A 288,358-nucleotide genomic window follows, 5' to 3' on the forward strand; every position below is an offset into this window, starting at 1 on the left:
TCTAGACTAGCCGGTGGATCAGAGAGGTTTGGTGTTTCATTCATTCGGAGGAATTAATACAAAATCAGCGAACATGTCATATGAATTGAGTAAGTCGATTAATTTATTTTGCTTTTTGAAACAATCTACAATAAAGGTGGGCCTTTAATCGCTTCCTCAGAATAAATTAAGTGCTTCACTGGAGAAGCAGCTAGCTAGCTTGCTACGTGTATATTGCACAAACCTCGCCCAATTTGCATTTTCAATCACGTTTCTTGTCTTGAAAGCCGTCACACCGCTGCCAAGGTCCCTGTGTATAAATCGCTACGCATTCGTAATTGAGGTGATTTTCCTCTTATTGGATGGAGCTTGAAAGTGAACCTACTCGGTTTTGAAATTGCCATACGAAATATGCAACTCAATGACATTTTACAGAATATGGGTCGTTGTGCGTGCTTTTAGCAAATATATTAGTCGTGCGCATAGTTGACATTTTTACATTGATTAGCTAAAAGCAGAGGTAGATGTCGGCCTCTTTAGTTATTGTCTTTGTGTCAGACTGCTATTTACATATACATATGTGACTTGCCTAGTTAAATAATTGTTTAAAAAAAATGTATATATGCATGTATTTCAATGACCTGGCATATTTACATAATACAAACTATATAGTGTAATTCAGTTTATTAGTTGATTTTGAAGTACACTTTTGCTTTGTCTGTTTTTACTACCACTGTTATCGTTGTGTGGGTTATTTACCAACCACATAGGTCAATGCCTAGACTAACTTATGCCATGCCTATAATCAGAGCAATAATAACGTGCTTTTTTGTGTCATTCACACAGAGCATGTATTTGCCAGCCTCCCGCAGATGGAACGAGGAGTTGCCAAAGTCCTAGGTGGCGATCCCAAAGGCAACAACTTCCTCTATACCAATGGAAAGAGCGTAATCATCAGGAACATTAATGTAATTATTTCAATCCAATCAATGTATCACCTGACACTGTTGACAGCTGATAACCTTAAACTCATAGGCCTATATCTGAGTGTGTTCATGGAGAGTAAAATATGTGATCTGGGCTGCCTGGTCAGATTTATTATAGGATATAACCTCTTCCCCAGTCTATATTGCAGCTGCGTGCATTTAAAAAGTATTCTTGGGATGGCTGGTGTGGGTGTGAGACAACCTTTACTAATGTTAGAGTTCTGCTTAATCTCTGACAGAACCCTGCCATAGCTGATATCTACACTGAGCACCCTCATCAGGTTACTGTCGCCAAGTACGCCCCCAGTGGCTTCTACATTGCTTCTGGAGGTAGCTATGGGTTATCATGTCTTATCATGCTTCAGATGCCAAGAAACCGGAAAGCTTTTCCAATTCACTTGCATCGCTTCTGTCAATGGATTTGGCGTCTTCATTGTGAATGGTGAAAAGACCAACTATAGATGTCTTTCATGTACCTAGAGTCATCTCATGCATGTTTATTCTGTGGAGATTGTCATTTGCATAGAGCCAAATGGCCGGAGATCATTTTCATGGGAGTGATGCCTAATCTGCAACGTTCAAATGTAATGTTTTGTACAGATGTGTCTGGTAAGATCCGTATCTGGGACACTACCCAGAAGGAACACCTGCTGAAGTATGAGTACCAGCCTTTCGGGGGGAAAATCAAGGACATCGCATGGACTGAGGACAGCAAAAGGATTGCTTGTGTAGGAGAGGGACGTGAGAAGTGAGTCTATAGGGCCTAGTGCAGGACATGGAGCCTGCACATTTGTCTTCCAAATAAGCTCACAGGTTTTGCTAACAGTGCAGTATGTACACATTGGCGAACAATGGTTGAATGTCATTGACAATTGTATAAGCTTTAGGTCAGCAGTCATCAACACGTTACCTGGAGAGTTACAGGGTGTGCAGGCTTTTGTTCCACATCAGAATTAAAACACCTGATTTGAATTTGAGAACCTGAGTCAGGGTTGTGTTCAGTAGGCGTTATTATTATTGTTATTATTGGGATCTGTTTCAAAACAATGCTTATTTTTGGTTAAGGTGATAGTTTCTATTAAAATTAATAAAAATCCTTCTATGTTCTCTGAACACTTACCTCTCTTGAAACAGTTGTGGCCAGCCCTGTTCTTAAAGTGAACATCCCAGTATCTGATAAATTCAATATTCCAGTATGTTACATATCATGTGTTAGACTTTTTTTTTTTTTTGACCTCTCCTCAGGACTGCATTTTGGGACATGAATACTTTTTTTCTCCCCTAAAATGAAATTTTCTTATTGGATAATGTGAACTTCGCAATCACCCATGCGCTTGTGAATGACTTGTTTAGATTTTATTCTGTCTCTCTTGGTGAATGTTTTGTAATTTCCTGTCTCACTTTATTTAAAAAAAAAATGTTTGTTCTTCCTCCCAGGTTCGGGGCTGTGTTCCTGTGGGACACTGGCTCCTCTGTGGGAGAGATCTCGGGCCACTCCAAAGTCATCAACAGCGTGGATATCAAGCAGACTCGCCCCTACCGTCTGATCTCTGGAAGCGATGACAATTGTGGAGCCTTCTTTGAGGGACCACCTTTCAAGTTCAAGTTCTCAATCACAGTGAGTGTGTGAGGTTCCCGAGGAAAATATTGGAACTGGTTCTCAATGTCCATCAGTGTGTGGTTGGGAGGGACTTGTCTATAGGTCTCTAACTGTTGTCCTGACTATTGACTTTTATACCATAGGCCGGAGTCACTTGGGGGAATTCCGACCTGAGTTAAGCGCATGTAAATAGACCTGAATTTCCTTTTATGCACTTCTTTCCACGCATAGCTGATCGTTAACTTAAGCAAGGGAATAGCATGGTATTCACCCCCTATTTGTTTGTGGAATAGATCAAATAAAGGTGTGGCAGAGACTTAACTTAATTCCACCACCTTTACACACGAGGAAACCATGAATAAGCTCTAGTGAACCGACATGTTCCAAGTGGAAGAAGCATCCCATCTACTTAATTTTTCCCCGATAGAAATACCATCACTCTCCATGCACTGTCATTTACAACTTGATAAGAGCTAGGTAAATGACTGTTTGGATAAGGGAGTTGTAAATATAAATTACACTGATCACATGTAACAATTTCAGAGATTTTACTGAGTTACAGTTCATATATCAAATTTGCCTGGGCCTAATCTATGGATTTCAAATGACTGGGAATACATATGCATTTGTTGTTCATGGATACCTTAATTCAAATGGTGTGACCGTTGCATAGAGTTGATCAGGCTGTTGGTGGCCTGTGGAATGTTGTCCCACTGCAGGCAATGGAAGAACTGGGACATTTTCAGCTTCCAGGAATTGTGTACATATCCTTGCGACATGGGGCCGTGCATGATGCTGAAACATCAGGTGATGGCGGCGGATGAATGGCACGACAATGGGCCTCAGGATCTCGTCACGGTATCACTTTGCATTAAAATTGATCAAATGCAATTGTTTGTTGTCTGTAGCTTATGCCTGCCCATACCAATACACCGCCTCCACTCTGGGACACTGTTCACAACGTTGACATCAGCAAACTGCTCAACCACACAACGCCATACACACTGTCTGCCATCTGACTGGTACAGTTGAAACCAGGATTCATCTGCGACGAGCACACTTCTCCAATGTGCTGAAGTTGGTTACGACGTCGAACTGCAGTCAAGACCCTGATGAGCTTCCCCGAGATTGTTTCTGGCAGTTTGTGCAGGTGAAGAAGCTGGATGTGGAGGTCCTGGGCTGGTGTGGTTACACGTGGTCTGTGGTTGTGAGCCCTGTTTGACACGCTACCAAATTTTATGTAAATGATGTTTGAGAAGGCTTATGGTAGCAAAATAAACATTCAGTTCTCTACCAACAGCTCTGGTGGACATTCCTGCAGTCAGCATGTCAATTTGAGACATCTGTGACATTTTGTGAGAACTGCACATTTTAGAGTGGCCTTTTATTGTCCCCAGTACAAGGTGCACCTGTGTAATGATCATGCTTCTTGAAATGCCACACCTGTGGATGTACATTTCCTAAGTCTGTATTGGCCCCTTGGTGTTTGTCCTATGGCCGGGTTACCCCTGTTGTGAATACTTGAATACATTTGTTGGCCATGGAAGGCATCGAGTCTACTTTGGTTTCTTGTAAAAGAGAGGAGATATACTTTGGTAACTTTGTTTGTTGTGCTAATCTTCTGCTGGAGTTAGTCTGGTCAAATGTTTTTTTATTTCTGATGTCTAAAGGGTTCCAGAACAAATGAAAAGCCTTCTCCATTTGTCGTGTACATATAGAGATGTGGTCAAGGGGAAGTACTCTGGTCTTGGGCCTGTGTGTTTATTTTCTTAGCTACTTTTTTGAGTGGTTCTCAGTTTGTTCCACTCTTTGCTTTCACAGCATTTTTTTTGTTTGTCCATTCACATGTTACATAGTCCACAACCCCCTTTAAAATCTGTATGTTTGTGAATGGCATTTCTACATTTTCAAAAAGGGAAGTACAGTCTACTACCAACTTATTCAGTAAAAACATTTTTGTGCAGTATGCCTACCAAACAGTACCGGTCTTGGCGCAGTCATTGTTTAGCAATTTTTTTTGTAAAAAAAATTTTGCATTTCCCCCAACTGCCCTTTAGCAAGAAAGCTGTCTGTTTGGACTTGGCTTTGCAACAGGCTACCACCAATCACTGTTTGTCTTGGACCACGTCCATATACATTCAGTGCTTACACATCCCAATTTGAGTGCCGTAGGGTAGCTTGGCAACAAATCTGGGGAGAGGGTAGATGACCCTAATAAAATAAATGCTTTTGTTTATTTTGGGAAGAGCTAAGTGCCGTGCTTTGGCTTGGAGTATGTCTTCAGAAATCATGGCAAGCCTTGCAATGAGCTGAACATTAAACAAACACACTCACTGTTCATATGTCTGTTTACCCCACCATGCTGTAAATATTCTTTAAGCAATGTCCGCACATCACTTCTGCTGTAGATGGTAATGCTGAACACTATACCATTTCCTCTGTTATTTAGGACTCTAGCGGATACCCCTTTTCAGTGATCTAAAAATAGGCCTTGGATGTGGTTTCAATAGTCAAATTGGACAAGATGATGTATTGTCAGAATGTTGCGTCTGTCTGTGTAAATGTTTCTCAAACCTGATTCGTCTAACCAGCAGGCACTCCTAGATGGAGGCATCTTAAGAGCATTGCGTTTTAGATAAAGTGCTTTGGCAATTCCCGATTGCTGAAAACATTTGGAAATGTTCATGCCATTCTGAGCTCCGTGTAGTTCCATGACAAGATGCATGATACTTGTGTGATCTAGCAGATGGTGTCATTGCAGGTTGAAAAGAGAGCCTTATGAAATGAAACAGAGAAATCTTTGTATTTCCCCTAAGGGTCTCCAGAAGTAGGTTGTCCCTTCTGTATGTGCATATTCTCTTTTAAAAGAGAAGGGGGTGGCTGTTCCTGAAAGCTGGTTCCGATGAGTAAGCTGCTTGAAATAACTTTTAGTATTTTCAAGAAATAGACTTAAACTTGACAAGGTATAATTGACTTGGCGACAACAACCAACATACAAATGTAGCCCTCTTAAATCAACCAGAAAATCCAGAGTTTTATATTTGACTTTTTATAAAAGTTAGCTGGCTTAATTTATAAACCTGCTTTTTGGAATGGCCTGAAGTGTCTAACAATCTCTCCTTCTCCCGCTCTACCCCATCCTAGGACCACAGCAGGTTTGTCAACTGCGTGCGTTTCTCTCCAGACGGGAACCGGTTTTGTACGGCTGGCGCCGACGGTCAGGTGAGTACGTGAGCTGCTCCAGGGTCAGGTACCCAGCATCAATAAGGTTGTTTCAAAACCCACAACTGATGCTAGAGCATTGACAACCTGTCTTAATTGTTAGAGAAACAGTTTTTGTTATGCCTAATATAGCAACTGAATAACGTATTGTCATTGGAGTATTTTGTAAATAAGAATAGATTTTTATGAACACTTCTACATTCATATGGATGCTACCAAGATTCTGGACGATAATGATGAGTGGGGAAGTTAGCGGCACCAAGATCTTACCCCCCCCCCATTATTGGTGATGGTAAAAGATAAGCATGTCTTGTTGTAGCCTCTAAATTTCTCACTCATCATTATTCATGATTTTTCTTAAGATGTTTATTAACATGGCTTAATCATTATCCTATCTACTCACTTAGAAATCAAATTACTCCAGTCACCATTCAGATACTATTTGGCAAAACAAACTGTAAATGCAGCAGAGTTTAGAGTCAAAAAGCTTGATGCTGTCATTGCGTGCAAGGAATATGGGACCAAATATTGAACTATTGATGACTTTATACACGAAGTGAATTTGTCCAAAATACTTAGGACTTCTTCAAATGGGGGGGCTAGATGCATAAAGTGCTCTCATTTCTAAACAGATGTATGGAAACATCGAATAAAAGGTGACCTTCTGTACTCTCGCCTCATGAATCATTTGATCTCCATTCCAAAGTTCTGGAGTGTAGATCCCCATAAAATGTAGCTTCACTGTCCAAATACATATGATGTTGAGTGTAGTTCTAGTTTGTTGGAGGGGAGTAGGAAACAGCTGTGAATTAGCACATTTTGTCAGATACATTTCAGTGAAGCCACAATTGCTGACTGTAGGCAGTAGCAATCACGTGTTTCTTCCTGCTGGTGAATGGAAGCAATTTTACCGTACGTTGCTGGTTCTTACTCGTTACTGTTTTCCTAGATCTTCCTGTACGACGGAAAGACGGGTGAGAAGATTTGCGCTCTGGGCGGAGCCAAGGCCCACGAGGGAGGAGTCTATGCCGTAAGTACCTCGCAGGCTTCCGTATCGTTTTTATTTTCCACGTCAACGTTCAAACTCTGACTTGTGGTTTGAAATGTGTCGTCATTGGGTTTTTACTTTAGCCTGCTGAGAATGGAAACTTGTATTTTTTCCCCCCTCAGCATAGCTTGTCAGGCTCCAATGATGAGGGGGGTGAACACCCAGTCCAGATTAAAGTGGCCATGTCGTCTTCCAGAGGGGCTTGAATGTAAACAAGCTAAATGGATGCTTTCCTTTTCAAATTAGAAGTGCAATCTATTCCTGTGAAAAGACCTACTTCATTTCCCACTAAGAAATTATTTAATCTTGTATACCCCAACAATGCTTGTTTTTTGTGTGTTCTTTTTCTCATTAATGTTTTTGCTTGACCCTTGTTATTTTAACAGGGTAGACATTGAGACCTAGGTCTTTTACACATTTGCCCTAAATATATATATATATATATATTCTACCCCCATAAAGTGTGTGTGTGTGTGTGTGTGTGTGTGTATATATAGCACATCAAGATGAAATGTGATGCGCCGTATAGCTGGAACAAAATGTAAATACAAATAAAAGGAGCTTTACCTAGCTCAGTGGAGACTGTGGGAACCTCAAGAGTTAACCAATCCTGTGAATGGGTTATGCAACACGGGTGTGTCTGTACTTCAACATCAATGTTAGATAAGACGAAGTTCATGAAGTAGGGTCTTGTGAACAGAAGGGGCCTAATGTAGAGATCTACGTGTCTAGCGAAGTCCAGCCAACCTTTTTGTTGCAGGATGACACGATAAGTGTCTCAACTGTCACCGGTAACAAAACGAAGGGCACTATGGTTGTAGCTGCTATGCTTTGATAAATATCACATAATCAAGAACAGATGAGGTTGACTGAATAATCTGCTTCCAACTTTAAATAACCAGATAATTCAAATGTAACGTCTTATCCAAATGCCTAAGTATGTATATGCGGGAACACGTTCATTTGGAGAACCATCTGAGTGAACATGTAGTTCATCTGAAACCTTACGAGAGTTTAAAAAGTTGTATTTAATTTTGCCTGTATTAAGCATAACTTTTATATCAGCAAGGGATTCCTTCATAGCTGTAGAATCTGATCAGTTTTAACAGATCTACGGTCAGGTCAATGGCATGCCATAATGGTATCATGGGCATATAGATGACGTTTACCATTTAACAGATTGACCAATGGTTTTTATATAAATAGTGACGCTCAACCCCTTTTTTTACTTACATTCAGATTTAACTACATCAATCATCATGAAAAAGGCAGGCGTCCGAACTCGGGCCTAATCGAGGACAACTCATCCAATAAAATAACATGATCAACAGTATCAAGCTTTTCACAGGTCCACAAACAAAGCAGTGTATTTAGTTTGTCTAAAGCATTGACAAGCTCATTAACTACAGTTGGTTGCTGAAATGGTGCTACGCCCAGGCCTAAACCCTGATTTGGATTATATTCAAAATACATTTGTCAGATTTTAAATAGCAAAGTTGTAAATTTACCAAGGATTCAAGAATCTTAGACAAGGAAGCCTTGAAATGGGGCAACAATGAAGATCACTACTCTCCCCGCCCTTATGGAGTGGCACAAGCTAATTTCCATACTTTGAGTATTTCCTGTTCACAATGTTAAATAATGTGTGTTATTGAGCCAACAATGATGGGCACTGCACACTTAAACAGACCAGGATCACATTTGTCGGCCCCTGTGGGTTTCTCATCTATTGCTAGCAAAGTATCTAGGACTTATTTTTCTGTAAATAGTCAAAGCTTACTTTAAATAGTCCCCTATCAGCATCCAGACCAATATTCACAATGACGGGCTTAAGTTCTTTCAAAGAGAGCCCTCTGAAATAAAATGGCGGCTTTTTTTTTTCTGTAATGAGGCCAGCGTCTGAATTAATTTGTTTTGGCGGAGGAAGTAAAACCCTTTAGGGATTTGACAGTTTTCCAAATTTGCATTTATTTTTTACATTTAGCCAGGTTCCCATTACAATCTGAAAGAGCGGTTACATAATAATCAGGTTTAGCCTTTCTGATTTGTCTTGCACAATGATTCCTCAGTTGCTTAAAAGCTTGCCAGCCTAAGCCTGTGTTCCTGACCTTGACCCAAGCATCATCTCTTGGTAGATAAGATCAGTAATTATGTTTATTTATCACTGGCACAGTCACTTAACACATTCTATACCTATTTGTGGAATAATCTACTTCTACTCCATGCCTCCTTTTGTATTTGATAAAGTTTTCGAGCAAGGAAAATTGTCATGCTTATACCACAAGAGAAACTATAGCTGAACAGGTTTCTGCTGAAGGCACTGTGATAACCGACAGTGATTCGACGCTTCCAATCTGTGACCCTGTGTCCACTCCTTCCCTCTGTTCTCCTCCAGGTGAGCTGGAGCCCCGACAGCTCCCAGCTCATCTCTGCCTCGGGCGACAAGACAGTGAAGCTTTGGGACGTAGGCACCAGCACGGCCCTCACCACCTTCAACATGGGCGCCGATGTCATGGACCAGCAGCTTGGTTGCCTGTGGCAGAAAGACCACCTGCTCAGTGTCTCCCTGTCTGGCTACATCAACTACCTGGACAAGAGCAACCCCGACCGGCCACTCCGCACCATCAAGGTCAGACCCAACGCTTTCTTTAACACTACACAATTTTCAGAATGTTATATGTTCATAGTGTGAAAGCAGCTTAAAGGAGTTGGGGATCCAGAGTCGGGGTTGTTAAGATTAGGGTTTTCTTTTGAACTCTTTAGACACAACAGGCAGGCTTTATCTCCTGATTTTGGAAGGACCGCCCAGAAACGGTTCCTAGCGGATTTATTTACATGATAAGCATTCTATGAACATCGTCTGTATCCTGATCACAAAATCGTCCTTTTAAAAAAAACTGATTCTCATGCCACTTGTTGCTCACCACATGCACGTAGCTCAGTGACAGGACAGGAAATGGCATACAAGTGGTTCTCGGCAGCCAAAATTCAATAGTTAATTTGACAGTTTTTCTGGAGAACGCTAAAAGTTGCTCATTGATTTGAAGTGCTGACGTCGTGCCCGAACTGAAAAGTGTCACAACTGATGGTTTTGAGTCAAACTGAATTAATGTTCTTCTCCACTAATCATTTGATGACTGGGTGCTAAACAATACGTCTCTCTTTATCATGTGCCTTACAGGGTCACAGCAAATCCATTCAGTCCTTGACGGTTCACAAAAACGGGGGGCGTTCTTACATCTACTCGGGCAGCCATGACGGGCACATCAATATCCTTTCACTGGGAGGAGGGCATGCTGTGTCAACACTGAGGCCTATTAACGATGAGCGGCGCTTTCCGCTGAGTCCATTTCCCCTGAGTGAATGGGAATTTATAGAATGGGGTCTGGTTGGCATTTGGAACATGAGGCTAATAAATACCCTCAAGTTCTAATAGTCAATGCCTTTGTATGCAGAATCCAACAGCATGATTGGCACTTATGGAGACTCGCATAAAATCTAATAGCCATTTCTGCATATGTCCCATAGCTGCAGCTGATGTCATCGTCTCGGGTAGATTAGCAGGAGGCCCAAACCGCTGTTATGGTTTTATGGTCCCTTGTGTTTAAGTTAAGCCCATGAGACCTGTTCCACTGCCCTCTCCTGGTCTGTCAGATGATCCTTAACTGTGGCCTCCACATTACTGGGACGCGGAGACCGGGGAGAACAACGACTTCTCAGGGAAGGGCCACAGCAACCTGGTCACCAAGATGGCTGTGGACGATGCTGACCAGCTGGTGACCTGCAGCATGGACGACACGGTTCGCTTCACCAGCGTGACCAAGAAAGAGTACAGGTGGGTCCAGACGCGATCGGCTTTAAGGTGGAACACCAGAAGTGCACTTAGCATGGTGTGATTTTGGAACTTATCCTGATATGAGAGGGGGATACATTTCAACTCTTGAACAGCTTTCTATGGAATATTTTTATCTTGTGTTCTTATCTGTAGTTAGGGTAGCTTTGTCATGTTTACTTATTCTCATTGGGCAAGCGCCAGTAGTTTTGATGTCCATACATTATGTTCATTTATAAACCCGGAGCAACATCTATATTTGACACCTCCTTTGATACACATTTTATTAAGAGGGGAAAGTACATGTTAATAGGGATCTATTGACATCAGACATAGATTTTTCATCCAGAGGACTTAAAGGTCCATGTTTTAATGGGGAAAAGGATTCAATGGTACTTTGTTGTTTTTGGCAGTGCTTCCAACCTGGTAAAGATGGACGTCCAACCTAAACATGTGTCAGTAGCAGCAGGGGGGCTCGCTTTGGCTGTGTGCATCGGACAGGTAACCCAAGTCAACTCCTGACGTGGGCCCACTCATGCCATGCAGGCATCATAGTTGGAGGGTATTGTAGTCTGGGTTGGGGGGTCCAAATACATTTTTAATTGACTCAGAATGAGGCTGTGGTTTGTCTGTGCTAGATAATGTTAATATTGACTGTGTGTGATGGTCCTCAGGTGGTGTTTTTGAAAGACAAGAAGAAGGTGTTCACGCTGGACAGTCTGGACTACGAGCCGGAAGCAGGAGCAATCCACCCAGGGGGCAGCACTGCGGCAGTGGGCGGGGCAGTAAGTCTCCCTATAGCAACTTCATTTGAACTGGAACTATTATATTGTGGTGTTGGCTCAGAAAAAATGGAATTTCAAGATATATTGGACGATGTCTTGTCATATTTTGTCAAGCAGTATGTTATGTTTACACTTGCATCAGGGGCACAATTAATCATTGCTATGAAACACTTCAGAATGTACTTAAAACTGCACGCTAAAGTTATTTCGGTCTGGGTCAGAACAAACTACTATATATTTCTCCCCTTGTCATTGGCATTTCTCATTGCCACCTCTCGCTCTCCTCCTGGCAGGATGGAAAGGTCCGCTTGTATTCTGTCCAAGGCAACACTCTGAAGGACGAGGGGAAGAGTGTGGAGGCCAAGGGGCCAGTCACTGACATGGCCTACTCCAAAGATGGTGCCTACCTGGCCGTCACTGACGAGAAGAAGGTCGTCACAGTCTTCACAGTGGCAGACAATTACTCGGTACGCAGTTTCTCATATCCCTCTAAAGCAAAATTTGCAAAAATAAACCTCATTAACGCGTTCCTCCGTATTCGCTGTCCTGAATGCTAGACTTATAAACGTGTTTACAAGAAATATATTCCTAAAGCCCAATTAACAGCGAATGCCATTTGGGTTTATGAATATCAATCAGTCGTGTGGAGTAGACTTTTTATTTTCCATGGTGGATTCTGCATCCATTTCTGTTTATCCCCCTTTAACAGGTCAAAAATGATTTTTATGGACACCATGCAAAAGTGGTCACCCTGGCCTGGTCTCCCGACAATGAGCACTTTGCTAGTGGTGGGATGGACATGATGGTCTATGTTTGGACAGTGAATGACGCAGACAAGAGACTGAAGATCCCAGGTGAGGGCCAAAATAGCATTCAGTGAGCAGAGGTATACACACAAAGTATTGATTTAACCCCCGGTTGGGCTGCCCCTGTGTAACCGTATCCAGATATTTCAAACCAACACTGGTAACTGAAGGTTTGAATGGATACTGTCACCACCTCTCCTCCTTTCTGTAGCAAACATTTAGAGCAGGTAGCTAAATGTATCTTTTTGTGCAGGTACTTAGCTTTTTGTCTGGACAACAAAAGCTAAAAAATACACTTTTCAGTGCCTCTGACAAATGACAAAGCATCTTAGATTTTTATTACAATTGCTGATGAATCTTGCAGAATTTCTCAAATGTCCCCAAAATGAATTCTATTCCCCACCAGTGGATGGCAGTCAGCATTATTCCTTCCTGTCTTCTGCAGGAAGACATTCAAAATGCTCACACTTTTCAGTAGAAAACCAGACACTCTACTTTTTAGCAGTAACACATACTGTATATGCACTCCCAATTCTAAAATGTTAGTTTTACGACATCTCTTGATAACTAGTCATTTGCCCCGTTATGTTTTTTGTTGTCTGTCACTGTGAAATGACTGTTCTCCCATCCCTTTCCAGATGCCCACAGGTTGCACCATGTCAGTGGCCTGGCCTGGATAGATGAGCACACTCTAGTGACCACCTCCCATGACGCCAGCGTCAAGCAGTGGACTCTTAAATTCTGATCGTCACAAGACTGGATCATTAGGGACGACTGTAGACCGCTCTTTCCCTTTTACTTTCTGTATCTAATTGATGGTCTCTTGTCAGCAATCCCTGAAATAGTCAGTGTGTCATTATAGGGAAAAGCTCATATTTAAAACAATGTCCCACCGCTGTTTTAGTCTTTGAAGCTTTTAAATGATTCACTAATCCACGAAACAAAGAAAAGGACACAAATAAGCAGCACTTGATCTCTTGAGCTTTTCTGATCAAGAGAACCAATTTTAAGATCAACATTCCAGAGGCAACAGCCTTATCTCAGTTAAAACTGAAATGCCTGTCTGTGGTTGGAGGGTCATTTCATCTCAACTCAGGGAATTAAATGAAATTCAATTCATGAATTGAATAAAGTCCTTATTGAAAATAATGGAGGTATATTTTGGTTACAATCCTGAATGGCGTTGAGAATGAATGGCCCTCCGACTGTGCTTGCCTGTTAGTTTATGTTATCATTTGTATGGGGGTGGGTATTTAGTTCTCATTTTTCTTTGACTCCATAATTTGTAATTCACGATTTCTAGTTGGAACAAATGTGGTTGGTATAGCAATAATAGGAACTTTAAACAAAAAAGAAATGAATCATGTCTTCAAAGAAGCTCCTGTACTGTTGCCGTGTGTTTGATTTGCCTCACGATGCTCCCATGTCTCACTTATTTTTATTTTTTGGATGCTTCCACCTTTTTTCTAAGGGTGGCTATGATTCATAATATTAATGACAAAAATAAATTTGTATGCATTTCTAGCAACTCATGTCCATTTCGTGCTACTCATGTCCATTTCGTGCTATCCGTGCTTAATGCGAACTGTGCTTGTTAACATCTCATTACCAGGAGGCTAATGGGTACCAGTTACTGGGCTAATCAAGGGGCGACGAAGCTGAACATTTGCTTTATGATGATTGGAGAATACATGTGCGTCGGGCTACAGGACTTCCAAAATCAAACTTTTCTAGTGGTCAGTGTAACTTCAGGAATAGTGGAATAACAAATCTCAGGTGATAGACGTTCGACTTCAACTCACACACTTTGCTGGTAGTTCCTTAAGATATAAAGCAACTATTCAAAAATTATTATTCTAATTGTACAGGACCCTTTTTAATGTTTTTTTTTTGGGGGGGGGCACCTCTACTATAAATATTTTAGACTTTGCTTATGCACCAGATCGTGCAATTAAATTATTTTTTGTTACTAAATTGAATCATTGAACTACAGTGACAAACTTTCTGTTAACCCAATTAACTCCCCATCTGATTTGTGTTGTCTTTAATTGTGTGAAGAATGAAATATGTACCTATCAATGTAACCTTTTGGGAACTGCACAACAATGCATTCAACTAAAATGTGTCTCACATTTAACTGAATCAGAGTTGCGAGGGGCTGCCTTAATCGGCATCTGGGGAGCAGTTGTTGGGGGTTAACTGCCTTGCTCAAGGGCGGAACAGCAGATTTCTCCACCTTGCCGGCTCGGGATTTGAATGGTGACCTTTCGGTTACTGGGCCAACGCTCTTAACCACTAGGCTACCTGTTGCCCGGGTCACAGGGTAAATGTATGTATGCCTTGCTAAAATAATTGTTGCTCATTCATTCATTACTTGTTTACTCTCTTGATGCCTCCATGCTGATCTTGTCAGAGCTAAGTGCTGAATATGTCTTCTGGTGGGGTGGCAAAGCCTAATGATGAACTCAACAAATTTGGCACATACAGTTACAGTAAAATGTTTGTACACCTAACCATTCAAGGCTTTTTATTTTTACTATTTTCTACATTGTAGAATAATAATGAAGACAGACAAACTATGCAATGACAAACTATGGAGTCGTGTACTAACCAAGTGTTATCAAAATATATTTTAGATTCTTCAAAGTAGCCATCTTTTGCCTTGACTGCCAAGAGTGTGCAAAGCTTTCTCTCAACCAGCTTCACCTGGAATGCTTTTCCAACAGTCTTGAAGGAGTTCCCACATGCTGAGCACTTGTTGGGTACTTCTCCTTCACTTTGCGGTCCAACTCATCCCAAACCATCTCAATTGGGTTGAGGTTGGGTGATTGTGGAGGCCAGGTCATCTGATGCAACACTTCATCACTCTCCTTGGTCAAATAGCCCTTACACAGCCTGGAGGTGTGTTGGATCATTGTCCGATTGAAAAACAAATGATAGTCTCACTAAGCCAATACCAGATGGGATGGCGTATCACTGCAGAATGCAGGTAGGCTAGTTGAGAACAAGTTCTCATTTAAAACTGTGACCTGGCCAAGATAAAGCAAAGCAGTGTGACACAAACAACACATGGAATAAACAACACACAGTCAATAACATTAGAAAAAAAGATAAGGTAAGGCAATAAATAGGCCATAGTGGTGAAATAATTACAATTTAGCAATTAAACACTCGAGTGATAGATGTGCAAATAGAGATACTGGGGTGCAAAAAAAATAAAAAAAATAACAGTATGGGGATGAGGTAGTTGGATGGGCTATTTACAAATAGGCTGTGTACAGGTGCAGTGATCTGTGAGCTGCTCTGACAGCTGGTGCTTAAAGTTAGTGAGGGAGATATGATTTTCCAGCTTCAGGGATTTTTACAGTTAGTTCCAGTCATTGGCAGCAGAGAACTGGAAGGAAAGGTGGCCAAATGAGGAATTGGCTTTGGGGATGACCAGTGAAATATACCCACTGGAGCGTGGGCTACGGGTGGGTGTTATGCTATGGTGACCAGTGAGCTGAGATAAGGTGGGGCTTTATCTAGCAAAGACTTATACATGACCTGGAGCCAGTGCAGTTGGCGATGACTATGTAGCGAGGGCCAGCCAACGAGAGCATACAGGTCGCAGTGGTGGGTCGTATATGGGGCTTTGATGACAAAACAGATGGCACTGTGATAGACTACATCCAATTTTCTGAGTAGAGTGTTGGTGGCTATTTTGTAAATGACATCGCCGAAGTCAAGGATCGGTAGGATAGTCAGTTATACGATGGTATGTTTGGCAGCATGAGTGAAGGAGGTTTTGTTGCGAAATAGGAAGCCGATTCTAGATTTAATTTTGGATTGGAGATGCTTCATGTGAGTCTGGAAGGAGAGTTTACAGTCTAACCAGACTCCTAGGTATTTGTAGTTGTCCACATATTCTAAGTCAGAACCGTCCAGAGTATTGATGCTAGTTGGACGGGCGGGTACGGAAAGCTTGGTTGAAGAGCATACATTTAGTCCAGACAACAGGCCCTCTGATTTGACACACTGAACTCTATCTGAGAAGTAGTTGATGAACCAGGTGAGGCAGTCATTTGAGAAACCAAATGTGAGTATTTTCTATTTGGGTATATTATATCAGCTGGTTACTGTAGTTTGATAAATGGGTCTTTATCCAATCATAACTACTTTTTCTACATGTAATATGGATGTTAGTCATTTTTATGCCACATGATTTATTTTAATTTTTCACTGGGAATCTACTGATGAATAAACATGAAAACAATAACGTTATAGTTTAATTCAACAAATGTATTCATTCACAGCGTAGTGTTTTGTCGTTGAATTCACCACAATTATGCAATTATGCGTAGCACATGGGGAAGTGCGAAACTTATATGCCTACCAAACCGCTCGCTAGCATGCGCATGTTGATTTTGTACCCCCACACCAGACACGATCAGGACACGCCGGTTGAAATATCAAAACAAACTGAACCAATTATATTTATTTGGGGAAAGGTTGAAAAGCATTAAACATTTATGGCAATTTAGCTTGCTGTTGCTAGCTAATTTGTCCTGGGATATAAACGTTGGGTTGTTATTTTATCTGAAATGCACAAGGTCCTCAGCTCCGACGATTAATCCACAGATAAAACGGTAAACCGAATTTGTTTCTCGTCGTATCTCCTCCTTCTTTGGACTTTATATGGCGGTTGGCAACCAACTTTACGGTGCATTACTACAACCAAGTGGAGTGTGGACTTCAGTTTATTTTTCAATCAACCAAGTGGGTATATACTCCTAAAAAACAATGGGTAGATTTGAGAGGCAGGACTTGCAGCTCGTTGAGCATCACAAATAGAACCAAGTTCTATTTTAGTGCCTGGCTAAGCAGACGTTCGCTGTGGCGTGCGATCAGTGTGGGTGCAATGATTGAATAGCATGTATGTGTAAATTTGTGTTCCCACTTGCGCAGCCTAATAGTTTTTCGCATGCATAACCGGCAGCAGACATCCTGGTGACCACTCTGACCACCTGCACTCATTGGTCGTGTTCCCATGCTCAGACATTGCATGCATCAGCCAACGGTTGCGTACCACATCTTCAACTGTGCCGTCGGGCACCAGATTGCTTAAACATATGATGTGGTTAGCTGATACGTAAAATACCTATCCAGGAGGTGCAAGATCTGGCATGTGTCAGCAAAGTCTGAGCAGGGGAACACAACCAATAGCAGCGGTCTCTGTAGACATGAAATTAAGCGGGACACCTCAAAAAAGGGCATGGCAGAGCCCATAAGACCCACTGTTAAACTCAAACAAACCATACAGGGTGACGGAGGCAGTTTTGTGGCGATCCGCTTCGCCACCAGATTGTATTCACTTGCCAAATCAATAGCTGAAAACTGCTATCAACCTTGATCATACTACAGTTCAACAAGACCTTTTGGCTGTCTTTTACAGTGGGTGAATAAAGATAGCAAATATGAAACACTTTTCAATGCGATAGTGATGTGGTTCGGGAAGGCCATTCAGGCGTTTTTTTCCCCCCAGTATGTTAAAATTAAGTTACCCAGTCATTCCTCATGTGATAATGCTAATGGGTTTAGTGAGAGTTCTTTAAGACAAGGAAGTCCACTAACAGACTGGTGAGTTATCCTGTCTCTATTTGTTTGTTTTGTTTTGTTTTGGAGCTTACAATTGCATAAATGTGATGGTGCATTAACTAATGTTTCCACAAACAAAAAGCAATTAATGTCAATAATATATATGTAGTAGTAAAGTGGTTTGTTTACTGTCAGAGTAGCTGATCCAGTCACCTTCATCAATTTGAACTGCAATGTCTTTCTGGTTCACTATTGGTTCTGGTTCCCGGCAGTTGAAAACATGAACAATATGACTTGCAATTGCAAAAGTCTACGGTTGGTTTCGTGATCAGATTAAAGACTATCGGTAGAGGAAACACCCATAAATGAATAGTTCTAACGAGATGCTACATTGATATGTGTGAATGTTTTGTCTTTTTTTAAATTCACATATTGGATTAGTTTGGGTCCTTCTCAGAGTTACTGTTGTCATGAGGTGGGAGTCACATACCAGGGGCTGACGAATTCCATCAGGGTCCCAGGAATTCTGGTATTTAAATAAGATGGATTTGTTTTTGTTTTATCTGAGAGATTCCTCAGCAGCATTCAGATGGGAAAAAGTGGAAGTGTGTAGCATGTTTGTGTTTGCTTATCGCTGAATCTGTAGCTACATCAAAGTAATCAGCAGTTTAGGAACTGCTATTATAATAACAATATGGTTTGCTGGAAACGATACCGTTTGGGACACACTATGTATGTATTGTTATTTTTTATTTTTTTTAAAGATGATGATGATGATGTTTATAAACTGCTACAGTTAACTTCACAGTTCAGTTTGTTTAGGGCCCACTATGTGTTACGCAGTTGATTTCCTTACATTTCACAATGTTAAAGAGCAACTGCCCCTAAAAACCAACTTCTTGTTTTGAAAACATTGATATGGGTCAGAAACCTTTATTCTAGTCTCAAAATTGACTACAAAGTGTAAATAGGATCATTTTGATCATAAAGTCAGCCCAAAACAGAGATTGGTGAGATGATAGGGGGGAAAATGGTATGTCAGGGAATGAAGGGTACTGTAACAGTTTTTTGGGGGTTAAGTTTATTCCAATCCTGCCCACAGCTGGCAGCACCCAAGTAATCATCAATTCGGAGCACAGCTGTACAGCCTGATCATTTGATTGGAAAGGCCATGGTCAATTTGGTTTGACATTCGATTTCCCTGTCAGGCTAGTTAGGTACCATTAGTAAATTAAACAATGTACATGGGACAATATTTTAAAATGTCAATAGCTCCAAATCAATGACAAAACCTCAAACTAACTTTAAATTGTACAAATGGATATACACATATTGAAAGCATTTAATGAGACAACTAAAATACGTGCAACATGAACATATTGTCCCATTCACATTGTGTCATTTATTGACGGTCCCCAACTAGCCCCAGAGATAGGCTATCCAATGTCAAACCAATTTTACCATGGTCACACACCAGCTGGCTGAAGCTAATTGGCGAAAGAAGTTGGCTAGCACTAGCTAGCCAAGTCGACTTCAAGGCACAAAACTTGAAAGTCTAATCAGATCATCTAGAAGAGTGAGTGACTGTAGCTGTGTGAATGTACAAACACTTACCACGTGTGAAGACACACACACATTAAACCACCTCTTCCAAGACAACTGTTGTTTGGCTTCAGTTATGGCCGCTGCAAATCTCAATGACCAAGCTGAAAAACTAGGCCAAATCAGGAAGTTCAGCCACCCTTTAACTTTGTTTTTCTGAGCACATGCATCCAAACATGCATTCCTGTTTGAATAGGATCTTAACTTCAGGGCCTTGTGCATTATATCCTGTGATGTTAAAATGTACTGTACCTGAATGAGAATTGATCAAATTTCAATCAAATGTATTTATAAACCACTTTTTACATCAGCAGAAGTCACCAAGTGCTATACAGTAACTGAGCCTAAAACTCCAAACAGCATATAATGCAGATGTAGAAGCACGGTGGCTGGGAAAAACTCCCTAGAAAGTCAGGAACCTAGGAAGAAACCTAGAGAGGAACCAGGCTCTGAGGGGTGGCCAGTCCTCTTCTGGCTGCGCCAGATGGAGATTGTAAGAGTACATGAATATTTAAGGCCAGATTGTTCTTCAATATGTTCAAATGTTCATAGATGACCAGCAGGGTCAAATAATAATCACAGTGGTTGTAGAGGGTGCAACAGGTCAGTACCTCAGGAGTAAATGTCAGCTGGCTTTTCATAGCCAAACATTCAGAGGTCGAGACATCAGGTGTGGTAGAGAGAGAGAGAGAGACGAAAACAGCAGGTCTGGGACAAGGTAGCACATCCGGTGAACGGGTTAGGGTTCCCTAGCCGCAAGCAGAACAGTTTAAACTGGAGCAGCAGCACAACCAGGTGGACTGGGGACAGCCAGGAGTCATCAGACCAGGTAGTCCTGAGGCATGATCCTAGGGCTCAGGTCCTCCGGGAGGGAGAGAGCCAGAGAATTAGATGGAGCATACTTAAATTCACACAGGACACCAAATAAGACAGGAGAATTACACCAGATATAACATACTGAACCTAGCCCCCTGACACATAGACTATAGCAGCATAGATACTGGAGACTGAGACAGCGTTGGGTCGGGGGACACTGTAGCCCCGTTCGACGATAGGGCCAACCAGGCAGGATATAACCCCACCCACGTTGCTAAAGCACAGCTTCCACACCACTATAGGGATATCAACAGACCACCAACCTACTACCCTGAGACAAGGCTGAGTATAGCCCACGAAGATCTCCTCCACCGCACAGGCCTGAGGGGGCACAAAGCCGGACAGGAAGATCACGTCTGTGACTCAACCCACTCAAGTGACGCACCCCTCATAGGGACGGCATGGAAGAGCACTAGTAAGCCAGTCACTCAGCCCCCGTAATAAGGTCAGAGAATCCCAGTGGAGAGAGGGGAGTCTGCCAGGCAGAGACAGCAAGGGCAGTTCATCGATACGTTGCCTTGCAATTCACCTTTGCACCCCTGAGCCAGACCGCACTTAATCATAGGACCTACTGAAGAGATGAGTCTTCATTAAAGACTTAAAGGGTATTACGCAAGGTTAAGTTTAGATCCTCAGTTAGGTGGTTAACCGATTGTTGTACTCTGACGTCCTTGGGTAGGTGGAGGGAGTCTGGAAGGGCATCTAGGAATCTTTGGCTTGTCTGAGAATTTATAGCACCGCTTTTGATGATTCTTGGTTGGGGTCTGAGCAGATTATTTGTTGTGATTGGAAACGTAATAAAATTGTGGTCCGATAGTCCAGGATTTTGATGAGGTAGGTCCGGAGACATGTTGGATAAAACCCACGAGACAATGATGGCTCCGAAAGCCTTTTAGAGTGGGTGTGTGGACCCAGGGGGCCTGTAAACAGTAGCTATAAAAAGTGATTGAGTATGCTGCATAGATTTCATGACTAGAAGCTCAAAAGACGAAAATGCAGTAATTAAAAAATATATATGTTTTATTTGCTGTCAAAAATGTTAGCAACACCTCTGCCTTTGCAGGATACGTGGGGGATATGGTGACTAGTTACAGTTCATATAAGGAAATTTGTCAATTGAAATGAATTCATTAGGCCCTAATCTATGGATTTAACATGACTGGGAATACAGATATGCATCTGTTGGTCACAGATACCTTTAAAAAAAAGGGGTAGGGGCGTGGATCAGAAAACCAGTCAGTATTTGGTGTGACCACCGTTTGCGACACAAATCTCCTTCGCATAGAGGATCAGGCTCTTGACTGTGGCCTGTGGAATTTTGTCCCACTCCTCTTCAATGGCTGTGTGAAATTGCTGGATATTGGCGGGAACTGGAACACGCTGTAATACACGTCAATCCAAAGCATCCTTCAAATGCTCTATGAGTGACATGTCTGATGAGTATGCAGGCCATAGAAGAGCTGGGCATTTTCAGCTTCCAGGAATTGTGTACAGATCCTTGCGACATGGGCCTGTGCATTATCATGCTGAAACGAGGTGATGGCGGCGGATGAATGGCACGACAATGGGCCTCAGGCTCTCGTCACGGTATCGCTGTGCATTAAAATTGCCATTGATAAAATGCAATTGTATTCCTTGTCCGTAGCTTATGCCCACCTCCACCATGGGGCACTCTGTTCACAACGTTGACATCAGCAAACCGCTCGCCCCAAGGACGCCATACACGCTGTCTCCCATCTGCATGGTACAGTTGAAACCGGGATTTTTCCGTGAAGTGCACACTTCTCCAGCCGGACAGTGGCCATCAAAGGCAAGCATTTGCCCACTGAAGTCAGTTACGACGGCGAACTGCAGTCAGATCAAGACCCTGCTGAGGATGACGAGCACACAGATGAGCTTCCCTGCAACGGTTTCTGACAAATTCTACGGTTATGGAAAACCAATTAATCATCAGCTGTCCGGGTGGCTGGTCTCAGACAATCCCGCAGGTGAATAAGCCGGATGTGGAGGTTGTGAGGCCGGTTGGATGTACTGCCAAATTCTCGAAAATGACTTATGGTAGAAAAATGAACATTCAATTCTCTGGCAACAGCCCTGGTGGACATACCTACAGTCAGCATGCCAACTGCACGCTCCTTCAAACCTTGAGACATCTGTGACATTGTGTTGTGTGACAACTGCACATTTTAGAGTGCCCTTTTATTGTCCCCCGCACAAGGTGCACCTGTGTAATCATCATGCTGTTTAATCAGCTTCTCAATATGCCACACCTGTCAGGTGGGTGGATTATCTTAGTAAAGGAGAAATGCTCACCAACAGGGATGTAAACAAATTTGTGCACAAGATTTAAGAGAAATTTGCTTTTTGTGCGTATAGAACATTTCTGGGATCTTTTATTTCACCTCATGAAAAATGGGACCAACACTTTATATATATTTTTTGTTCAGTGTAGTAATCATGGCAGAGTACCAACCGGACATGCAGGACACGTGCCCAGGGGGCCTGACGTCCATGGGTCCTGACCTCCAGGGGGCCTCCATTGATTTTGTTAGTCACTCTCACTTAACATGGCATAAGTCATGGCAAAACTGCAGAAATGTCTCTCTGCCCCATGCAAAATGTATTGAACTGCAGAAAACCTGCTACGGTTCTTGTCTGCACCCCCTAAATCTAATGAGCATCCTACAAAAATCCCCATAAAAATCTATCAGTTTAAGCTAGAGATACAGTGGGGCAAAAAAGTATTTAGTCAGCCACCAATTGTGCAAGTTCTCCGACTTAAAAAGATGAGAGAGGCCTGTCATTTTCATCATGGGTACACTTCAACTATGACAGACAAAATGAGAAAAAAAATACAGAAAATCACATTGTAGGATTTTTAATGAATTTATTTGCAAATTATGGTGGAAAATAAGTATTTAGTCACCTACAAACAAGCAAGATTTCTGGCTCTCACAGACCTGTAACTTCTTCTTTAAGAGGCTCCTCTGTCCTCCACTCGTCACCTGTATTAATGGCACCTGTTTGAACTTGTTATCAGTATAAAAGACACCTGTCCACAACCTCAAACAGTCACACTCCAAACTCCACTATGGCCAAGACCAAAGAGCTGTCAAAGGACACCAGAAACAAAATTGTAGACCTGCACCAGGCTGGGAAGACTGAATCTGCAATAGGTAAGCAGCTTGGTTTGAAGAAATCAACTGTGGGAGCAATTATTAGGAAATGGAAGACATACAAGACCACTGATAATCTCCCTCAATCTGGGGCTCCACGCAAGATCTCACCCCGTGGGGTCAAAATGATCACAAGAACGGTGAGCAAAAATCCCAGAACCACACGGGGGGACCTAGTGAATGACCTGCAGAGAGCTGGGACCAAAGTAACAAAGCCTACCATCAGTAACACACTACGCCGCCAGGGACTCAAATCCTGCAGTGCCAGACGTGTCCCCCTGCTTAAGCCAGTACATGTCCAGGCCCATCTGAAGTTTGCTAGAGAGCATTTGGATGATCCAAATCAAATCAAATCAAAATCAAATCAAATTTTATTTGTCACATACACATGGTTAGCAGATGTTAATGCGAGTGTAGCGAAATGCTTGTGCTTCTAGTTCCGACAATGCAGTAATAAAAAGCAAGTAATCTAACTAACAATTCCAAAAAAAACTACTGTCTTATACACAGTGTAAGGGGATAAAGAATATGTACATAAGGATATATGAATGAGTGATGGTACAGAGCAGCATAGGCAAGATACAGTAGATGATATCGAGTACAGTATATACATATGAGATAAGTATGTAAACCAAGTGGCATAGTTAAAGTGGCTAGTGATACATGTATTACATAAGGATGCAGTCGATGATATAGAGTACAGTATCAACGTATGCATATGAGATGAACAATGTAGGGTAAGTAACATTATATAAGGTAGCATTGTTTAAAGTGGCTAGTGATATATTTACATCATTTCCCATCAATTCCCATGATTAAAGTGGCTGGAGTAGAGTCAGTGTCATTGACAGTGTGTTGGCAGTAGCCACTCAATGTTAGTGGTGGCTGTTTAACAGTCTGATGGCCTTGAGATAGAAGCTGTTTTTCAGTCTCTCGGTCCCAGCTTTGATGCACCTGTGAACAGGCAGTGGCTCGGGTGGTTGATGTCCTTGATGATCTTTATGGCCTTCCTGTAGCATCGGGTGGTGTAGGTGTCCTGGAGGGCAGGTAGTTTGCCCCCGGTGATGCGTTGTGCAGACCTCACTACCCTCTGGAGAGCCTTACGGTTGAGGGCGGTGCAGTTGCCATACCAGGCGGTGATACAGCCCGCCAGGATGCTCTCGATTGTGCATCTGTAGAAGTTTGTGAGTGCTTTTGGTGACAAGCCGAATTTCTTCAGCCTCCTGAGGTTGAAGAGGCGCTGCTGCGCCTTCCTCACGATGCTGTCTGTGTGAGTGGACCAATTCAGTTTGTCTGTGATGTGTATGCCGAGGAACTTAAAACTTGCTACCCTCTCCACTACTGTTCCATCGATGTGGATAGGGGGTGTTCCCTCTGCTGTTTCCTGAAGTCCACAATCATCTCCTTAGTTTTGTTGACGTTGAGTGTGAGGTTATTTTCCTGACACCACACTCCGAGGGCCCTCACCTCCTCCCTGTAGGCCGTCTCGTCGTTGTTGGTAATCAAGCCTACCACTGTTGTGTCGTCCGCAAACTTGATGATTGAGTTGGAGGCGTGCATGGCCACGCAGTCGTGGGTGAACAGGGAGTACAGGAGAGGGCTCAGAACGCACCCTTGTGGGGCCCCAGTGTTGAGGATCAGCGGGGAGGAGATGTTGTTGCCTACCCTCACCACCTGGGGGTGGCCCGTCAGGAAGTCCAGTACCCAGTTGCACAGGGCGGGGTCGAGACCCAGGGTCTCGAGCTTGATGACGAGCTTGGAGGGTACTATGGTGTTGAATGCCGAGCTGTAGTCGATGAACAGCATTCTCACATAGGTATTCCTCTTGTCCAGATGGGTTAGGGCAGTGTGCAGTGTGGTTGAGATTGCATCGTCTGTGGACCTATTTGGGCGGTAAGCAAATTGGAGTGGGTCAAGGGTGTCAGGTAGGGTGGAGGTGATATGGTCCTTGACTAGTCTCTCAAAGCACTTCATGATGACGGATGTGAGTGCTACGGGCGGTAGTCGTTTAGCTCAGTTACCTTAGCTTTCTTGGGAACAGGAACAATGGTGGCCCTCTTGAAGCATGTGGGAACAGCAGACTGGTATAGGTATTGATTGAATATGTCCGTAAACACACCGGCCAGCTGGTCTGCGCATGCTCTGAGGGCGCGGCTGGGGATGCCGTCTGGGCCTGCAGCCTTGCGAGGGTTAACACGTTTAAATGTCTTACTCACTTCGGCTGCAGTGAAGGAGAGACCGCATGTTTCCGTTGCAGGCCGTGTCAGTGGCACTGTATTGTCCTCAAAGCGGGCAAAAAAGTTATTTAGTCTGCCTGGGAGCAAGACATCCTGGTCCGTGACTGGGCTGGGTTTCTTCCTGTAGTCCGTGATTGACTGTAGACCCTGCCACATACCTCTTGTGTCTGAGCCGTTGAATTGAGAATCTACTTTGTCTCTGTACTGGCGCTTAGCTTGTTTGATAGCCTTGCGGAGGGAATAGCTGCACTGTTTGTGTTCAGTCATGTTACCAGACACCTTGCCCTGATTAAAAGCAGTGGTTCGTGCCTTCAGTTTCACACGAATGCTGCCATCAATCCACGGTTTCTGGTTAGGGAATGTTTTAATCGTTGCTATGGGAACGACATCTTCAACGCACGTTCTAATGAACTCGCACACCGTATCAGCGTATTCGTCAATGTTGTTGTCTGACGCAATACGAAACATCTCCCAGTCCACGTGATGGAAGCAGTCTTGGAGTGTGGAGTCAGCTTGGTCGGACCAGCGTTGGACAGACCTCAGCGTGGGAGCTTCTTGTTTTAGTTTCTGACTGTAGGCAGGGATCAACAAAATGGAGTCGTGGTCAGCTTTTCCGAAAGGGGGGCGGGGCAGGGCCTTATATGCGTCGCGGAAGTTAGAGTAACAATGATCCAGGGTCTTTCCACCCCTGGTTGCGCAATCGATATGCTGATAAAATTTAGGGAGTCTTGTTTTCAGATTAGCCTTGTTAAAATCCCCAGCTACAATGAATGCAGCCTCCGGATAAATCGTTTCCAGTTTGCAGAGAGTTAGATAAAGTTCGTTCAGAGCCATCGATGTGTCTGCTTGGGGGATATATACGGCTGTGATTATAATCGAAGAGAATTCTCTTGGTAGATAATGCGGTCTACATTTGATTGTGAGGAATTCTAAATCAGGTGAACAGAAGGATTTGAGTTCCTGTATGTTTCTTTCATCACACCATGTCACGTTGGCCATAAGGCATACGCCCCCGCCCGTCTTCTTACCAGAAAGATGTTTGTTTCTGTCGGCGCGATGCGTGGAGAAACCCGCTGGCTGCACCGCTTCGGATTGCGTCTCTCCAGTTAGCCATGTTTCCGTGAAGCAGAGAACGTTACAGTCTCTGATGTCCCTCTGGAATGCTACCCTTGCTCGGATTTCATCAACCTTGTTGTCAAGAGACTGGACATTGGCAAGAAGAATGCTAGGGAGTGGTGCACGATGTGCCCGTCTCCGGAGTCTGACCAGAAGACCGCTTCGTTTCCCTCTTTTTCTGAGTCGTTTTTTTTGTTGGTCGCTGCATGTGATCCACTCCGTTACACTGGTTGTAAGGCAGAACACAGGATCCGCATCGCGAAAAACATATTCTTGGTCGTACTGATGGTGAGTTGACGCTGATCTTATATTCAGTAGTTCTTCTCGGCTGTATGTAAAGAAACCTAAGATGACCTGGGGTACTAGTGTAAGAAATAACACGTAAAAAAACAAAAAACTGCATAGTTTCCTAGGAACGCGAAGCGAGGCGGCCATCTCTGTCGGCGCCGGAAGTATAGCAGAAGAAGATTGGGAGAATGTCATATGGTCAGATGAAACCAAAATATAACTTTTTGGTAAAAACTCAACTCGTCGTGTTTGGAGGACAAAGAATGCTGAGTTGCATCCAAAGAACGCCATATCTACTGTGAAGCATGGGGGTGGAAACATCATGCTTTGGGGCTGTTTTTCTGCAAAGGGACCAGGATGACTGATCCGTGTAAAGGAAAGAATGAATGGGGTCATGTATCGTGAGATTTTGAGTGAAAACCTCCTTCCATCAGCAAGGGCATTGAAGATGAAATGTGGCTGGGTCTTTCAGCATGACAATGATCCCAAACACACCGCCCGGGCAACGAAGGAGTGGCTTTGTAAGAAGCATTTCAAGGTCCTGGAGTGGCCTAGCCAGTCTCCAGATCTCAACCCCATAGAAAATCTTTGGAGGGAGTTGAAAGTCCGTGTTGCCCAGCAACAGCCCCAAAACATCACTGCTCTAGAGGAGATCTGCATGGAGGAATGGGCCAAAATACCATTAACAGTGTGTGAAAACCTTGTGAAGACTCACAGAAAACGTTTGACCTCTGTCATTGCCAACAAAGGGTATATAACAAAGTATTGAGATAAACTTTTGTTATTGACCAAATACTTATTTTCCACCATAATTTGCAAGTAAATTCATTAAAAATTCTACAATGTGATTTTCTGGATTTTTTTTTCTCATTTTGTCTGTCATAGTTGAAGTGTACCCATGATGAAAATTACAGGCCTCTCTCATCTTTTTAAGTGGGAGAACTTGCACAATTGGTGGCTGACTAAATACTTTTTTGCCCCACTGTATGTGTTTTTGCATAGGATGTGTCTCAATCCAAGCCATCCGCCTATGTTGCACATCTGCAGTGAAAGGTGACAGAGCTACTGTAGAGTGGTGTTTGTCAGACTATGAGATGTCCCAAAAATCGGTCTTCTCACAAAATCGTCTGTAGAGTCTGAACTATTATGACCCCTCTATGGAAAGATGAGACGCTCACGAACAGATGGTGTTCTACATTTTGCTCTACAGCCCCTGCAAGTGTCTTGGGACTCGTCTGAAATAGGTACAGCCGATCTGCCAACTTCTGTTCGTAGCGTCTGAACAGTTTGGGCTACACCATATTATGAGCCCTCTGTGGAAAGGTGAGACTCTCACATACAAAGTACTTGTCAGTTTTGCTCTAGGACGCCCACAGGATTCACAAGACTCCTCTGAAGGCCCGGTACCAGTTGAAAGAATTAATGGAAGTATTTATGGACACTGATCAAGGACTAATAAGGGGTTAAATACATGTAAAGAAAAACAATGTTTCCTAATCTTTCTTATATCTCTCAGATATAGGACAGACACTAAATAACAAACTTCCTTTCGACATTTTGGGGGGACTATCTGTTGTTCCATCTAGTGAATCTGTTATTCTATGCGTTTGTATGGGCTAATAGCAGTAAGGCCAAAAATGTTTTCTTAAAATTCGAAATCAAATAGCAAAATGATCCTTCTTAAAACAATTCCGTGTAGTTTGCCGGCCTTGATGTTCACAATGCTGGTGAAGTCATTGGCCCCATGTAGGCTGCCCAAATATTCTAATGAGCCCCTGCCTCTATATTATGAAGTAGATGGGCTTGGTGTGGGCTAGCCCGTGCAAAAATTGTCCACTAAATACCAACATAAGGCCTATGGGGTCATGTTTGTTGGGTATACATGACCATTGCAACATACAGGCAGGATGAAAGGGAAGAGAAGGTCAAGTATAGAGGGGAATTCAATGTCAACAAATCTTTTGAGTCTCTGACTGAATTTGACTAGTATGTGTTGTAGGTGGAAAGAACATTTACTTGTGGAATGTTACGGAATAGATCACAATGATAGAAAGAAGCATCTGGTGGCATTGGTAGAGAGTCATGCAGGGAATGGAGTGAAAGTGCGCTGTACTGTAAGTACGCATCAACGCTGTGGGCCAGGAGGAAATGGTTCAGCAGCCTTTCCAATAAATTGGAATACAAAAGAAGCCATCCTTGATGGTCTATCAGCAGGACAATAGACTCTTGCCGAGTTTAGGGACTTTATATGTATTAATGGATGTTTGCGAGGTCTGTCACTTCACCGATGGGGGTGCATAGCCCACCATGCACATGCATAGCCCACCAGATCCACTGTTTTCTCACCACATCTGGATGGATCCATAACGAAACAATGGGAATAAATATCACTGAATGATGGCAATTTTGGAATAAAGTAGGCTAATGCAATTGAAGTTAACAAATGGTTGCTTACTGACACACCCAAAGTCATTCAATTGTTATAATAGGATTTCAAACAATAGCCTACCGCTCTGAGTCAAGCATGGGGATTGGTCTTGAGAAATCAATCTCTGTTTGGATATTGGTTAGCCTACAATTAGGCTGTGGAAATGTTGGGATTATTTTGCTCTTCGCTCGCAGTCGCTTAGTAGCCTACTCTCGACTGGTCACATTGTACAGCGCCATATGTGACCATAACGGAAACACTGAGGCCTACATAGGCTACTGTAAAATGCATTTTTGTTTTTCTTGGAATAGAAACACCATAATATTAATCAATTTAATTAAACTACATTTCTAACAATATAAACAGCACAACAAATACAATCATAATTTACAAACAAATGATAATAAATCCCATATAGTCTGTTCTAACAACAACACCAAAAAACGTTTTAATGTCTCCAGTACAGCCAATATTAAAAACAGTCAAATGCATTTGTGAATTCAATCGCTTTAGCCAACATGTTGCGGTTTATTCATTGTTTAATTATTCAAGGCTCCCTTTGTTGCTTCATTTTATAACTAAAATGTTTGACTGTATTTAAAGACATGGATGACTTGTATGTAGTGTGATGACATGAAGAAATTAATGAATGATTGATATACTGTCAAGGGTCAATGTGCAGCAGGTGGGACGGAGTCAGGCGCAGGACACAGAGGATGAGTAATAACGGACTTTACTCAACAAAATAATTTCCACGCAGGGAAAACAATCCAGCTCACAAAATGTAGTGACAGCTTAACACAGAACAAACACACACAAACCATGGGGGGAACCAGAGAGTTAAATAAGGAACATAATTATGGGAATGGAAACCAGGTGTGTACAATGAAGACAAAACAAATGGAAAATGAAAAGTGGATCGGTGGTGGCTAGAAAACCGGTGACGTCGACCGCTGAACACCACCCGAACAAGGAGAGGGACCAACTTCGGCTGAAGTAGTGACATATACTGTATGTTGAAGTAGGCCTTTATGCCAATTAGTAAGTTAAGTTAAAACAGCTACAGTAAATAGGACTCTTAGGCCTACAGCTCCATGACATTTCAATAACTTAATTTCAATAAAAACCTTGAACCCACCTGTCCCTGACTTTTCCTAAATGTGTGTATTTTACACTGTAGCAGTAGGCCTACATTGAATTAAATATCATAAAAGACCAAAACTTTCTGAGCATTTCTTCCTCAAAGCGCCATGAAGGTCTGCTGCACCATATGCATATTAACAGTAGAATAGCCGGGGAATCAATGAGTAGCCTACCAATAGCCGCCAGTCTAATAAATACGTTTTACATACACAATCACAAAGAAATCTGTTAATATTTTGTTTAGCAAGGTCATAAAAACATGATACTAAGACAATTTATTTCAAAAGAACAGAATAGCATGTTTTAAGATGTAAACCCAGCAAAAAAAGAAACATCCCTTTTTCAGGACCCTGTCTTTCAAAGATCATTTGTAAAAATCCAAATAACTTCACAGATCTTCATTCTAAAGGGTTTAAATACTGCTTCCCATGCTTGTTCAATTAACCATAAACAATTAATGAACATGCACCTGTGGAACGATCGTTAAGACACAGCTTAAAATGGTAGGCAATTAAGGTCACAGTTATGAAAACTTAGGTCACTAAAGAGGCCTTTCTACTGACTCTGAAAAACACCAAAATAAAGATACCCAGGGTCCCTGCTCATCTGTGTGAACGTGCCTTAGGCATGCTGCAAGGAGGCATTAGGACAGCAGATGTGGCCAGGGCAATAAATTGCAATGTCCGTACTGTGAGATGCTTAAGACAGCGCTACAGGGAGACAGGATGGACAGTTGATCGTCCTCGCAGTGGCAGACCACGCGTAACAACACCTGCACAGGATCAGTACATCCGAACATCACACCTGCGGGACAGGTACAGGGTGGCAACAACAACTGCCTGCGTAACACCAGGAACGCGCAATCCCTCCATCAGTGTTCAAACTGTTCGCAATAGGCTGAGAGAGGCTCGACTGAGGGCTTGTAGGCCTGTTGTAAGGCAGGTCCTCGCCAGACATCACCGGCAACAACGTCGTCTATTTGGGTACAAACCCACCGTCGCTGGACCAGACAGGACTGGCAAAAAGTGCTCTTCACTGACTAGTCGCGGTTTTGTCTCACCAGGGGTGATGGTCTGATTCGTGTTTATCGTCAAAGGAATGAGCTTAACACTGAGGCCTGTACTCTGGAGCGGGATCGATTTGGAGGTGGAGGGTCCGTCATGGTCTGGGGCGGTGTGTCACAGCATCATCGGACTGAGCTTGTTGTCATTGCGGGCAACCTCAATGCTGTGCGTTGTAGGGGAGACATCCTCCTTCCTCATGTGGTACCCTTCCTGCAGGCTCATCCTGACATGACCCTCCAGCATGACAATGCCACCAGCCATACTGCTTGTTCTGTGTGTGATTTCCTGCAAGGCAGGAATGTCAGTGTTCTGCCATGGCCAGCGAAGAGCCCGGATCTCAATCCCATTGAGCACGTCTGGGACCTTTTGGATCGGAAGGTGAGGGCTAGGGCAATTCCCCACAGAAATGTCTGGGAACTTGCAGGTGCCTTGGTGGAAGAGTGGGGTAACATCTCACAGCAAGAACTGGCAAATTTGGTGCAGTCCATGAGGAGAAGCACTGCACTACTTAATGCAGCCGGTGGCCACACCAGATACTGACTGTTTACTTTTGATTTGGACTCCCCCTTTGTTCAGGGACACATTACTCAATTTCTGTTAGTCACATGTCTGTGGAACTTGTTCAGTTGATGTCTCAGTTGTTGAATCTTGTTATGTTCTTACAAGTATTTACACATCTTAAGTTTGCTGAAAATAAACGCAGTTGACAGTGAATGGACGTTTCATTTTTTTGCTGAGTATATTTATCTGTGCTATTGTAGCTGAAGCTATGGTTGCGCCATGTCAATGGAATGAACTTGTTCATTCTGCAGACATCACTAGATTATTTTTCCCAGCCCTTTACAATATGAAATTAGGGGAATACAACAGAATACAATAGAAAGGATATTTTCTCCAAATCGGTATTTGCTGATTGTCATCAGTAGGTATGGATCAGTGGTTATTCTTGGAAAAGGTTTATATTTTGAAAAAGAGACAAGCTGTAAAACATTTAGTGTTGTTTGGCAAAACCAGGTTCATTAAAGACTTTGGAATGTGCTCTTTCGGATAGGGTATAGCCATCAAAACGTCTGGCCTGCATGGACCTCTGTAGGATTATTTGGAAATGTAAGCAGTCACTAACAAGCTTCTTAAAGACACCATCAAAGATGCCCTCTGGTGGTCGAACTAGCATTAATGGCAACAATGGCTGAAAGTAAAATACTATGAAGGTATGCACTCCAGTATGCCATAACATTCCGCAGCAATCTTTGCTGCAGTATTTTAAATGAGAACCCACTGTTACCTGCACAATAACCTCGTATGGGGTTACTGACCACAATCTATTTAATTCATATTAGGAAGTGTTGATTATTTTTGCCTTGGGGAGAGCACAGTGCATGGAAGAAAACATAGCTTTGAGAAGGAGTGCTGGAGGTGCTGCAGATACATTTAAATAGATGTATATAATTTCTCCTGTTTGTACAGAAATACATTAAATAATTGAAACTAATACACCAGAGAGCTTTTTTTTAAATGTTTTGGATTGTGTTTTATCACATCACGAGTGCATAGGCCTACTTTCACGAAGCCCGCAATTGGGCAGCATGCGTGGTAAATATCAAACAGCTGATTGTTGAGTTGTGGCTGTCAATGTGGCTGTCAATGTGGCGGTCAATGTGGCTGTCAATGTGTTTGTCAATGTGGCTGTCAATGTGTTTGTCAATTGTGGCTGTCAATGTGGCTGTCAATGAACAGCAAACAGCAGCTAAAAGGCCTTTCACAATATTTCTAAATACAATTGCGCAAAAAAACAGTTTGGATGAGTCAGTGCCATTGGAAAGTTTAAGGACTATGATTTCCTCCTCATATTGTACAATCCGTCTCCACACTTTGGCCTATGCTATTGGTTGTACACCACACCATTGGCCTATGCTATTGGTTGCACACCACACCATTGGCCTCTGCTATTGGTTGCATTGGTTGCATTTAAGACCGGGTCATTTGTTTTATTAATCAAATGCTTGAAACTTGGAAACCCATTGTAGAAAATGAGCTCAGAGTTTCCCGCTTGGAAAGTATCAGAATCAACCAATAGGAAGTTTGAAGCAACAAAAACAATACTCAAATTGTAACTCAGAGGTTCCGACTTTCTGAGTTGTCTTGAAAGCACCATCAGTAAACATATGTCAGTGTCATGTATTGTAACTTTAAATGTTTCAACTTCCGTACTATGCCTGTCAGCGTGCGTGGGTTTGCTTACAGTGATCTCCTCAGTCAGTGCCTGTTAATCATTTGTTAGGGGGAGTATTAAAAGACTGTATGTCTTTCAGGTACTGTCTCATTGTCAGCAGGATAGTTTAAGGGTCAGTGTTAGGTTCCCCTCTTCCTCTGTATAAGCTGCTAAGGAAATAGTCTTTGTGTGGGTAAGTTAAGTCAGTGACCTCCTGTCACATTCCTTCTCTGTGTCAATATAGAGAATGCATTAATAATCCAAGCCTTCAAAATTGAATGGGCATTTTAGAGGCTGTGTTTGTTTTTAGTTTGATTTCCAATTGGCTAACCTTTGACCATGGCTTTGATTGTGTTTCGGCTGGTAACACTGGCACAAGTGGTTTAGTAGAGGGTCTAATTATCTCCATGAATGTAGTTTAGATTCTTTGGTCTCTGAATAATCTTGTTTTTGAGAAATATTTTGTCTGTAAAGCGAGTGAGTTTATCAGGAGAAATATCAAGTGTTCATTTGGTTTTATGATATTTGACTACAGCAGAGGTTGTTTACATTCTGTACTATACAGTCCTTGATCAAATTCATAATCTTTGTTAAACACTTTCAGGTACTTGACATGAGTGGGATTTAGCATGCCCGGTACATTCAAACCAACTGAATAGTCTCACACAATGGTCGAGCTAGGCTAAATGAAGTAAAAGTATTTCACACTTGATATTACATTAGGTGTGATATTACATGAGAACAGGAACATTTACCAGCAATATCTTTTGGTTTAAAGGGGGGCTATACTCACCGATTCCGCCTGGGTTTTTCTACTGCTCATGAAGAAAAACGAGATTTGCGTCATGGGGTGTGATTCGATGTGGGTGTGTTATGTTTTCTATGTTGTACTCTGGCAGTTATTGTTGCTTGTCCCTCTTGAGTTACGGTAGCAACATGTCTCCCTCAAAATAGTCAGAATTAAGCTAAGATAAATTAAGAAAACTGTCATTAATAAGGTGTTTGGTGCAGTATAGACAGTATCGAGTTAGCTGCTGCTGCGCTCAGGACTGATTTATGAGAACATGTCTACAACTTCATTAGCAAGCTGTCAAACTATCAAAAATAAAGCACAAGCTACACGCTGTTTATCCGTGCCCAAAATAAGTTCCATCTCTGTGTTCGTCAATGAAGCTAGCTAGTAGCTAGCAGGCACATTTAGCAGGCAGGCCAAGTTAGCTAATCACCTTATCAAGTCACTGGTGACTTGTGTGCCGATTTTTATTTTTACAACTTTCTCACTATCTATTACCGGAGTATGCGTCTGTCTGGCAGTGTTTCATAGTGAGTCATGTTACAAAACAGGTCCAGTTTAATATCTTTCAGAGTTTTCTCTGGTGTTTGTAGAAACACCTGCAACTAGACACAGACATTTATTGAAGCTTTTCCTCCGAATCGAGAACAAAGAACGTATCGCCAAGAGCAGGTTAGTTGAAAAAAATCTATGGCAGCATTTTGTATAAGCTAAACTGTAACGATGAGTATGGAAACATAGTTATCACTGTAGATAAACGCCAGGATCATGATTATTGTTTCAGTGACAGAATCCCAAAATGATCTATGTAGATGTAGCGGATGGCTAAGCTAGTATCATGTGGTGGTCACCTTCCCAGGGACCGAAAGTAAGCCATGGATTGTATTGGACAAGAGGTTATGTTTCTGGATTTGTGAGAATGTTGTGTTATTTCAAGTGTCATATTGAATCCCTGAGCTGCTTGGCCATACATTTAACCTGCCTTTCTGGGTGTAAATTACATTTTCAGCTTCTTATCCCACTGCTGAACTTTCAGACCTCCAACAGGGAGTCACCAAGCTACCATCGAGGAATGGGATAAGCCCCTTGCCTTGAGCTCTGCAATATTGGAAAAGTGCCTTGGTTACCAACAAAACAGATTGCCTATAAATTATCCTCTTGTTTTATGTTGTATTTTGTGGCTTGGTGGGGTACAGACTCTGTGCTGAATTACTTTTTGGTAACACCTTATTTTAAGGTACACATATTAGCCACTAATTGGGAGTTTATCAGTGTGTGTATATCAGGATTAGCATTGAAATTGTGATCAGCGGTCAGGAAATCAAGTAATAAAGTGGCTGTAGATCATTATTTTTTATTTTTTTAAAGACTGTTAAACAGTTATGCTATGTGTTTGCTGAGTAGTTAGATGAGATTCACAACGATTGTGTGATGGCAAAATTTCTGTACCGCTAACATTCACTTCCAGTCATTTTCGTTCACATTGCTAGTCCCATTTTCTTAAATTCGGATTTATGGGATATTAGAATCATCTTGTCCTAGCCTGTATATTTTTGACCTAGAAGTCGCTACATGACGTTTTGCCATTGCCCAGAGGATGTCACATCACCAATTTGCCTTGCTGCGGCACAACTGTAGTCCGAATGTCGCGTTTTTGTCCCGTCTCCTGCCACACACACCCTCTGCGCCGTTCATAGAAATATAATTACTAAAAAGGGCCTGGAAGCTCTCACCCTGGAAATTTGATTGGTAAACTCATGGGTACACTCGCAATGGCTGCCTAGTATTGTAATGCTATAATTTCCATGGTATTTTGGAATGTTCTATCATGATGCTGTATTACAATGGCAATATATTTTTCGGTAAATTTGACTTAACAAATCACTGCACAGATTGAAGGGTAGGGTCCTGCTTGGGTCTAGGATGAATATAGGAAGGTTAAGGCAAGGAAAGCATTTAATGCGGACGTGTTTGAAAATAAACAAATTCATGGTACAAGCTCCATTGATAACTACTAGCGTCACTGCTAACTAGCAAAGCTGGAACATGAATTGCAAATAGTTATGGGATATTAGAATCCTCTTGTCATAACCTGTATATTTTTTTACCTAGGCACGGGTACACTCAAAATGGCTGCCAGTCCACCCATTATGCCACCATTGACTTGAATGAAGATGCTCTTTCTATTCCGTTGCTGTGACTTCTGTTGCACAGATAGTTTCTCTTTTGCACAGACAACACTCTCTTTTGCGGCAGAATTGAATAGTCGCTACATGCTAACAAAATTATAGAAATCCTTCCCAAAGACAGCCTGAAAAGTAACTGAATTTGTCGCTAGCCTCTTTTACCAATAAAAGTAGCTGGAGGGGTCTGACAACTTTCTAAATATAGCGACGAGGTCGCTAAATTGGCAACACTGCATGAGCCACATCAGTTAGCATAATTTGAATAAACATTCTACATTACCATGGAAATGATTGCATCACAATACCAGGCAGCCATTGTGAGTGTACACATCAGTTTACCAGTGAAATTGCCGTGGTAAGAGGTTCCAAGCCTGTTCTATTCATTGTATTTCTATGGTGTACACTGCCATTTCTGAAGCCATAATTAATGCTTACATAAGTACATTTAAAACTAACTTACTAGAGAAACTACTCTAACTTTCTGATTCAAAGTAACACATTTGCTAATTGCTAGATGGTGCCAGTTAGTTGTCTAGTTGTCTTGTTATAATTATTTCAATTAAAATGGGGAGGGGGGGAATGGTGTTGCACATGTCACCAATAATATCCGTACTATGAGGAGAGTCAGTGGCGGATTTAGGTATAGGCAACATGGGCAGCCGCTCAGGGCGGCATCTTGCCGGGGATGGCATGGGGCGCCTGCACAAAAAAATAATACAAATTGGAATGGTGACATTTGCGCGATTGGTTTTCTATCGCGTATTTGCACGTCACGTCAATGATATCATGTCACCGTGTGGGACTGTGGGTCAATTAACCTTGTCGGAGTGGGCGCCCTGATTCTAGTTTGTGAGCTAGGCAAGCTACTGCCTGGGAAGGTCTCCCACTCAGAAGTATGAGATGGGGAGGGGATTGGGTAGGTTGACCTCAGGTCTCCCCACTGGAAGCCTGAGGTAGGGGGAGCGGGGGAATCTATCAAATAGCGCACCTCTAACTTTGTACAGTACTAATGCAATTAGTAATGCAATTAGTAGTGCAATTTAGTTTGTGTGTTTCTTATTTGAAGTGCAATAATGTAATAATCAGGTTCTCTTCTTTATAAGTGTGTTATTCTATTTGTGTATTTGTGTGTTGAGGCGGCAGGTAGCCTAGCGGTTAGAGCGTTGGGACAATAACCGAAAGGTTGCTGGATTGAATCCCCAGGTAAAAATCTGTCGTTCTGCCCATGAACAAGGCAGACTGTTCCCCGGTAGGCCGTCAAATGTAAATAAGAATTTGTTCTTCACTGACTTGCCTAGTTAAAGGAAGATTAAATAAATAAAATATAGGATTTGTGCAATTTAGTTTTATTTGTGTAATCATTCGTAATTTGATTCTCATTTTATTTGTATTTATATACTACAATTTGTTTCTATTTGTCATTGTTACTAATTTTTGATATTTATGAGTCTTATTTGTATATGTTTTTATTTATATAGTTTTAAATGTTATGATTATTTATTTGTGTTGTTCCAAATGTTTGAATGTTGGGGGGGTTCACCCAGGGAGCCATACAAGCCAGAACCGCCACCGAGGAGATTTGATGTAAAGTCTGCACATACATTTTCGTTGTTCCCTTTTCATACAATCCATTATGTACAATTGCACGAAATATGATTTGAATATTGCACAATTTTAAATCACAGCCGTCTTTAGAAAGACAAAGGAGTAAAAGGTTTTCAATAGTTGTTTTTAATTCATAAAAATACAAAAATCATTGGAATATAATATTTGAATGGAATATAACTAATAACATTGGAATTGAACATTTAATAACTAACTTAACAAATTAATTCAGTGTAAAATTCTCTCTTATGCTCTGCTATTGCACAATTCTAATTTGTACATAGGTCACAAATAAAGCTATCCCCAGTAAAATGGCAGCACAACTCATGAGTCCACTCCTCCTGCCGGTCCTGACAGTGACTCCTAAGGAACATCCCAAGCTCCTGGTTGGTCCTCTCCACCTGCCCATTGGACTGAGTCCAGTACCCGGATGTGAGGCTGGCCATGGACCCCAGCTTCTCACCATTCCCGCGATGAGAATTGGGGGCCACGGTCGGAGACGATGTAATTGGGAAGGCCATAGTGCTGGAAGACCTGCTGAAACTGCCTCAGCAACCTGGAGAATGGTAGGGAGACCAGAGAGAGGGATAAAACAGCAGGATTTTGAGAATTTGTCCACAACAGCCATGACAGTGATGAATCCATCAGATGTGGAAGATTAGTAACAAAATCTATGGACAGACAGAACCAAGGCTACTGAGGCATGAGAAGGGGAAGAGTTTCCCTGCTGAAGCGTGCTGGGAGATTTGGTTTGAGTAGGAGTATACGGAGTAGGAGTAGACGTAGCGTGCGACGTCCTTCACCAAGGTGGGCCACCAGTACTTAGCAGAGATGGATTGAATGGTGCGGGTGATACCTGGGTGTCCAGCGGCAAGGGATGTATGCGCCCAGGTCAACAGCCGATCCCTTACCTCCGTGGGAACGTAGGTGCACTCCGGAGGGCAGGTAGCAGGCATGGGTTCCCTCTCCAGAGCCTGGTGGATCTCCACATCTACATCCCAGAGCATGGGGGCAACACTTTGGGAGGGCAGAATGATGTGCGCTCTCAGGACAGAAACCTCTTCCGTATCGTGGAGATGGGACATGGTATCGGCTTTGATGTTCTTCGAACCTGGGCGGTATGACAGGATGAAGTTGAATCTAGTGAAGAAAAGGACCCATCTTGCTTGGCGTGGGTTCAGCCGCCTCGCTGTCCGTATGTACTCCAGGTTCCGATGGTTGGTGAGGATGAGAAATGGGTCCTTGGTGCCCTCCAACCAGTGTCTTCACTCCTCTAGTGCCAACTTCATCGCCAGGAGCTCCCAGTAGCCTACGTCATAGTTTCTCTCTGCAGGAGACATTTTTTTTTTAGAGTAGTATGCACATGGATACAATTTTTGTGGGTTACCTTGGTGTTGTGACAGGACAGCCCCCACGTCTACTTCTGAGGCATCCACTTCCAACACAAAGGGCAGCGTAGGATCTGGGTTTGAGCAACGGGCAGAGGTGAAACGCTCACTCAGTAGACGGAAGGCCTCATCGGCTGCAGGACTCCTACCAACTTACGGGGGCCACCCTTGAGGAGAGAGGTGAGGAGATGGAGCTGAAGTTTTTAAATGAAGTGGCGGTAGAACCCCAAAAACCATTGTAGTCCCTTTATGATGGTTGGGACTGGCCATGATCTGACTGCCTCGATCCTTCCTCTCATCCATAACCACTCCCAGCTGGCTGATTCGGTATCCCAAGGAGACATCGGCCTGATGGCACTTCTCTGCTATGTGTTTTGAATAGGCAGTATTCTGTAATGTATATGCTGGGAGTCAGGAAGCAGGTGCAGAAGGTGAGTTAAATAATAAGAATCATGAAGAGAAGACAGAAAACAATACTGCCAGATGACAGGCTACAAAGGGCTAAATAAAGGGAGTAATCAGGGTGGTGATGAAGTCCAAGTGTGCGTAATGATGGGGGGCAGGTGTGCCTAATGATGATTGCCAGGGCCAATGGTTAGTAGACCGGTAACGTCGAGCGCCGGAGTAGGCATGACAGTTCCAAACTTCTTCCATTTAAGAATGATGGAGGCCACTGTCTTCTTGGGGACCTTCAATACTGCAGAAATGTTTTGGTACCCTTCCTCAGAGCTGTGCCTCGATACAGACAATTCCTTTGACCTCATGGCTTGGTTTTCTCTATGACATGCACTGTCAACTGTGGGACCTTATATAGACAGGTATGTGCCTTTTCAAATCATGTCCAATCATTTGAATTTACCACGTGTACTCCAACAAGTTGTAAAAACATCTCAAGGATGATCAATTGAAACAGGATGCACCTGAGCTCAATTTCGAGTCTCATAGGGAAAGGTCTGAATACTTATGTAAATAAGGTATTTATGTTTTTGATTTTTTTAAATAAATGAGCAAAAATGTCTAAACCTGTTTTTGCTTTGTCATTATGGGGTATTGTGTATAGATTATTGAAGAATTGTTTTTATTTAATACATTTTAGAATAAAGGCTGTAACGTAACAAAATGTGGAAAAAGTCAAGTGGTCTGAATCCTTTCTGAATGCACTGCATATGACATAAAATGCTATGTAAAATAGCTAAAAGACTATAAAGTAACATTAACTGTAAAGCTATCAGTCACTAGTGGAAGCATTTACAACTGTAATTAAGTTACATTATATTTTTGTATGTATTTTACGTCAGACACATTCACGGCCAGTTACCCCCTAGGAAGGGGAGGCGAGTTTCCCCCAACACACTCATCCAAACTATTACTACTTTAATCAAAAATGATCTACATTGTTCTCTCTAAACATGTTAATTATTTATCTTGAGACTTTCCTTCTTGTATAATTAAACAATTATAGATCTAACTTCATTGGAATATATCTGCAACATTTTCAAAATGCATTTTTTTTAATCAACTCACCTCAAAATCGTTTTGTTAAAACAACTCAAAGTTGTGATGACACGGATGACATTTTTTGTTGAGCAAGAGCAGTGGCACCCAGGGAAAGTTTGGGGAAATAATTTGGTGACATCTTGTGGTCTTAATGTGAATTACATGAGGGGGGGCTAGTTACCCCTTGGTACCCTATATAATACATAAATAATATTTAAAATTGGTGTAGGGAGGCAATACACATTGGACCAGTGCCATGAGCTCATATTTGGACCAAAATGGGCCCAATGGGGGAAGCCGATGCAAAGTGTGGGCTTATTGAGGCAAGATATGGGCTGCAATAAGTAGCCTAAATACGCATGTCATTCTTAAAATTTGATGGATGTTTGGAGGAGACCAAATAGTATTTTAACAGTACACAAACCAAAAGTTACATTAGATTGTATTTGACTGCTAAAAAAAGAATGTATATGCAAAAAAATGTCCAATAAAAGCCCATGTTTTTTTAATACAATTCATGCATGTTAACATTAGAAGCCTCCTCCCTAAGTTTGTTCTATTCACTGCTTTAGCACACTCTGCCAACCCGGATGTTCTAGCTGTGTCTGAATCCTGGCTTAGGAAGACCACCAAAAATTCAGATATTTTAATTCCAAACTACAACATTTTCAGACAAGATAGAACTGCCAAATGGGGCGGTGTTGCAATCTACTGCAAAGATAGCCTGCAGAGTTCTGACCTACTATCCAGGTCTTTTACCCAAACAATTTGAACTTCTACTTTTAAAAATCCACCTCTCTAAAAACAAGTCTCTCACCGTTGCCGCCTGCTATAGACCACCCTCTGCCCCCAGCTGTGCTCTGGACACCATATGTGAACTGATTGCCCCCCATCTATCTTCAGAGCTCGTGCTGCTAGGCGACCTAAACTGGAACATGCTTAACACCCCAGCCATCCTACAATCTAAACTTGATGCCCTCAATCTCACACAAATTATCAATGAACCTACCAGGTACCTCCCCAAAGCCTTAAACACAGGCACCCTCATAGATATCATCCTAACCAACTTCCCCTCTAAATACACCTCTGCTGTCTTCAACCAAGATTGATCTCATCCCGTCAGTAGAGGATGCCTGGATATTTTTTTTAAATGCCTTCCTAACCATCTTAAATAAACATGCCCCATTCAAGAAATTTAGAACCAGGAACAGATATAGCCCTTGGTTCTCCCCAGACCTGACTGCCCTTAACCAACACAAAAACATCCTATGGCGTTCTGCATTAGCATCGAACAGCCCCCGTGATATGCAGCTGTTCAGGGAAGCTAGAAACCATTATACACAGGCAGTTAGAAAAGCCAAGGCTAGCTTTTTCAAGCAGAAATTTGCTTCCTGCAACACTAACTCAAAAAAGTTCTGGGACACTGTAAAGTCCATGGAGAATAAGAACACCTCCTCCCAGCTGCCCACTGCACTGAAGATAGGAAACACTGTCACCACTGATAAATCCACCATAATTGAGAATTTCAATAAGCATTTTCCTACGGCTGGCCATGCTTTCCACCTGGCTACTCCTACCCCGGTCAACAGCACTGCACCCCCAACAGCAACTCGCCCAAGCCTTCCCCATTTCTCCTTCTCCCAAATCCATTCAGCTGATGTTCTGAAAGAGCTGCAAAATTTGGACCCCTACAAATCAGCCGGGCTAGACAATCTGGACCCTTTCTTTCTAAAATGATCTGCAGAAATTGTTGCCACCCCTATTACTAGCCTGTTCAACCTCTCTTTCGTGTCGTCTGAGATTCCCAAAGATTGGAAAGCAGCTGCGGTCATCCCCCTCTGCAAAGGGGGGGACACTCTTGACCCAAACTGCTACAGACCTATATCTATCCTACCATGCCTTTCTAAGGTCTTCGAAAGCCAAGTCAACAAACAGATTACCGACCATTTCGAATCTCACCATACCTTCTCTGCTATGCAATCTGGTTTCAGAGCTGGTCATGGGTGCACCTCAGCCACACTCAAGGTCCTAAACGATATCTTAACCGCCATCGATAAGAAACATTACTGTGCAGCCGTATTCATTGATCTGGCCAAGGCTTTCGACTCTGTCAATCACCACATCCTCATCGGCAGACTCGACAGCCTTGGTTTCTCAAATGATTGCCTCGCCTGGTTCACCAACTACTTCTCTGATAGAGTTCAGTGTGTCAAATCGGAGGGTCTGCTGTCCGGACCTCTGGCAGTCTCTATGGGGGTGCCACAGGGTTCAATTCTTGGACCGACTCTCTTCTCTGTATACATCAATGAGGTCGCTCTTGCTGCTGGTGAGTCTCTGATCCACCTCTACGCAGACGACACCATTCTGTATACTTCCGGCCCTTCTTTGGACACTGTGTTAACAACCCTCCAGGCAAGCTTCAATGCCATACAACTCTCCTTCCGTGGCCTCCAATTGCTCTTAAATACAAGTAAAACTAAATGCATGCTCTTCAACCGATCGCTACCTGCACCTACCCGCCTGTCCAACATCACTACTCAGGACGGCTCTGACTTAGAATACGTGGACAACTACAAATACTTAGTTGTCTGGTTAGACTGTAAACTCTCCTTCCAGACCCATATCAAACATCTCCAATCCAAAGTTAAATCTAGAATTGGCTTACTATTTCGCAACAAAGCATCCTTCACTCATGCTGCCAAACATACCCTTGTAAAACTGACCATCCTACCAATCCTCGACTTTGGCGCTGTCATTTACAAAATAGCCTCCAATACCCTACTCAACAAATTGGATGCAGTCTATCACAGTGCAATCCGTTTTGTCACCAAAGCCCCATATACTACCCACCATTGCGACCTTTGCGACCTCTCTCGTTGGCTGGCCCTCGCTTCATACTCGTCGCCAAACCCACTGGCTCCATGTCATCTACAAGACCCTGCTAGATAAAGTCCCCCCTTATCTCAGCTCGCTGGTCACCATAGCATCTCCCACCTATAGCACACGCTCCAGCAGGTATATCTCTCTAGTCACCCCCAAAACCAATTCTTTCTTTGGCCGCCTCTCCTTCCAGTTCTCTGCTGCCAATGACTGGAACGAACTACAAAAATCTCTGAAACTGGAAACACTTATCTCCCTCACTAGCTTTAAGCACCAACTGTCAGAGCAGCTCACAGATTACTGCACCTGTACATAGCCCACCTATAATTTAGCCCAAACAACTACCTCTTTCCCAACTGTATTTAATTTATTTATTTATTTTGCTCCTTTGCACCCCATTATTTTTATTTCTACTTTGCACATTCTTCCATTGGAAAACTACCATTCCAGTGTTTTACTTGCTATGTTGTATTTACTTTGCCACCATGGCCTTTTTTGCCTTTACCTCCCTTCTCACCTCATTTGCTCACATTGTATATAGACTTGTTTATACTGTATTATTGACTGTATGTTTGTTTTACTCCATGTGTAACTCTGTGTCATTGTATCTGTCGAACTGCTTTGCTTTATCTTGGCCAGGTCGCAATTGTAAATGAGAACTTGTTCTCAACTTGCCTACCTGGTTAAATAAAGGTAAAATAAAATAAATAAATAAATGGGCTGATTCCTAATTAGATACACCATGCATCTAACTCAGAACTCCTGAGCCAGTTAACATGCCTACCTACCATTGGCTATCATTCCCTCTATGTTCAATGTAGGTCGGAGTCACTACAGAGTAATTGAATAGTTATTTTCCTATTCTTATCAGTTATTTAAACAATGTGGCTTATATTAAAGGTACGCTCAGCAATCTGGCGTAGATGCAGAAAGTAAACAGCATATTGGGTCAATTTCCTCAACTACTGTTAAGAGCGTTGAGCTGTTTTGGTCCTGCGGCTCCCACGCTGTAGGAGAGTGAAGTAAACCCTAGCAGGTACTGTGTGACTGTTTGAGAGTGAAGTCTTAGATCTCGCTCATCTCAATATCTGCTGGGCTGCTTGTGGCAATGTCATTTCGTGGAATCTACCTGTAAATACAGTCTTGCCAGGGCAAGGTTGTTGAGGATGGGATGTTATATGCAATTAATGCTTAGTCTTTGAGAATCAGTATAAAGCAAGTTGGATTTAGAGTTGTTGTAAACATTCCAGGCTGTCTAGCAGCATGTGTGTAAAGACAGGTGGTGGTGCACATCAAAAAATAATCACAGGGAAGTGATGGGAAGCAGAATTGGAGGCTTACACCTCCCATGTAGAATTCATGAATGAATTCCACCCCTAGTTTGGCATAAAGGAACTATGAGAAGTGCAATATACTGTCAACCACCAGATGGCAGACTGACTTTACCGCTCTTTCGTCATCCATAACTTGTCAACCACAGAGTAACCAAGGATTGTGTGGTTCAGTTGGTTATTTTTAGAACCGCGTTATACGGTCTAGGTCACTCAAACTCATCTCTGGACCTCGAAGCCAGTTCCATTGCTTTTTTCCATTGTTACCCTCTAACCAGGGACTGATTTAGACCTAGCACGGAAAAAAAACAGAAGGCCCCGGATCTCATAGGGAAAGAGCTATCAAAAATGGCTTCTTGACATTTCCAGGCTAAGGGAAGCACAATATTCTTTCTCCTGCCCATGCTGTGAGCAATTATGCCTGAGCTAGTATCCAGTTGGGTTTCTTTTTGTTCCTGTTGCACATACTATCCATTTTCTTTTTGAAGGAAATTGACTCAATTGTACATGCTCACAGATCAAGAAAAGTGTTTTATCTTCCCCTGGAAACTTCCTGGTTTGATCAAATAGAAACTTCTTGCACTTATCTACCTCATGATCTGCATTTTATACAGAGTTGGTGTGTTTAGGGTTGTAGAAGCTGATGTTTAATTAATTTAATGTCAGCACAATAGTTTTCCTCATTACAGACTGAGTTACAAGCTACTTCCCTAAAATCACTTCCCTTACCACACTGGTTTGCTCCTTTGAACAGTATGAATAATGCCACATTTGACTTCAGTGTCATTTCAGTGTATTAGAAGTAAAACATGGAAATGCGAGAGCAAACCGAAGATCCTGAACCGAACAACATTGAAAGTACTGAACCAGACCACAAGAAGTCAACAGAAAAGGTTAGTTGGTAATTTCTGGATCTTTTCAAAGGAGTCATACTGTATCTTCGTTTATGGCTTAGCACATGGTCGCTTATCACCATGTGGTGCAATCATTGTTTTTCAATCATTCATGTGTGAGGTTATGGGTTTTCCTCACACCAATGTGGGTCATGGTTGTACAGTGTCTTCAGAAATTCTTAACACCCTTGACTTTTTCCACATTTTGTTGTGTTACAGCCTGAATTTTTATGTGTGGGGTATAGAGATGAAGTAGTCATTAAAAAACATGTTAAACACTATTATTGCGCAACAAGAGAGCCCATGCAACTTATTATGTGACTTTTTAGGTTTGCAATAACAAAGGGGTTGAATATGTATTGACTCAAGACATTTCAGCTTTTCATTTTCTATAATTTTGTCAAATTGTCAAAAAACAGAATTCCACTTTGACATTATGGGGTATTTATTGTGTGTGACGACAAATCTAAACGTAATCAATTTTAAATTCAGGCTGTAACACAACAAAATGTGGAAAAAGTCAAGGGGTGTGACTACTTTCTGAAGGCACTGTATGTTTACACGTAATCTCAATTACCTATGTCACGTTACAGTACACTTTGGATAACAAGGTTCATTCTGATTCTCCTCCACCATGACCCACTTACATGGGCTAATCAGATATTGGATGTGGTTATCCACAGTTCAGAGTAGTATTTCTAATAGCTGGTTATATAACCAACTGTTCTAAGAAGCTATATTACCATGTGTCATCCGGATGGACCCAGACAGATATTCCTCAATGTACAACGTGCTCTATGCACACTCACTGGACTGTACCCACACACTCACACATACTACACTGACACTACAACACACACTAGATTGCCTAGTCACTTATACCCTTACCCACAGTTCCTTCAGAAAGTATTTACATATTTACATATTTTGTATTTACATTTTGTTCAAAATGGATTAAATCGATTGTTTTTCTCATCCATCTACACACAATAGCCCATAATGACAAAGTGAAAACAGGTATTTAGAAATGTTAGCAAATGCATTGAAAATTAAATACAGAAATATCTAATTTACATAAGTGTTAACACGCCTGAGTCAATACTTTGTAGAAGCACGTTTAGCAGCGATTACAGCTGCGAGTCTTTCTGGGTAAGTCTGTAAGAGCTTTCAACACGTGAATTTTGCAACATTCTTCTCAAAATTATTCAAGCTCTGTCAAATTGGTTGTTGATCATTGTTAGACAACCATATTTTGGTCTTGCCATAGTTTTTCAAGTAGATTTAAGTCGAAATTGTAACTCGCCCATTCAGAAACATTCACTGTCTTCATGGTAAGCAACTCCAGTGTAGATTTGGCCTTGTGTTTTTAGGTTATTGTCCTGCTGAAAGGTGAATTCATTTCCCAGTGTCTGATGGAAAGCAGACTGAACCAGGTTTTCCTCTAGGATTTTGCATGTGCTTAACTTCATTACATTTATTTTCTATCCTGAAAAACTCCCCAGTCCTTGCATATTACAAGCATACCTATAACATGATTCGGCCACCACTATGCTTGACAATATGGAGAGTGGTACTTAGTAATATGTTTGGGGCAAATCCAATACAACACTTTGTATTCAGGACAAAAAGTTAATTGCTTTGCCATATTTTTTTAGTGCCTTGTTGCAAACAGGATGAGTGTTTTGTAATATTTTTATTCTGTACAGGCTTCCTTCTTTTCACTCACTCAATTAGGTTAGTATTCTGGAGTAATTCATCCTCAGTTTTCTCTTATCACAGCCATTAAACTGTTTTAAAGTCCCAATTGGCCTCATGGTGAAATCCCTGAGCGGTTTCCTTCCTCTCTGGCAACTGAGTTAGGAAGGACACCTGTATCTTTTTAGTGACTGGGCATATTGATACACCATCCAAATTGTAATAAATAACTTCACCATGCTCAAAGGGATATTCCCTATTATTGCACACAGAGTGAGTCCATGCAACTTATTATTTCATTTAAGTACATTTTTACTCCTGAATGTATTTAGGTTTGCTATAAGAAAGGGGTTCAATACTTATTGACTCAAGACATTTCAGCTTTTCATTTGTACAAAAAACAGAATTCCATTTTGACGTTATGGGTTACTGTTATTGTGTGTAGGCCAGTGACCAAAAAAAATCTAAATTTAATCCATTTTAAAATCAGACTGTAGTACATCAAAATGTGGAAAATGTTAAGGGGTGTGACTACTTTATGAAGGCATATTACCTCAAATACCTCAATTACCTCGTGCCCCTTTACATTGACTCGGTACCTGTGCTCCATGTACAGTGCCTTGCAAAAGTAGTTGCATTACAACCTGTAATTGAATGGATTTTTATTTGAATTTCATGTAATGGACAGACACAAAATAGTCCAAATTGGTGAAGTAATTTTTTTTTCTATTTATTTTTAAAAACGGAAAAGTGGTGCGTGCTTATGTATTCACCCCCTTCGCTATGAAGCCCCTAAATAAAATCTGGTGCAACCAATTACCTTCAGAAGTCACATAATTAGTTAAATAAAGTTCACCTGTGTGCAATCTAAGTGTCACATGATCTGTCACATGATCTCAGTATATATACACCTGTTCTGTAAGACCCCAGAGTCTGCAACACCACTAAGCAAGCGGCACCACCAAGCAAGCGGCACCACCAAGCAAGCGGCACCACCAAGCAAGCGGCACCACCAAGCAAGCGGCGACACCAAGCAAGCGGCAACGCCAAGCAAGCGGCGACGCCAAGCAAGCGGCGACGCCAAGCAAGCGGCGACGCCAAGCAAGCGGCGACGCCAAGCAAGCGGCACCACCAAGCAAGCGGCACCACCAAGCAAGCGGCACCACCAAGCAAGCGGCACCATGAAGACCAAGGAGCTCTCCAAACAGGTCAGGGACAAAGTTGTGGGGAAGTACAGATCAGGGTTGGGTTATAAAAAAATATCCGGAACTTTGAACATCCCACGGAGCACCATTAAATCCATTATTAAAAAATGGAAAGAATATGGCACCACAACAAACCTGCCAAGAGAGGGCCGCCCACCAAAACACACGGACCAGGCAAGGAGGGCATTAATCAGGGAGGCAACAAAGAGACCAAATATAACCCTGAAGGAGCTACAAAGCCCCACAGCGGAGATTGGAGTATCTGTCCATAGGACCACTTTTAGCCATACACTCCCCAGAGCTGGGCTTTACGGGAGAGTAGCCAGAAAAAAGCCATCTGTTCAATATTTTGTATCAAGGCTACCTAAATGTGCCTAATTTGTTTATTAATAACTTATGTTCAATATAGTGCCCTCTCCTTAAACAATAGCATGGTATTCTTTCACTGTAATAGCTACTGAAAATTGGACAGTGCAGTTAGATTAACAAGAATTTAAGCTCTCTGCCAATATCAGATGTCCTGGGAGATACTCTTGTTACTTACAACCTCATGCTAATCGCATTAGTCTACATTAGCTCAACCATCCAGTGGAAGGGACATCGGTCCCGAAGAAGTTTTTAAATAAAAAAATAAGCAAACACCTTTGGTGTTCGCCAAAAGGAATTTGGGAGACTCCCCAAACAAATGGAATAAGGTACTCTGGTTAGATGAGACTAAAATTGAGCTTTTTGGCCATCAAGGAAAACGCTAAATACATGTAGCTAAATACAGGGAAATTATTGAGGGAAACCTGTTTCAGTCTTTCAGAGATTTTGAGGCTGGGATGGAGGTTCACCTTCCAGCAGGACAATGACCCTAAGCATATTGATAAAGAAACACTTGAGTGGTTTAAGGGGAAACATCTAAATGTCTTGGAATGGTTTAGTCAAAGCCCAGACCTCAATCCAATTGAGAATATGTGGTATGACTTAAACATTGCTGTACACCAGTAGAACCTATCCAACTTGAAGGAGCTGGAGCAGTTTTACCTTGAAGAGTGGGAAGAAATACCAGTGGCTAGATGTGCCAAGCTTATAGAGACATACTCCAAGAGACTTGCAATTGTAATTGCTGCAAAATGTGGCTCTACAAAGTATTGAATTTGGGAGGGGGGTAGGCATGTTGTGTAAATCAAATGATACAAAACCCCCGAAAATCCATTTTAATTCCAGGTTGTAAGGCAACAAAATAGGAAAAATTCCAAGGGGGGTGAATACTTTCGCAAGCCACTGTATATAGCCTCGTTATTGTTGGGAAAGGCCTTTTAAGTAAGCATTTCACGGTAAAGTCTACACCTGTTGTATTCGGCGCATGTGACAAATATAATTGTATTTGATTTGGAAGTGCTGATTCCACCAGAGGAATCATGTTGCTTAGAGGCCTTAGAGCATTTCAAGCACTTAGCATGAGTCCGCGCCCTGCTGCTCACCATCTTTGCCAATTGTGAGTGTCATCTTTGACAGTTGTGATTGTCATTGCAGCACCATTCAGTGGAAATAAAGTTAATATACCCTAATAATTAATAGAATATCGGAGGATAAAGATTTATCACGTGATAGTCTTCCATGGGCAAGTTAATCACACAGCTGACCAAATTACAAAAAATGTAACTTCTGGGTTAATAGAGATTAATCACCTGGTAACAATTTGTTCATTTACATTTTAACATATGCCTATTTTCTTGTCTGATACTCAATCCCATTAAAAAAGAATGGATATCATTGAAGTTTCACCCATTCTGGCCTTCTTCAGAATGCTTGCAACTTTTGCTTTGTGAACTAAGGTTTTCTCTACACTTCTTTAAGTGACTTTTTATTTGTCCAACACTTTAGTAATTAATGAGTGTAACGCTGTGTCAGACTAATACAACACCACTGTCTTTTATGGTAATTTACACAATGGACTCTATTTCTGTAACCCACTGTGAAATAAATACATGTTCAATGTGCCATTTAAAACAGCCGCAATAGCATGCTCGAAGGGATTTCCGCGCTTATAAACCCAGGGTCGTTATATTATTTTTTCAAATTTACAGCATTTCAGACTGGTCACTGAAAAGCAATTCCATTTTGTTCATTTTAGTTTTGGGGGTCATTTTGAATTATAACATACACCCCCTCCACCCTTCCCTAGTGGTCCCCTGCAGTCTACAAAATCACACCAGTGGTATGCCTTCCCTTTGACACCTCATTTGATTTAGCTGGTGATTAGTGGACTGGTCAGTCAGGTCACTTTAGGTGTTATTTTGTTTCGGTATATTTGGTATTACCATGTTATTTTACCGTGACTATGTTGGTCTATTATTTATAAAATCCATGCAAATATTTATCTGTCAGCTGAATTTAGCAGAGCTGGTATAAGACAAATTATCGTTCAAAAACAGTAGAATGGCTTGATCCATTTCCCACCTTGAACCTCTTTCCTTCAGCACATGTTGGAGAAAGGTAGGCATATTTCTTTATCTGCTCTGTTTAGTCTGTGATAACATTTTGTAAATATCACTCTATTTCCACTAAATATAGATACAATATCGTCAACTTTATTTATGTTTGGAATTCTGTTTTTTGAATGTTATTTTGTACACAAGCTTAATAGAATGTCCCCTGTAATCTTGAGCACGAGCTGCTATAGCTAGCTAGCGTTAGCTCTCTGTGTTGTTTTTAGCAATTTGCTAGCAATGCAGCTTAGCTACCTAGCACTTTAGCTACCGGTATTCTGTGTTTTTCCTTTTGTAGAACGAGTATTCAGTGTGGTTTCACTGGTCATGCACTGAGGGTTATTGCTTTATCCAACAGTCATGGATGCAGTTGATAAATCGAACTGAAGGATGTTGTTTTCCTTTTCAATAGCTACGTGCAGACAGAAAATAATATAGCTAGCTAACATTACTCAGCTCCACCCAGACAGCTGTGTTGGTGTCATTCTTATCTACTAGCTATAACACAGAATAAAACCTTTTACATATGCTTCAATTATACATATCCCGCCTCTTTATCGCAGGTTATTATTGTACTAATTACCGGGATGTCAATCGTTTCCTCCAATGCGTAGGTCCTACAACTGCCTTTACAGTGAAAAAAAAAATCAAGATCATGTTATAATCGTAATATAATACTAGGTTCAAATGAATTAAATAACAGTGTCAATAATGCTCTGTAATGATGGGCAACCACACAATTTGAAGTGCTGCAAATTGTGTTTTAATTTCAAAATGTAACTCATAGTCAATGGAGAATATAATTGGCTAAGTGTGCAGTAATGAACGTATTTAAACTTCTCCCCCCTCAGCAAGCAGGGTTTCTTTTTTTGATGCAACAGTCACCTTAGAAACATCTATTCCCATGTTGCAGTGAAGCAATTACTCGTTGCTTAATTATATTGCAACCACAAGCAACATTTTGACAATAAATTAGTTAACTGTAATGAGAAAAACATTAACAGATTCTGAACCTATTGGAATGTAATTGAATTCCAAACACATCTAGAAATTCTCTGTTAGATCCAATTGAAATATTAGCCCAAGTGCACTTGTTACCACTCTCCTCCTTCCTCACAATGGCTCTTTGTACTACACTGTGCCTTGGTCTTATTGAGTCACCCACAGTAGAGACTGGTTGCCTTGGTGAATGATACAATGCATTTTAACCTCGGATCTAAATCCATTCATCCTCATGAGATGCAGACATATTTCTGCTCATACAGTAGATGAGTATTGTTCTTGGAGATTAAGGTGTAGGAATTTCATTTGAGTTCAGTCAAAAACAGAGGAGCAACGATTTGATTTGCTGCAAACATTTCTCTGGGGTTTCACTTGCTGATCGGATGACTGTGAGGAACATTTTCATTTGTATTATTCGAAGATAAATATATAACCACAAATCTATTGTACCTGTGCAATAATCAAAAGAGTGACTCATCCACTGTTAGGATTAGTTTGCAGTTGTTTAATCTCTATAGGGATTTCAAACATTCTTTTTTTATTTAACTAGGCATGTTAGTTAAGAACAAATTATTATTATAATTATGGTATTATCCTACCAGGGAACAGTGGGTTAACTGCCTTGTTCAGAAGAACAGATTTTTACCTTGTCAGCTCGGGGATTCGATCCAGCAACCTTTCAGTTACTGGCCTAAAACTCTAACCACTAGGCTACCTGCCACCCCCCAATATGGCTGTAAGGAGTGGGTTACCCAGAATGATTAAGAAGCCAAAAGGTTGTGATGTAGCCTAATGATCCACTGATTAAATTGAGAACAATATAATGAAGAGGTTTAGGCTAACTGTGCTATATTTAGCTATAACTGGATATGTTTGTAAAAGCTGCAAGGTTTAATAATCCCTATGGGGGGGGTACACTGTATCCTGTCACAGTACTACAATATTGCAATATTTTATTCTCATACACATACAGCTGATCTGTCTACTCAACATGCCTTAACCCTTGTCACATTGCACATGTTGGCATTGAATTGACCTGATGGTTGTTTTTGAAGCAGTAACATTCTCTCTCTAGGCCATACGGGGAGGCCCAGATACATCAATGGATTGTCCTTGTAAGAATTTGCCTGGGTCTCACTCTGACCTTGATTGTATATGAAATGCAACTGTACAATGACATGACTTCTGAAATGGCTTTAATGTGGTATGTGTTTTTTTTAGCCACAGCGCATCACTGCCTGTCTGGTGAATGCAGCGTTCTTTGGTGCCCTTGGGTCATCTTATCTCTATGGCTACAACCTGTCTGTCGTCAACGCTCCTGCACTGGTGAGTCGATTTATTGTGTCACCTTGGACATACTCTTGTAGCTATTGGCATCACCTAACATTGATTTTCCCTTGTGTGACACCTTGTTATCACTCTTAAAAAAACAAAAAAAACATGAAGTCTAATAGACCAGCTGTACTTTAATGGCTCAACTTTTAACGGGTTACTTTAGATACAGTTGTAAAATGGTTCATATTCTAAACTGCGATCCTATGGGACTCCCATCATTTGGGAAATGGACCAGGGCCTCATTTCCCAGAGCCTTCGTAGCATTAGGATCATCGTTAGAACCATATTATGATGTACAGTGTATCTTTCGTAACCAATGTGTTTCTCAGAGACTTCGTTAGTAAAGTGGCTCTTAAAAACTTATGCTCATCTATAAGTGATCCAGACCACTTGTAGAGCAGCCAAAGTGCGTTGTTAGGCTTCTTTTCTGCCTTACCTCAGAAGATATAATTCTAAAACAATTTATGTGTTTTGTGTGAATGGGCATGATCATATGATGATACATGTTTAATTTGGGTAATTTATAGGATCTATATAATGTAATATTTCATGAAAAGATAAACAACGTGCTTGACTCCACTTTATATAAACTTAGATCGGGTGCTGAATCCTCGTATATAATCCAAAGAACAAAAATAGTCAAAATGTAAAAAATATAGGCACACAAATTTTAAAAACCTGTTTTTGCTTTGTCATTATGGGGTGTTATGTGTAGATTGATCAGGGAAAAAAACGATTTAATACATTTGTGAATAAGGCTGTAACGTAACAAAATGTGGAAAAAGTCAAGGGGTCGGAATACTTTCCGAATACTGTGTATTTCAAATTATCCATCCACGCAGTCGGTTGGTGTATATAAAATGCGCATATTCGCACCAAACTGAGCTCATTGCAGACTCACAATGATGGGGCTATTCTTAAAAAATACAGACTCCCACGAGAGGAGATACTTAAAAACCAAAATGTGTGATGTAGAGTGTTAGTTACTGTATAAAAGGAAACTATCGGAGACGACAGATCTATTGAAGTGCAGTGTGCTAAAAGCACTGTGGAGGCAAGAAGACGCCCTAGGTTCAAATCTTGAAATCATTGAACATTACATGACGAAAATGTAGATTATGGTGTTATTTATTTTAATTCATAAAAACAATTCTGTGAAATGTATAGGTCTATCCTACGTTTCATGTGGGCTATTAGTTGTGTTTTCATATGATGCAAGCTGCATCGATTTCAGTACAAGTGAGCTGGACAGCTCCCCCAACGATTTCAGCACTAGTGAGCTGGACAGCTCCCCCAACGGAATCATGTGAAAAACCAAACACGGCCCCAACGATGCTTTTAGCTGTGGCACTTACAGGTTCACTCTGTGCTTGTTTGGGAAACACTATTTAAAAAATTGGCTCGTAAATAACGAAGTATCTTGTACACTCATAGTAATGCTTAAGTTCCATCGCAGCAAGGAAACAAGGCCCAGATTAGATTGCCCATCCATGCTCGACAAAAGTAAATGGACAAAGCTCAGTAATTATCATCGTTTTTGTTTTGTTTATTGGGTCTGCCACAACCCTCCAAAAACACACACACACACAATTTTTGTTTCTTTACTCACAAAAAATGGTAAGGACATCATCTTATCATCTGATCCTACCTACCCGGCTAATTAACCCATATGCCATAGGTTTACCGGTATCCAGCTTTGTACCCACATTCATATGATGGGCTACTTAACCCATCAGAGTCTAAGCCCTGTCTATGCCAGGGGTTGGGTGGGGGTTCTAATAAGTTACAGTATATGGAATTGTTTTAAGGTCATACCAAGGACCATTTAGCTAAATTATTTTGATTTTTTTTTAAGTATCCCAAAATATATTTAAAAAAATGTTTTGATGGAACCCCCCCCCCTGCATTGAATAACAGTCTCAAAAAATATCAAGGGTCTCCTATATCTGAGAGATCAGAAAACATAAGTTTGTATTTAACATGTATTTAACCCCATATTTTTGGCATTAAACAGTCTCCATACTGCATATACAGTAGTTCCATTCATTTTTCCCAACTGGTACTCGGGGACCTTCAGACGATTCTTGTAAGGCCTGTGGGCGTCCTAGAGCAAAAATACTAATATGTACATGTCCATGAGAATCGCACCTTTGCACAGAGGGTCATATTAGTGTGTGGCCCAAACGGTTCGGACATTACAGACAGAAGTTGGCAGATCGGCTGTAATGACTTCAGACGGTGTTCTTCTGCTATTTATTCTGTTACCAATAATATTTACATGCTAATAGTCTCTTCTGATTATAATTATGTATTTTAAATAAATGGAATCTATTATCTTCCAAAATGTAAGGAGATATACAGTGTTCATTGAGTGAATTTTGGTACAAATATCTTGGTTCCTTTCTCGACATAGCAATGTATATTCAAAGAGAACTCGGACCCCAAAATAGATGAAGTGAACTGGCAAAAGTCAGGAAAAAAGTCATAATTCAAAGGCAAGGTCAGTGAATACATGGACTGGTCTAATAGACTAGACGTAACATAGTAAACTTAAATCCGGGACACTCAAATTAGTATGATATGTTACGTGTGGTATGGTTACATAAGACAGATGGTTACTTAAAACCTCTTAACTTCTTATGGTATAGGGGACGCTTGCGTCCCACTTGGCCAAAAGCCAGGGAAAATGCAGCGTGGCAAATTCAAATAAAATGATATAAAAATCAAACTTTCATTAAATCACACATGTAAAATTAAAGCTACACTCGTTGTGAATCCAGCCAACATGTCAGATTTTAAAAAGGCTTTTCGGTGAAAGCATAAGAAGCTATTATCTGATGATAGCACAACAGTAAACAAAGAGGGTAGCATATTTCAACACTGCAGGCGCTACACAAAACGCAGAAATAAAATATAAAACATGCCTTTGACGAGCTTCTTTTGTTGGCACTCCAATATGTCCCATAAACATCACAACTGGTCCTTATGTTCGATTAATTCCTTCCATATATATCCAAAATGTCCATTTATTTGGCGCGTTTGATCCAGAAAAAAACAGCTTCCAAATTGCGCAACGCCACTACAAAATATTTCAAAGTTGCCTGTAAACTTTGCCAAAACATTTCAAACTACTTTTGTAATACAACTTTAGGTATTTTTAAATGTTAATAATCGATCAAATTGAAGACAGGTCTATCTGTGTTCAATACAGGAAGACAACAAACCAAGCTACTTTTCAAGTCTTGCGCAACTCTCAACAGTGTTACGCAGTTCCTAGATGGCCTTACTTCTTCATTGCACAAAGGAATAACCTCAACCAAATTCCAAAGACTGGTGACATCCAGTGGAAGTGGTAGGAACTGGAAACAAGTTCCTAAGAAATATCGTTTCCCAATGAAAAGTCAGTGAACGGACAGAGACCTCAAAAAAAAAAACATCTGAACAGTTAGTCCTCTGGGTTTTGCCTGCTACGCAACATAAGTTCTGTTATACTCACAGACATGATTCAAACAGTTTTAGAAACTTCAGTGTTTTCTATCCAAATCTACTAATAATATACATATTTTATATTCTTGGCATGAGTAGCAGGAAGATGAAATTGGGCACGCTATTTATCCAAAAGTGAAAATGCTGCCCCCTATACCTTAAGTTAAATGTAATGGCAAATGTAGATTTTGTGTCAGATGTGGTCACGGGAAATGTCCAAGTTTCCCTAAACCTCTCCAAAGTGGCGTATGTCTGTAAATGTGAAAATTCCAGTGCTATTACATATTTGCAATCCATAAATGCTATTTGTTCACTATAAAAACACACTTTCAACTATATCAACCTCACTCAAACATTGTGGTGGTGTTATGGGGTATCCAGGGTACGTTCGAGTGTGCTTTCAACCTCCCCAAAGTGTCCGAATGTGGTAATTTCACTATTTTTTTCACACTGGGTGTGCCTAAAGGTTATTGTTCACTATAATTTATTTTTACAAAAACAACCTCTTGCAAACATTGCGATGGTGTTGGGGGACATACAGAGGATATGGATAAGTACAGTGCGTAAGCAGGCAAGATCATATTTTTGATACGCATAGATATAGTCACTCGGTGGACATGTTGCCATTAAGTCATACATCACCAGATAACATTGACGAAATCGAAGCTTACCTTGTAAGATATTTGGTGAAAACGTTGTGTAAAATAAACATTTGACTCTCGGTCGGGGCTGGTGATCAATAACGGTAGGTCACATGCAGACAAATAAGATATCCTCATGATCTGTGAAGTCCCGGTTTTCGGAGTGTATCAACGGAGTCCTGGGGTTCGGTGTCTATCAACGTATTACGTGTTTATTTAGTTTGTTTCACTACACTAACCGGACTGTAGGTAGCAGCCATCTTGAAATGAGGTCATCGGCTCGACCTTCCCTTATAAATTTGTATGGCCATATATGATAGTAAGTCATACCAAAGATTTGAAGGCACCGATCAATTGTCGGTTAGGACATCTACTTTGTGCATGACACAAGTAATTTTTCCAACAATTGTTTACAGATTATTTCACTTATAATTCACTGTATCACAATTCCAGTGGGTCAGAAGTTTACATACACTAAGTTGACTGCCTTTAAACAGCTTAGAAATTCCAGAAAATTATGTCATGGCTTTAGAAGCTTCTGATAGGCTATTTGGCATAATTTGAGTCAATTGGAGGTGTACCTGTGGATACATTTCAAGGCCGACCTTCAAACTCAGTGCCCCTTTGCTTGACATCATGGGAAAATCAAAAGAAATCAGTCAAGACCTCAAAGAAATATTGTAGACCTCCACAAGTCTGGTTTATTCTTGGGAGCAATTTCCAAACGCCTGACGGTATCATGTTCATCTGTACAAACAGTAGTGTCACGAACCGGCTCAAAGCCCGTAACAAAGGGAGACAACTTGGAGATAAGGAGTAACAAAAATATATCTTTAACTAAAGCAACTAAGGAAAATATACAATGGTGTGTGTAATCAGTAGTGTAAGTGAGTGTTTTGCATGCATGAATGTGATATGCAGGGTGTTGAAAGGTGCCAACGCAAACAAACAAACGGCCACCAAGAACCACAACACAATCTACAAAGGTGTCTGCATGGAGAGAGTCTCCTCCATGAATGTGGAAGAGGTCTATTTATCCTGGGAGACACCTGGCCCAGGTGTTTCCCATGAAGCTAACGACCCTCCCAACTCCACCCACCGGCATCCTAATAAGGAAACAAGAACAAAGACAGAATACGGCAGACAGAGTGGGAGGGTCGTCACATTCCCCCCCATAAAACCGGGGATCAACAAGGGCCCCGGAACAACGACACAGCCTCTGCGTCCCAAATTGACACAGCCTCTGCGTCCCAAATTGACACAGCCTCTGCGTCCCAAATTGACACAGCCTCTGCGTCCCAAATTGACACAGCCTCTGCGTCCCAAATTGACACAGCCTCTGCGTCCCAAATTGACACAGCCTCTGCGTCCCAAATTGACACAGCCTCTGCGTCCCAAATTGACACAGCCTCTGCGTCCCAAATTGACACAGCCTCTGCGTCCCAAATTGACACAGCCTCTGCGTCCCAAATTGACACAGCCTCTGCGTCCCAAATTGACACAGCCTCTGCGTCCCAAATTGACACAGCCTCTGCGTCCCAAATTGACACAGCCTCTGCGTCCCAAATTGACACAGCCTCTGCGTCCCAAATTGACGAGGGGTTATGTGTTCACACCACCTGCACCAACCAACCTCCTCCTCCCCAGACCTCAGCAACCTTTGCGCATAGGAAGCAATATTTAAGAGGAAAGAACACAAGACCAGGAGGGAACAGACAGGAAAGATAGAACATGACAACCCGAAACAATGGTCAGTCACGTAAACATTCAGGAACATGGCACAAAAGACCAACAGCTACAAACTCCAACGAAAAGAACATCAGGGTCCTTCTTAATTTGTACAACTCCCAACGATTCATAGTCACTTCCAACGATTCATAGTCACTTCCAACGATTCATAGTCACTTCCAACGAAACAGAATTTCACTAATTTTAATCATTTAACCTTGTAGTGTTCAGCGATCTTCAACAGCTGTTCTTTAGTACATAATTCTTACAGTTCCTCTGATGGAAAGCAAATGAACTTGTCAACATGAGACACCATAGTCATAAGTAAATAATCTTGCTCAACCCCTCTGCTGAGCACATCAGACAACCAGAGAAATGACAATCACCCTGAGCACCACAGAAGAGAGATGAGATACGGAGCTTCCCCAAAACCTACAATAACTCAACCCTAGTCTTCGTGCAGATTTGCGGTGGGTATTTACGCACTGTAGCCCGCTGGCAAGGAAATAGAACTCCCCAGCATGCTGGCAAATTCCACCAAGCCACGGATGTGCCCCCGAGACAACTGCTCAGTCCACAGACACCACACAAAAATAACAAACATTTAACCATGCCCAACATGTCCAAAATTGAAACACGTCGCTAAGCCTATCAGGGGAAAAAGGCTATAGCTCCGGGTAGCAAGTTCCACTACCCTACACAAATCTCCTACCGAGGTACACAGCAGATTTACTCACCTCCTCAGACTGACTTCCCAACAGAAAGTAGAACAATTGTTTCCAGGCTAGGCAGGGCCTGGAAACTAACCATTATCTCTCCAACGCAGCACACAAACCAAACAACAAAGGCAACCAATACTGGGCCTATCAAACTCAATATGCAAACCAAACACGTACCTCCACGGTCTCCCAAACCAATAGTTCAAAGATCCCGGACGAGCTCCCACTTGTCATGAACCGGCTCAAAGCCCGCAACAAAGGGAGACAACTTGGAGATAAGGAGTAACAAAAATATATCTTTATTAACTAAAGCAACTAAGGAAAATATATAATGGTGTGTGTAATCAGTAATGTAAGTGAGTGTTTTACATGCATGAATGTGATAATGCAGGGTGTTGAAAGGTGCCAACGCAAGCAAGCAAACAAACAAACAAACAAACAAACAAACAAACAAACAAACGGCCGGCCACCAAGAACCACAACACAATCTACAAAGGTGTCTGCATGGAGAGAGTCTCCTCCATGAATGTGGAAGAGGTCTATTTATCCTGGGAGACACCTGGCCCAGGTGTTTCCCATGAAGCTGACGACCCTCCCAACTCCGCCCACCGGCATCCTAATAAGGAAACAAGAACAAAGACAGAATACGGCAGACAGAGTGGGAGGGTCGTCACAGTAGTGCACGTATAAACACCATGTGAACATGCAGTCGTCATACCGCTCAGGAAGGAGACGTGCTCTGTCTCCTAGAGGTGAATGTACTTTGGTGCGAAAGTGCAAATCAATCCCAGAACAACAGCAAAGGACCTTGTGAAGATGCTGGAGGAAATGGGTACAAAAGTATCTATATCCACAGTAAAACGAGTCCTATATCAACATAACCTGAAAGGCCGCTCAGCAAGGAAGAAGCCACTGCTCCAAACCGCCATAAAAAAACAAAACTATGGTTTGCAACTTCACATGGGGACAAAGATCATACCTTTTTGAGAAATGTCCTCTGGTCTGATGAAACAAAAATAGAACTGTTTGGCCATAATGACCATCGTTATGTTTAGAGGAAAAAGGGGGAGGCTTGCAAGCCAAAGAACACCATCCCAACCATGAAGCACGGGGGTGGCAACATCATGTTGTGGGGGTGCTTTGCTGCAAGAGGGACTGGTGTACTTCACAAAATAGATGGCATCATGAGCAAGCAAAATTATGTGGATATATTGAAGCAACATCTCAAGACTTCGGTCAGGAAGTTAAAGCTTGGTCGCAAATGGGTCTTCCAAATGGACAATGACCCCAAGCATACTTCTAAAGTTATGGCAAAATGGCTTAAGGACAACAAAGTCAAGGTATTGGAGTGGCCATCACAAAGCCCTGACCTTAATCCTACAGAAAATTTGTGAGCAGAACTGAAAAAGCGTGTACGTGCAAGGAGGCCCTCAAACCTGACTTAGTTACACCGACTCTGTCAGGAGGAATGGGCCAAAATTCACCCAACTTACTGTGGGAAGCTTGTGGAAGGCTACCCGAAACGTTTGACCCAAGTTATACAATTTAAAGGCAATGCTATCCAATACTAATTGAGTGTATGTAAACTTCTGACCCACTGGGGATGTCATGAAAGAAATAAAAGCTGAAATAAATCATTCTCTATTATTATTCCGACATTTCACATTCTCAAAATAAAGTGGTGATCCTAACTGACCAGGGAATTTTTTACCAGGATTAAATGTCAGGAATTGTGAAAAAATAGTAGTTTAAATATATTTGGCTAAGGTGTATGTACACTAAAATAACCCATCCTAGATCTGAATGAATTAAATATTCTTATTAAATACTTAACAAAATCACACAAAAATTATCAATGGAAATCAAATTTATCAACCCATGGAGGTCTGGATTTGGAGTCACACTCATAATTAAAGTGGAAAACCACACTACAGGCGGATCCAACTTTGATGTAATGTCCTTAAAACAAGTCAAAATGAGGCTCAGTAGTGTGTGTGGCCTCCACGTGCCTGTACGACCTCCCTAAAACGCCTGGGCATGCTCCTGATGAGGTGGCGGATGGTCTCCTGAGGGATCCCCTCCCAGACCTGGACTAAAGCATCCGCCAAATCCTGGACAGTCTGTGGTGTAACGTGGCGTTGGTGGATGGAGCGAGACATGATGTCCCAGATGTGGGCGGGCCAGTCCATAGCATCAATGCCTTCCTCTTGCAGGAACTGCTGACACACTCCAGCCACATGAGGTCTAGCATTGTGTTGCATTAGGAGGAACCCAGGGCCAACCGCACCAGCATATGGTCTCACAAAGGGTCTGAAGATTTCATCTTGGTACCTAATGGCAGTCAGGCTACCTCTGGCGAGCACATGGAGGGCTGTGCGCCCCCCCCAAAGAAATGCCATCCCACACCATGACTGACCCACCGCCAAACCGGTCATGCTGGAGGATGTTGCAGGCAGCAGAACGTTCTCCACGGCACCTCCAGACTCTGTCACGTCTGTCACATGTGCTCAGTGTGAACCTGCTTTCATCTGTGCACAGGGCGCCAGTGGCGAATTTGCCAATCTTGGTGTTCTCTGGCAAATGCCAAACGTCCTGCACGGTGTTGGGCTGTAAGCACAACCCCCACCTGTGGACGTCGGGCCCTCATTACCACCCTCATGGAGTCTGTTCTGACCGTTTGAGGAGACACATGCACATTTGTGGCCTGCTGGAGGTCATTTTGCAGGGCTCTGGCAGTGCTCCTCCTGCTCCTCCTTGCACAAAGGCGGAGGGAGAGGTCCTGCTGTTGGGTTGTTGCCCTCCTACAGCCTCCTCCACGTCTCCTGATGTACTGGCCTGTCTCCTGGTAGCGCCTCCATGCTCTGGACACTATGCTGACAGACACAGCAAACCTTCTTGCCACAGCTCGCATTGATGTGTCATCCTGGATGAGCTGCACTACCTGAGCCACTTGTGTGGGTTGTAGACTCCGTCTCATGCTACCACTAGAGGGAAAGCACCGCCAGCATTCAAAAGTGACCAAAACATCAGCCAGGAAGCATAGGAACTGAGAAGTGGTCTGTGGTCACCACCTGCAGAACCACTCCTTTATTGGGGGTGTCTTGCTAATTGCCTATAATTTCCACCTTTTGTCTATTCCATTTGCACAACAGCATGTGAAATTTATTGTCAATCAGTGTTGCTTCCTAAGTGGACAGTTTGATTTCACAGAAGTGTGATTGACTTGGAGTTACATTGTGTTGTTTAAGTGTTCCCTTTATTTTTTTGAGCAGTGTGTGTATATATATATATATATTTTAAGAGGACTACATGTGAAAACCCTAAGAGTGTACAGGAACAGCAGAGGAGGGTTGCCACTTTGTTCACCCTGTCCAATTAGGCACCACCAACCCTTCTGAGCTCCTTTCGTCCCCTTTCATGAATGCTTTAATGAATGCACTTTCACAGGAGGTTGCTGATGGGTGAGCGGCTCATAATAATGGCCGGAACTGTGCAAATGGAATGGCATCACACACCTGGAAACCATGTGTTTGATGTTTTTGATACCATTCCAATGATTCCACTCCAGCCATTACCACGAGCCTGTTCTCCCCAATTAAGGTACCACCAACCTCCTGTGTTGCACTCTAATGTTGTACGTAATGTCCTGTCATGTGGGCTATTAATGTACCCGATGACCACAAATTCTCCTCTGAAGAGTTTCTTCCAAGTATCTTGACTTTCTCCTAATTAAATCTAAATTATAGATGGAAAGTTCAGAAAATTATCTCCCTCTCTGTCTGGAGCTGTTTTGGGGTTTTGAGAAATTGTTCTGATATATTTGACCACAAAACTCCAGAAGTGAGATTTTCAGTCAGAGACTAGAATCTAGCAGAGGGAGGTGAGTGGAAAAAGCTTTGGCAAAGACCGATTGAGGTCCAAATGCACCAGCTCTTAATTATATTAACCTATGCATTAGAAAAAAACATATGTTGTTGCAGTCTTCTTGGGAGATGCCATCACCTTTTCTTTTTAGGTACTGTAGGTGAATGGTATTTCAGTCTTAGAGAATTTCTGTCTGCTAGCCTTAGGATTTCCTAATTCTTCTATTTGGCACATAAGCAAGACATCACAAGGGAGCTATACCAACTGGCAGAAAAATAGTGTTGATTTACTGGTGTATTGTACTGGCACAGGCCCAGAGATTTTCTGGGCCTCTAATTCTCCACTTTGATGGGAACAAGTGTGAAATGTGTGTAGCCCTTGAAATTGTTCATGACTCAAGAAGAAGAGAGCCATCATCCCTTTTGAGACGGAAAACACAGCTTTTGTTGTTTGGTTTGTTTGTCATTGTTCACACAGTGCTGGCTTTGTGTTTGTTTTTCTGTGTCCCACAGGTAACTTGATTTGTTTTAGAATGAGGGGGACGTCCTCTGCAGTAGTCAATATTTTTCCGGAGGACATCAATTCCATAACAACCTGTGTCTTAGAGACAGATCATGATTGATAAGTATTTTGTTGTAAATGACCGACCTAGATATTACAAGTAAAATACACCAAAAAAGGCGAGGCTTATGGAGCAACAGTTTCTACAATCATGCATACTACAGTTGAAGTCAGAAGTTTACATACACCTTAGCCAAATGCATTTAAACTCAGTTTTTCACAATTCCTGATATTTAATCCTAGTAAAACATCCCTGTCTTAGGTCAGTTAGGATCATCACTTTATTTTAAGAATGTGAAATGTCAGAATAATAGAGTGATTTATTTCAGCTTTTATTTCTTTCTTCACATTCCCAGTGGGTCAGACGTTTACATACACTCAGTTAGTATTTGGTTGCATTGCCTTTAAATTGTTTAATTTGGGTCAAATGTTTTGGGTAGCCTTCCACAAGCTTCCCACAATAAGTTGGGTGAATTTTAGCTCATTCCTCCTGACAGAGCTGGTGTAACTGAGTCAAGTTTGTAGGCCTCCTTGCTCGCGCACACTTTTTCAGTTCTGCCCACAAATTTTCTATGGGATTGAGGTCAGGGCTTAGTGATGGCCACTCCAATACCTTGACTTTGTTGTACTTAAGGCATTTTGCCACAACTTTGGAAGTATGCTTGGGGTCATTGTCCATTTGGAAGACCTGTTCGCGATCAAGCTTTAACTTCCTGACTGATGTGTTGAGACGTTGCTTCAATATATCCACATCATTTTGCCTCATGATGCCATCTATTTTAAGGACAACAAAGTTAAGGTATTGGAGTGGTCATCACAAAGCTCTGACCTCAATCCTATAGAAACTTTGTGGGCAGAACTTAAATGTATTTGGCTCAGGTGTATGTAGACTTTCGACTTCAACTGTACATACATGCATACTGTATGCGCCTACAGTAGTAAAGGCAACACAGTATACAGAAAATAAGGAACTTACTTTGATTGGAAAGCTGACATGTCCAAAGTTATTATTTGTAAGAAAAACAACAAGGAAGGCAAAGCGAGCACCAGCAAGAACATTTTCAATTCTTGCAAGACTGCACAAATATATGCATATTGATTTGGCAAACATGAGTGAAGTGCGGTGGGCTCTCCTCGAAGAGAGAAGTTTGTCCGGCTCAGTAAAGCCTCAAACATAAGTTGTCCGCAAAGCTGAATGTGAATTAATGAGGAGGCAGAACACACCTCAATTTAAACTGCTAGAAAATTCAACTTGTTAGAAAATAATTTGAAATTGACAAGTTGAAACAGCCTATAGATATTTGCACATGTAAACTGTCCTGTTGCGTAATAATCACATTTTGGAACAGTGAGTGCATTGTGACATCACGCTGGGGCGCCCGTTAGAGATATTTGGAACTCACATGTGAAAATGTGAAAGGTTTCTGATTTCAATTTGAAATTTCTGACTTAATTTTCCTTCAATGCTTTTCAGGCAGCGTTATTCTGTGGCTTTGTTAAATGCCTTCTCTCATCCAAGAATGTCGTAAACAAGAATGACTCCCCTTTGATCAGTCAACATAAACATGATGTTTATGTGAGAATCATAAAACACGGGACGAGATGTTAAAAACTGTCCATTGTGCCAATAGATGGAATGCACTCACATGAGATTTGCCGTGATGTTGACAGAGTGGCATGGGAGGTTTATTTCTTAGACTGGGTTAAGATGTCAATTTTGGGACACATCCTCAGTAGTGTGCCTTCGAATCAGTGGGTGTTTCGGCCTTTAATCACTAAACACCCTCATCAAAGGTGGCCAGCTAACGGGTGATCAAGCCTTAGCTTGTGTCCCATGCCCAATTAAGATGTCCCACGGGACTATGCAAGGCAGGGGCGTCCTCTTCCCTGAGCCAGCCCTACAGCTGACCGCATACCTCATATGCCCTCAAGTTGGAGGGATCTGAATTGGGTTCGCAGGTGGGGGTGGGGGGGTCATGAAGTTATAGCCCAGCAAGGGTCCTTCTGTTTGATCCAGATCCACTGGCTGCCTCTTTCAGCTGCTTGAGAAACTGCTCTGACGGTCTGCCGCAGAGCCTGTCCATGGATTCCAAGTTCTTTCAGCAACCTGATGGTGGAAGAAGCCACGAATCCTCTGCATCCCACTTCAACTGGCCAGACTTTTGCATTCCAGCCACGCTGAGCTGCGTCTGCTGCCAACTCTGTGTAACACAGTTTCTTACGCTCGTAGGCCTCTTCAACAGAGTTTTCCCACGTGACTGTGAGCTCTATGATGTACACAGCCTTTTGTGAAGGGGACCAGAGTACCATGTCTGGCCTAAGGTTGGTAGAAGCAATCTCAGATGGAAAAATTAGTTGCTGGCCAATATCGACAAGCATCTTCCAGTCCCGGGCCATGGCTAGGTGTCCAGTTTCTGGCTTCGTAGGAGGATACTTGGGCCTTTTCTGTCCCTCCCGGATGAATGTTGTTGTTTTGACGGGATTGCTTGTTTTTGGAGGTAATGAATTGGTTGCACTCCTCTTGGTCTCAAGTGCTGCAGCCAGGCTCTTGAGGACCTGATTGTGCCTCCAGGTGTAGCGGCCTTGTGAGAGGCTGGTCTTGCAACCTGTCATTATATGCCTGAGAGTCGCTGGAGCTGGGCAGAGGGGGCAGGTCGAGTCCTCGCCATACCATTGATGTAGATTTTTTGGTGATGGAAGCACATCATAAACAGCTCTTATGATGAAGCTGATGTTGCTTGCCTCCATTTGCCAAAGCTCACTCCAGTTGATCTTTCTCCTCTCCAAGCCTTCCCACCGCGTCCATTGCCCTTGTTTAGCAAGAGAGACAGCCTTTGCACTTCTTGCAGTCTCCTCCTGTCTGCGCACCTCCTCGACCACCAGCTTCCTGCGTTCAGATGTTGTTGCCTTATGGAACGTTGGTTTGCTTGCTGCCAGGCCAAAGCCTCCTCTTCCATGCTGGATATTCCCCACAATGTCTTGGTGTCTCAGGGCTGATGTTGCTTGCTGCACAGCCTTGGATGATGTCCATTTCTGTCCAGTTTGTAGGGGAGGTGCAGCCTTGCTAATGGTCTGGTCTTTGGAATCCTTCAATGTCATCTGAAGTCTTACTTTAGAGCACTTGTACTCCTCCGTTAGACTTGTAAGAGGTAGTTCAAGGACCCCTTTGCCATAGAGGCCGATGTTACTCAGGCATCGTGGGACACCCAGCCATTTCTTCACGTATGAGGTAATGGTTCGCTCCATCTTCTCCACTGTTGTTATTGGGACCTCATAGACGGTGAGTGGCCACATTGCCCGGGGGAGAAGTCCAAACTGTAGGCACCAAAGCTTGAGCCTCCCAGGCAGTAGGGTCTTGTTGATGTTCTCAAGACCGTCGGCGATGTCCTGCCTTACTTGCTGAACTTGATCTTTATCCCGGAGGCTTTCGTTGTACCATCTACCTAGGCTCTTGATGGGTTGCTTAGACACCGTTGGTATCGGGTCATCTCCAATGCAGAACCTCACATCTTTAAGCTGTCCCTTGACTATGGAGATGCTTCGAGATTTGCTTGGCTTGATTTTCATCCGGGCCCACTTGATGTTATCCTGCAGTTTTGCAAGTAGCTGCCTGGTGCATGCTGCAGTGGTGGTCAGTGTAGTCATGTCATCCATGTATGCTCGGATAGGTGGGAGACGGAGCCCTTCCTTAGTTCTCTCACCGCCGACCACCCATCTCGATGCCCTGATGATGACTTCCATGGCCATAGTGAAGGCCAGAGGAGAAATTGTACAGCCTGCCATTATGCCTACTTCCAAGCACTGCCATGTTGTTGTGAAGTCAGGTGTTGTGAAACACAATTGCAGGTCTTGGAAATAGGCCTTTACCAGTGTAGTGATGGGTTCTGGTACGTGGAAAATGTTGAAGGATACCCAGAGGAGTTCATGGGGAACTGAGCCAAAGGCATTGGCCAGGTCGAGGAAGATGACATAGAGGTCTCTCTTGTCTTTCTTAGCTGTTTGGATCTGGTGCCAAATCATACTAGTATGTTCCAGGCAACCAGAGAAACCAAGAATGCCTGATTTCTGTACAGATGTATCAATGTACTTGTTCCTTTCCAGATAAGTGGACAGCCTCTGTGCTATTATACTGAAAATGATCTTCCCTTCGATGTTGAGAAGGGAGATTGCTCGGAATTGACTGATGTCTGTCGCATCCTTCTCTTTTGGGATTAGCACACCACCAGCCCTTCGCCATGCCTTTGGTATTATTTCCTTCTGCCACACTATCCTCATGAGCCTCCAAAGAAAGCGTAGAACATCCAGGGCGTTCTTGTAGAGCTTGTATGGTATTCCATTAGGCCCAGGAGCCGAGGCCGCTCTTGCTCTTCGGACAACGTTCTCTACTTCCCTCCATTTTGGAGGGTCAGTGTCCAGATTGAATTCTGGTGATTGAATAGGTGGGATGTCATGTGGGATGATTATCTGCTCATGCCTTTTCATGTCCTGGTGGACCTTTTCCAGATGTTCTTCCAGTTCAGGCTTTGGAGTTTTTAGGAATCTGCACTTTTCCTTTGCAAAGAGATCTTTGACAAACTTAAAGGGGTTTTTATAGAACCGTGTTCTTGAGTGTTCCTTCTTCCTACGAAGTTTCCTTAAGTTTTCCGCTCTTCGCAAGGTTGCCAGCCGACATTTAATGTCTGCTTGGAGTAGCATGAGACCTTCTCTCTCTGCATCAGAGGCCTTCTTCCACTGCTTCCTCAGCTGCCTTCTCTCTCTGACAAGTATCTCGATCTCCTGCTGCCTCCTAGATTTGGCTGGTGCGGGTGGTGTCTTGCCACTTCTCCTTTTGTTTACTCCAAAGCGCTCTTCTCCGTAGTGGTAGATAATGTCTCCCATCCTTTCAAGCTTTTTCTCTGCTGTTCCTACCTGTTGTTCCAAGATTTTTGTCAGGTCGTTGTTGATTGTTTCCCATTCTCTCTTTTCAACAGCTTTGGGCCACTTCACACTCGGTCTGTGCCCTTTGATCTTTTCCTCTTTTAGAGGTCTCTGTGGTTGGGTGAGTTCACCCACCAGCATTTCTGTGCTTGTGTTATCCTCCTCGGTTACAGGGGTGCTGATGCTCTGCGAACTTTGGTTTGCGTCCCGTCGCTGTGCTTCATTCGACTGATTTGACTGGCTGCTTCGTAAGAAGTACTGGTCAATGCGAGGTCCCTGTCTCTGCTCTCCCAAGCACCTTTTCCTCCCTTGATGGATCCTAAACCCCCTTGCCAATGTTACTCTCTCCCAACCACAGCTGCACACCTGAAGTGTGTGTCCTGCTGCTGTTATGGTTGTCTCATGTGCTGTGTTCCTACTCGTAGTCGTTTCCGTTCCTGGGTCCGTAACCGTGTGATCAGTCGTTGAGCCATCTTGCGCCCCAGCTCTCGCAGGCTCTAGGGGTATGTTCCTTTGTTGATTTTCAGTAGCACTTAGCGGGTGTCTCCAACATACTGAAACAGCGTCGGAGACTGCCAACATGGGTAGCTAGCCCATGACAGCCCCAGTGGGGTCTATTCCCTCCGGTCAGGAGTTTAATTCCAAAACGCTATATATCCATTTTCAGTAATGTTGGTAAATTAGCTTTTATTTTTTAAAGAAATGAGATTGGTGTGTTTATTCACTATCTAATCATGGCATGGGTTTGTTTAATGACAGATGTATTTGTTTAAAATCTATCACTTGATGGTTTCGTTTCAGAGAGACAAATAATCATGTTTTTTGCTAAATGCTATATATCTCCCTCAGTCTCATAGAAATAAGTAGTACTGCTAGGGTTTACACAGTCAAATGTAACAACTACATTTTAATAAAGAACTGTACAAGTGATACATTTGCTACATAAATATTAAAAATATATATTAATTAGTTCATTATTTCAGTCTGAGCTCAAAATGACTGCTATGGCATTTGTCCTTCTGCATCACAATTTAGTTGGCTAATTGGATCCTGAGCAGTCTTATAGTCCCCAGACACATGCAGTCTTCGTTTCCCACCCTGTATCTAAATCCAGTTAGCCGTCTGTGTCCCTCTAGCACATTCTTAACATACATTTTTTATATGCTCACAAATCAGTGAATATAGTTAAGCTAATTATAGTACACACACACACACACACACACACACACACACACACACACACACACACACACACACACACACAGTCAATAGAAATCACTTGGGCTGGTTAGACTTCCCCATAAACCAGCTTTCCATGCGTTTCCCTTTCATGTTCCCTTCAGGTGTGGACTGTGTGTGAGAGTTTGAAGTTAGGATCCACTGACGATGAACCTGCAGGCCTCCAGAAGCCAAGCTGGTCATCTTGTTCAATGGTCAAGGAAGTCTTCCTTTTGGGATGGAAGGTTGTAGGATAAGAAAGAGTGAGAGAGAGCCAGAGACATACTGGAGACTTGGAGTTTAGCTTTGAAAATAGTGAAATGCCTGACAGACAGGAGAGGTGAATAGGTTTTGGTCACATTTCAAGTGTAAATTGCTCTTGACGGTGGCCGACACGTAAGCTTTAATCACGTGATACAACTGGGTTTCTCTTTTTTGAAGTTATAGTGTTATTCTCAAAGCACCTGAAATGAGAGAACTCAAATGTGCAAGTGCTTTTTTGAATTTTAAGTCTAAATTGGGTGAGTGTACACAAATATGTGAATTCACCCATAATTGCTGTCTAGGTGTCGTGCCGTTCACATTTTTCTAAATTTACAGCATTGGGTTGAAATTTGAAATACTTGCTACACCAGAAGTTAATGGTTATTTGTAGGAGGAATGTATATGGTGGAGTCAATTAAGGGTGGATACAAGCCATGGGCTTTCGAGAGTTACTAAGTGAGGGAAGAAGGCAATCACATGGTTGCGGTCACTGATACGGGTGGATAGCTGTGGATTATTGATGTAACGGAACTAGAAGCACAAGCATTTCGCTACACTCGCATTAACATCTGCTAACCATGTGTATGTGACAAGTAAAATTTGATTTGATTTGATTTAACGAGTGCGCTGAGAATCGGGAAGCAAGTTCAGGGAGTGAGTGATTAAATAAACGAAACATAATACAAAACAAGGAACACGAACAACGCACAGACATGAAACAGAAACAATGACGCCTGGGGAAGGAACCAACGGGAGTGACATATATAGGGCAGGTAATCAAGGTGGTGCTGGAGTCCAGGTGTCATAATGCGCGTAACGATGGTGATGGTGTGCGCCATAATGAGCAGCCTGGTGACCTAGAGGCCGGAGAGGGAGCACACGTGACAGTACCCCCTCCCCGACGCGCTGCTCCAGCCGCAGGACCCCGACCAAGATGACGATCCCGGGGATCAGGAGCGGACCGTTCACCTCTGCTAAGGCGCCGGGAACCTGTCGCTCCAGCTGGAGCGTGAGAGCCTGATGAGCCGGCTGAGACCTGGGAGCCCGTCGAGGCAGGGGAACCCGTCGAACCCGTCGAACCCACCAAGGCTTGGGAATCCGATAAGACGGCTGAGGTCTCCCAGGTAGCTCCGGTTCTGACACCCAGACCCGACATCACCTCCAAAACAAAAAACTCCCTGATGCTTCCCTTTGGGGAGGCGTCATTCTGTGATGAGTGTGCTGAGATTCGGGAAGCAAGCTCAGGGAGTGAGTTGTCCTCTTTGGGGTAGGTGGGACGCTACCGTCCCACCTGGCCAACATCCGGTGAAATTGCAGAGCGTGGGAAAAAAAAATCGTAATATTAAACATTCATGAAAATACAAGTGTCATACATAATTTAAAAGCTTAACTTCTTGTTAATCCAGCCGCTTTGTCAGATTTCAAAAAGGCTTTACGGCGAAAGCACACCATGCAATTATCTGAGGACAGCGCCCCGTGCACAAAAGCATTACATACCTTTTCCAACCAAGCAGAGGTGTCACGAAAGTCAGAAATAGCGCTAAAATAAATCACTTACCTTTGAAGATCTTCATCTGGTTGCAATCACAAGGGTTCCAGCTACATAACAAATGGTCCTTTTTCGATAAAGTCCTACTTTATATCCCAAAAAGTAAGTTTATTAGGTGCGCTTGACTCAGTAATCCACCGGTTTCCCTCGTTCAAAATGCATACAAATGAATCCCGTAATTTACCAATAAACCTCGTCCAAACAAGTCAAACAACATTTCTAATCAATCCTCAGGTACCCTAATATGTAAATCAATGATAACATTTAAGACAGAAAATAGTATATTCATTACCGGAGATAAATAACGAAGTGCGCACTCTCATCCAAGCGCGTGAAAACACTACAGCCAAAATGGGAGCCACTTACAAAAACGACACATTCTAGCTCATTTGTCAAAAAACAAGCCTGAAACTCTTTCTAAAGACTTGACATCTGGTGGAAGCCCTAGGAACTGCAATCTGAAAGGTATTCCTTTTATATTTCCATAGAGAGCCATTATAATCAGTGTTGAGCTCAAAAAATCCTCGGGTTTTCGCTTACCATATCAGTTCTGTTATACTCACAGACATTATTTTAACAGTTTTAGAAACTTTAGAGTGTTTTCTATCCAATGCTACCAATTATATGCATATCCTAGCTTCTGGGCCTGAGTAAAAGGCAGTTTACTTTGGGAACCTCATTCATCCAAACTTACGAATACTGCCCACTACCCCGAAGAAGTTACTTAATCAAGAAACTAAACATAATACTAAACAAGAAACATGAACAACGCACAGGCATGAAACAGAAACAATGATGTCTGGGGAAGGAACCAAAGGGAGTGACATATCTAGGGCAGTTAATCAAGGAGTTGATGGCGTCCAGGTGAGTGTCATAATGCGTTTAACGATGGTGACAGGTGTGCCGGAGAGAGACCACACATGACAAGTGAGGAATGAGAGCCGAGGTCCGGTCAGGTCACATGAAGGGAGAAGGAACAGTTATTACACACATCACTTAACTTCCTACCTAGCAACAAAGATGTAATGTTTAGAGAAAAGGAGGAGACTCCGCCTAAAGTGGGGTGTAAATACTTGTGCTGGTGGGAACATGTCTGTCTTTTCAGCTGTCTGACCTGTTGGGTGAATAAACTTGGTTTGAGCTTTTCCTAGTTGTCCGTTAGGTTCTAAATAAACAGAGTAAAAACTAACAACAGCATGGACCTTTAAAGCTTACGTAAACATTACCTTGAAATCGGATGGAAAATAAATAATAATTTACCTTGTGTGAATAATGAGAAACATATTTTTTGCTGAGTTGCTGACTTCCTTCATCTTCCTCTCTATACAGTATATAAAGACATTTTACAACCAGACATGGATGGAGCGCTACGGAGAACCCATAGGAGCAGACATGGTCACCATGCTATGGTCCATCACAGTCTCCATATTTGCCATAGGTGGCCTACTTGGAGCGCTCTGTGTCACGTTGCTCACGAAACTCATTGGAAGGTAAGTTGGAACACCTAGGATAAGCATTAAAAGAGGAGGTTTGCTGACATAGATATCAATGCATACATATAAATGAACATTTAAGCATACATATTTCCCTGCACGGCTCCTTTGTTAAGAAGATGAACCTGTCAGCGATTAGGTAAATGGATAAGCGGAGTCAGGCGCAGGACACAGGTATGAGTAATAATCTGAATTTACTCAAAATGTAAGCAATATTCCAACAAGATAAAATACAAAATATCCAGAGCACAAAGAACGAACCCACATGACAATGACTATCACTCACAAAACAGAAAGGGAAGCCAGAGGGTTAAATAAGTAACATTGATTATGGAATGGAAACCAGGTGTGTATAATGAAGACAAAACAAAATTAAAATGAAACATGGATCGGTGGTGACTAGAAAGCCGGTGACGTCGACCCCCAAACAAGGAGAGGGACCAACTTCGGCGGAAGTCGTGACAGAACCATTGCGCTGGTAAGGTAGCGCAGAGGCTTGCAGTGAATTAGGTCCATTTTTTATGATAAGTGCTTCTGGCATTGTCTGATGAAGGATCTTTGAGGTGGGAGTATATGACGGAATATTGACAAGTGAACTTCTGAATGTCTATTAGAGTTTCCCAGTGTGAGTAAAAGGCCTGAACATAGCTTTATCTATTATCGTTATCTTATTTTTTGGTGCGACAACACTCACCACACTATTGGCAATTGAAGCGAGGAGAGGAGTTGGAATATATGTTCAAACCACCGTCCACCCCTCCTTTGGGATTCTTCCCCCATCTCCTTCTCCTCGTCAACTTTTGAAAGCGGCCACCTAGATAAACCCTTCCCCCATCTGTTATTCTGTTTTCTTCCCTCCCTGTCGTTTTTCTCTCTTAGCATTTCAGTGAGCGAACCTTTAGTGGTCAGGACGCATGTAGACAGACAGACAGATGTCACGGTAGATGGAACATGGCAGGAAGAGCTGAGTGCTGACAGCCTAAGGATTCCAGCAGGCCTGTGCATGGGTGATTCCCTCTAATGGATGCTCCACAGGCCCCCCATGGAGACAGACACCACTAAATCCACTCCAGGCACCTCTACATCTCTCACAAGGATACTTGCCAGCCAAACGGATTCCAATAGACATTTCTGTCCTTTGATGTCACCAGGGATCCTTCAGTTGGTGTAATTTCCCAATGAGTGTCCCAAATCAGTGCTTTATGGTCGCTATATAGTAATCAGATTTTGAAACATATCAAAGGAATTAAATGTTGATTTCAGCCCTTGAGAAGCCGCATAAAAATAAACACAATTTGAGTCCATATTCCCTCCGCCGGGGAGAGAAATGTGTAAAGTAAATTTAACATGAAGCCTCCATTAACTGAGTACAGCTTCATGCCTCAGTTCCCCATTCCCTCTCTCTTCTCATCGGAGATACTGGTGGGTGTGAGGCTAAACATGACTTAAAGGCCTGCAGACACAAATAGTACATGACGCAGGGGCAAATGTGTGACCCACCTTTCAGCTCCAGCACTTGAAACTCCTTGGAATTATTAAGCATTAATTATTCAACTGTATTCAAGTACTGTTTAGTGCTTACATGTATCAAAGATAATTGTGGGGATTTATCGAGATATTCATTTTTGATATTCAATACCTTGGGTCGGGAATTGGTCACAGAATTTTTTTTATGACATAGAAACTGTGGGTGGAGACGTATAATCTGATTTCTCATTTATTTCATCCTCAATTTGTGAAACATTCCAGAATTGCTTAATTTTAGCAGCGTGAATTAGGGTTTCTGAATTTGAATGACCTGTAGCCTATTTATTTCTGTGCTCCAGTCCAAGTCATTAACAGAAACGGTATTTGCGTCAGTCAATTACCTATAGCCTACTCCAAATGACATAATGCACCTACATAGCATACTAAAGGTTTCAACCCTTCTTGTTCACAGACAAGTTTTCACTGAACTTTATTAACTCGGTCCATGCGGCTCACTCCCATTGTAGCAATGCAGCTGCTTAGCAATACACTGCGGCCAATAATGATTCTGAGAGTTTGATGCCCCCTGTTGCAGCTCTTGACATTGGTGGAAAGTGATAACATAGACTCTAGAGGCGTGTTGATAGCGGCAAGATAACGTTCAATTTTTGCCCTCCCTGATTTGTGGCCCAAGTGATTAAGGTTAAGACTACGTTTAAGACTACTGCATGTGGTAATAGAAGCTGTAGATAATAGTCCCTTTGTGGCTTCTTTATACCTCTCACTCATCACTGAAATATTACTTAGAGACCATTAGGGGATGAACGTAAAAGATGTGACTGTTTATGATGTAAGCAATAGTCTTAACCTTACCATACATCATCCTTAATAGCCTTAGGATGAGATTCATAAATACATTCATTTATCATATGACTAATACAACCTGACTTGACTACTTTCTGCATGGTCTAAAATTAGTCGATGAATGAGACAGCGACATAATATATGATCAGGAATACAAAATGGTTGCTTGAAGATGGAATTGTAAACGAGGAAATTAAGTGTGACGACCAATGTGAAACGACAGCGTGGCAAAATTTGGCACATGGCATTTTACGTTATTTTCTGGTTGTATACTGGTTTTCTGGCATGTAAAGCGGCGGTTTTATGGGCTCCTGACCAATTTGTATAGTTTTTTACATGATGTTTCCACCATCGTTTCCTTTGAACGAAAAGAGCTTCTTGACATCAAAACAGCGATCACCTACCTCGATTTGGATGAAGAATTCTACTTCAATGACTCAGTCATGCAGGACATACTGCTCACCCGGGACCAGGCCCTAAGCCCCGACACTCAGAAGAGGAAAAGACGGTGCTATAGAGGCCGACGTGGGGGGCACCTTGCTGAAACTATGGCAACCAGTGAATAAACCGCCTCTACCCTCTCTTCAGTTGGGGAATCACTGGAGAACTAGATTAGCTCCATTCGAGACTATCCTACCAATGGCACCTGAAGAACTGTAATATACAATGCTTCACAGAGTCTTGGCTGAATAAGGACATGGTGAAATATAAATCAAGCGTTTTTTTCCTGTGCATCGGAATGACAGAATGGCAGCGTCTCGTAGACTCAAGGGCAGGGGTGTGTCTCTTTGTTAAAAACAACTGGTGCACAATCTATATTAAATAAGTTTACCCAAAATCCAGAAACCCCCAAGTGATTCCATATATTGAAACTAGTTTAGTGGAGTTTGCGCTCTCTCTCCCTGATGTGCAGTACTGAAACAGCTGCAAAAATGGGTAATGTGACTCGTGACGTTGCTGGATGCAGGCCTCTCTGCTTTGTTGCCAGTGAATTCATGATTTAGAAATCTCCGATGTGTGGATAAATGTGTTTTATTGAAGCGTATGGCCGAATGAGCTATTTCTGTCAAGTTCAATCAGTTTTGAATCAGGAAATGTGGGAACATTTGTGATTATTTTATCATTATTTCATGTAGCCAGCTGCCACAGCAGCGGAGATGGGTAACAACTGCGCATGTGCTCTCTCAGGGAATCCCTGCTACTTCAAAACTGCAAGTTATGCCCTTATTCACAGATGCATGTTTTTTTTGGCGGAGAAGTGAAGACAGCATTACATAATAATTATACAAAGTAAACAAGAACCTGCTAATATGTCTGACAATTAAATAATCGCGAGGGATGAAAAATAACTACCGGAGGGGGCACCGATGGAGTTGTCGAACCATATTTATTTAAGCCTGAGGATTTGGACAAAGAATTGAGGCAAATTGACCTTCAGATGGCCGCTGCCCTCTAGCCACCAGTAGCCGCAGCAGTAGCTAGACCACAGCCCCAGCCCACCCCTGGATCAACACAGACTGGTGGTGCAGTTGTGGCAATTGCGTTCTTATTCCGCGATTGGGGAATGTTTGTGCTGCAGAGAATTTGAATGTGTGACTACAATTCTTACAGAAATAGAGGCACGTAATGATGATGAGGAGCAGTTAGTTTACTTTTGCAACAAACCCATTAGTGGGTTTATGTTTTCACATTAGCCCATAACACTATTTAGCCTACAGTATGTTTGTTTATTTATCACGTTTTGGGGATAATATTCTGCAATGTAAATTGACTCAATGTCTATTGTCTCTTAACTGTCATAAATACATGGAGCACATATGCTAACCTGTAGAGCTCCTAGGCCTATATGTCTACATGATATGGTGCAATGGTAATAACACAATAAGAACACCTTGAACGTCAAGAATCAGGCTACCTACCTCTGCACGCTTGCTTTGTCGCTTTCTCTTCTCAAATATGTCTTTGTATTGTGTGGCACTGCGCTAGTTCCAGTCCATGGAAATACAGTAGCAACAGCTGTATCTTTCGGTTGTCTGTCCCCATCGTTTCAGATCGCATATCTCGTTCATATGCGTGGTTGCTGAAGTGCTTGCTACACACATGCAGCGAAGCTAGGATGGCTGCAGGAGTATACCAGTAAGATATGAGTTAAAGTTAGAAAATAAGTAGGGTATCATCTACCCTCTAAAAATCCGTTCAATTAACCCAAACATACTATACTAGGATTTTTTTGTTCTTCTATTAAGCAAAATGCAGATTCATCTACACAAGCTCTTACTCAAGGGCAGATTGCAACATAATGTTTTTTGGGCTGAAAAGTAATTTTCTTTCTCTGAGGTCTGGACCAATTCCACTCTTCGAGATCTAATTTCGGTGAAAGTATGATGAGTTCGCAAGGTTGGGGATTGTTGTGCTCAGTGTCATTTAGTCAGTGCCTGGACTGCAGTGTCAATGCCCCTGCTACCCTCTTTTACCTCATTCCAAAGAATCCATTTACTTAACTGTCCTTGACTTGAGGTTCATAGATGTTGAATTGAATGCATTAAAACCGTGGGATTACACCTTTTTGAGAATGTCCAACTGCAATTACATCCTTTTGAGAGCAAAAGAAAGAAAGGTTGAGATTGTGAACCTATCCAGATGAGATTTAGCATGCCTCGTACCAAAGGGTGGATGAGAGCCTTGTGGAAAATCCTTTTCTGTAATACAAGTCGTGACCATAGTCATGGAGAGATGTATATTTATTTTGTATTTTCTATGTGTGTGTGTGGGGTGGGGGGGGGGTGTTTGAACGGTCTCATCTGGATAGGTTCCCAATCTCAACCTTTCTTTCTGTGTGTGTACACACACACACACACACACACACACACACACACACACACACACAAAGAAAGGTTGAGATTGGGAACCTATCCAGATGAGACCGTTCAAACGTTTTGGGTCACTTGGAAATGTCCATGTTTTTGAAAGAAAAGCAAAACATGTTGTCCTTTAAAATGACATCAAATTGATCAGAAATACAGTGTAGCCATTGTTAATGTTGTAAATGACTATTGTAGCTGGAAACTGTTGAATGTTTTACATTTTTAAAAATTTAATATCTACATAGGCGCACAGAGACCCATATCAGCAACCGTCACTCCTGTGTTCCAATGGCACGTTGTGTTAGCTAATCCAAGTTTGTAATTTTAAAAGGCTAATTGATCATTAGAAAACCATTTTGTAATTATTTTAGCACAGCTGAAAACTGTTGTTCTGAATGAAGAAGCAATAAAACTGGCCTTCTTTAGACTAGTTGAGCATCATCATTTGTGGGTTCGATTACAGGCTCAAAATGGCCAGAAACAAAGAACTTTCTTCTGAAACTCGTCAGTCTATTCTTTTTTCTGAGGAAATGAAGGCTATTCCATGCAAGAAATTGCCTAGAAACTGAAGATCTCGTACAACGCTGTGTACTACTCCCTTCACAGAACAGTGCAAACTGGATCTAACCAGAATAGAACGAGGAGTGGGATGCCCCAGTGCACAGTTGGGCAAGAGGACAAGTACACTAGAGTGTCTAGTTTGAGAAACAGATGCCTCACAAATCCTCAACTGGCAGCTTAATTAAATAGTAAAACACCAGTCTCAATGTTAACAGTGAAGAGGCGACTCCGGGATGCTGGCCTTCTAGGCAGAGTTGCTCTGTCCAGTGTCTGTGTTCTTTTTGCCCATCTTAATCTTAATTATTTTTATTAGCCAGTCTGAGATATGGCTTTTTCTTTGCAACTCTGCCTAGAAGGCCAGCATCCCAGAGTCGCCTCTTCACTGTTGATGTTGAAGCTGGTGTTTTGCGGGTATTATTTAATGAAGTGGCCAGTTGAGGACTTGTGAGGCATCTCTTTCTCAAACTAGACACTAGAATGTAGCAGACAGTTGAATTTGGGCATGCATTTCATCCGGACGTGAAAATTCTGCCCCCTGTCACCAAGAAGTTAACTGACTTGCCTAGTTAAATAAATGTCATAGTTTTGAAGTCTTCACTATTATTCTAAAATTTATAAAATAGTAGAAATAAAGAAAAAACCTGGAATGAGTAGGTGTGTCCAAGCTTTTGACTAGTATTGTAAGTAGCCTAGTGGTTAGAACGTTGGGCCAGTAACTGAAAGGTTGCGAAATCAAATCCCCGAGCTGACAAGGTACAAATCTGTTCTTCTGTCCCTGAAAAGGCAGTTAATCCACTTTTCCTAGGCCGACATTGTGAATTAGAAAAAATATATGTATACATACACTATATGACCATAAGTATTTGGACACCTGCTCATCAAACATATAATTTCAAAATCATGGGCATTAATATGGAGTTGGTTCCCCCTTTGCTGCTATAACAACCTCCACTCTTCTGTGAAGGCTTTCCACTAGACGTTGGAACATTGCTGAGGAGACTTGCTTCCATTCAGCCACAAGAGCATTAGTGAGGTCGGGCACTGATTTTGGGCGATTAAGCCTGGCTCGCAGTCCTTCTCCACCAAAATGTACAGTTGTCACTATGCATTCGGGCAGAAAGCGTTCTCCTGCCTCCGCCAAAGCCAGATTTGTCTGTCGGACTGCCAGATGGTGAAGCGTGATTCATCACTCACTGCTCCAGAGCAAGGGTTGTGGCTTAAATAGCCAAATCCGCTAATTTGAAGGGGTGTCCACGTACTTTTGTGTATATATAGTGTACCTGCTTACACTTGTCACTGACAGCAATAAAGTTATTGCATATTGTTTTCCTACCTATAGTATCCAGCTTTTCCTGGTGGATAATATCAGATAGGCAGCAACATGGTTTAATCTGCTTTGTCATTGTTTTGTGCAGCCACATCTTTAACCTCCTGAGGGCACTAAAGCTCCTTTCTGCTTCAGAGGACAGGTATGATAAGGAGCAACCTGACCAGAGCTTCAATATCTGTGAATTAGCCACAAACGTCTTCTGGCAGTCCTCTTAGAATTTGTGCTGCATGTGCACTAGAACTGAGTGAGCAGTTGAGTAAAAACATGGGCAGTTGCACTAACTTCTGACTCTATTGTAGATATACACCCAGTCTGTTCAGTGTCCCACTTTAAAACATACTGTAGTATTCACTGTAGTGTTTTTGCTGACTAATGTCTACAAAAACACTACAGTGAATACTGTAGTATGTACTGTAGTGTACTGTATTATAGTGTAGTATTTGCAGTTAACTGTGGTATAAATACTGTAGTAAAAGAAAAGTAGTGTACATATACTAAACTCAGCAAAAAAAGAAACATCCTCTCACTGTCAACTGTGTTTATATTCAGAAAACTTAACATGTGTAAATATTTGTATGAATATAGCAAGATTCAACAACTGAGACCTAAACTGAACAAGTTCCACAGACATGTGACTAACAGAAATTGAATAATGTGTCCCTGAACAAAGGGGGGGTCAAAATCAAAAGTAACAGTCAGTATCTGGTGTGGCCACCAGCTGCATTAAGTACTGCAGTGAATCAAACCCACAGCCCTGACATTGCAAGCACCATGTTCTAACAACTGAGCCACACTGGAGTTGCTTACCAAGAAGTCAGTAAATGTTCCTGAGTTGCCGAGTTACAGTTTTTATTAAAATCTACTTAAATTATTTTGGTCAAGACTTTAAAATGATTGTCTAGCGATGATCAACAAACAATTTGACAGAGCTTGAAGAGTTTTGAAAAGAATAATGGGCCAATGTTGCACAATCCAGGTGTGGGAAGCTCTTAGAGACTTACCCATAGAGATGCACAGATGTAATCACTGCCAAAGATGATTGTAACATGTATTGACTGAGGGGGTTAAATACTTATCTAATCAAAATATATTTGTTCTTATATTTTTCATATATCTTTTGCAAATGTTTTTCTGGCACATTGACAGAATATTTTGTGTTGACAAAAAAGGACAATAAAATCAATTTTTATCCTACTTTGTAACACAACAGCATTTGAAAAGGTCAAGGCGTACTTTCTGAAGGCACTGTATGTATAGCTACTGTAGCTAGCTTACTACATAGCACCAGTCTATTAGGATTTTAAAAGTGTTGGTAGCTAGCTAGCTATGTAGCCCTTCATTAATTTACTTACAGTTCTCTGCACTCCCACTAAAAATATAATCATGCACTTTTCTTCTCTTTGGTGTTGGCACCTCCATTAAGGGCACTAGCTACTTCTTCACTAGGGTGAACACTGACTGAGTGCTGCTCATTTGAAACTGCAGATCCACAAACTGTGCTAGCTTTGGTGCTACCTTAGCTAGCTAGCTAACCTTAGCCTTGCTAAAATTGCCAACCTTGCATTGCATCAGTCGGTATAAAACTATTAATACACAATATTACTTAATCACCAATAGTTCACTAGTTACACAACAACATAGGAGTACATTTATAATATGTTCATAAACTTTTACTTGTTTTAAACTTTCAAAACATTATTACACTGAGAAAATAAAACATTAAGAACACCTGCTCTTTCCATGATAAACTGACCAGATGAATCCAGGTGAAAGCTATAATCCGTTATTGATGTCACTTGTTAAATTCACTTCAATAGTGTAGATGGGGAGGAGACAGGTTAAATAATGATTTTTAAGCATTGATAAAATTGAGACATTGATTGTGTGTGTGTGTGCCATTCAGAGAGTGAATGGGCAAGACAAAATATTTAAATTCTTATGGCTGCAGGGGCAGTATTGAGTAGCTTGGATGAAAGGTGCCCAGAGGTGCACAGAGTAAACGGCCTGCTCCTCAGTCCCAGTTGCTAATATATGCATATTATTATTAGTATTGGATAGAAAACACTCTGAAGTTTCTGAAACTGTTTGAATGATGTCTGTGAGTATAACAGAACTCACATGGCAGGCTTAAACCTGAGAAGAAATCCAAACAGGAAGTGGGAAATCTGAGGTTGGTTGATTTTCAACCCAGCCCCTATTGAATACACAGTGGGATATTGGTTATGTTGCACTTCCTAAGGCTTCCTCTACATGTCAACGGTCTTTGGAAACTTGTTTGAGGATTCTACTGTGAAGTGGGGGCTCATTAGGGCTGTTTGAGCCAGGTGTCTGGCAGATTGCCACAGGCTCTGAGGCACGGTCACGAGAGAGTTAGCTCTCGTTCCATTGTTTTTCTACAGACATAGGAATTCTCTGGTTGGAATATTATTGAAGTTTTATGTTAAAAACATCCTAAAGATTGGTTCCATACATCGTTTGACATGATTCTACGGACAGTAACGGAACGTTTTGACATTTTGTCTGCAACTAGGGAACACTCTTCATGACTTTGGATTTGTTTACCAAAAGTGCTAACAAAAGTAGCTCTTTGGACATAAATGATGGACATTATCAAACTAAATCAAACATTTAATGTGGAACTGGGATTCCTGGGAGTGCATTCTGATGAAGATCATCAAAGGTATGTGAATATTTATAATGCTATTTGTGACTAATGTTGACTACCCAATATGACGGATATCTTTTTGGCTGCTTTGTTGTCTGATAGCTGTACTCAGATTATTGCATGGTTTGCTTTTCCCGTAAAGCTTTTTTGAAATCTGACACAGCGGTTGCATTAAGGAGAAGTGTATCTATATTTCCATGTCAAACAGTTGTATTTTCATCGACATTTATAATGATTATTTCTGTAAAATGATGTGGCTCTCTGCAATATCACCGGATGTTTTTGGAACTAGTGAACATAACGCGCCAATGTAAACTGAGATTTTTTGATATAAATATGCACTTTATCGAGCAAAACATATATGTATTGTGTAACATGAAGTCCTATGAGTGTCATCTGATGAAGATCATCAAAGGTTAGTGATTAATTTTAGCTCTATTTGTGCTTTTTGTGACTCCTCTCTTTGGCTGGAAAAATGACTGAATTTTTCTGTGACTTGGCGGTGAACTAACATAATCGTTTGTGGTGCTTTCACTGTAAAGCCTATTTGAAATCTGACACTTTGGTGGTATTAACAACAAGATTACCTTTAAAATGGTATAAGATACATGTCTGTTTGAGGAATTTTAATTATGAGATTTCTGTTTGAATTTGGCGCTCTGCACTTTCACTGGCTGTTGTCATATCAATCCCGTTAACGGCAAAAAGGGGGGGAGCAACTCAATATTAGGAAGGTGTTCCTAATGTTTGGTATACTCAGTGTACATTGGAGCGCTGGTGAATATAAGGGAAAGGGGGATACCTAGTCAGTTGTCCAACTGAATCTCAGTATTCAACTGAAATGAGTCTTCCACATTTATCCCAAGCCCTCTGAATCAGAGGTGCAGGGGGCTGCCATAATCGACATCCACAGTGCCCAGGAGCAGGGGGTTAACTGCCTTGCTCAAGGGCAGAATGACAGATTTTTACATTGTCAGCTTGTGGACTCAATCCAACAACCTTCCAGTTACTGGCCCAACACACTAACCACTAGGCTACCTAGCTACCTCTCCTCAGCAAACACTACAAAGAGAAAGAGAGTGCGTATAGTGCAAGCTGTTGAACTGAAGAAATATATCACAGACCAATAAAAATGGAAAGAGAGGAGAAATTGCGCATTGCTCCATTCTCCTTACAAGCCGTGCTCAACTCCTTTTCTCTTTACCAGGAACGGGCAGCTGCCTCTGGGGATCGGGAGCAACCAACGGTGTATTTGTGATTGGGGGATCACTGTGTTGCAAAACCACATAAAGCCAATAGCTGCTTGGCGCTTTTACAGTGGGAATTTGTCTTCACAATCAATCATACTCATCATGGTATATTGGAGGGGGGGGGGTCATGATGCACCCCCCAAGTTACATGCCTAAATATGATAAAGTAGTCAATTCATTAAAGCTACAATCTGGATTCGTTTCTAAGCTGTTTTCAATCAATGTCCAAGGACATCAAGCTCAGTGAGCTGTAAGGTTTGAAGCTAGTGTACAGGCTGTCTCACTAATTGACTTATGGAAAGAAGATTTATTCATTAGTTCACCCAGTCCTTTTATCCTCTATCATAAGAAATACTGTTTCAATATTGCAAAAGTGCTCTGTAGAAAATTCTACCTGTGGCTATTCTGAACTCCTCCCTTCTTCCTGTTCTCGATCTTTCCCCCTCTGTCTCTCTCTATGTTTAGGAAGGGCACCTTGCTCTTGAATAACGGCTTTGCAGTGATAGCTGCTCTTTTGTTAGCCCTGGGGGAGAAGGCTCGATCTTTCGAGATGCTCATCATCGGTCGTTTCGTCATGGGGGTGGACTCTGGTGAGTGCTCTTTCTGCTAGGCTGGAGAAATCTGACCATTATCCCCCAACTATCTAAAAATAGTCTCAACCAGGAGATTCTCAAGACTCTTAGATGACTCACCAAGGACAGACTATTACACAATTACAGTAAGTATATAGAACAAGCTGAGTGATTACATCAGTGCCAATAGCCCAATACAATTGTTTCATTAGGGTGTGTTCTCATCCATATACACACATTACCCCATATTGACAAAGTGAAAACATGTTTTTAGACATTTTTGCAAATATACAGAAATATATAATTAACGTAAGTATTCATAAGTATGAGATATTTCTGTATTTCATTTTCAATATGTTATTATTTAAAAAAAATCTGTTTGAATTCAGGCTGTAACACAACATATTTTATTAAAACACTATTCCTCTCATGGGCATTGTGAAACCACACAATCTTTGCTCTACACTTGATTTCAAATAATTTTTACTTTGCGATTCGATTGAAATTCATGTGAAGGAGGTTTTGAATATACAGCATGGCTAAATGACTAGGGCAGTTTTGTATTTGTACTATTCAGGCGTGTTTACACGGTGAGGTTTTCAACTCACAACAATTTATCACTTTTAAAGAGTAAATCCTATGCAGTCCATATTGAACATAATATCCATCGATGTTGTACTTGTTGGCTTGTGTTTCCAGGTATTGCTCTCAGTGCCCTGCCCATGTATCTGGGCGAGATATCCCCCAGACACATGAGAGGCTCCATTGGCCAATTCAACTCCATCCTCATCTGTCTGGGGGTGTTCACTGGACAAGTCCTGGGACTTCCTGAACTTCTGGGCCAGGTTAGTACTGTTGGTGACGGATTCCACGATACAGTGCTCATATTAGGACGGTAATTGTGATTCTGTCCTGATGTGGATACCATACTGAAGAGTTTAGTGAGTGTCAAATCCAAACTTGAGATATGAGAGCAAAACTTGAACTGTCATGGCAAATCTCATGTTTTATCTCTACATCATGCATGCTTTAGTATTTCAAGTCAGGAAGTGGATGTCAAATTAGTAAGCCTCCCCAACCACATTTACCCTACCGTGGCCAGTGACACTCCAGCCCAGCAGACCTGGGTGAAATACGTATGTGAAATAGTTCTACTTTCAAATACTTGAGAGATTCACTTGATTTAGCTTGCCCGGTACAGTGAAATCAATGGAATAGACACAAATGTCCAGCCTGCATCTCGGTCAAGCTTAATAAAGGACACCTCATTATTTGTGAGTATTTGACATCATGTGTTATACCCTAGTCGGCTGTCCGATCATGTACTTCATCATATTTCCAATCCACGTTCTGAAGATAGGTGTAAAATGTCCCACTCAACAATTCTCAATCAACCCTGATTCACTAATGTGATTCTTTCTTTCGCTGCATTTAAAATGAATATGGTTAGCTTTGCCCCAAGGAAAATTAATCTGCCAAATTCTGCCAGGTTATCTGTAGGATTGCACAACAGAGTGTCTTACAACCCAAAATAGTGTATTGATAATGGCCATGGCTAATGACAGCTTGCACCTCTCAGTTGCACAAGCCTTTCCCTTGTGTTGCTTTCTATCTGGCTATTGGCTTGTGATTATTTCTGTCATTCTATCTAGCTCATTTCTCTTGCGTGGTATAAATACAGTAAATGTCTGGATCCTTTTACTCTCTTCCAGTATCAAAGAGTGCTGCAGGTGAAACACCCCACTTTATCTGAGCTGCATTAGTATACACATAAAAAGTCCCAATGCAAAGTTACACGTCACTTTTCTATTTTTGGAGTTATTACATAAACCTGATCAGAATGCCCAAGTCATGTCGGAAAATGTTTTTCCGGCGTGTGATGTAAGATGGGATATTCCCTATACTGTAAACTCCAACAGAAAAAACGTCAAATGTATAAGTTCAAATTTAACCAAATTGTTTGCACTCATGACTACTGGTTTCGTGGGTTATTGTCTATGTCTAGTTGCCTGTGTCTGCATTGTTTATATACTGTATGTGTGTGTGTGTATATATATACATATATATATATATATATATATATATGTATGTATGTGTATATATGTATGTAAATGTAAAAGATTATTCCTGGGTCATTTTCAGTCTGCTATGGCATTAATATATCAAAGGCGTTGTTAAGCAACGCGCTTGGCATGCCAGATATTACTTTTTAATTTATTTGGACTGGCTGATCTCATCCATCATTCCACCGCTGTGACAACCTTTATAAAAATAGTTACATGCATATGTAAAACACAGTCAATGTAATACAGGATTATTTTATCCTTTGCCAAAAACGTTGCTTCTCTTGTCATTTTTGACTCCATCCTATTTGTTAGCATTTCTACATGGCTTTCATTAGATATTCAGATATTCAGAGTCCTATGGTCCCTTGAGACCCCTTTGATGGGAGGTGGCCTCTAAAGTCAATTTCTCTCTGTGTGCACTTATACGCTTTGACAAATTACTATCACAGTAACCTTTACGTCTGTTCACTGACCTTCTCCCAGCATGGAAACGTGTTTATTTCAGCGTAGCAACTGTAAACAAGCATTTCATTGAATACCCTTCAGAGAGACAGGTTCATCAACATGCCTTGAACGTTTACAGTAAATCAAATCATCACAGGAATGTTGGCCCATGTTGACTCTAATGGTTCCTACAGTTGTGACAAGTTGGCTGGATGTCTTTTGGGTGGTGGACCATTCTTGATACACATGTGAACCTTGATCGTGAAAAGCCCAGCAGCAAACTTGTGCGTCTGGAAACTACTACCATACTTCGTCCAAAAGCACTTAAATCTTTTGTCTTGCTGAATGTCAGACAGTTGATGTATCAATTTTCTCAAACTTTTCTCCTCCCCTTCATCTCCACTGATTTTAAGTGGATTTATCAAGTGACATCAATAAGGGATCATACCTTTCACTTGGATTCACCTGGTCAGTCTGTCATGAAAAGAGCAGTTCATGTTTTGAACACTCAGTGTATATCACTAGTGTGATCTGCTATCGATGTTGCGATCCTGAAATATAGGGATGCCATAGCTGCTAGGAATAGCCTCTCAAGGAAAATGTATCTCAGTGCATGTGTGTCTGCATGAATAATAAAGTGAATGCCTGTATGCATGTGTTAAATGTATGTGCTTAGGTGTGCTCAATGTGGTTACTGTGTGTGTGGGTGCTTCAAAGGTCCAATGCAGAGATCTTTATCTCAATATCAAATCATTTCTGCTTCTGGGTAACAATTAAGTTTTGATTGAAAATAGTCAAAAATCTTGAAAAAATGCTTTTAAGCCATTTTTTATATTTTTTATTTCACATTTATTTAACCAGGTAGGCCAGTTGAGAACAAGTTCTCATTTACAGCTGCGACAACACAGAGTTACACATGGGATATACAAACGTACAGTCAATAACACAATAGAAAGTCTGTGTACATTGTGTGATAATGAATTAAGGTGGTAGGGCAATTAATTGGCCATAGTGGCGAAGTAATTACGATTTAGCAATTAACACTGGAGCAATAGATGTGCAGATGAGGATGTGTAAGTATAAATATTGGTGTGCAAAAGAGCAGAAAAAACAAAAACAAATATGGGGATGAGGTAGGTATTTGGTTGGATGGGCTATTTACAGATGGGCTGTGTACAGCTGCAGCGATTGGTAAGTTGCTCTGACAGCCGATGCTTGAAGTTAGTGAGGGAAATATAAGACTCTAACTTCAGTGATTTTTGCAATTCGTTCCAGTCATTGGCAGCAGAGAACTGGAAGGAAAGGCGGCCAAAGCAGGTGTTGGCTTTGGGGATGACCAGTGAAATATACCTGCTGGAGCGCGTACTACGGGTGGGTGTTGGTATGGTGACCAGTGAGCTGAGATAAGGCGGAGCTTTACCTAGCAGAGAATTATAGATGATCTGGAGGAAGTGGGTTTGGCGACGAATATGTAGCGAGGACCGGCCAACGAGTGCATACAGGTCGCAATGATAGATAGTATATGGTGCTTTGGTGACAAATCGAATGGCACTGTGATAGACTGCGTCCAATTTGCTGAGTTGAGTAATAGCAATTTCTCAAGCAAGAATTTTGCTTGGACTGTCTGGGAGTAAGTCTGGTGATGTTACCAGGCTGGCCAAAACTCCATCCCACCAAAACAGGCTGAAATTTCAGGTCTTTTCAAACAGCTCTTATACTAAAAGAGCATTATCATTTTTCACAATTTTCACAGTATTATTTCAACCTCAAAGTGTGGAAATGTATACACTGCTCAAAAAAATAAAGGAACACTTAAACAACACAATGTAACTCCAAGTCAATCACACTTCTGTGAAATCAAACTGTCCACTTAGGAAGCAACACTGATTGACAATACATTTCACATGCTGTTGTGCAAATGGAATAGACAACAGGTGGAAATTATAGGCAATTAGCAAGACACCCCCAATAAAGGAGTGGTTCTGCAGGTGGGGACCACAGACCACTTCTCAGTTTATATGCTTCCTGGCTGATGTTTTGGTCACTTTTGAATGCTGGCGGTGCTTTCACTCTAGTGGTAGCATGAGACGGAGTCTACAACCCACACAAGTGGCTCAGGTAGTGCAGCTCATCCAGGATGACACATCAATGCGAGCTGTGGCAAGGTTTGCTGTGTCTGTCAGCATAGTGTCCAGAGCATGGAGGCGCTACCAGGAGACAGGCCAGAACATCAGGAGACGTGGAGGAGGCCGTAGGAGGGCAACAACCCAACAGCAGGACCGCTCCCTCCGCCTTTGTGCAAGGAGGAGCAGGAGGAGCACTGCCAGAGCCCTGCAAAATGACCTCCAGCAGGCCACAAATGTGCATGTGCCTGCTCAAACGGTCAGAAACAGACTCCATGAGGGTGGTATGAGGGCCCGAAGTCCACAGGTGGGGGTTGTGCTTACAGCCCAACACCGTGCAGGACGTTTGGCATTTGCCAGAGAACACCAAGATTGGCAAATTCGCCACTGGCGCCCTGTGCTCTTCACAGATGAAAGTAGGCTCACACTGAGCACATGTGACAGACCTGACAGTCTGGAGACGCCGTGGAGAACGTTCTGCTGCCTACAACATCCTCCAGCATGACCGGTTTGGCGGTGGGTCAGTCATGGTGTGGGATGGCATTTCTTTGGGGGCCGAACATCCCTCCATGTGCCCTCCAGAGGTAGCCTGACTGCCATTAGGTACCGAGATGAGATCCTCAGACCCCTTGTGAGACCATATGCTGGTGCGGTTGGCCCTCGGTTCCACCTAATGTAACACAATGCTAGACCTCATGTGGCTGGAGTGTGTCAGCAGTTCCTGCAAGAGGAAGGCATTGATGCTATGGACTGGCCAACCCGTTCCCCAGACCTGAATCCAATTGAGCACATCTGGGACATCATGTCTCGCTCCATCCACCAACACCACGTTGCACCACACTGTCCAGGAGTTGGGGAATGCTTTAGTCCAGGTCTGGGAGGAGATCCCTCAGGAGACCATCCGTCACCTCATCAGGAGCATGCCCAGGTGTTGTAGGGAGGTCATACAGGCACGTGAAGGCCACACACACTACTGAGCCTCATTTTGACATTACATCAAAGTTGGATCAGCCTGTAGTGCGGTTTTCCACTTTAATTTTGAGTGTGACTCCAAATCCAGACCTCCATGGGTTGATAAATTTGATTTCCATTGATAATTTTTGTGTGATTTTGTTGTCAGCACATTCAACTATGTAAAGAAAAAAGTATTTAATAAGAATATTTCATTCATTCAGATCTAGGATGTATTATTTTAGTGTTCCCTTTATTTTTTTGAGCAGCGTATAAAACACAGGGAAAACACCTTTTTGACTACACTGGACCTTTAAGGTTTCCTCATTCAGGGTTTAGAAGGCATTTGAGCAGCCAGCGAAATCACAGTATGCCTACATCTGGATAGTGTGTGTATGAATGTGTGTACATTTAGGTTGTGTGTGCTTGTGAATGAATACCTGGGGCGTTAAGATTCCGAACCGCTGTTCCCTTGCTCCCTCAAACTGAATATACCCTATGAGAAAATGGGTGGATGCAGATTTATTTATTTAACCGTTATTTTATAGGGAGTCGTACTGAGATCAAGGTCTCGTTTACCCTGAATTTCATAAGTTACAGAAAATACACACATCAATATAAATCCAAAATGTAAGTACAACGAAAAACATGGTCATAAAAAGCAAACACATCAATCAATAATAAAGTCCTCAATCAGCTTTCTGAATTGCCCTAGAGGCACCAAAACATACAATTTTAGAAGATGTTGAAAATCATTCCACAAGGTGCAAGAAAACTAAAAGCTAATTTACCAAACTCCGTAGAGTTTGCTAATAATAGGCTAATAAATATAATATAATGATATTATTATTATTAATAATATAATAAAGAGAATGTTGAGTGATGGGAGCTGATCCCACAAGGCAGAGGGAGCTCAAACATCTACTGTTGTTCTGAGATGAACACCGGTTGATTGCAGAGAGAGAAAAATAGAGAGAGATGGGAAACCGTATAAAGAGAGGGGAGAGGAGAGGGATATCAACGGTCTCTAGCTAGAGCAAATGATTGCAGGACTGTAGTTGCAACACTAATTGCAATAGAAATAACAAGCCTTAATTGAGGTTTGTTTCTACTTGACACACACACACGAGGGATGGGTATACAGTACTTGCTAATTGAATGTAACGCCATTAGCAGTTTTAATTGCTTGTTTAATTATTCAGTTGTTGTACATTTGCCGGGGTCATATTATGGCAGACGAGAGTTATGACTACGCATTGTTTTGACTGGAGTGGAGATGACCGGGCAGACAGTCATTTTCTCTCCTAGCGAAATGGTACAAGGGTGACTTCAGAAGAGATTCAATGTATGCTCTCATGGTTCCTGTAATAAATGACGGGTGTCTTAGTACTGGGCTGGAATAAAGATTTGTACATACGGGGGGGGGGTTCCCCTGGAATAGATGAAGAATCACGAAATGACATGAATCTCTCTCCCAGGGCTCTACATCCCTTATGGTTGCACAAGGTTAATATAACGGCAGGATTCACCTCAATAGGGAAAAAATCTGACTTTGCTATCTTGAGTCAACTGTCAATCTCTTCTCCTAAACGAGCAGGGCAAGAAATAGATTGACAAAAATGTTTGACATTTGTTACAGCAAGGGGATGGTGCGGTGATGGGTTTTCTCTCTACCCCAGGGAATCTCCCCATGTAGCATTAGAAACGGTGAGATCGTGGACACATTGGTAAAAAAGTAATCCGTTTCTCCTCTGATGGGGGTTTGAGGAAGGGGGTCACGGGGTTTCTTGGAGCTACAAACGGCACTCCTCTAGGTGAGTTTTTATCTCACAGAAATTGATTTAGTTTGGGAAGCACTATTTATTTGCCGTAGAAACTCAAGGGAAGAAACAAGGTTTAAATAGATGCACTGTCCCTGGGTCTTCGGAGATTACCTCAACACATTTGTTATTCTGATAGTTTGAGAAGCCTCTAGCTAGCTTAAGCTTCCCTGGACCAAAAGCTCAGCACAAGCTCCATAAATATTCTCCACTGACCTATAATGCCCTCAAGATGTACTATACATATGAACAGATATTGTAGCTGATGGGTACTCTTAACAGCAGTAGGCCCTGTATTGTTGACATGTAAAGCCACGGCCACAACTTTGTGAATACTGTGGATGCTAACAGGTCATGTGTCCTCAATTAAAAATAGTCCTACTTGGAGTAATATTGTTGGAACATGTTGTTATAAAAGTCTCAGTAGAATGGAAGTAATGGATGCAGAGCCCGTCATTTAATCGCTATCTGAATTATCTGATTTTGAAAAGGACTCCAAATAACTACTAGTTAAATCCCACCCCTTGTGATATTTGAGAGACTTGATTGGTCACTGTTGGCCAATTTGATATGGCTGGGTGTATGTATCCCATTTAATTACCTTGCGGTTTAAAAGGATTGTGAGTTATCTGTTACAGGGAATATGTTATCTCTTGTGGGTTCCGTAACCACGTCTTTAACAATTCAATAATAATGAGATGGAAGACCGGAATGAATTCAACCATTTACTCTATCTGAATGTGCTGAACTCAACACACACAACTCCCATGATGCTCTGCGGCACAACCCCAATACACAACATCTCCTGCCCACCTATTTAAATTTTCCCCATTATGATCAACAGTAACTGTTCTACAAGTGCAAGTGTCTTTGTGTCCGCCTATCCCTCGTAGGGTAACGGCTGTCAACCTGACTCTCAATAACAATGTCTTTAGACTGTGGCGTTGACACAGGTGTAGGCATGTGAGTAGCTTGTGTCACAGTCTTGTCACACACTTGTGTGGTTGCGGCTGAGTCAGTGTCCTGAGAACGTGTCTGTGAGCCCCTAGGTGACGACTGCTGTGTCAGGGTGACACGCAGTAACATTTCTGGACCACTCAAGACTGGTGGTTCTGTCAGGGTTGCTTTACTCAACAGTAACTGATCTGTATGCCTTTTCCAGATGATGTCCTCTGCAGTCTAGACAGTATAGGACGCAGGACCAGTCTGAGCAATGACTGTAGCAGGAATCCACTTTGGTCCGTTGAGGTAGTTCCTAGTTAAGACAATTTCTCCAGGTTTGAAAGCTCTGTTCTTTGCTCTCAGTTCACGACATTTGACTTGGCTCGCCTGTAGACGTCACACTGTCTCCTTTGCATTCGGAGGTTTGATTAGGTTGAATCTTGAGTGTAGCTCTCTTTTCATGGATAGTGATGCAGGTGGTTGCATGAGGTGCGTTCTTGTAGGATAACTGGAAGCTGTTCAAGCGTTGGTACAGTGTCCATTGACCCGAGATGCATTTGTACGAACCTCTCTGCCCCCTCGTTGTTCGATGGAAGACACGGTTCTGTCCTGATGTGTTGTATGCCATTCACCTGTAGGAACATGCCCATTTCTTGGGACACTAGCTTCGGTACGTTGTCGCTAATGAGTTGGAGTGATGATCCGAACCGACAAAAAAAAGCTTCTTGATGTTCTTCTCTGCAGTAGTCGACCACATGATGGTAACCTCTGGTCGATTGCTATGAGCATCCACGACCACAAGAAACATCCACTACCACGCCTCCTCCGGCCAATCCATGGATGAAGAGGTGCAAGTTGAGGTATGTTGCTAACCTTCTGACATGCAGTTTTTTTGGGTCATTTTTTTCTTAATGCTTCCATCCAATCCAGGCTTTTGTGCGATTATCTTAATGCGAACCATTCTTCAGTGCCTGTGTGTAGCTGTTGCAACACTGGTTTCCTCAGCGACGGAGGAATGATAACTTTCCTCCCCCACAGCAGACCACCAGACTGTACCGACAGCTCAGTTCTCCTGGAAAGCTTCCCGAGCATCTCCTGTGGCTTTACCTCACTTTAGATAACACCAGGTCGCTTCTGGTGTTTCTCCCCACTTGTGTTGAAGTGACTGGCATGTTTTCCCCTTTCGTATGAAGTAGATGTCCACTTGGCATGAGTCTGGTTTAACCACAGGTAATGGTAACCTGGAAAGTCCATCTGTGATGCAGTAGGTGTGTGCTGACAACAACAAAGCCCACCTTTGTATTTTGCTTGCATCAAGTGACGAAATCTCAGTATGTGGTCCAAAGATGCTCGTCAGCAGACGATGATATGTATTTTTAAAATACATTTAAAATATATATTTTTAATTTAACTAGGCAAGTCAGTAAAGAACAAATTCTTATTTACAATGACAGTCTTCCCCTGCCAAACCCGGACGACGCTGGGTCAATTGTGTGCTGCCCTATGGGACTCCCAATCACAACCGGATGTGGTACAGCCTGGATTTGACCCATGGACTGTAGTGACGCCTCTTGCACTGAGATGCAGTGCCTTAGACAGCTGCGCCACTCGGGAGCCCCTTATGTAAGAAGGGTGAACTTCCTCCGAGTTCCATACAGACACCGGTTAACTTCTTGAGAGTGGGGGGCAGGATTTTCGTTTTTGGCTAAAAAATGTACCCATTTGAAACTGCATATTTCTCAGGCCCAGAAACTAGAATATGCATATAATTGTCAGATTAGGTTAGAAAACACTCTAAAGTTTCCAAAACTGTCAAAATATTGTCTGTGAGTTTAACAGAACTGATATTGCAGGCGAAAACCTGAGGAAAATCAAACCAGGAAGTGCTGTTTTTCCTGAAAGCTCTCTGTTCCATTGGATGCCTTGCCTCCATTTAAAGGGATATTAACCAGATTCCTTTTCCTATGGCTTCCTCAAGGTGTCAACAGTCTTTAGACATAGTTTCAGGCTTTTATTTTGAAAAATGAGCGAGAAAGATAACATCGCGTCAGTGGATAGCTGGGTGTTCGCAGAGTTTTGCTTGCGCAACAGAGTGGGGCAGCCATTGTCTCTCCCTCTCCTATTGAAAAAGCGACAGTCCCGGTTGATATATTATCAATTATATATATTATCGATAAACAACCTGAGGATTGATTATAAACAACGTTTGACATGTTTCTGTGGACATTACGGATACTATTTGGAATTTTCGTCTGCGATGTCGTGACTGCTCGAGCCTGTGTATTTCTGAACATAACGTGCCTCTCACGTCTCTCTACTGAGAGAGATGTTCTTACATAAACCCACACACAATCCAAAAACTATACTTAGGACTTCCCTTTCTATCTGCGTAGTTATTTTATGCTTTGTTCAATCCCCTCAATGCGAAAGCGATCAGCTTCCCTTCACCAGAAGGCATGATATGGGACATGACTGCCTGTGGCATTGATGATGTGTCCAGGGTATCCAACTGATGACTGGAGGAATGCAAATTTGTCCTAACAAACACACAGTCCATAGTCCTTCAATCTCTTTAAGGTCCTCTTCGTCTTTTCCAGTAATGAGGATGTCATCTAGGTAGTATTGTACTCCTGGCAATCCTCTCACGATCTGGCCTATCGCTCTCTGGAACATCGCTGGCGCATTCCAAATTGTAGACCACAGTACCTGAAGAGCTCCTTGTGTGTCACAACAGTCAGCAGCTCCTTTGACTTTTTATCCACATACATCTGCAAGTAGGCTTGGCAGGCTTGACCCCCAGGTAAGCCCGTGAAAAGGTAGTCGAATGTGTGGTAGTGGATTCTGCTCAGCGGACAATACAGACTTTAAATATGACTTTAAAGTCTCCACATATCCTGATTCCACCATCCTACTAAAGGACTGGTACGCTGTTAGGCTCCAGTACCTTGTTCTTGACTAAAGCGTCCAAGTAAGCCTCGATATTGTCTTCACTGACATTTTCAACCTTCTCCCTGACCCAGTCTATAATACCTACATGTTTCAAGCAGACCACCATAGTCGCTGTGCCCAAGAACGCCAAAGTAACCTGTCTGAAGGACTATCGCTCTGTAGCACAAATCTGTAGCCATGAAATGCTTTGAAAGGCTGGTCATGGCTTAAATCAACACCATCATCCCAGACAACCTGGGCCCACTTCAATTCGCATACTGCCTCAACAGATCCACAGATGACGCAATCTCTATTCCACGCCACACTACCCTTTCCCATATGGACAAAAGGAACACCTACGTGAGAATGCTGTTCATTGACCACAGCTCAGCGTTCAACACCATAGTGCCCTCCAAGCTCATCACTAAGCTAAGGACCCTGTGATTTAACACCTTCCTCTGCAACTGGATCCTGGACTTCCTGATGGGCCCCTCATGGGTGCGTGCTTAGTCCCTTCCTGTTCTCCCTGTTCACCCACAACTGCGTGATCACGCACAACTCCAACACCATCATTATGTTTGTAGACGACACAACAGGGGTAGGCCTGATCACCGAAGACATTGAGACAACCTACAAGGAGGTCAGAGACCTGGCAGTGTGGTGTCAGGACAACAACCTCTCCCTCAACGTCAGCAAGACAAAGGAGCTGTTTGTGGACTACAGGAAACAGAGGGCCGAGCACGCCCCCATCCACATCAACGGGGCTGTGGTTTCAAGTTCCTCTGTGTCCACATCACTAAGGAATTGACATGGTTCACACACACAAACACAGTCGTGAAGAGGGCACAACAATGTCTCTTCCTCCTCAAGAGGCTGAAAAGACTTGGCATTGGCCATCAGATTCTCAAAAAGTTCTACAGCTGCACAATAAAGAGCCTCTGGACTGGCTGCTTCACTGCTTGGTATGGTAACTGGTTGGCATCTGACCGCAAGGCGCCACAGAGGATAGTGCGTATGGCCCAGTACATCACTGAATGGCTCCCTGCCATTCATACCAGGTGGTGTCAGAGGAAGGCCCTAAAAATTGTCAAGACCAGCCACCCAAGTCATAGACTGTTCTCTCTGCTACCACAAGGCAAGATGTACAGATGCATCATGTCTGGAACCAACAGGAGCCCGAACAGCTTCTACCCCTAAGCCATAAGACTTGGTACCGGTAACCTGTGTATATAGCTAAGTTATTGTTACTCGTTGTGTATTTATTCCTCGTGTTATTATTTTTTTGAAATTTCAATAACAAAAAAATCATCTCCATTGTTAGGAAGGGCCCGTAAGTAAGCATTTCGCTGTTGGTTTACACCTGTTGTTTACGAAGCAGGTAAAAAATAAATAAATACAATTTGACTACTCTAAGTCAATAGCTCGTAGCTATAGTTCGTAGCCCACATTACTAGTCTGTCTCTAATGGTGTCATTTAGAACATCATTCTCTAATATGCTCTAATAGTTTCTTAAAAGCTGTAATACACTATGTAACTTTTTGGGACAACCTGACACAATTGTCATTCTCATTGAAAACAAGTCTAAGAAGTGGTAGATCTCTTCTATGTGCGCTATTTCTATGATTCCCATTTTGAAGTTTAGTTTTTGCGTCTCTTACTTTCGGTTTTGTACACCAAAAGTAAAGCTGAAAATACAATATTTTTGGTTATGGAAAAGATATTTCACTGCGGTTTAGATGGTACAATGATTCTAGCTTGTTTTGTCACAAAAACTGAAATTAGGCGAACTATTAGTATTTTAGCAACCAGGAAATGGCGGAGCAGCAGCAAACATTTTCACTGATTCTCCTTCCTGATTTCATCTGTGGAACCTAAACCTTTCAGCAATAACACGTCACCTGCAAAAATAAAATAGTAAAACTGTTAAGAATATGAGCTCCACTGCTCTATAATTTCATCAAAATGTCCAATGTATCCAATACTTCCAGACCTATTCCGTTTCTCAAAAGGCTCCTGGTTGTCATTTACTTCAATATTGTCCTCAACTACGGCAACATTCTGTTCTGCCACGGCAATATTTTCCTCGGTCACGTGATTTTCATTCACTTCACTCACTGACGTTTCATCCTCAAGTTCGCCCATTTAGCAGTTTTTTTATTCCAAAGTTCGTTTTCACAGTTGAATAAATGTAATTTCCTTTACTCACTGTATATTACTCTTTTTAATCATATTTTTCCTCAGACCTCTGTCTCGAGTCATTTTCTGACATCCATGACGATGCTAACTCTTTCTTAGCTAGCTAGTTCGACTATACACTTGCCTCTGCTAGCAATTCACTGTGTTAAACTTAATCCAGACTGTACCTCAGAAAATAAGTTTTAAACTTGTAAAACCAAACTTCTTCCGGATAGAATAGTTCCTGTGCGTGCAGACTTAACAAAAGATTGACTGTGTCTCGTGCGTTTCATAACCACATCTTCAAATCAATTCAACAACTCCCATGATGCTCTGTGACACAACCCCAACACACAACAGATTATTTTGTTTATATTGTTTTGATTGGAGCATCACTGATGTGGTCCATGCCTCAAACAGACATTTACCGACCAACTCTTCTACCTATTTCCCATTTTGGGTTCTATCCTGCCATGAGAAACTGGCAGAAGGCTGCACAAAACTTCTGATCTGTTCATCCAACCCTCAGGCACCGGAGATCTGTATCGTCCTCCTCTGTAATGAGACGGCATCCACATTCTCACTAGAGATAAAGAGTTGCCGGCAAGAAAAAGCCACTTCGAATATAGATTTTCCATTGCACTCATCTATCATGTATACTGAGTTTGGAGTTTTTTTTCTCCCCAGCCTCAGCCAAATGAATCCCCTTTGGGTCTGGTACTATAGCTTTGTTTTGTTTAAATGAGTAACGATCCAGGTCAGTGGCCTAATTTCCAAACTGAAGTGTGTATTATCAGGGACTCCCATGTGGAGATGGGATCAGGCCCCAGGAGGGAGCCACAGCCGGTGGCTCAGTTGATTTGCTCCAGTTAAAGCTATATCCCTATTAGCCCACACACTGAACCTGGCTCACAGGCTATTTTTAAGTGTTTGAAAGTGAAATTAATATATCTTGAAAGTGAAATTACTATATCTTGGCATGTGTTGCCTGGTCCGTGTAAGTTTGTGTTGACATGTGGATAGTTTGTGTGCTTGAAGGTTTTGACATTCTGGTTTAGAGGACAGATGTCATTGGAACATTTGAGCAGCCAGCGAAATCCCAGTGTCCCTGAATGTTACATCTGGACTGCATTACATCAATGTGAAGGAGACTGACCGTCCATTCTCCACATCCATTCCTGGTTTATTACATAAAAGAGGCCAGCACACAGAGAATAACAAAACAGGTTTCTGCTGCCTTGAACATAAAGTGCTTTTCTAAAAGGCCATATTCTAGGGACATGAACATACTGTATAAAGGAAGTTGATTAAAGAGACATAACAAGATTGAATGTATTTTCAATGCTATTAGCTACAGATCTTAATTTGATCACCATGTTGCAGGAAAATGCAAAACATGTAGTGTATTTAAGGTTTAAAAAGACTTCTAAAATGTGTAATTTCCACTTTTACAATTTTAGACAAAATGTATCAACCCCTCCACATGTCCATTAATTATAATCCATATAATAATTCACATTTCCTGGTGCTGCAGGATTATTTTCCTGCAGTAACAAACTGAAAAAGATCCTATCTGTTAGCTTTTAATGACCCATAAGGAACCTAACACAGATCGGTAAGCTCTCTTGCAGTCAATAAGAGAACCTTATCTTCTTCAGGTGAGCAAGCATGCCTGGCCCCATTAGAGAACCCAACTCACTGTGTATGCCGTTGAGATAATGTAGGACCACATCTGACCCAATCCAACACTTCCCTAACCTTGCTACAGACTGAAAGGCTGGTCTAATGTATTTTTAGTAACATAGCTATATATATTTTGGTCGTGGAAAATAGGTAGACCAAGCATATGTATTAGAGAGGCTTATGAGGTTATAATGAGGGTTTTACACTAAACAACCAGCTTAGTACTGTTCTAGGTGCATAGATGAATAGCTGTATTATACAATGCATCTATCCATGCAATGGGGTCATTCAACAGTCTTAATTTATGCATATCCCTGACCTGTTATTTATTTTTCTAATCTGTGAGGTTAATATGGTCTCTAGATTGTGACCCACGTGTTAGTCGGCTTGACAGAATATTGTTTGATGGTACAATATGTCTGTGTCGGCTAGCTCTCCTTATGATTAATTGAGTGGACTATCTAAGTTAAAGGGGCAATCTGCAGTTGCTACATCCATTTTGGGATTTATGAATGAATTATATGTACCCATTGATTCATTAAGAATATAATTTAGAAATGCCTCATGTTTGTTTATCAGTTCAACTGTCTTACCCCATCAGAACCCAAATTATAAGCTTGTTTTACTCCAGTGTTTGTAAACAAAGTACATGTAAACAAACACTATATAGCCTCAAAACATGGTTAAAACTATAATTTTTATCATGGATGGTCATTCCTTGCATCCATAGCACCGTCTATGAATTTGAGAGTGGTTGTATTTCTCCGATCCCATCCCTCACCTTTTTACTGAAACGGGCAGGAGTATGCATTCTTATGGTTTCAACTGCTGTTTGCCGCTTTAAATCAATAAAATGAAGCTGAACCTCCTCCACTCATTAAGTTGCAATATCAGTGTAATTTTTGAATTGAGAAAAAGAGCGATTCATTCAGTAAATGAGTATCTTATACCTTAAAGGGGCTATTTGCAGTTCAAACAATAACAAAGCGGAAACCTCACTGCTCTTTAACACTGTTTTGGTTAACAGCTGATGGATGGGGCCAGAGGACTGACCATCCATGATATCAAAATAATAGCTTTATCCATGTTTTGAGGCTATACCGTTTTTGAAGCTGTATTTGAGGCTTAACAATTGTGTTACAAGCAAATGAGTAAAACATTATTATATTTTGGGTTCTGATGGGGTATGACAGTTGAAATAAGCTCATGAGGCATTTACAAGTTATATTCTTCAAGAATCAGTCAATATATATAATTCATTCAAAAGTTTTTAAAAAATGGATGTAGCAATCTGGGATCTGGAAGTCGTTTCAATGGTAATTTGAAATTCTTGATGTAGACATACACCAATTGATTCTTGAGTTCAGCTGAGTTCATGAGTTTAGTTTAACAGTCTTTAACAGTTTGCTGAAAAACACATCCCAGATTGTAGCTTTAAAGATAGCTGAATAAACCTCTCCTCATCTATAAAATAGGAGCCATGTGGGAGTCTTTTTAATTAGTGCTGTGAATTACCAGGCTGCACAGCAGAGATGAGTAATCTAACTGCATAGGCCATCAAATCACCAACTAGGCCTAATGAGCATACTGTAGGTGACTATATTTCCGACGTACTACAGCAATCATGTTAAACATAATTGAGCTTTGCCTTTTCATTTTTTTCCCAGCCATCCGCCACTGTTGCAAGAACAAAAGTACACAGCTCAGTAGTGATTTAGTTTTTTAACTACTTTACTTTGCTGCACAGAGCAAAGATCTTGCCCACACTACACTCTGGTGATTGTGTCTGGGTGAGAGACGAAACAAAAAGGAATTGTGCAACAAATGGCACACACGCCACGCTCTTACCTTGTGCACTTACAGGGACGCATAGTTGGGAGAAACCGAAGACACTGACTCAACACGATGAGACAATGCCTGAGCCTCATTCTGTCCCTGTTTTCCCAAGGGAGGCTTTACTGCCATCAGCCCCAAAGCGGCACCCAGTAAGTCAGAAAACCCACCCCCTTTACTTACAGGACTTTGACATGTCCAAATCCAACACTGGGATGTATTATGGGGCAGAATAATCCCGACACCTTCAGTGCAAGGCACAAGTAGTCTACCCTGTCCTTGGTAGGCTAGTTATCAGCCTTCAGTTCCTTTGGAAAAAAAAGAAGAAAAAAAAGGAAGTTACATACTGTTGTTCATCGGTTACTATTGTAATTCAAAATAGGTTATTGTGTCTGTTCTGCATTCACTAAAGAAAGGGAGTTGTGCTATTAGCTCATGTGCATATATGCAAAGGTAATGTGTTACTGCCCCGCAAAGGGGGCAACAGTGTTCTGTAATACTATATTTACTACATAGGAGATTAAACTGGTCCCGTGTTCAACCCGACATGCCATATCTGCTTTCCTTCTATCTCAACAGCTTGGACTGAAGAGGAACTTACAGAAAGACAATAGGCCTGAAAATGAAGTTGGGTAGGATAGATATAGGTCTGTAGCAGTTTGGGTCTACAGTGTCTGAATGGGTTGCTGTGGAGGGTTCCGGGCAGTTGACCGGGGTAGGGGTAGCCAGGTGGAAAGCATGGCCAGCCGTGGAGAAATGCTTCTTGAAATTCTCAATTATAGTGGATTTGTCGGTTGTAACAGTGTTTCCTAGCCTCGGAGCAGTGGGTAGCTGGGTTTTGAGTTTGTCCTGCAGGATGCAAATTTATGTTTAAAAAAGCTAGCCTTAGCTTTCCTAACTACCTGTGTATATTGGTTCCTAACTTCCCTGAAAAGTTGCATATCACGGGGGCTATTCGATGCTAATGCAGAACGCCACAGGATGTTTTTGTGCTGGTCAATGGCAGACAGGTCTGGAGTGAACCAAGGGCTATATCTATTCCTGGTTCTACATTTTTTTTAATGGGGCATGCCTATTTAAGATGGTGAGGAAGGCACTTTTAAAGAATAACCAGGCATCCTCTACTGTCGGGTTGATGTCAATGTCGTTCCAGGATACACCGGCCAGGTCGATTAGAAAGGCCTGTTCGCCGAAGTGTTTTAGCGAGTGTTTGACAGTGATGAGGGGTGGTCGTTTGCTCACAGACCCATTACGGATGCAGGCAATGAGGCAGTGATCGCTGAGATCTCGTTTGAAAACACAGAGGTGTATTTGGAGGGTGAGTTAGTTAGGATGATATCTATGAGGATAGGGTGCCCATGTTTACGGATTTGGGGTTATATCTGGTAGGTTCATTGATAAATTGTGTGAGATTGAGGGCATCAAGCTTAGATTGTAGGATAGCCGGGGTGTTAAGCATGTCCCAGTTTTGGTCACCTAGCAGCATGAGCTCAGAAGATAGATGGGCGGCAATCAAATCACATATGTTGTCGAGGGCACAGCTGGGGGCAAAGGGTGGTCTACAGCAAGCGGCAACGGTGAGAGACTTGTTTCTGGAAAGGTTCATTTTTAGAAGTAGAAGCTCAAATTGTTTGGGTACAGACCTGGATAGTAAGACAGAACTCTGCAGGTTATCTTTGCAGTAAAATGCAACACTGCCCCCTTTGGCAGTTCTCTCTTGTCGGAAAATGTTATAGTTAGGAATGGAAATGTCAAGGTTTTTGGTGGTCTTCCTAAGCCAGGATTCAGACACGGCTAGGACATCCGGATTGGTGGAGTGTGCTAGTGTAACAGATGTGAAACGCTAGCTTAGTTAACGTGCACGCTAAATAGTGTTTCAATTGGTGACGTCACTTGCTCTGAGACTTTGAAGTAGTAGTTCCCCTTTCTCTGCAAGGGCCGTGGCTTTTGTGGAGCGATGGGTAACGATGCTTCGAGGGTGACTGTTGATGTGTGCAGAGGGTCCCTGGTTCGCGCCCGGGTATGGGCGGGGGGACGGTCTAGAGTTATACTGTTACATTGATGCTGTTGACCCGGATCACTGGTTGCTGCGGAAAAGGAGGAAGGTCAAAAGGGGGGTGAGTGTAACGGATGTGAAACGCTAGCTTAGTTAACGTGCACGCTAAATAGTGTTTCAATCGGCAATAAAAACAAGAATCACAGAAAAGTGCTAAAAATCTCACATTGACATATGTTGCCAAAAAAAAGGTTCATGAAATCGATAATTTACTAATAACATATAACATTCTCTGAAACTCACTTAGATAATACCTTTGTTAACACAATGGTAGCAATACATGGTTTCAACATCTTCAGAAGAGACAGTAATGCCAATGGAGGAGGTGTTGCGGTATATGTTCAGTCATATTGCTGTAAAGCTTAGAGAGGATCTCTTGTCAAATGCTGTTGAAGTAATAACTGTAAAGTAAATATTGACTGGCTTCCATCAAGCTGCCCACTCATGAAAAAGCTTCAAACTATAACCAGTGCCTGCAACCTGGTTCAGGTTATCAGTCCTACCAGAGTATTTACAAACAGCACAGGAATTAAATCATCCACATGTATTGATCACATCTTTACTAATGCTGCAGAAATCTGCTCTAAAGCAGTATCCACATCCATCTGATGTAGTGATCATAATGTAGTAGCCATATCTAGGAAAACCAAAATTACAAATGCTGGGCCTATAGTGTATAAGAGGTCATATAATAGGTTTTGTAGTGATTCCTATGTTGAAGATGTAAAGAATATTTGCTGGTCTGTGGTGTGTAATGAGGAGCAACCAGATGCTGCACTTGACACATTTATGAAATTGCTTATTCCAGTTACTAATAAGCATGCACCCATTAAGAAAATTACTGTAAAAACTGTTAAATCCCAGTGGATTGATTGTAAATGTGTATGGTTGAGAGGGATGAGGCAAAAAGAATGGCAGAAAAGTCTGACTGCACATCCGATGGGCAAACAGTGTAAATTAAGAAACCATGTAACTAAATTGAACTTAAAGAAGAAACTACTATGAAACAAATATTTATTATAATAAACATCTTTGGCGCACCTTAAATTAAGTTTTGGTGAAAAAGGCATGGTTCCACCAGTCATTGAATCAGATGGCTCATTCATCACAAAATCCACTGATGTTGCCAACTTCTGTAATTTTTTAATTGGCAAGGTTCGCAAACTTGGGCATGACATGCCAACAACAAATTCTGAGCCTACACATCCATGCATAACTAACCAAATAATGAAAGACAAGCATTGTCATTTTGAATTCCGTAAAGTAAGTGTGGAGGTGAACAAATGATTGTTTTCTATCAACACTGACAAGCCACCTGTGTCTGACAACTCGGATGGAAAATGACTGACGATGATAGCATACGATATTGCAACTCCTATTTTCCATCTCTTCTAACCCTACAGGAAAGTGTGTGCCCTCAGGCCTGGAGGGAAGCAAAAGTAATTCCGCTACCCAAGAGTCACGAAATTGGGCTGAAAAAAGGGGTAAAAAGTACAGTAGCTAAGATAGGTATAGGTCTGTCCATAATAAAGCTCTGCTCTGCTCTGCCTTCTTAATTAACAACACTAGCAACAGTGCCTAGTTTTGTCACACCTGGACGACTGTCAGGTCGTGTGGCCAGGTGGAAAAAAATGAATGAAAATGACAATCGGCCCAGAAAAGGGCAGAACAGCTGGCCCTTAAATGTACAGGGAGCAAACATTAACAATATGCATGTCAATCTCTGCTGGCTCAAAGTAGAGGAGAGATTGACTTTATCACTACTTGTATTTGTGAGAAGTATTGACATGTTGAATGCACCAAGCTGTCTGTTTAAATTGCTAGCACACAGCTTGGACACCCATGCCTAGCCCACAACACATGCCACCCGAGGCCTCTTCAAGTCCAAAACAGACTATGGGAGGTGCACAGTACTTCATTGAGCCATGACTACATGGAACTCTATTGCACATCAACTAACTCATGCAAGCAGTAAAATCTGATTTAAAATACACCTTATGGAACAGAGGGCTGTGAAGAGGCACAGACACATATCTTCAATTTAAGCCTATGAGAAAGTGTGTGCCCTCAGGCCTGGAGGGAAGCAAAAGTCATTCTGCTACCCAAGAATAGTAAAGTCCCCTTTACTGGCTCAAATAGCCGACCCATCAGTCTGTTACATACCCTTAGTAAACTTCTGGAAAAGATACAGTGCTATTTTACTGTAAACAAATTAACATACTTTCATCACGCTTATAGGGAAGGACATTCAACAAGCACAGCATTTACACAGAGAAATTCATGATAAAATTGTTTTGTTCGACTTCAGTGTGGCTTTTGACATTATCGATCATAGTCTGCGCTGTGCAAAGCTGTCGGTGTGCAAAGCTGTCATCAGGGCAAAGGGTGGCTACTTTGAAGAATCTCAAATATAAAATATATTTTCATTTGTTTAACACTTTTTTGGTTACTACATGATTTCATATGTTATTTCATAGTTATGATGTATTCACTATTATTCTACAATGTAGAAAATAAGAAAGTAGAAATAAAGAAAAACTCTGGAATGAGTAGGTGTGTCTTAGACTGGTACTGTATGTACGTAAATAAGATATTTCTGTGTTTCATTTTCAGTACATTTCCAAACATTTCTGAAAATAGCTACCTCTCCTTTGCTAGCTAGCCAACTAAAGCCAACACACAATCAAATCAAGCCACTGAAATGACAGCAAACTATGTGAACTTTCGTTTGCTTGTTTTACCTTTTGTTTCTTTTGCCATGCATTTGGATGTACCCATTATAATGATCTTGATAAAGGAATTCGCCATGCTGGTGGAGATCTTTAAAAAAAAAAAATGTTTCCACAGGTTGTAAGCTTTAGACAAACCCCAACTGTTGCAAACCAAATGCTAGTTTAGGGAAAAAATGCTTTTTTCCAGGGTAGATTAAGTTTATAAATTGACTGGCTAGGCTTTGGGACAGAATGCCTATACAATAGGTACACAAACTACCTGACAGTGAGAGGCTTTTAATTGAATCCTGGCTTCAGTGTTTACCCTTGTTTGTCTCAAAAGACATGTTATTCTTCTACTTCACGTGAGTAATTTCATTAGTTATTGTAGTTACTGCACAGCTTTACTTCCAAGGTGTTATTATAGGCTTTACTTGAAACAGTTTATTCACACGGACTGCTTTCATCTCTAGGCAGAGATAATAGGAACCACTAAGGAAGGAGATTGACGCGCACGTGCAACAGAATATTGTAGTGTACCAAATTCTGAAAAATCCTTTGGTGCAGTAAACATACATTCATCCAATCCACCAATGTAGCTGAAGGGCCACATACTATAGCAATTAATTTGAATGTCTGTTCTATCCATTGTATTTATACTGAAGAGAAATATAAATGCAACATGCAACAATTTCAACGATTTTACTGAGTTACAGTTCATATAAGGAAATCAGTCAATTGAAATACATTCATTAGGCCCTAATTTATGGATTTCACATGACTGGGCAGGGCGCAGCTATGGGTGGGCATAGGCCCACCCACAGGGGAGCCAGGCCCAGCCAATAAGAACGAGTTTCTCCCTACAAAAGGGCTTTATTACAGACAGAAATACTCCACTGTTTCATCAGCTGTCTGGGTGGTTGGTCTCAGATGATCCCACAGGTGAAGAAACTGGATGTGGAGGTCCTGGGCTGGCGTGGTTACATGTGGTTTGCAGTTGTGAGTGCAGTTGAGCGTACTGCCAAATTCTCTAAAACTGTCACGTTCTGACCCTAGTTCCTTTATTTTGTCTTTGTGTTAGTATGGTCAGGGTGTGATTTGGGGTAGGCAGTCTATGTTCGTTTTTCTAGGTTGTGTTTATGTGTTTGGCCTGGTATGGTTCTCAATCAGAGGCAGGTGTCGTTCGTTGTCTCTGAATGAGAATCATACTTAGGTAGCCTTTTCCCACCTGTGTTTTGTGGGTGAATATTTTCCGTTTCAGTGTTTGCACCATTCGGGATTGTTTCGGTTTTCATTTTGATTCTCTTGTTATTTTTGTATTTTGTATTCATTCTCATTAAAAGACATTATGGATACGTACCATGCTGCGCATTGGTCCGATCTCTCCTACTCCTCCTCAGAAGAGGAAGAAGAAATCCGTTACAAAAACGAAATTGGAGGAGGCTTATGGTAGAGAAATTAACATGAAATTATCTGGCAACAGCTCTGGTGGACATTCCTGCAGTTAGCATGCCAATTGCACACTCCTTCAAAGCTTGAGACAGCTGTGGCATTGTGTTGTGTGACAAAACTGCACATTTTAGAGTGGCCTTCTATTGTCCCCAGAATAAGGTGCACCTGTTTAAAGATCATGCTGTTTAATCAGCTTCTTGATATGTCACACCTGTCAGGTGTGTGGATTATCTTGGCAAATGAGAAATGCTCACTGACATGGATGTAAACACATTTGTGCACAACATTTTAGAGAAAAAAGCTTTTTGTGCATATGGAACCTTTCTGGGATCTTTTATTTCAGCTCATGAAACATGGAACCAATACTTGACATATTTTTGTTCAGTGTATGGTGGTTATTTATTGTAATTCTCTGGTGGTTATCCTTCTTTCCATCTGTTATTATCTCTTGGGGTTCCTGCAGGAGTCCAGATGGAACTTCCTCTTTGCCTTCCTGGCCTTGCCTGCCTTGCTGCAGCTCTGTGTGCTGCCCTTCCTACCCGAAAGCCCACGCTTCCTTCTGATGGAGAGGAGGGATGAGGCCGGTGCAGAGAAAGGTAAACCCTCTTAAATAAACACACGCACACACGTGTTTACATTGCCTTTGCATATATGGCCTGCTGAGATAATGACTCATCAAAAAGATGCTGCAGATACTGTGTTGTGTACTTATGAATATACTCATCACACATTGCATTGGGAATGGATTACATGTTGTAATGTCTGCTTCCAACTCACACCCTCAAACAAGTAAATCCCCTGAACACAGCTCACTTTCCAGCCCACACTTTCACACCTAGATCCCCTGAACACAGCTCACTCTCCAGATCCCAATCAAATGAATTCTAATCAACAGTTCACACACCTGTATGTCATTATCACACACCATTTTGTTCAGTTCTTTGCACCCCATCTCTGTGAGGTATTTTTTGTTTTGTGACACTCGTCTTTCAGAACTCTTTTTCCCATGATTTACTCCTCCCTTGTATGATAGTTTTTGCCTGCCTCACTGACGACGCCTTCTGCCTATTCACTGCCTGTACTTTAGCGTATCAGATTTCCTGTTATCTACCTATTGCCTGATCTCCCGGACTATGTTACTAGCCTTTTACCTGCCTGTACTGTTGCCCTTTTGGACCCCCTATGTATGACCTTCTGCCTGCCCCTGGACCCAGCTACCTGCCGCCTTTTCAATAAACACCTGTTGCGCCCTGCGCTTGAAACCAGCTCTCTGTCTCCCCTCGTGTTCATTACACATGTAAGGGGAACATGTTGATTTTAGCTCTTCAATCAACGCTGTATCATGCTCTTGAGCTAGCCAAATTGCATAAATGATGCCAAAAACTCCTGCACAGTCCTGAATTACTGAGGTGCTCATACACATGTGACCAACAAGATGGTGCTGATGGAGAAGGGCGACATCTTACGAGTTCCAACCCAACTTTGCGATGTATAGACTTTTTTATTGTGTTTCTTTACTTTTTTTTGTACAGAAATTCTATTATCCTATATGATCGCCAAGCATCTCTGGACATCAGATTGGCAGTTACTAACCTCGATTTCGACTTCAAATCCGACTCAGCTGTTCCACTGTTCTTACTAGACTATTCCTTTGTTCCACGGGCTACCAAAACACTGCACTGGGAAAGAGCTGTAGTCCTGGTGGCGCAGCGGTTTAACGCACTGCGTCTCATTGTTGCGGCATCACTACAGCCTGGGGTTTGATCCCAGGCTCTGTCATTACCACCCGTGACCGGGAGTCCTATAGAGTGGAGCAGAATTGTCAGGGTTAGGGGAGGATTTGGCTGGAGGGGCTTTACTTGGCTCATCGTGCTGTAACGACTCCTGATGGGTGCCTGTAGGCTGACTTTGGTCATCAGTTGACAAGCGTGGCTTGGCGGGTCATGTTTCGGAGGACGCATGACTCGACCTTCGCCTCTCCCAAGCCTGTTGGAGAATTGCAGCGTTGAGACAAGATAGGAATCACGAATTTGGAGAGTAAAAGGAGGGTAAAAAAAAATGGAGGCAGAGGGAAAAACAAATGCCGCTCCCTTCCGTTCTATTGTTAAATCTCCAGTCACTCGAGAATAAGATGCCGGTTGACCTTCGTTCAAGTCTTGTTGATAAGAGATTCTACAATTAGAATAAGCTACAATTATATGTCTTACTGAAACGTTGCTGGATGATTCCACTATGCACGTAGTAGTACTCGATGGATTGTCCATGCATCGGCAGGATTAGCGCCTTCAGAGAAGTTGAAAAGAGGACTGTTTTTTAAAATAAATAACAACTAGTATGCTGCTTCCAGTGTGAAGGAAATCTCAAGCTTTTGCTCACCTGATTTAGAATACCTTATGGTTAGTGGCAGACCCTTTTATCTACCAAGACAGTTCTCATCTGTAGTTGTCTACATCCTTTCACATGCCAACACCACTCTGGCAGTCAATGAACTGTATAGGGCCATAAACAAACAATAAACCGCTCACCCAAAGGCAGCATTTCTGGTGGGTGGAAACTAACGCGGAGATACTTAAAACCATCCTACCTCACTTCTACCAACACGTCTCCTGCACCACTAGGGGAGCTAAAACTCTATTCTACCCCCAGAAACGCATACAAGGCCCTCCCCCGTTCTGCCTTCAGGATATCTGACAATGACTCCATTCTCCTGCTTTCTGTTCATAAATATAAGCTCAAACAGGAAGTACCAGTGATGCGCTCAATACGGAAGTGGTCGGCTGTAGCGAGGCTACAATACTGTTTTTCTTGTACAGACTGGGATAAATTCCGGGATTCATCCGATAGCATTGAGGAGTTTACCACAAGTCACAAGCTTTGTCAAGTGCATAGACGATGTCATCCCCACAGTGACTATAAGAACGTATCCAAATCAACAACCATGGATTACAGGCAATATCCACGCTGGGCAAAAGGCTAGAGCTACTGCTTACAAGAAATGGGACACGGACATGGACACATACAAGAAAGCCCGCTACGACCTCAGACGAGACATCAAACATGCAAAAGGACAATATAGGAGGTTGGCGGAATATTCAAATTAAATTTTATTGGTCACAAGCAGATGTTATTGCAAGTGTAGCGAAATGCTTGTGTTTCTAGTTCCGACAGTGCAGCCATATCTAACAATTCCACAACAACTACCTAATACACATAAATCTAAGGGATGGAATAAGAATATGTACATATAAATATACGGATGGGCCATGGCCGACCGGCATAGACAAGATGCAATAGATGGTATAAAATACAGTATATACAACTGGGATGAATGCAAGATATGTAAATATCATTACTAAAGTGGCAGTAATAAATTGACTTTTTTAGAGTGGCCAGTGATTTCAAGTATGTATGTAGGCAGCAGCCTCTCTGTGTTAGTGATGGCTGTTTAACAGTCTGATGGCCTTGAGATGGAAGCTATTTTTACAGTCTCGGTCCCAGCTTTGATGCACCTGAACTGACCTTCTGGATGGTAGCGGGGTGAATAGGCAGTGGCTCGAGTGGTTGTTTTCCTTCATGATCTTTTTGGCCTTCCTGTGACATCGGGTGCTATAGGTGTCCTGGAGGGCAGGTAGTTTGCCCCGGTGATGCGTTGTGTAGACCTCACTACCCTCTGGAGAGCCTTACGGTTATGTGCAGAGCAGTTGCCGTACCAGGCGGTGATACAGTCCGACAGAATGCTCTCGATTGTGCATCTGTAAAAGTTTGAGTGTTAGATGACAAGCCACATTTCTTCAGCCTCCTGAAGAAGGTGCTGTTGCACCTTCTTCACCACACTGTCTGTGTGGGTGGACCATTTCAGTTTGTCCGTGTTGTGTACGCCAAGGAACTTGAAACTTTCCACCTTCTCCACTGCTGTCCCATTGATGTGGATAGGGGGTGATCCCTCAGCTGTTTCCTGAAGTCCACGATAATCTACTTTGTTTTGTTGACATTGAGTGAGAGGTTATTATCCTGACACCACACTCCGAGTGCCCTCACCACCTCCCTGTAGGCTTTCTTGTCGTTGTTGGTTATCAAGCCTACCACTGTTGCGTCGTATGCAAACTTGATGATCGAGTTGGAGGCGTGCATGGCATACAGTCATGGCTGAACAAGGAGTACAGGAAGGGGGCTGAGCACTCACTCTTGTGGGGCCCAAGTGATGAGGATCAGCGGGGTGGAGATATTGTTTCCTACCTTCACCACCTGGGGTGGCCCGTCAGGAAGTCCCAATTGCACAGGGTGGGGTTGAGACCCAGGGCCTCAAGCTTAATGATGAGCTTGGAGGGTACTATGGTGTTGAATGCTGAGCTGTAGTCAGTGAACAGCATTCTTACATAGGTATTCCTCTTGTCCAGATGGGATAGGGCAGTGTGCAGTGTGATGGGGATTGCATCATCTGTGGACCTATTGGGGTGGTATGCAAATTGCAGTGGGTGTAGTGTGACAGGTAAGGTGGAGGTGATAGGATCCTTGACTAGTCTCTGAAAGCACTTCATGATGATGGAAGTGAGTGCTACGGGGCGATAGTCATTCAGTTCTGTTACCTTTGCTTTCTTGGGTACAGGAACAATGGTGGCCATCTTGAAGCATGTGGGGACAGCAGCCCGGGATAGGGAGAGATTGAATATGTCCGTAAACACTCCAGCCAGCTGGTCTGCGCATGCTCTGAGGACTCGGCTAGGGTCGCCGTCTAGGCTGGCAGCCTTGCGAGGTTTAACACATTTAAATGTCTTATTCACGTCGGCCACGGAGAGTGGGGGTGTCGGTGGCACTGTATTATCCTCAAAGTGGGCAAAGAAGGTGTTTATTTTGTCTGGAAGCAAGACGTCGGTGTCCGTGACGTGGCTGGTTTTCTTTTTGCAGTCCGTGATTGCCTGTAGACCCTGCCACATACGTCTCGTGTCTTAGCCGTTGAATTGCGACTCCACTTTGTTCCTATATTGACGTTTCACTTATTTGATTGCCTTGTGGAGGGAATAACTACACTGTTTGTATTCTGTCATATTCCCGGCCGTCTTTCTATGGTTAAATGCGGTGGTTCGCGCTTTCAGTTTTGCGCGAATGCCGCCATCTATCTACGGTTTCAGGTTAGGGTAGGTATTAATACACAGTAGGAACAACATTTTATATGCACTTCCTTATAAACTCACTGATTACGAATCAGTGTGTCAATCTATATATTACTCTCTGGCTACCCGGAACATGCTACCCGGAACATGTCCCAGTCCTTGTGATCAAAACAACCTTTAGTCTTATTACACCAGCTCTGATGCTTGTCGTATGTGTCAGGGCTTGCAGACAATAATGGATTACAAAGCCATTAGTTGCCTAGCAATGGATAACTCCCAAATGAACTAAACACCATTATGCTCTTTCCGAGGAATATAACACTGTGCCTTTCATGAAAGCCCATGTTTTTCTGGATTACTGTGTGATCTCACTCTCTGTGGCCGATGTGAGCAAAACGTTTGAACAGGTCAACAATCAGACGGAATACCAGGGAGCATTCTCAAAGCATGGGCAGACCAGCTGGCAAGTGTCTTCACAGACATTTTCAATCTATCCTTGTCCCAGTCTGTAATCCCAACATGTTTCAAGCTGACCACCATTATCTCTGTTCCCAGGAGCTCCAAGGTAACCTGCCTAAATGACTATCGCCATGTAGCACTCACATCTGTAATTACGAAGTGCTTTGAAAGGCTGGTCATGACACACATCAACACCATCATCCCATTATCCTAGATCCACTCCAATTCGCTTAAGGGCCGATCCCGATTTAGGAATTTTTGCATTTCCTACTCACATTGCAGTATTTGTTATTCAGACTTGCCTAATTCAGTCGTGTAACACGCTCTACAAGCTACCTTGCGCACTCTCAAGAAATTTCATTCAACTGCTGAAAACCCTCCCACTTGCTGGCCAACAGATTTTCTTGTGAAGATTTAATTTAATGGGGTTTTAAGTGCAATTATCTTAAGCCATCCCTTTAAATACATTACACATTTTTATTCAAATTTTGTTGACAGACTCAATAGAATACATTGAGAGAACAGGTTCAGAATATAGGGATCAGTTAAAGAAAGCCATTTACAGTTGAAGTCGGAAGTTTACATACACTTAGGTTGGAGTCATTAAAATTTGTTTTTAAACCACTTCACAAATTTCTTGTTAACAAACTATAGTTTCGGCAAGTCGGTTAGGACATCTACTGTGCATGATAGAAGTAAATTTCCCAACAATTGTTTACAGACAGATTATTTCACTTATAATTCACTGTATCACAATTCCAATGGGTCAGAAGTTTACATACACTAAGTTGACTGTGTCTTTTAAACAGCTTGGAGAATTCCAGAAATGGATGTCATGGCTTTAGAAGCTTCTGATAGGCTAATTGACATCATTTGAGTCAATTGGAGGTGTACCTGTGGATGTATTTCAAGGCCTACCTTCAAACTTGCTTGACGTCATGGGAAAATCAAAATAAATCAGCCAATACCTCAGAAAAAGAATTGTAGACCTTCACACATCTGGTTCATCCTTGGGAGCAATTTCCAAACGCCTGAATGTACCACGTTAATCTGTACAAACAATAGTACGTATAAACACCATGCGACCACGCAGCCTTCATACCCCTCAGGAAGGAGACGCGTTCTGTCTCCTAGAGATGAGCGTACTTTGGTGCGAGAAGTGCAAATCAATCCCAGAACAACAGCAAAGGACCTTGTGAAGATGCTGGAGGAAACCGGTACAAAAGTATCTATATCCACAGTTAAACGAGTCCTATATCAACATAACCTGAAATGCCGCTCAGCAAGGAAGAAGCCACTGCTCCAAAACCACCATAATAAAGCCAGACTACGGTTTGCAACTGTACATGGGGACAAATGTCCTCTGGTCTGATGAAACAAAAATAGAACTGTTTGGCCATAATGACCATTGTTATGTTTGGAGGAAAAAGGGGGAGGCTTGCAAGCCGAAGAACACCATCCCAACCTTGAAGCACGGGGGCGGCAGCATCATATTGTGGGGTGCTTTGCTGCAGGAGTGACTGGTGCACTTCACAAATTAGATGGCATCATGAGGAAAGGATAAAGTGGCTATATTAACGCAACGTCTCAAGACATCAGTCCAGAAGTTAAAGCTTGGTTGCAAATGGGTCTTCCAAATGGACAATGACCCCAAGCATATTTCCAAGGTTGTGGCAAAATGGCTTAAGGACAACAAAGTCAAGGTATTGGAGTGGCCATCACAAAGTCCTGACCTCAATCCTATAGACAATTTTTCGGCAGAACTGAAAAAGTGTGTGCGTGCAAGGAGGCCTACAAACCTGACTCAGTTACACCAGCTCTGTCAGGAGGAATGGGCCAAAATTCACCCAACTTATTGTGGGAAGCTTTTGGAAGGCTACCCGAAAAGTTTGACCCAAATTAAACAATTTAAATGCAATGCGACGAAATACTAATTGAGTGTATGTAAACTTCTGACCCACAGGGAATGTGATGAAAGAACTAAAGCTGAAGTTAATCACTATTATTTTTCACATTCTTAAAATAAAGTGATCCTAACTGACCTAAGACAGGGATGTTTTACTAGGATTAAATGTCAGGAATTTTGTAAAAACTGAGTTATTAAATGTACATGGCTAAGGTGAATGTAAACTTCCGACTTCAACTGTATTTATTTTCGTCTCTGTTTCAGCACTAACTGGTAGATTTAAAAACACTAATCTTGTAGTTTACATTTTAGGGTTAGGAAAGTATGAATCATTTCAATAAAAAACAGTTTGGAGAGCCTTTATGCAAAAAAAACTGTATATGGATGAATTCAAAATTACAGTGGTTTGATTAATCCTGAAAGTCGTCATATTGACGTTCCGTCCATTAAATATTGGAAGGTGGAAGGAAAGTGTACAATAGGGGTTGAACAATAATCCTATAAATCTACCCTAAATCTCACTAATCATGTATGACAACTATTCAGTCGTTGTGAACCAGGCTCCAGGTTTAACTTGCTTTGTGTAGTCTGAGTTCCATAATGATTCAAATAGGCTACATTTCCTAAGGTATTGCACAAAGTTAGCCTAGTATGATCCACTAATGCTAGTGATCCTCAGGAACATAAAGGAATTTAAATGTTTCTATTTAAATAAAAAAAATCCTTTATTTAACCAGGCAAGTTAAGAACAAGTCCCACCTTATGGGACTCCCAATCACAGCCGGCTGTGATAGAGCCTGGATTCAAACCAGGGACTGTAGTGACACCTCTTGCACTAAGATGCAGTGCCTTAGACCGCTGTGCCACTCTGGAACCCATATGTGACTGATACATTTATTTTTGAATGTGGGTTCCTAACAAACAATGTTTGCAGTCATTCACAAATGTTGTGACATTTGGTGTGCTCTGGGAGAGGATACAATGTTAGTTCTTATTAATGGTCTCTGTAATTGTAAGTATATGCGTTGCATTGTAGTACATTAAAGATCCATTCTTCTTACTTGGCACGCAATCCTAGGGGTTCCAGTAGGCCTAAGGCCTACTTATCTCTGACATTGAACAAACATAACCAAACATTTTATTATTGTGCATTTTGAAGCAAAGGTAAGGCTATGTTCACACTGTTATTGTAAATAAAGTGCACAGTTACCTCTGTTCCCATGCCCCACCCTTTTTATATTGTTGGTAATGTTGGTAATTATCAACTCTAAAAACATTTGTGTAGCAGCTACAAACTTAAACCGATCATATTGACGGAAGTCGGCAGACTCTGAGCTAGAGCATGGAAAGTGATTATATTTGGGGATCCTTATGTTAATTGTGATTGGTGCTTTTAATCAATATTGTACTGCCTTGTTTTGGTTGTGTGTTTGTGGAGCTGTGTGTCTAGTGCATGTTTCAGGTATCCCTGTCCTATCCATGGGGCACGCAGTCCTATAACCAAATACAACTAAACAATACAAAGATAACATGTCCTTGTACATAAGGCGTGGAGCATGGGAATTAAAAGCAAAGATAAGATGCAACAATTTATTTTCTGCTTCTCGTTGTTCAAATGCACAATCAGGGTCTCAAGAGCTCAAATGTTGTGCTACAGACACATTCAGAGTTATACAATATACATTTATTTCAATCAAGACTGTTACTTACTGGAAGGTGTGCTCAGAGAGGACAATGGTTCTAGATGGACTAAGATCATTGCCATATAACTACTTTCACAATTGATTATACTTTAGTAAACATTACCATGCCAACCGACAAAGCAAGAGGATCTGTGAATGAATGCAAACACAGTTTATAAAGGCAAAGCCTCGTTCTTGATTGCCAACGAGCTGCACCTGACTGGCGAGACGGAAGAAAGCTACTCTTAGTGTTCACCGGTCACACCTGCATGAAAGAGTATGTTGATGCTTCTAGTGTTGATGCAACCGCTTTTGCCGAACTGTCCACACACTTGACAAAATCAGTCATATTTCTGACTTTCCCTTAAACCTTTTGGCAAAAGAACGGCATGGGGTAGCAAGGCATAGGACAAACAACATTCTACATTTGAAAGTTCACTTTTATACTGTCTAGCCTAATGTCTGATATCCCTAAAGGATTGTGTGATCAGTGATGTCTATGGAGACATGATTCTCCCTGGTCTTTGAAGTCATGTTATAAATTACCCATGGAGACCTTTGAATAGACTGTCTTCTGCCTTTGTACACAGGAATATCCCACAGTCATGTTTCCTGGGAAAGGCTAGGATGGTTGAGAGTTAAAACTTGGAAGGATGTGCTTTTTTGAGGAAGTTCTACTCTTGACAGAATGGGGCTAAGAACCTTATGTTAACTTGAAGTGTAAAGGAATATCTTTTTTTCCAGATCATCCAATACTGTCGCATTTGGGGTCCATTTTTCATTCAAATATTTATTGATTAGTACCCCTAGTGTCCAGCCATCTCATTTTACATCCCTGGCTACTGTAATCATCTGTATCCATATTGTTATTCTTCACTGATTTAGGAGTAAGCCTTTACGCAGCGTGCAACCCTCTTTGTATAGTGGCAGTCATTGATGCAACATGATCTTTCCTCTGAAAAGAGCCTTTAAAACCCCTCTGAGTCGATGTCCGTGCCCACGCAGAAATCAAATTAGCATAATACAAAAATCCCCATTAAAAAAAAAGAAGGTAAATTTAAACTAGAGATTGCATTAGCCGATGTTGCACTTCTGCAGAGAAAGGTGACAGAGCTACAGCGGTGAGACACATCAGACCATGAGGCAATCCCGAAAATGTATTTTCTCACTAAATCGTCTGTAGCATCCGAACGGTTTGGCCTACAAACGGAGAACACCATCATGTTCGTAAGAGTCATCGTTCCATAGAGGGGTCATACGAACGTGATGGTGTTCTCCGTTTTGCTCTATGACCCCCACAAGCGTCTTGGGAGTCGTCTGAAGTCAGTACAGACAATCTTCCAACTTCTGTCTGTAGGGTCGAACAGTTTGGGCTACGCACTAATAATACCTCTCTGTGGAAATGTAAGACTCTCACAAACATGTACAGTGTCAGTTGTTTTGTTATTTGACGCCCACAGGCCACATACGACTCATCTGAATGTCCCTGGCTACCAGTTGAAAGACCCCTTGACTTTTTCCACATTTTGTTACGCTACAGCCTTATTCTAAAATGGATCAATTTTTTTTTTTCGTCATCAATCTACACACAATACCCCGTAATGAAAAGGCAGATACATTATTTATTTATTAAGTATTCAGACCTTTGCAGTGAGACTTCACATTGAACTCAGGTGCATCCTGTTTCCATTTATCATCCTTGAGATGTTTCTGCAACCTGATTTGAGTCCACCTGTGGTAAATTCAATTGATTAGATTTTATTTAGAAAGGCACACACCTGTTTATATAAGGTTCCACAGTTGACAGTGCATGTCACAGCAAAAACCAAGCCATGAGGTCGAATTAATTGTCCGTAGTGCTCCGAGACAGGATTGTGTTCGAGGCACAGATCTGGGGAAGGCTACCTCCATGTCAATGTTTTTTTTGTGATCTTACTTCTATCTCTCCAATATAGGACACTGCAGAACAAACTTCTTTTAGATTTTTTTGGGGGGGCTATCTTAATCTTGTCAAATGCCATTTAGTCGAGAGCTAATAAAATACCATTTACTGTGCCCTTTAACCTCTGTGTTTGTGTAGCTGTTCAGAAGAGGACATTGTGAATGGAGAAAAGGTTTTAAATGTATGCAACATGATACTACTAATGATCCCAATGGAAAATGCCCCATAGATATTCATTTAGAGTCCTCCAATCCTCTAAATGTAATTATTGGCGGAGAGTCACGTCATTACACCCCCCGATATACTGTAGGCCTACCGTAGGCGAAATGAGTCTCACTAGTGTTGAGTAATATGCTGTTAAAAATGGTGTCGGTCTTATTTATTTAAAGAGCATATAATAGTTAGAAGCAAAAGCCTACAACTATTTTAGCACCGTTTCGGCTGCTCTGAGGCAAGCATGGGGACTGGTCTTGATAAATCAATGAGATTTTTATTTTCACTGAATCTCCATTTGTGTATTGGTTAGACATTATTTCGAAAATTAGGGTGCAGAAATGTTATGCCCTGAGTGTAACCTTTATTTAACTAGGCAAGTCAGTTAAGAACAAATTCTTATTTACAAGGACAGCCTACTCCTTCCTCGTGTCCTGCGGGGATTCTTTAGCTCAACAACGCCATATTTTCCATTCCATTCCATCCTAATGGAAACCCAGAGGGTTTTTCGTTTTTTCTTGGAATAGAAAAAATATAATTTGAATCAAATTGATTAAGAAAGTATTAATCAAAAGTTTGGACACACCTACTCATTCCAAGATATTTCGTTATTGTTTAAAACTATTCTCTACATTGTAGGATAATAGTGAAGACATCACAACTATGAAATAACACCGGTCTCCCACGTGCCACAAATTTTGTAGTACAGACATGGACCGCTCTCCCTTATGTAAGGAATTAGGCACTTTCCCATGTTTACTACAGTATGTATTGTAGATTGCACAGTAGCCTAATAAACAAATAAACACATTTTCTTAATAAAATATTGATAAAAAATACTCTTTCAAAATGCAGATGTTGATTTAGTTATGGATCTATAACAAATTACTATGGGAATAAATATCACTGATTTACAGAAATATTGGAACAAAGTTGTCTAATGAAGGCAAACAATTTAGAATCCTCCAATCCTGTAGCCTACTCCTGACCGACACGTTGTACAGCGCCATATTTTCCATTCCATACTAACGGGAACCCCGAGGGTTTTGTTTTTCTCTGAATAGAAACACCATAATATCAAATTTCTTAAAAACAATCCCATATACTATGTTTTACAAAAAGGTTTTAAATTCTATAATGCCAATATGGAATAGTATCAAATACTTGTCAAAGATGCCCTCTGGTGGTCCAACTAGCAATAGCTTGCAGTAACAGGAAAAATGTCTGACAATTAAATGACGTGCCACAGAATTCTGCAGCAGCACGCAAGGTGTGCCACAGTATGACACAACTTTTAAAGGAGGAACCACTGTAGGTTGGCAGGTACAGACCACTGCTGTCACTAAATCCTGCCTGTAGATTTATATTATCACAATCACTAGCCCAGTGTGATGCTAGTCAGACACAGGGTGTTCTGTTCCCTCATTCCCTTTTGTTTTCCTATCTCCTCGCCTTATTTATAGTCTTCAACGTAGCCTCTTTACTATATACTTTCTGTGTAGAGATTTACTGGAGTTTGAAAACTATCAGCATGAAGCTGCCTGGCCTAAGGCTGACATCATGCTGCAATGAGAATGCAACACCTGTCTGTACATTGTGATAGGTTGTCATCGCCATAAATGGCTTCTTCATAAATTGTCCTAAGGCATTAGGATTGGAGCTATGCCATTGTTATAAGGAACTTATTATGAAAGCGTTATATTTTTCGCCCTCAAGTTGTTGCTCTCAAATTCCTCTTTCCTTTTGTCAAGTGCTCTGTGACAATGGCAATGTGAGAAGCATTTGCACAAAATAAAACTGCATTGAATTGTATTTCATCTCCATCTCCTCTTTACCGCCATTCTCTTGGTCCCTCTTTGTCAGCCTCTAAACATTTACACATTTTCATAGATCTAGCTGAGATCACGGCATGGGGTTCTGTACTGATAATACCTTGGTGAGATCTCTCCACTAACAGCCTAATGTTGTTTCACAGAGTCTGTCTGGTCTCGACAAGGCCCCTTTGTTGTGTGTATCACTCTGCGTGCTGTGAAAGGGCTCAGGTTCCAGTACTGTCCTACATAGCAACACACTTATCCTATTGAACACAAAATAGTCCCTCCACGGGAACAATGTCACTGTTTATAATCTCCCTACAGAAAAATAAAGCCTGCGCAATCCGTTACACAAATGCAAATTTGGCATGTAATTAAATCACAGGTAGGCCTGTTCAGTTAAACAAATTTCAACAGTCAGTGTTGTCCAAACTTGTTTTCTGTCACCCGCCTAGTTTTGCAAGACTATACAGTATATACAGTAGGGTTATTGCAAATTTGGCATAAAATTAAAGCATGTGATGCTGGGAACATGTTCAGTTATACAAAGCTTTACAGTTTAATCTGTTTCCGGTCACTGCAGTGTTTCTCAACACCAGGTTTTCTTTTACCAATAAATACTTTTTTTTTTCCAAAGTTGGTTATGTCAAGGTGATGATGGGTTGAACAAAAAGGTAAAAGAAAACACGTGTAAAAAGTATGTACCACGTACAGAGGTTACCAATTATTTCCTGTTCAACTTAACAAACAACTCAAACCACAACTTGGTCTTTGTTCAATATAATAAGCAATTTGGGAGTCATTGTGTGTGTGTGTCTCAGCCTTCAGGGCCTTCCTAGGCAAGAAGGACGTGTCCAAAGAGTTGGAGGAGGTGCACGCTGAGGGTTGGGCCCAGAACACCCTGCACATGGCGTCCGTCACTGAGCTCCTGCTTAACCCCGCCTTGCGCTGGCAGGTCATCACCGTCATAGTCACCATGGCCTGCTACCAGCTGTGTGGCCTGAATGCCGTAAGTGGCAGCTTTCTCTCATCTCTGATAATTGAGTGTACTGTTCTCTGATTTAAAAAAAATTCCAGTGCATTTGAAGGTATTAATATTGGGGGTTATTTGTGCCATCAGAGATGCACTTCATCCAACCTCCATTTAGCTTGGGTTTGACTGGGGGGGGCTTTATTTGGCTCATCGCGCTTTTGTGACTCCTAGTGGTGGGTTGGGCGCCTGCAGGCTGACCTCGGTCGTCAGTTGAACGGTGTTTCCGCCGACACATTGGTGCGGCTGGCTTCCGGGTTAAGCAGGCGGGTGTTAAGAAGCGCGGTTTGGCGGGTCTTGTTTCGGAGGACGCATGACTCAACCTTTGCTTCCCGAGCCCATTGGGGAGTTGCAGCGATGAGACAAGTTCGAAATTGGGGAGAAAAAGGGGGTAAACATTTTATATATATATATATATATATATATATATATATATATATATATACATTTTAATCTAACAATGGAATGACTAATAAGTGGCTTGGCTCTCCAGCAGCAATAGTTGAGATGGAAGTGTTATTAAGTTGGTGACAGTCAGGGGGGGAAGAAAAACTCCTACTGATAGATAATAATCCCCTTTCACAGACAAACATCTAGATGTTATTTGAACTTGCTGAATTATTCATGCAAAGTTTATGCAAGACGCTTCCTGGGATTTATGGGAGTATGCAATCTATTGCATCAATGCTCGATGTGCTTATTCATTTACCAGTCCTCGAAAAACTTCTCCCCCCACCGAAGAAAAAAACTGTTTTCAGGAATTTAAATTAAGATTTTCTTTTTAGATATATTGCCATATAGTCACAGAACTTCACAAGCAATTTTTCCCAAGAAACTTCATTACGAATGCATTACTGGTGACTTTGCTGTGTGATAGGAACAAGATAGAAGGAATGAGATGCTGATGACAGTGTATGAGCATGAGGGCTCACAATGAAAAGGCTCGATTAGTATCAATCCAAGGACACAGCTGAACAAGAACAAATGGAATTTATGGCTTAATTAAATCACTAATCGACCTTTGGACCGTAATTGGCATTTCTTTCTGGCCCGTAAGACAGACAGGAGATTGGGCTTGCAATTTAAAGGACAGGGATGTATCCATAGAGAACATTTTTAAGTGTTCTATTTAATTCAGTAGCTGTATCCTCACTGGCATAGTTACTGTACAAGGCTCTTACTAGCTCCTCATTCACTGGACCTTTAAAATAGGAATATCCCAGTGCCACCAATCGCTTTTGTTGGAATGTGGTGTTTATCTTCAAAATGAGCCGGTAATAATGTTCTTTGACTTAAAAATGTACTGCCATAGCATTGGGTTTACATTCTTGGGGGTGTTGCTATCCCTTTCATTTTTGTGGGACAAATAACTCAATAGTGTAAAGGCATTTATTTCTAACCTGCAATGTGAAAGTCTCAATAAATTATGCAGATTTTAAACGCAATGGCGCAAATCAGTCCTCGTCGGTGATTGTTTGATTGTATGTTATGTTCTGGTGTGCGACGGGTGTTGTACCCACTTTTATTATTTTGTATATTTTGGTTTTCTGAGTTTTGTGAGCACTTATTAAACGACTCCGTTTATACCAAGTTTGTTCTCCTGCGCCTGACTTCCCTGCCACCAACACGCACCCATTACAGTTGAATTCCCCTAATCTTGACCTTGGTGGGTGAATTTATATTTATGCCGTCTTTTCTACATTTTCTGCCTATTCCAACTACTTGGCACTGGACTGCTTTAATTCTGAAACTGATTTTAAAAAAGGCAGTCATCTCTATACAGTATACATCCATTAAATGGTTAAATGCTATTTGATATCAGGGTCGTTTTCAATGGGTTCAGTTGGTGTGGGGTATCATTTATTCACATTTATTTATTGATATGGGTGCTGTACAAGCGATATGAGCACATGCAGGCCAAAGCTTTGATGCGGCCTAAAATGTCCACACTTTTGATGCGGTGGTATTTGTTGATCATTGTTATCTCTTGACAGATCTGGTACTACACCAATGGGATCTTGAGGGACTCGGGCTTTGCAGAGAATGTGATCCCATACATCGTCCTCAGCACAGGCGGAATAGAAACGCTGGCTGCCGTTGTCTCAGTGAGTAAAACCTCTCAGGCAATCTTAAAAACAACTAAAAGCTAACTTTTATACACACGCACACCACCATGTTCAGCAAAATGCTCCAAGTTGTCTTGACATTAGTCAGCTTCATTGCAGGTGATTAAATAGGCTACACAGGAACCTGTGAATAACCAGTCCTTTCAGTGTCCAGGCATTGACCTCAGAGTCATATTGTGCAACTCTCTGTCACCGGACAGCAACCCATCATTTCTGAGTTACTTGTTCACTTCAACATTTTGTGTGAAACCGGATTCATTTCATCTAGTATGTATTTGTGATCATTGAACCATAGTTTATTTTATTCCATTTGTCATTTAGCAGATGGGATTTTTGCAAATTTTATCCTTGCCCAATTTGACCTCTTCCCTGCATGAACCACATAGCCAGTGATAGGAATTAATTTCCCAGGGCTTTTTCAGTTATATTTCCTCTGTTTTTGTTCCCAATCTGAATAGATAAGCAGACCATTAAATACTTCCCTTTCTTTCCTATCTGGGGTTAATTTGTTATACTTTTGTTTACCATTTCTTACAGACGGTTTATAGTTGTTCAACCAGTTTTCCACCAACCCTATTCCTTACCCTAAATCTAATCCTAGCCCTATACAGATGTTGGATCTTAATTTGACCCGTATCGTCAGAGGAGTAAAATAATCCTGAAGCAGGAGGATTTTAATGTCTAAATAAATATTTAGAATTGTCACCAGGGTGCAGCTAGAATAGGTGTTTTTGTGTACAATACAGTACTACAGCCTACCTAATACCTACATTGTACCTTTGACTGCAGGTCCACTGGGTGACATTTCAAGAAGCCTACTGTAGGCTACATGCAGCTACCGAACACTGCGAAACGTGGTCGGACGGGGTTGTTTTTTTGCAGAGAGCTCGTCCTCCACATTAGGAAGGTTGCTTAGGCCTACAAGTTAATTGCATTTACTTAAAGAAGTAAAACAAATAGTCTGATAATTTACACGTCAAAGAAAAGGGTCTCAGCTCAACAAAATTGCAAATACAACTGAGAATAATAGTAAACTGTACATGCAATTAAATAATTTTCATTTTTACAATTGTTGTGAATTAGTTTGGATTTTATCATTGTATCAATTTATATTCATCCAATCAATGTGATCACAATATTGAATGATAATGATTGTCACATGATTAAAGAGACAGGGTTGGAGGGAATTGCAGGAGTGGGGATGGTCAAATCATTTGGTCAACAAGCTGTTGAATCAGCTGTCAATCAACTGATGGGCCATCAGCTCAAATCAGCATATCAACTCAGACAGGGAAACACAAAACTTATCGGTTTTGACACCGTCCATTAAATATGCCATCAAATAGGCCGTTCCCCAAACTATTTTAACAAACTTTGATATAGCATTTTCTCTGTTGTTCATTCAGTTAAGCCTTCACTCGCTTCACATGGGCTGCGTTTTTTGCGTGTTTTTTATTTTTTAAGTCAGTCGCTCTAGTTCATGCTCCATTCCCTATGCTACCTCACTATTCTCAATTTCATCTTGTCTTTATATCTTATATTAACGGCCTATGTGGGCAATTAGTTTTGATAGGCTACATACAGTAGGCTATACTTTAGGCCAGTGGCGGTAGGTGATGTTTAAGATGAGGGAGGACTTTTTTTAATGAGCATGGCCTTATTTCTATTACTGCTTATTGTATTCCATATTCTATTCACCCAGCTCAATGTAAAACCGATATGTTTAGGCTACTACATGATACTCATGATACATTCAATACCGCCTTGCACACTCTTTCCTGAATTTAGCTGATCTAAGATGTAATCATTAGTCCAACAGTTGGAGAATTTATTTTGGACAAATTCAGGTATGTTTATCCCTGTTTCGTTCCATTTGCTTCCATTAAAGAAATGGCTGAATTGCAACATTTACCTGGAGCTAATGCTGCAGATAGCAGTACTGGGTGACTTGAAAAGTCATAGTCAATCGATCAATAATAATATAAGCGTAAAATGTATATAGTATGTATAAACTGGAAGTAGAAGCCTACGTGTTGTTTATTAGTTTACTACAATTAGGGGAGTGTTTGCAGGAAATAATGAAGGAAAATATATTTTAAAAATATGTATATGTACAGTATGTATACATATGTGTGAGTACATTTATGTATGTATAGTGCCTTGCGAAAGTATTCGGCCCCCTTGAACTTTGCGACCTTTTGCCACATTTCAGGCTTCAAACATAAAGATATAAAACTGTATTTTTTTGTGAAGAATCAACAACAAGTGGGACACAATCATGAAGTGGAAGGACATTTATTGGATATTTCAAACTTTTTTAACAAATCAAAAACTGAAAAATTGGCCGTGCAAAATTATTCAGCCCCCTTAAGTTAATACTTTGTAGCGCCACCTTTTGCTGCGATTACAGCTGTAAGTCGCTTGGGGTATGTCTATCAGTTTTGCACATCGAGAGACTGACATTTTTTCCCATTCCTCCTTGCAAAACAGCTCGAGCTCAGTGAGGTTGGATGGAGAGCATTTGTGAACAGCAGTTTTCAGTTCTTTCCACAGATTCTCGATTGGATTCAGGTCTGGACTTTGACTTGGCCATTCTAACACCTGGATATGTTTATTTTTGAACCATTCCATTGTAGATTTTGCTTTATGTTTTGGATCATTGTCTTGTTTGAAGACAAATCTCCGTCCCAGTCTCAGGTCTTTTGCAGACTCCATCAGGTTTTCTTCCAGAATGGTCCTGTATTTGGCTCCATCCATCTTCCCATCAATTTTAACCATCTTCCCTGTCCCTGCTGAAGAAAAGCAGGCCCAAACCATGATGCTACCACCACCATGTTTGACAGTGGGGATGGTGTTTTCAGGGTGATGCGCTGTGTTGCTTTTACGCCAAACATAACGTTTTGCATTGTTGCCAAAAAGTTCAATTTTGGTTTCATCTGACCAGAGCACCTTCTTCCACATGTTTGGTGTGTCTCCCAGGTGGCTTGTGGCAAACTTTAAACAACACTTTTTATGGATATCTTTAAGAAATGGCTTTCTTCTTGCCACTCTTCCATAAAGGCCAGATTTGTGCAATATACGACTGATTGTTGTCCTATGGACAGAGTCTCCCACCTCAGCTGTAGATCTCTGCAGTTCATCCAGAGTGATCATGGGCCTCTTGGCTGCATCTCTGATCAGTCTTCTCCTTGTATGAGCTGAAAGTTTAGAGGGACGGCCAGGTCTTGGTAGATTTGCAGTGGTCTGATACTCCTTCCATTTCAATATTATCGCTTGCACAGTGCTCCTTGGGATGTTTAAAGCTTGGGAAATCTTTTTGTATCCAAATCCGGCTTTAAACTTCTTCACAACAGTATCTCGGACCTGCCTGGTGTGTTCCTTGTTCTTCATGATGCTCTCTGCGCTTTTAACGGACCTCTGAGACTATCACAGTGCAGGTGCATTTATACGGAGACTTGATTACACACAGGTGGATTGTATTTATCATCATTAGTCATTTAGGTCAACATTGGATCATTCAGAGATCCTCACCGAACTTCTGGAGAGAGTTTGCTGCACTGAAAGTAAAGGGGCTGAATAATTTTGCACGGACAATTTTTCAGTTTTTGATTTGTTAAAAAAGTTTGAAATATCCAATAAATGTCGTTCCACTTCATGATTGTGTCCCACTTGTTGTTGATTCTTCACAAAAAAAATACAGTTTTATATCTTTGTTTGAAGCCTGAAATGTGGCAAAAGGTCGCAAAGTTCAAGGGGGCCGAATACTTTCGCAAGGCACTGTATGTATGTATACATACTGTATATATATATCCAACAAAATATACACTTAGGTTGGCGTCATTAAAACTTGTTTTTCAAACACAAACACGTTTTTCAAACACAAACGCAAGTCGGTTAGGACATCTACTTTGTGCATAACACAAGTAATTTTTCCAACTCATTTGAGTCAATTGGAGGTGTACCTGTGGATGTATTTCAAGGTCTACCTTCAAACTCAGGGCCTCTTTGCTTGACATCATGGGAAAATCAAAAGTTGTACGTACTGCCAAATTCTCTGAAACGACACTGGAGGCGGCTTATAGATAGATAGATTTACATTCAATTATCTGGCAACAGTTCTGGTGGACATTACTGCAATTGCACGATTCCTCTAAACTTGAGACATCTGTGGCGTTGTGTGACAAAACTGCTCATTTTAGAGTGGCCTTTTATTGTCCCTAGCACAAGGTGCACCTGTGTAGGGATCAAGCTGTTTAATCAGCTTCTTGATATGCCACACCTATCAGGTGGATGGATTAGTTTGGTAAAGGAGAAATACTCACTAACAGTAAACAAATTTGTGCTCAACATTTTTGAGAAATACGCTTTTGGTGCGAATGGAACATTTCTGGGATCTTTTATTTCAGCTCATGAAATACGGGACAAACACTTTCCATGTTGCGTTTATATTTTTGTTCAGTATATGTAAAACAACGGTTGTTGATGTGCGTGGATGCATTTCAGATACAATAAGTAGAACCTTGCTCTACTGTAGCAGTAGCACATTTCTTAATTTTACATTTTTAAATTTAATTAGGCAAGTCAGTTAAGACCAATGTCTTATTTAGCAATGCCGGCCTACCCCGGCCAAACCATCCCCGAACCCGGACGATGCTGGGCCAATTGTGCACCGACCTTTGGGACTCCTGATCACGGCTGGTTGTGATACAGCCCGGGATCAAACCAGGGTCTGTAGTGACGCCTCTAGCACTGAGATGCAGTGCCTTAAACCTCTCGGGTTCGGGAGCTTCAACCGCCCGGGAGCAGCTTTAGTGTTTGAGCGAACGAGAGAGAGAGAGAGAGAGAAGGATTTTGCTAGCAGGCCCTGGTCTGAAATGTCTAGACTGCCCCTGCATGGAGAGAAAGAGAACTATGGGATTTCATTGACTCTATCTAAATCATGAGGCTAATTTGAATTTCCAGATGCGTAGGAAGATTTGTGACAAGAAAGTGATCAAATCATGTATGTGTTAAGTTTTTCTCTCCGTCCTTTTCCTTGACACAGTGGATCACAGCATCATTTTCTGCCTTTGCTATTTTAGCTTTTCTCCTGCACTCTGTCCATCCAGTTGATTTGGTGGACGAAATAAGCAATCATGTGGAATGTTTAGTGTTAGGTTATGATTGAATCCTTTTCTCATCACATTGTCATTCAACAGTTTATTGACTTGCAGAGCTCATGAAAATGCCAAGCATGCATACTGTGTAGCTTTGAAATACAGGGACGTGTACCTCTTATTAGAAGCTAGCTGAAAGACAATGAGATCTTTTTACGATCCTCTTTCACATTACCTAACTCTGGTTTGGGAAATCATATTTTCCAAATTGTACCTTGATCACGATGTCTGAGATGCGTAATAATTATTTCCAATTTAAGCATTAGATTTTTCATAGTTTGGTATCCTGTTGAAATAATGTTCTTCATAATAAATATTTACCCTCTACCTCCAAATCCGAGTCCCCACTTATTTGGAGTACATGACAACTGACATTTACTCCTGAGGTGCTGACCTGTTGCACCCTCGACAACTGCTGTGATTATTATTATTTGACCATGCTGGTCATTTATGTCTTGGCCATGTTTTGTTATAATCTCCACCTGGCACAGCCAGAAGAAGACTGGCCACCCCTCATGGCCTTTCTAGGGAGTTTTTCCTAGCCACTGTGCTTCTACACCTGCATTGCTTGCTGTTTGGGGTTTTAGCCTGGGTTTCTGTACAGCACTTTGAGATATCAGCTGATGTAAGAAGGGCTATATAAATACATTTGATTTGACATCTTGTAAGTGACCGACTGTGAACTCAATGTGTACAGTATGCTTGGCTTTTTTTCTGGTATACCTTGTTGTCGAATATCAGGTCTAGGCACAGTAGAGGCAGGCGTGCTTTTTGCTGCTTGCAGGGCTGATGTTTCCTTCCTCAGGCATGTTCCTGTTGCGTAGTCTTTTTTCCAGCTTCCTTTCAGTTTAAAGTGACCAAATTAATTGTATTATTAATAATGGCTCTGCGTGATGTGCTATAAGAGGCATGTTATTCCCATGCCTATTGTCATGGTAGATAAATACAACCAGACATGTGTTGATACAATGTAAGACTATCGAATGTACCTACTGTTTGTTTTCTGTTAGTTTTCTATAGTGCCTTGGTTGGTTTATATTCTCTGTAAGTTTACGCCACTCTAAGGCATTCTTCTGCATCGGCTCCCTGTGGGAGTGAACGGTTCTGTAGTCCTTGAAACACAGTGGCAAGTGTGTGTGCTGCTGGGATAACTATCACCTCAGAATACTTTTGTATGCGTCACTGTAGTCTCCTTGGGCTTTTATGTGTGAAGCCAGAAGCAGAGTGTAAAACTGAGTGTAATACTGCAAATCATGCGGGGGTCTTTGATGCATGATGCGTTGTAATGGGTTGTCTCTTGATCAAATAATTAGAATGAGTGCAACACTTGAACTGGAAAGAGTGTTTTTGAGTAGAGTTCCATGTACCATCGAACTCACCACATGTCCCCAGAACAGTAGTGTGACAAGAGCAAACTGTGAGTGTACAACATGAAGGGCCCTATTCAGTTTTGAAATCTATATAGAGACGAAAACAGCTGCTAGCTGTTAGTAACACAGGAAAATATGAAATGGGATCAGGGCTTATTTATTATTATTATTATCTTGACATTTCTAAAGAAGAAGTAATTGACTTGCAAATAACTACCAAAAACTACCAAATGAGTTTTAACGCATGGCCTTTATCCAGATTGCAGATTAATAGTTAATTTTGGGGCAAAGTGGTTGCTGTTTTTCGTTAAATGGTTTCTTAAGTGCAGTGCCCTGCACTTGTACTCAAAGAGCACCTTGTATTCTCACAGCTCTGGGAGCTATATTCTCCTACTCTAAACTTGAGTGCCCCACTTGGTGTTTATAAGCCAATGGGGTAAAATCCCACTACTGCCCCAAATGTACAGCAGAGGATAAGAAAGATTATCCCGGGACATTGTGACTTGAGTATTAGACTCAAGGTTTATTGTCAGTGCTATCCTCGGAAGCCCAGGCTTCTCAAGTTCTGTTCAAAAGCCACGCGGCAGACAAGTTCATAAAAATGACCCGAGAGTGTGGCACCTGCAGTCACTCCAAACTCAAGATTGAAACATTTTCATCAGCCTGTGATTATCCTCCAAGACAGAGTAACAGATCAAAATAAACTTCCCGCCATGATAAAGGTCTCACTAGCAAACAACATTCATCAAAGGTTGATAGATAAAACATTTTGCTCTCAGCCATTTGGAACACTCATATAAACGCACATTTCTAACAATGATTTGATTCATGATGGGCAATATCCTCCTGAAATCTATTTTATGATCATAGATATACGTCCAAAACTGAATGTACTATATAACACACACTGTGCTTTTCAACATGTATTGGACCATTCTTATTTCCATCTTATTCCTGCCTCGAGAAATCACACCATCCACGCAAGAGAGCTTGCATCTCTCATCATGACGCCATTGGCGGTATAACACGGGGAAGCACATGCACCTATGTGGGAATTACAGTGCATAATGGGCTAACTGTAACCCCTGGGAGTTCTCTGTGTGCGCACAGAGGGTGGATCATCTCTGCAGCCCAAATACTGATGTTACGTCAGGGAGAAGAGCGCGTTCGCTTCGTGACGGTTTCTGGTAATTAGTTTGGGGGAAGAGTATTCCTAGGCTGGCACACACACACGCAGTGTGTGGGAACTGGGGACGGCATCTTACTTCTCTCCTTTTGCTCGAGGGAAATTACGATAGGATCTGTAATTATGGAAGAGAAGAGCAGGGAGGGTAGGATGATACGAGGTGTTATGCTGAAAAAGAGATCACATCTTATTGGTCGCATACACATATTTAGCAGATGTTATTGCGGGTGTACCAAAATGCTTGTGTTCCTAGCTCCAGTAGTAATATCTAACAATACACACACACATCTAAAAAGTTAAAGAATGGAATTTACAGATATAAGGATGAGCCATGTCTGAATCCGGTGTGTGTGTGTGTGTGTGGGGGGGGTGTATAGAGTTTAAGTCGGAAGTTTACATACACCTTAAACTAATACATTTAAACTCTGTTTTTCACAATTCCTGACATTTAATCCTAGTTAAAATTCCCTGTCTTAGGTCAGTTAGGATCACCACTTTATTTTAAGAACGTGAAATGTCAGAAAAATAGCAGAGAATGATTTATTTCAGCTTTCATTTCTTTCATCACATTCCCAGTGGGTCAGAATGCACTCAATTAGTATTTGGCAGCATTGCCTTTAAATTGTTTAACTTGGGTCAATTGTTTTGGGTAGCCTTCCACAAGCTTCCCACAATAAGTTGGTGCATTTTGGCCCATTCCTCCTGACAGCTGTTGTAACTGAGTCAGGTTTGTAGGCCTCCTTGCACTCACACACTTTTTCAGTTCTGCCAACAAATGTTCTATGGGATTGAGGTCAGGGCTTTGTGATGGCCACTCCAGTACCTTGACTTTGTTGTCCTTAGGCCATTTTGCCACAACTTTGGAAGTATGCTTGGGGGTCATTGTCCATTTGGAAGACCCATTTGCGACCAAGCTTCAACTTCCTGACTGATGTCTTGATGTTGCTTCAATATATCCACAGAATTTTTGTTCCTCATGGTGCCATCTATTTTGTGAAGTGCACCAGTCCCTCCTGCAGCATAGCACCCCCTCAACATGATGCTGCCACACCTGTGCTTCACGGTTGGGATGGTGTTCTTCGGCTTGCAAGCCTCCCTATTTTTCCTCCTAACATAACGATGGTCATTATGGCCAACCAGTTATTTTTTTGTTTCATCAGACCAGAGGACGTTTCTCCAAAAAGTATGATCTTTGTCCCCATGTAGAGTTGCAAATTTTAGTCTGGCTTTTTTATGGCGGTTTTGGAACAGTAGCTTCTTCCTTGCTGAGAGGCCTTTCAGGTTATGTTGATATATGACTCGTTTTACTGTGGATATAGATACTTTTGTACCTGTTTTCTCCAGCATCTCACAAGGTCCTTTGCTGTTGATCTGGGATTGATTTGCACTTTTCGCACCAAAGTACGTTCATCTCTAGGAGACAGAATGCGTCTCCTTCCTGAGTGTTATGACGGCTGCGTCGTCCCATGGTGTTTATACTTGCGTACTATTGTTTGTGCAGATGAACGTGGTACCTTCAGACATTTGGAAATTGCTCCCAAGGATGAAGTAGACTTGTGGAGGTCTACAATCTTTGTTCTGAGGTCTTGTCTGAATTCTTTAGATTTTCACAATGTGTCAAGCAAAGAGGCCCCGAGTTTGAAGGTAGGCCTTGATATACATCCACAGGTACACCTCCAACTGACTCAAATTATATGAATTGGCCTATCAGAAGCTTCTAAAGCCATGACATAATTTTCTGGAATTTTCCAAGCTGTTTAAAGGCACTCTCAACTTAGTGTATGTAAACTTCTGACCCACTGGAATTGTACAGTGAATTATAAGTGACATATTCTGTCTGTAAACAATTGTTGGAAAATGTACTTGTGTCATGCACAAAGTAGATGTCCTAACCGACTTGCCAAAACTATGGTTTGTTAGTGTTTGAATAACAAGTTTTAGTGATGCCAACCTAAGTGTATGTACAGTTCAGACTTCAACTGTATATGTGTGTATGAATGTGTATTTATATATATTTATATATGTGTGCCTTGTTAAAAGTGAATTTGTGGATTTCCTTATTGCGTTTAGCCAATCAGTTGTGTTGTGACAAGGTAGGGGTGGTATACAGAAGATAGCCCTATTTGGTACAAGACCAAGTCCATATTATGCCAAGAACAGCTCAAATAAGCAAAGAAAAACAACAGTCCATCATTACTTTAAGACAGGTCAGTCAATCCGGAACAAGGGCATTAGCAAAAACCATCAAGTGCTATGATGAAACTGGCTCTAATGAGGACCGCCACAGGAATGCAAGACCAAGGGGTTACCTCTGCTGCAGAGAATAACACATATTTAGTAGATGTTACTGTTACAGACCTATATCCATCCTGCCCTGCCTTTCTAAAGTCTTCAAGAGCCAAGTGAACAAACAGATCACCGATCATGTCGAATCCCACCGTACCTTCTCCGCTATGCAATCCGGTTTCCGAGCTGGTCATGGGTGCACCTCAGCCACACTCAAGGTCTTAATTAAACGATATCCTAACCGCCATCGATAAAAGACAGTACTGTGCAGCCGTCTTCATCGACCTGGCCAAGGCTTTCGACTCTGTAAATCACCATATTCTTATCGGCAGACTCAACAGCCTTGGTTTCTCTTATGACTGCCCCGCCTGGTTCACTACTTACTTCTCAGATAGAGTTCAGTGTGTCAAATCGGAGGGCCTGTTGTCCGGACCTCTGGCAGTCTCTATGGGGTTGCCACAGGGTTCAATTCTCGGGCTGACTCTTCTCTGTATATGTCAATGATGTCGCTCTTGTTGCGGGTGATTCTTTGATCCACCACTATGCCCACGACACCATTCTGTATACATCTGGCCCTTCTTTGGACACTGTTATCAAACCTCCAAATGAGCTTTAATGCCATACAACACTCCTTCCGTGGCCTCCAACTGCTCTTAATTTTAGTAAAACTACATGCATGCTCTTCAACCGATCGCTGCCCGCACCTGCCCGCCCGTCTAGCATCACTACTCTGGATGGTTCTGACTTAGAATATGTGGACAACTACAAATACCTAGGTGTCTGGTTAGACTGTAAACTCTCCTTCCAGACTTATATTAATCATCTCCAATCCAAAATGAAAACTAGAATCGGCTTCCTATTTCGCAACACAGCCTCCTTCACTCATGCTGCCGAACATACCCTCGTAAAACTGACTATCCTACCGATCCTTGACTTTGGCGATGTCATTTACAAAATAGCCTCCAACACTCTACTCAGCAAATTGGATGCAGTCTATCACAGTGCCATCCGTTTGTCACCAAAGCCCCATATACTACCCACCACTGCGACCTATATGCTCTCGTTGGCTGGTCCTCGCTACATATTCGTCTCCAAACCCACTGACTCCAGGTCATCTATAAGTCTTTGCTAGGTAAAGCTCTGCCTTATCTCAGCTCACTGGTCACCATAGCAACACCCACCCGTAGCATGCGCTCCAGCAGGTATATTTCATTTGTCACCTCCAATGCCAACATCTTTTTGGCCGCTTTCCTTCCAGTTCTCTGCTGCCAATGACTGGAATGAATTGCAAAAATCACTGAAGTTGGAGACTTATATCTCCCTCATTACCTTTAAGCATCAGCTGTCAGAGCAGCTTACTGATCGGTGCAGCTGTACACAGCCCATCTGTAAATAGCCCATCCAATCAACTACCTACCTCATCCCATATTTGTTTTTGTTTTTCTGCTCTTTTGCACACCAGTATTTATACTTGCACATCCTCATCTGTACATCTATCACTCCAGTGTTAATTGCTAAATTGTAATTAATTTGCCACTATGGCCTATTTATTGCCTTACCTCCTTACTTCATTTGCTGTATACAGATTTTTCTATTGTGTTATTGACGCTGTTTGTTTATTCCATGTGTAACTCTGTTGTTTTTGTCGCACTACTTTGCTTTATCTTGGCCAGGTCGCAGTTGTAAATGAGAACTTGTTCTTAACTGGCCTACCTTGTTAAATAAAGGTGAAGAAAAAAAAGAATACGTTCAGTAGAGGTACCAGCCTCAGAAATCGGCAACTAACTTCACCTCAGATTGCAGCCCAAATAAATGCTTATTGTTATTATTGGCACTGTAAATGTATGGATTATCCCATTGCTATTCCCCAAAATTGCCAAGGACTCCAGCCACCCTAGCCATAGACTGTTCATTAAAAGGTTTCCCGGACTATCTGCACTGACCCTGTCTTGCACTGACTGTATGCACACTCACATGTGTATGTACAGTATACACACTATGTACATGCTCACTTACACACACACACACACACACACACACACACACACACACACACACACACACACACACACACACACACACACACACACACACATACTTTTACACATCAATTGCCACTTCTACTCTGTTCTTTACATTTCTTTATTATATATTTTGAAGCCTAGTCACTTTACCCTGCCTTCATGCACATATCTAGCTCAAATACCTCGTACCTCTGCACATTGATCTGGTACTGGTACTCCCTGTATAGAGCTCCATTCTTGTGTATTTTATTCCTCTTGTGTTACTATTTATTATTTGTATTATTTTTTTAACTGGCGATTGACTCATAAGCAAGTCTGTACCTGTTGTATTCGCTGCATGGGGCAAATACGATTTGATTTACAACGCTATGTTTTTGCAGTAATGTTGATCATAAAATATGACAACATTGACAATTATAGTTTAGCAAGCAGTATGCGACTACCAGAATTATATGTAAAAGCTAGAATCCTTAACTAAAACAATAACAAAGCGGTCATCCCGCCTGTGTTTTGGTAAAAAGCTGATGGATGGGCCTGGAGAAATGTAACAACTCTCAAGTTCATAGACAGAACTATGCATGCAAGGAAAGACCATATCAAAATGATGGTTTTAACCTTGTTTTGATGCTATATAGTGTTTATTTACATCTACATTGTTTACAAAATTTGAGTAAAACAAGCTTATATTTGGGATTATGATGGGTTACAACAGTTGGACTAAACAATGGGTATTTTTAATGAATGTATTAGTCCAAAAATTTATGTAGCGAATAAGAATTCTAGTTTATTCTCTAAAGTCCAATCCCTTTATTGACTCATCGACGTGGAAACTTTTAAGGACTGTTTCTAGACTGTGGTCACTTATTGGTCGCTCGCAATACGGCTAGATTCTGGTGGAAACCAGTCTACTAAAGTGCTGACTGAGAAACATTTGAGTGCACACTATTCCAAGTTAAACAACTAGTGAAAAGGGTTTGTGCCTTCAGTATTCATACCCCTTGACTTATTCCACATTTTGTTGTGTTACGGCTTGAATTCAAAATGGATTAAATCCATTTTTTTCTCACCAATCTACACACAATACGCCATGTTTTTAGAATCTTTTGCAAATTTAATGACAATGAAATACAGAAATATAGCATTTGCATAAGTATTCACACCCTTGAGTCAATACTTTGTAAAAGCTTCTTAGGCAGCAATTACAGCTATGATTACAGCCCTAAAAATTGCCAAAGACTCCAGCCACCCTAGTCATAGACAGTTCTCTTTACTACCGCATGGCAAGCGGTACCGGAGCGCCAAGTCTAGGTCAAAAAAGGCTTCTTAAAAGCTTCTGCACCCAAGTATTAGACTCCTGAACAGCTAATAAAATGGCTACCCGGACTATTTGCAGTGTCCAGTCAGTGCTTGACTGAGGGACCTTACAGGTAATTGTATGTGTGGGGTACAGAGATGAGGTAGTCATTTTTATCATGTTAAACACTATTATTGAGTGAATTCATGCAACTTATTGTGACTTGTTAAGCACATTTTTACTCCTGAATATTTTTAGGCTTGCCATAACAAAATGGTAGAATACTTAATGGACATTTCAAGACATTTCATATTTTCCTTTATTATTATTATTTTTTTAAACAACAACATATAAAAACATCATTCCACTTCAACATTTTTGCCTTTTGTGTCTAGGCCAGTGACCAACAAATCTGAATTGAATACATTTTAAATTCAGGCTATAACACAACAAAATGTGGAAAAGTTCATGGGGTGTGAATACTTTCTGAAGGCACTGTAGATAAAGTTTGTGTGTCGTGCAATACGTCCGATGCAACATAGCTTTGAGGAGAAAATGATTCAAGACTGAACTTGTTTTGCGCATGCAAAAATAAGACAGGAAACCCTTTTCATCTTGGTCTGTCAACTACTGCGAGGCTTTGTGAATCATCAGCCACACTCTTTTAATCTAAGATCAAAGCATTGTTCCTTTTTATCATTTTTCTTTGGAATTTAAACTTTAATTCTACACATTAATACTGCCAAAAATGTTCATCTCTGTGCTCTCCAGTAGAGTGGGATAAGCTTGAGTGAGAGGATAGAGGAACCAACTCATTATTTACTGTACTGGACTGGACTTAGTATTGAAGTTGAAGTGATGATATTTGTCTGCACACGCTCCATGCCCACTTCTGCATCATTGCTTGCATGTACTGGGCTTGAGAAAACCGCTGCTGACTTTTTTGTTTCTAATTGGACTTGCAGGGTGTATGTTTGTGTCTCCGGATATATTTATATCCTGATGCCGCTGTCCTTACCCAGCAGATCCGCAAAGGCCAGAAGGCAACGACAGTGAGTCATCAACCACTGTTGAGTAAGGCTGGAGTTCGGTCTTAACCTTAAGTCTTGTATATGTTCTGGGATAGGATTGTTTATCAAATCAAATTTTATTTGTCACATGTGCCGAATTCAACATGTGCAGTAGACCTTACATTGAAATGCTGACTTACAAGCTCTTTCCCAACGATGCAGAGTTAAATAAGAACATAAAAACACACGAGGTACGAGGTAGTTGAAGTAGGTATGTACATGTAGGTGGGGGTGAAGTGGTAATGTTACTCACTTCAACAAAGAAATATCAAGTTCCATTCTCCTAGAGTCAAGGATGATACATTGGTACTTATTCAAATTATTTCCATTTCTATTAGCACATTGCAGGTCATGATTAACAACCCGTTATAGCAGAAAATATTGTAAATATTGAACTGTCAGCCTATTTAAAGCATAAATATGTTTGTTTTCATTAATAACCTAATTATCAAACACATACACACACACACACACACACACACCATTGTCATGCAGTGTGCCATCGCCCTTTTGCTGTTTGCCTCCGTTGCTGGGGAAACACCTTATGGGTGGCGTGTCAGAGTGATGATGTCATGTAGAGTGTGTGCTGGCACATCAAATCAGGTTTAACGTCGCTCTGCGTGCCCTCCGGGGCCGGAAAAGGAAAACAAACTCAAACATCCACGAGTCATTCCCTGGATATGTGTTCATAATAAGTGACCTTCTATGTGGGCCTGGGCAGTTTGAACGGAGGGTGGTTTATTTTTAAAACCATTCTGCTAGGGCTAGGAGGTTATGCCAGTTGACACAAAGAGAAAAAAGTTCGGTGTCTGCAAGTCCATGAAGCAGTTACGCATGTTATTGTACTTCACATTACCTCCATAGGTTTTGATATTGGGAAATGTCGTTACGGCAATGTGGTAAAGAGATGTAATTATTAGAGGCCAGTAATTCTGTCCTCGTGCCTCTACACTCTTATAAAAAAGGGTTATTCGGTCGTCCCGATGGGAGAACCCTTTTTGGTTCCAGGTAAAATTATTTTTGGTTCCAGGTTGAACCATTTTGGGTTCCATGTAGAACCCTCTATGGAAAGGGTTCTACATGGAACCCAAAACAGTTCTACATGGAACCCAAAAGGGTTCTACTTGGAACCAACAAGGGTTCTTCGAAGGGTTCTCCTATGGGGACAGCCCAAAAAACTTTTTCTATGAGTGTAGTGTGGATGAATATTGCCCTGAAGTGTATAAAACCAACTTGAGACAGTGGGACTTTTTTTTACACAAGCAAACACGTCCCCTTGAATGTCCAAGCGCCAAGGTGCTGAGTTCTGTAACATAACCAGTAGTGGCACACACACACACACTCCTTCCAATATGGCCTTGATAATGGCTAGTGGTCCATGTGCGGAGGCCTGAGTGCAGCGATGTGACCATCAGTGAGACAAGTTCCAGGCCTTTGGGGACCAGGAGTAAAGTAAAGTTTCTCAAGCCATAGCACCAGATGGACTGGGATCACGAAGCCATTGCTGGTGCATGACCAAAACCCTGCTTTTCTACAAACCACACACACACTCACAGACTCCCATTTCAGGGCGTATGGACGCTCACACGCAGAACTGACCACATTCGTCTACAAATACACATGCTCTCACGCGTGTTTGCACACAGACACAGAACACACCTCACTACTCAACAAACATACACGCACTGACACACGTACACACCCCCAAGCATTTATACACAATCTCCTTTTCAACAAACACACGTGCTCACATGTGAATGTCCACTATTTCTCAATGCTATACTGTGTTTAACTGTGTTCGATCTTGCCTAGCCATCTTGTCTCAAGAGGACAACAATGGAAATACAGTTGAAGTCAGAAGTTTACATACATCTTAGCCAAATACATTTAAACTCCATTTTTCACAATTCCTGACATTTAATCTGAGTAAAAATTCCCTGTCTAGGTCAGTTACGATCACCACTTTATTTTAAGAACGTGAAATGTCAGAATAATAGTAGAGAGAATGATTTATTTCAGCTTTCATTTCTTTCATCACATTCCCAGTGGATCAGAAGTTTACATACATTCAATTAGTATTTGGTAGCATTGCCTTTAAATTGTTTAACTTGGGTCAAACATTTTGGGTAGCCTTCCACAAGCTTCCCACAATAAGTTGGGTGAATCTTGGCCCATTCCTCCTGACAGAGATGGTGTAACTGAGTCAGGTTTGTTGGCCTCCTTGCTCGCACACGCTTTTTCAGTTCTGCCCACAAATTTTCTATAGGTGTGAGGTCAAGGCTTTGTGATGGCCACTCCAATACCTTGACTTTGTTGCCCTTAAGCCATTTTGCCATAACTTTGGAAGTATGCTTGGGGTCATTGTCCATTTGGAAGACCCATTTGCGACTAAGCTTTAACTTCCTGACTGATGTCTTGAGATGTTGCTTCAATATATCCACGTAATTTTCCTACCTCATGATGCCATATATTTTGTTAAGTGCACCAGTCCCTCCTGCAGCAAAGCACCCCCACAGCATGATGCTGCCACCCCCGTGCTTCACGGTTGGGATGGTGTTCTTCGGCTTGCAAGCCTCCCCCTTTTCCCTCCAAACATAACAATGGTCATTTTGGCCAAACAGTTCTACTTTTGTTTCATTAGACCAGAGGACATTTCTCCAAAAAGTATGATCTTTGTCCCCATGTGCAATCCATAGTCTGGCTTTTTTATGGAGGTTTTGGAGCAGTTGTTTCTTCCTTGCTGAGCGGCCTTTCAGGTTATGTCGATATAGGACTCGTTTTACGGTGGATATAGATACTTTTGTACCTGTTTCACAAGGTCCTTTGCTGTTGTTCTGGGATTGATTTGCACTTTCACACCAAAGTACGTTCATCTCTAGGATACATTACACACCTCTTTTCTGAGAGATAATGAAGGCTGCGTGGTCCCATGGTGTTTATGTGGTACCTTCAGTAGTTTGGAAATTGCTCCCAAAGATGAAGCGGACTTGTGGAGGTTTACAATCTTTGCTCTGAGGTCTTGGCTGATTTCTTTAGATTTTCCCATGATTTCAAGCAAAGAGGCACTGAGTTTAAAGGTAGGCCACAGGTACATCTCCAATTGACTCAAATTATGTCAATTAGCTTATCAGCAGCTTCTAAAGCCATGATATCATTTTCTGGAATTTTCTAAGCTGTTTAAAGGCACAGTCAACTTAGTGTATGTACACTTCTGACCCACTGGAATTGTGATACAGTGAATTATAAGTGAAATAATCTGCCTGTAAACAATTGTTGGAAAAATTACTTGTGACATGCACAAAGTAAATGTCCCAACCGACTTGCCAACACTATAATTTGTGGAGTGGTTGAAAAGTGTGTTATAATGACCCCAACCTAAGTGTATTTAAACTTCTGACTTCAACTGTCCCAGACTTTGTGTGTTATCCTTGATGATTTTACTGAAGTGCATGTAAAGGCTTTTTCAAGTTGTGTGCTTGTTTTTCTAAATGGTTGAATTAATAAACTAAACTAAACTACTGAACAAAAATATAAACGCAAGTGTTGGATCCATGTTTCAGGGGCTGAAATGTAATATCCCAGAAATGTTTCATATGCACAAAAAGCTCATTTCTTTTTTGTTTTTTGTTTTCATTCCTGTTAGTAAGCATTTATCCTTTGCCAAGATAATCCATCCACCTGACAGGTGTTACAAATCAAGAAGCTGATTAATCAGCATGCTCATTACACAGGTGCATCTTGTAAATAAAAGGCCACTCTAAAATGTGCAGTTTTGCCACATAACACAATGCCACATGTGCAATTGGCATGCTGACTTCAGGAATGTCCACTAGAGCTGTTGCCAGGCATAAGCTATGGACAACAAACACAATTGCATTTTATCGATGGCAATTTGAATGTACAGAGATACAGTGACGAGATCCTGAGGCCCATTGTTGTACCATTCATCCTCCGTCATTACCTCATGTTTTTGCATGATAATGCACGGCCCCATGTTGCAAAGATCTGTACACAATTCCTGTAGCTCAAAATGTCCAAGTTCTTTCATGGACTGCATACTCACCAGGCATGTCACCCATTGAGCATGTTTAGGATGCTCTGGATCAACGTGTTTCAGTTCCCAACAATATCCAGCAACTTCGCACAGCCATTGAAGAGGAGTGGGACAACATTCCACAGGCCACAGTCATCAGCCTGATCAATTCTATGCAAGGGGGATATGTTGCGCTGCATTAATCAAATGGTGGTCACACCACATACTGACTGGTTTTCTGATCCACGCCCTTACCTTTTTTTTAAGGTATCTGTGACCAACAGGTGCACATCTGTATTCCCAGTCATGTGATATCCATAGATTAGGGAGTAATACATTTATTTCAATTGTCCTTGAACCGCCCACTTCGGGCTTTCATTGTTTGCCTTATTTCAGCACTGACGATACTATCTCATCCACAGAACAAGTCCACATTCTCTCGTCTCTCTCTTTCCACCCAGGGACCCCTGGGGCGTTGCTTTAAAGTAACCAGTGACCCTTGAACGACATTGCAGAATCCGACTGCATGGGATAGGTGGTGGTCGTGCTATGAATACTTTCATGCTCAGATGCTCATCCCCATATTGGGAATGGAAATATCCTGGGCTTTGGCTAAGCTTTTGGGAGAGGGTTTCGATCTCCGGTCGCAAACTCCAGTCTCAACCCCTAGAGTTTATTATCCCCTATACCACAACTATTACCACATAACCCAATATTAACACACACAATAACTGGTAGAAATATATTCACCGGAGAAAAAACCTGTCTATACTATACTAGTACTAGATTGACAGTGGAAAATTGTATGAAATAATGCCAATGCTAGGTTTTGTTTATTTAATTAGGACAGACTACAGTAATTTAAAAAAATATGTTTTGCAATAGAGAATTAGCATGAGCGTTCAATTGGACAAGTCCTGCTAGTTCCTCACTGTTCCAGTGTTTTTTTCCCATTCTCTCTCCCCCAGGGCCTTGTGATTGAGCGCATCGGCAGAAGACCCCTCCTCATCTTCGGCTTCAGCGCCATGGCCTTCTTCTTTGGCCTTCTCACTGTGTTTCTCAATTTCCAGGTCAGTGCAGCCTATCCACTGTGCAACACACTCCTCTGAGTCATGTCTACATGTCAACCGCATCAGTGAACAGGTTGCTGTCTTTTATTAAGACTGGAATTCAATGAAGTCATGAATCCAGAGTGACATTGTTGTCCTTGGGCTGTTAAAATTCCCAAAGAAATGCAAAACACCTGCTACAAGCCTTGATTTCTGACAGTTTCATAAATGCCCTGGAATATAACCTCTTGATATCATGCAATAGGTGTTTTTGGAACCAATATGGAGGTTCTAAAAATGATAACCAAGTAAATATTAAGAGCTGTTTTCCCCCAAGATGCCATATCCACCAATAAAAAATAATAAGAATCATTTGTTACGTTACAGCCTTATTCTAAAATATATAGAATACATGTTTTTCCTCATCAATTTACACACAATACCCTGTAATGACAAAGTAACAACAGGTTTTTAGAAATGTTTGCAAATGTATTATATATAATAAACAGATACCTTATTTACAGAAGTATTCAGACCCTTTGCTATGAGACTCGAAATTGAACTTAGGTGCATCCTGTTTCGATTGATCATCCTTGAGATGTTTCTACAACTTGGAGTCCACCTGTGGTAAATTCAAGTGATTGGACGTGATTTGGAAAGGCATGCACCTGTAAGGTCCCACAATTGACAGTGCACCATCCCTGGCACCATCCCTGCGGTGAAGCATGGTGGTGGCAGCGTCATGCTGTAGGGATGTTAGTCAGCGGCAGGAACTAGGAATCTAGTCAGGATCGAGGCAAATATCAACAGAGCAAAGTACAGAGAGATCCTTGATGAAAACCTGCTCAGGACCTCAGAATGGGGTGAAGGTTCACCTTCCAACAGGACAATGACCCTAAGCACACAGCCAAGACAATGCAGCAGTCGCTTCGGGACAAGTCTCTGAATGTCCTTGAGTGGCCTGGCCAGAGCTCTTACTTCAACCCGATCTAACATTTTTGGAGAGACCTGAAAATAGCTGTGCAGCAACGCTCCCCATCCAACCTGACAGAGCTTGAGAGGATCTGCAGAGAAGAATGAGAGAAACTCCCCAAATACAGGTGTGCCAAGCGTGGAGCGTCATACCCAAAAAGACTTGAGGCTGTAATCGTTGCCAAAGGTGTTTCAACAAAGTACTGAGTAAAGGGTCTGAATACTTATGTCAATAAGATATTTCAGAAAAAAAACAATGAATACATTTTAAAATAAGGCTTTAATGTAACAGAATGTGGAAAAGTCTTGGTCTGAATACTTTAGTATTCCTAGGCTGGCGTGGTTACACGTGGTCAGCATTTTTGAGGCCAGTTGGACGTACTGCCAAATTCTCTAAAACGATGTTGGAGGCGCCTTCTGGAAGAGAAATTAACATTAAATTATCTGGAAACAGCTCTGATGGACAATTCCATCACTCAGCATGCCAATCACACGCTCCCACAAAACTTGAGACATCTGTGGCATTTTGTTGTGACAAAACTGCACATTTTTTAGTTGCCTTTTATAATCCCCACTTCAAGGTGCACCTATGTAAAGATCATGCTGTTTAATCAGCTTCTTGATATGCCACACCTGTCAGGTGGATTGATTATCTTGGCAAAGGGGAAATGCTCACTAACATGGATTTTAAACAAATTTGTGCTCAAAATGTGAAAGAAATACGCTTTATGTGCGTATGAAAAAATTCTGGGATCTTTTATTTCAGCTCATGAACATGAGACCAACACTTTACATGTTGCGTTTTATATTTTTGTCCAGTGGAGTTTAAAAAGGGTTAGTTCTGGCCACTTATTCTGAAGACTTGGGTTCCAGCCACCCTTACAAAAAAGCACATGTCAAATTTGCAGTTTCAGATGTGAAATAGCAGTTTTGACACGTTGAGTTTAAATATCATATGTGAAACCTTGTTTTCATGTATTAAATTCAGTGTTTACATGTTAACACCACATTTTCACTTGTGAGGAGAATAACATGTTTTCACCTCACATGTGATTTGTGGTTTCACTTGAAATTAGCGGTTTCAAATGTTAAACTTTCACATGTGAGAAACATATATGCAGTTTCACATGTGAAAAAAGCTTGGGGGTGTGAAGAACTTACAATTCCACATGTGAAAATCTATTTTGCAGTTTCACTTGTAAGAAAACTCCACATTTACTTCAATGTTTTCAAACAAATGAAATGTAAACAAACACTGTATATCCTAAAAACATGGTTAAAACAATAGTCTATGGATTTGAGTGGTTGCATTTCTCCAGCCCCATGCCTCCGCTTTTTACCAAAACTGTGTTGGGGTGAACACATGGTTCATGTGTTTTTTTCTCTCCCCCCAATTTCATGGTATCCAATTGTTAGTAGTTACTGTCTTGTCTCATTGCTACAACTCCCATACAGGCTTGGGAGAGACGAAGGTCGAGAAACATGCGTCCTCCGAAACACAACCCAACCAAGCCGCACTGCTTCTTAACAGTGTGCATCCAACCCGGAAGCCAGCCGCACCAATGTGTCGGAGGAAACACCGTACACCTAGCGACCTTGTCAGTGTGCACTGCGCCCGGCCCGCCACAGGAGTCACTAGTGCGCGATGAGACAGGGATATCCCTACCGGCCAAACCCTCCCTAACCCGGACGACGCTAGCCAATTGTGCGTCGCCCCATGGACCTCCCGGTCGCGGCCGGCTGTGACAGAGCCTGGGCTCGAACCCAGAGTCTCTGGTGGCACAGCAACCCGGGAGGCCCTACGTGGTTCATGTTTTAATTAAGTTTTACCACTTTAAACACCTTTTAATAGATCAACAGTGCAATCAATATGGTGCAATCCTCTAGTGAGAGAGTTACTTTTGTGTCAATAATATCAATCAAAACTTCAAGAACAACCTTTTTTGTATTGCAAAAGAAATAATACAATTGAAAGCATAATATTAACCCAAAAGTATTGAGAGCAAAAACAAAATATTGCAAGGAAATCATTTTTTACGCAAAAAAATAAAAATATGTTTTCAATTAATAATTGGTTATGATAACCAAATTAAATAAATGCCTCCCTCTTTATTGCAATTTTACCTTTTTTGTTATCTTATTGCCACATTCATTCCAGCACGATAGCATCCTGCGTTCCACTGCTGGCATTTGAAGCTAAGCAGGGTTAGTCCTGGTTGGTCCCGGGATGGGAGACCAGATGTAACTGGAAGTGGTGAAAAATAAACACGTAGGAAAATGTTTTAAAACATTTTGAAAAATGTACTTTTGAAACTTCACACATGTCTGAAAACCCTGTGTCTGACTCGTGAAAAAAATAGTCAGAACTTTTTTTTGTAAGGGCGTGCCAACAGTGCATAACTACACAGCATCACTTTCACGCAGAACCAGTATCTATTCAACTTTTACATTCGTCAACCAGCTGTTGTTTATTCAACAGTCTGTCATGTCATCCACATTGAGTGTCTGTTTTGTTTGACTCCTGACACTCGGAAGCCTTGGTTGAGACGCAATACTGCAGCTAGTCTCACTGAGCAAAACTTTACTCTGAACATTAGAACTTTGAAATGGGTGCACTGTTTATAGACATAAAACTTAAATACTTATTCTAAATGAAGTATACAGACTCTAAATGAAGTATACAGATAATGCTGCTCCCTTACTTTCTCTTTCTCTCTTACAGGACCAATATACATGGATGCCCTATCTCAGTTTCACCTGTATTTTGGCTGTAATTGCCTCCTTCTGCTCCGGTCCAGGTAAAGCTACAGATTTGGGTTCTCTCTCTCTCGTGCTCTCGCTCTCTCTCAGTACTAATTGCCATAGTCACTACTCTTGGAAGGCGTTCCAGTGTACTTAAACATATTGGATGAGTAAGACCGCCAGTGAGAAGAGTCACCATGGCAGGTGCTGCAATATATTAGCACATCAATTAGCAGGCAACCCTTGGCTTTGCTGTTATTTTTAGCGCATGCTATGCATATGGTATCGCGTGCACTCAATGGAGGTGCACGATTGGAGGTGTGTGCAAAGTTTCAAAGGTAGCCTGTTACCGAGCATTTATAGTGGGGCAAAAAAGTATTTAGTCAGCCACCAATTGTGCAAATTCTCCCACTTAAAAAGATGAGAGAGGCCTGTAATTGTCATCATAGGTACACTTCAACTATGACAGACAAAATGAGGGGGGAAAAAATCCAGAAAATCACATTGTAGGATTTTTAATGAATTTATTTGCAAATTATGGTGGAAAATAAGTATTTGGTCAATAACAAAAGTGTGTTGGCTGCTGGGTTTTTCATGCTCAACATTTTCCCGTGTGTATCAAGAATGGTCCACCACCCAAAGGACATCCAGCCATTGGCAGGACAGACAGTGGTCGAAAACGGGTCATTGATGAAAGAAGACAAAGGAGGCTGACACGAATTGTGCAGATCAACAGACAGGCTCCCCTTACAGTAGTCAACTGACAGTCCAAGTACAACATTGGTGCCCATAAAATAAATCACAACTCGTCGTACCTTGACACAAACGGGGTAAAAAGAAACTGCTTGCAGTGGGCTAAAGAACAAAAACACTGGACGCTGGAGAATTGGAAAAACATTGCCTGGTCTTAATCCCAATTCCTGCTGTTTCATGCTGTTGGGAGGACTAGGGTATGGAGAAAACCACATGAGTACATGCATCTATCATGCCACGTGTCAATATTGCAGGCTGGTGGTGGCAGTGTGCTGGTATCGGTTGTGTTTTCATGGCCCACATTGGGCCCCTTGATAAAAGTGGAGCAAGGTTTAAATGCCACAGCATATCCGAACATCATTGCCGATCAGGTGCAGCCCTTTGTCAGCAGTGTTTCAGCATTATATTTCAGCAGTATAATGCCCAATGCCAAGGATTATCCAGGAATCAAATCAAATCAAATTTATTTATATAGCCCTTCGTACATCAGCTGATATCTCAAAGTGCTGTACAGAAACCCAGCCTAAAACCCCAAACAGCAAGCAATGCAGGTGTAGAAGCACGGTGGCTAGGAAAAACTCCCTAGAAAGGCCAAAACCTAGGAAGAAACCTAGAGAGGGACCAGGCTATGTGAGGTGGCCAGTCCTCTTCTGGCTGTGCCGGGTGGAGATTATAACAGAACATGGCCAAGATGTTCAAATGTTCATAAATGACCAGCATGGTCGAATAATAATAAGGCAGAACAGTTGAAACTGGAGCAGCAGCACAGTCAGGTGGAAGTTGAAACTGGAGCAGCAGCATGGCCAGGTGGACTGGGGACAGCAAGGAGTCATCATGTCAGGTAGTCCTGGGGCATGGTCCTAGGGCTCAGGTCAGTTGAAACTGGAACAGCAGCATGGCCAGGTGGACTGGGGACAGCAAGGAGTCATCATGTCAGGTAGTCCTGGGGCATGGTCCTAGGGCTCAGGTCCTCCGAGAGAGAGAAAGAAAGAGAGAAGGAGAGAATTAGAGAACGCACACTTAGATTCACACAGGACACCGAATAGGACAGGAGAAGTACTCCAGATATAACAAACTGACCCCAGCCCCCGACACATAAACTACTGCAGCATAAATACTGGAGGCTGAGACAGGAGGGGTCAGGAGACACTGTGGCCCCATCCGAGGACACCCCGGACAGGGCCAAACAGGAAGGATATAACCCCACCCACTTTGCCAAAGCACAGCCCCCACACCACTAGAGGGATATCTTCAACCACCAACTTACCATCCTGAGACAAGGCTGAGTATAGCCCACAAAGATCTCCGCCACGGCACAACCCAAGGGGGGCGCCAACCCAGACAGGATGACCACAACAGTGAATCAACCCACTCAGGTGACGCACCCCCTCCAGGGACGGCATGAGAGAGCCCCAGTAAGCCAGTGACTCAGCCCCTGTAATAGGGTTAGAGGCAGAGAATCCCAGTGGAAAGAGGGGAACCGGCCAGGCAGAGACAGCAAGGGCGGTTCCATGAACATGACAGTGACAGTGAATTCAGCTTACTGCAGTGGTCTCCCCAGTCACCAGATTTCAATCCAATTGAGTATCTGTTGGATAAGATGGAACGAGCTATTCGGAGTAGAAATCCACTACGGGCCAACTTGACACAACTGTGGGAGGCATTGGAGTCAACATGGCCAGCATCCTTGTGGAATGCTTTCAACACCTTGTAGAGTCCATGCCCGATGAATTGAGGCTGTTCTGACGTCAAAAGTGGGTGCAACTCAGTGTACGTCACATATGTTGAAATATACAATAATTGGTTGTTTTCCTATATGTGACATATATTTCTGCCTTATATACATACAGTATATATGTGCATATATGTATAATGTGTGTGACACATGTAGTATTAAAATGTTTATTATATATACAGTACCAGTCAAAGGTTTGAACACACCTACTCATTCAAGGGTTTTTCTTTATTTTTACTATTAAAAATGCGGAGCTATACAGAGCCCTCCTATAACGGAATTCTTCGTCCTCCTCTGACGAGGAGTATGAAATGTCGGACCAATGCGCAGCGTGGTATGTGTTCATGATGATTTATTTTACTGAACACTGAAAATACAAAATAACGTGAAAATAAACGAAATCCAAAACAGTCCTGTAAGGTGCGTAAAACACTAAAACAGAAAATAATCACCCACAAAACACAGGTGGGAAAAGGCTACCTAAGTATGATTCTCAATCAGAGACAACGAACGACACCAGCCTCTGATTGAGAACCATACCAGGCCAAACACATAAACACAACATAGAACATAGACTACCCACCCCAACTCACTCCCTGACCATACTAAAACAAAGACATAACAAAGGAACTAAGGTCAGAACGTGACACCTCCGTATCATTACAACATTTGGAAGGCGCACGGCTTCACCGAACGGAGCTCGATTTGTCCTCCACAAGCCTCGACCACATTGCCGGAACAAGCATAAATCGGCTATTATGCAACTCCCCAGACAACACACCCTGTTCAAAATGAATACTGCAAACGGAGCTGTTACGTGTTACGTTGACTGTATTGCCACCACACTGGCATAGCCGCAGGAAGTTGGGGTTCTCCAATAATATTATTATTTGAAAAATATATAATTTGTGGGTCTTGACTAGTCCTGTATTAGTGGACCGATATAGCCATCCTGTAGAAGGGGATTATGCATTTCTTTGCATCACAGGATAGTTCTCAATTAAACATGTTGTGAGCTACACATTTTTTTTCTAGCTTTCAAATAGGCACATTCTTCTCTTCTCTCCCCTGCAATTCTTCCCAGGTCGTTAGTGTAAAAGAGAAAGTAGTGCATTATATTTTCTGTCAATACACCTGGGAAAATAGTGGTTAATAAACAACTCTAAGGGCGGCCCTATAAAAAAAATGTTTTCTCTGTTTATTTTTTCCTGGTTACATTTTTTTTCTTCTTTTCACTCAACATTACAATTGGTCTTAGTGAATTGTTTTTATTGGATGTCATTTGAGTCCATGTCAAGGCTTAAATCAGTTCAGAAGACCATTTTTGGGGGTCTGGAAGATAACAAACAAATGTAGACTTTGTTTTGGTGTAAATCCCTTTTAATTGTGCATCTAGCGAGTGAGGAATGTACTGGTAAAGCAGTGGTTCTGTACTGCTGCTGCTCATTTCATGGTAAAGTTTGCAAATAACAAATAGTAAATACAAATTATATACTTACTTATGATATACTTCTGCCAGGTAAGCCTACTTTGCAGTTAACATTTCATTGAGAAGGTTTTGGGTAAAGTATTTCCGTCAACCCACAAGATTGTTATCACATCTATCAACTGGCAGTGATAGACAAATGCACGCACCATACAGACACAGGGGCAATATTGCTGGAAATGTATTGGCAGATATTGTGTTATGTTTGGCTTTTTAAGCCAATAATGGCTAACCAGGGGTGGGATAATGTAAATGTTGCGTTAATTAGATAGTAGCTGGGAGTTGTGTCTGATACTTGTGAGTTTTGTTTATGACTGTTTGTTGTGGAAAACATGAAAAATTGCATGTACTTTCTGAATTGATTGGCGAGCTACTCATATGTGGGCTGCGAGCTACTGGTAGCTTGCGATCGAGCTACTGGTAGCTTGCGATCGACCTGTTGGAGACCCCTGCTCTAACGACTCTGACATAAATGCAAATGCAATCGACAATCACATCAAACACTTATCATCAAAACAGTATCATGCTTTTAAAACTCGCCTAACTGCGATTGATCAATTTGAAGAAAGTTTCAACCTGTTGTTGAACTCCTAAGTATGATCGTTGTGGATGTTGTTTCAAAGCCAAACACAATGAAATGGACAGCAAATAATTCAAAACACCCATGGAGAGCCCATGGATAAATGAGTTTATGTGACTTTTCATCTGTCATGCAACGAGAGGCTGCAGGCTCCTGACAGTGGTTCATGCATGGAGTGCACAAACTGGCGGAAAGCGGCCTCCATGTGCATAGCATACGGACAACATGTCCTTTCCCCCCAAGATTTCTGTCTCTCACAGACCTGTAACTTCTTCTTTAAGAGGCTCCTCTGTCCTCCACTCGTTACCTGTATTAATGGCACCTGTTTGAACTTGTTATCAGTATAAAAGACACTTGTCCACAACCTCCAAACTCCACTATGGCCAAGACCAAAGAGCTGTCAAAGGACACCAGAAACAAAATTGTAGACCTGCACCAGGCTGGGAAGACTGAATCTGCAATAGGTAAGCAGCTTGGTTTGAAGAAATCAACTGTGGGAGCAATTATTAGGAAATGGAAGACATACAAGACCACTGATAATCTCCCTCGATCTGGGGCTCCACGCAAGATCTCACCCCGTGGGGTCAAAATGATCACAAGAACCATGAGCAAAAATCCCAGAACCACACGGGGGGACCTAGTGAATGACCTGCAGAGAGCTGGGACTAAAGTAACAAAGCCTACCATCAGTAATACACCACGCCGCCAGGGACTCAAATCCTGCAGTGCCAGACGTGTCCCCCTGCTTAAGCCAGTACATGTCCAGGCCCGTTTGAAGTTTGCTAGAGAGCATTTGGATGATCCAGAAGAAGATTGGGAGAATGTCATATGGTCAGATGAAACCAAAATAACTTTTTGGTAAAAACTCAACTCGTCGTGTTTGGAGGACAAAGAATGCTGAGTTGCATCCAAAGAACACCATACCTACTGTGAAACATGGCGGTGGAAACATCATGCTTTGGGGCTGTTTTTCTGCGAAGGGACCAGGACGACTGATCCGTGTAAAGGAAAGAATGAATGGGGCCATATATCCTTCCATCAGCAAGGGCATTGAAGATGAAATGTGGCTGGGTCTTTCAGCATGACAATGATCCCAAACACACCGCCCGGGCAACGAAGGAGTGGCTTCGTAAGAAGCATTTCAAGGTCCTGGAGTGGCCTAGCCAGTCTCCAGATCTCAACCCCATAGAAAATCTTTGGAGGGAGTTGAAAGTCCGTGTTGCCCAGCAACAGCCCCAAAACATCACTGCTCTAGAGGAGATCTGCATGGATGAATGGGCCAAAATACCAGCAACAGTGTGTGAAAACCTTGTGAAGACTTAAAGAAAACATTTGACCTCTGTCATTGCCAACAAAGGGTATATAACAAAGTATTGAGAAACTTTTGTTATTAACCAAATACTTATTTTCCACCAAAATTTGATAAATTAATTAAAAATCCTTTTTTTTCTAATTTTGTCTGTCATAGTTGAAGTGTACCTATGATGAAAATTACAGGCCTCTCATCTTTTTAAGTGGGAGAATTTGCACAATTGGTGGCTGACTAAATACTTTTTTGCCCCACTGTAGATAATAAACAGCGCGTAGCAGTAGTGTACAAAACAAATGCAGCCCATATACTTTATGTTTGGATTTCTAAGACATGCTAAGGTTTGTATCATTCACAACTAAAGTTGTCAAATAACTCTAATTTTAGGATATAGGACTTGTTTCAAATTATAACGTTTACACTAAACATAGCCACTTCATATGCACACTCGTTCTGGAAAAATATCCTTTCTATTTTATTCAGCTATGTTCAATCATATTCTTCTTGCTATAAAATCATATAATAATGTCAGGGACATAACCATATCTTGTCTGCAAAATGAACAAGCCTACAGTCTATGGCATGGCGCATAGCAAGATGACATACAGTAGGCCAACTCATATTCTGTTTTATTGTGATGGTGTATATTAGATTGATTTATTAGGCTTTTTTAAATGTATATGTTCCAAAGGTGCGTATCAGTGGCTTGTATGCAGATTTCAGTGGCTTGTATGCAGATTGTATGCGTGGAGGCCTGGAAATGCTATACTGTATGTGTTTATGTTAATGACGGGTAAATTACCTTGAGACCGGCAGTCTTTTGCATAACCATAACCAGCTGACAAAATGTCATGACCGCCACAGCCCTAAACAGACCCAACTCATCTTGTCACCTTGTTTTATCTTTGGTTGACACAGAATAAACAAACATGGTGGAACGCACAACTCTAGCCACCATCGGATTACTGTAGACTTTTAGAAAGTGTTATACACAATTATTTCAATCACTGGTGAAAAGCTTCAAGTTGCTTGGCGTGCACATCACTGACAGCCTGAAATGGCCCATCCAGACAGTGTGAGGAAGAAGGCGCAACAGCACCTCTTCAAATTCAGGAGGCTGAAGAAATTTGGCTTGGTCCCTGAAACTCTCACAAACTTCTACAGATGCACGATTGAGAGCATCCTGTCGGGCTGTATCACCGCCTGGTACAGCAATTGCACCGTCCGCAACTGCAGTGCTCTCCAGAGGGTGGCGCGGTCTGCCCAACGCATTACCGGGGGCACACTGCCTGCTATAGTACATCCCGGTGTCACATGAAGGCCAAGAATATCATCAAGGTCCTCAGCTACCCGAGCCATGGCCTGTTCACCCCACTACCATCTAAAAGGCTGAGACACCACAGGTGCTTCCAAGTTGGGACCGAGATACTGAAAAACAGCTTTTATCTCCAGGCTATCAGATTGTTAAATATTCACCACTAGCTGGCCTCCTCCCAGTACTCTGTCCTGAACTCAGTCACTGTTACGAGCAGACAATCACCCGGTACTCTACCCTGCACCTTAGAGATGCTGCTCTATGTACATAGTCAATGAACACAGGTCACTTTAATAACATTTGCATACTGTTTTACCCACTACATACAGTGGCAAGAAAAAGTATGTGAACACTTTGGGATTACCTGGATTTCTGCATAAATTGGTCATGAAATGTGATCTGATCTTCATCTAATTCACAACAATAGACAAGTCTGCTTAATCTAATAACACACAAACAATTATACATTTTCATGTCTTTATTGAATACACCGTGTAAACATTCACAGTGTATGGTGTAAAAAGAATGTGAACCCTTGGATTTGATTGCTGGTTGACCCTCCTTTGGCAGCAATAACCTCAACCAAATGTTTTCTGTAGCTACGGATCAGACCTGCTCAACAGTCAGGAGGAATTTTGGACCTTTCCTCTTTACAAAATTGTTTCAGTTCAGCAATGTTCTTGGTATGTCTGGTGTGAACCGCTCTCAAGATCATTCCCCAGCATCTCAATTGGGTTGAGGTCAGGGCTCTGACTTTGCCAATCCAGAAGGCGTATTTTCTTCTGTTAAAGCCACTACTGCGGCTTTAACAGTGTTTTGGGTCGTTGTCCTGTGTTTTGGGTCGTTGTCCTGTTGCATCACTCAACTTCTGTTGAGCTTCAATTGCCGCACAGGTAGCCTTACATTCTCGTGCAAAATGTCTTGATAAACATGGGAATACATTTTTCCGTCAATGATAGCAAGCTGTCCAGGCGCTGAGGCAGCAAAGCAGCCCAAACCATGATTCTCCCTCCACCATACTTTACAGTTGGGATAAGGTTTTGATGTTGGTGTGCTGTGCCTTTTTTTTTCTCCACATATAGTGTTGTCTGTTCCTTCCAAACAACTTAACTGTAGTTTCATCTGTCCACAGAATATTTTGCCAGTAGCGCTGTGAAACATCCAGGTGCTCTTTTGCAAACTTCAGACGTGCAGCAATGTTTTTTTGAACAGCAGTGGCTTCTTTCGTGGTGTCCTCCCATTAACACCATTCTTGTTTAGTGTTTTACGTATCGTAGACTCGTCAACAGAGATGTTAGCATGTTCCAGAGATTTCTGTAAACCTTTAGCTGACACTCTGATTCTTCTTAACCTCATTGATCAATCTGCGCTGTGCTCTTGCAGTCATCTTTTCAGGACAGCCACTCCTAGGGAGAGTAGCAACAGTGCTGAAATTTCTCCATTTATAGACTATTTGTCTTACTGTGGACTGATGAATATCAAGGCTTTTAGAGATACTTTTGTAACCATTTCCAGCTTCATGCAAGTCAACAGTTCTTAATCTTAGGTCTAATGAGATCTTTTTTGTTTGAGGCATGGTTCACATCAGGCAATGCTTCATGTGAATAGCAAACTCACATTTTGTGAGTGTTTTTTATATGCAGAGCAGCTCTAACCAACATCTCCAATCGCGTCTCATTGATTGGACTCCAGGTTAGCTGACTCCTGACTTCAATTATCTTTTGGAGAAGTCATTAGCCTAGGGGTTCACATACTTTTCCAACCTACACAGTGAATGTTTAAATTATGTATTCAATATAGACAAGACAATTACAATTGTGTGTGTGCTATTTGTTTAAGCCACTGTTTGTCTATTGTTATGACTTAGAGGAAGATCAGATCACATTGTTTTGGACCAATTTATGCAGAAATCCAGGTAATTCCGAAGGGTTCACATACTTTTTATTGCAACTGTATGTACTGTATTCTAGTCAATGGGGAGAAAGGTTAAAGAAGGATTTTTAAGCCTTGAGACATGGATTGTGTATGTGTGCCATTCAGATGGTGAACGGGCAAGACAAAATGTTTAAGTGCCTTTGAATGGGGTATGGTAGTAGGTGCCAGGCTCACTGGTTTGTGACAAGATCTGAAATGCTGCTGGGTTTTTCACGCTCAATCATTTCCTGTGTATATCAAGACTTGTCCACCACCCAAAGGACATGTAGCCAACTTGACAACTTAACTGTGGGAAGCATTGAAGTCAACATGGGCAAGCATCCCTGTGGAACACTTTCAACACATTTTACGACACTTTGTAGACAAATTGAGGCTGGGGGATGCAACTAAATATTAGGAAGGTGTTCCTAATATTTGGTACACTCAAATCAAATCAAATTTTATTTGTCACATACACATGGTTAGCAGATGTTAATGCGAGTGTAGCGAAATGCTTGTGCTTCTAGTTCCGACAATGCAGTAATAACCAACAAGTAATCTAACTAACAATTCCAAAACTACTGTCTTATACACAGTGTAAGGGGATAAAGAATATGTACATAAGGATATATGAATGAGTGATGGTACAGAGCAGCATAGGCAAAATACAGTAGATGGTATCGAGTACAGTATATACATATGAGATGAGTATGTAAACAAAGTGGCATAGTTAGTGGCTAGTGATACATGTATTACATAAGGATGCAGTCGATGATATAGAGTACAGTATGTACGTATGCATATGAGATGAATAATGTAGGGTAAGTAACATTATATAAGGTAGCATTGTTTAAAGTGGCTAGTGATATATTTACATCATTTCCCATCAATTCCCATTATTAAAGTGGCTGGAGTTGAGTCAGTGTCAGTGTCAGTGTGTTGGCAGCAGCCACTCAATGTTAGTGGTGGCTGTTTAACAGTCTGATGGCCTTGAGATAGAAGCTGTTTTTCAGACTCTCGGTCCCAGCTTTGATGCACCTGTACTGACCTCGCCTTCTGGATGATAGCGGGGTGAACAGGCAGTGGCTCGGGTGGTTGATGTCCTTGATGATCTTTATGGCCTTCCTGTAACATCGGGTGGTGTAGGTGTCCTGGAGGGCAGGTAGTTTGCCCCCGGTGATGCGTTGTGCAGACCTCACTACCCTCTGGAGAGCCTTACGGTTGTGGGCGGAGCAGTTGCCGTACCAGGCGGTGATACAGCCCGCCAGGATGCTCTCGATTGTGCATCTGTAGAAGTTTGTGAGTGCTTTTGGTGACAAGCCGAATTTCTTCAGCCTCCTGAGGTTGAAGAGGCGCTGCTGCGCCTTCTTCACGATGCTGTCTGTGTGACTGGACCAATTCAGTTTGTCTGTGATGTGTATGCCGAGGAACTTAAAACTTGCTACCCTCTCCACTACTGTTCCATCGATGTGGATAGGGGGGTGTTCCCTCTGCTGTTTCCTGAAGTACACAATCATCAACGTTTTGTTGACGTTGAGTGTGAGGTTATTTTCCTGACACCACACTCCGAGGGCCCTCACCTCCTCCCTGTAGGCCGTCTCGTCGTTGTTGGTAATCAAGCCTACCACTGTTGTGTCGTCCGCAAACTTGATGATTGAGTTGGAGGCGTGCGTGGCCACGCAGTCGTGGGTGAACAGGGAGTACAGGAGAGGGCTCAGAACGCACCCTTGTGGGGCCCCAGTGTTGAGGATCAGCGGGGTGGAGATGTTGTTGCCTACCCTCACCACCTGGGGGCGGCACGTCAGGAAGTCCAGTACCCAGTTGCACAGGGCGGGGTCGAGACCCAGGGAGCTTGATGACGAGCTTGGAGGGTACTATGGTGTTGAATGCCGAGCTGTAGTCGATGAACAGCATTCTCACATAGGTATTCCTCTTGTCCAGATGGGTTAGGGCAGTGTGCAGTGTGGTTGAGATTGCATCGTCTGTGGACCTATTTGGGCGGTAAGCAAATTGGAGTGGGTCTAGGGTGTCAGGTAGGGTGGAGGTGATATGGTCCTTGACTAGTCTCTCAAAGCACTTCATGATGACAGAAGTGAGTGCTACCCGGCGGTAGTCGTTTAGCTCAGTTACCTTAGCTTTCTTGGGAACAGGAACAATGGTGGCCCTCTTGAAGCATGTGGGAACAGCAGACTGGTATAGGGATTGATTGAATATGTCCGTAAACACACCGGCCAGCTGGTCAGCGCATGCTCTGAGGGCGCGGCTGGGGATGCCGTCTGGGCCTGCAGCCTTGCGAGGGTTAACACGTTTAAATGTCTTACTCACCTCAGCTGCAGTGAAGGAGAGTCCGCATGTTTTCGTTGCAGGCCGTGTCAGTGGCACTGTATTGTCCTCAAAGCGGGCAAAAAGTTATTTAGTTAGCCTGGGAGCAAGACATCCTGGTCCGTGACTGGGCTGGATTTCTTCTTGTAGTCCGTGATTGACTGTAGACCCTGCCACATGCCTCTTGTGTCTGAGCCGTTGAATTGAGATTCTACTTTGTCTCTGTACTGACGCTTAGCTTGTTTGATAGCCTTGTGGAGGGAATAGCTGCACTGTTTGTATTCGGTCATGTTACCAGTCACCTTGCCCTGATTAAAAGCAGTGGTTCGCGCTTTCAGTTTCACGCGAATGCTGCCATCAATCCACAGTTTCTGGTTAGGGAATGTTTTAATCGTTGCTATGGGAACGACATCTTCAACGCACGTTCTAATGAACTCGCACACCGAATCAGCGTATTCGTCAATATTGTTATCTGACGCAATACGAAACATCTCCCAGTCCACGTGATGGAAGCAGTCTTGGAGTGTGGAGTCAGCTTGGTCAGACCAGCGTTGGACAGACCTCAGCATGGGAGCCTCTTGTTTTAGTTTCTGTCTGTAGGCAGGGATCAACAAAATGGAGTCGTGGTCAGCTTTTCCGAAAGGAGGGCGGGGCAGGGCCTTATATGCGTCGCGGAAGTTAGAGTAACAATGATCCAAGGTTTTTCCACCCCTGGTTGCGCAATCGATATGCTGATAAAATTTAGGGAGTCTTGTTTTCAGATTAGCCTTGTTAAAATCCCCAGCTACAATGAATGCAGCCTCCGGATAAATGGATTCCAGTTTGCAAAGAGTCAAATAAAGTTTGACTCAGTGTATATTTATATTGTGGACTCTGACATGACTCGTTCTGATATTTCTTAATTACTTACATTTTGGGGGATTTGTTTGTATTTGTTATTTATTTATGCACTGGAGCTAGAAACATAAGCATTTCACTGCGATAACATTTGCAATATATGTGTACGCGACCAATACAATTTTATAATACGATTTGATTTTGATGATACTCGCACAGTGTCAAATGTTAATTTGATTATATAATTATGTCCCCAGGCCTGCACAGCATATTATCTCTATTCAGTCTATGGAAACAAAGTAAGACAGAAACATTTGAAGAGTTATTGAGGTTTGCAAAACCAATGAATATACACCCATGCATTGTGTAGGCAAAAACCATAATGTTAGCTACATCTCATTCAGTCTAGCTATATAGTGCTAATTGTAGGAATGGGTGATAGAAGAAGCTTTATTAGCTAAATGTAACAAAAACCCATGGACATTAACAATAATAACAAACTACAACCACAGGATAGGAATTGGGTTAGTTGTAATTATCTTTGGTAGCCAAAACTGCTAGGGTGAAATGGTATGCTAGCTAGCTAGTTTTACCGCCTAGCCAAATGCCTACAACAATTACTGTAGCATGCAATCATTATATACAAATATCAAAGTAACCATTCACAATACGTATCATTTGCGTGGCTCATATGGACACATGTAAATACACTTAAAGCTGCAATATGTAACTTTTTGCACAACCCAACAAAATTCACATAGAAATGTCAGTTATAGATCTGTTGTGCTCATGGAAAGCAAGTCTAAGAAGCGGTTGATCGGTTCTATGTGTGCTATTTCTATGGTTCCCGTTTTTAAGTTTTGTTTCTTTTACTTTCGGTTTTGTACACCAGCTTTAATTTTTCTTATGGAAGAATCTTTTGCCTTATGATTTCGGAGTCTTTCACGTGCCTTGTTGCAAACTCCAGGCGTGCAGTCTTGTGCCTTTTTCTCAGGAGTGATCTGTCTGGCAACTCTCCCATAAAGCCCAGGTTGGTGCAGTGCTGTAGAGACTGTTGTCCTTGTCAGCCAAGGAACTCTGTGGTTCTGTCATTGGGTTTTTGGTCATCAAGGTCCTTTTTGCCGGTTGCTCAGTTTGGTTGGACAGCCAGCTCTAGGCAGAGTCTGAGTAGTTCTATATTTTGTCAATTTCCCATGATGGAGATCATTGTGCTCTGGGAAACTTTCAACACTCTAGAAATGGTTTTATACCCTTCCCCAGATATATGCCTCATCACAATTCTATCTCAGAGATCTACGGATAGTTCCTTGGACTTTTTTTTCTCTGGCAGGTCGGTTTCTTTCTAAATCATCTTCAATAAAGTTGTAGAGACATCTCAAGGATGATCGAAGGAAATCTGATGCACCTGAGCTCAATTTGGAGTGTCATAGCAAAGGGGTGTGAATGCTTACAGTACCAGTCAAAAGTTTGGACACACCTACTTTTTCAAGGATTTTACTTTAGTTTGACTATTTTCTGCACTGCATTAAATGGGTTCCCAGCTGAAAAAGTTTTAATACCACTGCTCTAAAGGGCAGCAGTTGTTGCTATTTTCCAATCTTAAGTAACTGTTGCAAACATTTGGCTATATTATATACATTGATATTTGAATCTTAAAACAAACGTACAGAAACGGCTGCTTAGGGCTCCACTATTACCAAAGGGCCCCTCCAGAATGTATTTATTTTAGGCCAATTTGATTTAGCCTACTGTAATATTGTTGGATTCATTACCTCTGAAAATAAAATGAAATTGTAAAGGGATTTACACATTTTCTGTTGGAATCTGTGCCATCGTGCGCTATCGTGCATACATTTATTTTGCCCCCCCACACCAAACTCGGTCATGACACGCAGGTTAAAATATCAAAACAAACCCTGAACTCTGAATTTTGGGACAGTTCGAAAATCATTAAACATGTATGGCAATTTAGCTATTTAGCTTGCACTTGCTAGCTAACATTAAGTTGTCCTATTTAGCTAGCTTGCTGTTGCTAGCTAATTTGTCCTGGGATATAAACATTGAGTTGTTATTTTACCTGAAATGCACAAGGACCTCTACTCCGACAATTAATCCACACAAAAAACGGCCAACTGAATCATTTCTAGTCATCTCTCCTCCTTCCAGGCTTTTTCGTCATTTAACTTATATGGTGATCGCATCTAAACTTTCATTGTATTACCTCGACAACCGGCAAAACAGTTTGTCTTGCAGTCACCCACGTGGGTATATCCAATGAGGAGATGGCACGTGGGTACCTGCTTCTATAAACCAATGAGGAGATGGGAGAGGCAGGTCTTTCAGAGCGATCTGTGTCAGAAATAGGAATGAGTTCTATTTTAGCCCTTGGTGTCGCGGACACTCGTTGGCGTGCGAGCAGTGGGTGCAATAATTGAATAACATGGATTTCTAAATTTAATTTGCGACACTCGCGCAAGCGACGTGTCCGGTCTGGTCAGCATGTAAGAGTACAAACGTTCTGAGTACATTTTGCATGATGAATACATATCCTTATTATTCTTTATTTGTATGGTGGGTGTCACGCCCTGACCTTAGTTATCTATGTTTTCTGTCTTATTTTGGTCAGGTCAGGGTGTGACGAGGGTGGGTATATGTGTTTTCACCCTGTCTAAGGTTTTTGTATGTTTTTTTTTTTTCAAGTCTAGGGGTTTATATGTCTATGGTTGCCTAGATTGATTCTCAATCAGAGGCAGCTGTTTATCGTTGTCGCTGATTGGGGACCATATTTAGGTAGCCATATTCCTTGGGTATTTTGTGGGTTATTGTCTATGTGTAGTTGCCTGTGTCTGCATTCGTTGTTCATAGCGTCACGTTCGTTTTGTTGTTTTGGTTAGTTTAAGTGTTCTTTGTGTTCTTCCTTTATTAACAGAAGAATGTATTCTAATCACGCTGCGCTTTGGTCTCCTCTTTACGATGAACGTGACAGTGGGTGTGAGATTTATTCATGTAGTATTAAAATTAGAGGTCGACCGATTATGATTTTTCAACGCCGATTATTGGAGGACAAAAAAAAGCCGATTTCAATTTTTTACTATTTATTTGTAATAATGACAATTACAACAATACTGAATGAACACTTATTTTAACTTAATATAATACATCAATAAAATCAATTTCAAATAAATAATGAAACATGTTCAATTTGGTTTAAATAATGCAAAAACAAAGTGTTGGAGAAGAAAGTAAGTGCAATATGTGCCATGTAAGAAAGCTAACATTTAAGTTCCTTGCTCAGAACATGAGAACATATGAAAGCTGGGGATTGCTTTTAACATGAGTCTTCAATATTCCCAGGTAAGAAGTTTTAGGTTGTAGTTATGATAGGACTATTTCTCTCTATACCTTTTGTATTTCATATACTTTTGACTATTGGATGTTCTTATAGGCACTTTATTGCCAGTGTAACAGTATAGCTTCCGTACCTCTCCTCGCTCGAACCAGGAACACATCGGCAACAGCCACCCTCGAAGCAGTGTTACCCATGCAGAGCAAGGGGAACAACTACTCCAAGTCTCAGAGCGAAACTCTATTAGCACGCACCCCGCTAACTAGCTAGCCATTTCACATCACATCGTTACACCAGCCTAATCTCGGGAGTTGATAGGCTTGGAGTCATAAACAACAGAGCTGCTGGCAAAATGCACCAAAGTGCTGTTTGAATGAATGCTTATGAGCCTGCTGGTGCCTACCATCGCTCAGTCAGACTGCTCTATCAAATCATAGACTTAATTATAACATAATAACACACAGAAATGTGAGCCGTAGGTCATTAATATGGTTGAATCCGGAAACTATCATCTCGAAAACAAGATGTTTATTCTTTCAGTGAATATATTGCCGTTACATTGCACAACCTTCAATGTTATGTCATAATTACGTAAAATTCTGGCAAATTAGTTCGCAATGAGCCAGGCGCTCCGAATTGTTGCATATATCCTGACTGGTGCAATGAACGCAAGAGAAGTGACACAATTTCACCTGGTTAATATTGCCTGCTAACCTGGATTTATTTTAGTTAAATATGCAGGTTTAAAAATATATACTTCTGTGTATTGATTTTAAGAAAGGCATTGGTGTTTATGGTTAGGTACACGTTGGAGCAACGACAGTCCTTTTTCACGAATGCGCACTGCATCGATTATATGCAATGCAGGGCATGCTAGATAAACTAGTAATATCATCAACCATGTGTAGTTATAACTAGTAACTGGTCAGTTTAATGCTAGCTAGCCACTTACCTTGGCTTCTTACTGCATTCGCGTAACAGGCGGGCTCCTCGTGAGGCAGGTGGTTAGAGCGTTGGACTAGTTAACCGTAAGGTTGCAAGATTGAATCCCTGAGCTGACAAGGTAAAAACCTGTTGTTCTGCCACTGAACAAGGCAGTTAACCCACCGTTCCTAGGCCTCATTGAAATTAAGAATGTGTTCTTAACTGACTTGCCTAGTTAAATAAAGATTAAATAAAGGTGTAAAAAAAAAAATCGGCAAATTTGGCATCCAAAATTATCGATTTCCGATTGTAATGAAAACTTGAAATCGTCCCTAATTAATCGGCCATTCTGATTAATCGGTCGACCTCTAATTAAAATATTTGATCATATTTTTTATGTATGTCATGTTTATATAGGCCTATAGGTTTTATACACCGTATATTGACAAATGGCCAAATACTAGATGGCGAACAGCATCAGCAAGGGATGACCTCGAGACTGCTTTGTGCAAATGAGGAGCTGCATTGCTGTGAACAATTCACTTCACCATGGAAACCATGGCCCAGATATTTGAAAGTTGGACAAAAAAAATGAAGTATCACATAGGCTGCCTTCAGTTGTTTTGCCATGATCCATTGCAATGGACGTTAAGTCCTTGTGCTTTCAGCTGAGCCAATCAGGTGTAGGCTATCGCTCAATACGTACAGTGCTTTAAGAAAGTATTCATACCCCTTGACTTAATCCACATTTTGTAGTGTTTACATAAGTATTTACACCCTGAGTCAATATGGTCTAAGACTCTTCATCACAGTGCTAGTGGTGTCACTACAGACCTGGGTTCAATCCTGGACTGTGTCGCAGCCGGCCGCCGCCGGGAGACTCATGAGGCGGTGCACAATTGGCCCAGCGTCGTCTGGCTTAGGGGAGGGTTTGACCGGCCGGGATGTCCTTGTCCCATCACGCTCTAGCGACTCCTTGTGGCGGGCCGGGCTCATATATGCTGATTTCGGTCGTCAGTTCTATGGTGTTTCCTTCAACACACTGGTGTGGCTGGCTTCTGGGTTAAGCGAACAGTGTGCCAAGAAGCAGTGTGGCTTGGCAGGATTGTGTTTGGAGGACGTATGGCTTTCAACCTTCGGCTCTCCCGAGTCCGTACGGGAGGTGCAGAGATGGGACAAGACTGTAACTACCAATTTGGATCTAAAAATATATATTTGTTTTGCCTTTGGCAGCGATTTCAGCTGTGAGTCTATCGGGGTAAGTCTCTAAAGCCCCGTTTCCATTGGCACTTTGAAGTCAACCCAGGTTGGGCTGGCCTTGGTGGGCTTGCTCAAATTGCATTTCCACTGCCTACAGAAATGAGAAATTATGTCATGTTGCTAGGTAGCCAATATGTGACAGCTGCTGGCTTCACTAATGTTGCTAGCTAGCGAACAAGATGATGAATAATTTAATTCTGCCTCACCATGCTGTAACTAACGTTACCCCATCATCCTGCCAGTGCCAGCCAGACTTGGGGCCATGTATTTAGCTTGCTGATGTTAGCTAGCTTGCTAAATGGTTAGCGTCATCGCTAGCATAACAGGCTAGCTAGCTAGCTTAATTCCTACCTTGCTTGCCATGGCATTGGCTATTAAATAACCAAGCAAACCAGACAACAAGTTGGATATGTAGCTAGTTAGCTTTCAATACGAGCTAACTAGCAAGAATTCCTGCTAGCAAGTTAGCTAACTTGTTTCAACTCTGATTTGTTAGCTAACGTTAAGTAGTTAACATTTGAGGGCTGACTGTTTTCATACAATTGTGTAGTGCAACAATGAATGAAGGATGAATGGTAATACGTGTCATGGCTGATTACTCCAGTACTGCTTGTCCATGTGCTAGCTAACGGCAACAAGCCCAGACTAACTAGCTAAACATTGTGTCAGTATTCAGCAGTGATCAGCTTGGTGGTTGGATAGTAACGGCATCACTAGCCCAAATTCTAATCGTGATGGCACCAGTTGTGAAACTGGGCTGCGCTGGGCCAGGTTTCCCTCAACCCAGCTCAAATTTGAGAAATCCATTCGAGACTTTGGCCCTAATTTTAAGTGCCAGTGGAAACTGGGCTTAAGAGCTTTGTACACTTGGATTGAACGATATTTGCACATTATTATTTGTAAAATTCTTTAAGCTCTATCAATTTGGTTGTTGATCATTGCTAGAAAGCCATTTTCAAGTCTTGCCATAGATTTTAAAGCCAATTTAAGTCAAAACTGTAAATATGCCACTCATGAACATTCAATGTTTTCTTGGTAAAGAGCTCCAGTGAATATTTGGCCTTGGGTATTAGGTTAAGTTAATCTTTCAGCAGGACAATATCTACCAGTGTCTTAGCTCTATTCCGTTTATTTTTATCCTGAAAAAAACAACCTAGTCCTTGCCAATGACAAGAATACCCATAACATGATACAGCCACCACCATGCTTGAAAATATGAAGAGTGGTACTTATTGATGTGTTGTGTTAGATTTGCCCCAAACATAACACTTTGTATTCAGGACATGAAGTTAATTCATTTGCCCAATTTTATGCAGTTTTACTTTAGTGTCTTATTGCAAACAGGAGGCATGTTTTGGAATATTTTAATTCTGTTCAAGCGTCCATGTTTTCACTCTGTCATTTAGGTTACTGTTGTGGAGTAACTACAATGTTGTTGAACCAGCCTTAGTTTTCTGCTATCACAGCCATTAAACTCTATAACTGTTTCAAAGTCACCATTGGCCTCATGGTGAAATCCCTTAGCGGTTTCCTTCCTCTCTGGCAATTGAGTTAGGAAGGACGCCTGTATATTTGTAGTGACTTGGTGTATTGATACACCATCCAAACTGCAATTAATAACTTCACCATGCTCAAAGGGATATTCAGTGTCTGTTTTTTATTTATTTTTTACCCATCTACCAATAGTTGCCCTTGTTTGCGAGGCATTGGAAAACCTGCCTGGTCTTTTGTGGTTGAATCTGTGTTTGAAATTCACTGCTCGACTGAGGGACCTTACAGATCATTTGATATGAGGGTAGGGTTGCAAAGGATTTGAAATTTTCTGGTAAATTTCCAGAATTATTCTGGAAATTTTCCATGGGAAGTTAAACCCGGGAATTTGGGTTATTTTGCTTAAATTCAACAAAAAGGGTAGCTTTTAACAGAACCTCTTTTTGTAGTATACACATGGCAATTCTAGGTCTTGTGGCATATTTTGGTTAAACTATCCCCATTTAAATGGAATTGCAACCCTCTACGTGCACAGTGCATTCTTCCATCACATGTACAGCTGATTATCAAGATCTTGCACACTAATTAGATGCTATTGAGCCCACACTACTACACTGTCTGAGCCAAGGACTACATGCTTTCTGGTAAGCTTTGATTACAATACTGGGTGAGGTGAATATATGTTATGACATGATTTTTCTTAACTAGTAAATAGTAGCCTACAGCAAAGTGTTTAAATCATTTCTAACTTGTTAACAATTTCTGCAAGTTAGTTTTTGCTACCATGTGGGTTTTAGCTTTTTTTGAGCCTGCTAACTGAGTGTTAATTCACCTGTTTCCAGACATATTTCATTTAAAAAAATGTATCTTACAAAGGAGTTGTTTAATCTAACTGCTTAACAATTGATCTGTACATGGAATTGTATTTGGGTTTCTTTCCCCTGTTTTTTTTCTAATCTTTACAGGAAAATGCCGCAGGCACTTTCTGATGTGTGGAGACATTTCACTGCAGCTAATGTAGAAGGAAAAGCTGTGTACATTTGCAAATCCTGTGCCAAATCATATGTGAAGAATGCAACCAAGATGCAGAATCATCTGGCCAAGTGCATAAAATTCCCTCAGCGCTCACAGCAAATTCTGGCAAAAGTCCCTCTACTTCTATTCGAGGTGAAAATGATGAATTCGAAACCTTATCGATAACAACAGCTCATGGTCCTCCTGGAATCAGGTTTTTTGACTCAATGGAGGAACATAGTCAGATAAATGCTGATGAATGTCTTGCTCGAGCTGTGTATGCAACTGGTTCACCTCTGATGCTCACAGGCAAAGTGTATTGGAAGAGATTTCTGAATGTTCTTTGCCCAGAATACACCCTTCCATCCAGACATGCTTTATCTACTAATTTGCTGGATGCAGAGTTCAACAGAGTTCAAGTGAAGGTCAAGCAAATCATAGAGAAAGCAGACTGTATTGCAATCATCTCTGATGGGTGGTCGAATGTCCGTGTGCAAGGAATAATTAACTACATCATCTCCACCCCTCAACCAGTATTCTACAACAGCACAAACACAAGGGACAACAGACACACCGGTCTCAATGACCTTGGACCACAGAAGTCATCAATGGCCTTGGACCACAGAAGGTATTTGTACTGGTGACAGACAATACTGAGAACATGAAGGCTGCTTGGTCTAAAGTGGAGGAGTCCTACCCTCACATCACACCAGTTGGCTGTGCTGCTCATGCATTGAATCTACTCCCCAAGGACATCATGGCACTGAAAACAATGGATACACTCTACAAGAGAGCCAAGGAAATGGTTAGGTATGTGAACAGTCACATACCTAACCAACGGTCATATAGCAGCAATCTACCTCACCAAGCAAAGTGAGAAGAATAAGAGCACCACATTGAAGCTGCCCAGCAATACCCATTGGGGTGGTGTTGTCATTGTGTTTGACAGTCTCCTGGAGGGGAAGGACTCTCTAAGATATGGCCATATCAGTCTGCCGATATGGACAGCCCCATCAACAGGATCCTCCTAGATGATGTATTTTGGGAGAGAGTGGTAAGCAGCCTGAAACTCCTGAAACCTATAGCAGTAGCCATTGCACAAATTGAGGGAGACAATGCCATCCTGTCTGATGTTCAGACTCTGCTTGCAGATGTAAGAGAAGAAATCCGTACTGCCCTGCCTACTTCACTGTTGCTCCAAGCAGATGAAACTACAGTTCTGAAATACATCAAAAAGCATGAAGACTTCTGCCTGAAGCCCATACACGCTGCAGCGTACTTGTTGGACCCCAAGTATGCTAGCAAGAGGATCCTGTCTGGAGCATCCTGTCTGGAGATCAACCAGGCTTATGGTGTCATAGCTACCGTGAATCACCACCTTGGCCTGGATGAGGGCAAGGTTCTTGGCAATCTGGCGAAGTACACTTCCAAGCAAGGGCTTTGGGATGGAGATGCAATATGGCAGTCATGCCAACATGTCTCATCTGCCACCTGGTGGAAGGGACTTTGTGGATCTGAGGCTCTTTCCCCTGTTGCCTCCGTCATCCTCCAAATTCCACCAACATCAGCTGCCTCAGAGCACAACTGGTTCTTGTTTGGGAACACACACACCTAAGCACGTAACAGACTGACCAATACAAGGGTTGAAAAATTGGTGGCTACCCAGGCAAATTTGAGGATTTTTGATCCTGACAATGAGCCATCCTCAACAAGGTTGGAAAGTGACAGTGAAGATGAGGCCTTAATGTCTACCTCTTGAACATCAGACTCTGAGGAGTCCATGGAGAAGACATGGAAGCCTGAAAGGGAGACAAACAAAGCTTTAGTTTCTAGACTTTCATTTTACTATGCTGTTTTTATGTTGAAAACGGTTTTGGAAGATGCAATGGGTCATTGGGGATCATTCAATATTCCCTTGTTGTTGTTCAGTGAAATCATCCCATGTGACGAGTCAACTAATTTTAATTGAAGTTCAATTTGTAGCTAATTGTTTTATTTATATTGGAAGGATTTAATCATTTGCAATTTGTCTACTTATGATCAGGTTAATTTAAAGGTTTATGTTTCTGTCTCCATATGATATGGTAAATATATCCAATGCAAAAAACAACAACATTTAAATGGTATTAATTTGCATATATTTCTGTTAATTCCCATATATTCCCACGGAAAGTTTCCAAAATGTGCAACCTTGTGTGGGGTACAGAGATAAGGTAGTCATTCAAAAATCATGTTAAACACTTTTACTTATTATGTGACTTGTTAAGCAAATGTTTACTCCTGAACTTATTTATGCTTGCCATAACAAAGGGGTTGAATACTTATTAACTCAAGACATTTCAGCTTTTTGTGACACAATCTCATTTTTCCATTTAAAATTCAGGCTGTAACAAAACAAAATGTAGAAAAAGTCAAGGGGTGTGAATACTTTCTGATTGCACTGTAGTTCCTAACTTTGTTTAAAAATGCAGAAAAGTAATGGTTTAGAAGTTTGTCGTCCTATCTAGTGGTCCTGTGGAAAACAATAATTCCACAGGTAACGAACCCCATTCATTTTATTTGAGTGTTAGTCTAGCAACCAACTATCAGCATCTTCATCTGGTCCTCTGTAGCTCAGTAGGTAGAGCATGGCGCTTGTAACGCCAGGGTTTTGGGTTTTGATTCCCAGGACCATCCATACATAAAATGTATGCACATGTTTCTTTGGATAAAAGTGCATAAATTATTGTCATCACAATCCTCATTTATTTTCGTTATGGCAGTACAGTGGTAATGAGTGAAAGTGAAAATGAATTGTCTTCTCTCATCTTACATTCAGATACAACCACCAACCATACATTAAAAACACTGTGGACAATTTCTGCAGTGTCACTGTCAGAATGATTGTGTCAGATCAGTTCAGGCCAGGCCAAACACCCAGCAGATGTTTTGCATCTGATTTTGGGTGACTGGCCAACCCCATTATGCACAGACTCCCCTTGGAATGACCACATTTGAATATTCATAATGGTTCACACACAAACACTTTGCATGAGCAATTGCCTGTGCGCTAGTTTCCTTCAGCCCAGTGTTATATGGCGCTGATATTCTCACTCAGTTATGCAGCTTTCAATGCAGTAGCCAGAATTTATGGTGTTCTAGGTGAACTGTGTTGACATGTTTTGCCCTAGAGAGTTGAGAATCTCATTAAGAACAAGTGCAGGAGTTTGTTTTTGTCCTCATTGGTTATCCTGTAGCGCTAGGATCATACAGGATGACTAGATTGGTTGAGAGAGACCTTTAGTGTATTCTTAATAATATGGTCCATTTTTTACGTATACTGCATAAATATAATAGCCAAATGCAAGCAAGTATAACATTTGTTATGTTGCAAGCTTAAGGTGTGTGGTGGAAATGTAATATTCATCACATGCTATACAATTAGACCACTATGCTGTTTTTACTTAGAGAATTGTCCATTGTTATACACTATCGGTCAAAAGTTTTAGAACACCTCATTCAAGGGTTTTTCTTTACTTTGACTATTTTCTACATTGTAGAATAATAGTGAAGACATCAAAATTATGAAACAACACATACAGTTGAAGTCGGAAGTTTACATACACTTAGGTTGGAGTCATTAAAACTCGTTTTTCAACCACTATTGTTTTGGCAAGTTGGTTAGGACATCTAATTTGTGCATGAAAAAATTGTAGACCTTGAAAAATTTGGTTCATCCTTGGGAGCAATTTCCAAACGCCTGAAGGTACCACGTTCATCTGTACAAACAATAGTATGCAAGTATAAACACCATGGGAACACAAAGACGCCATACCGCTCAGGAAGGTGACGTGTTCTGTCACCTAAAGATGAACGTACTTTGGTGCGAAAAGTGCAAATCAATCCCAGAACAACAGCAAAGGACATTGTGAAGATGCTGGAGGAAACGGGTACAAAAGTATATATATCCACAGTACAACGAGTCCCATATCGACATAACCTGAAAGGCCGCTCAGCAAGGAAGAAGCCACTGCTCCAAAACCGCCAATAAAAAGCCAGACTACGGTTTGCAATTGCACATGGGCACCAAGATCGTACTTTTTGGAGAAATGTCCTCTGGTCTGATGAAACAAAAATAGAACTGTTTGGCCATAATGGCCATTGTTATGTTTGGAGGAGAAAGGGGGAGGCTTGCAAGCCGAAGAACACCATCCCAACGGTGAAGCACGGGGGTGGCAGCATCATGTTGTGGGGGTGCTTTGTTGCAGGAGGGACTGGCATCATGCAGAAGGAAGATTATGTGAATATATTGAAGCAACATCTCAAGATATCAGTCAGGAAGTTAAAGCTTGGTTGCAAATGGGTCTTCCAAATGGACAATGACCCATACTTCCAAAGTTGTGGCAAACTGGCTTAAGGACAACAAAGTCAAGGTATTGGAGTGGCCATCACAAAGCCCTGACCTCAATCTGATAGAACATTTGTGGGCAGACCTGAAAAAGTACGTGCGAGCAAGGAGTTCTGCAAACCTGACTCAGTTACACTAGCTCTGTCAGGAGGAATGGGCCAAAATTCACCCAATTTATTGTGGGAAGCTTATGGAGGGCTACCAGAAACGTTTGACCCAAATTAAACAATTTCAAGGCAATGCTACCAAATACTAATTGAGTGTATGTAAACTTCTGACCCACTGGGAATGTGATGAAAGAACTAAAAGCTGAAATAGAATGTTTTATCAACTATTAATCTGACATTTCACATTCTTAAAAGGAAGAGGTGATCCTAACTGACCTACGACAGGGAATTTTTACTAGGATTAAATGTCGGGAATTGTGAAAAACAGGGTTTAAATGTATTTGGCTAAGGTGTATGTAAACTTCTGACTTCAACTGTATGGAATCATGTAGTAACCAAAAAAGTGTTAAACAAATCAAAATACATTTTATATTTGAGATTTATCAAATGGCCACCCTTGATGCACCTCTTGGCATTATCTCAAACAGCTTCATGAGGTAGTCACCTGGAATGCATTTCAATTAACAGTTATGCCTTGTTAAAAGTTCATTTATGGAATTTCTTTCCTTCTTAAAGTGTTTGAGCCAATCAGTTGTGTTGTGACAAGGTAGGGGTGGTATACAGAAGATAGCCCTATTTTGCAAAAGTCCATATTATGTCGAGAACAGCTCAAATAACATCATGAAGTCCATCATTACTTTAGACTTTAAGACATGAAGGTCAGTCCGTATGGAACATTTCAAGAACTTTGGAAGTTTCTACAAGTGCAGTTGCAAAAACCATCAAGCACTATGATGAAACCGGCTCTCATAAGGACCGCCTCAGAAATGGAAGACCCAGAGTTACCTCTGCTGCAGAGGATAAGTTCATTAGAGTTACCATCCTCAGAAATTGCAGTCCAAATAAATGCTTCACAGAGTTCAAGTAACAGACACATCTCAACATCAACTGTTCAGAGAAATGTGGGAATCAGGCCTTCATGGTCAAATTGCTGCAAAGAAGCCACTACTAAAGGACACCAATAATAATAAGAGAATTGCTTGGGCCAGGAAACACGAGCAATGGACATTAGACTGGTGGAAATTTGTCCTTTGGTCTCGAGTCCAAATTGGAGATTTTTGGTTCCAACCGTCGTGTCTTTGTGAGTCGCGGTGTGGGTGAACGGATGATCTCCGCATGTTTATTTCCCACCATGAAGCATGGAGTAGGAGGTGTGAGGGTATGCTTTGCTGGTGACACTGTCTGTGATTTATTTAGAATTCAAGGCACACTTAACCAGCATGGCTACCACAGCATTCTGCAGCGATACACCATCCCTTCTGTTTTGGGGTTAGTGGGAGTATCATTTGTTTTTCAACAGGACAATGACCGAACACACCTCCAAGCTGTGTAAGGGCTATTTTACAAAGGAGAGTGATGGAGTGCTTGCATCAGAAGACCAGGCTTCCACAATCCCCCTACCTCAACCAAATTGAGATGGTTTGGAATGAGTCGGACCGCAGAGTGAAGGAAAAGCAGCCAACAAGTGCTCAGGACAGTTTGAAAAGTATTCCAGGTGACGCTGGTTGAGAGAATGCCAAGTGTGCAAAGCTGTCATCAAGGCAAAGGGTGAATTTGAAGAATCTCAAATGTAAAATATATTTTAATTTGTTCAACACTTTTGGTTACTACTTGATTCCATATGTGTTATTTCATAGTTTTGATGTCTTCACTATCATTCTACAATGTAGAAAATAAAGAAAAAGCCTTGAATGAGTTGGTGTTCTAAAACTTTTACTGTATGTTGGTATTTTTTGCTGATACAGGCTTGTCACATGTGACTTAGTCATAAGTTTGGATGTACGTATAAGAGCCGTTTGGGTGTGACCGCAGTATGTGGCATCCTGTTTTCACAATCTACAGGAACTTATATGTGTGGAAAGATGCAGGAAGGAACAGACAATGGTGGCAACGTCAGCTATCTTATTCTGAACAGACAAGCTAAATCAGCTTTTACACACCATGTTCTGTCCCTGTTTCCACACATCTGCTAAACTGCCACGTAGACAAAATAGGTTGTACTTTTTCTATAAGAGGAGAGAGACCACTTTGTTCGTTGGGCTTTCCTACCGATGCACTATTGAGTGGTTGTTATTGATTGCTTCATTTTTGCAAATCTTACAGTTTAAGTTGTTTTGAAGAATACACTTTCTCCTTTTGGTTAGAATTACCACCACAGGTGCCATTGATAATATTTGAAGTCGCACACATTGATAGTTGCTAAGAATTGTGAGGTTAAATATCCTACTGTGCACTTATTCTCCCCACTGGCCCATTGTGTGCAGCTACTGGCTACTATAGGAAGGAATAATGATAATGACACAGATGATGCAATGAAGATGTTCTTTGCAATTCAAGATCTGAAAGATTGCACAGTATATTCAGTGATTATTTTATGTTTCAGTTACAAGGGATATTGCGGGAGATGGAAAGAGGTGAACGGACGAATAGAGTAGGAGAATTATGAAGGGATAAAGAGAGAAACTGAGTGAGTGAAAAGTGCCAATTTATGATTACTGTAAAACTTCAATTAAATGCGGTCTCAAATAGCTGCTTGTCCCTTCTATTAGCCGGGCAATGGCACACATTTCAGCAAATTAACACCTGTTTCTAATAAAATCCTGGTCTAAATGAATTGTTTACGAAGTTTAGACAGTTCTATAACAGCCACCAGGGTATAATGCATTATGAAATAATTCATTATTGGAAGTGTCTTCACTGCTCTCCATCAACCCAGAATGATAAAACTTGCTATATGCATTCGTAACAGCCTTTGTAAATGTGTCCAGACTCAAAATGCATACATCATTTTGTCACACAGGTGGTGCGTTATACGATCTGCATACATAACAGCTCATGGCCTATAAATATAATGAATGGCAAAAAGGTGAAAAACGGTGAAGAAACACATCTTGATGTATTTGTCTTGGATTCAGATGGAGTTATTCTACTCCAGGCTAATTTGACCAGATGTAAGGATGAGAACTAACACTAAACTGTTTGTGTGTGTGACTCGAGATAGAGAGAGAACAATCTCATCTATAGAATGCAGGCCCAGTTAGACCGGAGACATATGTCTTACCTACACCACTAATGATAGAATGGAATGTGGCTGTAAAGTTTGATCACAGAGACATCCATCAATAGTCAGCTTCAAAGCTATCTCTAGTAAAACCCCTGTCCTCGACACCCAGACTAGCTGCAGGAAGCTAGAGTGGACACCATAAAACTCACCCTTAGCAGGCCAGTCTTACTCTTAGTTACAGTTGAGTCTGAAGTTTACATACACCTTAGCCAACTATATATAAACTCGGTTTTCACAATTCCTGACATTTAATCCTAGTAAAAATTCCCTGTCTTAGGTCAATTAGGATCACCACTTATTTTAAGAATGTGAAATGTCAGAATAATAGTAGATAGACAGGTAGTAGACACCTTTTATTTCTTTCATTACATTCCCAGTGGGTAAGAAGTTTACATACACTCAATTAGTTTTTGGTAGCATTGCCTTTAAATTCAAATCAAATCAAATTGTTTAACTTTGGTCGGACGTTTCGGGTAGCCTTCCACAAGCTTCCCACAATAATTAGGGTACATTTTGGCCCATTCCTCCTGACAGAGCTGGTGTAACTGAATCAGGTTTGTAGGCCTCCTTGTTCGCAAACGCTTTTTCAGTTCTGCCCACAAATTTTCTATAGGATTGAGGTCAGGGCTTTGTGATACCTTGACTTTGTTGTACTTAAGCCACTTTGCCACAACTTTGGAAGTCATTGTCATTTTGGAAGACCCATTTGCGACCAAACTTTAACTTCCTGACTGATGTCTTGAGATGTTGCTTCAATATATCCACACAGTTTTCCTGTCTCATGATGGCATCTATTTTGTGAAGTCCACCAGTCCTTCCTGCAGCAAAGCACCCCCACAACATGATGCTGCCACCCCCGTGCTTCACGGTTGGGATGGTGTTCTTCGGCTTGCAGGTCTCCCTATTTTTCCTCCAAACATAATAATGGTCATTATGAAAAAACAGTTCTACTTTTGTTTCATTAGACCAGAGGACATTTCTCCAAAAAGTACGATCGTTGTCCCTATGTGCAGTTACAAACCGTAGTCAGGCTTTTTTATGGCGGTTTTGAAGCAGTGGCTTCATCCTTGCTGAGCGGCCTTTCAGGTTATGTCGATATGGGACTCGTTTTACTGTGGATATATACAGTGTGGCAAAAAAGTATTAGTCAGCCACCAATTGTGCAAGTTCTCCCACTTAAAAAGATGAGAGAGGCCTGTAATCCGTGTGGCTAACTGCAAGCAATCATTAGCCCGCTATTCAGAGGAGTGGCTGCGTGGTCCCAAGTCTAAGATTTGGGTCTCTTTTCCTAGTTGATAAACATTCAACATTGGCCATGCTGTCAATGAAGCATGATTTGTGCCACGCTCAAAACAACTGTTAACTCAGAACTGCAAAATCTGACTTTAGTGAGTTCAAGACAACTGGGAACTTGGGAAAATATGAATGTGAAAATACTTTTGAACTTCCATTCAACTCAGAATTGTACATTTGGAACTCGGTCCTCTTTCTAGAGCTACGACCTGAAGTTCACTGACGTCATCATGATTCAACCTTTTTTTCTCTCGAGTTCCCAGTTGTATTGAAAGCACCATAAATACAGAGAATGCCAGACTTTGATGACAAAATTTGCCCACGAACGATAGTCGTACGACCTTCCTCTTCAAGTGAGCACAGCACAATAATGTGAGAGCAAAAATGTATGGTATACTGCTGCAAAAATGATGTAATATATGCCAGTGAGAAATGTATACTGTAGCTAAGAAAGTAATACTAAGTGTATGTTGTGTAGTAAGCTGTTAGAAGCCCATGTGCCTCACCCTAATGATTTGGTCTATTTTCACTTCTTAATTTTGAATACTGTTCTGACTTTGTGGTGCGCATGTCCTATAATCCTTTGAGAAATGTAATCATCGAATATTGTAAGAGCTTTCGATGTATGCCTATATGACCCCTTTATTTATCCTACAGTTTTGACTTGGTGTGAAGGGAGACCACTGTAAGAATGACCCATGTTCTGAATTCTGCTGCTGGACACTTCAAAAGTGCTGAACAAATAGTTATATTGACTACGTCCGTCCTAGCTCGCTAATTAATGTCTTAATCGAAATTACGGATTGCCTCTTATCCACTTGTCGTCCACTTATGCCATAGTTTGTACATCTCAGTTGTCAGTAGAAACCCCATTTGTTTAAGCAAGTCAGCTGTATCAGGATTTTTTTTAAAGGCAGTAAATTGGGCTGATCACCAACAATGATGAGACAGCCTATAGGGAGGAGGTCAGAGACCTAACCGTGTGGTGCATGGACAACAACCTCTCCCTAAACGTGATCAAGACAATGGAGATAATTGTGGACTACAGGAAAAGGAGGACTGAGTACGCCCCCATTCTCATCGACGGGGCTGTAGTGGAGTAGGTTGAGAGCTTCAAGTTCCTTTGCGTCCACAATGCAAACAAACTGACATGGTCCAAGCACACCAAGACAGTCGCGAAGAGGGCATGACAATATCTATTCCCCCTCAGGAGACTGAAAAGATTTGGCATGGGTCCTCAGATCATCAAAAGGTTCTACAGCTGCACCATTGAGATCATCCTGAGCAGTTGCCTCACTGCCTGGTATGGCAACTGCTCGGCCTCCGGCCACAAGGCAATACAGAGGGTAGTGTGTATGGCCCAGTATGTCACTGGGGCCAAGCTTCCTGCCATTCAGGACCTCTATACCAGGCGGTGTCAGAGGAAGGCCCTAAAAATTGTCAAAGACTCCAGCCACCCTAGTCATATACTGTTTTCTTATTTTTTGAAGGTATCTTTCTTAACTGCATTGTTGGTTAAGGGCTTGTAAGTAAGCATTTCACTATCTGTGGTATTCGGCGCATGTGACAATTTTAAATTATTTTTTTGACTATAGAGGGTTTTACGGACATCAAAACTTTTCAAAGTAGCTGGACAAGTATCCAATATATATAGAAAGAGAGAATGTCCACTCACCTTTTTACTGCTCCCAAATATTGTAGGCCTATGTTTTATGAACATATCCGGAACCATCTTTCAGATCAGATCACATTTACACATCTCCTGAAGTTGCATTGCAAGCACGCCACTGACGTTGTCACCGTAAAACCAGGAAGGTGAATCATTCTAATATGTTTGGTTATAATAAAATTAAGAACAACAAGCAATCCTTTTTTTAAACAACAACAACAATAAGTACAGTGCCTTGCAAAAGTATTTGTCCCCCTTGGCGCTTTTTCCTATTTTGTTGCATTACAACCTGTAATTTAAATGGATTTTTATTTGGATTTCATGTAATGGACATACACAAAATAGTCCAAATTGGTGAATTAAAAAGAAGAAAAAAAACTTGTTAAAAGAATTCTTAAGAAGAAAAAATGGAAAAGTGTTGCACGCATATGTATCCTTTGCTATGAAGCTCTAAAATAAGATATGGTGCAACCAATTACCTTCAGAATTACTTAGATTACACACAGGTGTACTTTAAGTGTCACATGATCTGTCACATGATCTCTATATATACACCAGTTCTGAAAGGCTCCAGAGTCTGCAACACCACTAAGCAAGGGGCATCACCAAGCAAGCAGCACCATGAAGACCAAGGATCTCTCCAAACAGGTCAGGGACAAAGTTGTAGAGAAGTACAGATCAGGGTTGGCAGACCAGGCAAGGAGGGCATTAATCAGAGAGGCAACAAAGAGACCAAAGAAAACCCTGAAGGAGCTGCAAAGCTCCACAGCGGAGATTGGGGTATCTGTCCAAAGGACCACTTTAAGCCGTACACTCCATAGAGCTGAGCTTTACGGAAGAGTAGCCAGGAAAAAGCCATTGCTTAAAGAAAAAATTAAGCACACGTTTGGTTTTCGCCAAAATGCATGTGGGAGACAACATATGGAACAAGGTACTCTGGTCAGATGAGACTAAAATGGAGCTTTTTGGCCATCAAGGAAAACGCTATGCCTGGCGCAAACCCAACACCTCGAGAATATCACCCCCACAGTGAAGCATGGTGGTGGCAGCATCATGCTGTGGGGATGTTTTTCATCGGTCGGGACTGGGAAGCTGGTCAGAATTGAAGGAATGGTGGATGGGGCTAAATACAGAGAATTCTTGAGGGAAACCTGTTTGTTTTCCAGAGATCTGAGACTTGTACGGAGGTTCACCTTCCAGCAGGAGAATGACCCTAAGCATACTGCAAAAACAACACTTGAGTGGTTTAAGGGGAAACATTTAAATGTCTTGGAATGGCCTTGTCAAAGCCCAGACCTCAATCCAGATTGCTGTACACCAGCGGAACCCATCCAACTCGAAGGAGCTGGAGCAGTTTTGTCTTGAAGAATGGGTAAAAATCCCAGTGACTAGATATGCTAAGCTTATAGAGACGTACCCAAAGAGACTTGCAGCTGTAATTGCTGCAAAAGGTGGCTCTACAAAGTAGCAACTTTGGGGGGTGAATAGTGTTTTTTGTCTTATTTCTTGTTTGTTTCACAAATCAAATCAAATGTTATTGGTCACATACACATGGTTAGCAGATTTTAATGTGAGTGTAGCGAAATTTCACGACAACTACCTTTTACACACAAGTGTAAAGGAATGAATAAGAATATGTACATCTTAAATATATGGATGAGCGATGGCCGAACGGCATATGCAAGATGCAGTAGATGGTATAGAGTACAGTATATACATATGAGATGAGTAATGTAGGGTATGTAAACATTATATAAAGTGGCATTGTTTAAAGTGACTAGTGATACATTTATTACATCCAATTTTTTTATTATTAAAGTGGCTAGAGATTTGAGTCTTGTATGTTGGCAGCAGCCACTCAATGTTAGTGATTGGCTGTTTAACAGTCTGATGGCCTTGTGATAGAAGATGTTTTTCAGTCTCTCGGTCCCAGCTTTGATGCACCTGTACTGACCTCGCCTTCTGGATGATAGCGGGTGAACAGGCAGTGGCTCGGGTGGTTGTTGTCCTTAATGATCGTTTTGGCCTTCCTGTGCCATCGGGTGGTGTAGGTGTCCTGAAGGGCAGGTAGTTTGCCCCTGGTGATGCATTGTGCAGACCTCACTACCCTCTGGAGAGCTTTACAGTTGTGGGCGGAGCAGTTGCAATCGAGATGCTCTCGATTGTGCATCTGTAAAAGTTTGAGTGTTTTTGGTGACAAGCCAAATTTCTTCAGCCTCCTGAGGTTGAAGAGGCGCTGTTGTGCCTTCTTCACCATGCTGTCTGTGTGGTCTTAAATATCCCTATTAGCTGCCTGAAATGATTACTTTGGATCATGTTTTTAAGAAAAACCTCCAAATATTCCCACCCTGCCCATCTGAGCCCAAGCGAGCTGCTATAAGACAGGTAAGTTGCAGAATCTGATGTTAATGCTCGAAAATGCCAATGCTCCAGTTTTTACATGATGAAATTGCAAACGTGCGTTTGACACTAGCGCTGCCTTAACACCAGCCGAAAATAGAGCCCATAGGTTCTTAATATGGCGTTGGGCCACCGCGAGCCACCAGAACAGCTTCAATGCACCTTGGCATAGATGCTACAAGTGTCTGGGACTCTATTGGAGGGATTTGACACTAGTCTTCCACAAGAAATTCCATAAATGCTTTCGCAGGCACTGCTCCAGAATCTCTCACAAGTGTTCAGTTGGGTTGAGATCTGGTGACTGAGACACACACCCTTTAAACCCCCTATGCTCCTTTGAGACCCCTCTTTCAAAGTCGCTGAGATCTCTTCTAGCCATGGTAGCCAAATTAATGGGCAACTGGGCATTTGTATACATGAGCCTGAGCATGATCGGATTGTAATTGCTTAATTAACTCAGGAACCACACCTGTGTGGAAGCACCTGCTTTCAATATACTTTGTGTCCCTCATTTATTCAAGTGTTTCTTTTATTTTGGCAGTTACCTGTCAATATGCTAAGCATGAAATAAGGATTAACCACTAGTATAAAAATGTAATACAACCACATCCCTAACATGCAGTCATTGGTCTGCACTTAGCAGACCACTGGTAACAGTCACAGCAACCTCTCTAAAGGGAGAAATCATCCAATTCCGCTGTCCTTCCCCCTTAACCAATGCAGAATGCCCTTGACACAGAGAAAGAGAGGCACTGTCAAGGTTAATTGGGATGTTAGGCTGCCGGAGGCTATAATTTAGACAAACGTCTGTGTTAAACTGTAGCAGATGAGAAGGCACTGCATCTCAGTGCTAGAGGCATCACTACAGACCCTGTTTCGATTCCAGGCTGTATCACATAGGGCGGTGCACAATTGGCCCAGCGTTGTCCGGGTTTGGCCCGTGTACGCCGTCATTGTAAATAATAATTTGTTCTTAACTGACTTGCCTAGTTAAAGGTTGAATAAAAATAAATAAATACAAAAGTTGTGTGGTGTCAAATGCAGTTTCTTTTATCTCAATATCAAATTATTTCTGGGTAACAATGTGATTACTGTGATTGTTTTCAATGAAATTGATCAAAAAGAAACAAATCACTTCTTTGCAAAGGGCAATTTCTCAAGCAAGAATTTAGCTTGGACTGTCTGGGAGTGGTTTGAATGGGGAAGGGAAAACTGAAAATTATGTTATTGGCAGATAGGTTTGGTTCTCATTGGTCTATTAACTCATTTTCCCCATGGTGATGTCACCATGGAAGGACAAAACTCCATCTCAGCAAAACAGCCTGAGATTTCAGGTGGTCTTTTCAAACAGCTCTTAGACTGAAAGGTCGTTATCATCATTTGACTGCACTGGGCCTTTAACCATTTTGGTCAGATCCCCTCTGGGGGGGAACAAAGGCTATGTATACATTGAGGACTTCACACACTGAACTGGTTGTTTTTTGATTTGCCTTCATCTGAAATGTTTGCATTTCAACATGATACTGTAATTGTTCCCCCTGAGGTTGAGATGAGAGGTGGTGAAAATGAGATCGGTGTGATATGTAAGAGATTTGTCATTATTCAGGGTTTCAGTGCATAAAAGAGATGAACCCATTGGGATTCCAAATTGACTTGCAGTTGCAACCCTTCTGGTTTTTGAAAGGGTTCAAGGCCTCTTTTATGTTTCCCTTTTTTTCTATCACTGCCCAAGGGGAGGTCACAGTTTTCCAAAGTGATTCTAATGTTCAAACCCCTCAATCTCAGGCCTGAAGGTGTAAATACTCAAACAAATGAGGCCACTGATAGATCATCATAGCTTAGTCTTAATATGTCAGTGGGGAAATGATATAAAACAGCTGGCATACTGAGAAAGCATACTGAAGCAACGGTAACACATGGGAAGGAATGTACACTATAATATGCTTGCTTACACACTGGAAAAAACATGACACAAAACACAATGAATGAATGAATGCCCATGGACCTTTGTTTTTGGTACAGTGTTGGGGTGTAGGCCATCCGATGTGATAAAACTCATCTGCTCCTTGCAATGTTACAAATTATCAAAGCTCTCTAGATTTCTCATTTGGTTAATGCACCTTTGATTCATTAATCCTCTTGTGCAGAAAATGTTCCTTTTTCCAAGATCTTGAGCTGTAAAATAACCACAATCATAGATATTGCTACTTTATAAGCAATCAGAAGCATTCATGTACAAATACCAGGCTTGGTTTGTATCTGCTGACACAGTATGCCATTTAGCCCTCACTTGTGCACACCCCCATACATACAGGTCTGTCTATGTGCTACATTTTCATTGGAACAGGTGAATATGATTGCTTTTCCTCATCTCGTGCCATACGCCATGGACACATTAGACCTGGGCCCGGTTTCCAAATAGCGATGGAACTTGGGCTTTTAACAATGCATCTTTCCTACAATGGCTGAAAATGTAACATGCGTTTCCTAAAACACCACCCAGAGAGAACGGTTTCTAAAGCTGTGTTAACCAGTGGAATTTTGAAGTGACTCTCATCCTATTTATTTGCATATCCAAATTGAATCTGTTCTTTTTCTTGCTTTCTGAACAGCCAAAAAGCACATGGAATCTGATATTTCAAGCCACATTTCAAACCCCCTTGGTAGGTGGTTTGAAGTCAGATATTTAAATCGGATTCCTGCCCAGTTAGCACAGTGGATTTGGGCCGATTGTGGCTGAGAGTCGGGGCACTCAGCTGAGAGTCAGACTCGGCCGACGTCATGTTTCCCGAGTCTGGGCCGCCTTCGGCAGTATTACTTATGGCTAGGATGTGGGGGGGGATTGAGCTCAGGCCAATTCCAGTTTGAGTTATCTGGCCCAAATGTATTATTTACGGCTCGGGCCGATTGGGGCTACTCTCTGGCAGATGATTACACAGGCTGCTTTATTTATTTTCCCCCCATATTTTCTTCATTCTTTCTGTGATCAAAAAATACAATTAACATTTAAATGAAATTCTTTGAGTCCTGTGTAGTATTTTAGTATTTTGATACTTTGTGCAAAGCAATTGATAAGCATTAAAAACCTTGTGGATGGAACTTCCCGAGTTGCGCCTAGCGGTCTAAGACACTGCATCGCAGTGCAAACTGTGTTTCTACAGATGCTGGTTCACGACCGGGAGACACATGATGCGACGCACAATTGGCCAAGCGTCGTCTGAGTTAGGGGAGGGTTTGGCCGGCCGGGATGTCCTCCCATCGAGCTGTAGCGACTCCTGTGGCAGGCTAGGCGCATGCACACTGACACGGTCACCAGGTGTATGGTGTTTCCTCTTGAGACAAATTATTTTATTTTTTTGTGGATGGGTATAATTTGAATGTATAAAATGTATAACAGTAATATTTAAAATTACTAAATCAGTTAATTTTGTATACATTTATTTAAATTTGTGTCGGGTCGCTTCTGGGGGGATTCTGGTAAGATGCTGGCAAAGTTGGTTGAATTCTGGTAGACGGAAACGGACCAATTCTGGGCAGTCATTCATTTTGATTCCGGGCCGAGTCCGACACCCGACTCCGGGCCGATTCAATCAGTTGGCCGTTCATGGGCCGATTCGTCATTGCTAGCTGGGTGGCCATGTGACCTATTTATTTGCCCACAAGTGGTTTTTAGACTGGTTTGGCATATTTTGTTGCTTGCTAGCTACTTTGTTGACCGTTTGACAAGAACTAACTAACTAACTAGCTTGTTACTGTACTTGTTTACCGACAAATTAGTGAATGTGCTAAAAAGCTAAACAGCTACCTAGCTAGCTAGTTGACTGCTGTGGCTAGCCAAAAAGGACTTGTTTTGGAAGTTGGATCATCCTATTCCTTTGAGGCCTTAAAAGTCTTCTTACACTAGGATTTTGAACATTCTAAGAATCTGGGAAACATCCATGGCAGGCATTGTTGTCAGCTTGCTACATAACTTCTGTACTATGACAACAAACGTAGCCATGTCAGAAAATGACTACTGTCTGAACACACACACATCCGATTTGGTCACTTGAAACTTGCTGTTTGGACAGTCAGTAGTCATAAATGGATTTGAAAAACAAAACTGATTTGAGCATTAAGGTCTGCAGTGTAATCAAGGCTTAAGTGTGTCGTTGGAGCATGTGTCTATACTGTTCGGATCTAAAGAAAGTGAGTGCTGCTCTCAGATCAGCTTTCTCCATTCAAATCTTCCCTTAATTAATATTATCATTATTTCACACCCTTACAAAAAATATAGCAGTTTTGAAACTGCAGTAAATGTGCAGTAACTGCGGTCGACTGTGGTATTTTGAATGCAGTAATTGCAGGATAACTGCTGTATACTGCAGTCACACTGCAAAATTCATGCACCTAAGAAAACAGTGTTATTTTGGACACAGTATTTGAAGCATACTGAAGTTATACTGCACTCTAACTACAGTTATACTACAGTGTACTGCAGTTATACAGCACTCGAACTGCAATCTTTTTTCATTAGGGCAATACTCACGACGGATCAGCTTCTAGAGATATACAGTGCGTTCGGGAAGTATTCAGACCCCTTGACTTTTTCCATAAAAAAATTCCTCATCAATCTACACATAATGCCCCATAATGACAAAGCAAAAACAGGTTTTTCAACATTTTTGCAAAAAAATATACACATATAAACAGAAATACCTTATTTACGTAAGTATTCAGACCCTTTGCTATGCAGATCTGCAGAGAAGAATGGGAGAAACTACAGGTGTGCCGAGCTTGTAGTGTCATCATACCCAAGAAGACTCGAGTCTGGAATCACTGCCAAAGGTGCTTCTACAAAGTACTGAGTAAAGGGTCTGAATACTTATTTAATGTAATATTTTCCTTTTTTATATATATAAATTAGCAAAAATATATTAAAAACTGTTTTTGCTTTGTCATAATGGGGTATTGTGTGTAGATTGAGGGGGAAAAAAACAATTTAATACATTTTAGAATAAGGCTGTGTGGGGGGAAAAGACAAGGGGTCTGAATACTTTCCGAATGCACTATATTACCACCTACGGCTGCAAATATTGAGGGAGTTTATTCTAATGCTTAGCTTACCAAATAAAAATGCACTAAATCACAGACACATAAAATATTTTGAGACAAATTACAGAAAGTAGACTACATGTAGCAAAATAGAACTCAATTGATTGAACATGAAATGTATTTCAATATGATTGAAAACACATATAGTCCACTGTTTATATTTCAATGCAATCATATCTAATTTGAATCTTTTAACACGTCGCTTGTTCGTATCAATTGCAAAGACATTGGCAACTTCATATTTGTTTTCTTTTGTTCTAAAGTTATCAGTGATCACAGAGAGAAGGATCAACCATGTGATTCTACATCATTGCGCACATGTTAGTCTACACATCATGAAATATATTGAGACAAATTACAGAAAGTAGCCGTTATCTATCAAAATAGAACTCAATTGATTGAACATGAAATGTATTTCAATATGATTGAAAACACCTATAGCCTACTGTTTATAATTGAATGCAATAGTCTGTTTTCATTTGAAGAATCATGGCTGTGTCATTTTAGGCGGAAATTGAAAAAAAGGGTCCCATCCTTAACTGTGCTATTATGTTCGTTTTTTCGCATTGTTTGTAACTTATTTTGTACATAATGTTGCTGCCACAGTCTCGTATGACTGAAAAGAGCTACTGGACATCAGAACAGCGATTAACTCACCTTGAACTGGACAAATAATTTTTCTTTAACGAGTCGGACAAGAGGGATTTTACTCCAGACACCGAGAAGGCCCTCATCCCCATCATTCGCAGGAGAAAGAGACGCAGGTATCGCGGAAGGAGGTCGGGGTGCCTTGTGAGGATATGGCGGCGAGTGTCCTTTACCATTGGTACTATTGGCCAACATACAACCGTTGGATAATGAAGTGGACGAATTACAAGCATGTATATCCTACCAACGGGACATTTTCAAAACTGTAATATCTTATGTTTCAGAGTCGTGACTGAACAACGACATTAATAGCACAGGTTTTGCTCACCTGAGGTAGAGTATCTCATGATAATCTGTAGACCAAACTATCCACCAAGTGAGTTTTCATCGATATTCTTTGTAGCTGTCTATTTACCACCACAAACCGATGCTGGCACTAAGACCGCACTCAATGAGCTGTATACGGCCATAAGCAAGCAGGAAACTGCTCATCCAGAGGTTGCACTCCTAGTCCCTGGGGACTTTAATGCAGGGAAAGCTACATCCGTTTTACCTCATTTCTACCAGCATGTTAAATGTGAAACCAGAGGGGAAAAAATGATTGACCACCTTTACTCCACACACAGAGATGCGTACCAAGCTCTCCCTCACCCTCCATTTGGCAAATCTGACCATACTTCTATCCTCCTGATTCCTGCTTTCAAGCAAAAACTAAAGCAGGAAGCACCAGTGACTCTGTCAATTAAAAAGTGGTCAGATGAAGCAGATGCTAAGCTACAGGACTGTTTTGCTAGCACAGACTGGAATATGTTTTGGGATTATTCCGATGGCATTAGGAGTACACTACATCGGTCACTGGCTTCATCAATAAGTGCATTGAGGACGTCGTCCCCACAGTGACTGTACGTACATACCCCAACCAGAAGCCATGGAGTATAGGCAACATCCGCACTGAGCTAAAGGGTAGAGCTGCTGCTTTCAAGGAGCGAGGCTCTCACCTGGAAGCTTATAAGAAATCCCGCTACGCTCTCCGACGAACCATCAAACAGGTAAAACATCAATACAGGACTAAGATCTAATCATACTACGCTGGCTCCGACGCTCGTCAGATGTGGCAGGGCTTACAAACTATTACAGACTACAAAGGGAAGCACAGCCGCAAGCTACCCAGTGACACGAGCCTACCAGACGAGCTAAATTACTTCTATGCTCGCTTCGAGGCACGTAACACTGAAACATGCATGAGAGCATCAGCTGTTCCGGATGACTGTGTGATCACGTTCTTCGTTTGCCGATGTGAGTAAGACCTTTAAACAGGTCAACATTCACAAGGCCGCAGGGCCAACCCGATTACCAGGACTTGTACTCCAAGCATGCGCTGACCACCTGGCAAGTGTCTTCACTGACATTTTCAATCTCTCCCTGTCTGTAATACCAACATGTTTTAAACAGACCACCATAGTCCCTGTGCTCAAGAACACCAAGGTAACCTAAATGACTACCGACTCGTAGCACTCACGTATGTAGCCATGAAGTGCTTTGAAAGGCTGGTCATGGCTCAAATCTAATTTGCATACAGCCCCAACAGATCCACAGATGATTGCACTCCATTATGCCCTTTCACACCTGGACAAAAGGAACACCTATATGAGAATGCTATTCATTGACTACAGCTCAGCGTTCAACACCATAGTGCCCTCAAAGCTCATCACTAAGCTAAGGACCCTGGGACTAAACACCTCCATCTGCAACTGGATCCTGGACTTCCTGACGGGCCTCCCCAGGTGGTAAGGGTAGGTAACAACACATCCGCCACGCTGATCTTCAACACGGGGGCCCTTCAAGGGTGCGTGCTCAGTCCCCTCCTTTACTCCCTAATCACTCATGACTGCATGGCCAGGCACGACTCCAACACCATCATTACATTTGCCGATGACACAACAGTGGTAGGCCTGATCACCGATAACGACAAGACAGCCTATATGTAGGAGGTCAGAGACCTGGCCGTGTGGTGCCAGGACAACAACCTCTCCCTCAACGTGATCAAGACAAAGGAGATTATTGTGGACAACAGGAAAAAGAGGACCGAGCATTCTCATCGACGGGGCTGTAGTGGAGCAGGTTGAGAGCTTCAAGTTCCTTGGTGTCCATATCACCAACAAACTAACATGGTCCAAGCACACCAAGACAGTCGTGAAGAGGGCATGACAAAACCTATTCCCCCTCAGGAGACTGAAAAGATTTGGCATGGGTCCTCAGATCCTCAAAAGTTCTACAGCTGCACCATCGAGAGCATCCTGACCAGTTGGATCACTGCCTGATATAGCAACTGCTCGGCCTCTGACCGCAAGGCACTACAGAGGGTAGTGCGTACGGTCCAGTACATCACTGGGGCCAAGCTTCCTGCCATCGAGAACCTCTATACCAGGCGGTGTCAGAGGAAAGCCCTAAAAATGGTCAAAGACTCCAGCCACCCTAGTCATAGACTGTTCTCTTTGCCACCGCACAGCAAGCGGTTCCCGGAGCGCCAAGTCTAGGTCCAAGAGGCTTCTAAACAGCTTCTACCCCCAAGCCATAAGACTCCTGAACACCTAGTCAAATGGCTGCCCAGACTATTTGCATTGCCCCTCCTTTTACGCTGCTGTTACTCTCTGTTTATTATTTATGCAAAGTCACTTTAATAACTCTACCTACATGTACATATTACCTCAATTACCTCGACTAACCGGTTACCCCACACATTGACTCTGTACCGGTACCCCCTGTATATAGCCTCTATTGTTATTTTACTGCTGCTCTTTAATTATTTGTTCCTTTTATTTCTTATTCTTTTTCATATTTTTAAACTGCATTGTTGGTTATTGGCTTGTAAGTAAGCATTTCACTGTAAGGTGTTAACCTGTTATATTCGGCGCATGTGACAAACAAAATGTATTTTTTGTTTTTTTGAATAGTGCTCTATACAATAGGTTCTACTGTTCCCTCCAGCAATATACCACTGTACGACTTTTCCATTAGTTGCTTGACATTTATTTTCTTGAAATTCAAAAATGCACCTCTGTTTGTTGGAGACAGGTATATAATGGAGGTGGCAGACAGAAAAAGGCAGCCTTGCTCGCCCTGTTGTGACGAGGTTTGCTAGCTGGCACTAATGGCTACTGCCGTCAACACAGTTGTCAACCCTACCATCGAGAGTCCATTTTTACATTTATGCTAAGGTATTTTTGCACTAGCAAAAGTAATTGAACACTGCAACAAACATACTAAAACAGTTATTTGACTTATTATAAGGCTGTATAGACAGGCCTCAATGTTTTGACCAGGATCATTAATCTCCCATTTAAGGCCAGGTGGCAGAGAGGCCTCTAACTTAAAAGCGCTGCTGCCATTTATTGGCTTCATTAGTAGAAGGTCCACAGTAATAAAGAGATTTTAAGAGGCAATGAGCAAAATACAAATGTTTCTGTTAGACAATCATCAGTGTTATGACTGGAAACTTTGCAGTTGATGGCAAGCTTAACAATATATCAGAAAACATAGTTCACATGTACAAAATGCTTTGTCTCCTATTAAAATACTTTGAATATGAATGAGTGGATGAGGAACTCATCAGAATGGATGAGAAACCGAATGTGTGCTAGTAAAATATATGCAGACATGGTATCAAATGCTGTGCAAGATGTAATAGCTATTATAACCACTATTACCCAAAGGATTCAACATTTCATTGTAGCGCCGTGTGTGTTGTCTATGCAGCGTGTCATTGACAACATTGTGATGGATTCTTTCTCTCCGCTTCACATCATCTCGTGCAATTAAACTGATCCATTGTGATGTTATTCAATGGCAGCTGGCCTCTTGGATTTCATTAGAAAGTTCCTGCATGACTTCTCTTCTGCTGTCAGTATGGATAGGTGGTTCCATTGTCTGCTAGCATCAGACCATCCATAGCCACAAAGCACACCTGATTGCACTTGATCAGTTATTGATGTGTCACTCTCATACGTGTCTGTCAGAACAAAAAGGGATTTGAGGAGATAGACAGCTTTTGGGCTACCTCGTTTATAATGCATCACTTCTAATCTGTTTATTGGATTAGTGGCAATAGACTGGGGATTGAGAGAAATGGCCTATTCGTAATATAAATGCCAGCTGCTGGGTACAGGTTGTTGAAGCATTTGACAGCTCAACCTGACCTTAAAAATGAGTAGGCCATCCACAATGCTAGGTTACATACTTTGTTTATTAGTTGAGATAGCTACTTTTTAATACATGAAAGGTGGTGTTCAGGTTAGTGTCTCTTGGCTTTTGGCCTTGGGGAAATTAGACTTGAATCAAAGCTGACTGTTTTGGCCTTCAGGAAATGTCCTGTGTCAAAAGCTTGAATCCCCCTTGGCTAGGGTTCAAATATATTAGTGTGAAGGCAGGACTGGCATTATGGGCGGGCCTTAGGGGGCTTGGCCCGCCCTACCGTACTTCCTTGTCTGTTTAAAATATACAAATTTGTATACTTTTTTGGACCGAGATGCTCGCCGACAGAAAGACAAATCAATCTCAGATAAAGTATCAGAGCGAGCGAAACAGTGCCCCTCTGTCTCTGTATGTGTAGCCAGTAGTGTAAAGTACTTAAGTACTTATGTAGTTTTGTGGGGTATCTAAGTTTTACTATTTATATAAACACATTTTTACACATTTTACTTTTACTCCACTACATTCCTAAATAAAATAATGTGCTTTTTTTTCATATTTTCCTTGAAACCCAAAAGTTTTGGTACATTTCGGATGCATAGCATGGCAGGAAAATGGTCCAATTCACACAGTTATCAAGAGAACATCCCTGGTCATCCCTACTGCCTCTGATTTGGCAGATTCACGAAACACAAATGCTTAGTTTGTAAATGATGTTTGACTGTTGGAGTGTGCCCCTGGCTATCCGTAAATTAAAAAAAACAAGAAAATCGTGCCATCTGGTTTGCTTTATCTAAGGAGTCATTTTTGTGTTAATCTTTTGTGTTAATATTGTCTGGCCAAAAAGAGTATGGCATGTCATGGGCTACATATAGTAAGACAGTGGGGCACTGTTTTGCTCACTTTTTTAAGTTATTTGTTTGAAAATCCGGTGAAAACATTGGTTATGTTCATGCCTCATTAAAAGGTAATGCATGTTTACAGGTATATTCCCACCAAAAATATGTGTTCTGGTGCCGGCCAGTGTGGAGGTTAAATCAATTATTGTACAATTGTCCTTTTATCATTACAAAGGGTAACATAGGTGAGCAGTACCACACAATCGGCAAAAAGTATATATTTGTTTGTGTTTCATAAGTTATATTAAACAATGTGTGGGTCAAATCCTGGATGATGATTGGTAAAAACCACATTCCAGCCAGTGTCTATTCCATAAGTTAAAGCTATGACGTTGAAATGCCTATTTACTCTGTTCCATCTCACTCTGCAATTCACTGTCTCATCAGCCCAGCCAGATACTGTAAAAAGCATCTAGACATTATCTCCTATTTCTTTTAGACTAGAAAGTGGTTTTTAATAGCGGAGATCTGTATGAAACTTGCTGTCTGTCTCCGACATTTGCACCATTGTTTCAATATTGAAATTAGATCTCCAGCTGCTCCATACAGTAGTGACCATATAGTGGTCTGGAGTCTGGACGAGACAGACAGGCAAACAGTTTTTCTCAGCCAGTAGAAATCATGAATCGGCATCATTTTTATGGATATATATACAAAGAAATGTCTATAGAAAACAGGTCAAACTAAACTAAAAGCAGCTAGTTTGCAGTCTTTCCAACGTCAATTTGAAGTTGTGTTAGCTTTGTTGTTGGCTAGCGCCTCAGAACAACAGTGTCCTAACGAGAGAGAGCACATTTTCTATGCCATCATTAGCTCCTTGTTAAGGATGTATCGAAATAAATGTCACTAGAAAACAGATAAGACAAATGTAAATTCAGCTACTTTGTTGTTATTCTGGCTGCACTGTTTGACGTGACCGTAAGTTAGCCGTAGTTGGCTAGCTAGCAAGCAAGGGATACGAATGTTGCCAGCCAGTATGGCAATAGAACATTTAGAACGAACGACTGGGTCGTGTCCATAGAACCAAAACAAAAAGACTTAACGACTGGGTCGTGTCTCTGGTAACTGAACCGATATAACTAATGACCAGCCGGCTTGGGTAGCAACCCTAGATTTGTGTCAGGACTGTATCTCGTGGAAGGATAAAATAGTCATAACATTTTTTATGAAAATATGTCAGTCATTATTTGAATATGTTGGTAACCCGTTGTATAAAAGTGATAATGCCCTCGAAGCCGGTGTTTGGAGGATATATTGGAACGGTTTGCTGGCTCTCGACTTCATCTCAGGCCTAACAACACCCGTGCAAATATATCCTCCAAACACCAGCTTCGAGGTAATTATCACTTAAGTAATCGTATTCAATCATCTGTCATCATGGATTCAGAGTACATACAGTGCCTTCAGAAAGTATTCAGACGCCTTGACTTTTTCCACATTTTGTTACGTTGCAGTCTTATTCTAAAATGGATTCAATAAATAAAACAAATCCTCAGCAATCTACACACAATACTCCATATGGATCATCCTTGAGATGTTTCTAGAACTTCATTGGAGTCCACCTGTGGTAAATTCAATTGATTGGACATGATTTGGAAAGGCGCACACCTGTCTATATAAGGTCCCACAGTTGACAAAGCAAAAACAAAGCCATGAGGTCGAAGGAATTATCTGTAGAGCTCCGAGACAGGATTGTGTCGATCTGGAGAAGGGTACCAAAAAAATGTCTGCAGCATTGAAGGTCCCCAAGAACACAGTGGCCTCCATTATTCTTAAATGGAAGAAGTTTTGAACCACGAAGACTCTTCCTAGTCCTTGGCGCTTCTATTTTTTGCCATCGAGGGCCAGAATCATATTACAGGATAATACATCATGTGTATGACTGTGTTGACAGATATGTCTACTGTAAATCAGCCCAGATATGCTACTTTTTTAACATGCACTGAAATAAACCGCATCCATGTTCTCCTTTTGGCAGGTATTTTCATTATTAAACATGCAATGAACTACACGGAGGGAAAAGCCCACTGTGCATTCAGCACCACGGACAGAACTCTTGTTAACGGATATGCACAAAAACACAGGAAAGAGAGAGAGCTCAACATTACATTTAAACTACTCAATCAGTGTGAGGAGTGAAGTCTCTAATGGGCATTGACTAGAGCAGTGAAGTCAGGTATAGTTTCTGACGTCGCTATGCGCAGGATTTCTGAGAAGTGAGAGTCAGTAAGAGACGATCTGTGCCTTGACTTGTTATATTTCATCACTGAAAATATCTGTTGACATACAGTTGAAGTCAGAGGTTTACATACACTTAGGTTGGAGTCATTAAAACTTGTTTTTCAACCACTCCACAAATTTCTTGTCAACAAACAATAGTTTTGGCAAGTCGGTTAGGACATCTACTTTGTGCATGACACAAGTCATTTTTCCAACAATTGTTAACAGGCAGATTATTTCACTTAAACACAATTCCAGCGGGTCAGAAGTTTACATATTCTAAGTTGACTGTGCCTTTAAACAGCTTGGAAAATTCCAGAACACCTAAGACAGGGAATTTTTACGAGGATTAAATGTCAGAAATTGTGAAAAACTGAGTTTAAATGTATTTGGCTAAGGTGTATGTAAACTTCCGACTTCAAATGTACATAGGTTGGCCCAAACAGTACAAACATCTTCTGAGCATGACTCCTAATCTTTGGAAAGTTTTGCTCATCGAGAGATGCATAGAACCTCGTCAGTGACATTGTTTTGAATAGTTCTCCAATCACTGCTTCAGACTGAATATTGATAAGCTCAAGTTGCAGGTCTGTGGGAGCGTTATCCACATTGAAGGTGAAAGGAGAGGAAACCAACAGCATGTCATTTTCCAACACTTTGAAATCCTCAAAATGAAGAGAAAACTCACCATTCAAGCACGCAGCAGCGATGTATACTTATCCCTCTGGTCATCTGATAGCGAACAGACTAGTAGTGTCAGAAGGTAGGTGAGATTGTTGGCTTCTCCTTGACAGGTCAGGAGAGGTCATTTTCCCTTGAAGGCTTTAACAAGGCTGTACATCTGATGTGCAAAAAGCCCTTCCCTTGTAGTTTGGAATTCAGTTAATTCATGATGGCCCTGATGTCCACGGTGAAGGCAAAATCTGCCAACCATTCTTTATCTTGCAGTTGAGGGAAATCCACATGTTTTCCTTTCATTTGTAAAAACTCAGCAATCTCTAACTTCAGGTCCCACAACCTTTTAAGCACCTTCCCCAAACTCAGCCATCTCACATTTGTGTGGTAGGGGAGATCTGCATGACCCGACTCTGTCTCTTCCAACAGTGTGACAAACTGCCTGTGGTTTAAAGATTTTGCTCTAATGAAGTTTACCACTTTAGCGATGTATCCACAACATCACTCATTTTCAGAACACATTTACACAGCACCTCCTGATGAATAATGCAATGCAGGAAGAAAAAAAAACTGATCTGGGTTCAGGTCAGCTACTTGATCTTGTATCTTTATGGGGGGCGTGTTTGTTAACAATAGCACTGAACATATCAGAAAAGAAGGTTGAAGCGTCTTCGACAGAGGGGGATCAAGCTGATTCTATACCATTTTACAGAGGCTAGTTCATGAAGGAAGGCTTGCTCATTAAAGTTTTTTAGCAAGTGTCTATGACCAATTAGGACAGGTTGTTTCACTGAGCAGCCATTACAAACACAGGCTGTAAAACAGTGATCACTAAGGTCATTACAGAAAACACCAGACTGACACCTATCAGGATTATTTGTAAGGATAACCTCAAGAAGAGTAGCCTTTTCTTGGTGTTTGGAGTCATACATTGTGGGATTGGTAATAATCTGAGAAAAATTTAGGGAGCCCCATTGGAACACTGGGGTTATGGTATGGGCAATCATACAGTAAGCTACGAACAATGAACACAATTGCATTACCGATAGCAATTTTGAATACTGTGACAAGATATCTGTGATTAGGGCCTAATTAATTTATTTAAATTGACGGATTTCCTCATGTGACTCATTTCAGGAAACTAGGCATATGTCGCTTGTCACTACTTTACAGGGCTCTAACCAATAGTGCGAAAAAAAGGTGTGTGTAGGTAAGTAAAGAAATAAAACAACAGTAAAAAGACATTTGAAAATAACAGTAGCAAGGCTATATACAGACACTGGTTAGTCAGGCTTATTGAGGTAGTATGTACATGTAGGTATGGTTAAAGTGACTATGCATATATGATGAACAGAGAGTAGCAGTAACGTTAAAAAAAAAGGGGTTGGCGGGACACAATGCAGATAGCCCGGTTAGCCAATGTGCGGGAGCACTGGTTGGACTGGCCAATTGAAGTAGTATGTACATGAATGTGTAGTTAAAGTGATTATGCATATTTGATAAACAGAGAGTAGCAACAGCGTAAAAGAGGGATTGGGGCGGGGGGCACAACGCAAATAGTCCGGGTAACCAATAGGTTACCAGTTCAGGAGTCTTATGGCTTGGGGGTAAAAACTGTTGAGAAGCCTTTTTGTCCTAGACTTGGCACTCCGGTACCGCTAGCCATGCGGTAGTAGAGAAAACAGTCTATGACTGGGGTCTTTGGCAATTTTTAGGGCCTTCCTCTGACACCGCCTGGTGTAGAGGTCCTGGATGGCAGGCAGCTTTACCCCAGTGATGTACTGGGCCATACGCACTACCCTCTGAAGTGTCTTGCGGTTGGAGGCCGAGCAATTGCCGTACCAGGCAGTGATGCACCCGGTCAGGATGCTCTAGATGTTGCAGCTGTAGAACCTTTTGAGGATCTTAGGACCCATGCCAAGTCTTTTTAGTTTCCTGAGGGGGAATAGGCTTTGTCGTGCCCTCTTCACAACTGTCTTGGTGTGTTTGGACCATTCTAGTTTGTTGTTGATGTGGACACCAAGGATCTTGAAGCTCACAACCTGCTCCACTACAGCCCCGTTGATGAGGTTGTTGTCCATGCACCACCCGGCCAGGTCTCTGACCTCCTCCCCATAAGCTGTCTCGTCGTTGTCGGTGATCAGGTCTACCACTGTTGTGTCATCTGCAAACTTAATGATGGTGTTGGAGAGTGCCTGGCCATGCAGTCATACAGGGAGTACATCAGGGGACTGAGCACGCACCCCTGGGGAGCTCCAGTGTTGAGGATCAGCGTGGCAGATGTGTTGCTACCTACCCTCACCACCTGGAGGCAGCCCATGAGGAAGTCCAGGATCCAGTTGCAGAGGGAGGTGTTTAGTCCCAGGTTCCTTAGCTTTGTAATGAGCTTTGAGGGTACTGTTGGACACCCAGTGGAGAAAGTGTCATGCCAGTTCATGTCTTATGTTGTACAAGCTTGTACACTGCCAGTTTTGCAGACCTAATTGCATGTGATTCCAAACAGCCTTCTAGAGTTCCATTGTTAATTAAGACAGTCACCATTTCATTACAATATGTTGGATTTACATCTATTTTACATTTGAGTAATTTAGCAGATGCTCTTATCCAGAATGATTTACAGGAGCATTTAGGATTAAGTGCCTTGCTCAAGGACAGATTTACTTGTCGGCTTGGGGATTTGAGCCAGCGACCTTTCAGTTACTGGCCCAACACTCTTAACCGCTAGGCTACCTGCTGTCTCCATTCTCCAAGTTAAAGAATAGGACTAAATCAAATCAAACTTTAAATGCACTTTAAATTAAGTTTGATTTGATTTATTCCTGTTCTTTAAATTAGATGGAGATGTGAATCTCTGGAACTAAAGCCAGACTAAGTTAATGGCACAGATGGAACTATCCAAGCAAAAGATAAATCCCTAGGCCTATCAGCAACTTGCTACTGTATATAGTCCTGAAAAGCATCATTGATGATAATATGAGTGATAAAGTATGGTCACATTTAATTTGCTCTGGGGCATTTCCTTCGAAATGGACCCATGAGTACCAAATTGAAGTTCATAGGAACATATCAAATTGGGTGTCAAAGGAAAGCTAAGAGTATATTTTTGGGAAATAAAGACATAGAAACTTTTTTTTAACCATTTTCCATCTTAAAGATTTGACATAACTGAAGGATTTTCTGGATAAATATCTACCAGAAAAAGCCTTAGAATGTTTTATATATCAAATATACAATCATGTTTTTGTAAAGACCCCTGCAACTAATATCAACACTTATTTACTTTTGGAGAAATTGTTTACCTTCTGTAAGTTTAAGAAATATTGTCTTGTAATTCCGTTACCAAAAACCCATATTTCTCTCATGAGTAGGGAGGATAATGAACATTTACAGAAGTAACAAGTAATGGTAGACCTACCAATTAGTTAGTAATTTTACATATAAACGCAACATGCAACAATTTCAAATATTTTACTGAGTTGCAGGTCATATATGACCAACTGGCTCCATTCAGTCTTATTTTGCAAAATTAGAAATGTTGTTTTTTACATGGATAAATTAGAGACTTGGAGCTAGAAAATGGTATAACAATGGGAAAGTAATTCTGCTTTGAAAGTTGATAAACTTCTAACCTCACTTTTGAGAAAATGGCCCTTGAATATTTGGAACAGCTACTGGAGAGCTCTTCTTTGTCTACACCATTCAGTATTGTTCACACCCTCTTAAGCTTTAGCCCCACCCAGCTCTTTAAGGATTAAACAACCAAAGATTTCAAGACTAAAGGCTGGTTTATACTACGGGTGTGTTCGTAAATCCAGCCTGGGGTGCCAGATCGTGCTCAGAGTGCACATTGTGCATTCGTAAACTCATTGGCAGATTGTTAGTTGGTCAATTCAGAGTGTTTCGCTCTTGGAGCATTCAGAACGCACACTGGACGCTCTAGCCGAGGAGTAGGGTTGATCTGAGCATTCTGACCTAACAACAGCAGCCAAGCTAACTGGCTACTTCCAGACAGCTACTTCCAGACACAAATGAGGGAACAGTTCACTCTGACCATTTACTCACCCTAGCAGAGATGGTTAGGCTGTTTTTATTTTATCCAGAGCATTGGTGACTGCAACTGTGTTGCTGGCAACAATTTAATTACGCTATTTTGCCAGCGTTTACTGATAGCGGCCATATTCAACAGGTGTTGAGCGTTCATAAATTCGTCAGTTATTCTGCACTCTGGCACACTCGGACGAGTACTCTGAAATCGGAGTAGATAGCCAGAACAAATTTGCCAGCTATGTCTATCGACAGTTGTCGCAGTGACTTTATGAACATTCTATTGAAATGGTTACTTGCATAGTGGAGTATTTTGTTTAGACATGTAGCTAGCTATCTAGCTAAACAATGAACCAAAATCCCAACTCATAACGCTACTACCCTGCATGAATCTGCAGGTAGCTACCCAATCGGGTTCAATGTTAGCTAGATAGCTAAAATTAGGCTATAACTAGCAATACAAATGGCTCTGAGATAATTTTACTACACAGATCATACATGTAACGTTAGCTAGTGAGCCAGCCAGGTATTATTAGCTAGCTAGCTAACAGTACGCTTTAACTTGAAATTAAAACAACTTTCTGACTAAATTGGAAACGTGTAATATCTGAAAATGTAGCTAGCTAGACTATCTTACCTGTATACATGGATGGATGCTTCTCACTCTCTATCACGGATGCCATGGTTACCTTAGTTTGAAGATGTAAGAGACAGGTGTTTTATACAACAGCCTTCTGTGCGTTCTCTTTTCGACTCCCTCTGCATATTTGCAATCAAACAGCAGAATTTTTTCATCTCCTTAGCTATCATACACTAATTCCACTGTGCATTCCACTGATTTCAAAACTCGGTTCTCCAGAAAGTGGAGAGAAACACATTTGCAGTTCTGCTACGTGATACCTTTAAAAAAAGCTGCATTAGAAAGTATTAACTACACATACTAACCAGCTCATGTTATATGGCAGACCAATCTGAACTCATCTCTCAGCATGTCCAGCCCACCCATTATCTCAGTCAATCGTGGTTAGGCTGGAAGGTTCCTGACTTTTTCTGTGGCTAAACCAACTAGGCTCATAATTTAACAATTGTATTTGTATTTACAGATGGCATACAAGTTTGTTGTTAAAGTACATGAAAGTTCACGTTTTAGAAGGCATTTCTGACAAAAAACGCATTTTGCTAAAAAAAAAGGTTTAAGTTCAAATGGCTCTCCTGTAAAGTAGTGACAAGCGACATATGCCTAGTTTCCTGAAATGAGTCACATATGAGGAAATCCGTCAATTTAAATAAATAAATTAGGCCCTAATCACAGATATCTTGTCACAGTATTCAAAATTGCTATCGGTAATGCAATTGTGTTCATTGTTCGTAGCTTACTGTATGATTGCCCATACCATATCCCCAGTGTTCCACCATGGAGCACTCTGTTCACAACGTTCACAAATTCTCTAAAACGATGTTGGAGGCAGCTTATGGTAGAGAAATTAACATTAAATTATCTGGCTACAGCTCTGGTGGACTTTCCTGCAGTCAGCATCCCAATTGCATGCTTCCTCAAAACTTGAGACATTTGTTGCATTGTGTTGTGTGACAAAACTCTACATTTTAGAGTGGCCTTTTATTGTCCCCAGCACAAGGTGCACCTGTGTAATTATAATGTTGTTTAATCAGCTTCTTGATATGCCACACCTGTCAGGTGGATGGATTATCTTTGCAAAGGAGAAATGCTCACTAACAGGGATGTAAACAAATTTGTGCACCAAATTTGAGAGAAATAAGCTTTTTGTGCATGTGGAAAATTTCTGTAATATTGTATTTCAGATCATGAAACGTGGGACCAACATTTTACATGTTGCGTTCATATTATTTTTTCCGTGTATGTTGTGCAGCTGAGAGCCGGTTGAACCGAATCACACGGTTGTGAAAGCTAAGGACACTGTGTCCTGTCGTGGTTGCCGTTCATATGTTCATGCTCTCCCCATTGAGTAGACTGTATCACAGTGACATCTAGATGGCTACCAATATCTCTTACTTGAATATATCCTACTTGAAAAATATTTCTGGGAGGGAAGAAATTTGTCCACGTTACTAGCTGCAGCCAGCGACGCTGTGAAACAGCTGCCGAGTTGGGAGGAGCGCCTAGGTCAGCAGGCACCTCGATACAATACTGGCACACTGGTCATTCGCATTGACTTTAGTGGCCCACAACATGGCTTATGTATAAAATGTGGGCCATCAATAAAAAAATATTGTGCTGGTAATATGGGTAATTTCTTTTGAACTTCTAGAAACAAGCCATTTTCTCTGTAGTAATGGTGAAAACATAATGATCACGAACAAATCTGCATTCAGTTTATTTTCTATTAAACTCAAGCCTATCATCACAACAATTATTATCTGGCTTATTTTGTTCTAGGTTGCACAGCAAGATATTTACTGTAACGGCTTTCTTTAGGTGAAGTAGAGGCGGACCAAAATGCAGCATGGTGGTTATTCATGTTCTTTAATAAAGGAACTAGAGATGAAATAATTAACAAAACAATAAATGTGCGAAAACCTAAACAGTCCTATCTGGTGCAAACACAGAGACATGAACAATCACCCACAAACACACAGTGAAACCCAGGCTACCTAAGTATGATTCTCAATCAGAGACAACTAATGACACCTGCCTCTGATTGAGAACCATAATAGGCCGAAACATAGAAATACCCAAATTATAGAAAAACAAACATAGACTGCCCACCCCAACTCATGCCCTGACCATACTAAATAATGACAAAACAAAGGAAATAAAGGTCAGAACGTGACAGTACCCCCCCCCACCCCCAAAGGTGCGGACTCCGGCCGCAAAACCTTGACCTATAGGGGAGAGTCTGGGTGGGCGTCTGTCCGCGGTGGCGGCTCTGGCGCGGGACGCGGACCCCACTTCACCATCGTCTTTGTCCGCCTTATTGTCCGCCTCCGTGGCTTTCTAACCATGGCCACCCTTCTCAATGACCCCACTGGACAGAGGGGCAGCTCGGGACAGAGGGGCAGCTCGGGACAGAGGGGCGGACGCTCTGGCGCCTCTGGGCTGAGGGGCTCTGGCGCCTCAGACTCCGGCAGCAGCGCCGGACAGGCGGGAGGCTCCGGCAGCAGCGCCGGACAGGCGGGAGGCTCCGGCAGCAGCGCCGGACAGGCGGGAGGCTCCGGCAGCAGCGCCGGACAGGCGGGAGGCTCCGGCAGCAGCGCCGGACAGGCGGGAGACTCCGGCAGCAGCGCCGGACAGGCGGGAGACTCCGGCAGCAGCGCCGGACAGGCGGGAGACTCCGGCAGCAGCGCCGGACAGGCGGGACCACCTGCAGGGAGGAGACAGAGAGACAGCCTGGTGCGTGGGGCTGCCACAGGAACCACCAGGCTGGGGAGACCTTCAGGAGGCTTGGTGTTAGGAGGAGGCACCTGAAGGACCGGGCTGTGGGGGAGCACTGGAGCTCTGGTGCGCAGCCTTGGCACCACTTCCCCAGGCTGGACAACTACTCTAGCCCGGACCCGCCAGAGTGCAGGCACAGGTTGAACCGGGCTGTGGGTAAGCACGGGAGATCTAGTGCTTACTACGCGCACCTCTCCCTTAGGCTCCACTCCCACATTTGCCCGGCACGAGCGGAGCGCAGGCAGAGGACGCACTGCACCCTCCCAGCGCCCCGGAGACACAGCACGCAGAGCCGGCGCAAGATACCCTGGAACAAAACTGCGTACCGGCGACCAGACCCGCTGAGCAGGCACCATACGCCCTGGCTCGATGCCCACACTCGCATGGCACTTTCGGGGGGCTGCCCTATAGCGCACCGGGCTATGGGCACGTACTGGCGACACCGTGCGCTTAACCGCATAACACGGTGCCTGACCAGTAATGCGCTGCTTATAATAAGCACGAGGAGTGAGCTCAGGTCTGCTACCTGGTTTAGCCCCACACCTCGTCTGCCCCCCCCAAAAAATGTTGGGGGTTGCCTCTCGTACCTGTCGCGCTGCCGTGCTGGCTTCGCCAACCTCATTCTCCTGTAACCTTCCTCGAACTGCTCCATCGAATCCCAGGCGGGCTCCGGCACTCTCCCTGGGTCGACCGCCCACCTGTCTATCTCCTCCCAAGTTGTGTAGTCCTGTGATGCTGGCCGCTGTTGTTGCTGCTGCTGCTGTCGTCGCTGTCTTTTACCACGTCGCTTGGTCCTTGGTTGGTGGGTGATTCTGTAAGGGATTTCCTCCTCTTCTTCCGAAGAGGAGAGGCAAAAAGGATCAGGGGACCAATATGCGGCGTGGTAAGTGTCCATGGTTCTTTTAATGCGAAAATGGACACATGAACAACTGAATACAAAAACAAGAAACGTGAAAACCCAAAACAGCCCTATCTGGTGCAAACACAGAGACAGGAACAATCACCCACAAACACACAGTGAAACCCAGGCTACCTAAGTATGATTCTCAATCAGAGACAACGAATGACACCTGCCTCTGATTGAGAACCATACTAGGCCGAAACATAGAAATACCCAAATCATAGAAAAACAAACATAGACTGCCCACCCCAACTCATGCCCTGACCATACTAAATAATGACAAAACAAAGGAAATAAAGGTCAGAACGTGACATTTACGAGCAATTTAGAGCAGACTGAAATGGCTTGTGTCAATTTGAGCTAGCTAACTATCTAGCTAGCAAGCAAAAGTCAACCAGCTAGCTAGCTACATTGCAAAGAAAATATGCAGTAATTTAATATTGGCTAGCAATAAAGATACTTATAAACATGTCAAGGTACCTACCAGGCAACTGCTGAAAATATTATTCCACTTCACTGCCGCTTCAAGAAAATATTTACTAAATAGTCTGAGCTTGTGTGTCTCACCCGTGTCACACCCTTTAGCATGAGGTTGGTCCCTGAAATTGATCATTTTAATCTACAGTAGGCATAAGCTATTACTGTAAAGAAATACAGTATGTTAGAGCGATTTTTACAGGAGGCTTCCAATTACAGTTAAACAGTATTTTTTTCAGTATTTTACCCATAATGCTGTGTAATCTACAACTGTGCATTCTACAGTGTTTTACTGTTGAAGTTACAGAAAAATCTTAGTGTGTGTTGTTGCAAGGGTCATAACATGTGTCATGACACTGGCCTGGGGGTAGGTTTATGACAGTCATAAATACCTCTCCCCTCCTTTTTTCCTCTCTCTACCCTACTGATGTGACTATTGAAAATCCCTTGGTTAACATAGAGATTCTGGGAACATCAGAAGTTGGGGAGAAATTAACCATATTTTGGTAATCCAACCAGTTGAACATATGCTTTGGTACTTAATGAATATGATGTCAGTTCGGGTTGTCATCTCAGACATTCTCATCAATGATAGGATGACATAAACAGTACAGTGGAAAGTCTACACATTATAGTTATCAGATTCACATGGAATTGTTGTGCAATTTAAATGCTTGAATATGAAATTATTTGTGAGAGGATGAGATGTGATTTTAGCTTCTAAAATGTGAGAATTGTGTTTTCATGAGTGAATTAGGCCCGACTCAGTGGCCCGCCCACGTGAAGAGACATTGGTTATAAACTATGAAACACGCCCTTCCTATATAAAGCCTTGACGACAATATAACTTTCTGTTCCGGGTACATTAGGATGACGATCCGATGTCAGAAGGGTTCAGATAATAACTACAGAATGAAGCCAACCTCAGCGTGAGCTTTGGTTGCGAATGGTATGAACTTTGAACTCTTATTCGCTACCGAAGTGATACCTCCTAGCTGTTGAGTTAGCAGCAGCCGCTGTAAATGTGGGCTAGGAGAGGACAGACAGAGTATCCCGTCTACCACACAACAACGTTACTACAACGTATCCAATGTTCCACCAGAGACATTCTTCCGAGGACAGAATGCATGTACGACCAACCTACCAAAGCGCAGCTCAGAGTAAATATTTATTGCATTTTCCTTTTCCAAATGGGCAGTAATTTAGAATGCATAAGATTCTGTATTTACGATAGAGTAGCTGCCTACAGCCCGATAGAGACATCGCTTCTCCCTTTGTTCTTCAGTCTTCCCGCTCTTTAACTCAAACCCAAACCCCTTTTCTGTCATATCTGTTCCGTCCGCTACGGACTTTTTCCTTTATGACATAATTTGTAATCAATGTATGGTTCATTCTGTGTATATGTAATTCTGTGTGATTAGTTAGGTATTTAGTAAATAAATAATTCAACCCAATTTTGTATTGCTGATTCAACTTGTTAACCAGGGTTCATGAAGATAACCAAGAATTTACAACTTTCAGATGAGACTTAAATAGGGTGACGATTGATATTATTATTATTTCCTGGTGCCCCGACTTTCTAGTTAATTACATTTACATGATTAGCTCAATCAGGTAATGTTAATTACAGAGAAAGGATTTTATAGAATAGCATGTCATATCACTTAATCCGGCATAGCCAAAGACATGACACATGTGCTACTATTACTGAGTCAGCTAACACTTTGCTATCATTAAGAAGGCCTTGCAGTACCACAGAATTAGTAAGAAGGCGAGGAGGTAGCCCAATCCATCAGCTCTGTTTTAAACCTCTAGAGTCTAAGCCCTGGCTAAACTGGGGGAGATTCTAAAATAACATATTGAATTGTTTTAAGATGGTCAAACCAAGGATTATTAAGCTATTTGATTTTGATTTTTTTTTTTTTAAATATATATATATATATATATATACAACAATTATTGAATGAAATTGAATTTGGCATTACTGCTATTTGCCAATAGAAACACATTGAATAAAAGATTCACTACAACAAAACAAAATCTTAAGGCAATTTTGTTCTGAAATATCTGTCTTATACTGTATCGGAGAGATATAAGAAAGATCAGGATTTTTTTTTTTAAACTATCATATTTTTTAAAACTCATCGTCTTAAGGACCGGAGACTTTTTAGACGAGTCTTGTGAGGCTTGTGGGTATCCTGGAGAACATTGTGTTCTTGCGTCTCATCTTTCCATAGAGTGGTCATGACAGTTTGTAGGCCAAACCATTCGGACGCTACAGACTTTTTCGTGAGAAGACTGATTTTTGGGATGTCTCATGGTCTGACAAACACCTGTCTAGCTTTTTTTGACAAATATTATTTTTATTTTAAGACATATTGATGCCATAAGTCAATGGCGTCACCTGTCAATTATTTTTGAGGGCGGAATAATTATGATTTAAATGGTTTCACTGTCCAGATCCTTCTACACTTGTAAGATTCCCAGACACAATGCGTGTCTGACTGCCTCCGGAGGTGGAGCTGAAGATCCGATCACAATTAGATCACAATGCATATTTTATCAGTCTACACCTGACACAAAATTTGGCCACAATCAGAATGTGGACTCCAATACTCCTTAGCATAGATTCTACAAGTGTCTGGAACTATTAGAGGGATGTGACACCGTTCTTCTATGAGAAATTCCATCATTTTGTGTTTTGTTGATGGTGGAGAAAACTCTGTCTCAGGCATCACTCCAGAATCTCCCATAATTGTTAAATTGGGTTGAGATCTGATGACTGACACACATGCACAGACTCTTTAAACCCCCTATGCTCCTTTGAGACTCCTCTTTCAAAGTCACTGTGATCTCTTCCTCTAGCCATTGTAGCCAAAATAATTATATATATGACTAAGCATGATGGGATGTTAATTACTTAATTAACTCAGGAATCACATCTGTGTGAATGCACCTGCTCTCAATATACTTTGTATCCCTCATTTATTGAAGTGTTTATTTTATTTTTGGCAGTTACCTTGTACCTCATAAATAGAAACTTGTCCTTTGTGTACAAATGCCAAACTTGGCTTGTATCTACTAACACGAAGAAGTCATATGTCTCTCTCACACACACACACACACACACACACACACATATGCACGCACACACACACACACACACACACACACACACACACTCAGTACCGCAGGGCTGGTTGCAGGTAAGCCTTAAGCTTTAGCTCAGTGGTGTAAAGTAAAAATACGTTAAAGTACTACTTTTTTGGGGTATCTGTACTTTACTTTACTATTTCAATTTCTGTCTACTTTTACTTCACTTCATTCCTAAAGAAAATAATGTACTTGTTACCGCAGAATTCTATGGCATGTTATTTAATTGTCAGCCATTGTTACCATTAATGCTAGTTAGTGCTAGTTTGACCACTAGAGGGCATCTTTGAGAAGCATTTGATAGCCTTCAATATTGGCTGTACTAGAGAATTTAAAACCTTTGTTTTAACATAGTATATGGGATTGATTTTAAGAAATTTAGCTTAATTAATTTGGTTAATGTTATAGTGTTTTTATTCCAAGAAATATAAAACCCTCAGAGCGGGTAGGCTATTGCTTCAAATCCTATTGCTTCTAACTTCAATATGCTTTTTAAATAAAATAGACCTACACCACTTTAAACAGCACATTACTCAACACTAGTGAGACTCATGTCGCCTACGGTAGGCCTACAGTATATCTAAAAAATATTTTTTTCAATGTCGTGACACTCCACCAATAATTAGATTTAGAGGATTGGAGGATTCTAAATTAATATCTAAGGGACATTTTTCGTTTGGGCAAATCTGATCTGTGAGAATATCTAAGGGGCTTTTATATAATTCTAAATTAATTAATAATAAATCGCTTTGCTTAAAAATATATATATATATATATATTTTGGAGATTATTTTGTTTTCAAATAACCTAAAGTGAGCGATTGTAATCTGAATAAAGGCCAAAATATTTATTTCTGTTTTTAGAGGGAGAGAAACCATAAGCCTACCGTGCCTATTTTTTGGACAAGGACATCCCAGCCGACCAAACCCTCCTCTAACCGACACTGGGCCAATTGTGCGCAGTACTATGGGACTCTCAATCACGGCCGGTTGTAATACAGTCAACCTAACTAAGAAATACATTTGACGATACAATTCTCCCCCTACCGTCCTTCTTGGCAAGAGTCTATTGTCCTACTAATAGCCCATAATGGCAGTGTACAACGTGACCGGTCCGGAGTAGGCTACAGTACTACAGTAAGAGCAAAATAATACTAACATTTCCACACCCTAATTGTAGTCTAACCAATACCCAAACGGAGATATCAAAATATTGTTGATTTATCAAGACCATTCCCCATGCTTGTCTCAGAGCAGAGCTGTCTTGACCTCTGAATGCTGTCTCTTCTGTTAATTTTGAGGGGAAAAAATCCAGTACGCAACCATTTCTTTACCTTCATTAGCCTACTTTGTTCCAATATTTATGTCATTCAGTGATATATATTCCCATAGTAATTTGTTATGGATCCAAAACTAAATAAACATCTTCATTTTGAAAGAGTATTTATATAATTACTTTATTAACGAAAGCATAAAGATGCTGATGAATTAATACAGTACTGTACAGTATATACTTTATCTGACATTATGCGGTTGCATGAGGTCGCCCACACGCACTTTAAACATTTGGATAAAAAAGCATTTAAAGTATTTTGGAGATAGAAGCCGCCTGCATTTGTTTATTAGTCTACTGTGCAGTCTGACAAGTAAACATAGCCTACAGTACATACTGTAGTAAACATGGTAAAGTGCTTAATTCCTTACATAAGGGAGAGCAGGCCATGTCCAGACTTTTTCGGTGACCTCAAGTACTCATTAACTCTGTCTTTAATGCTTTTTCAGGTTGCATCAGTCATGGACAAAAACTTCTGAGACACAGTATTATTGATGAACACGCAAAGGTTCACTGGTAAGCCACATTTGCCTCAGGATCCATCCCAGTTGGTATTCTGTGTCCACTCATGGTATCTCTCTTTGGTTGCACATCCTTGGAATAGCAGAACAGCATAATGGTCCAGGCGACCCTTTCTGTGCCTGATGAGCAGTTGGTAAAGTTCTGTTGTCAGAAGAGGAGTGGAAATGTCAGGGTGAACCGACGACCTGACGAACCCTCCATGTATGTTGACTTTGCCTGTCAAAGGTGGAGTTCTTGAGCTCACGTGTGCCTGGCATGGATTGTGACTCCAGCTCGTTCCTCGCCCTCTTCAACGCGTCGTTCTCCGCTTGATTCTCCACCAATGCTGCCTGACTCTCTGCCAATGACGAGTGACTCTCTGCCAATACCGCCTGGCTCTGGACCAATGCATCAGTTGTCGCCCGTATCTCTGCCCTCAGATAACATTTCTCTTTCTGCTGGTCTGCCATCAATGACTCGATCTCGGTCTTAAAAGTTTGAATCTGATCCATGTGCACCTTCATCAGATGAGCAGAATGGTACAGCCCTGAGCCCCCATCGATTACAGTGGCCTATGATAGAAACGGTAGATCAATTAAGAATTTAAAATGACTCCAACACACAAGTGCTGTGGACACGTTTTAAGCAAAACTAACCTCAACCATGCATTTTCTCGGGCCCATCCACAAAGTTTTTAATGCTGATCAATTGCCTTGCACAATGTATAAAAATACAGAGAGGTGTTGGCAAGAGTCTATTGTCCTGCTAATAGACCATAACGGGCTATTATAATACATGGTGTCCAGGTCAGGATAACCAAAACATTTATTTTTTAAAGACCGTCAGAAAGAATGTTGGTACTTATTTATTTTGATCCAAAGCCACTCAGCTTTATGTAGGTGCCGAGGCTATATGACTGCGCCATCAACTTGATTATTTAGTAGACATCCCTTGCCAATATTCGGTAAACATATATATCTTAAGAATATCATGGAATATAACTGAATATTTTAGTTTCTCTTAGAATAAAAACCTTAGTGTAACAACAGTTTTAGTAAGTAAAACTGACGAGTAGAATCCCAAAAATAAGTGTATTTTTCAGGGTGTGTGCGTGCAGGACAGAGGATTAGCAATTCCTACACTATTGTTCTAAATTCAGTCACCTTCATCCTCATCATTCACTTAATTGAAATTCAATTTTGAATTTGCGCACTACTATCAGTTTCTATTTGGTTTATGTCGCCCATTCATTGTCAGTTAGAGACACATTAGCTCCCTGGGACCCAAAAGCGTAATAGGACCTCAAACTCCTGCTTGTGCTGGTCTGGAGCAATAAAGCAGTAACGCCGGGTACCGTACTAAACCACAACAACAAAAAGTCCCGCAGCATAATCTCAAAACTTTTATTTGAGCAACCACTGTAAGTGTGTGTTTGTGTGTGTGAGGTGTCTGTGTGAAAAGGATATGAAAAACCTCAAATTATGCAATGGGCCTTCTTGTTTTTGTCTCCAGACTATTCTAACAGGGTCATCTTGGGCCATTTTCAGTATTTGTGTTTATGACATAAAAATAGTGAACAGCTCGGAGATTTTGTTGTGTGGGTTGAAATGTTGTCCTTTTGATTTTATGTCAACATTTTGACCATAGCCACCATAGGTGACACACAGTGAGGTTCAAAATTATTTAAACAGTGACACATTTCCCAAAACATGCTAACCTCCCACTATTACCAATAACGGGATGTTAGCATTTTTTGGGAGGTACAGTATGATAATTATGCCTCTAACTTTCTCACATATGATTATTCATGATTCATTCATGATTATCCATAGTCATGGTAGCATCCTTTTTTTTCTCCCCAATTTCAATCTTGAGGCGAAGGTTGAGTCATGCGTCCTCCGAAACATGACCCGCCAAACGGTGCTTCTTAACACCCGCCCGCTTAACCCGGAAGCCAGCCGCACCAATGTGTCGGAGGAAACACCGTTCACCAGACGACCCAAGGTCAGCCTGCAGGCGCTCAAGTTCAGCCTGCAGGCACCCGGCCCGCCACAGGGAGTCACTAGAGCGCAATGAGCCCCCGGCCAAACCCTCCCCTAGCCTGGACAACGCTGGGCCAATTGTGCGCCGCTCTGTGGGACTTCCAATCACGGCCAGTTCTGATTCAGCCCGGGATCGAACCTGGGCCTGTAGTGACGCTTCTAGCACTGCGATGCAGTGCCTTAGACCGCTGCATCACTCGGGCGGCCCCAAATATTAAACTTTTGACTAATGTACATGTAAGTGAATTATTGGTTCCCTAAAATGGGTTCTATGAACAAGGAGTTCTGGAGTAAAGCCAAAACAACAACAAATGTGTCACAATACTTTTGGACCTCATTGTGTAACTAACTAATATAACTCACTATTTCTGACATAATCTAATGAGTCCATGTTTAGTATAGCTAGAGTACAAACATAGATATTGATCAATAGAAAATACCTGCTGTCACGATGATAAATTCCCTGTGTCTAGCTTTTGATCTGCCAAATCAAGCTGTCAACTTTTGGTCCAAACAGGACACGGCTGTTTGCCTATCAATGTCCCCAGACCCTAATAGAATGTGTGCAATGGTACAGGGGCTGTGCTAGTGATGATGATTAATTGTACCTGTAACATTCCATTGGTTCCATTATATCGGGCAAGCTAAATCAGGAGCATCTCATGTATTTCAAAGTATATGTATTTGACCCAGGTCTATTTGGATTCATCTGACCAATACGGTGTCCATTTTAGGACAGACTCTGAGGATTGATTGTTGACGAACTGTGTGTTTCTGTTCTTTTCTTCTCTCTCAGGTGGCATCCCCTTTGTACTGACCGGAGAGCTGTTTGAGCAGTCGTACCGACCCGCAGCCTTCATGATCGCAGGGATCGTCAACTGGGTCGCCAACTTCGCAGTCGGACTTTTGTTCCCGTTCATGCAAGTGAGTGTGTGTGTGTGATTGGCTGTGTGTGCATATCTTCAAATGTGTGGCTATGCGCTTACCAGCACTATCAGAATGTGCACATGCTGTGTGTGTTCCAATAAAATAGTATAATGGTGTCAGAAAGAATAGACTATTAGATTCTTACGTTGGAACATTTCCTGAAATTGCAGGGCACTGTTTTATTTCATACACAGCTCCCACAGCCCCAGGCAGCGCAGCAACAATGTCTCTTCTATTCTGTTCTCCTTCTACTTCCAGACACATTCACTGCAGTTCTTCTTTTACTCTTCTGTCTGCTCTCTTTCTCTCTCTCTCTCGCTCTCTCTCTGTGTCTCTTTTGTTAATATGCTGGCGCAGAGTACATTAAATGAAATTAAATGTACAGTTGAAGTCGGAAGTTTACATACACCTTAGCCAAGTACTTTTAAACTCAGGTTTTCACAATTCCTGACATTTAATCCAAGTAAAAAATTCCCTGTCTTAGGTCAGTTAGGATCACCACTTCATTTTAAGAATGTGAAATGTCAGAATAATACTAGAGAGGATGATTTCTTTCAGCTTTTATTTCTTTCATCACATTCCCAGTGGGTCAGAAGTTTACATACACTCAATTAGTATTTGATAGCATTGCCTTTAAATTGTTTAACTTGGGTCAAACATTTTGGGTAGAATTCCAGAAAATGATCTAGTGGCTTTAGAATCTTCTGATAGGCTAGTTGACATCATTTGAGTCAATTGGAGGTGTACCTGTGGATGTATTTCAAGGCCTACCTTCAAACTCAGTGCCTCTTTGCTTGACATCATGGGAAAATCAAAAGAAATCAGCCAAGACCTCAGAAAATAATTTGTAGACCTCCACAAGTCTGGTTCATCTTCGGAGCAATTTCCAAATGCCTGAAGGTACCACGTTCATCTGTACAAACAATAGTATGCAAGTATAAACACCATGGGACCACGCAGCCGTCAAACTGCTCAGGAAGGAGACGCGTTCTGTCTCCTAGAGATGAGCGTACTTTGGTGCGAAAAGTGCAAATCAATCCCAGAACAACAGCAAAGGACATTGTGAAGATGCTGGAGGAAAGGGGTACAAAAGTATCTATATCCACAGTAAAACAAGTTCTATATAGACATAACCTGAAATGCAGCTCAGCAAGGAAGAAGCTACTGCTCCAAATCTGCCATAAAAAAGCCAGACTACGGTTTGCAACTGCACATGGGGACAAAGATCGTACTTTTTGGAGAAATGTCCTGATGATACAAAAATAGAACTGTTTGGCCATAATGACCATAGTTATGTTTGGGGGGAAAAGGGGGAGGCTTGCAAGCCGAAGAACACCATCCCAACCTTGAAGCACAGGGATGGCAGCATCATGTTGTGGGGGTACTTTGCTGCAGGAGGGCCTGGTGCACTTCACAAAATAGATTGCATCATGAGGAAGGACAATTATCTGGATATATTGAAGCAACATCTCAAGACATCAGTCAGGCAGTTAAAGCTTGGTTGCGAATGGGTCTTCCATTTGGCCTTCCTTTTCCTATCGCTTCCTCAAGGTGTCAACAGTCTTCAGACATAGTTTCAGGCTTTTATTTTGAAGAATGATCATGAACGACCACATTGCGTAAGTGGATAGGTGGGGGCTCTCAGAGTGAATTGTGCGCAAAAGAGAAAGGCGGCCATTATTACTGCCGGTCCTAGTGAAAAGCCAACTGTCCCGGTTGATATATTATCGAATAGATATTTGAAAAACACCCTGAGGATTGATTATAGAAAACGTCTGACATGTTTCTGTGGACATTATGGATATCATTTGGAATTTTTGTCTGCGTTGTCGTGACCGCTCTTTCCGGTGGATTCCTGGGCATAACGCACCAAACTAACAGAGGTATTTGGATATAAAAAATATCTTTATAGAACAAAAGGAACATTTGTTGTCTAACTGGGAGTCTCGTGAGTGAAAACATCCGAAGATCATCAAAGGTAAACGATTAATTTGATTACTTTTCTGATTTTCGTGACCAAGTTACCTGATGCTAAGTGTACTTATTGTTTTGTCGAGCGATCAATAAACTTACACAAACGCTTGTATTGCTTTCACTGTATTGACCAAAACATCAATACTTATTTTCCACCATAATTTGCAAATAAATTCATTAAAAATCCTACAATGTGATTTTCTGGATTTTTTTTTTCTATTTTTTGTCTGTCATAGTTGAAGTGTACTCCTTGACATTTAAAAAATAAATCTCAATATAAAAAATGGAAAGGATGATTACTGTTCCGACACAAATGGATTAGGTATTGTCAACAGGGTTGTTGTTTCTATTAGTGTGTGGTGGTTAACACCGGGATAAACTGATTACAGTTAACGGTATAACTAACACACTAACTGGCTTATGGAAGTACTTCTCTAATAGGAGAGAGGTATATTATATATTTCTATATAAGCTATTCATGCTACCTTTTATATTCTTGATCCTAATGATATAGGCCTAGGTGTAAAACAGCCGAGGTGATATAAAAAACAAAATGCGTACGGGTGTAGAGAGTTGGTTTTACAGGTTTACTCGCTCTGGTTTGTCACTGCTGCATGTATTCTTAGGATTTAGGATTGTATAGGCCTATTCCAATAGAGAACCTAGGCAGGTTTTTAATTATATCATCCTTTAACCTAGCCTTATTATAAATCTATTCATATTAATTACGTTTTATCTTAAAAGCTAATTGTTCCAATTCACATCGGCCAACAATTGCCGCACTATATAACAGCTTTTAAGTGATAATATAACGACCTCTACAATTAGGCCATATCATATCAAACTAAAAAAAACGAATGTACAATCTTCAAATTAAATAAGTAAATAAGAAAAAAAGGTCAACTTTACCCATGTTTGCCTTCCCCTAAATCAAAACCTGATATTACGTCCATATAGTCCAGTTACATATTGCCTCAATAGAAAAAGGATACGTTCATCATACCCATTCTGCATTACCATAAGTCCAACCTTATTTTAAGTCCACATACTCCACAGTTCCATACTGCATGAACATTTTTTTAAATAAAAGTTTACAAAATGTTTTTGTAAAAAAACAAATTAATCCATATTTGTACTGTGTAATATGGTACAAATATGTATCAGGGACTACTTCAACAGGAAGTAGCTATCACCCACAGCCGTGTTGTATTTTTCGAGTCCTTGAACATTTGGTTGTTTACATATCATTTATCGACCACGAGACGAACATTCTGCTTCTCTGCTTAGGGCCTTTTGAAAGTGGGCTACATGGCACGTCATCTCCACTAGTTCATGGGGAAATTGTTCATTAATAGACAATGGGGTGTTCTACAATTCCCTACCCTGTTGTAACAATGCAATTTCCATTTTATAGTGGGTTAGCATAGCTACAAGTGGATGGGTCCTTCCCTCTGCTCTGCCACCGAAAATGTGAGCCCTTTGAAAATCAATTGTTTCCATCTGTTCGTCCATCATCTTGGGATTACGTTTCATAAACACCTTGACTTTTTTCCTTCGTTGACTGATAGTTCTTGTTTTCATCCTCCCTTATTCCCGTTATAACAATATTATTTTTCATACTTCTGCACTTTAGATCAAGTAATTCGGCTTTCATTGTTTTATTATCATATCGTAGCCTCTCTGTAGTGTCTTATTTTCCGCTCGTATTTCTTCCATCATTTTATTACTGTAATCGATTCTTGTTTTTAAGGCCTCGACTTCCCCCAGTAGCCCAGGCAATAGATCCAGTTTTTTAAACTGCTTGCTCTATCTTCTGGAGACATAGTTATGAAAACGTCCCCCTCCCAATGTTAAATTTGGCATTTTAGATGGCAGCTTCCCTTCAGTTTCGCACACAGAACTCGAGGAAAGGTCTTCTTGTTCGCTTCGATGTATCCGTTTATTTTTCGAGCATATCAAAATGCTGATCAATAAATAGTTCCAGATTCTCTAAATCATCCAGAATGTTTGTTTCTTAGTTATCAGCTAATCCTCAATTTGGGACAAGCTGTGACTGAAGCCTTTGGTGAGAGGTCTAATACTTTAATATTGAATCATTTCTGCCCTCTGAATTCATATTCTTTATTTTGTCTGGCTTTCCGATCACCCCCCCCAATTGAGTCAGTTGTGTGAATACTTATGTAAATGACATATTTCTGTATTTAATTGTCAATACATTTGCAAAAAAGGGGGTTATGGGTGAGAGAAAAAATCTATTTAAAACCTCTCTAGGGTATGTGGCCAACATCCGGTGAAATTACAGAGCGCCAAATTCAAAAACAGAAATACTCATAATAAAAATGTGTAAATCATACAAGTGTTATACATCAGTTTAAAGATTAACTTCTTGTTAATCCAACCGTTGTGTCAGATTTCAAAAAGGCTTTACGGCAAAAGCATACCATGCGATCATCTGAGGACAGCACCAGCGCCCAGTACACAAAACATTACAAACAGTAACCAGCCATGTAGAGGAGTAACAAAAGTCAGAAATAGCGATAAAATGAATCACTTACCTTTGATGATCTTCATATGGTTGCACTCACATTTCTCCTAGTTACCCAATAAATGTTTGTTTTGTTCGATAAAGTCCCTCTTTATATCCAAAAACTTCAGTTTTGTTGGCGCGTTTTGTTCAGTAATCCAATGGCTCCAAGGCGGTCACAAAAGGCAGACGAAAAATCCAAATAGTATCAGTAAAGTTCGTAGAAACATGTCAAGCAATGTTTATAATCAATCCTCAGGTTGTTTTTAGTCATAATAATCAATAATATTTCAACCGGACAATAGCCATATGAAGTGCAATCTGAGTCCTAAGTCAGTGGAGACTGTATAGGCAGTCAATGGAAAACTACAAACATAAAAGAAATCCCACTTCCTGGATGGATTTTTCTCAGGTTTTCACCTGCCATATCAGTTCTATTATACTCACATACATTATTTTAACAGGATGGGGAACTTTGATGTGGGTGGGATCCCCATCATGAAGGGCTGCAGTGGCTCGTGGGTCTGCGTAGCTGAGCTGCCAGCTGGGCTGCCAATTGCCCATCCCTGCTGTAACACCACAAAATGTGGAATAAGTCAAGGGGTATGAATACTTTCTGAAGGCAGCGTTGATCTCTTCAAAGGACATCTCTAACCTTTATTAAATTTTCCCTTTTTTAGCCTCAAATTCTGTCTTGCCAAGCCTGTATTACACAGTGCTAAATTATTCTCTCATCCCATGTCTCCTTTCTATGGGCAGTGGGTTATCAATAAGCAACTCGTTCATTCAAACATAGTTGTCTCCAGTCTTATGGGAAGTGTGTGTGTGTGTGTGTGTTTGTGTGTGTGTGTGTGTGTGTGTGTGCGCGCACTGGCAAATCCAAGCTGTTTAATTCTCGAACAATAAATGACGTATTTATTTATGACTCATTATCAGATCCAGACATGTCCTCTGTGCAAGACTCCATATTAAATATTGAGCCACGACATTTCGTTATTAGTCATTCAGTTACAGGGAGGAGAATCCAGTGAGGGACGACTCACAGTATGAGTGATGAGTGATTCAGCAAACACTGAGATGCTGGCCACCCCCCAAACAGTTGTGTTGCATCGAGTAGTGTAGAATCAATTACTATAATGTTGAAAATGTATAAAATTGTATGACTCTATTGCATTACGTGCTAGAGGTTGTAATCTTATTTAACTTTGTTTAATTGATGTGTGTCTTGTTCTGTCTGAGCATGTGTGAATGATTGTGTCTCTGTGTGAGTGCAAACAGGGGATCCGAAGGATTTCACTTTGTTATTGTGTGTGTGAATGCATCCGCACGTGGGTGTGTGTGTGTGTCTCAGTGTGTTTGTATATTTCAGTGTGTGTGTGTCTTGGATTTACACTAATCTCATTGCAAAACAGCAGGGAGAAGTAGAAGGTGCTGTCCCATTCATTGGCACCTGTGAGTTTTAATCATGGAAGATATTGAACAAAATAATTCAGATGGGCCTTGGAAGGTTGACTCAGAAAGCAAAATGTAAAGTTTTGAACAAAAACTCCCCCTCGAAGATTAAGCACAAAGAGCTGCCACCGGCGACACATTCAACATACCGATGATGTGAAGTGACCTTCCGTCAAACGTGCACCCTGCTCTCGCCGCAGCCCCGCAAGGTCTCCGAAATCCACTGTTGCAGTCTACACCATTGTCGGTCTGCATAATGGAGGTGAAAGCTAACTCCGAGCTAAAGTCCAGCATTTCCATTATCTGCTAATTGTTGGCTTTTAGCCAATAAAAAAACATAAAAGCAGAAAAATTCTAACATTGTTAGCCATATCCTGATAAAAATAAATATCCATAAATGTCCACCATCAGCTGTCATTTGTGCGAATCAGGAGAATGACCCAGGTAGACTCAGCCTAACGAGGTAACCTAATTTGGTAGATGTCAAGGGCTCCACAGTGTGCACTAATTACTGTACACTTCTCTCTCCCCAGACACCTTTGACACAGTGTTACTTCAGTGGAAACCAGAGGCAGAGCAGGGAAGGCAGACTGGGAGAGAGAGAGATGATGAGTAGGTGAAAGACAGGGAATAAGGACCTCTGTGTAGAGATTTAATGAAGAGTACAGTGAGATATAGGGGCTACAACACTGCTAGATGATAGAGAGCTACTGTAGAGGGATGAGTTGAGTGGAGGAGACAGAGAGGGAAGAAATTAAAGCGGTATAGACATACAGTTAGAGAGGGGGAAGGTATAGAGAGTGAAGAGTAGATAAAGAGGGAAGAGAGAGAGGGAAATGACACAAGACACTGGGTGCGGTGGGGGAGGGGAAATGACAGAGGTTTATTTTTAGCAGAAACGCATGCAGGGACCTAAAAATAAAGCTGTGACGGCTGGGTACGTTAGTCAGTACTCGGGGGTAGGGGTGGGCTGACATGCTCTCACGCTGACTCACTGGACACTCGCTGGCACCTGGACCCAGCAACCCGATGTCTGTCAATATAACACCAGTCACATCAACACCCTATGATGCAGACAACTACATTGATAGAAGCCACAATCTATCTGCAATATTAAAGCTGATCTACCCCCTAAATAAATAAATGAAACACACCATGTCCCCGTGTGATGGGTCACCTTTGACAGGGTCAGTCGGCCCTTCTCCCCCTCCTTTCTGATATTTGTCTAGCTACTCGTCATCTAAACACAAAGGCTCTGGGAAGATAACACAAATTCCAGAACTCAGACCTGAACAGGGGCTCACTCACACACAATCTGTCAAATGCAGAAAGCGTAACCTAGCTAATTTATTCAACATTCTGCTCAAGTCTTTTTTATTTATTTATCCATTATTTTACCAGGTAAGTTGACTGAGAACACATTCTCATTTGCAGTAACAACCTGGGGGATAGTTACAGGGGAGAGGAGGGGGAGTAATGAGCCAATTGTAAACTGGGGATTATTAGGTGACTGTGATGGTTTGAGGGCCAGATTGGGACTTTAGCCAGGACACTGGGGTTAACACCCCTACTCTTACAATAAGTGCCATGGGATCTTCAATGACCTCAGAGAGTCAGGACACCTGTTTAACGTCCCACCCGAAAGACAGCACCCTACACAGGGCAGTGTTGGGATATTTTCTTTTAGACCAGAGGAAAGAGTGCCTCCTACTGGCCCTCCAACACCACTTCCAGCAGCATCTGGTCTCCCATCCAGGAACTGACCAGGACCAACCCTGCTTAGCTTCAGAAGCAAGCCAGCAGTGGTATGCAGGGTTGTATACCACTGGGAAGGTGGCATCCACCTTTGGGAAGGTGATGAAGATGACAAAAATTGCGGAACTGAAACCTGAACAGGGGCTCAGTCAATTCAATTGTCAAACCAAAACCGTGATGCTTTGGTGGTCTGATTCCTAACTACAATTTTTGTCATACTTTCTGCTCCAGGCTTGGGAAGATGACAACAATTCTGAAAGTCTGAAACCTGGACAGGACTGTAGTGTCGCTGAGAAATGTCAGCTGGGCTGTCAGGAGAATACTGTCTTGCCATGGAGATGTCCGGCTGCTTTACTATTGTGATGAGGTGACTCATTGGCCTGCTGTCACAACACAGGGAGAGCTGTGGAGCAAAATATCCGTTCAAGTTAAACAAATTTAAAGGAGGCAAAAGGGATGTAATGTGCCATGCAAAAATAAACATTTAGGCCTAGATTCAATCAGATCAAGCGTCAACCAGCGATAGCAGACAGCCGCGTAGCGGATGTGTTGGAGGGTGAACTGCGTTGGAGCTGTCAAACCGGTGAGCAGCTGTTCTTGCAATCATTGTCACAAAGCCATACCTGCCCCACTCATTTTAGAAGTTCAGATTGAGAAAGTTTAGGCTAAATAATTACGCTCAAATTGAAAAATCATTACACTAAATAATGAGTATTTTTATCATCCTAATCGAGGTGTAGGTTACATTTCACATTCCAGTGTTCAAACTTGTAAACAAAGCTGCATGGGATTTATCTTAATGCGACTCTGTGCAGCCAATGGCAATGTCCGCTTTAGGTATAATGCCAGGAGCCACAGCTCTAATGCAGTTCCACCTCTGATACCGCCAAAACAACTGCTATGTGGATCTAAGTGAATAGAGCCCTTAATTCCTCATTTATTTCAATCAGAGTGTTTCCCCGACTATGTCAGAGATGGCTTGCCCGGTTGGCTGCCGACCATTTTCTTTGGTGGAAATGGCGGAACATTGTTCTTATATTCTCTTGCGTGTCTGTCCCAACCGCTCACAACTCCTGCCCTGCTGCATAATTACCTGTTTTGCATGTTTTTATTTTTTGATGCAAGTGAAACAGATGTACACTGAACAAAAATATAAACGCAACATGTGAAGTATTGGTTTCATGAGCTGAAATAAAATATCCCAGAAATGTTCCATATGCACAAAAAGCTTATTTCTCTCAAATTTTGTGAACAAATTTGTTTACATCCCTGTAAGTGAGCATTTCTCCTTTGACAAGATAATTCATCCACCTGACAGGTGTGGCATATCAAGAACCTGATTAAACAACATGATCATTACACAGGCGTGCTGGGGACAATAAAAGGCCACTCTAAAATGTACAGTTTTGTCACACAACACTATGTCACTGATTTGAGGGAGTGTGCAATTGGCATGCTGACTGCAGGAATGTCCACCAAAGCTGTTGCTAGAGAATTTAATGTTAATTGATGTACCGTAAGCTGCCTCCAAATTTGTTTTAGAGAATTTGGCAGTACATCCAACCGGCTTCCCAACTGCAGACCACGTGTATGGCGTTGTGTGGGCGAGCGGTTTGCTGATGTCAACGTTGTAAACAGAGTGCCGCATGGTGGTAGTTGGATTATGGTATGGGCAGGTATAAGCTACAGACAACGAACACAATTGCATTTTATCAATGGGAATTTGAATGCACAGAGATACCGTGATGAGATCATGAGGCCCATTGTCGTGCCATTTATCAGCAAGGATCTCTACAAAATTCCTGGAAGCTGAAAATGTCCCAGTTCTTCCATGGCCTGCAAACTGACCAGACATGTCACCCATTGAGCATGTTTGGGATGCTCTGGGTCGACATATACGACAGCGTGTAACAGTTCCTGCCAATATCCAGCAACTTCGCACTGCCATTGAAGAGGAGTTGGACAACATTCCACAGGCCACAATCAACAGCCTGATCAACTCTATGCAAACAAGCAAATCTGACTATATCTCTATCCTCCTGATTACTGCTTACAAGCAAACACTAAAGCAGGAAGTACCAGTGACTCGCTCAATAAGGAAGTGGTCAAATGACGCAGATGCTAAGCTACAGGACTGTTTTGCTAGCACAGACTGGAATATGTTCCAGGATTCCGATGGCATTGAAGAGTATACCACATCAGTCACGGGCTTCAACAATAAGTGCATCGACGACGACGTCCCAACAGTGGCCATACGTACATACTCCAACCAGAAGCAATGGAATATAGGCAACATCCGCACTAAGCTAAATGGTAGAGCTGCCACTTTCAAGGAACAAGACTCTAAACCGGACACTTATAAGAAATCCTGCTATGCCGTAAGACAAACCAAAGCGTCAACATAGGACTAAGATTGAATCGTACTACACTAGCTCCGACGCTCGTCGGATTTGGCAGGGCTTGCAAACATTTTTGGACTACAAAGGGAAGCACAGTCGCGAGCTGCCCAGTGACACGAGCCTACCAGACGAGCTAAATATGCTCTATGCTCGCTCCGAGGCCAGCGTGAGAGCATCAGATGTTCTGGACGACTGTGTGATCACGCTCCCCATAGCTGATGTGACTAAGACCTTAAAACAGGTCAACATTCACAAGGCCGCAGGGCCAGACGGACGTCTGCTCCAAGCATGCGCTGACCAACTGGCAAGTGTCTTCACTGACATTTTCAACCTGTCCTGACCGAGTCTGTAATTCCAACATGTTTCAAGCAGACCACCATTGTCCCTTTGCCCAAGAACACCAAGGTAACCTGCCTAAATGACTATCGACCCATAGCACTGACATCTGCAGCCATCAAGTGCTTTGAAAGGCTGGTCATGGCTCACATCAACACCATTACCTCAGGAAGCCTATACCCACTCCAATTTGCATACCGCCCCAACAGATCCACAGATGATGCAATCTCTATTGCACTCCACTCTGCCCTTTCCCACCTGGACAAAGGGAACACCTATGTGAGAATGCTATTCATTGACTACAGCTCAGCATTCAACACCAGTTCCCTCAAAGCTCATCACTAAGGTAAGGACCCTGGGACTAAACACCTCCCTCTTCAACTGGATCCTGGACTTCCTGGCGGGCTGCCACCAGGTGGTAAGGATAGGTAGCAACACATCTGCCACATTAATCCTCCACAGGATCCTCAACAGGGGTGTGTGCTCAGTCCACTCCTGTACTCCTGGTTCACCCATGACTGCCTGGCCAAGCCCTAACTCCAACACCATCATTAAGTTTGCTGACATCACAACAGTGATAGGCCTGATCACTGACAATGATGAGACAGCCTATAGGGAGGAGGTCAGAGACCTGGCAGTCTGGTGCCAGGGTAACAACCTCTCCCTCAACGTGATGAAGACAAATAAGATGATTGAGGATTACAGAAGAAGGAGGACCAAGCACACCACAATTCTCATCGACAGGGCTGTAGTCGAACAGATTGAAAGCTTCAAGTTCCTTGGTGTCCACATCACCAACAAACTGTCATGGTCAAAACACACCAAGACAGTTGTGAAGAGGGCATGACAATGCCTGTTCCCTCTCAGTAGACTGAACAAATTTGGCATGGGTTCTCAGATTCTCAAGAATTTCCACAGCCGCACCATCGAGAGTATCCTGGTTGCACCATCGCCTGGTATGGCAACTGCTCAGCCTCCGACCGCAAGGCACTACAGGGGGTAGTGCGAACGGCCCAGTACATCACTGGGGCCAAGCTACCTGCCATTCAGGACCTCTATATCAGGCGGTGTCAGAGGAAGGCCCAAAAGACTCCAGCCACCAGTCATAGACTGTTCTCTCTGCTACCACACACCAAGTCTAGGTCCAAAAGGCTCCTTAACAGCTTCTACCCCCAAGCCGTAAGACTCCTGAACAGCTAATCAAATGTCTACCTGTACTATTTGCATTGTGCACCCAACCCCCATTTTTACACTGCTGCTACTCTCTGTTTATTATCTATACATAGTCACTTTTCCTCTACCTACATGTACATATTACCGCGACTAACCGGTGCCCCCTCACATTGACGCTGTACCGGTACCCCCTGTATATAGCATCGCTACAGTTATTTTAATGTTGCTCCTTAATTATTTGTTATTTTTCTATTTTTCTTACATTTCATTTTTAAATGTTTTACTTATTTTAGGAAATACTTTCTTAACACTTTTTCTTAAAACTGCATTGTTGGTTAAAGGCTTGAAAGTAAGCATTTCACTGTAAGATGTACTACACGTGTTGTATTTGGCACATGTGACGAAAAAAATGTGATTTAATTTGACTTGAGGTGTAAATGGTGATCACACCAGATACTGACTGTTTTTTTTTATCCACGCCCCTCCCTTTTTTTCTAATGTATCTGTGACCAACAGATGCATATCTGTATTCCCAGTCATGTGAAATCTATAGATTAGGGCTTAATTAATGTATTTCAATTGACTGATTTCCTTAATTGAACTGTAACTCAGTAAAATATTTTTCATTGTTGCATATTGCGTTTATATTTTTGGTCAGTATAATTTGTCCAATGACAGCAAACGCTACTGACTTCAGTTAACTTGCGCTCAAGCAGATCCCTACAGTATGTCTGGACATCACAGCATCGTTGTGTTGAATACTGAGTGTGGTTGGCTCATTTTTCCTGCACATTTTACCACACTGCACTGACATTCATGGGTAATGAGATGTGTATCTTTTGTGTAATTTCCATAATGATCCGAGATTCTGTTCTACCTTTTCTTTTGCTTCCATTCGGAAACATTTCATTTCCGTAGGGAGAGAATTTCCCAAACTTTCTATGACAAAATTGTCTTTGACGGATCGTCTTGACTGGCACTGGCAAAAACATTGAGCCGGGTGGTAATGCTGCAATGCTGCTGTAACACCTGACTTGCTTCCTGTGTGGGAACTTTATTTCCACGGGTCTCTCCCTTTGCAACTGTGTCTGGGTGTATTATAGCTGGGGTGCAGCTTACTGACTTTATATTGCTACAGATGTAGGATCTTAATTTGACACAGTAATCCTGCAGCAACAGGACTTCAACATTTAGTCCATAATGTTGCTTGATCTGTGTTTAGGCTATTAGCTGTCCAAAATTAGGCTACATAAAAAGTGCAATACTGTTAATATAACTGTTTGTTAGTGTGGGTTGTCAGTGAATTTATGTACAGTGTAAATCATGAAGCTCATCTGCATTTCCTCCGGTGCAGGAAAAGTCTCCGCAACAAATGAGTGATCAAATTAAGATCTGTATTACTTCCGGCTCTCCCAAAGCTCATTACAGAGGAAAGTGAAGGGATTGTTTCAGCTTTGATTCTCACCTAAAAAGGCCACGGCCCCCTTTTCTCTCACTCTTTAGCCACTAATCCCCTCAAAGATGGGTTGTTCGGTGTAAATAGAGGAGGGAGGATCACGTTAATCCTGAGGTGGCATCGAAAGACAATGCCAAAACAATACATTACCAGGTTAAGGTGTTAAGACACCACACTGCACTATCGACCTGAGAAATGCATATACAGGGGCATTGTGATGATGTATTGAATGGTTTATGGGGTAACTGGAAGAAATCATTCCTGTGATCTTTAGTCAAACTATCATTGGTGGGCGCTTTTCGGCCTTGGAGACATCCGGATGTGGTGGCTTTGACTCACAAGACAAAAGTGTGATTGTTACTAACTGCTTTTCCTGCCCATTTGTATTGGATATTATTATTTTCTGTGTGTGTGTGTGTGTGTTCTTGGGGACCTTCAATGCTGCAGAAATGTGTTGGTACCCTTCCCCAGATCTGTGCCTCGACACAATCCTGTCTCGGAGCTTTACGAACAATTTCTTCGACCTCATGGCTTGGTTTTTGCTCGGACATGCACTGTCAACTGTGGGACGTTATATAGACAGGTGTGTGCCTTTCCAAATCATGTCCAATCAATTGAATTTACCACAGATGGACTCAAGTTGTAGAAACATTTCAAGGATGATCAATGGAAACAGGATGAACCTGAGCTTAATTTCGAGTCTCATAGAAAAGGGTCTGAATACTTATGTAAATAAGGTATTCCTGTTTTTTTATTTTTAATAAATTTGCAAAAATGCCTGAACCAGTTTTACTTTGTCATTATGGGTTATTGTGTGTAGATTGATGAGGAAAACTTATTTAATCCATTTTATAATAAGGCCGAAAAAGTCTAGGGGTCTGAATACTTTCTGAAGGCACTGTATGTCGTGGTCCATGCGGCTGATAGTGATGGAGCATGTCACAAAGTAATATATTTTACAAGTTTGTAATACATCAGTTATTTTAACGTTAATTCAACAGGGAGCCACTTATTGCAGAGCAAAAATGCATTTAGGCCTACCTTCACTATGAAGTACATTTGTCTATCCTTAAGGAAAATAGTTTTAGGTGCATTATGTCCATTTTGCTAGCAAACTTGGTGACACAAGCAAAGAATGAGAGCGCCAATCTTTGTAGACACACCCAAATAAGCATTGGCATTGTGTGCTTTTCCCACAACACTGTTAAGCCTGTACTAGGGCCTGGAACTGACTTTTTGGTCCACTTGCCACTGTGGCAGGAAGATGAAAAAAATGTACCAGTCTCTTAGACTTTTTACCAGCCAATTTCGACCCTGTAGAATAAAGATTAAAAAACATTCACGTCCCAGTTTTGTTAAGTCTCTTTAACTTTGAGGTGAACTGTCCCTTTAAGAAGCCCTCCTGTTCTCCACTCATTACCTGTATTAACTGCACCTGTTTGAACTCGTTACCTGTCTAAAAGACACCTGTCCACACACTCAATCAAACAGCCTCCAACCTCTCCACAATGGCCAAAAACAGAGAGCTGTGTAAGGACATCAGGGATACAATTGTAGACCTGCACAAGGCTGGAATGGGCTACAGGACAATAGGCAAGCAGCTTGGTGAGAAGGCAACAACTGTTGGCGCAATTATTAAAAAATGGAAGTTCAAGATGACGGTCAATCACCCTCGGTCTGGGGCTCCATGCAAGATCTCACCTTGTGGGGCATCAATGATCATGAGGAAGGTGAGGGATCAGCCCAGAACTACACGGCAGGACCTGGTCAATGGCCTGAAGAGAGCTGGGACCACAGTCTCAAAGAAAAGCATTAGTAACACACTATGCCGTCATGGATTAAAATCCTGCAGCGCACTCAAGGTCCCCCTGCTCAAGCCAGCGCATGTCCAGGCCAGTCTGAAGTTTGCCAATGACCATCTGGATGATCCAGAGGAGGAATGGGAGAAGGTCATGTGGTCTGATGAGACAAAAATAGAGCTTTTTGGTCTAAACTCCACTCGCCGTGTTTGAAGGAAGAAGATGGATGAGTACAACCCCAAGAACACCATCCCAACCGTGAAGCATGGAGGTGGAAACATCATTCTTTGGGGATGCTTTTCTGCAAAGGGGACAGGATGACTGCACTGTATTGAGGGGAGGATGGATGGGGCCATGTATCGCGAGATCTTGGCCAACAACCTCCTTCCCTCAGTAAGAGCATTGAAGATGGGTCATGGCTGGGTCTTCCAGCATGACAACGACCCGAAACACACAGCCAGGGCAACTAAGGAATGGCTCAAGGTCTTCATCTCAAGGTCCTGGAGCAGCCTAGCCAGTCTCCAGACCTGAACTCAATAGAAAATCTTTGGTGGGAGCTGAAAGTCCATATTGCCCAACCACAGCCCCGAAACCTGAAGGATCTGGAGAAGGTATGTACGGAGGAGTGGGCCAAAATCCCTGCTGTAATGTGTGCAAACCTGGTCAAAAACTACAGGAAACGTATGATCTCTGTAATTGCAAACAAAGGTTTCTGTAACAAATATTAAGTTCTGATTTTCTGATGTATCAAATACTTATGTCATGCAATAAAATGCAAAATAATTACTTAAAAATCATACAATGAGATTTTCTGGATTTTTGTTTTAGATTCCGTCTCTCACGGTTGAAGTGTACCCATGATAAAAATGACAGACCTCTACATGCTTTGTAAGTAGGAAACACTGCCGATTTTGTAGGTTAACACATACTTGTTCTCCCCACTGTATATACTTTCTATCTGTAAAGTACTAAAGACGTGTAAGTAAAATGCATTTTTTGGTGCATTTTTCCAAATTAAATGTTATCTAGAATAACAAATTGACAGCATATCAACAATTCCCTCTGGGCAAGTCTGGAGAATATATCTAAGGGTAACACTAAATGTGGTGAATGCAGATGCTTCTGAAGCTGAGAGAAATGTGTTGGCATGTGGGAAGAGTCATGACTTTCAGGGAATTGCAGTTAAAGACAAGTACACTGCATTAAGTCTTTTTAACAATGAATGGATTTTCAATAACGGGAATGTAGGCACAGATTGACGCTGCATACCCTGGGGACTCCCCTGATCTTTTGTTTCTGTTTTAGCACATTTGGGGATTTTAAGCATAAAAACCACCACCACATTGAGAAAAACTATTAGATGCCATAAAATTTCAATTAAATGTCAAGTCTCAAATAACCGCCTGTCCCTTTTTAATAGCCGGGCAACCGCACATTTTTCAGCAAGTAAACGCCTGTTTCAAATTAACGCTGGGTCTAAATGAATTGTTCACAAGGTTACTATGGATTGTTGACAAGGTTTAATGTTTGTTTTATTACATTAAATAATTCAGTAATGACTGTAAAAATAAATGCCCTTCACATGGTTTAACATTGGTTTAACAGATACCCTCACATATGAAGACAATCATGACCTCTCCCCTCTCTGGACCCCAAGTGACTTTTTCCCCACATAAGCATATTTATGAAATTAGATAAAACATCTTATTTATCAATGTTACCAAACTAATTCTGATTCTGCTACGACAGTCATTAAAACTAGTTTTTATACCACTCCACAAATGTCTTGTTAACCTTTCTAGCTCAGGGATTCCGCTAGCGGAACACCTCGACAACATTCCGCTGAAAAGGCAGCGCGCGAAATTCGAAAAGATTTTTTTGAAATATGTGACTTTCACACATTAATAACTAAATAAAATAAATTAAAAATATAAATAATAAATAAGTCCAATACAGCAAATGAAAGATAAACATCTTGTTAATCTACCCGTGGTGTCCGATTTAAAAAATGCTTTACAGCTAAAGCACAACATATGATTATGTTAGATCACCGCCAAGTCGAAAAAACACAGCCATTTTTCCAGCTAAAGATAGGAGTCACAAACAGCAGAAATAGATTAAAAATTAATCACTATCCTTTGATGATCTTCATCAGATGACACTCATATGACATCATGTAACACAATACATGTACATGTACTGTATGTTTTGTTCGATACTGTGCATATTTATATCCAAAAATCTCAGTTTACATTTTGATTCCAAAACATCTTGGGATTTTAGCAGAAATACTCATAATAAACATTCATAAAAGATACTAGTGTTATTCACAGAATTAAAGATAGACTTATCCTTAATGCAACCGCTGTGTCAGATTTTTTTTTTACTTTACGGAAAAAGCATAATCTGAGAACGGCGCTCAGAACCCAATCCAGCCAGAGGAATAACTGCCATTTTGGAATCAACAAAGTTAGAAACAACAGCATAAATATTCACTTTCCTTTGATGATCTTCATCAGAAGGCACTCCCAGGAATCCCAGTTTGACAATAAATGACTGATTTGTTCCATAAAGTTCCATCATTTATGTCCAAATAGCCATGTGTTGTTAGCGTGTTCAGCCCAGTAATCCATCTTCATGAGGTGCGAGCATTTCATCCAGACAAAAACTTGAAAAGTTACAGTCCTTTAGAAACTGTGTTGGGAGATTTGCCGGTTTTGGAGCAGTGGCTTCTTCCTTGCTGAGCAGCCTTTCAAGTTATGTCGATATAGGACTTGTTTTACTGTGGATATAGATACTTTTGTACCTGTTTCCTCCAGCATCTTCACATGGTCCTTTGCTGTTGTTCTGGAATTAATTTGCACTTTTCGCACCAAAGTGCGTTCATCTCTAGGAGAGTGTTTATACTTGCATGCTATTGTTTGTACAGTTGAACGTGGTTCCTTCAGGCGTTTGGAAATTGCTCCCAAGGATGAACAAGACTTGTTCAGGTCTACATTTTTTTCTGAGGTCTTGCCTGATTTCTTTTCATTTTCCCATGATGTCAAGCTAGAGAGGCACTGAGTTTGAAGGTAGGCCTTGAAATAAATCCACAGTTACCCCTCCAATTGACTCAAATGATGTCAATTAGCCTATCAGAAGCTAAAGCCATGACATCGTTTTCTGGAATTTTCCAAGCTGTTTAAAGGCACAGTCAACTTAGTGTATGTAAACTTCTGACCCACTGGAATTGCGATACAGTGAATTATAAGTTAAATAATCTGTGTGTAAACAATTGTTGGAAAAATGACTTGTGTCATGCACAAAGTAAATGCCCTAACCGACTTGCCAAAACTATAGTTTGTTAACAAGACATTTGTGGAGTGGTTGAAAGTAAACTTATGACCTCAAATGTACTTGGGCAGTAATCTGGCAGTATCACATCAGCTCTTTATCACTTGAATGTCATTCAGAAAATTATTTCCTGAATCACCTAGACATCAAACGCACATCAAACAACTATTATGCGTGATTATTGAGTATCGGTTCTCGTAATGACAGTATCGGTTTTTGTTTTATTAATCATGTTAAAGTTGCTCTTTGTGTCAGAAACATTCGATTTTGTAATTGCATACATTATTTTGGATATGTGTGCACATAAAAACAGTTTTCACTCTGTAACAAAGTGAAATACGCAATGTTACAAGGTAACAGTATACTTCCGAGATCTCCATACATCTTTATACCTTAATGTAGTGGTTACCAACCGGTCGTTCAACTGGTTGATCTCCAAGGCATTCGTTGTCGATCACCAAGCATTTCTGTAAAAAAAACAATGTTTTAAGTGTTCCCATTTTGAACCATTTCATGTGTCAGAAGGTAGAACTCCGCCTACCCAGCCGCCCCAGAGAGCAAATCAAGTGCACCTATAGGCCTAATGCTGGCCAGTCAGATAGCTCAGATCACTGTGTCTGCACAGTTTCCTCAAGCAATAGGCTGTAAAAAGAAACCATGAACACACAGCATTGAGACTGAGATTTCAAAACTTTTAAAACCACGACTAGAGAGAGACTCAATGAATACAGCAAAGAGCTGCTGTTTTTATAATTACGTTTTTTTGAAAGTTGTTATTCAGCACTTTGTCAACACTTTGTTCAACACTTTTATAAGCCATGAAATAAGCGTTCTCCCTACTTCCACTCACTACAACCAGCACTGCAGCTGCAACTAATGAGTATAGCAAAGTGTTTCGATAACCTTGCTTTGTTATTATTAGCGGCTCGTCTCTTTTTTAATATCTATTTTTTTAGATTTGAATTTCACTTTCTCTGGTCATGGGAGTAACAACATGAATTGGTGCATAAGGCAGAAATAATGCAGTGCGACTTGAGTTTCGCCAACAGCTGGAAGACTATGTCCCCTTTTCTCAGCGGAGGGAGGGAGAGCAGAGGGACGGGGTGAGTCGGGTGAGAGGCAGCCTCCCTGCTGCTCTCTCCTTTCCTCCCTCCCCTCAGACTGACCATCAGATGCAGGCCATCCAGTAAAATAAAACAAAGCTAATTGTTGTGCTCACTCAGCTGTGCCTCACAAGTAATACAGCAAATGATATATTCTAAAAATAAATATAAATATAATTTCAAAATGGTCTGAGAAGAACAACATTGGGCCTCATAGCCTACTGCACAAACCTCATTGTTACAGAACGTTTTTTAATAGGTTAATGTTGCATAGGCTTATTATTATTATTTTTGTTTAAAAGACTATCTGAGTGGTAGATCTTGCTTTGGACTCAGAAAGTGATCTTGACTCAGAAAAGGTTGGTGACCACTGTCTTAATGTATTCACATGAAAAAAAGGCCAATTATTAAAGACGTTGTTGCAGCTCTAAAAAGTTGTCCTCCACAAGAAATGCTCACTGGTACCCTAGTTTATAGAAATGTATAATGTAATTTTAAGACTCATTATATGATTATCACAATGTAGCATACGTCACTGCTGGGGTGCTAGAGGCTAATCCAAAATGTAAAAGGTAGAAACTGCATTAAATAATCTTGCATTCCCAAAATGACAGTTTGCCAGGCTGAAAACGCATAATAACAATGTTGAGTAAAGCCTAGTCAAGCAGCTAATTTGCTGTCCTTGGGTCGGCCTCCCCTTGGGCCATTAAGAATATGAGCACAGTCTGCATAAACCACCCCCCAGACACACACACACACACACACTGTAGACCTCTCCTTGTCAACTGGGACAAGCCATTGCCCCCACAATGCAGTGACCATGACCAATGCAGTGACCATGACCTCCCGAAGGCCAGCCCCATTATTTCACTGGGGACACCTCTCCCTGATCAGACGTATTAACTTTTATATCCCCTCCGTTATGGACATTTAATTATCCTTGTGTCCCCGTCGCACGCCGAACAGATTGCAGCCGCCGAGGATAAACTTCTCTCTAGGTCAGTGTATGTTTGTGTATGTATCAGGGTGGCTAAATGTGCCAAGCCAGCAGTGCAGGCAATAAAGCTTACCCCCTAAAAAAGAAACCACCTCCTTTCTCACGTCAATCAATAGGCCAGTGAAAAATCAATCTTAGCAATAACAGGAAGTTAAAATATTTTTATAGGAAATGCTTTTGTAATTAGCATTACTCATCTGTCCATGTAATGCAAAATTCATCAGACTAAGGGATTTTTCCAACTTTTGCAAATTAGTGTTACATCACAGAAACAGTTTTTTTTTTCAGTCTGGATCAGGCTACCAAATAGAGCCTTGTTTATCTTCTTATGAAATATTTGAAAGAGGGGAAAACTGTGTCTCGATGTGACACAGTAATAACCCATAAGGCCTTAGGAAGGCAGATGTCAACAGGAAGTAGTTGGGCTTTGAGGTCACCATTGTATGGGTACTGTGTGTTTTATGACAGGTATATTAGACTGTTTGGAAAATAGCTTTTAGTGCATCATTTCTTCATGGACAGTAGATTCAAACTCCCAGTCTGGGGTCAATCAAGATTCCCAGGCAGTCTCCCTCTGGTAATCTGTCTGGCCAGATTTGAAATCCCTCATTAAACTGAATGATTGACAGTGCAGGGTCAGATTTCAAAGATGTTGGGTATATTTGTGGTTCCCTGTGGATTTTGGATTCTTTTTCTATTCCCTGCGACTTCTCAGCATTGGACTGTGTGTTTTTCAGTAATCCCAATTATTTCCCATTCTCATCCTTCTGAATTTCTTTGATTCTTTATTTGATTCTGAAATGTTTCTAAAACGTAATCCAATATTCCGTTTGGCCTGAATACATTTAGTTCATTTAAGAATTTGTAAAGCTCCCACTGAGAGGGAGTCGGGTCAGAGAAATGTAATTCCCAGCAGGCCATACACTCTTAGATAAAAGGGTTCCGAAAGGGTTCTTCGGCTGTCCCATAAGAGAACCCTTGTTTGTTCCAGGTAGATCCTTTTTTGGTTCCAGGTTAAACTCTTTTGGTCTAAAAGTGTAGTCCCAGTGGGATTCAGAGCAAACACAGTGTGTGGCAGCCATTTTAAACATAAAAATAAAATACAAATCCTATGGGGACAGCCAAAGAACCCTTTTAGGTTCTAGATAGCACCATTTTTTCTAACAGTGTAGTCCCATTCTCAGAAGTAATTGCAAATACACTTTCTACACACTACCAAATACATTATATAGATGATATAATTATAGAAAATACAGCATTACATGCTTGCAAAGCTTCAGCTCTTCAGTAGGCCTATGCAAGCACTAGGTCCAGCCACGCTCCGTTGTCTGTGTTTCTTTTTTACTGATGTTTTACTGCTCTGAGAGTAGGGACAGGTGACATTGATGCTCCCTGCTTGGTGACTTTTTAAGAAGTGTGACTCGCCACTGAGTTTCAATTCTCTTTGGTCCCCCTGGAGGTAATCTAAATGTAGAAATGGACTACAGAGTTAGTATAACTACTCTGGTGACTCTTGCAAGTGTGTGTGTGTGTGTGTGTGTGTGTGTGTGTGTGTGTGTGTGTGTGTGTGTGTGTGTGTGTGTGTGTGTGTGTGTGTGTGTGTGTGTGTGTGTGTGTGTGTGTGTGTGTGTGTGTCCGCCTGTGCTTGATGGGAATTGAACTGCACTGACCACAATGGAATGGAGAGCACGCCTCAGGAGAATGAGGCTTTTATTGCTTGTCACACTGTCACACCAACAGTTTCACACAGATGGCTAGATGCCTCTGTACACACACTTCAGGCTGACAGCTCAGGGAAGCCTATCTTTTTTTGAGGGGGAAGTTTGGGCTGGAAATGAAGGTGAAATGTTTGTAGGTGTGGAAAGTCTGGGCAGATTTGAAATGTGTTGTTGTTGACATCTGTAAACGAGAAGTCGATGATGTCATATTGCTGAGTATACCTTTTTTTTTTTTTTTGGTGTGTGTGTGTGTCTCCACAGGAGTCCCTGCAGACCTATGCCTTCCTGGTGTTCCTGGTGGTGTGTGTGCTGGGTGCTGTGTACCTCTACTTTATTCTGCCCGAGACCAAAAACAAGACCTTTATGGACATCAGCCAGAGCTTTGCCAAAATCAACAAGGTTCCGTTGGTTAACAAGGAAATTGAGAACGAACTTGCCATCAAGGCTGGGTCAAAGGAAGTAGAAGAAAATGGAAAAGTCATCATCGACGGTGAGATAGAGAGTTCGTTTTGAATCAAAGAAAAGCCACCAGGTGTCAGTTTACTGTTGTACATACTGTATTTTGATTCACTGAAGTGAAATGTAATTTTTAAGATAAAGTTTTTCTGCTAGGTGAGTGTACGGTTTTTTTGTATGCAATAATTTTCAATACATTTTTAAAGCTCTCTTACCGAGAAAAAAAACAACAGGCAATTGGCAAACAGTTATTGCAAATCTTTGGCTAATTTGCTGCAAATTTGCAAATTAGTTTTGAGGCAAACTTTTGCAGTAAATTTACAGCGACTTGTGAACTTCTGTCTAACAATTCTGGGAAACTTGTGGCAAACATTCTACTGTTTGCTGCGGATGTGCTGCAAACTCATTATGAATATGCAAATTAGATCAGGTTTTTGGTTACTTTGTGTATTAACTTTGAATTGTTGTATCTACATAAACCAAATCACACATAACGTTAAATGAACTAAACATACTAAATGTGCAAAATACACTAAACCACATGTATTCAATGTCTTAACAGATAAAAAATAAATCCAATACAATTTGAAATCCTTAGCATGCTAATGAAAATAGCAAAGACGGAATATTTCCCAAATAAATTGTTTGCTTAATCTCTCATTTACATGAGAGAGATGTGGCTACCGCTTTACATTCTAGCTCGGTAATAAGATGTATTTACTCTGCAATTAGCTAGTAATTACCATTAGTTAACATAAATAGTTGCCATGTTGTTTCCCCCAATCCTTTCCTGATATCCCAACCAGCCCATGGTTGTTATCTGGTAACAGAGAAGATCATTTCTATGTAATAACACCGAATCTGTGCTGGAAAATGCATCATTACCTGTTTCTCTTCAGTTAAACCATTACATCCCTTCCCTATAACGAACATAACATAACAGTGACATATGTCGTTGTAAAGTGACACTAAATTCCTGACATGACAAGCAAAGCCCAGTTCACATTCAGATTCATTATTGACAACAAAGATATGCTCAAGATATGACAGATATCACAATTCAGTGACATGTTATATTCGTAAAGAATCAATGGGTATATATTAATCATTTATAAGCCAAACCCTGGATGTAGCAACTGCAGATTGCCCCTTTGATCAAGCTACTTTCTCCTTTCTATGTGTAGGCTATTTACATTAAACCATAACCTATAAAAATGTGAGGATGACGTTGGGACCACCTCAAATTATTTCAGGATAAAATACGGTCAATTAGGCTACTAGCTATGTTAGCTAACCCTTTTCTTTAATTTAATTAATCGGTCAAGGAGTGAATGTCAAACACAGATTCAACCACAAAAACCAGGGAGGTTTTGCGATGCCTCGCAAAGAAGGGCACCTATTGATAGATGGGTAAAAAATTAAAAATAAAGCAGACATTGAATGTCCCTTTAGGCATGGTGAAGTTATGCATTACACTTTGGATGGTGTATCAATACACCCAGTCACTACAAAGATACAGGCATCCTTCCTAACTCAGTTCCCGGAAAGGAAGTATTGGGAGAGAACTAAGGATGGATGAACAACTTTGTAGTTACTCTACAATACTAACCTAAATGCAGTGTTGGTCAGTGTCGTTTAAGATTAGGGAGTACAATTTTATTTTTATGAGCATGGTCTTATTTCTACTACAGCATTCAAAAAAGTATTTAGTCAGCCACCAATTGTGCAAGTTCTCCCACTTAAAAAGATGAGAGAGGCCTGTAATTTTCATCATAGGTACACTTCAACTATGACAGACAAAATGAGAAAAAAAGTCCAGACAATCACATTGTAGGATTTGTTATTAATCTATTTGCAAATTATGGTGGAAAATAAGTATTTGGTCACCTACAAACAAGCAAGATTTCTGGCTCTCACAGACCTGTAACTTCTTCTTTAAGAGGCTCCTCTGTCCTCCACTCGTTACCTGTAATAATTGGTATCGGTATCGGCGTTGAAAAATCATGAGCGGTCGACCTCTACCTTAGACTGAGGCGACGATTCACCTTCCAACAGAACAACGACCCTAAGCACTCAGCCAAGACAACGCAGGAGTGGCTTTGGGACAAGTTTCTGAATGTCCTTGAGTGGCCCAGCCAGTGCCCGGACTTGATCTCGATCGTACATCTCTGGAGAGACCTGAAAATAGCTGTGCAATGACGCTCCCCATCCAACCTGACAGAGCTTGAGGGGATCTCCAGAGAAGAATGGAGAATCTCCCCAAATACAGGTGTGCCAAACTTGTAGCGACTCAAGGCTGTAATGGCTGCCAAGGGTTCTGAGTAAGTAAGTACTGAGTAAAGGGTCTGAATACTTATGTTAAATGTGATATTTACGCAGTTTTTTCATTATGGGGTATTGTGTGTAGATTGATGAGGAGAAAAAAATGTTTTAATACATTTTAGAATAAAGCTGTAACGTAACAAAATGTGGTGAAAAAAGTCAAGGGGTCTGAATACTTTCCGAAGGCACTGCATAACGAACACATGCATGTTGGAGAATATGCAAGCAATAGATATTTTAGAGTTATGGCAATCATCTTGTATTAATGATATGATTTAAAAAAGGTGTGAATGGTCTTACATTTGATTTGACTAAGGATTAAATTCTTCATTACTGGCAATATGAGAAGATATTAATTCTGGAGCTTGTTGTGTTTTCACTTGGGAAAAGTGAATTGCGACACAGCAAAATAGTGTTGAACATGCTTGATACGACTGTGAAATCCCAGAGGATATCAGAGCGCGAAATAGAGCAGTTGCAATCAGAACTGCGAAAAAGAGCATGATTTGACTAGGTCTCCACATTCCACTTATTCTGCTCCAGCCATTACCACAAGCACGTCCTCCCCAATTAAGGTGCCACCAATCTCAATTAAGGTGCCACCACGCTATCCGTGGTAAAGAAGGTGCAACAGCGCCTCCTCCTGAGGCTGAAGAAATTTGGCTTGTCTCCCAAAAACATGGGCCATCAGACTGCTAAACAGCCATCACTACCTCAAAGAGGCGTTGTGAACAGAATGCCCCATGGTTGCGGTGGGGTTATGGGGTGGTATGGGCATGCAAAAGCTACGGACAACGAACACAATTGCATCTTATCGATGGCAACTTGAATGCACTGAGATCCTGAGGCCCATTGTTGTGCCATTCATCCGCCGCCATTACCTCATGTTTCAGCATGATAATGCACGTCCCCATGTTGCAAGGATCTGTACACAATTCCTGTAAGTTGAAAATGTCCCAGTTCTGCTTACTCACCAGACATGTCACCCATTGAGCATGTTTGGGATGCTCTGGATCTAAGTGTATGACAGCGTGATCCAGTTCCCGCCCATATCCAGCAACTTCGCACAGCCATTGAAGAGGAGTGGGACAACACTCAACAGGCCACAATAAACAGCCTGATCAACTCTGTGCGACGGAGGTGTCGCACTGCATGAGACAAATGGCGGTCACACCAGATACTGATTGGTTTTCTGATCCACGCCCCTACCTTTTTTGAAGGCGTCTGTGACCATCAGATGTGTATCTGATTTCTCAGTCATGTGAAGTCCATAGATTAGGGCCTAATGAATTCATTTCAATTCTCTGATTCCCTTTATGTACTGTCACTTCTAAAATGTTGGCATTTATATTTTTGTAACAGATATGAAAATTAACTGAAACTAAATAGAATTTCTAATAAAAATCTTAAAACTAATAGAAATAAAAACGAATTTAAAAAACGCTAAACTATAATAACCTTGAAAGCCGCTCAACAACTCCCCACCAGATGGCCACTATATAGGTTGGAAAACCTGATCTGAATGAAGAAATAACGGTGACCGGTGCGGAGGAACAGAGTACTGTGGGAACACAGTTTACAGGAGAGTAAGATGGCTCCACATGTCGACAGAATCATCGCCTGGGGACGCGCAGAGGACACTCTGAGACAATCTGTTAGTACACAGCGAGCCAGCACTACTCCACTGTGTATCCGGACGCTGAGGAAACAGCTTGAACTTGGGCCTAGCTCTCAATTCTGATCAGACTCAATGAATCAGCCCCCAGACACACACACATTTGTTGCATTGGCTTGCAAAGCAGGGGGTGAGCAGACACATAATTGGAAGGTCTGTTGGCTCTGTAGTAGCTCCATTTCAGCGGGTTTTGTGAGGAATCACTTTCATGAATCAACAGAGAAACGACAAATAAGGTGTCTGGTCCCTGGATATGTAATGCATTGACCCACAAACAAAAGCCATCAAATAGTATGGTTATAATAACAATGTATAGGCAATGCTGTTTGTGAAATATTGTGGCCACTCTCATATTTGGCAAGAATGGGAGTGAGGTTTTAATTACTTTGTCATTATACAAAGTGAAAGCGAAGGAGCGTACAGGGTGCCAAATGATTCCGGGAACCGCCATGGAGGTGGAATTAAAATCCTTGTAAAATGCAATTGACAAGGTACCTTGTAGTTAATTATATCAAAAGTCTGGGGAAAGAAAATACATGTTCACTAATTTGATTACTAGACTTTCTGCCTGTGTTCAACTTATAAACGATGTGCCAGAAAAGCACTAAAGGATTAATAACTTGTTTCAGTGTAAACCGCTTTCTTTAACTGTTGAAGGGACAAACGCTGTTCAGCAGTAAACTCACCTACACTCCCCTGCATCTTTATTTGAACAGTGAAGCTCAAATCTGACTATACACCATCATTTTGTATTTGAGATCAAATGTTTCATGTGAGATAACAGTACAGAATGTCACCTTTTATTTGAAGTTTTTTTCATACATATCTGTTTTACTGTTTTGAAATAAAAGCACTTAATGTGCCGTGGGTAGCATAAGTATTCACCGCACTTGGATTTCATCACAATTTATTGTTTTACAAAGTGGGATTAAAATGGATTCACTTGTCGAGCTACACAAAATACTCAAAGTGGGGAAAAATCTAACATTCTTAAAAAGTAATGAAAAATTAAACACTAATATACCTTGATTTGATAAGTATTCACCCTACTGAGTCAATATATGTTAGAAATACTTTTGCTGCGATTACAGCTGCAAAAGGTACAGCCCCATTCTCATCGACAGGGCTGCAGTGGAGCAGGTTGAGAGCTTCAAGTTCCTTGGTGTACACATCACCAACAAACTAACATGGTCCAAGCACACCAAGACAGTCGTGAAGAGGGCATGACAAAACATATTCCTCCTCAGGAGACTGAAAAGATTTGGCATGGGTCCTCAGATCCTCAAAATGTTCTACAGCTGCACCATCGAGAGCATCCTGACTGGTTGCATTACTGCCTGGTATGGCAACTGCTCGGCCTCCGACCGCAAGGCACTACAGAGGGTAGTGTGAACGGTCCAATACATCACTGGGGACAAGCTTACTGCCATCCAGAACCTCTATACCAGGCGGTGTCAGAGGAAGGCCCTAAAATTGTCAAAGACTCCAGCCACCCTAGTCATAGACTGTTCTCTCTAATACCACATGGCAAGTGGTACCGGAGTGCCAAATCTAGGTCCAAAAGGCTGCTTAACAGCTTCTACTATCATGACACAAGGTGAGACCCAGATGCAGACACAGGAGGCAGATGGTTGGAGTCTTGCAATGTTTATTAATCCAAAAGGAGTAGGCAAGAGAATGGTCGTGGACAGGAAAAAGGTCAAAGAAGGTACAGAGTTGCAGACAGGCTCGTATTCAAGGCAGGCAGAAAGGTCAGGCAGGCGGGTACAGCATTCAGAAACAGGCAAGGGTCAAAACCAGGAGGACTAGAAAAAGGAGAATAGCAAAAAGCAGGAGAATGGGAAAAACGCTGGTTTACTTGGAAAACATACAAGACGAACTGGCACTGGGGAAAATAAGTGACACCTGGAGGGGGTGAAGACAATCGTTTTTCAACCACTCCACAAATTTCTTCATAACAAACTATAGTTTCGGCAAGTCGGTTAGAACATTTCTTTGTGCATGACAAGTACTTTTTCCAACAATTGTTTATAGAAAGATTATTTCACTTATAATTCACTGTATCACAATTCCAGTAGGTCAGAAGTTTACATACACTAAGTTGACTGTGCCTTTAAACAGCTTGGAAAATTTAAGAAAATTATGTCATGGCTTTAGAAACATCTGATAGGCTAATTGACATCATTTGAGTCAATTGGAGGTGTAACCTGTGGATGTATTTCAAGGCCTAACTTCAAACTCAGTGCCTCTTTGCTTTACATCTTGGGAAAATCTAAAGAAATCAGCCAAGACCTCAGAAAAATAAAGGTAGACCTCCACAAGTCTGGTTCATCCTTGGGAGCAATTTCCAAACGCCTGACGGTACCATGTTAATCTGTACAAACAATGGTACGCAAGTATAAACACCATGGGACCACGCAGCCGCCATACCGGAAGAAGGCACGTTCTGTCTCCTAGAGATGAACATATAAAAAGTGCAAATCAATCCCAGAACAACAGCAAAGGACCTTGTAAAGATGCTGGAGGAAACGGGTACAGAAGTATCTATATCCACAGTAAAAACGAGTCCTATATCGACATAACCTGAAAGGCCGCTCAGCAAGGAAGAAGCCACTGCTCCAAATCCGCCATAAAAAAGCCAGACTGCGGTTTGCAACTGCACATGGGGACAAAGATCATACTTTTTGGAGAAATGTCCTCTGGTCTGATGAAACAAAAATAGAACTGTTTGGCCATAATGACCATCGTTATGTTTGGAGGAAGAAGGAGGAGGCTTGCAAGCCGAAGAACACCATGCCAACCGTGAAGCACGGGGGTGGCAGCAACATGTTGTGGGGGTGTTTTGCTGCAGGAGGGACTGGTGCACTTCACAAAATAGATGGCATCATGAGGTAGGAATATTATGTGGATATATTGAAGCAACATCTCAAGACATCAGTCAGGAAGTTAAAGCTTGGTCGCAAATGGGTCTTCCAAATGGACAATGACCCCAAGCATACTTCCAAAGTTATGGCAAAATGGCTTAAGGACAACAAAGTCAAGGTATTGGAGTGGCCATCACAAAGCCCTGACCTCAATCCTATAGAAAATGTATGGGCAGAACTGAAAAAGCATGTGCGAGCAAGGAGGCCTACAAACCTGACTCGGTTACACCAGCTCTGTCAGGAGGAATGGGCCAAAATTCATCCAACTTATTGTGGGAAGCTTGTGGAAGGCTACCCAAAGCGTTTGACCCAAGTTAAACTATTTAAAGGCAATGCTACCAAATACTAATTGAGTGCATGAAAACTTCTGACCCACTGGGAATGTGATGATTATTCTGACATTTCACATTCTTTAAAATAAATTGGTGATCCTAACTGGTGATCCAGTTATAATCCAAGATGGCGTAGCAGTAAGTCGTCCTGTCTCGTCGTGTCCCTCGTATATATCGTCTATTTTTAGTTTTTTACATATTTTTCTTCAAAAACATTTTGCTAAACCTAAGCTTCCAAATACTCTCCTGCAACCCGCCTCACCCAATGTAGCTATTTTTCCTAAAGTATTTATATTTACTTCGGAACCGGAACCCCTCAACTGAAGCTAGCCGGCTAACCACCAGCTATGCTAGCGGTCTTCAGCTAACCGGTCATCAGCTAAGCTAACCTTTAGCTCGGAAAGCTCTCGCCAGCTCGAACAACGCGACTCTAACCAGAGCAAAACGGACCTATTTATTTTTCATCCCTGGATTCCCACCGCAAACGGAACATTTCAGCTGGATCTTCACAACTAGCTATCTAGCTAAACCGCAACCCCGGATGATTACTCCTGGCTAGCGCTTCCACCCACTTAGCGTGAAGCTAGCCCGGCCAGCGCACCTGTACTACCACCGTAGCATACTCCTGGGCTACAATACCCGGGCCCACGACCGGTCTATCGATGTCACCGCATGAAGAGGAATAAACAGACTCACCCCATCGCGACGTCCCCTAAAGGCCAACTCTCTAGCCCTCGCTATCTCCCTGCTTGCTAAACTCGGCCTGCTAACTGCTAGCTTGTCTAGCCCCGGTCCGCTAACTGCTACCTTGTTTAGCCCGGGCCTACGAACTGTTAGCTTGTTAGCACAGGCCTGCTAACTGCTAGCTTGTCTAGCCCGGGCCTACGAACTGTTAGCTTGTTAGCACAGGCCTGCTAACTGCTAGCTTGTCTAGCCCGGGCCTACGAACTGTTAGCTTGTTAGCACAGGCCTGCTAACTGCTAGCTTGACTAGCCCGGGCCTACGAACTGTTAGCTTGTTAGCACAGGCCTGCTAACCGTCTGAATCGCCGTGTCCCAAACACTCACCGGACCCATATTTACTTTCTATCTCTTCTTGATTTTTAATCTGTTTATACCTTTCCGGAAACCTGCCTCACCCAATGTGATACGGAATCGCTATTATTTTTAATTTTTAGAACACACTCAAGAACCTCCAGAAGCTAACCAGCTAACTAGCTACAAGCTATTTAGTCATTGTTAACTTTTTTTCAACCTGGATAACACTCGCCAGTCCAGCTTCCCTGCCCCATCCACCGCTGCCCCCTGGACACTGATCTCTTGGCTACATAGCTGATGCACTCTGGACTGTCCATTAATCACGGTACTCCATTCTGCTTGTTTATGTTTTATCTGTCGGCCCCGTTGCCTAGTCAACGCCATTTTACCTGCTGTTGTTGTGCTAGCTGATTAGCTGTTGTCTCACCTACTGTTTAAGCTAGCTTTCCCAATTCAACACCTGTGATTACTGTATGCCTCGCTGTATGTCTCTCTCAAATGTCAATATGCCTTGTATACTGTTGCTCAGGTTAGTTATCATTGTTCTAGTTCACAATGGAGCCCCTAGTTCTACTCTTCATACCCCTGATAACTCCTTTGTCCCACCTCCCACACATGCGGTGACCTCACCCATTACAACCAGCATGTCCAGAGACACAACCTCTCTCATCATCACCCAGTGCCTGGGCTTACCCCCGCTGTACCCGCACCCCACCATACCCCTGTCTGCGCATTATGCCCTGAATATATTCTACCATGCCCAGAAACCTGCTCCTCTTATTCTCTGTCCCCAACGCTCTAGGCGACCAGTTTTGATAGCCTTTAGCCGCACCCTCATACTACTCCTTCTCTGTTCCGCGGGTGATGTGGAGGTAAACCCAGGCCCTGCATGTCCCCAGGCACCCTCATTTGTTGACTTCTGTGATCGAAAAGCCTTGGTTTCATGCATGTCAACATCAGAAGCCTCCTCCCTAAGTTTGTTTTACTCACTGCTCTAGCACACTCTGCTAACCCTGATGTCCTTGCTGTGTCTGAATCCTGGCTCAGGAAGGCCACCAAAAATTCAGAGATTTCCATACCCAACTATAACATCTTCCGTCAAGATAGAACTGCTAAAGGGGGAGGAGTTGCAGTCTACTGCAGAGAGAGCCTGCAAAGTAATGTCATACTTTCCAGGTCCATACCCAAACAGTTCGAACTACTAATTTTGAAAATTACTCTCTCCAGAAATAAGTCTCTCACTGTTGCCGCCTGCTACCGACCCCCCTCAGCTCCCAGCTGTGCCCTGGACACCATTTGTGAATTGATCGCCCCCCATCTAGCCTCAGAGTTTGTTCTGTTGGGTGACCTAAACTGGGATATGCTTGGCACCCCGCCAGTCCTACAATCTAGGCTGGATGCCCTCAATCTCACACAAATCATCAAGGAACCCACCAGGTACAACCCTAACTCTGTAAACAAGGGCACCCTCATAGACGTCATCCTGACCAACTGGCCCTCCAAATACACCTCCGCTGTCTTCAACCAGGATCTCAGCGATCACTGCCTCATTGCCTGTATCCGCTACGGAGCCGCAGTCAAACGACCACCCCTCATCACTGTCAAACGCTCCCTAAAACACTTCTGTGAGCAGGCCTTTCTAATCGACCTGGCCCGGGTATCCTGGAAGGACATTGACCTCATCCCGTCAGTTGAGGATGCCTGGTCATTCTTTAAAAGTAACTTCCTTACCATTTTAGATAAGCATGCTCCGTTCAAAAAATGCAGAACTAAGAACAGATACAGTCCTTGGTTCACCCCAGACCTGACTGCCCTCGACCAGCACAAAAACATCCTGTGGCGGACTGCAATAGCATCGAATAGTCCCCGGGATATGCAACTGTTCAGGGAAGTCCGGAACCAATACACGCAGTCAGTCAGGAAAGCTAAGGCCAGCTTCTTCAGGCAGAAGTTTGCATCCTGTAGCTCCAACTCCAAAAAGTTCTGGGACACTGTGAATTCCATGGAGAAAAAGAGCACCTCCTCCCAGCTGCCCACTGCACTGAGGCTAGGTAACACGGTCACCACCGATAAATCCATGATTATCGAAAACTTCAATAAGCATTTCTCAACGGCTGGCCATGCCTTCCGCCTGGCTACTCCAACCTCGGCCAACAGCTCTGCCCCCCCCGGCAGCTCCTCTCCCAAGCCTCTCCAGGTTCTCCTTTACCCAAATCCAGATAGCAGATGTTCTGAAAGAGCTGCAAAACCTGGACCCGTACAAATCAGCTGGGCTTGACAATCTGGACCCCCTATTTCTGAAACTTTCCGCCGCCATTGTCGCAACCCCTATTACCAGCCTGTTCAACCTCTCTTTCATATCGTCTGAGATCCCCAAGGATTGGAAAGCTGCCGCAGTCATCCCCCTCTTCAAAGGGGGAGACACCCTGGACCCAAACTGTTACAGACCTATATCCATCCTGCCCTGCCTATCTAAGGTCTTCGAAAGCCAAGTCAACAAACAGGTCACTGACCATCTCGAATCCCACCGTACCTTCTCCGCTGTGCAATCTGGTTTCCGAGCCGGTCACGGGTGCACCTCAGCAACACTCAAGGTACTAAACGATATCATAACCGCCATCGATAAAAGACAGTACTGTGCAGCCGTCTTCATTGACCTTGCCAAGGCTTTCGACTCTGTCAATCACCATATTCTTATCGGCAGACTCAGTAGCCTCGGTTTTCGGATGACTGCCTTGCCTGGTTCACCAATTACTTTGCAGACAGAGTTCAGTGTGTCAAATCGGAGGGCATGCTGTCCGGTCCTCTGGCAGTCTCTATGGGGGTGCCACAGGGTTCAATTCTCGGGCCGACTCTTTTCTCTGTATATATCAATGATGTTGCTCTTGCTGCGGGCGATTCCCTGATCCACCTCTACGCAGACGACACCATTCTATATACTTTCGGCCCGTCATTGGACACTGTGCTATCTAACCTCCAAACAAGCTTCAATGCCATACAACACTCCTTCCGTGGCCTCCAACTGCTCTTAAACGCTAGTAAAACCAAATGCATGCTTTTCAACCGATCGCTGCCTGCACCCGCATGCCCGACTAGCATCACCACCCTGGATGGTTCCGACCTTGAATATGTGGACATCTATAAGTACCTAGGTGTCTGGCTAGACTGCAAACTCTCCTTCCAGACTCATATCAAACATCTCCAATCGAAAATCAAATCAAGAGTCGGCTTTCTATTCCGCAACAAAGCCTCCTTCACTCACGCCGCCAAGCTTACCCTAGTAAAACTGACTATCCTTCCGATCCTCGACTTCGGCGATGTCATCTACAAAATGGCTTCCAACACTCTACTCAGCAAACTGGATGCAGTCTATCACAGTGCCATCCGTTTTGTCACTAAAGCACCTTATACCACCCACCACTGCGACCTGTATGCTCTGGTCGGCTGGCCCTCGTTACATATTCGTCGCCAGACCCACTGGCTCCAGGTCATCTACAAGTCCATGCTAGGTAAAGCTCCGCCTTATCTCAGTTCACTGGTCACGATGGCAACACCCATCCGTAGCACGCGCTCCAGCAGGTGTATCTCACTGATCATCCCTAAAGCCAACACCTCATTTGGCCGCCTTTCGTTCCAGTACTCTGCTGCCTGTGACTGGAACGAATTGCAAAAATCGCTGAAGTTGGAGACTTTTATCTCCCTCACCAACTTCAAACATCAGCTATCTGAGCAGCTAACCGATCGCTGCTGCTGTACATAGTCTATTGGTAAATAGCCCACCCATTTTCACCTACCTCATCCCCATACTGTTTTTATTTATTTACTTGCTCTTTTGCACACCAATATCTCTACCTGTACATGACCATCTGATCATTTATCACTCCAGTGTTAATCTGCAAAATTGTAATTATTCGCCTACCTCCTCATGCCTTTTGCACACATTGTATATAGACTCCCCCCTTTGTTTTCTACTGTGTTATTGACTTGTTAATTGTTTATTCCATGTGTAACTCTGTGTTGTCTGCTCACACTGCTATGCTTTATCTTGGCCAGGTCGCAGTTGCAAATGAGAACTTGTTCTCAACTAGCCTACCTGGTTAAATAAAGGTGAAATAAAAAAAATTAAAAAAATCCTAACTGACCTACGAAAAACTGAGGATAAATGTATTTGGCTAAGGTTTATGTAAACCTCCGACTTCAACTGTATTACCTCAATTACCTTGACTATCCGGTGCCTCCACACATTGACTTTGTACCGGTACCCACTGTATATAGCCTCGCTACTGTTATTTTTTTGTTGCTCCTTAATTATTCTTATTTATCTTTTAATTCAGTTTATTTGAGTAAATACCTTCTTAACACATTTTTTTCTTCTTAAAACTGCATTGTTGGTTAAGGGTTTTTTTCCCTCCTGTTCAAGAGGGGCCTTGAGATGCAGTTGTCGCGCGACATCAGGCTGGATCGGGAGGCCAAACTGGATCGGGAGGCCAAATATGAGCAAAGGTGCGATGCAGCATCAATTCAGGCTTCTGCAGCATGAGGTCGAAACCAGGACGACCCCTGTCCCTGACCATGCCCTAGGTGGCTCTTCCGAGGCCAATGGCAGGGACACTGGCCTAGGAGCTGCAGGCTCCCTCCACGGCAACCGTCTAGACCCCGATGACCTGCACCCATATCCTTCCCCCTCTGACCCTAATCCAGGTCCATTTCGGGTCCAAGAGCCCAAGTTGGAGCAGTTTAATGGCCATGATGACATTGAACATTATCCAACCACTTTTAGCATTGTGTTAATATGTCGGTGGCCAAAAGCCGCTGGGAAATCAGATAGATCCAATTGCTTACTGGTATGGCTAGGAGTGATTATGTTCACATGGATTTTACTGAGTCACTAAGATTAGTGACTAAGACTAGCAAAGGTTTAGAAGGCAATCCTAGCAAAGTACAGTATCAACCTAGAGACTTACAGATATTGTTTCCGCTCCTTGGAGATAGAGCCAGAGGAGATGCCCTTGGAGCTCTATGTCCGTTTGAAGGGCCTTTATAGGAAGTGGGTGCAGGCCGCTAACAAGTAGGAGAGACTATCATCCTCGAACAATTCCTCCGCAAGCTTGTGCCGCACCTGCAAGTGTGAGTCAGGGAACATGACCCGGCAACCACTGCTGAAGCTGCAGCCCATGCCGACACCTTTGTGTCTGCCCAACACCGAGCCCAACCCTGGGGTTATGCCAAGTGTCAAGCAACCAAATAACCCAGGAGACAACAAACACCGTTCTTCCAGCCTATCACTCCTAAAGGACCATCAATTTAGTCATGGCTCTGCCTCTAGACCCCAGGCAGAGTTCCCATTTGTTACCAGTATGGTCGGGAAGGTCATACTAAGCCCATGTGGAACAATGCTATAGCCCAGATGTGTGTTGTGCCAATGCCCAAGTGCATTGACCAGGGTGAGAAATCCCCTTTTGCAAGACATAGTGACGAAAAATATTACCCCACAGCTGAGGTTTACTTGAAAGTGCAGGGGCAGTCTTATCTCCTCAACTAAGGCCTAGCTGACTCCTTGCCTTTCCCGGTGGTGCTGACAAAGAAATACTGTCATAATTACAACACATCATCATTATAGTTGACTTCAGCCCCAAGGCAATACTTGTCATATTTTAACTTGACATCAAGCTCGACTGATTTGGCCGGAAGGCTATTCTATTGGCAGCTGCATAAAGAATTCAGCCAACCCCTGAAGCTGCACTCCCTACCAGTCCAGTCAACATATTTGTGGTGAGTGGGTTGGAGTACATTTAAGACCCTAGAGAGCTGGTGAGACAGAATAGTGTGTGTGGGTGGGGGGTGGGGGGGTTAAGTGCAGGAATCTCATGACAAGAGTGCTGCCCTTTGTGCTTTGCGAACATCCTGCCATGCTATAAAAACTGACTAAAGTTTCCAGATTCCATGAAATGTAAAATATTCTCATGACTGATATGGGGGGTTGCCTTTTTTGCATGTTATTTTGGCATTAATACATGTTGCATATCAGTTTGCAAACAATGTAAAAAATATATTAAAAGTATTTGAGTTAATAAACACTCCATACAGACATGGTCTCTTTTTTTGCTTTCTTGGGTAAGGCAGCTCCAAAATGTAGGTGTTTCAGCCTTGCTCAGTGCTTTCTGTGGTGGTGACAACAGAAATCCCATAATTACAATTCCTCAAAAAACAAGTATTTTACACCATTTTAAAGATAAAATTTTTGTAAATCCAGCCACAGTGTCCGATTTCAAAAAGGCTTTACGACGAAAGCACATCAAACGATTAGGTCAGCACCTAGTCACAGAAAAACACAGCTATTTTTTCCAGCCAAAGAGAGGAGTCACAAAAAGCAGAAATAGAGATCAAATGAATCACTAACCTTTGATGATCTTCATCAGTTGACACTCATAGGACTTCATGTTACACAATACATGTATGTTTTGTTCAATAAAGTTCATATTTATATCCAAAAATCTCCGTTTACATTGGCGCGTTATGTTCAGTAGTTCCAAAACATCCGGTGATTTTGCAGAGAGCCACATCAATTTACAGAAATACTCAATAAACATTGCTAAAAGATACAAAAAAAAGAACCTCAGATTTCCCACTTCCTGGTTGTATTTTGTCTCAGGTTTTTGCCTGCTATATGAGTTCTGTTATACTCACAGACATCATTCAAACAGTTTTAGAAACTTCAGTGTTTTCTATCCAAATATACTAATTATATGCATAGTCTAGCTTTTAGGCCTGAGTAGCAGGCAGTTTACTCTGGGCACCTTTTTATCCAAGCTTCTCAATACTGCCCCCCAGTCCCAAAGAAGTTAAGAATCCGCCCCTTTTCGCCTAAAATAACATACCCAAATCTAACTGCGTGGACCTGAAGCAAGGATATGCATATTCTTGGTACGATTTGAAAGGAAACACTTTGAAGTTTGTGGAAATGTTAAGTTAATGTAGGACAATTTAGCACATTAGATCTGGTAAAAGATAATACAAAGAAAAAGCATGCGTTTTTTTGTACCATCATCTTTGAAATGCAAAAGAAAGGCCACAATGTATTATTCCAGCCCAAGCACAATTTAGATTTTGGGCACTAGATGGCAGCAGTGTATGTGCACAGTTTTAGACTGATCCAATGAACCATTGCATTTCTGTTCAAACTGTTGCATCAAGACTGCCCAAATGTGCCTAATTGGTTTATTAATACATTTTTAAGTTCATAACTGTGCACTCTCCTCAAACAATAGCATGGTATTCTTTCACTGTAATAGCTACTGTAAATTGGACAGTGCAGTTAGATTACCACAAATGTAAGCTTTCTGTCAGTATCAGATATGTCTATGTCCTGGGAAATGTTCTCGTTACTTACAACGTAGGCTAATGCTAATCACATTAGCCTACGTTAGCTCAACCATCCCGCGGGGGACCCACCGATCCTGTAGAAGCAAGCAGTCATCATCATGAACCAAGGCGACAATCTACTGGCAAATCTTTTTAATGCTTGTCATATTAAGAGAAACAATGAAGCAAAATTATAGATAAAATGTATTGGTGCTCAACGGCCATTGGACATAAACATTGCACATCAAGTTGGAAATCTCAAATTCAACAATGAGTGGTTTGGAAGGAATCAGTGGCTAACTGCAAGCATTGCAAAGCAATCACTACCCTGCTTTTCAGTTGAATGGATGTGTGGTCCCGTATCTGGGTTTAAGGGTCTCTTTTCCAAGTTTAAAATGATAAACAAACAACATTGGCCATGTTGTCAATCCAGCATTATTTCTGCCGTGCTCAAAACAACTATTAACTCAGAACTGGGAAATCTGACTTCAGTTATATTCAAGACAACTGGGAATACATTTTGAAGGGTTATCCAACTCTGAATTATAATCGGGACCTCTTTTTTTTCAAGTTCCCACTTGTCTTGCAAGCACCATAAATCCAGAGAATGCCAGACTTTGATGTCAAAATTTGCCCATAAAGGATTTTTTTAACCTTTATTTAGCTAGGCAAGTCCATTTTAAGAACAAATTCTTATTTTCAATGACAGCCTAGGAACAGTGGGTTAACTGCCTGTCCAGGGGCAGAACAACAGATTTGTACCTTGTCAGCTTGGGGATTTGAACTTGCAACCTTTTGGTCCAATGCTCTAACCACTAGGCTACCCTGCCACCCCAAATTGGCCACCTTCCTGTTCAAGTGAGCACAGCACAAGGTGAGTCCTAAAATGTATTGTATGCTGCTGCATAAATGATCAGGGTTGGGGAGTAACAGATTACATGTATGTAGAAAATGTTGAAAATACTAAAAAAAATAAAGAAAAGCCATTGAATGAGGTGTGTCCAAACTTTTGACTAGTACTGTACTGTATATGCATATATATATAGAGAGAGAGATTGATTGATTCTTGAAGAAAATAACTTATAAAAGCCTCATGAGCTTAGTTCAACTGTCACACTCCATGAGAACCCAACCTTTTTTCCTCTCCAATGTTTGTAAATGTAAACAAACACTGTATAGCCCCATAACGTGGCTAAAACAATAATTTTGATATCATGTTCGGTCAGTCCTTGCATCCATAGCTCTGTCTATTAATCTGAGAGTGGTTACATTTCTCCAGGCTCATCCCTCAGCTTTTTACCAAAACAGAGGCGGGTGTCCTTTTTGTTATTGTTTCATCTGTGGATTTGCCCTTTAATCAGCTGCATATTATCAAAATATCAAAGTGTCACCAACAAAAAGGCAAGCAATAGGCCTATAGCAAATGAAGCATATGGCAATCATTTTTCACATGTAACTAGCACTTTTCAGTAGTGCTCAAAGCATAAGCGCAGCATTAATTTTTCTATTTGAATCAATGAGCTCAATCAGTCCTCCATGACAACAAAATCATAAACAGCAGAGTAGGACTTGCTAATAAGTCCTTAGTTTTGGGGTTATGCTCAGGTGAAACAATCTCGCTAAACTATACTTCCATATTCCCAAGTCCTATTCTTAAAGATCAAGGAGTATAACATTTATTGGAATGGCTGGAATTCTAATAAACGTTGTGTTTTAATGTAAAGATATAATTGAATCATGTTATTATATGTAGTAGGAAGCAATGGGTTAGTAGAATCCTACATACCCAACCCATAAAGTACAATTTAACATATATGGCCAGCTATGTAAACTTTAACATTGATTTATTCTACAATAGATGTCTTTCAATTGGTAACATATATTTTTGTCTTCTTCTAATACCTCTTAAGTGGAAAGTAATCTAAATGTAACTGAATGTATTCAAATTACTTTACTGAGATTAGATAATCCCAAAGTTACGTTACTGATTACAATTTTGGACAGGTAACTAGTAACTAACGGATTACATTTAGAAAGTAACCTACCCTGTAAATGGTGTAATATGCCAGGGAGAAATGTATACTGTAGCTAAGAAAGTAATACTAAGTGTAGTAAGCTGTTAGTAGCCCATGTGCCTCAACCTAATCATTTGGTCTATTTATACCCTGTTCATTTCACCTACTGTTCTGAGTTGGTGGTGCACAAGTAACCTATAACCTGTTTTAGAGAAATGTAATCATTGAATATTGTAAGAGTCACCGGCTCCTTATATGCCCCCTTTATTTATCCTATGGTTCTGACTTGGTGTACAGGTTGAACACTTTAAAAATGGCCCATGTTCTGAAATCTTTTGCTGAACATTTCAAAAGTGCTGAACAAATAGTTATATTGACTTCATCCATTCTAGCTTGCTCATGAATGTCTTAATCTAAATTACAGATTGCATCTTATCCGCTTGTCGTCCCCTTATGCCATAGTATGTACATCTCAATTGTCAGTAGAAACCACATTTGTTTAAGCAAGTCAACCATATCAGCTATGTTTTTTAAAAAGGCAGTAAATGAGGCTGAATGAACTGTTTCGCTGCCAGACAAGCCTCTCATGTTTGCCCCACCAAGATGTACATGCTAAAATTGCCGCTGATGAGGAGTCATGTCAGAAAGACAGGTCAAAGGAATGAATGCCAGAATGCTGATTGAAATTCTCATTAACATATCACATGGACTAAAGTGTCAGAATGTCAGATGCAACTAAAGTATACCAATATGTATAGGCCCTTGTTAAAAAGTTGGGTAACACTTACGTACATGTACATATTCTCATTCGCCCCTTTATATTTGTGTGTAGTTGGTAGTTGTTGGGGAATTGTTAGATTACTTGTTAGATGTTACTGCACTGTCGGAACTAGAAGCACAAGCATTTTGCTACACTCACATCAACATCTGCTAACCATGTGTGTGTGACAAATAACATTTGATTTGATTTGATTTGATTTAGGAAACCGAGCGCCGAGCACACCCCCATCCACATCGATGGTGCTGTATTGGAGCATGTCGAGAGCTTCAAGTTTCTTAGTGTCCACATCACTAAGGAATTACATGGTCCACACACACAAACACAGTCATGAAGAAAGCACAACGATGCAAGGCGCTACAGAGGGGAGTGCATATGGCCCAGTACATCACTGGGCTGAGCTCCCAGCCATCCAGGACCTCTATACCAAGCCGTGTCAGAGAAAGGCCCTAAAAATAGTCAGACTCCAGGCACACAAGTCATAGACTGTTCTCTCTGCTACTACACAGCAAGCGATGCATCACGTCAGGAACCAACAAGACCCTGAACGGCTTCTACCCCCAACTCATAAGACTTTTAAATAGTTCACCTAATAGCTACCCGGATTACCTGCATTGACCTTTTTGCACTAACTCTTTTGACTCATCACATATGCTGCTGCTACTGTTTATCATCTATCCTGTTGCCTAGTCCCTTTACCCCTACCTATTCCTAGATATCTACCTCAATTACCTCGTACCCCTGCAAATTGACTTGGTACTGGTACCCTGTGTACATAGCCAAGATATCATTACTCATTGTGTATATGTTTCTCATGCTATTATTTTTCTTAAATGTTTTTATTTTTCTCTCTGTATTGTTTGGGAAGGGCCCACAAGTAAGCATTTTACTGTCAGTCTACACCTGTCGTTTACAATGCATGTGACAAATAAAAATGTATTTGGCATGACAGCCAGTTGCCCCATGAGATAACCTGGTAGATTGCAACTTGCACATAGCTAAACCTAACCTCACGCTGACCCTAACCGAAACCCTAACCTTAACTGCTGTGGGGTGGGCTTGTGCTGTGATGGGGTGATATTTACATCCGGCATCATTTCTTTTGCTCTTCCTCCCTGCACTTCAGGCAAAGGTCAGACATCATTCTCCTCTCTGACTACTGATACGTTCTTCACTTTGGTCATTGCCAAAATCACTGTACCAGGAAATGAACAGCTTGATGGTTTATAGTTGGTCCAGCTTTGTGTAAAATTGTCTTACATTTTTACAACCAGGGCATGACAGAGGCAAGGACAAAGTCATGACAGCAGGACATTCACTGACTTTAACCGCTAACGTGACACATTAAACACAATCATGTGGAAGAAAAGCTCACTCCATTGTTCCTCAAGGACCTGGATATCTTCAAAGATATGGGGTAAAACTGCCTATATGTTTCCTGAAGATAAAACTACATGATGAAAATAGAGAGCGGCAGTGTGATACTAAAGAGGATGTGGAAACCTGTAGGGGGTAGGAACCATGTTGGGATGAACCATAGGAAGAATCTTCAGAATAACAGTATAGATCTTTGATAATACGAGAGTGGAAGAATGGACCAAAGACAACTTGGGAATGAAACAGAAATTGATTAAGTAGAAGCCCTCTTACTAAGACCTTTACGGTATGAAATGTTACCATTCCGTCTCTGTTGCACATTGTGCCCTTTGTTATGCTGATTGCGTCATTTTAAGGATGTTTTCCCCCTTACAGTTCATGCTCCAATAGAGCAGGTACATTTATGAATTAGTGAAACTCCTTCCACTCACATTTTTGCCAGGATAGTCCTCTCAGTAACACTTGCCACTGGTTTCTAGGACGCCCTGGGATAAGTAAGGCATTGCAATAAAGACATTGTGCAGGAGCGAAACAATTTACCCCATGAGTATTGAGGAGTTGGAATCAATATAGATATTTAAGCAGTTATCTTTCAATTATTAGTTTCGACATCTCATAGGGGGATTCACCAGAATCTCCTAAGTAGCTCGAAGAACCAATCATACACGTCTGTCAGCAGTGGTGGAAAAAATAACAAAATAGAAATAGAAAATGATTCAAGTAAAAGTGAAAGTCACCAAGTAAAATACTACTTGAGTAAAAGTGTCACGCCCTGGCCATAGAGAGGCTTTTTATTCTTTCTTTTGGTCAGGCCAGGGTGTGACTAGGGTGGGCGTTCTATGTTGTTTTTTCTATGTTTTTGTATTTCTTTGTTTTTGGCCGGGTATGGTTCTCAATCAGGGACAGCTGTCTGTCGTTGTCTCTGATTGAGAACCATACTTAGGCAGCCTGTTTTCCCACGATGGGTTGTGGGTAGTTGTTTTCTGTGCCATTGTGTTGGGTTTTTTTTTTGTTCAAGTATTTGTATTTATTAAAAGTATTATGAATACTTACCACACTGCACCTTGGTCCTCTTCTCCTTCTCCCGACGACAATCGTTACAAAAAGTCAAAGTATTGGGTTTTAAATATAATTAAGTAACATAAGTCAATGTAATTGCTAAAATATACTTAAGTATCAAGTATAAATCATTTCAAATTACTTATATTAAGCAAACCAGACAGCACCTTTTTCTTGTTTTTTATTTATTTATGGATAAAGGACACATTCCAACACTCCACACTCCCTTCCTTCATACTAATGAGCTACTCGCCTGCCCTCTGATCATTCTCACCTCTTTTCCTCACAGAAGAGTTCTATATAGCTCTCTTCAGCATGACTTGGATCTGTTTTTTGTTCAACTGTTCACAGGTGTGCCATGGAGATTACACCGCAGAGCGCTGGGTTATCAGCTCTCGTTTGACTTTACCAAAAGGAGAGTTTTCTCTTCGGGATAGAACGAGCTTCACTGATTTCTCTTCCCTTTGTTTCCTTTGGTAGATAGTGTCACACCGCTAGCTACTGAGACTTGACAAGCTTAGCTGCAAGGCTAGCTTTCCTACCGACTAGCTTTTCTACCTGGAAGGGAAGTTAGTCAGCTTTCCTTCATTGTTTGCTGTAAAAGATAGCAGAAAAAATACAATTTTTAATGAATTAAACAACACCTTTCTTGAATATTTAAACGGAAGGAAGAGGTCATACTTAGTGTCACTGACAACTTTGTGGAATTTCTTGGAGGCCATTTTGAAAAGTGCCAATTGGATACTGCTAACAAATTAAACTCCCATTTTTCAAGAAAAAGAGCAAACCGATCATGGGGCCATATGGTGACCATTTAGGGAATTGAGTTCTCAGCTGGGGTCCCAAATGTTGTTGAATGTTGAAATATTGTTGAAATGTTGAATGTGGAGTATCGATGGAAAAAGAGGAGGGGAAACATGCAATTTTTTCAATTTTCACCGAAAATGACATACCCAAATCTAACTGCCTGTAGCTCAGGACCTGAAGTAAGGATATGCATATTCTTGATACCATTTGAAAAGAAACACTTTGAAGTTTGTGTAAATGTGGAATTGATGTAGAAGAATATAACACATTAGATCTGGTAAAAGATAATACAAAGAAAGAAACATTTGAGGCCACAATGTATTATTCCAGCCACCAATTGTGCAAGTTCTCCCACTTAAAAAGATGAGAGAGGCCTGTAATTTTCATCATAGGTACACTTCAACTATGACAGACAAAATGAGGAAAAAAATCCAGAAAATCACATTGTAGGATTTTTTATGAATTTATTTGCAAATTATGGTGGAAAATAAGTATTTGGTCAATAACAAAAGTTTATCTCAGTACTTTGTTATATACCCTTTGTTGGCAATGACAGAGGTCGCTCTTGCCGCTGGTGATTCTCTAATCCACCTCTACGCAGACGACACCCTTCTGGCCCTTCTTTGGACACTGTGCTAATTAACTAACCTCCAGACTAGCTTCAATTCCATACAACTCTCCTTCCGTGGCCTCCAACTGCTCTTAAATGCAAGTAAAACTAAATGCATGCTCTTCAACCTATCGCTGCCCGCACCTGTCCGCCCATCCAGCATCACTACTCTGGACGGTTCTGACTTAGAATATGTGGACAACTACAAATACCTAGGTGTCTGGTTGGATTGTAAACTCTCCTTCCAGACTAACATTAAGCATCTCCAAGCCAAAAATACATCTAGAATCGGCTTCCTATTTCACAGCAAAGCATCCTTCACTCATGCTGCCAAACATACCCTCGTAAAACTGACTATCCTACCGATCCTTGACTTCGGCGATGTCATTTACAAAATAGCCTCCAACACTCAGCAAATTGGATGCAGTCTATCACAGTGCCATCCGTTTTGTCACCAAAGCGACCTGTATGCTCTCGATGGCTGGCCCTCGCTTCATATTCGTCGCCAAACCCACTGACTCCAGGTCATCTATAAGTCTTTGCTAGGTAAAGCCCCACCTTATCTCATATACTACCCACCACTGCGACCTGTATGCTCTTGATGGCTGGCCCTCGCTTCATATTCGTCGCCAAAGCCACTGACTCCAGGTCATCTATAAGTCTTTGCTAGGTAAAGCCCCACCTTATCTCATATACTACCCACCACTGCGACCTGTATGCTCCTGATGGCTGGCCCTCGCTTCATATTCGTCGCCAAACCCACTGACTCCAGGTCATCTATAAGTCTTTGCTAGGTAAAGCCCCACCTTATCTCAGCTCACTGGTCACTATAGCAGCACCCCCCCATAGCACGCGCTCCAGCAGGTATATTTCACTGGTCACCCCCAAAGCCAATTCCTCATTTGGCCACCTTTCCTTCCAGTTCGCTGCTGCCAATGACTGGAACGAATTGCAAAAATCCCTGAAGCTGGAGACTCATATCTCCCTCTCTAACTTTAAGCACCAGCTGTCAGAGCAGCTCACAGATCACTGCACCTGTACATAGCTCGTCTTTAAATATCCCATCCAACTACCTCATCCCCATACTTTCATTTTTTTTTGCTCCTTGCACCCCAGTATTTCTACTTGCACATTCATCTTCTGCACATCTATCACTCCAGTATTTAATTGCTAAATTGTAATTATTTCGCCACTATGGCCTATGTTTTGCCTTACCCCCCTTGTCTTACCTCATTTGCACACACTGTATATAGACTTTTCTATTGTGTTATTGACTGTATGTTTGTTTATTCCATGTGTAGCTCTGTGTTGATGTTTGTGCCGCACTGCTTTGCTTTATCTTGGCCAGCTCGCTGTTGTAAATGAGAACTTGTTCTCAACTGGCCTACCTGGTTAAATAAAGGTGAAATAAATAAAAAATCATCTACTTTTTTTTTTAAACAAGCTAGATAGCTCATGGTTACTGAAGTACTGGACTACCCCTTTATTCCTAAGAACCTATGTCCTATGTCCATCAAGGCCCAGCTAATACAGAATCAAAGATACCATAGTCCAGTTTAATGGTCAGTTTGATGGTCACAGACTCTTGGCTCCTTTATAACAGCCTGAAGAGCTTTCTCTTTTGGAAGGCTTTCTGTTGATAGCAGTGCTTCTTAATGTTGTTGTCCCTTGCAGCGTCAGCTGGGTTCTTTGTGTCAGTTGCCCTGTATAGTTGTATCCATTTATTTATTCTATTTGGTTTAAATGTCTTATTTTATGCACTTTGAGATTATTCGGTATAATGAAAAGCGCTATACAAATGTAATAAATAATTATTAGTCGTACTATTATTATTATTTTTGGTCTCTTATTCCTGACATACATGTAACACACTGCAATAAGTTATCCAAGCGTATGAGTTGCACTCTCTTGCACTCTAAAATTACTACAGTTGAAAAGATGAATGAAGCGCCGTTGAGCTTGATCAAGATTCACTCTCGGATGTGTTTCTGGTCAAATGTGAAGAGTACTGTTTGATCAATGGAATTGATTCTCTGATTGGAACAGATGGAATCCATGCGTCTGTGGGTACCGCCTATCTGTTATGTCTGGTTCTTTCTTCTTAATTCAAATGGATCTCTTGCATTCTGTCTCGTTCAGTTACCGACTTTACCTCCGCCCCTGAGAGAAATATGAGACAAGCGGGAGCATCACTTAGGCCTAGATTTAATACGTAGCACCAAAGATCAGTGCCAAAGCACCATTGAGACTTTATTGACGGTAAACGCACATTATTTTCTTTATTGATTCATGACTAAATTAATAGGCCATCTGACAAAATCCCTCAGGTACCCAAGGTCCTCAATTATTAATAAATCATAATTATGGCTAGATGATAATATTGACTCTTTCACCAGTTGGTGTCTATTAGGCAATTCTGTTTTATTCAATGACATTATCAAGTTCATGCAAAAGTATATACAAAAGTATGTGGACACCTTCAACATGGCACAGTCATAGGAGGCCACTGATGGAGCTGCCCCGGTCAACTGTTAGTGCTGTTATTGTGAAGTGGAAATTTCTAGGAGCAACAATAGCTCAGCCACAAAGTGGTAGGCCACACAAGCTCACAGAACGGGACCACCGAATGCTGAAGCGTGTAGTGCGTCTGTCCTTAGTTGCAACACTCACGACCAAATTCCAAACTCCCTCTGGAAGCAATGTCAGCACAAGAACTGTTTGTTGGGAGCTTCATGAAATGGGTTTCCATGGCCGTGCGCAATGCTAAGCTTCGGCTGGAGTGGTCTAAAAGGCCACGGCCATTGGACTGGAGCAATGGAAACAGGTACTCTGGAGTGATGAATCACGTTTCACCATTTGGCAGTCCAACGGACTAATCTGGGTTTTGCAGATGCCAATAGAACACTACCTGCCCGAATGCATAGTGCCAGCTGTAAAGGCTGTTTTTCATGGTTCGGCCTAGGCCCCTTAGTTCCAGTGAAGGGATATCTTAATGCTACAGCATACAATAACATTCTAGACAATTCTGTGCTTCCAACTTTTTGTCAACAGTTGAAGGAAATGGTTTGTCGAGATTTGTGTGGAAGAACTTGACTGTCCTGCACAGAGCCCTGACCTCAACCCCATCGAACACCTTTGGGATGAATTGGAACTCGGACTGCGAGCTAGGCCTCAGCACCCGACATCAGTACCCGCCCTCATTAATGTTCTTGTGGCTTAATGGAAGCATTTTCCCGCAGCAATGTTTCAACATCTAGTGGAAAGCCTTCACAGAAGAGTGGAGGCTGTTATACCAGCAAGGGAGGGACCCACTCCATATTAATGCCCATGATTTTGGAACGAGATGTGCGACGAGCGGGTGTCCACATACTTTTGACCATATATTGTGACTACAATAATTGTAGAGACTGTCATTTATTTAATCTGTCCCTCCAAAAGGACACGATTTCTTTGGAAAAATGTTGTCGAAGGACCTTCAATAAAAACTACATCCATGAACATCAGCATTTTGAATAATGATCACCTAGTTCCTTTCTCCAGGATTTTAAGGATTTTCAGATTTTTAGGGACCTAGTTAATAATAGGTTTGAGGAATGGGGTTCAACAAGACTAAACATAAGCACAAAGAAACACTCAGTATCAAACAATGCATTTTTAAAAAATTAATCACCCACTGTTCACAAGCATTTGAGATCCATGTTGGATATCCACTATGGAAAATAAGTTAATTACCGGTAAACAAATTAAATAAGTATCAATATCGACTCAGATCCGTAATAGGATTACCACAACAAAAGACAAATAGATTGCCTCTTTTCAATAATTAGAAACATTTATTTGTTTCTAATAATATGTTTGATGCATAGTCACCATGAGACGGGGTGGTCTTCTCCATAATGTTTTTTTCCCTAAGAAGATCAAATAGAAAAAACCCTGAAGCTCTTTCACTTTTTCAAATCTCACTGCCTCAGTCTATTTGAAGAACCAGGAATGAGGCTTTTACCACACAATAGTAATTTTAAAGTCGTGCCATAATACAATTCCTCTACGAGAATAAAGGGGTGATTCTATTAAATAGATTTTGGCCCAGGTGCTCCATCTAGTCACCACAGGGGTTCGTTTTAAATGGGATGTGCATCACAAAGATTGCCTTTCATACCGTTGATAGTTTTCCATAAGTGCCGATGCCAAATATTCATGCCAGGTGGTTGTTCCCCTTTTCTGCTGACATTCATGAGAAGAGTAGCCTACACTGTTCTGCTTTCAGCTACCTACCTATGGAGGGGATTAGCATCTAGCTCTTAGATTTTTAGTTCTTAGATTTTTTCTGGTCCTGCTGTTGGAAGGTTTAATGCATAATGCAACTCTAACTAGGTGCGCTTGTAGCGTCCATCGTGCAAGTGAAGTTACTTCTCCTGAGACTTAACCTACTTGGTAGCTGTTTTTCTTGCTCTACAAGGGCCATCCCACTGGGCACATTTCACTGTGGAAATGTGGGTAATATTTGGTTGAGACGTTGATTCAGCCTTTATTCGCCCACTCTGAAAGACAGCCCAATGTGTTATCACCGTGCTTTCAACCATCTAATAGCACAACCAAATTCCAATGGAAAAATAATGTCTGATTTGTGTTTGAGTTGTCATCTAAATGTGTAGTCACTGCACTTTCAACCATTTAAAAGCACAACAAAGTTCAAATGGGAATACAATCTAATAGCAAAACCAAATGACCCGGATTGCAGTTCAGATTACATTAAAAGTGCATAGTGCAAGTGATTAGTGCTGTTCGAGATTCTGTACAGATTAAGCTAGCACTATTATAGCACGCTTTTTTAATGATTACATAAGACACTTGTATCTACAGTAACCTCAAAATATGTCAATGTATGTGTTACTAATTTTAAGGTTGAATAAATACTGTTCCATTAGTTTGTAAGATAGCATTAACTTTAAGATATTAACTGTATTACAAAAGTGATACTGAATTGTGTTTGGTTGTCAACACAACTAAATATCAACATTTGAAGGAGATGTGTCTTTCGTGCCACTGACTTAGTCTGGCTTTCATTCAAGTTTGTCTACAAATTACTAATGGATATGTTGGATTCTCAACAAAAAATCTAAGTTAAAGAATAGGACTAAATCAATAAAACTTTATTTAAAGAGCATTTCAAGTTGATTTGATGTAGTCCTATTTTTTTACTTCGATTTTTGGATGAGAAAAGTACATAAATCCAACATATCAAATTTTAATTTGTAGACAAACTGAAATTAAAACCAGACTAAGTCAGTGGCACAGATGGAACTATCCAAGCAGAAGATGCTGTACATCTCATTCAAATGCTGATATTTGCTTGTATTGACAACCAAATGCAATTTAATATCAAGTTTGTCTACAAATTAATCATTGATATGTTGGATTCACGTGTCCATCTCAATCAACATTCAAAGTTAAAGAAAATAACTAATAATTTGATTATTATGATCATGACCCTGGTGGATGCTATGTTTTCTTACATGGCTCTCTTTATGGTGAGAGAGTAACAATTTTAAATGCATACGCTGTTCCCAATGCACATTTTAACTTATTCACTGGATTAACAAACCTGCTTGTGGAATATAGCTGCCCCATTACAATTGTTGGTGGTGATTGGAATACTGTGCTGGATGGGAATCTTGACAAGCAACCAAAGCCTACTACACTAAATATATGCTCAAGGTCAAAAGCTATATACTCGGCCTCCCGGGTGGCGCAGTGGTTAAGGGTGCTGTACTGCAGCGCCAGCTGCGCCACCAGAGACTCTGGGTTCGCGCCCAGGCTCCGTCGTAACCCGCTTCCGGGTTAGGGAGGGTTTGGCCGGTAGTGAAATCCTTGTCTCATCGCGCACCAGCGACTCCTGTGGGGAGCCGGGCGCAGTGCGCACTAACCAAGGTTGCCAGGTGCACAGTGTTTCCTCATTGGTGCGGCTGGCTTCCGGGTTGGATGGCGCTGTGTTAAGAAGCAGTGCGGCTTGGTTGGGTTGTGTATCGGAGGACTTTCAACCTTCGTCTCTCCAGAGCCCGTACGGGAGTTGTAGCGATGAGACAAGATAGTAGCTACTTAACAATTGGATACCATGAAATTGGGGAGAAAAAAGGGTTAAATTCAACACAAAAAAGAGGCTATATACTGCAATTGTTAGATGAGGTTGGTCTATCGGGAGTGTTGAGACTGTTAAATCCTGCCAATAGTGACTACATTTTATTCAAATCCGCATAAGTCATCCAGCATAGACCTCTCTCCTGGTTCCCCGGATCTCCATTGATTTAGTTAAGAAATGCACGTGGTCTATCCATATCTTCGACCATGCCCCAGTTTCCTTAAATCTTCTTATTTCCAATCCTAACCCCCAGAGGTTCAATTGGCAATGCAATATATATGTACTATCAGACCCAGAGTTATGCTGTATGGCCAAGAATGAACTTCAAATGTTTATTCAGGTGAATGATAATGATGATACTGATCCTTCAAATCTCTGGGAAACAACTAAAGTATTCTTGAGCGGTGTTATTATGTCATACTCCTGCACTAAAAAAAATGTATTAAGGGACAAAGACGTCTGAAGATTAAACTACAAGAACAGGAACACAATCTAATTGGAACAGACGGCATTGAACACTCTCATGCCGAAAAAGCTGAAAAGATCCTATTAACAAAATTATATAAGATGCATGAATACAATAAGAGGTCGGGACGATATCTGACAATCTAATTAGTAGCAGATCCTCTCTCAACTCAATTCACAAAGGTTAAAGGATAAGAGTGGTAAACATTGTTTTACTACATCTGAAATAAACTCAGCAAAAAAAGAAACATCCCTTTTTTCAGGACCCTGTCTTTCAAGGACAATTCATAAAAATCCAAATAACTTCACAAATCTTCATTGTAACGGGTTTAAACACTGTTTCTCATGCTTGTTCAATGAACCATAAACAATTAATGAACATGCACCTGTGGAACGGTCGTGAAGAGACTAACAGCTTACAGACGGGAGGCAAATAAGGTCACAGTTATGAAAACTTAGGACACTAAAGAGGCCTTTCTACTGACTCTGAAAACACCAAAAGAAAGATGCCCAGGGTCTCTGCTCATCTGCGTGAACGTGCCTTAGGCATGCTGCAAGGAGGCATGAGGACTGCAGATGTGGCCAGGGCAATAAATTGCAATGTCCGTATGGTGAGATGCCTAAGACAGCGCTACAGGGAGGCAGGACGGAAAACTGATCATCCTCGCAGTGGCAGACCACGTGTAACAACACCTGCCCAGGATCGGTACATCCGAACATCACACCCGTGGGACAGTTACAGGATGGCAACAGCTGCCCGAGTTACACGAGGAATGCACAATCTCTCCATCCGTGCTCAGACTGTCCGCAATAGGCTGAGAGAGGTTAGACTGAGGGCTTGTAGGCCTGTTGTAAAGGCAGGTCCTCACCAGACATCACCGGCAACAACGTTGCCTATGGGCACAAACCCACTGTCGCTGGACCAGACAGGACTGGCAAAAAGTGCTCTTCACTGATGCGCTGGCGGTTTTGTCTCACCAGGGGTGATGGTCTCATTCGTGTTTATCCTCGAAGGGTTGAGCGTCACACCGAGGCCTGTACTCTGGAGTGGGATCGATTTGGAGGTGGAGGGTCCGTCATGGTCTGGGGCGGTGTGTCACAACATCATCGGACTGAGCTTGTTGTCATTGCAGGCAATCTCAACTCTGTGTGTTACAGGGAAGACATCCTCCTCCCACATGTGGTACCCTTCCTGCAGGCTCATCCTGACATGTCCCTCGTTCTCGTTCTGTGTGTGATTTCCTGCAAGACTGGAATGTCAGTGTTCTGCCATGGACAGCGAAGAGCCCGTATCTCAATCCCATTGAGCACGCCTGGAACTGTTAGATCTGAGGGTGAGCGCTAGGGCCCTTCCCCCCAGAAATGTCCAGGAACTTGCAGGTGCCTTGGTGGAAGTGTGGAGGAACATCTCACAGCAAGAACTGGCAAATCTGGTGCAGTCCATGAGGAGGAGATGCACTGCAGTACTTAATGTAGCCGGTGGCCACACCAGATACTGACTGTTACTTTTGATTTTGACCGCCCCTTTGTTCAGGGACACATTATTCAATTTCTGTTAGTCACATGTCTGTGGAACTTGTTCAGTTGATGTCTCAGTTGTTGAATCTTATGTTCATGCAAATATTTACACATGCTAAGTTTGCTGAAAATAAACAAAGTTGACAGTGAGAGGACGTTTCTTTTTTGCTGGGTTAATCTAAGGTGTTTATATTGCACAGTATTGCCTCCCTTCCCTATAGGCAGAGGCACAAGGTTGTCCTCTCTCTCTCCTCTCATTTGCTTTGGTTATGGAAATTTTAGCAGAGGCCATTCAATCATGTCCGCTAGTTACAGGCATACAGATCAAATTTAAAACTCATAAAATCTCACTGTATCCCAATGATGTTCTTCTGTTTCAAAATAACCCTAAATCCTCTGTCCCTATACTCATTCAAATAATTAACAACTTATTTTCTGGCTGTAAGCTACATTTTGGGAAATCAATGGAAAATATGGACACTCTGATGATTTAGCACATCTTCCGTTCCTCCCAGCTGTCACACAGGGGGTTCAAATACCTGGGAATTTTTTATTATTTTTCCTTTGATGAATAAGAATCCTGTGTTTGAAACTATCAAGAAAGACCTTCAAAGGTGGTCCCTTCAACCAATCTCTATGTTTGGAAGAATTGTCATTATCAAAATGAATGTACTTTCCAGAATGCTCTATAAAATGCAAATGTTGCCTAACTCCATCCCTGCTAAAGTTTTTTTGAAGTTTGTGTGGATGAATAAGCACCCAAGATTTGAACTCCAGAAACTACAACTACCTGTACAAAAAGGAGGACTAGAACTAAGTAATTGATTTGTAATGTTAATACAATTAAGGGTTTAAAGGAGAAACGTATTATTAAAAACACCCTGAAATCTTGGAATCGAGTATGGAAGCATTTAACAATACAGAATCACCATTCTTATCTGGCACCAATTGTGAATAATCCTGTCTGATATAGGTTTTAAGAGTTGGTATTGTCATGCCGTTGCCCTGTTGGTGAGGTTTATGACCCCATAAATACCTTTCCCTCTTTTCTCTCTCTCTACTCTGCAGAATGGACTCTTGGAAAGGCCTTTGTTAATGTAGAGAGAGTATGTAACATCAAAAGGTTGGGAATGGAACAATATTTTGGTAATCCAATCGGTTGAAAGTATCCGTTGGTGTACTTATGATGTCAGATCAGTTGTCGACTGAGACATTATTACTGATGATGGGAAGACATAAATTGTATCTTGGAAAGTCTACACATTCTAGTTATCAGATTCACATGGAATTGTTGTGCAATTTAAATGTTTAAATATGAAACTCTTTGTGAAAAGATTAAATGTAATTTTAGTTTTTAAAATGAGATAATTGTTTTCATAAGTAAAATATGCTCACTCAGTGGCCACGCCCACGTGAATAGGCATAGGTTGGAAATTATGAACCAACCCATTTTCTACCTTTCTATAAGATCCCCCGTGACCCAATTCACAGCAGACTAAGCCAACCCCAGCGTAAGCTCTGGTTGTGAATGATGAGCTTAGTACGGCAACTTGGTATGAAATTTGAACTCTTATTCACCGAAGAAGTGATACATCCTAGACGTCGAGTTATCAGCACCAGCTGTAAATGTGTGTGGCCAAGGAAATTACGGATAATCTCTTCAGTACGACAGGGTACTACAACGTATCCATTCTACCACACGACGACAGGGTACTACAACGTAACTGTTCTACCACATGACGACAGACTACAACGTATCCTTCCAGAAATATTATTCAAAGAACAAGGAAGATCGCTGCTGGGCAACCAAGCCTTCCATCTTCGACAAATCTATCGAAGCGCAACTCAGAGTAAACATATTTCTTGCATTTTCCTTTTCCGAATGGGTGGTTATTTAGAATGCATAAGATTCTATAGTTACAATAGCATAGCTATATATAAAAGATTACCAGGTCTTTAAGAGTTTATTCGGAAGACAGCAGCTCTATAAACATTCTTCCGCGGTGCTCCAAGTTAATTACATTTACATGATTAGTTTAATCAGGTAATATTAATTACAGACAATTGATTTGATAAAACAGCATGTCATATATAATTTAATCCATAGTAAAGACACAACAGTATGATGCTGGTGTTCAACAAGATGTATGATCTTTTTGATAATGGGATAGTAGCCCTTTACACCTGTAACCATATATGGGCTGAAAATGGCAGATTTGGACACTAATAGGCGCCTAAATTGGAACGTAGTGGCTGTACAGTAACATGCTATACATGATGTCAGAGCTCTGGCTCTGCGCTTCACAGTACCTTATGGGTTTTGACTGACAGCTGTTCTGAACATGAGCCAGACGTTTTTTTGTTGTCAAAGGGAGGGAAATGCTGTAAATTAAGATTACTTAATGTATTTTGAAAGATGAGACGTTGACGATTAGAATAAATAATGCTTTGATGTCATACAAGCAAGCCAAACAACCATGAGTCCAAATTTGTAAATGTTCCAAATCATAAAACTCATGTCATATACAGTGTTAACATTTATGATCACTATGTTTGATATACAGTTACAAGAGGACATGGCGTCATACCCTGAGTTGTTCTGAACCGAATGTTTGTTAATTGTGAAGAAAATTCACCAGTGCACATGGACCTGAATGCACTCATGTCTCCTTTCTATGCGCAAGAAAAAATACGATCTGTTTCTCTGAGTTACCTTGTGAAGGCCTAACACTGTAAGATCATATTTTATTACTTAGCTAGTCAGGTTGACAATAGAACAAGCTTTCAAATGATGCCCACCTGACCCAGATTATGATTTATAATGCACCGTTTTTGGATTGCGTAAACGACCACTGTAGTTGGGTGATGGCAGGGATGTTCCAAACTTAACAACTACACGTATACTTGCTCTAGTTCCTCAAAGGCACAACTAGGAGAGTTAACAAAAGTACCTTATAGTGAAGACTTTTCTTTGAGTCATAAAAGTGCATTGGAATTGCTTTGAAACTGTGCACAATATGGAGAGAGCAGTTAGTCCTCCTACTCAAACCCTTGTAATGTTTTAGCTTTATGGTATACCTACCCAAAAATGTTCCAGGAATTCTTTATCAACACATGCGGCAAAAAGTATAGTGAACGTAAAATGCACATCAAATCTAAAGGGCAATGTTTGGATTCAACCTTGTGTCAGGTGAACTGTTGTGAACTCAACTTTGATTTCATATTTTCCAATTATCTCCAAACGGTTCCCTTTCAATTGCTACCGGAGTTATGCATATGCTTTTCATATTTCTTCTGCAAGAAACATTTCAATGTAGCCCTATCCATATCGGTCCAACCACTCTAAACTGAATTTAAATCCCAGCAGATATTTGAAGCTCAGAAGCTGAAACTCTATACCTGAATACGAAACTGCCTTGAATACTAATCAAGCTGAAAAACTCTTGAGAGCCACTGCTACATGAAAGAATATTATTAGTGCTATTAATGATAACTTCCAAGATGTTAAAGCATCAACTGTTAGCAGCATATTGGCACGGGATGAAGATTTTGAGCTGCATCAAAAGGGGGATGTGTGGCGAACTGCTCTGTTGAATGCCAAATAAATATCATGCTCTAACAAATCCTATGAAATCCAATTCAAAATGTTACACCAATTACTAGATCTAAATATGACCCACTGTACTCCCCATGTGTCCTAAATGTAATGAGGCACTTATTTTCATCTGTCATGGACAGGCCCCAATATTAACCTTTTGGACAGCAATCAAAGAAGAGATTCAGGGAATTCTTGGGTTACAAACGATACCCCTGAATCATCTTTATTTAATTCTAGGCCTAGATCCAAGCAAACTGCCTTTGAAGAATCGTTTAAAAAAACTCCTAACAGTACTATTGTATGCAGCTCATTTGTCAATTCTGTAGGCATGACTAGATGAAACTCCGCTGAATGTCTCAATGTGGTTTCAGAAACAGCGAAATCTTTTAACACAGGAGTGGACTTCAGGAGAGACTAGTCCCCATTAGCCTCCCATCTAGGCACAATGATACCTGATCAAACGTATTGATTATGTGGCCGGTTTCTAGTTCTCTGTTCCCTTCCCCCAGGGTGGGCGGTCCCATGCTCTCTCACATGGACATTGTGAGAGGTCCATATGGTGGCTCCCCTTATCCAATGCATTAAAGCTGATTTTGTCACCCCCTGATCTGTTTCAACTGTCTTTGTGCTTGTCTCTACTCCCTCCAGGTGTCGCCCATCTTCCCCATTATCCCCAGTGTATTTATATCGGTGTCCTCTGTTTGTCTGTTGCCTGTTTGTTTTGTCCGTCAAGCCTACCAGTGTTTCCCCCCTTGCTCCTGTCTTTTTATATAGTTCCTGTTTTCTAGTTTTCCTTGTTTTGACCATTCTGCCTGCCCCGACCCTGAGCCTGCCTGCCGTTCTGTACCTTGTCACACCACCCTGGATTATTGACCTCTGCGTGCCCTGACCCTGAGACTGCCTGCCATTCTGTACCTTTTGACTCTGATCTGGATTACTGACCTCTGCCTGCCCTTGACCTGTTGTTTTGCCTGCCCCCTGTTGAAGTAGTCAACTTTTGTTACTTCGACACTGTCTGCATCTGGGTCTTCCCTAAAACGTGATAGATCTGTGGTCATTCTGGATCTGCATTGGATGTATAGCATTTCCTGTGATGCGGTCTCTGCAGAAGTCAGGGCTGTTGTGAAGCAGGTTGTTAAGGGAGTGAGTTTTTGTTTATACAGGACGTACTGCCCCCACCTGCCATTGCACGGCGATGCGGTATGGACCTTGATTTGGCCTCCGCAAGCCTCCTGAGGCTCCGCAACTGCCTCACACCCTCTATACGATACCTCTAGACCGCATTACTCGATCAAGCATAAATCGGCTTTGATAAAAATGCATCCACCATTCTTTTGCATTTATGTCCATGACGGGAGGGTGCGGGTGCACGCTCTGGTGCAAAGGGTGGGGTTGGGTGGGAGGGAGGGAAGGATCAGGAAGCAAGACAGCCTACAGGTACAATTATTTAAACTTGTGACAAGTGTGATACTGACTATGAATGCTGTTATGACTACTGTTAGTACTGTCTATAAGTACTGTTGGTAATCCAACGTATGAATTATTAATTTGAAGATTACATTTGAAATCAGCCAAAGCTTGAAACCCAAGGCCTATACAGGGCCTTCAGAAAGTATTCAAACCCCTTAACATATTCCACATTTTGTTGTTACAGCCTGAATTCAAAATGGATTAAAACAGTTTTTTTTTTGCCTGTGCTTAGCTCTGCTCTATTTCTTTTCATCCTAGGAAACTCCCCAGTCCTTGCCGGTAACAAGCGTACCCATAACATGACGCAACCACCAACAAGCTTGAAAATATGAAAGGATGGTACTTGGTGATTATGTTGTGTTGGATTTTCCCCACACATAACGCTTTTCTATTTAGGATATAAAGTTAATTTGCCACCATTTTTGCAGTTTTACTTTAGTGCCTAATTGCAAACAGGATGCATGCTCGTTTCACACTGTCATTTAGGATGGTATTGTGGAATCCATCCTCAGTGTTATTCTATCACATCCATCAAATTCTGTAACTGTTTAAAAGTCACCATTGGCCTCATGGAGTAATACCTGAGTGGTTTCCTTCCTCTCTGGCAAATGAGTTAGGAAGGACGCCTGTATCTTTGTAGTGACTGGGTGTATTGACACACCACCCAAAGTTTAATTAATAAGTTCACCTTCCTCAAAGGGATATTCAATGTAAGTTTGTTTTCACCCATCTACCAATATGTGCCCCTCTTTGCGAGACATTGAAAAATCTTCCTGGTCTTTGTGGTTGAATCTAACCTTACAGATAATTGTATGTGTAGGGTACAAAGATGAGGTTGTCATAAAAAAATTATGGTAAAGACTATTATTGCACGCAGGATGAGTCCATGCAACTTATAATGTGACTTTCTAAGCACTCCTGTTGCTCCTGAACTTATTTAGACTTGCCATAACAAAGGGGTTGCGTACTTATTGACTCAAGACATTTTAACTTTTCATTTTGAATGAATTTGTAAAAGTGTCGAAAAACATAATTCCACTTTGACATGATGGGGTATTTTGTGTAGGCCAGTGACCTAACATCTCTATGTAATTCAGGCTGTAACAAAGTGTAGAAAATGTCAAGGAGTGTGAATACTTTCTGAAGGCACTGAAGGCACCCTTGGTTGAATTGAAACAATAGCTGGTGATGGCATCACAAATGCTATATAGGCCTAAATAGTATAGTTGATGATATACGGTATGACATAAAGTATGGTTACATTTTATTTACTCTGTTAGACTTACCCTTTGGAATGACTTTGATAGAAACAGGGAATATGTTTAGTTATCAAGAGATTTTACAATAATCATTCTCATGATAGCGCATTGGGAATAGTCAGTGACAAATTTCCAAGCTAAGCAGGTGCTAGACTTTGTTAAAGCTCTGGATGGGAGAACAATGGATAGCTGTAGATAGATCAATTCTTCAGTAGGATGCGCTACCCAGCCTATAATTATTTTCTGATATTGGATATAACGTTGAAGATCTGACATTGTTTGAAAGGTGCAAATTCAACTTATTTTATACAAGGTTTGTTTATGTTGAAGATGTGTTACCATGATGACATAATCCTGTGATAAAAATGTCCCTCTCAAAACAACAGTTGAGGACTTTTTGCAAATCCAATGTATTTTCCAAGTAGAATCCACGTCACAATATGTTGACAAAGGACATTGAAACAACGTTGATTCAACCAGCTTGTGCCCAGTGGGATATGGCTTTCTCTCAAGAAGCTCAGAGCTCAGAACTGTTGGGGTATAGTTGATTGGGTTAAGACATAATGAAACATGTTATTCAAATGACTGTAAAACAACATAGATCTCGTTTCGGAACAACAGAGGCCAGGATTCAAACAAACAGCAATGCTGACATCACTCTGCACTTGACTCGTGTTTCAGCCAACATCCAGGAGTTCACCACGCATGTGATGTCAGCGCACATCAGTGAAATTGCCTTTAAAAGTCAATTGTGGTCTGTCGGCGCATTGTGATTTGCTTGAATCCTGGCCTGAGTCTGGCTGGATAGAGTATAGCCTACTATGGTCATGAATAATGATTGAGATGAGACTTTGGAATGGCTTGTATTTTGGGTTGTATTTTGACTCCGAGCTTACAGGATCACTCATGTATCTGTGTACTGGAGATCCTAGTGAGAAAACAGAGACATCCTGCTAAGCTTGGTTCAGGGCCAACAGATGACTCATAATTCAGTGCATAGTAAACAGTGGCTAAGAAAAAAAATGTGTGAGTGGTGATTTGTTTAATGTACCGTAATATAGTATGACATTTGCCTAAAAATGATATATGAAGCTATTATATATGCCTTATAAAGGGCTTATGAAGGCTTCACCCAAGAGACTACCCCCCAAAAAAAAAAAAATAACCTGAGCCTATTCATAACAAGCTAATTCTTCAAAAGTTGCTTTTGCTAGGGTTTGTAATTCCCTTTGAGCTACCATTACTTTGAGTCAGCAAAACAGCTGATTAGCTGGGGATGACTTACAGTTAGTTAGAAACCTGGAGAGAGAGCGATAACATTGTAAGTTAAATCCCCTCCAAGGAATGTACACTTTAAGGAGACAGCACAGTCAGTATGTCCTCAACAAATAACTACCGGTACTTTACAAGTGGGGACATAAATCAAGTAAAGATGGTTAATGGTCAAGATTGATGCAAACATTGATTTCCATGTTTCTATTCCTTTCCCTTGTCAAGAAAAATATATATTTAATCAACTGAGAAATAATACAAATTTGGCACCACTGACTTATCAGCAGCTTTGTTGAACCTAGGAATTACATCACCCTCACATAGACGTGGAATTATAGGTAGCAAACTGCTTAAACACACATGCTTCAACACACATGCCTCTGCCTCAGCACACATGCACACACTGGTTCCAATACAATCAATTGCCTTTTAGACATACTGTCCTTTCCTCTCTCTTTTATTGATCTGTTCATCAACATTACCAAATATATGACAAATGTGGTATTAAAGACAGGTTAAACACTCGTCTGTGTGCTGTGGGGAATGTTCTGCTCAACTAAACCCCTTTTCTACTCGTATTATTACTCAAAATGAACTAGTTGGACAGGCGCTTGACTACAAGTGGGGACATGAGATGAAAGCAGTTTGATCTCATGCATTTGAAAGTGGTACACCTTGACCCCAATTAAGTGCTTGCATAACCGGGAAAAAAATGGTATATTGCTGGGTAGAACGTACTGTAGTGCTCAGGGGATGGGATTTCTTTGGCTAAACCAAGCAAACAAGGGACGTCCTGAGGACATCCGGCAATGTTCCATTAGGTCCCTTAAGGGTTTCGGTGTGATGTTATTCCACTGACATTCTGAGAACGTCCTAAAAATGTCCCCGGGTCCAACAGGGAACTAGACAAAACCTCCAGGTAACCACGTCTTGACTTTAACCTGACTCAAGTCATTGCAAAACCTACACAGAATAATGTAAAGATGTCAGCAAACTCCTCACTGATTGACCTCATTCTGACAAATAGCCCCCACAATGTCCAGTGGTGTCTTTGCTAATGATCTCAGTGATCACTGTCTTATTGCATGTATTAGAGATACCAAACAGATTAACACTAATCCTTGCATAATTATGAAGAGAAATGTAAACAAAATATCCCCAGAATGTTTTCTACGTGATGTGTATTAATTACTCTGACTTTTCCTCTATCAGCTGCATGCCTGACCCGGAATTATCTTTAGCATCGCTCTCATCTATTTTTATCTCTCTTAAACACCTTAGATTAAAAAATAGAACAAATTCACGTGGTTCTCTATAGAACTTTCAGATCTTGTTATGATGAGAAATCACGCCTGGGCCAAGGCTAGAAAAACTGAGTCTGTTGCTGATTGGCAGCTTTTCAGGCAATTGAGAAATAGATGCACTTCCTCAATCAATTGTTTAATTGACCCTGGTCAGCCAGTCGACTGCCTGCTGTCGTGGAATTATCATAATCAAAAGTAGAGACTTTTACATTTCTTCAAAACAAGTCAACTTTATTATTTAACTACTGCAGTAATGGAGCTGTTCGGTAATCACACCTGGAGGTGACCACTGAGAACTCAACGAGCAGATTTGAGGCACAAAATTTTCCAGCAAAGTTCATCTTGCTGCATGACAAACAACAGATGTATGGAGTGAGTCACAAGGTTAAGGTTCGTATGAAAGATACTTATAATTCACAGCAGACAGTATCTGCTGTAAAAACTGTTCCCGTTGTGTAGAAACCAGTTTGGCCCCGAGCCATCTCTCCCTGGTACCTTATAGAACAGAAACATTAACTCATGCTATGGAATACGGTCTTGTTAGGCTTATCACACAAAGACATCGTAAATCTTCTGTCAGTGTTAAATCTCCCAGAGGCCCTTCCTCATTCTGTTGCATAAAACAACCATTTGATGCAATAACAGCATTATAACATAATCTTGTAATTTCTGTTGTGACACTGCTCCTCTCCCAGCCTCTAGTTGGCTCGATGGAGGTTCTGTCAACTTCTAGTGAATCTTTGTTTTCATTTCAACAACTTTCTACTTGTGATGTGCTAGACGCCTTGAAAAAGATCAATTTGAATAAATCCACTGGGGCTGATTTGCTTGATCCTTTCCTGCTGCAGCCTTCTGCTACTCTAATTGCAAAATCTTTAACACATATTTAACCTTACAATTATTTCTGGTACAATTCCCAGGGTCTAGAAAGCGGCCCATATACCCCCCCCCCCCTTCACAAAGGTGGTGACCTGTGTGATCTAAATAATTATCACACCATTTCCAAACTCTCTTGCCAAGCAAAATTCTAGAATCCTTGGCAAATACTCAACTTAGATCCTTTATAACTACGAAATGTATTCTAAATGTACACAAGTCAGGTTTCAGACCAGGTCATGGTACCATCTTTGCTACTTATTTGGTTTTAAAGATGCACTATACAGAAATCGCTCCGCCATTTCCTGGTTGCTAAAATTCTAATAGTTTGCCTAATTTCCGTTTATGTGACAAAACAAGCCAGTATACTGTAGAGAATTATTGTACCATCTAAACCACTGTGAAATATATTTTCCATCACCAAAAATATTGTATTTTCAGCTGTTTGAAGCTGGTGTACAAAACCCGAAAGTAAAAGACACAAAAACAAAAGATCTACCACTTTTTAGATTTGCTTTCAATGAGAATGACCGATCTTTAACTCATGTTTAACTATGTGAATTCAACCTGGTCTCAGAGCATTTCATATTTTTCTGTAAGTAAATCCGTGACACTCCATTTAGTATGATATGTTATGTTTCATATGGTATGCATTAATATGTGGATGTCCATCACCCATTTCGCATGATATGTTATGAATTACAATTTGTATTATATGTTATGAATTTGCAAAATGTATGATATGTTACAGATTATAGCTAGTTGGCTAGTTGGCTAATGTTAGCTAGATGGCTAACGTTAGCTAGGCAAGGAGTTAGGGGTTAGGGTTAAGGTTAAGTTTAGGAGTTAGGTTAAAAAGTTAAGGTTAAGGTTAGGAGAAGGATTAGCTAAAAGGGTTAAGGTTAGGGTGAGGGGAAGGGTTAGCTAACATGCTAAGTAGTTGCAAAGTAGCTAAAAAGTAGTAAGTAGTTGAAAAGTTGTTAATTAGTTAAAATGCTAAAGTTGCCCGTGATGAGATTCAAACTTGCAACTTTTGGTTTGCTAGTTGTTCGCATTATACGCCCACCCATCCACCCTGACCAACCCTACTTTTGTTTTCTTGCCTTAAGTAACCATCTATCTTATGTAACCATACCAAACGTAACATATCATACTAATTTGAGTGTACCGGATTTATATATACTATGTTATGTTTAGCCTATGAGACCAGGCTGGTGAATTTCATCAGGTTGCCCACAAAATGACATATTGCAACTTGAAATAATGTTCTTAATTGTTTGGATAAGAAGAAACACTGTACAGATATTTTTATTGACCTGTTTAAAGCCTTTGACACTGTTCATCATTCATTATTTACTCAGGGACTTTCATCAATTAGCCTGGACCCGGATGTGTGTAGCTGGTTTAAAAAGGATTTAAAGGACAGAATGCAGTGTGTATTTACTGATTGTGTGAAATCAGGTTTTCTGGACGTAACAAAGGGTGTCCCACAGAGATCGCTTCTTGGTCTGGTTCTTTTCACTATTTACATTAACAATATTGGCTTAACTGTTAAAAAATGAAACATCTTTCACCTGTATGCAGATGACACTGTGATGTGTGCTATTGCCCCCACAGTTGGCCAGGCTCTGTCAAAGCTTCAATCTGCCTTTATTGACCAGCAGAAAGCCTTTGTTGAACTGAAATGGGTACTTAATGCAGGAAAAACCAAGTACAGATTATTTTCCTAATCACAAAAAAAACGTATCTGATGATTTATGCATAAGTACTTTGGATGGTCCCCTCATTGACTGTGTCCCCATTTATAAATATCTGGGCATCTTGATTGATGAAAAGCTATCTTTCAAAAAGCATGTTAATGAGTTGGTTCAGTAATTAAGATTTCAAATAGTCTTCTTCTATAGGAACAGGTCCTGTCTTCCGTCAAAAAACATTCAGTCAACATTCATTCCGGTTATTGACTATGGTGATATTGTCTATATGAATGCAGCTGCCACTGTATTGAAGCCAATGGATGCAGTTTATCATAGTGTATTGCGCTTTATTACAGTGATAGATTCAGGACACATCATTGCATTTTGTATCAGAAAGTAGGCTGGCCCTCCTTGAAGTCTCGTATATCAATGCGTTGCCCTCTTGTTGTCTGTAAAGCCCTCTTGCATAAACTTCCGCCATAACTTACCTCATTGTTAACCTTCAGATATGTAACAACACCAAAAATAGGTGCTAAAGTCTGATGAATATATAATTAAGCTATAAGGCCCAAGGGGGTGTTGTATATGGCCAATATACCACAGCTAAGGGCTGTTCTTATGCACGGAAACAGCCTTTAGCCGTGGTATATTGGCCATATACCACAAACCCCTGAGATGTCTTACTGCTATTAAACTGTTTAACAACATAATTAGAACAGTATTTTTTTATATATATTTTTCTACCCGTGATAGGGTCTGATATACAGGTACCATGACTTTCAGACAATCAGCATTCAGGGCTCGAACCACCCAGTTTATAATATATGGTAATATAATAAAAATGCTGTTTAGCAGAAGCTTTTATCCAAAGCCGCTTGCAATGTGTGCATACATTTTTTACCTTCTAGTGAACCTGGGAATCTAACCCACGATCCTTATGTTGCAACCTAGTCCACTTGTGATTGGTATAAACAAATGTTTATATAATTCATGAATTATGTTCATAAAAGTGTGGTAAAAGTATGTACATTTTACTCATTAAAAAAAACATATTCTTCTAAACAAGCTGTTCAGTTACCTACCACTCTGCCAGCAGCAGCTCCGGGTGCCAGGGCCTGCCGCCCAGTGCTTGGATTGCATTGCCAGCTATTACATGATTTCAAATGGCACTGCACTACACCAATGAGATTGAAGCGTTTCAGGTCACAGCACAAAGTAAATGGACCGTCCTTGGGCGCATAAATGTTTGCTCAGATCTTCTGTATCTGCTCTATCAGGTACTATACAGACGGCACGAAAGAGCAAATTGCAATTATGTAGTAAATAAATCCAAACAGGAGCCTGGGACCTGATAAACCAGACATCCACATCCAACAGTCGGACAGAGGGATACACTCAATGGAAACACTAGCTAGAAGCTTCTCATGGACCTGGTAGGACAAAAAAAAAGCATGCCTTCTATTTGAAAGTGTTAATGTTGCTACATGTCTGCAATTACTTCAGAAATGTGTTTACAATCGTGGTAATTTACTCTAGTGGCTGTGTTGCAGAAATAAACTAAATGCCCTTAACGAAAAGTGCAGTGTTTTGTTCCTTGTGTTTAGAATGAGCACAAAAATGCATCTTAGGTTAGTGCAGGGTATGTAACAAATTACAACAAGGCTTCTAATTTATGCAGTGCCTTCAGAAAGTATTCACAAACCCTTTAATTTCCCACAATTTTGTTGTGTTAGAGCCTGATGTCAAAGTGGAATTTTGTATGTTGAACATTAAAAAAATATATTTAAAAATGAAAAGCTGAAATGTCTTGAGTCATTCAACCCTTTTGTTATGGCAAGCCTAAATAAGTTCATATTTGGGGCAAATCCAACACAACACATCACTGAGTACCACTCTTCATATTTTCAAGCATGGTGTTGGCTGCATCATTTTATGGGTATGCTTGTCATCAGCAAGGACTAGGGAGTTCTTTAAGATAAAAAAACAAAAACAGAATACAGCTATAATCACAGGCAAAATCCTAGAGGAAAACTTGGTTCAGTCTGCTTTCCAACAGACACTGGGATACAAATTCACCATCTAACAGGACAATAGCCTAAGAGTTGATAACCAAGGCGACATTGGATGTTCCTGCGTGGCCTAGTTACAGTTTTGACTTAAATCGGCTTGGCAAGACTTGAAAATTGCAATGAAAATAGCAATGGTCAACAATCAACTTGACAGAGCTAGAAGAATTTAAAAAGAATAACGGTCAAATATTGTACAATCCAAAAAGACACACAGCTGTAATCGAGCGCCACCAAAGGTGCTTCTGCAAAGTACTGGGTGTGAATACTTATAAAATATATTTAATCCATTTGAACTCAGGCTGTGGAATGTGGAATTCACAAGGGGTATGAATATGTTATGAAGGCACTGTAAATCTTGCCTAAGCTGCTGAGTCAGTTTAAATGTGGGGGTCTCGTCCACAGTTGAAACCACAATGCAGCTTTTTTTTTTTTTTTACAACTGTATAGAAAGAGTTTGTTTACAATTAAATATAGCCAAGTAAATACAACATCAGATTTGTTTTATGTCTGTGGGTGCTAATCTTTCATTCAAAAACAATAAAAGGCTTACTTTAAGACCCACAACAAGTGCAATATATTATAGACGAGGCTTACAATAATTGTTTGGTTCTGTGGCTAAGTAAATACCCTTTTTTGTGGGTAACAGACAATTTTTTTCTTGAAAACTCTGTGGAAAAAGTTCAAACCCACAGTTGTGTGATGTGCAAGCTATCTCTCCGCTATGTTGCTACACACGTGTACATGGTGCCATAATATCAGACATGGTGATTATACTGTAAATTGGAGTATTATATCTACTGTGTATGTTGTATTACACTCGTTAGTAACTGTTAGTGTAATTGTTGAAAGATCAAGGACAGTATTTTATAGCAATGTCCATATTATTCATCCATTACAATTCCCGGTTGAGAGGCCCTGGCGGAGAGCTTGGAGTTAAATCATGTGTATGTTTTCCCCGAGATGATTTAGAATGGAAGCACAAAGAGATAAGGCATCAAAATCTACATAATGTTCTGGGACTGATTTACATTTCAGGAGGATGCTGGAAAACAAGTCCATAGGATAGGATGCATACTGTGTACATTGCAGAGGCTGCATACCCATTAAAGTTTAGGTGAATTAAAATGTCCAGATGGTGCGTTTTTCACTCGTGAGAATGTAGCTAAAGTAAAAAGAAAAAGTTCTAATTTTGCATGTTTATGCAGATGGTAGAGATAGAGAAAGAGTGGACACTGGGGTCGAACCCCTCTCGCCAGGGTCATACTTACTATTAAGTGTGTGTTAAATCAGGTGTGCTGTCACTAGACCACAGACTCTGCACACAATACAGTTGTTTAACGAGCTGTTGTTCACCTACACTTACATCGTATCTTCTCATCATGTGAAAGTGAGGGGCATAGAACGAACGCTAGTAAATGGCGGTAATATATCAAAGACAAATTCAACCAAAGAGGGAATGAAGGAGAGAGAAAGATAGAGACAGCAATAGAGAGATAGAGAGAGAGAGAGAGAGAGAGAGAGAGAGAGAGGTGGAGGGAGAGATGGAGAAATGAATAGCATCCTGGGACCCTCGGCACAGTGATGGACTGTGCACAGATGCAATGTTCAGACCCCAAAAAAACTCTGCTCAAGGGCTCTATTCAATCTGTATCGCTGAAGCATTACAGATTACATTATGTAAATGTAAATGTAATTTCCAATTGAGCCAACATATGCAGTGTTTACCATGAATGCAGTCTCTGCTAACGTGGGAACATTGCCTTTCAATATACAGTACCAGTCAAAAGTTTGGTCACACCTACTCATTCCAGGGGTTTTCTTTATTTTTTACTATTTTCTACATTGTAGAATAATAGTGAAGACAACAAAACTATGAAATAACACATGGAATCATGTAGTAACCTAAAAATATTAGATTTGAGATTCTTCAAAGTAGCCACACTTTGAGCTGTTCTTGCCATAATATGGACTTGGTAATTTACCAAATAGGGCTATCTTCTGTATACCACCCTACCTTGTCACAACACAACTGATTGGCCATTCTAAATAAAAACGCATTCCACACATATACAGTACTAGTGTATATGTATAGACCAGATTCAATTGAGAATAATATGATGGTGAGAATATTAACAAGTGGTTGTCAAATTGTGAATGAGAGACTGATGAAGTCTGTGCAGCCTGTGCAAGAAACAATATAGCACTTATTGGAGGACTGCTCAACACAGAATAGCCGCATGTGCACACTACCTTGGAAATTGTTTTTCTATTTTATTCAGATATGTTAAATTGTATTCTTCTTAATATAAAGTAGTATTAAATAATACAAAGGGAATTATAAGCAAATCTTATCTGCTAAATGAACTACTGTAGCCCACAGCCATATGACATAGCCATATCAGGGCCTAAGATAAGGACAACTTTCTCATCAGCCCAGCCAAGCAATTTATAAACTTGATCTCCACTATAAAAAGCATCTCGACATTATCTCACATTTATTTTAGACTAACATTTAGTTTTCAACCTTGGAGACTTGTATAAAGATTGCTGTCTGTCTCTCTGACATTTGAAACATTGTTTCAAAATTCAAATTCCCATCTCCAGCTGTCCCATAGTAATGAACGTGTTGGGAGTCGGGACGAGACAGACAGACAGGCAGGCAGCGTTTCTAAGCCAGTCGATATCATGAATCAGCTGGCATCATTTTTATAGATATATACAAAGATATGTCAATTGAAGTCATTGCACACGCAACAGAACATCAGAGAATCATTTGCAAATGTTTCATAAACAAAACAAAAACAAATACAAATGTGCTGGGGCAAAAAATAATAAAATGTATGCATTGAGTTAAATTGTAATAAATTAATACCTATTAAATAATATATACAACTGATAAATTGGCATATGTTGGGAAATACACATAGGGAAAATACCATGAGTTCATATCATATTTGGGACAAATTGGCCGAATAAGGACAGCTGATCCAAAGGTTGGGCTTATTTTAGCAAAGTCTCATTGGCCCAATGTGGGCAGCCTACATAGGGCCAATATTTGACCTGCGTTGGGTCCAGTGCAGTGGTTTAAAGCTGTTGTAACATATTCACTTGGTATCTAGTCTAGCACATGGCTTTTCTTTTTATTTTTACACATACTATGCATGAGACACAGTATCTACTCCAGTGAACGTTCACGGAAGAAATCAACGTTTGTCAGAATGCTTTCACACCTCAAAAAAGGTCTAATGTGAAGTTCATGCCCCCATGCCAACTGTTGTGGAGCTCCACATACGTACATGGTTCAATCCCAAATGAATGGGAAAGGAACGCACCATCTAATTCCATCACATTTCAGTCTCAGGAAATGACATCTGCATTGGATTTCGGTCTCACTCAGAGGGTGTAAATAGCTCTTCTTTGAGCTCTACCACATTATTTCATGGTCTTAACACCTGAATGTTGGTTTTAGCACTCAACAGGAAGACATATTGGACCTGACTAACATCTGCAAAATTAATTATTCCCTTCTGTATTTTAATTAATGTAGTTTTCCATGACCTTGTACCTAGTCTGCTCTCTCTTTGCTTGGCTTAGGGACTTAGGGACATTAGCTGAATAAATAAAATCTATCACTATTAACCTCTCTCAAGGCCCTGTGGCAAAGAACCTGTTTGCTCTTGATCTCTAAGGACCTGGCCTCCATTAAAGAGGTGTTCAACATGCTTCATAGTCTCAGCAATGACTACATTAACTGCTAATTAGAGGAATACCGATATGTTCATTTCAATAGAAATCTTCTGCAGCCAGACTGATATAATAACCAGACCTGGGTTTAAATACTATTTGATATCCTTTGAAATGTTTAGCTTGATTGGTGCAATTGAATGAATTGAATAGTCTTACAAACCCCGCACATTTGGCACTTCAGGCAGACTAGAGAAAAAAGTATATATATTTAAACGTTTTTCTATGTTTCATCCCAATGATAGGCCTGCCACTTGTGTTGGAACAAAATTAACTACAAATCAAATGTTATTTGTCACATACGCCAAATACAACAGGTGTATACCTTACCATGAAATGCTTACTTACAAGCCATTAACCAACAGTGCAGTTCAAGGGTTATAACTACCCTGTAGCTAAAAAAGGTGCTATCTAGAACCTAAAAAGTGTTCTTTGGTTGTCCCCATAGGAGAACCCATTTGAAGAACCCTTTTTGGTTCCAAATAGAACAATTGAATTCTAAGTAGAACCATTTATACAGAGGGTTCTACATGGAATCCAAAAGATTTCTACCTGGAACTTAAAAGGGTTCTCTTATTGGGACAGCCATAGAACCCTTTAGGGACCCTTTTTTCGGAGTATATAGTTCTCTCTGCTATCCAGGATACTAATTCTGAATGTCTAGTAGGTCGTAACGTTAATTGTGAAGGACACTAGGAAACAATGATGTATGTATTATAATTTATTTTTCAGGTTCATTTTTATTTTACTTGGTTTTAACTCACCTTTTGACAGTGAAATTGTAAAAACATAGCAAATAACTACTTTTGTCTTTCTTTGGGATTCATTGAAACAAGCACTATTACCGCGTCATTTGGTGCTAGCCAAAGTCATTCAGTGGGAATTGAAGCTTCTACCTTGGGACTGATCTAAATCTCCAAAACCGCCATATTTATTCTCCTTGGCTGCTATCCACAACCAAAAAAAAAAAAAAGTCAGACCCCCACTTACTGAGAACTGAATCATCTCACATTTCCTCATGATCTTTGTGTCAAAATATGTATTTTTGATTAGTCAACACAGCTCCACCCTGTTCTCTTCCCAAGCGTTATGATGACACAAGACAAATCAGCTGCTTAAATAGCTAAACCTCTAGTGTCAGTTGAAACGAGTTCACTAAAATACCTGTCTGTCTTTTCGGACAGATTTATGCTTTTTTGCGACCTTTGAATAGTCTACACAATCAGAGTAGGATATTTGCATAACTGATAATCAAGCTCATGAAATAATCAAATTTTTCTTGGATCCATTTCATCTGTCTATTAAAGACTTTCTCAAACCAGATTGTTAATGGTGGGTCAGACATTGAATTAAAACGACCATTTCCTATTTTACTGTCCACAATCTGCTTGGTGGCTGGCTGTAGTAGGCCTATTATTTCACAATCAAAGAATGAGTTGTTGGGAAAAAATGTCCCTCGAACTTTGCGGTGGAGCTGACCTTTTAGCACTGACGCAGTTTCATCAAGAAGATGCAGAGGCTATAGGCCACGAAGTGCCTGCTTGGAGAAGCACAGAGCAATGGTGTAAATACAACTAGGCCGCATTACACAGTGCATTACACACTGCAGCGTGAATCTATGCATTACACACTGCAGCCCTGAGCTCCAGCCTGTTCTGCTCTTGATGATCAAAAAAAAAAAAGTGTGCTGCTTAATAACCAATGGCTGTGCTGTGTAGGGCTATGGTGGCAGTTCAGGAGGAGAGTCAAAGGTTTCTTCAGAAAATTATTTTGGATTAGGCCTAGTCCTAAAAATGAACTATGTTCTGTTCAATTTCAGAAGGAGATCGTGAAGATGAGACTTTGATAGCTTCCTACTGTATTTATCAGAGTTATTGACCTCATAATAAGCCAGATTCAGGTAAATTACTTCGTAATGACGCCAGAGAGGATGGCTGCAGTTTCAAACCTGCTATTTTGTTTGTTTTTTCGCATTTTTTGTAACATATTTTGGACATAATGTTGCTGCTACCATCTCTTATGATCGAAAAGAGCTTCTGGAAATCAGAACAGCGATTACTCACCTTGGACTGTACAAAAATTTCTCTTTAATGAGTCGGACGAAAGGGATTTACTCCAGACACCCGAACAGGCCCTCATCCCAAACATTCGCAGGAGAAAGAGACAGAAAAGATATCACGGAATGAGATTTGGGTGCCTTGTGCGGATCCGCCGACGAGAGGCTAATCTACCCTTGCCATCTGTACTACTAAATTGGATGAGCTAAATGCACATATAGTTGAAGTCGGAAGTTTGCATACACCTTAGCCAAATGCATTTAAACTCCGTTTTTCACAATTCCTGACATTTAATCCGAGTACAAATTCCCTGTCTTAGGTCAGTTAGGATCACCACTTAAGTTTAAGAATGCGAAATGTCAGAATAATAGTAGAGAGAATTATTTATTTCAGCTTTTATTTCTTTCATCACATTCCCAGTGGGTCAGAAGTTTACATACACTCAATTAGTATTTGGTAGCATTGACTTTAAATTGTTCAACTTGGGTCAAATGTTTTGGCTTGCCTTCCACAAGCTTCCCACAACAAGTTGGGTAAATGTTGACCCATTCCTCCTGACAGAGCTGGTGTAACAGAGTCAGGTTTGTAGGCATCCTTGCTCGCACACGCCTTTTCATTTTTGCCCACAAATGTTCTATAAGATTGAGGTCAGGGCTTTGTGATGGACACTCCAATACCTTGACTTTCTTGTCCTTAAGCCATTTTGCTACAACTTTGGAAGTATGCTTGGGGTCATTGTGCATTTGGAAGACCCATTTGCGACCAAGCTTTAACTTCCTGACTGATGTCTTGAGATGTTGCTTCAATGTTTCCACATCATTGTTCTTCCTCATGATGCTATCTATTTTGTGAAGTGCACCAGTCCCTCTTGTAGCAAAGCACCCCCACAACATGATTCTGCCACCCCCGTGCTTCAGAGTAGGGATGGTGTTCTTCGGCTTGCAAGCCTCCCCCTTTTTCCTCCAAACATAACGATGGTCATTATGGCCAAACAGTTCTATTTTTGTTTCATCAGACCAGAGGACATTTCTCCAAAAAGTATGATCTTTGTCCCCATGTGCAGCTGTAAACCGTAGTCTGGCTTTTTTATGGCGGTTTTGGAGCAGTGGCTTCTTCCTTGCTGAGCGGCCTTTCAGGTTATGTGGATATAGATACTTTTGTACCTGTTTCCTCCAGCATCTTCACAAGTTTCTTTGCTGTTGTTCTGGGATTGATTTGCACTTTTCATGCCAATGTACGTTCATCTCTAGGAGACAGAACACGTCTCCTTCCTGAGCGGTATGACGGCTGCGTGGTCCCAAGGTGTTTATACTTCGGGCTTTCACACCCTGGCTGGCTCGAGAGGTATTTCAGGCTCGGCGGCTTCCACTGGATCATCGGGCTCCCCTTCTGCTGCGGGATCGACAGGCGTCTTGCCTCAGCCGGATCGCCAGGCTCTCATGCCTCAGCCGGCTCACCAGGCTCTCACGCTCCTGCCGGTTCGTCTGGGTTTTCACGCCCCAACCGGCTTGCCCAGCGCCCATGTCCCGGCAAGTTCGCCCAGGTGGGGCGCCGGGTGGCGTCCCAAGAGGGAGGGGTACTGTCACGTCTGCTCCCGCTCTTCTTTTCCCCTGGCGCTTGAGGGCACCAGATTACCCTGCATCACGCACTCCTGCCATCCATCACGCACACCTGCCTTCCCTCGTCCCTCGCATCAGCGTTATTGGACTCACCTGGACTCACTTATCACATGTTAATTTCCTCCCCTGTTCCCCAGCTCTGTTCCCTGCCGCTGCATTGATTGTCTTTTGTCTTTGTATTTGTTTCTGACGCTGTTCCTGTCTTTTCTCTGTCAGTTGTTTATTAAATGCTTACTCCCCGTACCTGCTTCGTCCCTCCAGCGTCATTCCGCGTGACACCAATAATGTTAATGAACAGTAACACATACCAGTCCAATAATGTTAATGAAGAGTAACACATACCAGTCCAATAATGTTAATGAACAGTAACACATACCAGTCCAATAATGTTAATGAAGAGTAACACATACCAGTCCAATAATGTTAATGAACAGTAACACATACCAGTCCAATAATGTTAATGAAGAGTAACACATACCAGTCCAATAATGTTAATGAACAGTAACACATACCAGTCCAATAATGTTAATGAAGAGTAACACATACCAGTCCAATAATGTTAATGAAGAGTAACACATAACACATACCAGTCCAATAATGTTAATGAAGAGTAACACATACCAGTCCAATAATGTTTATGAAGAGTAACACATACCAGTCCAATAATGTCAATGAAGAGTAACACATACCAGTCCAATAATGTTAATGAAGAGTAACACATACCAGTCCAATAATGTTAATGAAGAGTAACACATACCAGTCCAATAATGTTAATGAAGAGTAACACATACCAGTCCAATAATGTTAATGAAGAGTAACACATACCAGTCCAATAATGTTAATGAAGAGTAACACATACCAGTCCAATAATGTTAATGAAGAGTAACACATACCAGTCCAATAATGTTAATGAACAGTAACACATACCAGTGTTTAAAATAGAAAAAACAACTATCATTAGGAATTCTTAATCATCAATTATCATGTCAATAGTGTCACAACCTTGAAAAGTGTTTTTCAAGGTGTACATTTTTAACCAGTTCAATAACATTTAATATGAATGTCAGAATTAATTAACATGGGGAGCAATAACTCATTAACCTGTTTATTTGTTGTGTGTGTGCGTTCCTGTGTGGCCTATCAGTGGGAAAGCTGGGGGTGTTTCTTGAGTTTGATAAGTTTATTGAAGTTTGGTTGACAGGGCAACTAGAAGGTCATGCTGGCTGACCAGTTTGTTTCTGCTTTTAGTTTTCAACACTGCTATAGCAGAAAAGCCACTTCCACACAGATAGGTAGTTCTGAACTGTAGCTTGATTCTGATTGCATGACAGACGAGAGGAGGATACTCTCCCATTACGCTGCTCCAGAACTTTGGCAGTGTCATTTCCGGGAAGCGCATGCTCAGTCCGCGATCAAACCACAGCTCCAACAGCAGAGCCTCTTCGTTGCTTGGCAACGTAACGCTTCCCATCTCCACTTGAAAGGGGTCCGGTATCCAGTCGTCTTGTCTCCTGTTCTCCTCCGGGAAGTAGTCGCAAAACTTTCCCTGCAGCTTGACAAGATGCTGTTTAACAGGTTTTTTTCAGTGTGCTGCTGTGCGCTTTGTTGATCAGATTCTGAATCTCAAAATCAGCATTAGGAAACATGTCAGTCCTCCCGTTAGAAACATGATTTGCCCAAACGGTAAGCGTCATATTGAAGGCATCCACTTTGTCCCTCTGTTCAAATCGATTGTGCCACCTCCCTTGCATTGACACATTGAGAGAATTCAGAAGATCAAACCTATCCGCCAGGT

General features: G+C 41.6%; 2 protein-coding genes across 2 annotated transcripts in view; both read left to right on the plus strand.

Moving 5' to 3' along the window:
- LOC112233757 (WD repeat-containing protein 1-like) overlaps positions 1-13,786 on the plus strand; it is a 13,855-nt gene extending 69 nt beyond the window's left edge. Inside the window, exons 1-15 of the mRNA XM_024401573.2 lie at positions 1-89; positions 826-947; positions 1,205-1,295; positions 1,566-1,713; positions 2,403-2,583; positions 5,710-5,787; positions 6,737-6,817; positions 9,231-9,464; positions 10,017-10,104; positions 10,514-10,670; positions 11,081-11,168; positions 11,342-11,452; positions 11,746-11,919; positions 12,162-12,306; positions 12,897-13,786. The exon at positions 1-89 is cut by the window's left edge and continues 69 nt beyond it. Of these exons, the coding sequence (XP_024257341.1) occupies positions 74-89; positions 826-947; positions 1,205-1,295; positions 1,566-1,713; positions 2,403-2,583; positions 5,710-5,787; positions 6,737-6,817; positions 9,231-9,464; positions 10,017-10,104; positions 10,514-10,670; positions 11,081-11,168; positions 11,342-11,452; positions 11,746-11,919; positions 12,162-12,306; positions 12,897-13,003 (1,821 nt within the window). The 5' untranslated portion in view covers positions 1-73 and the 3' untranslated portion in view covers positions 13,004-13,786. The remainder of the gene's footprint in view (positions 90-825; positions 948-1,204; positions 1,296-1,565; positions 1,714-2,402; positions 2,584-5,709; positions 5,788-6,736; positions 6,818-9,230; positions 9,465-10,016; positions 10,105-10,513; positions 10,671-11,080; positions 11,169-11,341; positions 11,453-11,745; positions 11,920-12,161; positions 12,307-12,896) is intronic.
- A 20,276-nt stretch (positions 13,787-34,062) lies between these two features.
- Positions 34,063-235,336, plus strand: slc2a9l2 (solute carrier family 2 member 9, like 2). Its single transcript, XM_024401572.1, has 13 exons — positions 34,063-34,170; positions 46,439-46,550; positions 54,151-54,255; positions 74,541-74,701; positions 86,171-86,295; positions 86,977-87,122; positions 109,926-110,058; positions 123,411-123,598; positions 125,614-125,724; positions 145,133-145,234; positions 148,908-148,983; positions 212,576-212,703; positions 234,987-235,336. The coding sequence occupies exons 2-13, from the start codon at positions 46,467-46,469 to the stop codon at positions 235,236-235,238; spliced, it is 1,611 nt and encodes a 536-aa protein (XP_024257340.1). The 5' UTR covers positions 34,063-34,170; positions 46,439-46,466; the 3' UTR covers positions 235,239-235,336.
- The last annotated feature ends 53,022 nt before the right edge of the window (positions 235,337-288,358 follow it).

Source organism: Oncorhynchus tshawytscha, linkage group LG02 (genome assembly GCF_018296145.1).
Source record: "Oncorhynchus tshawytscha isolate Ot180627B linkage group LG02, Otsh_v2.0, whole genome shotgun sequence".
Taxonomy (NCBI): Eukaryota; Metazoa; Chordata; class Actinopteri; order Salmoniformes; family Salmonidae; genus Oncorhynchus; species Oncorhynchus tshawytscha.

Coding starts and splice junctions, on each gene's coding strand:
- slc2a9l2 (XM_024401572.1), top strand. CDS start 46,467: ATGGAAATGCGAGAGCAAACCGAAGATCCTGAACCGAACAACATTGAA. Junction 54,256..74,540: donor TCGTCAACGCTCCTGCACTG/GTGAGTCGATTT, acceptor CTCTCTATACAG/TATATAAAGACATTTTACAA. Junction 148,984..212,575: donor CTCCTTCTGCTCCGGTCCAG/GTAAAGCTACAG, acceptor CTTCTCTCTCAG/GTGGCATCCCCTTTGTACTG.